The 279,147-nt window shown below is 44.6% G+C and overlaps 24 protein-coding genes, 4 long non-coding RNA genes and 11 pseudogenes across 32 annotated transcripts in view; 32 read left to right on the top strand and 7 right to left on the bottom strand.

The window, feature by feature from the left end:
• Window positions 1–13,945: 13,945 nt before the first annotated feature.
• p2ry1 (purinergic receptor P2Y1) lies at window positions 13,946–16,624 on the top strand. Its single transcript, XM_057049956.1, has 2 exons — window positions 13,946–14,439; window positions 14,640–16,624. Exon 2 carries the CDS (start codon window positions 14,663–14,665, stop codon window positions 15,722–15,724), a length of 1,062 nt encoding a protein of 353 aa, XP_056905936.1. The 5' UTR covers window positions 13,946–14,439; window positions 14,640–14,662; the 3' UTR covers window positions 15,725–16,624.
• Window positions 16,625–20,873: 4,249 nt separating this feature from the next.
• LOC130535598 (uncharacterized) lies at window positions 20,874–21,255 on the bottom strand. The gene is made up of 2 exons (XR_008953177.1): window positions 21,060–21,255; window positions 20,874–20,959 (listed from the first exon to the last, which is right to left on the bottom strand). It is a non-coding gene; the product is annotated as an uncharacterized LOC130535598 (long non-coding RNA).
• Window positions 21,256–25,881: 4,626 nt separating this feature from the next.
• Window positions 25,882–27,640, top strand: LOC130535110 (ras-related protein Rap-2b). Its single transcript, XM_057049965.1, has 2 exons — window positions 25,882–26,771; window positions 27,226–27,640. Exon 1 carries the CDS (start codon window positions 26,169–26,171, stop codon window positions 26,718–26,720), a length of 552 nt encoding a protein of 183 aa, XP_056905945.1. The 5' UTR covers window positions 25,882–26,168; the 3' UTR covers window positions 26,721–26,771; window positions 27,226–27,640.
• Window positions 27,641–43,718: 16,078 nt separating this feature from the next.
• On the top strand, window positions 43,719–61,458 carry LOC130534728 (rho guanine nucleotide exchange factor 26-like). Its single transcript, XM_057049218.1, is given in 17 exon segments — window positions 43,719–44,348; window positions 44,504–44,621; window positions 44,719–46,178; window positions 46,765–46,816; window positions 46,922–47,058; window positions 48,219–48,275; window positions 49,021–49,181; window positions 50,808–50,960; window positions 51,078–51,207; window positions 51,637–51,711; window positions 51,881–51,970; window positions 52,343–52,497; window positions 55,177–55,286; window positions 55,289–55,385; window positions 59,823–59,890; window positions 60,020–60,124; window positions 60,344–61,458. Coding segments are annotated over 15 exon segments (2,934 nt in total). The 5' UTR covers window positions 43,719–44,348; window positions 44,504–44,621; window positions 44,719–44,777; the 3' UTR covers window positions 60,487–61,458.
• Window positions 57,649–75,953, bottom strand: dhx36 (DEAH (Asp-Glu-Ala-His) box polypeptide 36). Of its 3 annotated transcripts, none has more exons than XM_057049217.1 (27): window positions 75,474–75,953; window positions 75,129–75,247; window positions 74,952–75,056; window positions 74,636–74,861; window positions 74,509–74,547; window positions 74,254–74,424; window positions 74,051–74,130; window positions 70,466–70,540; window positions 69,797–69,963; window positions 69,632–69,713; window positions 69,391–69,531; window positions 69,203–69,308; window positions 67,459–67,546; window positions 66,505–66,560; window positions 66,362–66,426; window positions 65,891–66,034; window positions 65,457–65,574; window positions 64,605–64,703; window positions 64,304–64,477; window positions 64,145–64,231; window positions 63,975–64,058; window positions 63,803–63,902; window positions 63,629–63,719; window positions 62,830–62,950; window positions 62,010–62,162; window positions 61,684–61,933; window positions 57,649–58,027 (listed from the first exon to the last, which is right to left on the bottom strand). In XM_057049217.1, the coding sequence occupies exons 1-26, from the start codon at window positions 75,711–75,713 to the stop codon at window positions 61,724–61,726; spliced, it is 3,141 nt and encodes a 1,046-aa protein (XP_056905197.1). In that variant the 5' UTR covers window positions 75,714–75,953; the 3' UTR covers window positions 57,649–58,027; window positions 61,684–61,723. The 3 variants fall into 3 exon arrangements, with proteins under 3 accessions (XP_056905197.1, XP_056905196.1, XP_056905195.1); XM_057049216.1 differs by having other exon boundaries at window positions 57,649–57,996; XM_057049215.1 differs by lacking the exon at window positions 57,649–58,027 and adding an exon at window positions 59,275–59,714.
• Window positions 75,954–77,414: 1,461 nt separating this feature from the next.
• Window positions 77,415–84,454, bottom strand: LOC130535231 (probable G-protein coupled receptor 149). The gene is made up of 5 exons (XM_057050147.1): window positions 83,153–84,454; window positions 82,170–82,350; window positions 81,638–82,086; window positions 79,634–79,777; window positions 77,415–79,449 (listed from the first exon to the last, which is right to left on the bottom strand). Exons 1-5 carry the CDS (start codon window positions 84,113–84,115, stop codon window positions 78,937–78,939), a joined length of 2,250 nt encoding a protein of 749 aa, XP_056906127.1. The 5' UTR covers window positions 84,116–84,454; the 3' UTR covers window positions 77,415–78,936.
• A 12,382-nt stretch (window positions 84,455–96,836) lies between these two features.
• LOC130535116 (neprilysin-like) lies at window positions 96,837–115,680 on the top strand. 2 transcript variants are annotated; one of them, XM_057049970.1, is made up of 23 exons: window positions 96,837–97,383; window positions 99,784–99,966; window positions 100,852–100,887; window positions 101,294–101,455; window positions 107,380–107,460; window positions 107,615–107,710; window positions 107,804–107,922; window positions 108,029–108,097; window positions 108,344–108,478; window positions 108,626–108,727; window positions 108,809–108,945; window positions 109,067–109,160; window positions 110,259–110,387; window positions 111,768–111,866; window positions 111,966–112,043; window positions 112,221–112,324; window positions 112,747–112,805; window positions 112,902–113,021; window positions 113,316–113,449; window positions 113,706–113,771; window positions 114,191–114,286; window positions 114,394–114,470; window positions 114,557–115,680. In XM_057049970.1, the coding sequence occupies exons 1-23, from the start codon at window positions 97,341–97,343 to the stop codon at window positions 114,654–114,656; spliced, it is 2,319 nt and encodes a 772-aa protein (XP_056905950.1). In that variant the 5' UTR covers window positions 96,837–97,340; the 3' UTR covers window positions 114,657–115,680. The 2 variants fall into 2 exon arrangements, with proteins under 2 accessions (XP_056905950.1, XP_056905952.1); XM_057049972.1 differs by lacking the exon at window positions 96,837–97,383 and adding an exon at window positions 98,887–99,187.
• A 5,107-nt stretch (window positions 115,681–120,787) lies between these two features.
• On the bottom strand, window positions 120,788–123,647 carry LOC130534968 (uncharacterized). Its single transcript, XR_008953007.1, has 3 exons — window positions 121,918–123,647; window positions 121,713–121,819; window positions 120,788–120,969 (listed from the first exon to the last, which is right to left on the bottom strand). It is a non-coding gene; the product is annotated as an uncharacterized LOC130534968 (long non-coding RNA).
• A 4,830-nt stretch (window positions 123,648–128,477) lies between these two features.
• LOC130535132 (extracellular calcium-sensing receptor-like) lies at window positions 128,478–132,020 on the bottom strand. Its single transcript, XM_057049999.1, has 10 exons — window positions 131,767–132,020; window positions 131,331–131,631; window positions 131,135–131,221; window positions 130,947–131,054; window positions 130,685–130,851; window positions 130,154–130,616; window positions 129,848–130,078; window positions 129,626–129,749; window positions 129,041–129,513; window positions 128,478–128,954 (listed from the first exon to the last, which is right to left on the bottom strand). The coding sequence occupies exons 1-10, from the start codon at window positions 132,018–132,020 to the stop codon at window positions 128,520–128,522; spliced, it is 2,643 nt and encodes an 880-aa protein (XP_056905979.1). The 3' UTR covers window positions 128,478–128,519.
• A 6,463-nt stretch (window positions 132,021–138,483) lies between these two features.
• LOC130535133 (extracellular calcium-sensing receptor-like) lies at window positions 138,484–141,321 on the top strand. The gene is made up of 5 exons (XM_057050002.1): window positions 138,484–138,750; window positions 138,824–139,579; window positions 139,653–139,880; window positions 139,973–140,096; window positions 140,242–141,321. Exons 1-5 carry the CDS (start codon window positions 138,499–138,501, stop codon window positions 141,147–141,149), a joined length of 2,268 nt encoding a protein of 755 aa, XP_056905982.1. The 5' UTR covers window positions 138,484–138,498; the 3' UTR covers window positions 141,150–141,321.
• Window positions 141,322–142,911: 1,590 nt separating this feature from the next.
• Window positions 142,912–145,710, top strand: LOC130535134 (extracellular calcium-sensing receptor-like; annotated as a pseudogene).
• A 1,466-nt stretch (window positions 145,711–147,176) lies between these two features.
• LOC130535136 (extracellular calcium-sensing receptor-like) lies at window positions 147,177–150,405 on the top strand. The gene is made up of 6 exons (XM_057050004.1): window positions 147,177–147,394; window positions 147,469–147,757; window positions 147,889–148,695; window positions 148,769–148,996; window positions 149,098–149,221; window positions 149,320–150,405. The coding sequence occupies exons 1-6, from the start codon at window positions 147,177–147,179 to the stop codon at window positions 150,222–150,224; spliced, it is 2,571 nt and encodes an 856-aa protein (XP_056905984.1). The 3' UTR covers window positions 150,225–150,405.
• A 152-nt stretch (window positions 150,406–150,557) lies between these two features.
• On the top strand, window positions 150,558–154,026 carry LOC130535135 (extracellular calcium-sensing receptor-like). Its single transcript, XM_057050003.1, has 5 exons — window positions 150,558–150,877; window positions 150,963–151,248; window positions 151,347–152,159; window positions 152,239–152,469; window positions 152,559–154,026. Exons 1-5 carry the CDS (start codon window positions 150,672–150,674, stop codon window positions 153,726–153,728), a joined length of 2,706 nt encoding a protein of 901 aa, XP_056905983.1. The 5' UTR covers window positions 150,558–150,671; the 3' UTR covers window positions 153,729–154,026.
• Window positions 154,027–154,835: 809 nt separating this feature from the next.
• LOC130535327 (extracellular calcium-sensing receptor-like) lies at window positions 154,836–158,635 on the top strand. Its single transcript, XM_057050320.1, has 5 exons — window positions 154,836–154,844; window positions 155,367–156,164; window positions 156,244–156,465; window positions 156,597–156,729; window positions 156,849–158,635. Exons 1-5 carry the CDS (start codon window positions 154,836–154,838, stop codon window positions 157,757–157,759), a joined length of 2,073 nt encoding a protein of 690 aa, XP_056906300.1. The 3' UTR covers window positions 157,760–158,635.
• A 538-nt stretch (window positions 158,636–159,173) lies between these two features.
• Window positions 159,174–162,669, top strand: LOC130535137 (extracellular calcium-sensing receptor-like). Its single transcript, XM_057050005.1, has 5 exons — window positions 159,174–159,461; window positions 159,542–160,339; window positions 160,421–160,648; window positions 160,784–160,907; window positions 161,218–162,669. The coding sequence occupies exons 1-5, from the start codon at window positions 159,201–159,203 to the stop codon at window positions 162,126–162,128; spliced, it is 2,322 nt and encodes a 773-aa protein (XP_056905985.1). The 5' UTR covers window positions 159,174–159,200; the 3' UTR covers window positions 162,129–162,669.
• Window positions 162,670–163,150: 481 nt separating this feature from the next.
• LOC130535121 (extracellular calcium-sensing receptor-like) lies at window positions 163,151–166,879 on the top strand. 2 transcript variants are annotated; one of them, XM_057049987.1, is made up of 7 exons: window positions 163,151–163,239; window positions 163,308–163,441; window positions 163,553–163,847; window positions 163,950–164,750; window positions 164,827–165,054; window positions 165,138–165,261; window positions 165,941–166,879. In XM_057049987.1, exons 2-7 carry the CDS (start codon window positions 163,308–163,310, stop codon window positions 166,849–166,851), a joined length of 2,493 nt encoding a protein of 830 aa, XP_056905967.1. In that variant the 5' UTR covers window positions 163,151–163,239; the 3' UTR covers window positions 166,852–166,879. The 2 variants fall into 2 exon arrangements, with proteins under 2 accessions (XP_056905967.1, XP_056905966.1); XM_057049986.1 differs by having other exon boundaries at window positions 163,196–163,441.
• Window positions 166,880–168,162: 1,283 nt separating this feature from the next.
• Window positions 168,163–171,832, top strand: LOC130535120 (extracellular calcium-sensing receptor-like; annotated as a pseudogene).
• A 157-nt stretch (window positions 171,833–171,989) lies between these two features.
• Window positions 171,990–175,052, top strand: LOC130535326 (extracellular calcium-sensing receptor-like). The gene is made up of 6 exons (XM_057050319.1): window positions 171,990–172,189; window positions 172,280–172,568; window positions 172,676–173,488; window positions 173,555–173,782; window positions 173,884–174,007; window positions 174,113–175,052. The coding sequence occupies exons 1-6, from the start codon at window positions 171,990–171,992 to the stop codon at window positions 175,009–175,011; spliced, it is 2,553 nt and encodes an 850-aa protein (XP_056906299.1). The 3' UTR covers window positions 175,012–175,052.
• A 7,583-nt stretch (window positions 175,053–182,635) lies between these two features.
• LOC130535325 (extracellular calcium-sensing receptor-like) lies at window positions 182,636–185,626 on the top strand. Its single transcript, XM_057050318.1, has 6 exons — window positions 182,636–182,748; window positions 182,827–183,088; window positions 183,167–183,955; window positions 184,042–184,269; window positions 184,369–184,492; window positions 184,561–185,626. Exons 1-6 carry the CDS (start codon window positions 182,636–182,638, stop codon window positions 185,472–185,474), a joined length of 2,430 nt encoding a protein of 809 aa, XP_056906298.1. The 3' UTR covers window positions 185,475–185,626.
• A 1,271-nt stretch (window positions 185,627–186,897) lies between these two features.
• On the top strand, window positions 186,898–191,049 carry LOC130535358 (extracellular calcium-sensing receptor-like). The gene is made up of 8 exons (XM_057050341.1): window positions 186,898–186,962; window positions 187,177–187,465; window positions 187,671–187,757; window positions 187,842–188,033; window positions 188,123–188,656; window positions 188,733–188,957; window positions 189,668–189,791; window positions 189,864–191,049. Exons 1-8 carry the CDS (start codon window positions 186,913–186,915, stop codon window positions 190,778–190,780), a joined length of 2,418 nt encoding a protein of 805 aa, XP_056906321.1. The 5' UTR covers window positions 186,898–186,912; the 3' UTR covers window positions 190,781–191,049.
• A 331-nt stretch (window positions 191,050–191,380) lies between these two features.
• On the bottom strand, window positions 191,381–194,864 carry LOC130535357 (extracellular calcium-sensing receptor). Its single transcript, XM_057050340.1, has 11 exons — window positions 194,692–194,864; window positions 194,416–194,556; window positions 194,182–194,334; window positions 193,908–194,108; window positions 193,293–193,730; window positions 193,084–193,214; window positions 192,868–192,964; window positions 192,675–192,798; window positions 192,106–192,581; window positions 191,925–192,005; window positions 191,381–191,843 (listed from the first exon to the last, which is right to left on the bottom strand). Exons 1-11 carry the CDS (start codon window positions 194,842–194,844, stop codon window positions 191,487–191,489), a joined length of 2,352 nt encoding a protein of 783 aa, XP_056906320.1. The 5' UTR covers window positions 194,845–194,864; the 3' UTR covers window positions 191,381–191,486.
• A 1,866-nt stretch (window positions 194,865–196,730) lies between these two features.
• LOC130535356 (extracellular calcium-sensing receptor-like) lies at window positions 196,731–200,454 on the top strand (annotated as a pseudogene).
• Window positions 200,455–204,832: 4,378 nt separating this feature from the next.
• LOC130535412 (extracellular calcium-sensing receptor-like) lies at window positions 204,833–209,363 on the top strand. The gene is given in 9 exon segments (XM_057050417.1): window positions 204,833–205,438; window positions 205,441–205,523; window positions 205,643–205,937; window positions 206,018–206,307; window positions 206,393–206,688; window positions 206,802–206,995; window positions 207,094–207,315; window positions 207,472–207,595; window positions 207,673–209,363. Coding segments are annotated over 9 exon segments (2,628 nt in total). The 5' UTR covers window positions 204,833–205,213; the 3' UTR covers window positions 208,572–209,363.
• Window positions 209,364–209,526: 163 nt separating this feature from the next.
• Window positions 209,527–213,042, top strand: LOC130535451 (extracellular calcium-sensing receptor-like). Its single transcript, XM_057050474.1, is given in 9 exon segments — window positions 209,527–209,734; window positions 209,737–209,815; window positions 210,011–210,305; window positions 210,386–210,675; window positions 210,759–211,054; window positions 211,168–211,361; window positions 211,460–211,681; window positions 211,838–211,961; window positions 212,039–213,042. Coding segments are annotated over 9 exon segments (2,607 nt in total). The 3' UTR covers window positions 212,938–213,042.
• Window positions 213,043–214,679: 1,637 nt separating this feature from the next.
• LOC130535448 (uncharacterized) lies at window positions 214,680–215,673 on the top strand. The gene is made up of 2 exons (XR_008953116.1): window positions 214,680–215,023; window positions 215,136–215,673. It is a non-coding gene; the product is annotated as an uncharacterized LOC130535448 (long non-coding RNA).
• Window positions 215,674–216,474: 801 nt separating this feature from the next.
• On the top strand, window positions 216,475–220,344 carry LOC130535447 (extracellular calcium-sensing receptor-like; annotated as a pseudogene).
• A 1,276-nt stretch (window positions 220,345–221,620) lies between these two features.
• Window positions 221,621–222,579, top strand: LOC130535229 (uncharacterized). Its single transcript, XR_008953063.1, has 3 exons — window positions 221,621–221,921; window positions 222,034–222,129; window positions 222,207–222,579. It is a non-coding gene; the product is annotated as an uncharacterized LOC130535229 (long non-coding RNA).
• Window positions 222,580–223,399: 820 nt separating this feature from the next.
• Window positions 223,400–227,037, top strand: LOC130535222 (extracellular calcium-sensing receptor-like). Its single transcript, XM_057050143.1, has 8 exons — window positions 223,400–223,686; window positions 223,806–224,100; window positions 224,181–224,470; window positions 224,554–224,849; window positions 224,963–225,156; window positions 225,255–225,476; window positions 225,633–225,756; window positions 225,834–227,037. Exons 1-8 carry the CDS (start codon window positions 223,400–223,402, stop codon window positions 226,730–226,732), a joined length of 2,607 nt encoding a protein of 868 aa, XP_056906123.1. The 3' UTR covers window positions 226,733–227,037.
• Window positions 227,038–227,606: 569 nt separating this feature from the next.
• Window positions 227,607–231,127, bottom strand: LOC130535324 (extracellular calcium-sensing receptor-like). Its single transcript, XM_057050317.1, has 8 exons — window positions 230,838–231,127; window positions 230,357–230,651; window positions 229,987–230,276; window positions 229,606–229,901; window positions 229,301–229,494; window positions 228,981–229,202; window positions 228,585–228,708; window positions 227,607–228,508 (listed from the first exon to the last, which is right to left on the bottom strand). Exons 1-8 carry the CDS (start codon window positions 231,125–231,127, stop codon window positions 227,607–227,609), a joined length of 2,613 nt encoding a protein of 870 aa, XP_056906297.1.
• A 1,702-nt stretch (window positions 231,128–232,829) lies between these two features.
• On the top strand, window positions 232,830–236,056 carry LOC130535226 (extracellular calcium-sensing receptor-like). Its single transcript, XM_057050145.1, is given in 10 exon segments — window positions 232,830–232,966; window positions 233,068–233,362; window positions 233,436–233,522; window positions 233,636–233,905; window positions 233,978–234,193; window positions 234,266–234,532; window positions 234,649–234,876; window positions 234,956–235,079; window positions 235,147–236,025; window positions 236,028–236,056. Coding segments are annotated over 10 exon segments (2,505 nt in total). The 5' UTR covers window positions 232,830–232,856.
• A 285-nt stretch (window positions 236,057–236,341) lies between these two features.
• LOC130535224 (extracellular calcium-sensing receptor-like) lies at window positions 236,342–240,500 on the top strand (annotated as a pseudogene).
• A 495-nt stretch (window positions 240,501–240,995) lies between these two features.
• LOC130535225 (extracellular calcium-sensing receptor-like) lies at window positions 240,996–244,940 on the top strand (annotated as a pseudogene).
• A 273-nt stretch (window positions 244,941–245,213) lies between these two features.
• Window positions 245,214–249,532, top strand: LOC130535223 (extracellular calcium-sensing receptor-like; annotated as a pseudogene).
• A 138-nt stretch (window positions 249,533–249,670) lies between these two features.
• On the top strand, window positions 249,671–253,812 carry LOC130535228 (extracellular calcium-sensing receptor-like; annotated as a pseudogene).
• Window positions 253,813–254,049: 237 nt separating this feature from the next.
• Window positions 254,050–258,269, top strand: LOC130534939 (extracellular calcium-sensing receptor-like; annotated as a pseudogene).
• Window positions 258,270–258,560: 291 nt separating this feature from the next.
• Window positions 258,561–262,883, top strand: LOC130535221 (extracellular calcium-sensing receptor-like; annotated as a pseudogene).
• Window positions 262,743–267,378, top strand: LOC130535219 (extracellular calcium-sensing receptor-like). Its single transcript, XM_057050140.1, is given in 9 exon segments — window positions 262,743–263,512; window positions 263,674–263,968; window positions 264,513–264,599; window positions 264,743–265,012; window positions 265,089–265,292; window positions 265,370–265,627; window positions 265,814–266,041; window positions 266,113–266,510; window positions 266,512–267,378. Coding segments are annotated over 9 exon segments (2,673 nt in total). The 5' UTR covers window positions 262,743–263,282; the 3' UTR covers window positions 267,215–267,378.
• Window positions 267,379–267,504: 126 nt separating this feature from the next.
• LOC130535218 (extracellular calcium-sensing receptor-like) lies at window positions 267,505–276,352 on the top strand (annotated as a pseudogene).
• A 150-nt stretch (window positions 276,353–276,502) lies between these two features.
• The window catches only part of LOC130535220 (extracellular calcium-sensing receptor-like), a 4,295-nt gene continuing 1,650 nt past the window's right edge, over window positions 276,503–279,147 (top strand). The window contains exons 1-6 of the mRNA XM_057050142.1: window positions 276,503–276,963; window positions 277,124–277,418; window positions 277,942–278,023; window positions 278,165–278,439; window positions 278,516–278,719; window positions 278,797–279,054. Of these exons, the coding sequence (XP_056906122.1) occupies window positions 276,734–276,963; window positions 277,124–277,418; window positions 277,942–278,023; window positions 278,165–278,439; window positions 278,516–278,719; window positions 278,797–279,054 (1,344 nt within the window). The 5' untranslated portion in view covers window positions 276,503–276,733. The remainder of the gene's footprint in view (window positions 276,964–277,123; window positions 277,419–277,941; window positions 278,024–278,164; window positions 278,440–278,515; window positions 278,720–278,796; window positions 279,055–279,147) is intronic.

Here is a 279,147-nt window from a genome sequence, read left to right as displayed (position 1 = left end):
AAAACATCTTCCTCTGGATATTTAGACAGGATTAAAGACATTTATTCCCGTCTCGACCTTTTAGAGTCACCGTCTGTCGGTTACCCTCAGTGGCTATTTTTAGACGGAAAAATCGCAACGCTGTTTTCTTAAAGGTCCAGCCTGTAATATTTTGTTGATTTATTGCCAGAAAAGGAGCCAAATTTTCCCGTTGGAGCCCGGCCCAGACTGGTGTATCGAAAAAACGCTTGCAATTACATCCACGGCAAAGATCTGGACCGGAAATAAGTGAGGATGCTTCTACTCGATTTCATTTCCTTCCTTCAGCCACCGTTGCTCCACGACAGGTGGGCCATCATAACCAGCAGGTTTCTGAGTGTGAATCTAGGCTCAAAGCCTTTTGGAAGGTTCTCTCCTTCACCTGCTTTCCTGCCGCAGTTTGGATTTCCTCCCTCTGGTCGAATTAGACATGAAAACACTCCACGTCGTGCCGTTTAGCATCAGCCACAATCCAGTTAAGACTTTATTTGTAGTTGGACACCAAAAAATCAGGAGCAAATATGAGAGGCGGCATTAGCAGTTGGCTAAAAAGAGGAGCTGGGCGGCGAAATAGTGAGCAGACAGAGGGTCAAACAAAGAGGATAGTGAGGGCACAGCTGTGCCCCGAGATGAACACCAGCCATTCACATGGGGACAGGATGTCCCCTGGCGATGTGTGTGCCACACAAAGACCTGAGAGAGGGAAAACAAGACAGGGTCACGGACGGCGCGGCGATTAGCATACTGTGCATTACAGAGGCTCGATCAGCGACGGCAGGATCTAGTTCAACTCTAACTTTGTGCAGAATGCGAGAGATGAGTAGACAAAGCCTGAAGAAAGACCTCACTGTTGTCCCAGAAACCCCACCGGAGGACAGAGGAAGAGAGGGGGAACCAGTCTGTTGAAACATCTGCGGAGGAGAAGGAAGAAGGAGAGTCGCGGCGGCCAGGAGCCCACATGGATATAATCAGCCCTGTCACGGCGTCGCCTCGCAGCTTGTAAATGTCCGCGACGGGGACGGAGGTTCGGGTCACCTTTACGGTGCCAACGCGGGTTAATTCAGCGTTTTATAGAAATCTGCACTTTGAAGGAGACTCGGCCTCGCTCTTTAATGAGTTTCCTCTTCATTTCCTTTGCTGCTTCACTCTCCTGCCCATCATCTCGTCCATCTCTGCCTCTCACTTTAAACCCCGGACAGTTATTCTTAGTGACTGTAGTACTGCGCCGAATACCAGTCTGGCATGGAGGATTTAGCGGTATCTAGCAGTCTGTTTGCAGATTACTCTGCCTCGTTCTCAATAATCCCAGTTTTATTAGCTGAGCTCAGTGTTGGAACTGCAGTAACTTCCTGATTAACGAAAACAACAATCACAGATTTGCATTTCTGATTGGCCAATTTCTCTCATGTCCTCCTAACTTACACGACTGTTAGTTTCTTACTGATGCTGGCAGGTGCACGGTTATTCTGTTTCTACTCTTTACTTGCTGGAAATAATAGAAGTAGCTGTTAGCTGTGAGCTAACCCCTAAGGCAATCGCATGTTCCAACCAAGTTTGGGAAAAACCACAGACAGTAACAGTGTTCTGGTCTAAATTCTGCCATTGCTAACAAATTAGACAGATACAACAGGAATTAATTCTTAAACATATTTTCCCACGTCTATTCCTTAGATGTGCAGTTTCAGTGTAACTTAATTTATCTATTTTTGTACCAAACAAATATAAATAAAAGATAAGATCAACATCAATTAAGAAATGCTTGTTATTTGTTTGGTCCGAATTGCTGGCAGTAAGTCGAACTCGTTTCCGGTGAGGGTTGGCCTCCGCCAGGGCTGCCCTTTGTCACCGATTCTGTTCATAATTTTTATGGACAGAATTTCTAGGTGCAGTCATGGTGTTGAGGGGATCCGGTTTGGTGACCTCAGGATCGCGTCTCTGCTTTTTGCGGATGATGTGGTCCTGTTGGCTTCATCGGCCCGTGACCTCCAACTATCACTGGATCGGTTCACCGCCGCATGTGAAGCGGCTGGGATGAGAATCAGCACCTCCAAATCCGAGGCCATGGTTCTCGACCGGAAAAAGGTGGAGTGCCTTCTCCGGGTAAAGGAGGAGATCCTGCCCCAAGTGGAGGAGTTCAAGTACCTCGGGGTCTTGTTCACGAGTGAGGGAAGAATGGAGCGGGAGATCGACAGGCGGATCGGTGCGGCGTCCACAGTAATGCGGACTCTGCACCGGTCCATTGTGGTGAAGAGAGAGCTGAGCCGAAAGGCGAAGCTCTCGATTTACCGGTCGATCTTCGTTCCTACCCTCACCTATGGTCATGAGCTTTGGGTAATGACCGAAAGAACAAGATCACGGGTACAAGCGGCTGAAATGAGCTTCCTCCGTAGGGTGGCTGGGCTCTCCCTTAGAGATAGGGTGAGAAGCTCTGCCATCCGGGAGGAGCTCGGAGTAGAGTCGCTGCTCCTCCGCGTTGAGAGGAGCCAGATAGGGTGGCTCGGGCATCTAGTCAGGATGCCCCCTGGACGCCTCCCTGGTGAGGTGTTCAGGGCATGTCCCTCCGGTAAGAGACCCCCGGGGAGACCCAGGACACGTTGGAGAGACTATGTCTCTCGACTGGCCTGGGAACGCCTGGGGATCCCTCCGGATGAGCTGGAGGAGGCGGCTGGGGAGAGGGAAGTCTGGGCTTCTCTCCTTAGGCTGCTGCCCCCGCGACCCGACCCCGGATAAGCGGCAGAGAATGGATGGATGGATGGATTGTTATTGTTTTGGATTTTTTCACCATGGTCTGGTGAGATCTGATCAGACTGAAGTTAAGATGTAAGTAACGCTTTAAACCTTTTGTAAACGAAGTCTTCGACGTTCCGTCAACAGAAAACAGATGGTTTTGTTGTTTAGCTCCACAGTTTCCCGCTCATTTGCCCAACCCAGCACGTTCGTCAGCACGACCTTCAGCTTGAGCGTATTCATGCAGGCAGACAAACCTGAGGCGGGCAGTTTTCTCCCGAATCTGTGTGATTAAACTCTCGGCAGCAGCAGTGGCAGCAGCAGTGGCAGCGGCAGCGTTATGACTCATGCTCAAGCAAATAGAGACAGGAGAAATGTGTCATCTTCCCGCTAGTTTTAAGTGATACTTCCCGCTAGTTTTAAGTGATACTTCCCGCTAGTTTTAAGTGATAAGATGTACATTAGTCGAGATATTCTAAAATACACAGTAATAAAGAGGACGTAGGATGAAAGCACAGCAAAGCTGGCCTCAGTTGTGCTAATCAGGCCGTCTGTCACCTTATTGGGACTGGAAAATGATGCCCGGCGGACCGTATCGCTGTCCAGCATGATAAGAACACATATCTGTGTGTGAGAGTTTAATGCCTCTGAGAATGTCAGAAGGTCTGATGAGGAAATCTAGTTGAGTTTTATAATAAATAAGAAGGAATTCAGAACAGGCAACTCTTAACTGCGGCATCTCGTTAGCTATGTAGAAATATGTAACAATGAGCTTTTATGCACCCCATCAGTGTTTGCCTTCTGCAAGCTAATTGTAGTTTGAAGACACTAGAATATGGAAATGCGTCTCTTAAAATCTGCCTTCCGGCATCCAGATGGATGTGTCATATGTTTGGCACAAGCATCTGTCACATCGAAACAATCCCATAATATTTTTCTGTACAATCTGGTTGTTGCATTTACAATAAAAACCTGGGATTTATAAATAATGATTGCCAACTGAAAAGTAGCAAATGACTAAATGCCGACTGAAAGCAGGAGGATGTGTTGACCTAATCTCTAACCCCTGACCCTAAACCAAACCCTAACTGGGAAGCTAATGTCAGGCAGCTTAATTAAGGCTGTCTTAATCTCGGAGAGAAGGAAAAAAGACAGAATATGTTGCTGTATTTATGCTATTTACCGGAGTAAAGCAGGAAGCTGCCGCTGGGGCAATCTGGCACTTAAATCTCTGTTATTTGGATTAGCCGTCAGCGCTCACCACAGTGTCAATGCTCTAAATTCTGGGTGTTTCACAACAGCAGATGCTCAGCTCAGCAGACAAATAAGAGGCATTCTCTGAAATAAGGATGTTTTATTAAGAAATTTCTCTTCCTCTCACTGTCTCTATGACAGCTACGACCATGTTACCGCTCGTGCGGCGGCTGTGGCTAGCCCGAGTCTCCAATTTATTAGAGCAGTAAATGCTTTGGACCTGGGTGTCGGCAGGCATTTCCCAATTGTCAAAAGCAATAAACTCGTCTCTGTGGTACAAAACGTCTGGTCCCAAATTTCACTACCTCCTGTTTCAGGTTTTGGTTTCCTGAGAGAAGGATGTGAAACGAGCTAAAATTAGCGCTGTCTTCATCTCTCTATCACATGTTTGACTCCAGCCTTTCAGCGCAGCGGTTAGCGAAGCCGGCTCATAGAAGGTTCTGGGTTTGAGGCCAGAAGGATGGACGGAGAGATTGGACTGTCTCGTCCCAACCGCTGTCTGCTGTAGTCCTGCTCTGTTCTGGATCTGACCCTGAACCTGAAGGTTCTGTTGACACCGTCATGAGGGTCATCAGGGTTTATTAACCGACATGGACGACTCTCTCCCCTGTCTCTCCTGGTGTCCCACAGCTGAATGGACATCAGATTATCTCCCATTCAGCACCTCAGTTTGAACCTCTCCTCTCCGTCCTCGCTTCCTTCATCCCCAATTAAACGCCTCGTGACTCCCCCCGCGGTGCGCCACCGCCTTCCTCTCCTTTTTTGCTTTGTCTCTAATAACAAGAACGGATGAATTGTTCCGTTCCCTCGCCCTCCCTCCTCTCCCAGACGTCTCCCATTCTCTTTTCATATCCGTCAGCTCTCTTCTTTTATTCATTCACCCTTTACTTCCTCTCTCTGCCTAATGCTTCCGTTGTCACATCTCTCTTATCCTCCCCCCTGGATGTGTGCCTTGCCTTTATCTGCCTTTAAACTCACCCTCCCTGCTTGTTCGTCGTCCCCCCCGCCGTCATGGTGCAGAATATTGATAAGCAGCACTATGACAGAGAGAAACCCTTAACTGAGCTCCTGACAAACCCCCACTCACCACCTTGTGTTTTCTGCCTGTATTTTGCAGCTCCAGACTTGTCTGAATTGGCAGGCTGCTGCCCGGATTAGAGTAAGCTTGTTATATTAGAGTTTCAACATCATCTGCTCTTAATTGTTGCTGCCAGAATTTTGGGGGGGTTGATTTAATAACTTTTGTTGCAATGCAAAAAGAGGGTAGCATATAAAAGATGCACGTGAGGCCAGGGCATTTCTAGGGATGGTGAAAATGAGGGATTATTGTGCAGAGACACTGGTATCTGAGAAAGACCATGTGTAAATACTGCTCGGTTTTCCCTTCTTCCTGCCTACTGCCGTGTTTCAACACGCTAACACGGGCGAGCGCGCCAAACGCGAGTTTGGTTTTCAAACAGTCGTGGGTGACTCAGTCCAAATCAGCCAGCGCAAACATGTTTGCTTTCCAGTTTGAAGGCTGACCAGGTTCCCAGTGGTCTGGCTCCTGATGGGAAAACCTGGACCACTCTTCTCTTTCCTTTCCTGGGCTTCGCTCCATTTATTGAATCGAGGGGCAGGGCGCTGTGATTGGGAGTTCACAGACCGGATGGCGTTATTGTTACTATGCTATGTATTCAGGTGGTATCGTTCGTTCGTTCTTCCTGCACTTACAGATGGACGCAAAGAAAACACAATTACACGACCCCGGGGCTCTCCTGAAAATGCTGCATGTTGGATAACAATGGCGGTCATACAGGAAATATTTGATTAAAGCCTGATTTAGCCGTGTTGGGGAAGCAAACTGGATGAGTGGAGATTGATGCGAGCCTCTTCTGGAAGCATGATAATGTACGTCTCGAGCTACTGCGATATTACCCCCACTATACGGCCACACAGGGAGCATTACGCTAATGCGCACCATTAGCCAGTTAGTCTTTCCCCCCTCCTCTGTTGGAAATATCTCAGCAGCCTCGTTCCCAGATGCTGGGCAGCAAATTATCAGGGAACAGTAAACGCCCTCCATTAGACAAGCTCTGCCCAGCAGCCTCCAGTACTCCCAGCAGACACTAAAAACCGCTCCGAAAGATGTGCTGTCTATCAAGCCGACGTTTCTCAGAGATCACTTCAACTTCAGTGTTCCATTTAACTTGGTTTGAAAATGCATCTTTGGTCGTCTAAGTTGGATGGAAGCAATAAAATATGGATTGAATTAAAATCATTGAAGAGTCAAAAACTCAGACACTTGATTGGACCGTGGACTGAACATCAAAGGGGGCTTTCACACTTTAAATGCACTAGAGTTTGTTTGTGCAGGTGTGAAACCTGATCTGTACTTGAGGTGCAAATATCTCTTTCGGTTCACTCTCAAATGAACCCTGGTCCGGTTCGCTTACAGTGTGAATGCAAATAGACAACTCAGCGAACCAGTGAGAGGAAGTGAACCCAAAGCAAAGGAAGTGAACCAAAGACAGGAAGTTAACCACAGCAGTTTCAGTCCCAGCCAGCGGGATTTTCTTCTTCCTCTTGTGTTTTCTCTTCTTGGCCAAGGTTTGTTTGGCCTGGTCCTGCTCAAGGTTTCTTCCTGTTAAAGGGGCGTTTTCTTGTTTAAAGGTGAGGCCCTGGGATCTATTGAAAATGTGTGAGGCTGTCTCGGCAGTGTCCCCGAGCTATCCTTGTGGGAAAGCACCAGTATTTGTTTGTAATAGTTTTTCTTTAAATTTGGCCACTTCAAGGTTTTAGTGGAATTTTGCTCAACGTTGGACAAACGAGGCACCTTCTGATTTTAGCTGCTCCCTCGGGAGCCACCATTGATTTGTCAGGCGGCTGTGGCGTCGTGGCCTGGGACTGAACGGGAGCAACACCAATTCAGGCCCCGCTACAGAAACGTTAGCATGGTGCCAGGTCCACTACTAGTATGGGTTAAATGTAGATGCCATGTATGGATGGATGTATGGATGTATGTGTGGCAAATAAAGGCTGCATTCTTCTTTAAAAAAAAAAACAGTTTTCCCCACTATTACATGAGCAACTCGTGTAAAGTTTAAAACAGGAATCTGCAGGAATAGTTTGACCATTTCTGTCGTTTACTGCTTGATGCTTTGGTGGCCATTAAAGCAGACATGCTTTTTGTTACAATCTGCACATTTTCCAATAATGAGTCTCACTGGGAGCTGTGTGTGTGTGTGTGTGTGTGTGTGTGTGTGTGTGTGTGTGTGTGTGTGTGTGTGTGTGTGTGTGTGTGTGTGTGGTGCATCAGGAAAAGCTGATTTACAGCTGATTTCCATAGTTTACATGAATGTTTTGGACCATTGCCCATCAGTGAACGTCAATTATGATTGTTTATAGTTGATAATAAAAGAATATTATAATCGGTTCAATGCATCAGGGGAGTCCAGTAGTTTTGTGTGTGATTAGGTCGAGACACTTGTGACACAGTTTTAGGGGATTCTTCCACACTCACAGTCCTGGATTTAAATTTCTGTTATTTCAAACCTTTCGTCATTGTTCCTAGAGATATTTATTCCCTCTTAGTTCACTGTTCACGATGAGCCAATCATGAATTAGCGAAACCTCACTAAATGATGGTGATATTCTCCAGACGATGGACACTAATGACACACTTTTAAACTCATTTATCCTAATGATTTGACATCCCTCAGACTGGTTTCAGTTCCATTGTTGGCTTTTAGTGTTTATATTCATAAATGTAAAAGGAACCTTGTGGCATTCCACAAGGATCGCCTCTGGGTCCGGCCCTACTCTCTGCTTACCACCCTTCACAACAGCCCTGGTGCACAAATCCGTTTCCTCTTACTGTTTTTATTGAGATTCTTCAGTTTTGTTCAATCTTATGTATCAGTCAACTGGTATTTGCCAGCTCTTGTATGACTTTACAAGCTTTCATAAAGCATTTAAATACATTTTGGAGCTGCGTAATGTCTCTGCAGAGGCCGGCTCATGCATACATTATAGAATTAGGGAGCTGTAATTCTCCTGAGATGATCAAATTTGGGACTTTTATGAGTGTGTAACACATTTAAAATCCAAAACCAACTGTGCTGCCTCTCGGGAAGAAAACTCAGGAAATGGCACCTGGACTTGATTTGGTCCTGGTCTGACTGTCACGGCGTGCCATTCTTCCCCGCAGCACCACACCCTCTGCACAGAGAAAAGCTCCAATATGTAAATAAGGATTGTGGAAAGGGTTTTCAGTACCCAGATACTAGAAATTCTGGAAAAGGAAAACCCATCACTTTTGCATCAAACTTCTGTCTCATTTGCCAAAAAGGTTCAAACAGGAACATAATTTTGCCTCTTTTACTGTTAAAACGCAGGACGGAAACTACATTACTGTGGCATTTAAGTGGAACAGACGCACTGACCTTCTCTCTGCTTGACAGAAAGAGTCGCTGACATTCTGCCTTATCGATCAGGTGACAGAAATGTTGTTTGTTTAATGAGAAATGGCAAAACTAAATGATACTGTCGCTCAGTTGAGATGGACTGTGATGAGAATTGCGGAGATAGATTGATATGAGGATACAAGTGAGATTAAATCAAAAAGAGGAGCTGGCTGTGGGTCCATTTGGGAGCCTGTTGATCATACAGGCAGCCAAAGGGACTCCAGGGAGTCGCTGACCTTTCTGTGTCTGCACGGGGGTGTGTGTGTGTTAGTTTGTGTGTTACCTGAGTTGTTGAACAAAAGACTTCACCTGAGTAAACTGACCTTTCTTTCAACATGCAGTGTGGACTTCAGCTCCCCGCAACCACATCAGGAGAGCCGAGACAACGACACCTCCGATGAGACGCCTAGAACCCCAACGTCAACCGGGACAGCATGTTTCTGACAACCTTGCACTGATCTGTCCATTAATTTCTCTCTTCTCACCAAGGTTGACTTCTCCAGGCAGCCTGGATGTCATGGTGCAGCTCATTAGAGCGTGTACAAGCTGAGTTGTCGCGACATCGTGACCACTTCAATAGGCCATTAAGGGAACGGAGAAGCTCTGGTTAATTTGTCGGAGAAAATGCGAACCGTCCACGATCTCTCGATTATATAACCCCCCAGAGGATGGCTGTGTAATGCATTTTAAAGCCATATTGCTCGTCAACTTTGCTACACATCTCAGAACCTTCCTCATCCGGTGGCAGATGTTTATAAGTTATTTATACACCGTCTGCTGCCATCAGAATTCTCCCCATATGCTTTCATGAATCCAAGAGCCTAACCCCCAACTCACAACACAGGCAAGGAAACCCCCCCTTTAACAGGAAGAAACCTTGAGCAGAACCAGGCTCATACGACCCTGCTGCTGATGTCCGCTGGATAAAGGAGGACAGAAAGAGGACAGAAACCCTTAGCAATCCAGTGAAGAACTCAAAGATCAGTGATCCATTTTTATTCTCCGTGTCATCCACCAAGTGGAAAATGCAATATCTTAATTTGTAGGTTGCCATAAAAGCACCCTCCAACCTTTATCCTCAGGCTGGAACATTAGCAACCTTTTCTTTGAACACACTGGCCACAGCACAGTGAAGGAAATGATTAGTAATCTACCTGCTAAATGCTCCGACTGATCGGTTATTTATGCGCAGGTGGCAATTATGGTTTCCAAAGAGCTGTGGCAGCGACAGTTGTTCCAAAACATTAGACTTATGAGCCGAAAAACCAAATGCAGGGAAAAACTTCAGCAACCTAGCAGTGTTAAATAAACATTTTTGGAAAAAACAACATAGTGTTCAATGTTGGACCTGTAAAGAGAGAATTCAGAGTTTATGTCTTTATTTAATAGCTTTATCTGATATATTAGAGGTTAGGTTTTGGTTACAAAAATGCTCCTTACGACTACAAGTGCAGCATTAACATTTTGGAACAGTGGAGAACCATGACAGCAGTTCCCCATGGGGAGAAGTTCATCACAGCTATCAGACACGCACCTCCTGGAACACGGAGCCAAGGAATGCTGCATTTGTTGACTGTTATGACTGTTAAAGCAAGATGCATGAAAACACAAGCCAGCAAAGGTTTTAATGTGGTTAATAGCTTACATCACCTTTAGCGGCACCCGTGCTGGGAGGGGAGTGTGGTTGTTGCAAGAGAGTGAGAGAGACATAAATGATGACTGGCAGGATGGTGGGGGGAGAGCTACAGACTGAGAAGAAAGAAAAAAAAATCAGGAATTCATTATTTTCCGGTTCGGTCTGCGGATGGCTGATAAGGCCGATCAGAGGAGAATCTCATCAGGGTGTTCTGCTTTACGAGCTCACCACCGAACATTTCCACTGCAGATCCATTCGTGTGGCTCATAGCGACGTGCCGGTTTGAACAGTGCCGGTTTAATGCAGTTTAAGGATTCATTTACACTGAATTCAAAATCAGCCGCTGTCATCTAGATTGAGATTGGCTGCGTTATTGGCTATATGTCAGAGAACCAGGTGCCCAGGTCGTACAGCCCCCTTTGCACATTTGTCACTATGGTAACATCAGCCAGATAAGATGAAGTCTTATTAAACCCAAGATGATGAGAATTCCAGCGACACATTGAATCAGCTGTTGCAGCAGCCAGGACAGGGGGACTTGTTAAAAGTTATGACGCAGCTGTGTCTTAAAAGTACCGACATTTCGTAAGTACACGCCATCCTTTATGGCTTCCTGCTGCATGTTTTCTTTTCTCACGTTCAGAAGAAGGGGTGGGCGAGATTTACAATGAATGAATTAATTTGTTTGGTTTTATGAAGGCACTGATCCGTGAGATAGGCAAGAGGACGGGCAGCAATTTCAACTTCGTCCTTATCTGTACTCCACACTTGGACATGACTGGCCCACATCTCATCCATGGAATGTACTGGGGCTATCACATGACCTCATGTTATAGTCTCTTATATATTTTCTTTTTTAACTATGTAGTAACTGAAAATGCTCCTGTCCCCATTTTCCCACAAGTCGCAGCATTAAAATAAAATGAGAACAGTGGATATAAAATAGCTTTTGTTCAGTGTCATTGTCACACTTTAGAATGAGGAAAGCATGTTCACTGTTTACTTTCCTTCTGGATATGATAACAGCAAGTGCTTTTAATGAATCATTAACCATCGGTATTTTGTTAATAAATAGGTAGTTAATGGTGAATATGTGAACCCTAATCTAAAGTATTACCAGCAAAGTTTATTGAGATGATAATATTTGTATAATACCTGCCCTATTTCCCTACACATAAGCACTATTTAGGCGGTTATAGCTGTAAATGATAAATTGATAACATTGTAGTGGAAGGGAAATCACTAGGGGTGGCATTGTACCACTCATAAAGCTGGTTAAAAAAAGAAAAATGGTAAAGAAATGGATGTGCAATATGACCGAGGCTTGTAAAAAATGGGTAAGTTTATTTTTTTTTAAAAATCCCTTCTGTAACAGAATAACTGGGTGCAGATGAGAGCTAGATAATAGCTGTGTGGCAGCAAAGTAAATATGGACGCGCAAGTTGCGAGAGTGGCGACTGGATCAAACGGAAGAGAAACCAGACATGACCTGAACTCCAGCCAACTTCCTCTTAGTCCTCGTTACGCTCCAACTGCTCCCTGAAAAACAACTCAAACAGGGAATAACAGTCATGCTTAGACTGGTTCATTATGTATCCAGTTATTGATGGTTGTTGGCTTTATTATTGTGCATCATCTAGTACGCTATAGTGAACGTTTACTTGGAAGTTCTAAAAAATGTGTTTCCTTCAGGGCATCTGGTGGCTTTATAGTGGGGGTTTTTGTCTCCAGGGGCTTAACCCAGAGTCTGATCCCTGGACACCCAATAGTTGTAAGGAAAAACTGTCTTTCAACAGGAAGAAATCTTGAGCAGGACCAGGCTCCTATGCAGGGGAGGAACCCCCTGGTGACGGCCGGCCGGGTAAAGGATGAGGAGGGGAGACAGGACAGAGGAAGGCGCTGACAGAAGAGACAAGGAAGAGTTGATGGATGAGGTCCGAATCATTGGAAATTACAAAGGTGCACATCAAGTTACCTTCAAATGGGCCCCCCCATCCTTCCCCTCACACCCCTACCTACCCACCACGGACCACACATGATCTGTGCATATTGTTTATCCTCATTAATAGGATTAAGAGATCAAATTTAACTTGTTCTTTTAACCACCCTCACTTCCACTCGTGAAAGGAGCAGAAATAAAGACTTAAATGCAACAACAGAATTCCTAGTTGTGATAAATATGAGAATAAAGGTACAGCACAAATGGAATATTGTCACTGATGCCAACAACTGCTCTCTGTACACAGCAATATTTATTTAAAGTTTTCAAGATTAGTCACCAAGCGCCTTGCCATAAAGGACCAAGTAAGGTCGTGACTAAGTTTCCAGTGTTTACTGCTGCCTTTGTCTGCCTCCTTTTATTAATGCACCTGTCTGATACTGACGTGGGAGTCGCGTTCCCAAAAAATAACTTCACGAGAGGACTTATTAATCCAGGTGATGGAAACATTGAGACACTGCTGGAGTGGATGTGCCGAGGCGATGGGATGATTTGGCTTCTGCTCTGCCAGGTTGAGGTGCACTGACATTTTGCTGCTAAATGATGTTAAAATCAATCCCCCCAAGGCTGGAATTCCTCCACTATCTTCAGCTTCTGGGCCAGAAAATGGAGGTCAGGTCCAAACAGGATGAGGGGTCAATTTAGTCAGCATCTTGGTAACTATAAACCCCCCTCTTCCCCTCCCGCTGCTCTCCTGTGGTTCCAGTGGAAGCTGCAGGAGATTAAAGTCGTCACCTCTGTGCTGCTCCCTTGTTTGCACACGACGGACGTGTTCCAGCTATTTCTGCGATTGCAGTTGTGATCCTGCACTGATTTTTGCAGTTGCAGCCTATTTTGTGCTCCAAACAACAACTCTTGGGAGTTTATCCATACACTCATTCCACGGATTGCACCGACTGGACTCCAAGAATTCCTCCAATCTTCCTCCACTTTTCAATCAAACTAGTGATTATGTCAAACATGCACCAAATTAGAAAGTTGAGTTTGTGTTACTAAGCAACCGTATCTTATTTGTTACTAATCACAGGAGAAAAGTGGGCGCTGATTTGTGACAAGACATTTATATTCTGTCTATATTCTGTGAGAAAAAACAAATAATGTAGATCAATGAATGTCTCTTATATCCCAGTTATGGTAAGAATGTATTTTATTTTATGTTGTGGACAGATTTGGTTCAGCAGAGAATTTATGGCAGCAGTTACCAGAAGGATCTTCCTGTGATCCTCTCACATATCCGCCACGTGCGCTGTATTGATTATGGCGATGGTGTCCGTTGGGATTAATTTAAACCTCCATAAGAGGGAAGCTGATCCAGGAAAAAATGTATTCTAAAAAATGTATTTACTTTCCCAACAAACCACAGGTCACCCCCTTTAAACTACCCTGAGGGGGGGGGGGCAAACTCATTCACAAATCCATCAAATTGGCCTTCATCCACAGATTCCTGCTCTTGGGTAGCTGCTCAATTTTAAATATGCCTGGAATCACAAAGATATTACCTTAAACTTTGACACATCCTGTAACTATTCAGCACCACTCCTCTGTCTGCTGCCTGTCCTTGGCTCTTCCTCAGCTTCCACCTCCACCTCTATGTCTTCAGAAAACACAACACAGACCCAATACATTTTAAAAAGGCGGCATTAAAAACACATACTGCCCTTTTCTAATCGATGTGACGTGACTCTGCATGACAGTTGCATACAAATCCTGCAGACGAAACTCACTCAGCCCATTATAGCCACGCGCACCTCTAGTTTGAATGACGATAGGTGAATTCCCTTCGTGCGGCTGCATTTTAAAGCCATAGTGTTACTTTGACTTGTTTTTCATAAGGGCAGGAGCGATGCTATTAAATGATTTTTTGCATGATGGTTTATCACTGATTAATGCGCCTTTTTACGCGCGAACCAGACAGACCGCAGAAGGAAGAGGCGTGAATTGACATGCTGCTCAGATGTGATCCGATAAGGTCCAATGGGAGGAACGCAAAGTGCGCGTTTGGACACGGGAGGCTCCTCAGTGGCTTTGAGCGGTGCGCACCTCCCCTCTCATCGAAAAAGAGCCTCCTCTCCCTTTACACAGCCTGCCCGTAATTCCTGCTCTTCGTGCCAGAGCCTGCAGCTGTCTCTGCTGTGACCCACCGCCGCTCCTGCGGGAGAATCGACTTCTCCGCGCCTATCAAGACTTGATTCTTTTTTCCCCCACATCACCGCGGACGCATGAGCGCAAACGCTAAAATCTCAGCAACTTTGAAACATTTTTCAACACCTCTGGGATGGAAACACCTGACATTTCGTAACAACTGCGGGACTCTTTGTAACCGTGAAGTCGACAGGAATGTGGAATACAAGTCGCCAGGGGTGAGTTTTGTTGTTTTGCGGCTCTCGGTTGTATTGTGTTTCGTGCGCGTTGCGCAAAATTGAAGTTTGCTGCGTGGATTCGGAGTCAGGGAATGTAACCCTGTTACAGTAGGAATCACACCGCCGCAGATGATTAAATCCGTCATCTGCTCTTTGAAAGGACATTAAAAAAGACGTATAACAGAATTCTCGTCCTGCAGTCAAAGGAGCTGCACCTGACACAATGACCACAGACCTGAACCTGACGTCCCTGCTGAATGTCACCGATGTCCACAACAACACAAGAGGATGTTCGCTCACCAAAACCGGCTTCCAGTTCTACTACCTGCCCACCGTCTACATCATCGTCTTCATCACAGGGCTGGTGGGCAACAGTCTGGCCATTTGGATGTTCGTGTGCCACATGAGACCCTGGAGCAGCATCTCGGTCTACATGTTCAACCTGGCCCTGGCTGACTTCTGCTACGTGCTCTCGCTGCCCTTCCTCATCTTCTACTATTTCAACAAGACCGACTGGATATTTGGGGACGTGCTGTGCCGGCTGCAGCGCTTCATATTTCACGTGAATCTCTACGGGAGCATCCTGTTCCTGACCTGCATCAGCGTCCACAGGTACACCGGAGTTGTTTACCCGCTCAAGTCTCTGGGGAGGCTGAACAAGAAAAGCGCCGTTATCACCAGCGCCTTGGTGTGGCTGCTGGTCATTGTCTCGATTTCCCCCATCCTTTATTACTCCAGGACCGGACTGAAGAACAACGCGACCACGTGTTACGACACGACCACTGTGGACGAGCTGCCGGGTTATTTCATCTACAGCATGATTTTGACTGTCTTCGGCTTCTGCGTCCCCTTTATTATCATATTCTGTTGCTACGGCATGATCGTGAAAGCGCTGATCTACAACGAGATGAACAACGCGCCGCTGCGGCAGAAATCCATCCACCTGGTGATCATCGTGCTGGTGGTCTTCGCCGTCTCCTACCTTCCCTTTCACGTGATGAAGAACCTGAACATGAGGGCTCGGCTCTACTTCCAAACGCCCGACATGTGCGAGTTCAACAACCGCGTCTACGCCACCTACCAGGTGACGCGGGGCCTAGCGAGCCTCAACAGCTGCGTGGATCCCGTCCTGTACTTCCTGGCCGGCGACACCTTCAGGAGGAAGCTGTCGCGGGCCACAAAAAAAAACTCCAAGAAGGGGGACCACATGCACCAGTCCAAGAGCGACGAGACGGCGCTCAACAGCCTGGCGGAGAACGTGGAGAACGGGGATCGCAGCCTGTGACAGCGCTCATCTGTGCGTCTGACTGCTAAAAAAATGCACTGTGGAGGCTGACGATGGAGACCCCGTGTTTCAACCCCCCCGCTCTCCTCTCAGCCTGTTGGCGTTGATAAGCTACGTGACCGTATCGTCCTGTATTTGTGTTGTCTTCTGAGTGTTCCAGCCATCGCTACTCGTCCTCACAGAAGAGTTAGTGATGCTTATAGTTGGATAAAGGGGACAGAGCGATAGCAGCTTCTCCCGCCGCCGATTTGGCCTGCAATCAGTAGATGACACTCGATTAGAGGAATAAGCGAATGCACCGGAGCAGAGCTGGTTGCACAGACGGTTTTCTAATGCACATTGACCTGAAACCTCTGCTCATCACTCCTCGTTTGTTCCTCCGTCTCTCGCTGATGGGTGAGAAATCTGCATTTCTCACCCTGACAGCTCTGAGGTTCTGCCCTTGCTCTCTGTTGATGTGTTCTGTACAGGGGGAAAAAAAACTACCCGCAGTATTTTTGTGTTATATCTATGATGCTAACATGAATGTTCTGTTTTTTTCAGATTTACTGTGCACAATGTTGTGACGTTGTAGAGTTGCTCGTATCGTTGACACTAATCCAAACCTTAAGGTTACAAAGAGTGCCGACTAACTCTGACAAGTATGCAAAGAATAATGATTGCATACACAAATGAAGACGGTTGTATGAGATACCTTTCAGTATATACGGCACTCATATGTGCTGGTGTTCCTTGTTCGTATGTGGGCTGTAAGATGGATGTTCCATGTCTGTGTTTGTGCCTTTGTGAACCTGTAATGTGGTTGGCTACTAATCAAGAAGGGAAGTGAATCACCTGCACTGGATATTTGGGGCCATCTGTTACTTTTCGTCAATAAATTTTGATATTTAAAACATGCTAGATGGTGACTTTCTCTGAGTGTTTAGACCCCTCGGCTACCTGCTGTTAGTGTGAGCTTTAACACTGCTGAAAATAGAAGAACCGGATCTCGTCCTGTTGATGGCTTAATGAGCTCAGCTTTAAATATATCTGTTTCATTTACTGTGGTATTAGACTGTCATTTCAGAGCAGTGACAGAAGGGTGAAGGTCCAACTGGAGGGTGAAGATCACAATTCTTTATTATAATGTAACGTATTGATGATTAACAGCTGATGGAGACCTTCCCGTTTCTGCGACAGCAGTTGTCGCCTGTTTTTAATTAAACATTTCCAGTCTAGTTGTGCCTCCAGCCCGGCTCCTCCTCCCCTTCTTCCTCCGCTCTTCTCTCCATGTCTCAGCAGCGCCAGAAGGAAATGAGGGGACGAGGGGAGAATGAAGAGCGCGCCTCCAAAGGCCGCTTTTGTGTCTGACATCATGGAGTATTGATGCAGAGGGGTGAATGGGTCGTTCCTGGGAACCCAGGACCCTGGCCTGCATGGTGCGGTGAGCACAGGAAACAATCTCCTTCCAAGCATTTCCTCTGAATACAAACAGCTAACGGGGCGCCGATGAGCCACTGGTAAAACACAAGTCTTCAATGCAGCCGCGTACCACACACGGAACCATTGTGGGTCGCCCGATAGGCACTTCTTTAATAGCAACCATACGGTCCATCAGCGTTTAAATTGATCGAACAATCTTCTTCCAAGCATTTCCTCTGAATGAAAACAGCTTTTAAACTCTTTGAGCCAGCATTGCCACCATCTTCAGTGCATTACAAAACTGTGCGGGGGAAGTAACTGTTTTAGCTGTTAGTGCTCTCAGGCAGTGTATCATGGCCAAAGGGTGGAACTCTGGCAAACAAATTGATGTAAATATGTTGATATGTTTGTAACATATATTGTCCATGCATGCACACAGAAGCTAATGTGAAGGGCCTGAAGCCTTTAGCCTTAAGGCTTAAAACTGGAGTACTCCCCGCCAACAGTCCTCTTCCCTTTATCCCAGAAAGTGAAGGAAGAGCGACGCTGTGTTTCACTGCCTCTGACTGTTTGAATAGGTGTCGAGTCCAGACCTCAGGGTACCACAAGGACAAAGGGAAGAGTTCAGGTTTATCAGGTTTTTCTGTAAAGTACGGGGATCGTGTGTGTTCCTGCTGCGGGCAGGGGAGGCCCAGGAGGGCCAACGTCCTCCAAACTTCTCAACCGCAGCACCGGCATCTGAGATTTACAGTGGGAGCTGGCACAGTGACATCAATCACTGGGGCACCTTCTTCCTGAGCCAAAAATCCTACCAACAAAAGCACGGAGCCGGCCTTAATCAAAAGCACAGGTCCTGGGAAAGTAGCCCTGACTTCAAACATTACTGCTCGGGGGTGGAGAAGCCAAAAAAGAAGGAATTGAAAAGTTCTGATGCAGCAAACGCATGAAGGGTGTTGCCATTGATGTGTGTCATTCGCCTTGTCGCTGCTGGCAGCTGTGGTCAGGGCGAGTGTTGGTCGGCAATCCCCCAATGCCGAAGTAAAAATGTGGCGTCTATTCAAAAGAGCTGGATCTGGCAGAATTTACTGATGCCAACTGTGCATTTCCTGAGAAGCCGTTACAGCATTGAGGCCAAATAGGAGCCACATGCTACTGACATACTGCACATGGTGACGAGGTTTGCCTAGATAAACACTTTTCAAATATCTACAACACCCAGTTATGGATGCAAAGCAAGAATACAAACATACTCCAGCTATTTACTTATCAGACAAGATCCGGAATCTGTACAAACATCATTGTGTGCGCCTCATTCTCGGACAGGACGCCTGTCAAAGACCTTGAATCAAAAGGTGTTTTCAGCCTCAGTCTTCACGGAAATGTCGTCAATATAAACACTAGTGCAGACCCGATGAAGGTCACAGTGTAAACGCAGCGGTCGGCATGCACAGATGAGATGGCGCTGAAGAACAAGGCGGCGTGCATTTGGGAGCACAGGTGCTGTCGCTTTTCAGCTGTCATAACGCTTGGGATCAATATCTCTGCAGCCTCTGCCGTCAAGCTGCTTGCAGATTCTCTGCAGCCTCCGTGCAGTCATCCGTCAGCGTGACGGATCGACTGACTGGTTACAGCTCACAGCCTCGCCTTTGATTTCAAGAGCCTCAGAGGCAGACGTCTGATGGTAGGAGCCGGTGTCAGTGGGAACGTCGCTCATTTGGAAAAGTCGGAGCCGGTGCGATTGGGCAGACAGGGCGGCGTGACCAGGGCGACAGGGGCGACCCAATCTGGATAAAGAGACGCATGAAAGGGAGAGAAATGAGCTGATGTTAAACAAATCTGGTTGAGCGGATGTGGAACAAGCAGGACGAAAAGATCCATGGATATTCGAAATAAGTAGAATTGGCTGGAGGGCGCGGGGTTTCGGTCCGCAGAGTAACCTTTAGAATATCAGAAATATGGAAAATATCAGTCAGATCACCCTCACAGTCTCGGAGAGACGGGTCCAGGAGACCCAAAGGTGGTTCTGACGTCTGCTTCTTCAGCCTTTTGATCGGCTGTTTCAGCAGAAGAAGAGGAGGGCCAGTTTCACAACGGAGGTGTGCAAAGTGTCCACATAAACATGCTGAGGTCCTCTTCGTCCAGCAGCACGCTTGTTTTTAGTCAGAAAGTGTCACCTTGTACTTCAACCTCCAGCTCCATCATAGACAGCTAAAACTGTGAAATATCGGCTCAGACCAGCTCCTCCTCAGTGGCTGCGAGGGGGATTTAGCTTAAGTGATTTCTGTTTATGTAGCGGGTGAATAATGGAAAGTATATGGCAACAAAGTTAAACGTACATATGGGAAAGTAAAACTGAGGTTGACCTCTGACCTTTGCAGATTGCTTTGGCCCTGGTTGCTGCTGGTTCGATGTTATGCGGGCTCCCTGAAGGTCACTGCAAAGTGTTCAAGGAACACAACGTTGCTTTTCAGCTCTCAGAGTAAAGAGGAGCATGACCTTTTTTGACCCCATTACTCAATTTCTTAATCATTTTTGGTCTAGAAGGAGAAGAATCCTTTAATGTGTCAGATCTCTTACAGGACTCACAGTTTATTTTCATTATTAGTCACTCCAGTCTTCTTTGCAGAGTAAAGAAGGCTGACATCAAATATTTACCTTATTTCCCTCTAATAAATTCAAATTCATTAGGATTTTACATTCTAATGAGGAGCTGCGGCTTTGAAAGTTCACATGAACAGAATTCATGTTTTTCACACCGTTTGTCATTTCTCTCGGCTCCACGAACAACTGTCGTGGATTCCGAACACTAGCAGCCCCTGTTCCGTCACCTTTGCACGACGTTAATGATCCACCAGTGCTGTCAGGAATTTGACCTCCTGGGATGAGCTTATTTTCCGTGTTGGCATTTGAAGGAACACGCCAATGTCATGCAGGCCTGGCAGGTGACTTTCTGGGTATTTACTGCCACTGTGTTCTTAGTGTGGGTGTTGGCTCCTTATTATATCAAGATAAGAGCGGATCATCAGCCTCCAGCTTCATTATTGGCTGCTTCTAAGTTGCAAAGACGCGCCAAAAGGGTCCCACCTTATAACGAACGATGTCCTCATTTTGGTAGTAAAATAAGTAATTTGGTGCTCAATAAGTACCAAAGACAAAGACACACACACACACACACACAAATAATGGATCCACCGTCTGCATATGCATACACTCCTCTCTGATCCTTTAGTGAAAAGCAGTGGAGTACTTTCCCCTCTCAGGAAAACAGCTGACGAAACAATTCGCCCTCGACACTCGTGCGCCGCTGAAATCAACCAAAACACCAATGGGGGGATTGGAAATTGCAAGGTTTACGTGCAACTTTAGCGGTTTTACCTGTGAATACTTTTCAGTGTGAAATTCCCTCTCCTGACCTTCTCAGGTGACTACACACACACACCTTCATATTTCTGCTCTCCTTTTTTCCCTCTTCCCCTTCAGCCTTGTTTAGATTCTATTATCCTCTATTGCTTGGCTGCCTCACCCTATTAATCCTAGCAGTTCCACTCTGAGTGTGTGTGTGTGTGTGTGTGTGTAGCTATTTCTCATTTCACCTAACCCATTAATCATTGGCAACCATTTGGTAGCCAGGCTGTACTCTCAGCAGCCTAAACACACACACACACACATGCACACACACTCTCTCACACCCACACACACACACACCGCTCACGCAGGTGTCCCATTAATGCTTCTTTTGTCTGGAGGCTTGTGTTGATTTTTTATTTTGGTCTTAGTGGGCGAATGTGGACTCCAGCAGGTCACGTCTCAGTCAACCTGGCCTCAGATCGAAGACTACAAGAAACATGCACAAAGATGGTTGAAGTTAGTGTAGCCCACCAGCCCCACAAAGAATTTTCCCCACCTTTCGGGATTCCCCTTCCTGTGGACGTACCTATCTGTCTGTAAGGCGACCCGCCTGTCCTGGATTCCCTTCTAAACTTAGCCGGGTGGCAGCAGCCCTTGGGTGGTCTCTGCCGAGGGTCACCGAGGAGGTCGGGGTGGGCCCGGGCGTCAGCTGACGTCACCTGTATATGCAGAGATCATTGATTCTGGAGTTTTATGGTCTTTGTTCTTTGGATTTGAGCAGCTGAGCTGTCACATGACTGACACACCCAGCACTGTAGAAGCCCCTTCCGTGGTTCCAAGAAAGATGCCGTGGATTTCATGAATGCCACAGGTGAATGTCACCCAATATAAAAGTACACCTAAAGGAAACAACACACACTTCTGCAGAAATCTTAGTTTGTAACATTTATTCACCTCAGTACTTCCTGGTAAACAGCAGCCCAAATTCCATGAATACATTCCAATTAGGATGACGACATGTTCTTTCTGCACCTGTGTTCCACCAATCAGGGCCCTTCAGCACCAAGCCTCGCCCCTCAGCAATTCTAGGGAATTTAAATGTCTGTTGGCTTTAAAAAAAAACAATCCTCTGGACTTCCTTAGTGACGTGTCTGTGGTAAGTAAGTCACACACAGACTTACTCCCCAAAATCATTAAACTTCCTTGTGCCATCAATCGATGTTTTTGATGACTGGGGGCGTTTTCATCAACGGTTCTCTGCTTATGCCGCTGTTTTTGCTGAATTTATTCAGGAAAAATGTGGTCATAGTCAAGTGCTGTACAAGTTAGATCGCTTCTCTTACCACACACAATCTATTTAAAGTCTTAAAACTCCCGTGGACCCCAGATTCTTTCCCATTCCACCTCCCATCAACCACAGTGGCTTTGATGGCTTTGATTTGAATGCCTGAATCGCTCTAAATGTGTAAAAGCAGTAATTGGATTGCTGTTGGGTTCTCTAGTGGTCCCTTTTTCCCCCTCACAACACTGAACACTGGATTTGTGGAAAGGGGCGTTTTAACATTCTCTCCATCCTGCACGCTCCAAACCATTTAAAGAAAACAGCTTTCTTCACTTTAATGAACTCCCCAGAGAGGAAGTGAGAATGTCAGAGTGATTTCTGTGACGATGTCAGCAATACCGGGCCTCTCCCTCTTGAACTTTGACCCCCCGGCAAGCTGCAGCACTGGACAGAGAATATGTATTATTAATGATATCCAGATTCCTCGCTTGAAAGCCCTGCATTGTGGACTGGATGAAAGGGTCCCTGTTCTCTATCTCACTTCTCTCTGTCTTATCTGACATCATATACTCCCTCTGTTGTTCACAGCATCGTTGACACTTGAGTTTGCCTGTAGAACTGCAGAACAATGTCAATGAATTGATGAGTTTTTTCACCAGACTGTCGGGGCTTTGTTTCTGGACAGGATGGTGTTTAACTCAGAACAACGGCTTTTTGTCTCCAGGCAGGAGATCACCTCTCTGTTCTGTTTATGCTCCATCTTGGGATTGTGAAATCGCAGTGTTGATACAATAATATGGGTTCTTACATAAACCAGAACGAAGCCATTTTACTGAGCTTGCACATGACACAGAATCCTGGAGCCTTCACGCACACCTGATATTTGATCTGCAGGTAATTTTCAGCTTCCATGTTGGTGGGCGCGGGTCTGGCTCCCTCTAGTGGACAGTGTGGCGCACTGTAGAGGGGATCCAAGTCATTTCAACTACTAATATAATAATCTAAAATTGGTTTAAAGTATAAATCTGTCTTTTAAAGATATATATTCGCACCCCCCCCCCACCACCACCACACACACACACACGCCTCCTAAATTTATAAACATTTCCACTGTTGTGCTTCGGTACCATGGAGATCAAATCTTTATCCGAACACCATCAAGTATAAACACTTGTCAGACAACCTAAACTATACTCAGGCCATCTTGCCATCAAACACCTCATTAAAAAAAGAGTCAGGAAGGGAAATAATAATCCCTTTAATTTATCTTCTTGCTGAACATCTGCAAAAGAGCAGAGGTGCAATAGTCCCAGGCTGAGGATAATGATTAAAAATTCAAATGCAAAAATACATTTTCAATACAATGTCTCAGATCAGCACAGCCTGTGAACTCCTCTGTGGACAGAGGAATAAAAACATAAACCAATATGACCTGATCCAGTAGCATCTTGGATCTAGTTTTGCAGCCATGGTTTGACTTGAGTCACCATAGTTGTGTTGATGCCACGCTCTGATGATGATGAATGACCATCTCTGAACATCTGACTCATTCATAAATCTAAATGAGGCTGAGTGGAAACACAAACGACATAAACACATTCATTAGTGCTGGAGCGTCTCGCCGCGGGTCTTTTCTCCTTTGAAATCTCGGCCTTAAAAAGTGTGTGAACGGCCTCCGAGTCCCGACGGGATAGAAAACATTGGAAGAGGCTTATCTCTGCCATTAATTAGCTGGATGGCTTCAGACATTTTAATTAGTCTACTGTCACTCTCACAGGATGTGTGCTGGGGATTAAAGGTGGCCCGCCACACTTGTTCTCTTCTTCTGAGTGTTCACTTTTTCACTGAATAGATCACAGAGGCCCCCTCCTCAAACTGTTCCAGCCTACTTAGGCCAGACTCTGAGGTGAAAACAGGTATTTACTCAAAGACAGTGAGCCTGGTCCTCTCAGGAGAGGCTATGCATGCTAGCATTAGCATGGTGTTAACAAAAAAACGTCTTCCTTTTGTGTGTTTACCAATAGACTTTGCATAAATCACCATAGCCTGTAGCTTTAACTACTTACTGCAGCACAGAATAATTAATTTAACTCTAAATTAGATGCACACCTAATTGTTAATTGTCCTGGGGTTCCTAGCTGTTTTCAGACAAGGTGCTGCGTGCAAATGTCAGACACTCAAAATTGATGAATAGCTGGAGGATCAATCCAGATGTGTTTATCAGGATTCCTTAAATTCTGAAACACTTCCAGCTGGCTGCCAGTGTGTTTCCATGTGAATGCTCACGTTGCAGAAACACGGCTAAAGTTCCTAACTTTTCCACTGGCTTACACAAGTTTACACAAGTTCACTTGTTTTAGTGTTGAAGCATAAAATACATTCTAAAAACGAAATGCATTTCAACTTTAAAGGTTTTCTGTTTGATTCTTATTTGCTTGGGAGGAAGAAGTAAATGAGTCTGTACAAACCACATGACCGCAGTGCGAGACGCCACACATCACCCTTCTTACTCTCTTTTGGTCGCTGCAGAAAGTCACCCTGGTGGAGTTTAGAGGGTGGGGGTGTGTGTGAAGCATAGCCGCGTTTACCTAATTATCAGCGGCGTGTGAAAACAAACCTCGGTTGTGTCTGACAGGATGGCCTGGTTTTACATTCAGAGGGATTGTTCTCACAGACGTGTCAATCTACATCACACAGCTCGGGGTCACGTTACCCACCGTCCCTGAGGGGAGATGCCTCCATTGTCTCCAAAGCTCAACTGGTTCCTTAATGGGATTCTGAGGAGTGACTGGGGCTGCAGGCCACTCTGAAAGCCCATGTGACAGGTCAGCCACACGTTTTATTTCTAAAACAACAAAGACCCGAGGTGTCACGCACCTTTTTCTAAACGTTTGAAGGCATCTTGCGTTTGCTTCTCAAATAGGTTTGCATCTAATTTAGTTTAATTATCTGTGAAGATGTTTTCGGAGCTTCGCTGATGGATTTACAGATCAAAAATGAACGTATGGCAGCGTTCGCAGAGCCAATGAATTAAACACCTATTGATCCAGCAGTGTTTTTCCAATCGATCCCTGTGAGGGATGAGATCACGACTGCGGTTCAATCATCACGGCGCTGTGCTGACAGGCATTGAGCGGAAACAGCGGTTATTCCACATGTGGCAAGAGGACATTATAATTGGTTTATACACACCCAAATGCACACACGTCAGAGTTAGAAATTATTCAAATGATTCACTTTATTGTGATGCTTGTTCCAGTACTTTCTACACTGATAATTCAAAGGAAACTTTAGATGTAGTTCAGATATTGATTGGACTGACTTTACAATTTTACAATAATACAATTTCCCTGGAGAAAGAGATTTTTAATACTGGAGAACCAAAATATGCATAACAGTGCTGGGACAAAAGCATTAGTGTCCCAAGCATGCTTCACAAGTTAGCTCACGAGTCGCATCTTCATGGTTCTTGTCACCTCATTTTAGTTTGAACAGCAAACACAACACTGCAGTGCTGTAAACTCAGCATTTTAACTTTCTTTCCTCTGTTAAATGTTTATTCCTCTGTTAAAATCTGAAAGATAACTTCCCAATACAACAGGAATACTATAAAGCTGAAGTTGAGCAACAGGTTAATAAAGTACATCAGATAAATGTTTCCAGTAATTTTCTGACAGTGACTCAAGCAGTAATAGGCTCATGGATTAGTAATGTCGAAACTAAGGTGTGGCAGGCCTGCTGAGGAGCTGCGCTGACTTCGCAATAACAGACGTCCTGCACCTTGAACGCAACACGTTTGAGTGACGTCAGGCGCAGGCGGCGTGCTGCTGAATGTGGGCAGGAAGCGGGAGAAAAAATAGAAAAGTTAACCAAAAGTATCGAGCGCCGCAGCGGAAGTTAGACTTTAAGACGCAGAGGCCCGATCGTTAAGTATCGTTAACATCAACAAGATGTAATTAAAAATATAATTTAGTGTGATTATTCACCATATCTGTTTATTTTTGAAGTAAACCTCTACGTTAAGCTGATTTCGAGGGCGATATAAGACCACCTTACTTTTATTTTGAAAGGCACTAAAGGAAGTGGTTACCCATTGTTATGGGAAGTGAGGCGCTGGCAAAGAGGCAGCGGCTGCACAGCGGCTATGAGTTGAGCGAAAAGGGGGAAGCTTGCTTAAGAACCGGCTGTGCTGTCTTGGGGAACTCAGCCTGACTCAACGCAAATGTTGGCCGAGGGTCGCAAACAACCGTCTTTTCCTCCGGAACGGCAATAGAAGGCGGCCACGCCCAGAATCCATCGATTGGATCGTGTACCAGCTGCTGGCGGAAGAGCAGCGGCGAGAGGTTTGAAACCCAGCAAGGCGGCTAGCGGGCTCACAGCGGAGAGGAAGCAGGAGTCGCTGATCGGGGAACCATGAGAGAGTACAAAGTAGTTGTTCTCGGCTCCGGCGGAGTCGGCAAATCCGCACTAACCGTGCAGTTCGTGACGGGATCCTTCATAGAAAAATACGACCCCACGATAGAGGATTTCTACAGGAAGGAGATCGAGGTGGATTCCTCCCCGTCCGTCCTGGAGATCCTGGACACGGCGGGGACCGAGCAGTTCGCCTCCATGCGAGACCTGTACATCAAAAACGGGCAGGGCTTCATCCTGGTCTACAGCCTGGTCAACCAGCAGAGCTTCCAGGACATCAAACCGATGAGGGATCAGATCATCCGGGTGAAACGGTACGAGAGGGTGCCGATGATCCTGGTCGGAAACAAGGTGGACCTGGAGGGGGAGAGGGAAGTGTCGTCCGGGGAGGGGAAGGCGCTGGCGGACGACTGGAACTGTCCCTTCATAGAAACTTCAGCCAAAAATAAAACCTCGGTGGACGAACTGTTTGCAGAGATAGTCCGACAGATGAACTATGCCTCAACACCAAATGGCGACGACCAGTGCTGCTCGTCTTGTGTCATTCTTTAAGGAGAGCCGCGGCTTTATATATATTCTTTGCTCAATTTTAAGTTTGCAATGGTAAGTTGGGGCCCCTCAATGCACAACCAACATACACGAACCGTAAAGCATCTGTTGTTTTGAAAGCCAATTCAAAAATAAGCATAGAGTGTAGAATATGTAGTTTCATGTCACATGTTTGCTGTGTTAACGTGGGACCCGAGCAGAACTTGGCCCTATTGTTGTGCTGAGCAGATTGGGGACGTGTGGAGGGCCAGACCGACTATATTCAAGAGCTAAGTTTTGATTCTGAGCACCCACAGTGGAACTAGGGAGGGAAAAAAGGCTTACATGGCATTTTCCTGACTGAGGAGTCGGGAGATTCCAAAGTTTCTGTCTGACCTACATTCACACATCCTCCCTGAGCTCAGGCCAAGATGAGCCCTGAAGTCTGGGCTCCTCAAGTCTGGGCTCCTCAGACTGCTGTCATTGGTCAGAAGTTGTGTGACTGACATCTGTCTCTTGTTTGCGGCAGTGTGTTGCAGCGAGTGTGTGCCGTCGAGCTCTTCTTCTTCTGCGATCCCACCCCTTCCCCCCCACAGCCCTGGAGGACAACACTGGGAGGAATGTTGCAAGGGGGGGGGTGCAAAAGGAGGAGGAGGGGAGCGACTGAGACAGAGGGAGGGGTCCATTCTTCAGGAATTCCGCCGGTTTGGAGTATCTTTGCTGCCATTGATCGGTGCCCACCGTCGATGTCGACTTGGCTGCAGTACTTGAACTGGACACAGAGGGCACCACTGAGACACTTATAAATGGATATTTCTAGTAAAGAGAGACTATATTTTGATAAAGATCTGCACAATCGGGGGCAGGTGGAGCTGCGGGTGACGTCCCCCGCAGCCTCTTCAGGAGCGGTGCTCCAGAATACTCCAACCCCCCCACTCCCAAAGTCAAAACTAACGGACGCCACTTTTCCGAAAGTGGACTTAGCCCAACCTGACCACTTTTTTTTTTTGTTTTTTTTTGGGTCACCCCTGCGCCCCTTCACCTGCTCATCAGCGGGCGTGAGGACCTCAGCTGACGTGACACAAGAGCCGGTTACCTGATCGGCTTTGTGTCGAGTGCCTTCCCCCCCCAACAAAAACCCAATCAGCTGTGTCAGATTCAGTGCCAACCTACACGCAGCGCCAAAACAACCCTTCATCCCGCTTGTTGTGAACGTCTGGATCATCACGCCGGGAGGAGGGTGTAAAAAGTGTTTGGTTTTTTATCGCGGAACGGTCTGTTTTTATTTTTATTTTTTTTGGGCTAAATCTGGTCCTAGCTGTATCTTTTAATGCGCAGGTACTGGAAACCCGAATATAGAACCACCTGATATCTTCCAGACCGCAACTGATCAAAATCTCTCCGTTCTTTTATTTTTGTCGTTTTTAGCCAGAAATGTGATGATGTACCATTGACAGATCTAACTTGATTGTAAGTTCGATTTCAGATGAGCCATTTTAACAGTGGTCTGTCTGTTTAAAAAAAAAAAGACTTTTAATACAAACGGCATTTTTAAAGAAAAAAAAAAAGAACCCAAGCTGTGTTTTGTCTTTGTTGACGTCTGCTTCCTGAACTTAACCAGCGTGCTTGATTACGTGGTCGTTGAGCCTGAACGGAGGCGTCACGTGCACTTTATGCAACAGCTCGTCTTGTTCCGCGTTGATCAACCGGCCCGCTTCGACTTCACTTTTTTCCTTTTGCATATTCAGCCGTGTGTAATTATTCCACCCGTGCCGTAACACTGACGAAGCGTGCGTGAAAACATCGGCGAACAGGTGGTTGATCCTTTCGACTCCCTTCAACTGTCATCTGGCTCGAAGCGCGTTCGTTCCCGCCGCTGCTCTCGCAGGCCCGGTTACGCAAGCCTCAGATGGGTTTTTATACATCATCTGTGTGGGTGTTTGGCCCAGAGTCTCGCGCTGCGCCGTGCGAGTGGGCGTCGGGTTGCGTTTGCAGCTCGGCCTCTCTGCTCCCGTTTACCTGCCGGGCTTACCTAGAGCCGGTCCCAGTGTTCCCGGGAGCATTCGCGGGTCTGGCTGTGCTGTAAATTCGGGATTCACGTATTGTGATGATGGAGGAGGAGGTCTGGGTCGGATCTAAACAGCTAGCGTGGGTGTGTTACTGATATTCTGAAATGTTTAATTGCAGTCTTTTGCTATGGCGCTTTTGCCTGAGCTCTGTTTTAATTGATGTCGATGGCGAGTCCGACGCCATTATTGTCAACTCTTACAGCCGCTGTTACACTGTTTGCTGTTTCCGCGTCAAACGCGCGCGGCGCATTTTCCCTGAAGCTAGCCCGACAGCGCGGCTGCTTAATGCGTCCTTCCAGCTTTTCCATTTAACAGCAGCCGTTCCCGCCTTCGCCAGATCCGGCACAGGCCGCGACTCGTCCACGTCTGTCATCGCGGCCGGCGGCACCTTAGCTTCCGCGCAGATGGCGCGATCGGGCAGACCTGTAGGTACCACGGATGGATGGATGGATGGACGGACGGAGGGGAGCAGTCGCTGTAGCCGTGCCCCAGATACTGTAAACGCCCACCCCCACCGCCACCTCGCACCGTTGCACCGTCGTGCTGGGGCGTAAACATCTGATAGCAGAAGAATTTGCCCTTTGGAGAGAAAGCAGCTTTTCAGGTTCCTGTTTCTTCTCCTTCCAAGCGTTGAGGAGAAAGTTTCACTTCCCCCACAGCCTCCTTGCGGTCGCGGCTCTCATCTTTTTCAGTTATTGGGTTTCGACCCAGCCGCGTGTTTTTACACCACTTTTAAGATGCCTGCTCATATCAGTGGTCTGCGGCCAACAGGAAACCGCTGCCGTTCGGGGGTTACAGGAGATCCTGCCTGTCGGTGGTTGCCGGTCGTGGGAGATGGTCATGTGATGCTGTTGCCATGGTTAAGGGAAGAGGGGGTTGGGATGTGGTACGGCTGCCGGGGTTGGCCCTGGTGACCCGTGGGAGTTCAGTGGTGGTGAAATGGGCGTCCGGCTGTTTGATCATCCCTGTTTTCTCACCTTTACACCCGGGGGGGGTTTACTACAGAGGTTGATTTAAGATGGTGTTTAGGCGTCCGTGCTAGCTTCACCGGTTCAGTGGTGAGGAATGTTGACTTCCCCATGTCTGTTGTTTTTGTTTGAGGGCTTTTTATTCTTTTCTTATTGAAGCGTCGGCTCTGACAGGAGACAGGAAGTGTTGCCACATCGCCAGCGAGAGTTGGGGGGGTGTGTTTGATTTTTTTTTTCTTCTTTAACATGGGACTTAATCACTATATAGGCTCCTGCTTGAATTACAGACTTCTCTTCCTCCTGCAGCGTCATCGCTCTATTTTTGAGGCTCTGTCGTGCTCTCGAATGTGTTTTCTCCCCTCTTTTTTTTTTTTTTGCCTGTGTGGAGGCTAACGCCGTCTACAGAATCGCTCGCATTTCTGCTGCAGCTGTGTTTTTTGGGGTTTTTACGGCGCTCGTCGGCCTTCCTGAATGCAGCATTACCATAACAACGCAGGAATGACCGTTCCTTGTTTGTGTTCCCCTCCGAGGCTGAATGAGCTGTGTTTTTGCTGTCTTTACCTCACACATGAACACACACACATACACACACACTGTATTTATCCTAGGTTAGGCCCATTTAAACCCAGCAGACTCGCAGCATTCCGGTACAGAGGCTGTCCACACGTGTTAGTTTCCACATGACCCACTTGTGGGTCTTATCAGTTCTTAGCTGGATCAATAAACCAGGCCGATCTTCACTCAGTACTTGCAGATTCTCTCAGCTGAGCATGAAAGAACCGGACTCCTCAGCCTCTGCCCTCTGCAGACCAGGGAGCGGCCTTCTCTCAGAGCTGCGGTGGGAATGTCCCGCAATTCCTCTCATTCCTGCCATTCCTCCATCTGTAATGTCTGGACATGTCTTCAGCGAGAACTGGAACAGAGTCGGGCCAGACGGAGGGAACCGGGAGATTTATTTAGGCGGCGGATTCCTGGATTACCTAGACTTGTAGACCCAGCGGAGTAGCTGCTTCAGTTGATGCTAGAAGTTGAAAAGTAGGCCAGAGGAGCCTGTCAGACAGGACTAGTCAGTCCCCGTGTCCCCTCTGCGGATTAATAACTTTTGTTCTGGTGTTGGTGAGGACGTACAGCGCTCAAGGAACTGGCTGGTAATTGGATGTGTTCGTTTTAATAAGAATTTAAATGAAAAAGGGGAAAAAAAATCGGGTCATTGAATGTTCCGTCCCTCTGGGTGACTCGCAGCTCGTTACCATGGCGAATAAGATCTGTAGCGACACGCCCCCACCAGCCTCACCTCGCTCCCCCGCGGCCTCAGATGCAGCTCCTGAGGTCTGGGTGTGGTTTCGCTCTGGCCTCGCCGTCTGCGAATATTTCCTCGTGTTTCGCTTGACAACTTAATCCTGAGCCGACGCCGCGCCCGGTCGGGTGGTTCGAGAGGTTCGGGTCGAAACCTCGGGCCTGTTAGAAGTCCGAGACTATCGATTTCAGCCGCAGTCCGGGAAAATAACACCCACACCCTCCGACCACCAGCCCGCTGAGAGGACGCAGGGCTGCTGCGGCATCCATGGAAACTCAGCTTGTGGGAACCTTCCCGACAGGAAACGGCCGCAGTCGCTTCCTTTTTATGACGTCTCGTTTGCGTTTCCTGCGCCACAAACCTCTTCCCTCCCCACTTTGCCTCTTCTGTCACAAACATGCCCCCCCCCCACAGTCGGTTGCTATTGTGGTCAGAAGGAGGTTTGTGGCATCCTCCTCCAGGGCCTGACGCCGGGTCACGTGTCGCGCTCCGGCGCTGCCCTCCTGTCACCGCGGACGTCAGCATCCTAACGCGCCGCGACATCCGTCATCCCCAATCCCATCTCTTTTTCACATTTCGTCTCCCGCCCTTGTCATTATTTCTCTATCTGCCTCGCCGCTTTCCTCCCAATCGGTTTGTTATCCCCCCGCCAGTTGGAGGTGATGTGTTTCTTTTTTCAGCATCTTTTACAGTTATTTCCCACCCGCCCACATCCTCCCATCAGCAGATTCAGACATTTCCCCTGAGGCGGGGTTGCACAAAATTGGGGGAGAAAAATAAGAGAAAGCCTCAGCTTTGCCTTCTAGCATGCTAATCCATGCTAATGCCATTGATATCCCCTTATTAAAGGTGAGGTCGCAGTTTTTCTAAATAGGGTGTGGAGGCGAAGAGTGTGTTTGTGTGTGTGTGTGTGCGCAGTTCGGTGAGTTTGACAGCTGATTGTTGGTGGCACCTTTGCGTGGGTGACCCTGCAGTAGCAATGTCTCTCAACAATCGCTGGACCAGGAAGTTGAGTTTGTGGCAATTAAAAGTGAAGCGCCAACGCGTAGCGCCAGGTTGTTACGGCATGAGTCACACATTCTGTCGTTTTCGCTGACAACTCGCTGTCATTCTCGGGCCTCTCGCACCTGGGCGGAAACATCATAGCCCTGCTGGAAGTCGCGTGGCCCGACCTCGGGCCGCCGTGGTGGATGTCCTGCGTCTGACTCCCCATGTGCTGAAATCATTTATGAGAATGTTGTTTTGGAGAGGCCATAGGAAATTACTCATATCCTGCTTGGAGCAGCGGAAGAGGAAGTCTCCCGTGACCCGGGACACTGTAGCCTACTGACCCACATCATGAGACGTGGATCCGGCTGTAGGGAGAAGAGCTGCATTACATCTGTACGGTAGGTCCATAAACACACCACTGAGTGTGTACAATCACAGGAAGTAGCTATGGAGCACAGGGTGACAACATGGGCTGTTCCACAGCTGTCTAGAACACCTTAGCTTGTGTTGCTAATTATGCTATTTTGATGAACTGGTCCCGGATGTAGTCACCCCTCTTTCCCAGTTGATCTTGGAGACGGAGCTGTTTTCTCTCCCCATATGCAGCTCCAGACACCTGAAGCGGCACATCAGTCCAGAACTCTCCGCCTCCCTGACCACACGGCGCGGCTGGTTCCAAAGCAATTTACCGTTCAGTGGGGGTTCTGCTGGGATGTGTGTGTGCTAATCCGGCGTGCTGGTGGGGTTTCAGCTGAAGAAAAATCCACGCGGTGCAATAGATCTGCGCCCTCTGTATCTTGATGTCGTAGTGCTTAAATTGAACGAGGGAGATCCAGGGTTGCCTGAAGAGGCGGCCTGATGGGGACTCTTCAATAAACGTTTGCCTCTGACATGTAGCTGCTTGGAGGACGTCTTCTAAAAATAATAAAGGACAAAGCAGGACAGTATCGGATGTAATACATGTCACATGTGTCATGTGATGAGCTGCTGATTAGGGAATGTGTGCTTACAGGAAGGAAGGGTGTTCCTGTCTAAGACTTCCTGTCCTGCTGTGTGTGTGACAGTCTCTGTGCTGCTCTAAGTGCCTCAAATGAACTTAGAATCTGAATGATAATGTTAAAAAGCTGATTTGTCTTGATATTTTGGTGTTCCACATGTAATTAGTACAGAGGCCTTCAGCGGTGAAGCTGCATGGGCAGAGAGCCCTTGACCACATGATGATATGGATTTAACCATAACTGAAGTGGGATGTGACCATTTAACTGGGTGGACACAGCCACAAGTGGAAGATTAAAGGAAGTAGAAGAAGAAGAAAAAGAAGTTGACGCAGCAGCAGAAACGTCCTGGAAGGCTAATCTGGCTAATATGTGGGTGGAACACTAAAACTTTATTAATCCAGGGGAAGGAACTCCAACATTTCTATTGTCCGAAGGTTTTCACCATGTTTGGGAAATGCTCCATTTGTTCAATCCGTTTGTATTTGCCTTTCCCCTAAACATGCAGGTCCAGGGCTTCCTGGGAGGCTAAGGCAAAGGTAGTAAAGAGTCACTGCTAAAATCCTGAAACATGTCTTCACTTTCACACCCATCTGTTCTGGCACCGAATAACTAATGATGTTACATTTGAAGACAGGAAGGTCAGATTGAGAAACCTTAACGTCTGTTACAAAAGCTAGTAGCTCCCAGAACAGGTAAAGTCTAATTACTGCATTGTTTTCATAAGTAAAATGCAGATTGCTTAGCAGTTAGCATGGAATAAGGCGAACTGGGGATTTTATTTGACTATCATGAAGGCTGTAGCTCTCCTGACTTGTTGCACACATGACCGATGGTGACGTGTTCCTTTATTCCCTGTCTGGTTGCACTTCTTCTCCTGGAGTCAGCAAGTTCCACCAATCAGAGACACTGTTGTGAAACTGCGGCTCCGCACACAGATCATCACACCGGGAAGCCATTTTTGCAACGCAAACAAAGACGACGATATTCAGCGAGCTGTTGTCTAGGCACAGAACAAGCGCTGTTGTTTGCTATGCTATCCTAAAAGAACTCCTGCTAATGCTAGCATAACATTATCACTAATCATCAAGAAAATGTGCACATGTGCTTTATTTAGTCATTAAAATGTTGTCGGCCTGATAATCACTCACGACCGTCCACACAGAGGCACACGTGCACACTTGAGTGCACATACTCAGAACCCCCATCAGCCTCTGGGTTTGCCTCCATCTTGATGCGTAAGCCTCCAGACCATATGGACTACAGGGGGCTTACTAGGACCCCCCTGGTGGCGTTAGGGCCTGTTGTTTGAAGGGGTTTTTGCGTGAGCTTTCGGCAGCCTCCAGCCGTTTTCCTCTCCCCCTCAGTTTTAGCAAAAATCGCCAGTGGAAACGGCTGAAATTGTTTCTTCGCGTTTGTCTAAATTGGGCTGTGATCTGCGAATCTGTCATTCAGCACAGGCAGATGGTTCTGCCCCTCTCTCGCCAGTAACTTACCGTCTTTCTCTCTTCCCTTGTCCTCTGCATTGCATATCCACGTGTGTGTGTGTGTGTGTGTGTGTGTGTGTGTGTGTGTGTGTGTGGTGTGTGTGTGTGTGCGTGCGTGCGTGTGTGTGTTGTGTTAGGAATGTCTACCCTGTTGACCATATGGTCCACACACACTGCCTGCTGGGCAAAGATAAATCCTGCAGGCAAAGGCAACATAGACACCAACACACACACACACACACACCAACACACACACACACCAACACACACACACACATGCACACGCACACACTTTGCAATTAGCATGACTTCGCTGTCAGATATTTTGCATTGTAATTAGTCTGCACTTTGACATCTGCTGCTTTAAAACTGCTAAAAGGCTGCCTTGTTCATTTGTCAGATTTGCTCCTTCCTTCCTCCCATCCCTCCTCCTCCTCCTCCTCCGCCACCCTGGTTGATTCGCTCTCTACCTATACTTGTCTGCATGTAACAGTTTTTTTTCTCTCTCTTTCCGAAGTGACAAGCCTCCAGCCTACCTGAGTCATCCAGCCTTTTTGCTTTTTGCGCTGTGACGCATCAGGCAACTCATCGCTTCTTCCCACACGTCCAGCGCCTCATAACGAGGCTCATCTCTCGACGTGTTTGGCTCAGGTACCTCTTTATTTTGGGCGGCGGAAGACTGAGCCTTATGTAAAGCTGAGAATTCTGATAAGAGATTATTAAGTTATAAGTAAGTTACAATTTGGGTGGAAAGGCTGTTTCTAAAAAACTAGCATTAGCTGCAGTTCAGGGGGCATTTCTAAGGGTGGTCTTTTCAAAACATTGACAATGTGGCATCAAACAGCAGCTTTTTTATAATGTTCAAGCACACATCCCTGCCCTTCCACCTGCCTTCATGGCACGGTAGCAAAACTAGCCACTAGCCCAGAGTTTGGAGCTTCCGTGATGACGGAGGTGCCAAATGGAGCAGCCAGGGTGGAAGGAGCGGGAAGAGAAGGAGGTTCCAACAAACCGAAATAGCGAGGCTGTCTGAGATCTGCTGATTCTATAAATAGCAAAGAAATCAACTGAGCCATCAGCTGATGTGCGTAGACTCTCAGATCAGCTGCGTGAGTTGATGTGCAGCCTCGGGGGCATTATGAAACACAGGGTTCGATTATAACTAATGCCCAGGGTGAAGTGAAGATGGCGGGGAACGCAGCTCAGCGCACGTGTCTGTGGACCACAGCAGTGCAGCTCCCACGCTTCCCTCCCCTCGTCGCATGATGCCGGTGTTATGTACCGCGGTGTCTTCGAACACCCGGAGGGGAGGGAAAAAAGCAAAAACCCGCCGTTTTCCTTGGAAGTGAGAAGAAGCAGATCGGAAAGCCGCTTCGGCAGAAGTCCTCCACCCCCGCCGCAGCCTGCGCCACCGCGTCTGTGGAATGCCAGCGCGCATGAGGGCGCAGCTGGAGGGGGGACGCACAGGGACGAGCAGTCGTTCACGTCAGAGATGATGATGACAGAAGATATGAGATATGAGATATGAACAGAAGCAACATCATTTATATATATATACTGTATATATCAAAGGTAGGCTGGTTTCCATGACAACACAAACCAGCATTTAATTGGTTGTGTCTGTACTTGTCATCCCATCCCTCTGTGATCCGTGGATCATGGACCAGCACAAATATGCCAAGGATGTGTTTGTGTTTAGTTTTGAATTTATTGTTGCACTTGATCCATTGTACCGCCCCCGTAAATCACATCAGATTAAGGTGGATTTTTGAGTTATTACCAAAATAGTTACCTGCCTTGAGCACAATCGCTCCTCTAGTATCTTTTTAATCAGAGGTCTGCAGGATTTTAAACACTTACCAGTGGGATATTTTACAAAACAGCATGAAATACACAGTAAATCAAAGCAGGAAATTATAGAGGAATGTCGAATTCTACTGGAGTGTCTGTGAAGGGCTGAGCAGCCGAGCAGCCCTGAACAGAGCTCTTCCTCTCTACTGTGCACTGTAGCATGAGCTTGCACAAACTGGTGCAACAGGCACTTAAGGAGCAGGCAGCAGCCAACCACTTCAGAGGCTGAGGCCTGCCGATCAGATCGGCTTCTCAGCCAGAGGTGCCTGTTCTTAGAATCTTTAGGCGTTTTAGCGCCGATCCAGATTAACAGGAGAATGCAGATTTGAGCTCAGATTCAGTCGCTGAAAACGCCAAATTGCATCAAAAGACTCCTGCGTGCTAAGTCGATTCTCCCTGGAATCTCCCCGGGGGCTTTTGGACGTTTAACAGTGCAGTTAGCTAATCTCCCACAGCAGGAACAGCGGGGTTAGTCATATTCCTGCCACCAAATATGCACTCACATGATGTGTCTCCGGGCTTCTCCTTTATGCTGAATTACCCCTCAGCTGAAGGGGGCATCTTAAAACTTTTATCAGTTGATTTCTGTGATTTATGTCAACAAAACCCTGTCTTACATTTATATCTCGCGTGTTTTTGGACATGTGTTTACCAAGTGGGAGCCTGATTCTTTGAGCTAGCCGGCTAGCGAGCAAAACACAGTCTGACTTCTGTTGAACTCGGGGAGAAATGAGCCAAAACCCACATCAAAGCTCGCATCGAGCTTTTTATTTCTTTCTTTTTTTTTCCTCGAAATCGTTGTTCAGAATTTTGCGGTTATTGCTGGTCTGAAAGTAAACAAATGTGGAGAAATTAGTTTTATCAAAGGCATGAAGTAGATGTTTTGATATGAAAAGGCCCAGTCTCAGCTGTGCATTCCTGCAAAGTGAATTCATACCCCGTGCCTCCTGGGACACACACACACACATACACACACACACACACACACACACACACACACACACACACACACACACACGGTGCAGCATTGTGGCTGCATGTGTTGGAGCCTGCATTTGATAAGATAGGGTTGGGTTGCACAGCTTGCAGGCTGATACTGTTGTGGCTGTTGGCAGGGAAGTGAAACGGGGCGGGATGCCGCAGCGTCAAATCCACACGCCTGTTTGTTCGAATGTTTGCCCTCCCATTCACCCCTGGGCCAAATGCTTTTGCAAAACGACTCTCTTCCTCTCTGTGAATGTTCCCTCTCACTCGCAGACTGAGGGGCCTCTTGTGCTCGGCGTGAACAGAGCGTGTTTGCAGCAGCGAGGAGAGAGAGGGGCTTCTTACTGTAGAGACGTTTGCATTCTGACGTTTGGCCACCAGACGGGACAGCGGGGCGACCGGACGAGCTGGCACTATTGTTTTGTGCTGAATGAGGCCCAGTGAGACCCCCACCGACACACTGACCTTTGTGTCTCAGCCACAGGGATCACGTGACGCATCGTGGAGCAGCCATGTGATTTTCACACATCGAAATCTGGACTCTAAGACACATTTAGGAACAGTAAATGCCTTATCTTGGCATACTGCATCAAAGCTATGCTTTATTAATCATCAAAGCGTTAAAACTGGGCGTCAACGCTGATGAGAATAATAGACAAGAATGAGTTAGTTCTTATTTGTGTAAGTTTCTCTTTCGTTTAACTTGCTTTTGGAGTCACTACGCCAGTTTCAGTGAAAACAAACTCTAGTAAACTTTGAACAGGCTGAAAATAAAAACACCACGTGGGAACACGGTAGCATTTAACCTAAATTGGGCGCTAAAAACCAGTTTGACTCTTCGGCACAGTCGTGGCTGATGTCCGCACATATTTTTTTTCGCCTGGTATTTTAAATTTTGACAGCCCAGGATGTCAGTCCCCACATTTGAATGCTTTTTTAATAACATTCTGCAAAGCAAACGCGTTTTCCTTGATAGCAATTATGTTTTTATGGGCTACAATTAGCATTGCTATGATCTCTGTTTTTGCCATAATCACAATAATTCGCACACATCAATGAACCCACTGTCTTTGATTTGAAATAATGCAGTTTTTCATATTCGGCGCATCAGAAGACTTGATTGGATGCAAACTGGAAGAATTATTTAAACCGCAGAGAGAAAAATATGGAGGGGGAGGGGGAAAGAATCCCCCCAGGATAAAAAACTACAATAGTTATGTAGAATCAACACCGAGTGTATTCAAGCCCCCTTTTTCTCGAAGCGTTCCAGCAGGGAAAACATATTCGACATCCCTTCACATTTGCCGTCCTTTGAGTTGAGTTTGATGTGTGAACGCTGCGTTCGTCTGGAGCCTCTGAGTGTGGGGAGATGAGTCACCATGGCGATACAGGAGAAATACAGATTCTGAGGGAGCCCCGGGCCTTTTGTTTCATCACCTCTGCCAAAAAACAGAAACAAGACGATAAAGATGACAGGATGCAGCTCAGAGCAGCGTGATTCTCCATCTTCTTTATTTAACGGGGGAAGAGCACGAGACGTCGCTTCGTAAACACACTCATCATCTGAAATTTGTATCAAAGAGGAAATGTACAGGTCTAAAAAACAAAGATGAAAAAAGAGAGTGAATAAATATTTCATGTGGAGGTCGGAGGTTGTTCACGTGCATATATTTAGTTGTGTATATCAGTACGTCATCTGCATACACTCGTAATTCGGATGTTGCATTTTTGGGCAGATGACTGAGTTGGATTTATTCAATAATGTTCTTTTCTGCCATGTTGAGCGCACTCAAGGTCCAAACTTGGGTTTTTTAGATACCCTAAAGCAGGGGTCGGCAACCCAAAATGTTAAAAGAGCCATATTGGACCAAAAAAAACAAGAAACAAATCTGTCTGGAGCCGCAAAAAATTAAAAGCCTTATATAGGGTTTATAATGAAGGCAACACATGCTGTAAGTGTCTATATTAGCTGTATTAGTCTTCTTTCCAAATGATAAGTAGGCTACAAATACATAATGAGCATTCATGATTAAATGTTTATTTTCCCCGCAGCGCATCGTGGAGAGAATGATGCACCACGTGGCCACTCTGCTGTATGATGGTGCTTTAAGTTTAACTTAAATTAAATATTTATTATACACATTTATACAGCATTGGAAAACTTTAAGAATGATTGACACGTTATTCCTCCTACAGAAATTATATTAAAACAATTTCCATTTTTATATTTTTAAAAAGCTCCAGGGAGCCACTAGGGCGGCGCTAAAGAGCCGCATGCGGCTCCAGAGCCGCGGGTTGCCAACCCCTGCCCTAAAGGGTCCTTGGCTCTGGATGACTGTGGAACAGCTTCACGCCTGGTTTGAGCAGCTGTTGCGTTCATCAGAAGTCAGCAGCATTCGACCGACTCAAGATTTTATCAGACCAGCTTGAAGTTTCGGCCGTGTTTTTGTGGTCTGGATTTGGTTCCACTCCTCCGTGTTCCGTTCTTCAGGTGCTTCCTAAGTACAAACTTTCCCCTTCTGACTCAGGTATCAGTTGCGTAAGTGACTTGTGTAACTGTGACGACTCTGCGGGCTTCCTATTCTTTTTTCAGCTGTTATTAGTCAGCATTACTCATCACAAGTAGAGTTGTTGGCAAACCCAACAGACAAACATGTGCAGCGCCGTAATTGTAATGTTCTTTAAAATGATCTTTAATATAGTGGCCAATACACATCCGATTACCTCCTGAGCTTCTTCTGCAGCGACAACAACAACTTTAGGTGCTGCAAACGCTGATGGTTCCAGGGTTCATTGTTGATATTTTCAGGATGTTTCACTTATGTGACCTTCACTTGGAGCTGTCCATAGGTCCGCAAGCACGCTAGTTCCAGAAATTTGGAGGATTTGGTGGATATTTTTGTTTGCCGCGCTGCTCTCATGACCTCCCAGCCGTGCGCTGAGGCTTCTACAACTTCCACACAGGAAAACATGCAGGAGAGGGTGAAGAACCGGGGCAGGTGGGGGGAAAATGGCTGGTTCTGGGTCCCTCGAGAACAATTCGAGAAGCTTGCAAGGGAACACAGGCGAGGTTGATGAGGGACCTATTCAGAGTTAGGACAGGACAGAGAGGAGTGTGATGGCTGATCAGAGCTGTCCAACTGGAGGAGTCGTGTGGAGAGCAACACAAAAACAGGAGTTTCAGGAGTCCCAGACTGGTGCTGCAGAGTCACAGCCTTTTAATCAGCAGGTAGCAGAAGTGGAAAAGAAATAGGAAAGAGGGAGAAAAATATATGATGTCTGAGGAACTCGGTGGACTGAAATAGCCCCTGGGGCGGAGTGACTAAGGCTGTAATTCCAGAGAGTGAGAGAGAGAGAGATAGAGAGAGAGAGATGGTCTTCATTGTGTTTGTGTATGTGGGTGAGTGCAGCGTCGATCATGGATTCATGTGTGTGTGTGTGTGTGTGTGTTGTACTTGCACTCTTGTACTTGCTCCATACTGAGTACCAACATCTGTGTTCTAGGGGGTTAGTTGGGTAAGGGGCTGGCTGGGAGACATTAACTGGCTGTCAGACTAATATAATAATAAAATCCTATCATAGTCAAGCAAGAATGTGGAGAAACTCCAGTGGAGCTTTGTCACTTTCACATATTCACAGTTTCTTTGCAGTCACATGCTCGACTGCCCACGTAATTCTGTGTTTGTCTGGGTGGAAGTGTTGTTATCAGCTCTTCCTGTCGACGTTCTGCTCTGTTTGTCCTGCTGTGGAGTCCTATATAGCTGCATATATGCTAATGTGCTTCTCTACCACGATTGCATAACAGGCTGGTTGACAGCTGCACAGGTATTTGGTTGGAATTGTTGATTTCCTCCCTCAGTTGTTTCTTCCAGGTACGAAAAAGCCTCATCTGAGACTGCAGAAGCTGCAAAATATGTGTTTAAATTGAACCACGAGCTTTAACTGAACTAACTAAACATTGTCCTCATTTTAACATTATCTGACAACAGATCTGACAAACACCCTGACAACAATCCTTAAAGCCAAATCAAAGAAAAGGTCCTCAGATTAAACATCATTCTTATCTTTTTGGTTCGCCCAAAAGCGCCCCCTACTGGCCATATTTGACATTGCTCCGTGGATGCATCGCAGCTCAGATCAGGTTTTGTGCAATGCTCACCAGCCCTTGAGCTGTTGATCTGGAATAAAATGATCTCTTATCTAATTAGCAACATTTATACCCCACCTGTTTCAGAGGGAAGTTGGTTCTAGGTTAAACACCCACAGAAGGACCGAGGATTAAGAAAACTATCATTTACATGAATAAATCAGCACCTGTCGATCTTCCACCTCTGCTGTCGGTGCACTTACACACACAGGCATCACACATCGCCTCACTTCCTGTTTGTTCACTGCTGCGTGTCTTTCATTGCTTAATCTGCTGCCACTTGCGAGGACTGTGATGATATCGCTGCGCTGTGGCAAGCCAGCCATTGAGGAGCCACACGATGGGAGGGGGCAATTTCAGGTCATCACACTGACACCGGCCAATCACCACAAGCTAACCAGCCCGTACAAACCTGTAACCATGGAGATCAAATGCATGTAATTGCTGCACATCCAGTTGTGGCAGTAGACAAGCCGTCTGCTTTGCTCTGGTGGGAGGAGATGATCTAAACTGGCACCAATACATGTGCAATAAAGATCTCTGTTCTTTCATGATGGGGATGTTGATTCTACTCCTGCAGCCTCTGCGGCTGCCTCCGTCGGCCCTCCTCAGTGCTGTTCTCTGAAAGGATGGATGAGGATACGTGTGGGTGGCAGCGAAGGGTGGGGGTGGAAGAGGGGGGGCACTGAGCAAACAGCCCAGCCGAGTAGGAGAGGTGAGTCAGAGGGAAGAGAAAAGTGAGGAGCCAGAGATCAAGGGAGGGAACAAAATTATATACTGTATATGTATATATATAAAGTCTGTGTGGAGGACTTTCTTAAAAGTTGGAGAAACTCACAGATGTCTTTTTTCAGACCCGAGGAAAAGTGGAGGTGAGTTCGGCTCCGAGAACCTCCTCCAGACGTTACATTTACTGAGGCTGATGTTAAAATGAATAATATATATCACGTATGCATGTTCTTACACTGTGGGAGGAAACTGGAAGATTCAAACTGCAGAATGGCCTTAAACTGAAATCAAACCCAGAATCTTCGTTACGTTAGCATCATGTTTAAGTTCTCCTGTTGGTGGTCAGCGACACCGAGCTTCCCCTTGTTGCCCCGCCACTGGAAATACTTTTCACGGCTCAACTACTCTGCTGTGGCGCCCACCTGCACGCCCCCTCCCTGACATGCCAGACCTCACAGCAGAAACACAGCAGTAAAGACTTTCTGAGGGTATCATTAGACAGCGTCAGGCATCAGAACGACGATTATCAGTGTTGTTGTTTCTGCTTTTCTGTCGCCTTTAAGCTCACCCATCAGCAACGTCGTGAAGTGGAGGGAAAATCACCCCAAACAGAACGAGGAAACCTACAGTGGAGCTTTCAACAACAGAACAGGATAGACTTCCTGTGAGACAATGGCCCACAGTGAGTGTCTGTGAGTGAGCGCATGAAAAATCCACACGGAAATGCTGTAATAATTGACACGTGGGCCAAGAGGTAATCGTTATGGAATGTTCTCTGAATGTTCATGAGTGTTGCAGCATAGTTCCGATGCAGATACATACAATTTTAATATGAGAAATGACCAAAATAGTCTTTCAAATGACAAGTAGAGAGTGTTGTTGCCATGGAGATGCAACAATAAAATTCACAATTATCCAGAAACAGCTTTACTTTACATTAGGTACATGAATAGTATCAATATATTAGGAGTTTCATGAAGGTTTTTCTCTCAAAGACAATCAAATATTCGTGGGACTTTTGTCAAAAAGAAAATAATAAATGGTCAGTAATATTTTGGAGTGAATGAGTGACCAATTTATGAAACTCCTGATATATTTCCAAATTAAAAACACATTTAACGAGGGAGGTTATTGAAATATACATGTGAGATAAAACTACTTCCTTCAGCTTATTTTGTTATCACAATAAATCTTGATCAATAAAATATTAGGTCACCAATTTTTGGTCTCCTGATCCAGGTCTCTGACGCCTCAAATGGGCATTTTTGCCCTTTTCCATGGATTATAGCTCAACGCTACTCTGGCACCATCTAGCGGTAAAAATACCACACAGTCACAAACACAACACTGCTGAATTTAACAGTATATATATATAAAATTCAGTAGGTTTGATCATATTATTTTAATAAATTATAAACCTGACGTATTATTGATATATAAAGATATATAATTGATATATAACGACTGTTTGTGTTTAACACCGTTGTGTCATTGCTCTAACCAAAGAGGAAATAATCGCACACGAAACTACGGGAATTAATACAGTATGACTGAGCTCTGATTACAGTATGATTGGAGGCCTCTTGACAGAACTTTGTGAGTCGTTTTTTTCCCTCAACTGCCATTTACGCCTCCGAACACACGATGGCGCCCCACAACAATCAGTTCCACTCTGAAAAGTTGAGCAGGGTTTATTAAATCTGGTTTTATTGCCCCGAAAGTAGTTTCTATGATTTGACTCCGATCAGTCTGACGCGTAAAACTCCAGGGAAAGTTCGGGGACGTCGGTGCCATCAGTGTTCCTTGCGCACTTTGCTGCTGGCAACTCACCGCCTCCGGTGCAGAGTGAAGCCAGGAGCTACTGTCCCTTCCCTTTATCTGAACCCTCACCCCTCCCTCCTCCTCCCCCTCGTCCTCCTCCTCCTCCTCATTGAAACTCCTCACTGAAGTCAGCAGCTTTCCAGGCGCGCTCGCCACCCAGTTTCCAGTCCGCTGCGCACTTTACAGCTCGCAGCCCTGCGGCTCCAGCTCGGCTTTACTGACTTTTCGGTTGGACGTTGGACCTAAAAACTTTTTTGTGTTAGAGACAATCAAGCGCAGGTACGATGAGGACGCAGAGGATCGGCTGATTAGAGGTACGTTAGGCTCCAGTTTCACCCCGCAATGATTTAAAACATGTGTGTCTTGAGCTTGTTGTTGTAGAATCTTCCAAATTTCTCCGACCGAACAAAGAGTTCGGAACGTTGTTGACACACGGGGTAGAAACAGGGCTGTGTTTGCTTCCCTCCAGAATTGTTTGAGCCGATCATATTTATCAGCTTTGCGCTTGTAACAAGGCCAGTTCACTTCAGTGCACACGCACAACAGGGTCAGCTCTCTGGCGCGCCATAGCTGACGTTTGGCTGCAGGTACCTGCTCTCCTGTTAATGAGTAAGCCTTTGGGAATTTGGACATTGTGTTGACCTCGTTGCGGCTGATTGCTTCCTCTTTTTGTTTGCCCTTCAGTGGTGAGATCGGTTTTCTGCAGTGCTGCTCCGGTTCCCCCCCGAGCTGGTTTTTGGACCATGGACATCGGCAACGATGTGGATCTGTCCAACGAAAACATCACCCCGTTGTGGAAACGCCGCACGGAAAATTGCCCCAAAGCCAAGGACCCGATCAGAATCAGACCGCGACCCCTCAGCTACCACATCAACGGGGTGGCGACGACGGACTTCCCCGCTGAGGACGATTCCTCCTTCACGCTGAGCCAGCCTGCTGAGAGACTGGTGGTGGCGCCCCCCTGTCAGGGCAAGAACGTCGTGATGCTGAAGCACGTTCTGCACAAACCTTCCCGGAAATCTCGAGTGGTCCGGAGCATCAGCATCGGGCACTTCTCCAGCGGGCTCTTCTCATTGTCCAAATTTAGGTCGGAGGACAGCAGGTCCGCCTCGCTGGACAATAGAGCGTGCAACGGAGACAATGCAGACCATAACAGGAAGAAAAACATTAATGGAGAGGCTGTATGGATTGGAGAGTGTCCCCAGGATCCCGGGAGAGAAACAACTGTGCAGTTGAATCTGAACACGCAGAAAGACGAAGCTTTATTCGGGAGTAGTTCTCATCCGCCCGACGGAATTCCTCACAACGGTCCCCCGATCTTCTCTAACAATAACTACAACCACAACGACCTGTCCTTTCTGTCATCCAGCTCCTCTCCTCCTGCCCAGCGGACCCCCACCTGCTCCCACAGCTCCACGTCCAGTATCCCGTCCCTGTCTTCCCTGACGTCCTCAGACCCCCCGACGCCACGCTCCCCATCTCCAGCCCTCCACAGGCAGGCCTCCACCTCCTCTGCCACCTCGCAGGACACCAGAAACGCCTCCTCTTCCTCCTCCCTCTCTTCCGCGTCACCGTCGCCATCGTTCTCACCCACTATCTCTCCCTCCTCCTCTATTGTCCTCAGCACCCACAGTCCCGCCGCCCTCAAGATGGGCACCCAGCAGCTCATCCCGAAGGCCCTGGCTTCAGATATCCGGCAGAGCAAGGTGCCCCCGTCTGGGCCTCAGGGCCAAGGCTTGGCCGGGCTGCTGGGCTTGGATCATTCCAAGAGAGCAGTGAAGGCTCTCAGCATGGTGGAAACAGGAACCTACTTTTCTACAGGAGGGAGCAAAAATGAGGGGACGGATGCAGAAAGTGAAAGTCCGGGGGCCCTCAGGAGAGGCCTCAGAAGCACGTCCTACAGGAGGGCCGTTGTGAGCGGAGACGACGCGGAGAATCCGAATAACCGTCCCCTGTTCCAGCCTGGTATCAGACTAATGGATAGTACCAGTGCAGCTTCACCATCCAGTCCTCAGAGCGAAAGGCTCTCAAGCCCTGGGACGCCCAAACTGGGCAGCCCTGGGACAACCAAACCCACCAGTCCAGGGATAATCAAACCAACAAGCCCAAGCGTTCCAAAGCCTGCGAGCCCTGGGAACATTAAGGTGGGTAAACCTTTGCATCCAGTTAGAGCGTACTGGTTTACTGCATGTCTCATGATGTAGGTAACATACAAAACACGTGGAAGTGGCGAAGATTCTCATTGAGTGCAAAAGCAATCTTTTGCTACGCGATGCTTTGATCCCTTTCATCTTAGAAGCACCTGCGAAGTCCTCTAATGAGCTTTTGAACGGCATTTTCCTTCCAATCCTTTTATCCGTTTGATTACGTCTGCAATAATCAACCGATCCGGTTTTATATTTGATTTTGCCTGATGATTGCCCAGATTATTCTGTAATTGCGGGTTGAAGTCCATCGTCTGGGCGGCCAGGCTGGGTTGATTGTGGGACAAACACAGCAGCAGCCTTTGTGACGAGTCCTCACAAGGAAACAATTAGCATGCTTGTTCGGAGACATGACGCAATGTGACACCCGTGCCCGCACATGCACAGTTGCTCCCGTGGCGCTGTAACCAGACAGAGGTCGAGAAACGAGGGCAGGGAGAGGTCATGGGTGCACAGGTGCAGGTGCCTTCAGAGTCGGCGTCCGCCAGTTTGGGGCCAATCCATTACCGTTGCTTTTCTCTTGCAGAGTCCAGATCGGAAGAAAGCTTTGACCGCTCAGCGGACGTTTGACAGCGAGGGTGAGTCAAACCACCCCGGCTGTGCTATCGCCCCCTTTGGTTTTGTGCCTCAGATAAGCATTTTTTCTCTCCCCTCCTCCCCTTTTCTGCATGGGTGTGCTGCAGAGGAGGAGCTGTACCAGAACTACCAGGAGAAGGCCCTACACAACGACTCGGACGAGGAGTTCAGGGAACCCAAACCCGACAAAGACATCGTGGTGCAGTACAGGCCCATCCGCACCTCCTGGAGCCAGCTCAGTGTGGTCAGACAGAACTCTCACGCCTTCCTCACATTCCCCCTGCATCACTTGCTTACAGTTTACACCTTGGAATGCTTGTGCTCTGAAGAATGCTGTCATATCCAGTCTGGCTGCAGGACGTACCCATCCTCCCACTCCTGCTGCCTTCCTTTGCCCCTCACGCTGTTTATCAGGGAGGACGGGAGCGGTTGTTCCAGTTGTGGGTGGGCAGGGAGTCGGTCAGATCCACAGGAAGTCTCGGAAGCTAACTAGGTTTTTGAAATGTTCTTGCCTGAACTGCGGTGACCCCTGCATTACATAATTTACAGTAGTGGAGGATTTGGGTGGGGAGATGTTGAGATACAGAAGGAAAAAAAAAAGTGCTCATCTCAAACATGCAGGCAAAATCCCATGCAGATTCGATCGGACAAGGAAAAATGGGATCCAGCGTAGAGGGCGTTTTTAATTTTGAGTAGATTCTAACCGTACCAGAACTACTGGGATTCTCCCAGCGTCCACTCCTTTCTTCTGCCCCAGCTGCTTTACAGCTGTTTCTCCGTTAGCCCGAAAATGTTTGGCCAGACGCTTCATGATCTCATACTGCAGGATTCTTCCAAAGCTTTCCCAGTTTGTGGGAAGCGCTGGTTTGGTGGGAAACCAGCACCGTTTGAGTTTAAAAGAACAGCTTGGTTTATTTACTGAACCGTCGTGTAATGTGATGAAGCCAGACAAACAGATTATCTTCACGGGCATGTTCCTCGTGTCCCCTTGACATTTTAATTTGATTGAAATGCTAACAGGAGAGCAGGAGTGGAATAGAAGGAAGACCGATGTTTGGATCGCAGGTTTAGTTGTGCTGCGTGTTTACGGAGGGGTTGCCGGGCAGGTACGAGACAGACGGGGGGCTCCTCCTGGGACAATGTTTCTGATAAACAGGATGAGAAACTGACGGAACCTGGGAAAGATACAACCTCACGTGGTTAAAAACACAATGTTCTGCCTGATGAGGAGCAGCAGCAACTACCTTGATGCTGAAGCTGCTTCCACACTGAAAATTCCATTCGCGTTGCACCAGTAGTGGCACAACAAGACACAAAAAAAGGACCCATATAAAAGCAAGAGTGTGGCCATGTATGACGCTGTCGTCACGCCTTTTGGATAATCCCTCCATGTCGTCTCCTCAGGTGAAGAAGAACGGCCTGTCGGAGCGGATTAGCCAAGAGGAGCGCAAAAGACAGGAGGTGGGAACAGCTGTCCCGGTTGTTTGTCAGTTTTGTTTCTGCCTCACCTGTTTCTAAATCCTTGAGTACATTCCCTCACAGAATTGGGATGCAAATAATCCCTGTAAGACTTTGGAATTGTTCCATCATTGCTGCACGTAAACACCTCAGCCGCTCTCGCAACATTGCGCAACACATCTGGCAATTTCCACCATTTTCTATGACAAAGGTCGAGACGTAGGAGCGGTAAAATAGGTCTTAAAGAAATGAAACCGAAACCCAAAGAGTTGGCAGCGTCGTCACGGGAGATGACAACGCAGGTTAACTGGCAGCGCGCAGGTTAGCATGTGAACAGAGCTGCAGCTCTTGTCAACATCCTATTCCGAGAGTTGCTTTCACCAGGATGTCAAACTTAGTCTAAATAAGCAGCGTCTGTTCTGTTACACTAAGATGAGACTCACGTCAACGTAGGTTTAGGTCATCACATAGGTGTCAGCCGCATGCCAAAAAAGAGACAATGATCTTTGACACAATTTGAATTAAAAACAATAGTTGGATTAATGAGAAACGCAGCTGAATAGAATTCCACAGAATTCCAAATGGAATTACACACACCAGGAGATGACTCGCACCCTTCCAAGATTCCATTTCATGACTCAAACGTCTAATAATTGTAACAAACATACCTGAAAAGTTCCACTTCCCGGCCTCTTGATCCTGACTTTTCCATGCCCTGCTCCCCAACGCCCCCACCTTTCTTTGTTAGGCCATTTTTGAGGTCATCTCCTCGGAACACTCGTACCTGCACAGCCTGGAGATCCTGATCCGCATGTTTAAGAACTCTGCAGAGCTCAGGGAGACCATGACCAAGACCGAGCACCACCACCTCTTCTCCAACATCAGCGACGTGTGCGAGGCCAGCCAGAAGTAAGCGCTCCACCTTCAGCTACAGACAAGTTCTAATCATTTTAAAAGATGCCTGTAGGAAAATCTCAGCGTCCACAACCCCTGCTTTGGGTTTTTCCATCCGTTGAGCAGTTTAAACACATTTCTAGAGAAGAAACTAGAAAGCTGAGAAACACAGATGCAAATTTTTTACCTCAGCAGGAGAATTATGGTTGGTGTTAGCTTAATTTGGGCTGTTGCTGACTGTTGTCATGACTGCGAACCATCATATTGTCCCTAAAATAGGTTTAAGGGTTTAATGTTGTGCTGGTGTCTGTCTATAAACTAGCTCCAGGCTGTAAAAACCAAATTTTCCAAACTTTTCCAGTTCACACTCAGATCAGATGCCTTGGATTGTCTGAATACTGTAGTCACAGTCCCCCCCCCCCCATCCCAGGGTCTCGCTGGAAGCTGATAATTCTAAGTAAGCATGAAATGAGGTTAAGTGAGTCTTAGTCTTTGTGTTGCCAAGTCAGTTTACCCAGAACTGAAAAATGTAAATGCGGAAGAGGCCTCACGGAGTCCCTTTTCTCATTCGGAGGCTTCTATTTTATCGCGGCTGTCGCGGCGAAGACGTGCACGCAGCGAGACCTTTTACGGCGCCCCGCCCCAGCAACTGCCGGTGGCATTTGCCGAAGGCTTCGTCAGAACCACACTCCATAAGGTCTGAAGGAAAAACCAATTAGACTCCTTCATTTCTGGAGGCTATCGGGGGGCATCTCTGTTACGCTCAACCCCACTTCGCATATCTGTAAATTCCTCAGCAGTTCCTCGGACATGCAGCAGCCCATCTCTCCCCCCCCCCTTTTCGGGGCTTCAGTGAGGCAACACACACTAGTGCTCCTCCCTGCACGAGTATGTAGACCTAAATAACCCCTAGGGAGGAAGCACAGGAGGGGAGGGCTGGCTGCAGGCATGTGGGGATGTCAGATGGTAAGATGGCAACAGCCTGTAGCACCAGTCGAGCAAGAAATGTCATTTTCCACCTGTCTTGGGAGGCGGAATTCGAGCTGAGGGCACGTACCGTGTCCGCTGTCAACATACTGTAACTGTTTGGTTTAGGTTGACACCTTTGTCTTTACGCCAGCACGGAGGTTTGGGGGTGGGGGAGGCAGACAGTTTTGCTTGGGGAGGGAATGCAGCCTGCCGGACACGGCCTTGACCCGCGAGAGCTTTGAATACACCTTTAGGTTCTGGCCCAGAACCAACGAGCAGACGAGGAACCTTCTGTTTTCTCCAGCAGGGTGTCAGACCTGTTTGCGGGCGACCTCAAACAGGCCGGGCCAAGCGCCGCGTCCTGACACTTTCCTGTTTGTCACCTCAGAAAGTGTGCGCAAGGGTTGAGGCAGCCATGCGTCGTGCTGTGAAAGCAGCCATCTGGTGGCGCTCAGGAAGAGGAAACACCTGTGTTGTGTTCAGTGGCCGCCTCTGACTATTTTAATAGGTGGGGATATCCTCTTCTGTGATCTCACTGCTGGTCCGGGCGAAAGGTGTCCGATCTCCTTCCTGCCTCGGCTATCCTACGTTTTCCACGCGCGGGGCGACTCGTGGTTCGATGACGCTGCCGCGAGTCCTTGACACGCTGACCCTTCTTCCTCCTGTGTTCAGATTCTTTAAGGAGCTGGAGGAAAGACACCAGCAGAGCATCGTGATCGATGACATCAGCGACATCGTCTGCAAGCACGCCGAGTCCAACTTTGATCCCTACATCACGTACTGCTCCAACGAAGTGTACCAGCAGAGGACCCTTCAGAGGCTGGTGTGAGTGACCGAGCAGACACACACACACACGCACACACACACTGAGGCAGATGTTCTTATCATATCTCTGGTGGATTCGTTTCAACATCATGGCGCTGACTCCGGCTCCTCTCGCAGTTCCAAGAATTCCACGTTTAAGGACGTGCTGACCAGGATCGAGGGACATCCGGACTGCAGGAACCTCCCCATGATCTCCTTCCTCATCCTGCCCATGCAGAGAATCACTCGCCTGCCTCTCCTCATGGATGTGAGTCCGCCCAAGTCGCGCGGCGTCCTGTGAAAGACACATCCTGCTTTTTTTTAACATTTAAATGAAATATGCCCAAAGTTATGTTTGTAGCTTGAAATGATTGTTTAGGATCTCAGTGGATGCGACCTTAGTCTTTCCCTCTTTAAAAGTTTTTGTGCCTCATTAATTTCCTGACGCCTTTTCCTCACTCCCGTCCCTGCTCTTCCTCTCCCTCCCCTCTCACACACACTTCCACTCCCAGTCAGTGTCTCTCTGGGGACTCTGGGGTTTACGCTTGTACATTCACAGGCTTTGGGATCCTGAGAAAGTTTGGGTTGATTTCGCTTCTTCCCACAGCTTTTGTCAGGGTTCAGCATTTTCTGCGCGACGAGTGTTTTGGAGGATTTATTTGTTGACTGACCGGCGCTCTCGCCGCCTGTGTTGCAGACCATTTGTCAGAAAACACCTAAAGAATCAACACACTATGAAGAGTGTAAGAAGGCCCTGCAAGCTGTCAGCAAGGTGTGTGTAACCCCAGAAACAAGGAAAATACTGCTAGCTTAAAAATGAATCCATCACGTTTTTGTACCTTTGGACAGTTGAGGCAATATTGCGTCTGTAATAATCATTAAAGTACATTTCAAAGGTTAAATATGATGACTAATGACCGCGTCTACGTGTGTGTGAGCAGGTTGTAAGGAAGTGCAACGAGGGCGCGCGCACGATGGAGCGAACGGAGATGATGTACACTATCAACTCACAGCTGGAGTTCAAGATCAAGGTATGACAGCGATTACTTCCTACACTCATTAGGTTTTATGCACATTTTAAGTTACCAAATGGTCAAAGCACAGAATTTAAGCTAAAATCGTAGACGCTAAAAAGTGCAGTTTCTAAAAATGGGATTCTGTGAAGAAAGAAAGCGGCTTTGCACTCGTGCGCTGACAAACGTGTACAAACACGCAGACGCATCGGTACAACATCGCCACGGCAGCTTGCTCGGCCAGTATCTGTGCACAAGTCTCGACAGCCGCGCACGCGGCACAATAGTGTGGGAAACAGCTGTAGGCACATATAGGATCCTCATATTTTCCATCCGTGCACGCACATGCACGGGTTTGAATTTTCCCTCCTTCCTATTCTCCTCCCCCAGCCCTTCCCGCTGGTGTCGTCCTCCAGGTGGATGGTCAAGCGGGGGGAGCTGACCGCCTACGTGGAAGACAGCGGCATCTTCCTGAAGCGGACGTCCCGGCAGCACGTCTACTTCCTCCTCTTCAACGACGTTTTCATCGTGACCAGGAAGAAGAGGTGAGCGGAACGGCGCCTCCGCGTTTGGCTGGTGTGAAAGTGCGACGGCTCCGGTCGTAAACATCACCTGTTCTGACATGTTGAGGGAGAGAAGGGGGGGTAATGATGAGATAGTGATGATTATTCAGTCTACTGCTCTAGATTTTGGAGATTCGGTATTCCGTTTTATCCATGAAGCCTACGTCCATGAAGTGTGGTGTTCTTCACTCTGGCGTGGGCTGTGCACACACAAATATCCTCTATTTCTGCCCAACCTGGAAAAAAAATCCCTCTTCTCCCGTCGCCCTCTCTGTCTGGAACTGATTTTAGTTCACTAGAAATTCCTCACAGTCATTCCTAACAACTTTTTCCTTTCTTCTGGGAAGTGGCTCCTGGACGGCAGGGCCCTGGCAGTGTACGGCGGAAGGCTTGTGTTTAGAAGAGGGAGCTGGGCAGGGGAGAGCACTTGTGCGCGTCCATTTGTTAAAACATTGGTGTGTTCCTCAGGGAGCACCGAAGCCCTGCTGTGGAACGCTATCCCGCTGCACTCCATGTGCAGCAGTGAAAACCAAACCCCAGCAGATCCGACTGGGCTGACCCGGCACCACGAGGCCTCCGTCCCTGCCAGAAACAATGTCGTACTTGTTCTTTCCCCTTCTTCCCCCAATATGACTTGGAATCAGTGATAGCAGAGATTAGCGTTCAGGCCCTCAGCTCTTGTTCTCTCCAAGAAATTCCAACAACCCCGTTTCTCGTAACCCAGCACTTCTGGGGACACGGTGAACACCCAGATGGAAGGGGTGAAAGGTCAGAGATACCTTTGAGCTATGGGAATGTTTTCTGTATTTTCCCGACATCTTGGCTGTTAGCCTCTATGAAACGACTCGGAAATGGTCAAAGCTAATCCCAGTAGTAAATCCAGCGTCCCCAGTAAGAGAATTACAATGGTGTTATTTTTAAACCACTACAAATCAAGGAGACAGTCACGAACTGTTGACAATAAATGTCAGCGGCACCAAATATCAATAAATAGAGTTTGAGAAAACGGCCCCCCTTTTTTTCCCCCTCCTACTTAGATCCCGAACAGAGATGTTTTTTTGGAACTTGCACCAGTGTCATGCTGGACTTCTGTCAGGAGGCGGCCCCACTTACATAATATCACCGTGTCCACACCAGCTGGCTCCCCTCTCATCGTTTCCCCTCCCCTCCCTCATTTCCCCCTCTTTGTCCAACATGTAAACATTCCTTCTTCCTAAAGATTTACACCTCTCACGCTTTTTTTTTTTTTTTCTTCCCGCCTTTTATTTTCCTCTCTGGCGCAGACGTGACCTCGATGGCTGCCTCCGTTTTGTCTATAATTCAAACTCTGTTCTCTTTTCTTGCCTTCCGTCTGAACCACGTCTCCCTCCGCGCACCTTCCCCTGCACCGCCGCTATCGTCCGTCCTCACGCTCGACTCCGAGTCTTATCTCCCTATCTGCCGATTTTCGGGCGATTAGCTAAAGATTGCGCAACAGCGCGGCAGTAGTGGGCACAGCGGCGATGACGCGCGGGAGATGCCTGCGCTGTCTCCCCAGACCGAACGATCTTCATTCCTGCACGGTTGTGCGCAGCTCAGTTTTTAGAAGTTAATCTGTGCGTGGAAGGATTTCTTAGACGTTTCCCGCCCTCATTCCTCCTTCACCCCTCCCCAGTGTCATGTCAAATTCCAGGCATTTCACCTGTAGGCCCTTGGGGTCGTGATATAAAAGACGCTGATCCAACTGAATGGAGTTTAGGATGTTTGATATTTCAGGAAATGAGTGTTTTGAGCGCGGGTGTTCTGGTTTGAGGGGTTGTTAGCAACCTGCTTTAACTCAATTGATCGCTGCACAATAGGGATGGATGGTAACAACTGAACCTTGTTGAGAGTCTCCCAACCGCGACCAGAAACAGTCATGACCCCTGTGAGTGTGTGTGTGTGTGTGGGGGGGGGGGGGGGGGGGGGGGGGGGGGGAGGACACACAGTCACTAGTGTTTGCTAAACCGGTGCTTTTGTGTGTTAGCCTGACATACGAGCACTTGCTAATGGACACGCTGGCTCACAGGAGCCTCTTCCTAGCCAGTAGCCTCCCGACTTGGCAGCTTCTTCAGAGCACAATGAAAACACACACACTCACGTGCGTGCAGGCGTGCGTGCACTCTCCCGTACAGGTCTGCTCCTGGACGAGCATGTCTCATAATGGGCTCCAGATGTTCTCTAACCGATCCTGTGCAGGGCGAGACTGAGGTTCATGCTCGGGTAAAGGTGACTCTTGGGAAATGTAGGCACATACTTAAAATGAGGGCGTTCCTGATTTGACTTTTACATGTGAGGCCTGATGTGAGTTGTGGCCTGAGGCCAGTGGAGTCGAATAACTCCCCATCCTCCTTGGGTTAATCACCTTCACCGCAGAGAGAAACTCCGAGCACGAGTCAGAATGGAAGATTTACACGTTCTGATTTAACAGCAGTCTGCTGCAGTGTATATATATATATATTTTAAAGCTGCTGTTGTTTCGGGGCAAGAACAGGAATGCTAGTGTCAATTTGGGGCCGTATGGTGCTTGTGGAGAGATCACAGCCAGGCACAGGGATCCTTTGGGAGCAGGGAATAGTTTGGTGATTGAGGGAGCCAGGTTGCACCTTATTGAACTCTCACCAAACGGTCCATCTTTTCCAGCGAGGACAGCTACACCGTGATCGACTACGCCCTGCGGGACCAGATCTGGGTGGGCCCCTGCCAGCCGGAGGATCTCAATCTGTCGCCCATCAGGACCACGGCCAGCATGCTCGTTCGCGGCAAACCGGCGCCAGCCATCTTTTCCGCCTGCGTTTCCGCAGCAACCACTCGGGCGAAAAAGTCACCATGATCCTGGGGACGGAGTTGCTGTGAGTGCCTGTTCTTTTCTTCTCCTCACTTCTGCATCGTCTTTTTTGGTTCCACTTGTGCTTAATAGCCAGGTCGAAGGGTTCCGCACCATAAACCTTTCAGATGACGCGCGAGTTAAAAGTTTCACCTTTGAGCAGACGTGTTCATGGGCCACGAGATAAGGGTCGACATTCCTGCTCGGGTCCAGGAAGGCAGAGCGCAATCATTTTAAAGGCTTAACGTTGGTCTCTATAAAACAGTTTTGGCACATGACTCCCGCCAAGCTCTTATTTCTGAGGCTCTTACTGGCCCATTACAGGTCGCAGGGATCTCGTCTTACATCTGTTCTCAAGTCACAACCCGAGCCCGACTGCTGATGGTCTGCCTTTCCGAGAAAACGCAGCCGTGCAGCGATGCACGCGCCGTACCGCTCGGCGATGTTAGCCGATGTACGGAGGGGAAAGTGCGTAGGAACGACTGTAGCTGCGGTCGCTCCGCTTCCTGGGTCCAGCTCACAGTAAGAGTGTGAAGCAACTTTGTTTATTTAGATTATATAACCCAGAGGAGCAAGCGACCTGTCATACGCTGGGATTATTTGCTCTGGCGTTCAGAGTCCCGCGCGCACGCACGCGCACGCGATTCTTACAGTAATTATGTGCTGTGGTTCAGCACTTTGCTCAGGAGTGTTTTCATATGTGCAGGCTCGTTCCTCTTCATTCCTGCGCTCTTACAAAACGTCCCTTTGTGTTATCGTTGGAGCGGTGCTTCTCCACTCGACTGTAAGATGCAGCTCCGTCTGCACCATTAAGACCTCCGCACACTCATCTTTTTCCATAAATGTATGGAATTCCCCAATATTGGCGTGTATTCATATGGCACTAAAGACTTTGTTCTTTTTATTATGCTCACTTCCTCTCTTTAGTCGCTGGCCCGTCCGTCTGCATTCAGACTGTAAGTCAGCTGCACCAGGGTTCACTTGCAAGTGAACCCGCTTTGTTTGGTTCACAAGAGCTTTCTCGCCGAGCCAAACGAAGTGTACGATCTGAGGAGACGAGCTCTGTTCGGCAGCTCTGGTGTGAAAACAAGACTCAAGATTGTTTGGTATCGTTGATACCGATACCAGATTGTTTGGTATCACGATATTTATTCCAGTAATCCAGTCTGACCTCACCACGTATCACCTAGGTCCTATCAGGATGATGCCTTTTGAGGGAAATTACCGGCCTCACACCTTGATATGTAGGAGCCATCTTGATACGGTGAAGATCTTTGCACCTTTCCTTAGGTGTTTATTTTTAGAAACACATTTCGACTGATACTGTTTCCTGCTTTCACATGTAGCTGAGAAGATTAGTACCATGACTTGAATTTGCCGCCTCTTTAATGGATGGGGTGGGGTGGGGGGGTCATCGACCTGCCCTCGCATTCTTCTCTGTGTCATCCTGGAAAGCCCCCGAGTCGCCCTCCTTTGATAGCGTGGGCTCGGGGCCCTCGGCTTTCTTGTAATGATGTGTATGAGTGTGAAAGGTGCAGAAGCCCACTCACTGTAGTACCCCCCCCCCCAATGCCTGGTGCTATTTGAACTGTTGCCTAGCAGCAGCGCTTTGTTAAGTAGGGTTCCCACGGCCGTCCCTCCCCCGCCGTCCTTCGCCAGTGTTTTTTTCTCGCTCTCCCGAGTGCTTCACTGGGGCCGCGTAGATCATCCGTTAGCCGGTCGCCAGAGTCTCGTCTTTGTTCGGGCTGAGCGCAGAATAACTTCTTCTTCCTGCAGGCATTCATCCCAAATTAGTGATCTAACTCAGCGTGACACATGGAAGTGGCGGGACATTAGTCGGCCTATTCTGGTCATGACAATAATGAAGCCTAAAGATTCATTTCCCCGACACCGTGTGGAGAGCAGCCAGCGGTCATTTGCATTATGGATTATAGATTAAATGTGTCGAGGAGTGATGGCTGATGCCTTCAGATTACTGGATCCTTTTAGAGGAATTGTCTCGGCACTGCTCTAGTAATGGGCCACCTGATTCAAACTCTTATGTACAGCAACAACAGCTTCACATCGATTAACCATCAGACCCGTTTTCATCCTGGGCTAAACAAAGACGGAGCCCAAAACACACCCAGAATATCGTAAAGGTGCAGATATGCGCTTTGTTGTGATGCTCGTGGCTTTATGAGACAGAGAATATTCCAATTTTTTCATGCTGAATCTGGTTCTGCTGCCAGTCGGATACACTTTGATATACATCTATCGTGCTAACGTGGCGTGTGATTTTCACGTAGTTTTTTGGGAAATAAAAGGAGTTTTTTTAATTGTCAGAGCTCAAAAATTCCACACATTATGAAAGCAGCCGGTGCTGTTTTTGTGGTAAAGAACCCCCCCAAAAAAAGGAACGTGCCAGCTCGTCTCCGACGTTTGAAGCTCGTGTGCGTCGTCGCGTGAGGTCCCGGTCACATGGCTGCTCGTCTGCTACATCTGTAACTTTAGCCATCGGGAACCCAGACAGACATCTGGCCTGGAGATGACATAAGGTCGCCCGTCTGTGTTTGTGAGTTTCTTCTGTCTCTCTCTTGCATCCATCTGTCGGTTGCACGCAGGTCCGGTGTCGCGTCCCGTCCCCTGAATGGTCCCTGTGAGTGGGAACAGAGCAGCTACAGAAGTCTGCAGCAGAACAGTTCTGCGAGTCAGCCGGACAACAAAAGCAGTTACGTGACAGAGCACAGTCTGTTCTGATTTATTAGTTTTGCGGGGTTTGAATTTTTCCCCTCTGTTCTGACCCGAGTGGAGACCCGGACTAGTGTTGAGAGTAAATAGACTGATAAAGGCTGCAGTGGCTCTGGACCAGCGTTAGGTTCAGGAGGGGCAGGTTCAACCACCTGCAGCTCACACAGATACCAGACTCACATGCCGTCATGTAAGGTAAACACGGCTTTTTATAGAACCTGAGCCTTTTCAGGTCACGGATCTGTTTGAGCCTTTCAAACACCGGTGGTTGGTTTTGTAAGATTTGATAAAAGTCGGCTTTTCTTTGAACTTGCTAGCTTTAGCGTGGTCATTTTCAGTTTAAAAGCATTGTAAAACTGGCACCATATGAAAATGTTGAGCAGGATTTAAACCACTTAAAAAGCTGAACCGGGTCGGTCAAATGGTTTCAGGGCGACCTAATCCAGCATCGTGGCTGTGCTTAGTCAGCACTTTGAATCCAAAGAATAAATTTTTCAGGACACGCTGATGACTTGTTCTGGGTTGACACCACCTCACAGCCTGTGGGTCCTGAAGAGGAACAAAGAGGCACGTACAATGGGAGCACAATAATGAGGACTGACTCACAGGAGTGTTTGAGGTCCGCTTCAGAGTCCCTGACTCAGAGGGGCTCACCAACCCCTCCCCTGGCCACGCTTCATTTCCTGAACCCCCTTATCTCCCCCTCTGCATATCTCTGTAAATCCTCACCTCTTACTTTAGTAGCGAATGAAAACAGGTGAATTACAAGCTCGAGTTTCTAGAAATCTGACCCGTGTGAATTGACCTGTTTGGCTTTTCCCCCACAAAACAAGCATGCATGAGAGAGGGAGAGAAAGGAGGCTTGTCCTCTTCTGTATACCAGCTTTTGTACTTTCTCTGAAAACACACCTTGTCCGTTATTGCCGAGAAGAATGGAAGACTCAACTCGCCGGGTAACATCATCTCCATGTCCTCGAATAGCATGTTAGCTTGTTAGCTTTCCTGTGTTTTTCATTCGGTTGCTGGAGAGTACGTGAAGGCAAATGTGCTGATATTCTGCTGCGTTTAAGAGCTTTAACGAGAACTGTTTGGTATTTGCATGCATACACAGCACCGTCTGAGTTTGGTTTTGAATAATTCCAATTTTAGTTTGTTTTTCTTATTTCAAAAAGAAGACTCACTGGGAAATTTGAAAGGAAAGTTTTATTTATACCACATCGTTTACAACAGTGTGTGATTTACTATAATGAATAATGCAGTATGTTGTCCTTCATGATTGATACTTTATTTCCTGGGACGGTGGTGGGACGGTGGTAGTCCTGGGGCACCTGTAGCTCAGTCAGTTAAGGACTGGGCTGAGAAGCAATGGGTTCTTGGTTCAAGACCCAGCACAGACAAAGACAGGGAGGCACCTGCAACACCCTGGGCCAGGCACCAAACCCTGCAATGAGCCAGCATCTCATCCATGACATCTTTTCCTTGATCACACATGAAAGGTGTTGTAGGGAGATATCCAGGTACCCTGTCCACATAGGGCCCAACAATCAGCTGACAACTCATCCAGGGGTGCACCCCTGCCCCCAACCAGCCACAGCTGGGACAGGCCACCAGCATCTCCACAACCCTGAAAGGGATAAAGCAGTCAAGAAAACATACCCTTTTTAAGCTACAGGTGGTAGCCACATAAACACATGTATTCTCACTGCTACAATAACCTATCTTGTGCATTTAGGAATGAGCGAGCCAGATGGATCAGTGCTCTGGGCCAGAATATCAGCAACAAGTGTCAAGACAGAACTAGTAAGTTTCACCGCACTGGGATCCAACTCTGTCCTATTGCGCCCCCGTGCGGCCACCCAGTGAACTGAACTGCTTCATATATTTGGTACGCCATTGGCAGAAGTCGCTGATCTGGAGCGTTTGTTTCAGACTCCATGCAGGTGGAAGTGATCAGAACCTACACCGCCAAGCAGCCAGACGAACTGTCCCTTCAGGTGGCTGACGTGGTGCTCGTGTCACAGACCGTAGAAGATGGTACGCTTTTTTTTTTGGATTGGCATCCCTTTATCCTCCCCCCTCCTCTGCTTTGACCCCTTGCATAAACACGACTCTCCTGTTTGAAGTTCACATGAACCAAAGGTCGTTCGCTTTCACGCCAACAAGGCCGGCTTTCATCTCCTGGCCTCGCCGGGCATCAAAGGAGACAGACGGCAGGACACGCAAATCTCACCCCTTCTCACCCCTTTTTCCTAGGGTGGTATGAGGGAGAGCGGCTGCGGGATGGAGAGAGGGGCTGGTTCCTCGCAGAGTGCGGCGCGCCCATCACGTGCGCCGCCACCATCGAACGCAACGTGCAGAGGATGGACCGCCTCAAGGGGCTGGAGACCAACGTGTGAAAGGAGCCCAACAGGGCAGGAAATGGACAAACGGGTTCGGGCGCAGCAGCAATCACCTGGGAGGTCAAAGGTTGTCGGAAGCACATTGTTCTAACTGTTGGCATCAATTTGAAAAGTTTATTTTTCTATATCATTTGAGTGCAACTAATGTGCAGCGGACTAAACGTGTTAAACCTGTCGGAGCTCCCCGGCTCCTGTAATGAGCCTATTACCCAACCTGAAAATGACAAGAGCAGCTTAGCAAACTCTATAAAATGACTTTTGTGATGTTATTCAGCTCTAAATGCAACTGGCTTTTGCTAATTTTACGCTGCTTGAGCTTTGATCCAATTGAATAGTTAAACCCGGATGTTATCGGGAACTAGTCACCCTGTTAAATCTGCTGTCATCCATGACTGGAGCCCCCCCCCCCCCCCCCCCCCTTTAATCATGCCACAAATGGCCTTTTTTCCCCGTTTTTTCCTTCACTCGCTGGTTTAGACAGCTTGAAATATCGCACACTCTGCGCGCCAGAGGTGCACCTGCAAATATCCTTCCGAGGATTTTTCCCGTGATATTGAAGGCCAGCAGAATTTCGTTTTGTGGTGAGAAGGGAAGAGGCGCTCTGCTCTGAGGAAGAGGAAGCGCAGCCTTGGCCGCAACTGTCGAGAGACGTCACGGGAGCAGGAAGGGCAGATCTGGTGTTTGCACTCAGGGAAAATGAGCTGTGATGCCACACGTAGAATACTTAGAATTACTGTAAATCAACTGTGTAAATGTAAATATGTAAAACGACCCCGACTTCCAAATGTTTTCCAGAATATTTATATCGCCAAAATCGTTTTTTTTTTTTTTTATATATATATATAAATTTTAATCTGCCTCTGTAAATAAAATCCTGATTATTTTTTTGGCACCAGTTGCATTCAAGATGTTTGCTAAAGCCATGGCAAGTCACTTTTAGAGGCAGATTAAACAAAACATTTGATTTTATGTCCTGTTTAATGTGCCTTTCATCAACACAAGAGGACTTTATAGGAAAAAAAGAAACACCTGGTATTCTTGCAAAATACTGGCAGAAGGCAAAAGAAAACCGGGAAAGAGATGTGTGATTATCATTCAAGTGCATAACATGTCCCAGAAGCCCGTCCTAGACTTGACCCCCTGGAACATCGTCACATCAGTGGAAGCTAGTTGTCATAAATATTCCAACTGTACCTGGACGCGGTGGCTTATTTCTCAGAACAAGTTCTTCTTCTTAGTCGTCATCAAAGTAAAAGTGCTGTCCTCTCGGAGGAGGCGCACTGTCGTAACCTCCGCTGCCGCCGGCGAGCTTCTCCTGAGTGGTGATGAGGTCGATGATGGCGCTGATGACTGCGCAGTCTTTGGACTGACTGTTCTGCCAGTCCACCGGAGCAGGATTCTGAATTTTCTCCTCCAGCAGGGAGTCCAGCTCCTTTTTCAAACTCTGCCCATTAAACACACGCAGCGTTAGTGAGGTCACACTCGGGGCGACTCGACCTCCTTAGGACGCGATCGTTTACCTTGACGAGGTGAGCGATGCGCGCCGGGCACCTGAAGACGATCCACTGGTCCACGGCGACCGTCTCGTCGCCCTCCTCCTTCTGGATCGTGATGTCTCCTCCAAAGAACAGCAGCGAGAACGGCGACACCTCGGTGCAGTCGTACAGGAAGATCTGAGGACGCGGCGGTGTTGACGGTTAGGTGTGAGACAAACCGTTAAAATCTGCTGTTGTTTCGTAACGACGCAGACCGCTCTCCTGTGGCGACGGCTGAAAGCGTCCCATTAGTGACGAGAGTTGTCAGCGTCAAATGTCACCGTGCCCTGGAAACCCGTTCCTCTCCATTTTCATCTCCCACGCATCGACCGCGAGCCATTTATTAATTTTTCATATTGAAGATTCTACAGTAAACATGTACGGGTGAGTGTGACGCTTTGTTATTTTAAATTCTCCATTTCTCACATTCTGAAACAACAGATGTAAAACACGAAGGACGACTCCAAACAAGAAACATTATGTTCTATGACTAAAGGAAACCTCGTGAGAGGTGTTAGCACGCTAACACCTCTCACGAAGAGACAGCAAAGGGGAACAAAAGAGGGAGAAGAGAAGGAGAGCACCACTCAGGGAGCCGCACCCACTGTTTCTTCCTTGCCGGCGCCACCTCTGACGCCGCTGGAAGCTTTGAAGTGCCACAGCCTTTGAGGGAGTTGAAAGGCCGTTTTTTTTTTTTAAAAATCAAATATTCATTCGGGGTAAAGTGTACGTGACGGCCCTGTCAACCATTAAACGCCGTCTCGGGCAACAATCTAGGAGGATGAAGCAACCCTCTTCTACTCACGCTGCTTGTTCTCATCTTCAGGTGGTAAATGAGCCACTTGTAGTTAAATTCCCTCTCTTCGGCGTTGACCGACTTGGGGTGGATGTAGACCCTCCCGTCGGCCTGAGTGTACACCTTAACTCTGTGAAAGTGCGAGCATCAGGTGAGTCCAGAGAAGCAAACCTTTATCAAAATACTATGTTCCATAAGCTTTAAACACATCAGGAAACATGTAAACAATGGGAAAAACTCAATATATTCCCCTAAATTCATAATTCCTCCTTGGGCACTTTAGACTAAACAAAACCTGCATTAACAAATATATTCTGTGACTCGAGGGTTAAAATAAAAAGTTCTGTCGTCTTGAAATCCTCCCCCGTGCAAAAATAAAAGCAGAGAGGGTCAGCCAGACAAAACCGACTGCTGTGAAAAGCATCTTGAACAAGCGCCGGATCCACGGGACGCTGCAGAGCTCTGCTGCTGGGGAACGGCGAGTAAAATTCAGCCACGCCTCTAAAACAGAGGGAATGGGTCGTCTGTTTCAGCTCACTAATGCGACGGTCCCACTGTGATAGAGTGGGACCGTCGCACGCCACCGCCGCTGCCCGTGACACTGCCTAAGGGCCGACTTAATGACGACTGCATTGATTTTTCTTTCAGCCGGAGGAGGATAAAAAAAAAAGGGTCCTATTCATTGCAACATCTATCCACAGCCAGAGGTAATTATCAGGAGGCTGATAAGAGGCTGCAGCAAGATGCCACTTGACCGTCTCGGCATCATTTTGTCATTTCCTGCTGCGCTGCGAATCGCCACACTCACCCGGGTCTCTTTTTGCTGTAAGACGGCCTGATCGTGGCCACCTTCGGGTACAGACCGGCGACGATGACAGCCTTGATTAGCTTCTCGTTATCTGGAGAAGGAAGAAATTCCATTAGTGATTTATTAGTAAAATGCCTAAAAAAAAAAATTAAAAAAGCCAAAGCCGTAGGTCACCTGAATTGACATTCGATTTGGGGTCTTTGGGGTCAGCGCTGCTGACGAAGCCGGCGTGCATCAGGTGCTCGGCGAACTGACCTTTCATGTTTTGTAGCATCTGAATCATAAGAGAAGATTTTAAACGTTGAATATCTTTAATTGGCCAAAAAAACCTCAGCGTCCTGCTCACCTGGAGCGTGTTGGAGGACAGGAAGTTATCCCAGCAGTATTCCCTTTCATACCTGGCACCGCGTTGTTTTGCCTGCTCCCATCCCTAGCCGATCGATCAGTGATAAATGAATACAGGATTCACACGATAGGTTTTTGGGAGAGAAAAGAGGCCGATGAGCGCTGCAGCACCTGAAAAGCGTTGATAATAGTGAGGTGGTCGCTCTTCGAGTTCCTTGACAGCACCTTCCTCCTCATGTCTGCCATCTTCTCTTTGCCCTGAGAGAAGCGTCACAGATATGAGTTCATGCGTATGTGTCCTGATGGCCAGCTTAAGCTGCCGCGGCCTACCAGGGGTATGAAGAAGGGATCTTTGAAGCTGAGCGACGCGGCGATGGTGAGGACAGGGTCCAGGCAGCCCAGCAGAGCCCCGAACAGGATCAGCTTGCCTATGTGAGGCTCTACGGGAAGGCGGGCCAGGTGGAACCCCAGGGCCGTTAGATTCTCTGTGTGGTCCAGAGCATTCTAACGGCGCGCGCACACACACACACACACGCACAGACACACACACACTCAGCTGGGTGTCACTGTCTCATTACTTTTATTCCTAAAATAGGAGCGGCGCATAATTACATCTTCTTCACTCTCTTACCAGATCTGTGAGGTTCTTGATGGCCAGACTGACAGCTTTTTCTGTGGGAGGGTCCAAGGCTTTCTCCAAAAACCGAGCTATAGAGCCAAGCTTCAATATCTGGGCACCACACAGGGTTACACACATCACATTAATGTCTATATTACTTGGACCAATGGTGTGAAACAACAGTCTCAAATTACAAATCAACACTTATATACAAAGTGTGTGTGTATATATATTTGAACACTGATTTTTTTTACTATATATATTTGTGTGTGAGTGTGCACATGTGTGCAATAGATATTAAGCAAAAGAATGAAGATAAGACACAATTATATCAGCTGACATTAAAATTTAACAGAGACTTTCAAAGGCAAACATCAACACCAGAACGACTGCCCTGGGTGAGTGTGTTGGCAGCGTTCGGTGTATTTAAGGACAGGCTGATGCATTAGTCTGCCTCTCAACCACTAGCTTTAAAAAATAAAGAATTAAAACCCCCCACACATAACGCCCTATCCTCCAAATGAAACTGAAGCCACCATTGCAGAGCCTAGATCTGCGTGAACTCAATGTTCCATTTGCATGTGTGGAAATAACACTGAGTGGTGTTTAAAATGAGGAGGAATAGATGGGACATAACCAGAGCAAGACACAGTCCACTCGATCAAAAGAGCAAGGCCCAGGTGAGGAGTGAGGAGAAGCAAAAGGGGGATATGAGTCAGCAAAGAATGTTCTCGCTGGGCAGGACAGGAAACCCAAATCAACACTTAAGCCCAAAAACAGCATCCCTGCTCCCTCATGCCCAAAACATGTCCTCATTTCATCTGCTCTGTGTCACACACACACACACAGACACACACACACAACCTTAATCTGCAGGCACAGCTCCTCCAGAGGCGTCCGCAGGATTTCAGGCAGCTGATAGGCATCCATCAGGCTGGCTCTCAGACCGTTGTAAAGATGGTAGCACTTCCCCGGGCACACCCTGGAGACATGCACAGGAGAAATGAGCGCGGTGGGAGGGGGACGCATGTCCTAACTGCGCTGTGGCGAGGGCTTAATTTGAAATCAATGGGACAGGACTGTGCTCGGTAAGCGGCTCATGCTAATTGGCTGCTGTGCTCTTTGTTAGAGACTGACAGGAAATGAGCTGGGGGGGGGCACATTCATGGTGTTTACAGATCAAAAGCCGGGCCGAGCTGGCTGACAAAATGCTGGGGTGACAGAAAAAGGCAAACAATCCTCCCAGATTAGGGCTGCACTTCCACAGGGACAATATACAGGCAATATCCCCTTTTCACCTGCCAGCGCGGCCTTTTCTCTGTTTGGCGTTGGCCAAGCTGACCCACTCCTCCGTCATGGTGCTGATGTTGTTGTTGGTGTCGAAGTGGGTCTCCTTAATTTTGCCTCCGTCGATGACAAACACCACATCATCTATGGTGATGCTGTGAGGAAGAACAGATGCAGGCAGATGAAGAAAAGAGACCAAATCAGACAGAACTTACAAAATACTTCAAAGGAAGACCGTCTAAATAGAATCCCTAGCTGACACTCATACGAGGAGAAAAGTAAAGTATTTTGGATTCAGATTCTATATTTAGTAGAGTGTTGCGTGGTGGCATCGTGATTTCTGAGGCTCTGTGAACGCATCAGCAAACTGCCTGTCAGAAATCCAGTCCAGTTTGTTAAAACACTGGCAACAACAACTGTTAATTAGGGCCATTTTCACCTCTACCGATGAACTTGGAGGGGAAAAAAATCCCCAGCCATACCTGGTCTCAGCTATATTGGTAGCAATCACAATCTTTCTAACTCCAGGAGGAGGTCTCTTGAACACCTGAGAGGAGTGAGAGACAGAAATGAACCTCGACAGCTATTGGAAAAGAAAAAAAATGGTCACCAGAGAGAAGCTGACCTGCGTTTGATTAACTGTAGGCATGAGAGAGTGCAAGGGGATGATGACGAATCGATCTGGAAAAACAGAAGAACAAAAACAACTTGACTCAAAAGGTTTTGGTTGACATTAACCACATCTCACAGTATAACCACGGCTATTGGAAGCATCTACTTTGTGCAGAAGGCAGACTCCACTTTTATTTATTCAAGTATTGTGAAAATATCCAATACATTTAAATTCAAATCCCCTCCCGTCATATTTTATCTAATTTTAAAAAATCCTGCTTGGAATATCAATTTCTTTTGGATGCATTTCATTTTGGTAAAATGACATTTGCTTTTTTCTCTCCTCGAGACGCTCGCCCAGTAACCTTCCATCAAACACTGACAGATGTATGTGTGAATGGACCACGAAGTGGCAAAATGTGTGTGAAGGAATCGAGGCCTCGGAGAACTTTCTCCGACGCACCTTGCACGTATGTAAATGTCAGCGTGTGTGCGCAGCTATTCCAGTACAGCGAAAATAGGCAAAAGTCATTTTTGATCACTAACTGCTGAATAATGGCCCCCGTCACACTTTAGGATTTTGTTCTGTTACATTCTTGAATCCTCATGGAAATCTGACTCCTTAAAGATCAGGTGGATGTGTCATTATCGCTGCGCTGAAGCGGAATATTTGATTATTTCCCAAAATATCAATGAAATAGATAAAAGTTTGCCACTCACTACTGACTGACTTTTGTAGGGATGCAACAATTGCATGTGTTGAGTACCAAAATACTCATTCTACTAGCAAAGTGAGGACATTCTGCCTCTTCACAACATGCCATCCTCTCAACTTCAAAGGCCTGTTTGATAGTTAAGACATTGTTTTATAGCTGAGGTTAGAAATCTACATAGTGTAGGTGAAGGGCCAAAGCAGATAATGCCGGCCAATAGCGACTAGCTGCGCAAGCGAGGCCTTTGTGAGTACCTGATCGAAACATCTGCTGGGCCATGAGCAGATCATTGAGGGAGCTGATGCCGTCCCAGCCAGGCAGGAACACCAAGATGGCTCCTTCCTGTCCGACAGGCGGAGGACACAACAACAATCAAAAACACACACAACTTGCAACAAAAGTAAAAAAGTAAAACAAACAAACATCAATCCGCCACAAGATCTGCGACCTTGGAGAAGCCGAGTGGAGCCGGCAGAAGACTTGCCCAGAGCCTCCTGCCTCCACGCTCTGCCACACAACACCGCTGACCTGCTAGAGCCACCTCTGGACACCAGCTTCAGCTTCACAGCAAAATATAAACTCTACAGTCTTGCACAGCAGGAAACAAACTAAACTTGGTTCCCGAGGTGCAGAAAAAGATGAAGGGCGAGAACACAGCCAGATAACAGATAATGACTTACTATTAGTTCATCTGACAACACAGAAATCTTTCTGGTTAATTATATCACCACATCAAAGAGCTCCATTTAAACAAAAGAAAATTCCCAGGGTGATATTAAATTGCAATAAAATAATCATCCTGTAAAAATAGACTATTCATTTCCTGAGAGGAAGATAGATTTGGGGATATAAAAAGTAGGCTCTGAACAACCCTCGCTTTTAATTAAAACTAATTATTACCAGCTCTCATCGCCAGAAACCACATGGGACTGTGTTAATGTCCATGCAATCATGTGTGCACGTGTGTCTCAACATTTTTACACTCACAGGCAGAGAAAAGAACTCTCACTTTATTTTACCTAAATATCACATACAGAAAGCTCACACTCAAAGACAGACAGACACACAGACAGACACAGACACACACACACAGACACACACACGCACAGACACACAGACACACACAGACACACACACACACACACAGACACACACACACACACACACACACACACACACTTCACCCAGCAGGCGTTCATTAATGCCTACATGTCAACCCAATAGGTGTCTAATCACAGACCTCTATGACATAATTAAGCAATCATCGCTCTGGAAAGTCTGGCAGGATGCCTCGGCACAGAGTGGTGCAACAGTGAATCAGACGCTTGCCTCTCCGCCGTGTGATGGAGCCATGGCAAATCAGCCGAATGGATCAAGGCGGCCATGACTGATACAGATACATTTTCATATGTGGGGGGGATAATTATTCTGTCTATCCGAATTAGGGCTTTTTCATTGTAGCCTGTGGATCTGCTCATAGCCGTTTGCTTCTTGCGAACAGAGATCCAAACTCTCAATTAGCTTTTTTAGACTTTCAGTGAGTCTTGTACCGACCACCTGACTTTTTAAGTTGTTTTTTTTGCATAATTTCTTTCTCTAAGACCCAACTGAGGAGGAAGCGATGTTCTTCCACTTCACACTGGGAAATCCAAATGAGAATTGAACGTTTTAAAAAGTGGGGAGCCGCGGGAGAGCATCTGTTCAACTGCTCATTAGCACATACTGAGCTGTATCTGCTAACAGGATCTGTTATTTCCTCTGCCTGAACATCACTCTGTGATTGGAAGCTGTTCCTCCTGTTCCTTCCATCTGTCCTACCTAGAAAACATCACGTCTATTCTCCCCATCAGCTAGATTTTGTCTGTGCATGTATCAAGTGCTGTTTCATTTGAAACGATTCCTCACTATTAAAGCTTACAAGCCAAGTTTAAGGATTCTCTGAAATCCCATTTTTATGTATTTTCTTTACAGGCTGCTGCCACGCGTCGTCGAACTCACCCCTTCATTAAGCACAACATGGCGGATGAGCGACATAATCAGTTGCAAGTCGATCTTCTCATCGCTGTCCAACATCTCCACTGCTTGGACGGTGTCGTCAGAGTATCTGCAAGACATTGTCGTGTGAACGCTTGCATATTTTTTTTACTGCATATTTAAACTTCAATCTTGTCACCGTCTAACACTACCTGTCTTTCAGGGTGCGTGCATAACAGGGCCAGCTTTCCAAGTATTCTGCCTCTTTCTCCTCCTTCTCAGGCCTGAAATTACGCCCCTGCCAAAAGCCTTTTTTCCACCTGGGCCGTCCCTCCTTCTTCTGCGGAAGGTACCTAACCGGAGATCAAACATCCTGTTAATGCCTGTATAAAATGAGTGTTTACAGTTTAAGGTGCCATTTGTTTCCCAGTATTTTCTAGCATTTTAGCCCACCTGGTCATCTGCACAACATCCTCCAGTAGAAACTCCTCCACTGGGAAGGTGAAACCAGGGATGTGGATCATTGGGCACCTGTCTGCAGGCGGTCAGAACAGTTAAACATTAAGCAGGATTTCTTTTTTTGCCTTGGTCCCAGCTAATATTTGTTGCATTGCCCACCAAAGTACTTGGAGAACTTCTCTGCGTTGAGCGTGGCGCTCATGAGGATGATTTTGAGGTCATCCCGGAGGCTGAGCAGGTCCTTGACGATGATGAGCAACACATCCGACTGCAGGTTTCTCTCGTGAATTTCGTCCAGCACAAGATGACTGATGCTGGACAGGAGGCTGCAGTACGAGCCCAAAAATTGTTCATTTCAGATCCGCAGATGTGATGAATCTTCAGTTTGACGTGACACGTTTAGAATATTGTATTAGTCTGAATACAGATGTTACATTCAGGGGCCCTGTCTCACCAAGCTTTGAAAGGTCTTGAACAACACTCTGAGGTACTGAAATGACGGCCTAATGAAAAGGTTAAAGTGTCACTGGCGCTGCAGCTCAGTCAAGAGCATTTTTCTCCAGAAGATGCTCAGAAAAGGATAAGCAGGGAAGAATAAATCAACAAAAGCTCTACCGCTGTGTGCGTGTTCCTGCCAATGCAAACAGGGGACCCACAATAACGATTCTTCCACAAACGGCACACTCAGGCACAAAAGGATGAGGGGAAAACATAAAGGGAGTACTGAGGAAAAGAAAGCAGGAACAAAGACAAGAAAAGGAGGAGAGGCCGTGCAGGCAGACAACGTGATTAAGGCAGCAGAGCAGAGGTTAGCGGGAGACAACTCACGGGTCTGAGTGAAGCCACTGAAGAATTATGCCTGTTGTACAGTACAGAATCGACCCCTGTCTCCTTGGTAACCGGCTGTGGAGATGTGAAGAGAGAGGAAAAGAGGGAGACAGACTTTACATGATGCAGTAGACACTAATTAAGCCCAGTAAGGTAAAGAATTTTCATTTTCATTTCTTAAATACATTCATCCGCACAGTAACTCTTTTGTTTAAGTTACGGCATCTCTACCAGAGGAAAAGCATCATTAATAACATTATTAACAGTTCTTTCAGGCTGCTGCTCGACTATTTGCAAAGAATCCAGTCTTCCAAAGTTTACAGGATTGGCTATTATTACCATGCTACAATTACACACCAGAACAAAACTACAAAACCCTTTAAGAGCGAGTAACTAGGCAACACTCCAGGAGGTCTGTTAGAGGGCCTAGCAGGAGGTGCCACTGGCTGAGGATGCATTAATGCACAGAATAATTAAGAAAAAAAGATATTCAATTGTTTTTGAGTGACAACATAAAAACTGAATGTAACTGAAGTGTGCAGCAGTACGGTGTGTGTTTTCTATTATTATCTATGGGTTAGAAGCAATACAGAAACACTTCTAAAATAAAAATATTGCCAGCTATTACATTCATCCCCTGAGCCAGGTTTACTGAAATTCTTTGTCATAAAACATTCCTACAGTTACAAATTTCCCCTTGAGGAGCTGTGAAACCGCAGGAACTCAATGAAATTACAAGCTGCAGGACCTGTTTGTTCCATTCCTCCAACAGCAGTTTCCCTCTGTAATATTACTATCTGTACCTGTCATCTGCAGTACCAGTGTGTTTCTTCACAAATCCCCAAGATCTCTTCCCTCCACTCAAGCGTATCTTGTTCCCTCCTTCACTTTATATGCCATCATCTATAATTCACTTTCAATCTCTGAATTCTTATCGCCTTTTTGCTCGCTCCTCTCACCAACTTTGCAAATACATGGGCATTTTTAGAATTTTCCTGGACCCACAGCCGGAGCTCATTTCAGTCAGACACACACCGCATTTCCACACATCCCCGTAATCATTTTAATCAAGTTCATGTGTTATGGATCTGAATTTTTGATCATAACTGAATATTTCTTTGAGCCTCATGAATACAGACCGGGTGCTATGCAAAAGCTGGGCAAACGCAGCGGTACTCGACCATGTAGACGGTCTCTGAAAGCTGGCACGTACTCAAAGATGCAACACTGGAGGCTGTGTGAGGAGGGAGGCAAGTTCAGGGTGAACTCTGGGTTTTTACTCTTACAAAGATGGATTAAGTCTTACAATGGCACGCTGCCATGACGAAGCCTCCCTGCCAACCTGCTCCAGAAGAGTTTGACTAACGTTTTTATATTTCTGAATTGTGATCTCTCTGTTGCGAAATGGCTTTAAACGTGGCAAAAACATATTCAGGAAAGTAAGGTTGAGGTTACTGCATTACCTCGGAAGCAAGTAAATGCAATTAAGTGTAATACTTGGTGCAGTAACTACACTCATAGATTTATTTATTTAAAAAAAAAAAAATCAGACATTAAATCATAAACTACAACACGTACATATTTAGCAGTGTTGGGAATTGTCAGTTGTATTTTATTTAGCACTAAAACCATGGCAACTATCACCAATGTTTGATGACGAAGCACTGGTCAAACAAAGTCCGGTTTCTTGGGGGAATGGTTTTACGCCGTCCTCTTGCCACTTGAGGGACAAAGGTAGATGAAGGAGAAGACTTAAAAAGAATTGGTGGTCAGCCCAAGTTGCACTATATGACTTGCACTCTTCCAATTGACATCCAAATGCAAACTTGCCGATTTAAATAACCTTGGATGCATTCAGATCAATAGTACAGCCAACACTCTGAATTTCTTTTTAATTTTTTAGTCTTATGCTCTGTTTGAAAAGAAGGATTTAAACAAAAAAGAACTTTGGCAAAACAAAAGGGGTGACCTGAATCTAGCTCATCCACACATGACAATTTCATTAAATTGAAACACCAAGGTAATTCAAAGAGATGTAAGAAAGAAGAGATGTAAGAAAGTAGCACTAGAAAACCTGAAAGCACTTCTAAAACAAAGATGAAAATGCAAAGCATAAATGTGATTTACAAAGCTGTAAAACTGTGTATGTGTGTGTGTGTGTGTGTGTGTGTGTGTGTGTGTGTGTGCGCATCAGTGGTGGGCCATCAGGGCCCGCAAGGCCTTCTAAAATATCTGAATCACAGACTGATGTTAATTATATTTTGTTCATGAATACGTATTAAATAATTCCAAATGGTCTGTCCGCTTCCGTTCATTGCTAGCCCCCTGGTTGCGCTGCTTCCAGACGTGTATTTTCATATTCAAGCATTTAACCGCCAACTCCACGGCAGGATTCTGGACAATATTATTTGCCAGACACAGACCAGATTTCAAGACCACGAAAAACTGATCTTTGTCACCCTCCTCGACCCCCAGAAGTTTCGGGAATACCAGAAAAATTTCCCGCATGCAGCCTTTTCCAGCTTAGCACAGAGCCACGGAACACTTTTCGATCTGCCTCGGCTAAGAACAGAACTGACTGTAACGTATGCCATGGATGATTTTGCAGGAAAATCTCCCACTGATCTCCTTGACTTCCTTCAGCAGAAAAATCTGAATGAGAGCATGAGGCAGCTATACACATTTGTGTGTTTGGTGGTGACCGTCCCCGTGTCTACTGCTTCTGTTGAACGGACATTCTCAGCCCTGAAGCGAATTGAAACTTATGCCAGAAATACGACAGGGCAGGCTCGACTTTCAGCATTAGCTTCGATGGCGATAGAAAAGGACGTCTTGATGGAACTGAAACGCACGCATAATCTGCACAACAGAGTAATTGAAATCTTCTTGAGAAAAGAAAGGAGGATGGATTTTGTGTACAAATAATCAGGATTTTTGGTGAGTAAAATGTTGCTATATTCCTAAATAATATTGCATTTTTATCAGGTTATTTTTGATGCTTTTTTATGTCTGTCGCAGCTGTACCTGCAGTAGAAGTTTTATAGCCATAAAATAGTTAGTGAGGGTTGGATTGATTCAGACGGAGCACTACTGAAGGCCCAAGTGTGAAATGCACGGCCCGCCACTGGTGTGCATCAAATCAAAATTTCAGTGTCACTTCAGTCCAAGGCAAGATATGAATAAACCAAAAGTATTTAATAAAAAAATCATGCTAGGCATAAAAATTTAAAGGCCTGATTGAAAACGATGGCCGTTCAGATCTCATAGAACATGGTTTAGTAATCCTGAAAATGAAAATGAAGTACTTATGAAAGCAGCAAGTTATGAGCCTGCAGCTGCGCAAGATAGCAAAACCTGTAGTTATAGCACAGATGCGAACCTGTCTGCCCAGGTTCTGGAATTGCTCTCTAACTAATAAACTACTTTAGAAAATCTCCATGATTACTGAAATCAATCCTCTCAATTTGCTTCAGGTAAGTAGCTCAGCAAGCTACTTTTATTACACAATATATTGGGCCCAGATGTTCTAAAACCACAAGAAATCGGAGTGAATTTTGGCTTGACAGTTTAAAACGACGTCTTTACCTCTGCAGGCGGATCTGATAACCACAGGAGTTTCCATTTCCAACACTTTCTGCCCGCTCCGCTGCTACACGCTCTGCCACCTGAGCGGAAATGCAAATGTGAAATTAGGTTTATTTTTTTGAAAGCTGCAAAAGAAACCAAAACACAGCTGACAGCAAATTTCAATCCAATTTAAAAGACAGGTGATAAAAAGAAAAACACACCGAGATGGCGCTGATGCGGCGAGGCTGAGTGCAGACCACCCGGCAAATGGAGCCCAACCCGCGACTGATGTGGTCGTCGAGGATGAACTGGGTGACCTGAGTGGTTTTTCCGCACCCCGTTTCCCCGCTGACCACAACCACGCGGTTAGAGTTGATCAGCGCCATCAAATCCTTAAAATGGAGAGACAGAAGGAGGTCAGACGAGGATACCGTCAAGGTCAAGAGAGATGGAAAAAAGTTGCTCCAAAGACTCACCTCTTTTTTTCCATAGGATGGAAGTTTTTCCCTAAATTGCTGAATAAAAACAAAACAATCAAAACAAGGCTTTTCTGAACACTGTTGTTGGTCTTCTCTTTTCTGTTTTCAGCAAATATGAACTCACCAGCATCTCTTTGTACTTTGGCTCCGATTTCTTTTCCAGCAGATCTCTCTTTAATCGGTCATCCAGTGAACCATTTCTCTGTACTTCATGAAACAAGAACTCCAAGTCTTTGTCTTTTCTTTCCAGCGTCTTTTTCTCCTCTTCCTCCTTATCCCCCTCCAGCAACTGCTCTTCTTCATCCCACGTGTCCGGCGGCTCATCTTTAACATATTTTGTGGAGAGGCACCTAAAAAGAAGACATTTCTGATTGTTTTGTTCCGTGGTCGTGGCACAGTAAACCCACAAGCTTTGCATTTATTTTGAATGACTTTCTCACCGTCCTGACTTGAGACTTGCTTTCTTCTGGCTAGGATGAATGTTGTCCTCTTCCTCAGATTTGATGTCAGGTTTCTCCTCTTCGGGTGCTTCCCCATCAAAGTAACTACATAACCATATTGCAGGCATTATGGTAATGTATTGCACTGACAGCAAGTTAAGAGATATGTGGTCCTACCAGTGGCCTGTGTTGGCAGAGGTGGAGGCTCCATCTGGACCAGGGTGATTGCTCTGGACAGAATTGAGCAGCTTGGTAATGTGCTGCTCTCTGGACTCATCCATTTGGACCACTGCCCGCTAACATCAGGAAAGGGAAAAGGGCTTAATCACAACCATGCTGTTTTAACCATTTAACTGCCCTTAAACTCAAGATGCACATTACAAAGGTGTTGTTACATTTTTCATCATCGTTTGATTTGAGTTTGTGCCTTAAACTTTAGTGCCTGTATGCACTGTGATGTCTGCAATGACAAGCAGATAATATGTCTGTGTAAATGCCATGTAATTAAACAAATAAACCTACAGATCTGCGATCAGCCTGCTTCCTCCTGACAGCACCATATTTTGCGTACCACAGACCGATCTCACGGCCCTTCAGGTGCGGTGGAGGACGATCCCGTTGTCCACTTCGGTCTTGGTCAAAGTCAGAACTGTGTCCCCTCGAGCCGCCACTTCTGTCCCACCGCTCTCTGCTTCCATCTCTGTGCCCTCGACCACCTCTTCTGCCTCTTCTTCCACCTCCGCCGCCGTATCCGTAACTCATACCGCCGTCGCAAAAGAGTAGCGGTACAACCGAAGTGTTACAGCTAATGCTAACGTTACCTGGTACTTTAGAAGTCTACACTAAATAAATAAATGGCGGATTTTTGCTTGGTATCTACATATACACCTAATATGTTCCACAACCAAGGAACGCCTGAAACAACAACATTTAGGTGCGTGTCAAACGCTGCAAATTTGTTTGGTTGTTTCCCATCCGGCATGTCGCGCAATAATGACGTCAGACTCCTCATTGACGCAGAGCTCTGTGATTGGTTGCTTAATTACCGTCATTTATTGAAGATTTACTGGGGTTTGCTATCGATGCGAAAGTAATTATGTGTCATTTTGCATTGGATCGATACGAAACGTTAAAAGTAGCTAATGGCCTTTAATGTTGACTCATGCCAACACCAATATTGTTGGGAAAAAGACACTGTCCATGCTTAATCTCTAAGAGCCATTGAGAACAATTTCCATTAGTGTAACTTCTCAATTGATCTAAAGTTTAACATGGCAACAAGCAATGACCTTAAAGGTTAGAGACAAATGAAAGAATATCTATCATGACAGCTTTAGACTGCTGGTATGTCCCTCTCATGGTTTTGGTTCTCAGCTGGCAATATTTACTTCTGTGTCAAATAAGAAGTATTTCCCTGCTATGTGGTTAAAAATAAAATCTTTGTATTCAGTAAAAACAACGTTCCACTTTCAAGTGTTAAATCCTATATTATATACAGGATGGAACCAGTTAACAATTATAGTAATTTTCCCCCCTTTTTTTCTAGTCCTAATGCTGAAATGTAATTGTTCAAAGGGGGATGTTTGCCTCATATTATGTTTGTTATGAATTTTATTCTGTCTTTTCCCTTTTATGTCTTACTCTCGTTTGTAAAATGAATTTAATACACCCAATTAGTGCCACAAAGCAGAGAAATGGGAAGGCAGCAGTTTTGAGTGCATGACGCTGAGAGGTTTCGAGAGTAGTTTGCACCTTCTTGCTCTGCATCGCTGTCATTAAAATTCTACATCACCATTTTCATGTGCATCCTTTTCACACCATCCTTCCTCATGTGTCTTGCTGTGAAAACAGCAATGATGCAGCGCTCACCTCCATTCTGTCCTCAAGCAGCATTTGCATTGAATTCCAGTCTGCAGAAATCCAGTCAGCTAAATTTGGTCCTTTTACCTGAGGTGCAGGAAGCACAGATTTTAAAAATGAGAGCAGAATACCGAGAGAAAAAACAATCAGAGCGTGTCAGAGGAATACACTTGAGTAGTGGAAGGCTTGTAAAAACCAAAGGATACAATGGGAGATAAGACTGTTTCATACTGTATGTTCTGTCCCCCACCCCCACCCTGCAGTCTGTGGATGATTCTCGCTGCACACTTTGCTTTCCTTTTTTAAAAAAAAAAAATCCTCTTGGCTACATGTGATGCATCTCCGACCCCAGTGATTCATACAATAAAAAAACACAGATTAAAACAATATGTATTTTATCACAACCTCACTGATGATGTTAAGAGCTGGAACAGCTATTGTTGCTTTTTTTGGAAACATTTCTCTCTTTTTTACCCTTTGCAGTCTTTTCATTTTCTAGCCCCTCGACTTGACTCATTTTTAAAGGTCTACCCACACTGTGAAACTATAAAACAATGCAATTATCAAACATTTATATCCGGACACACACTGCAACATAAGCCATTTTCTGTATTACTCATATAATTTACATCACTCATTGTACAGATGCTGCAAATAATGGCCATTAATTGTTTAGGTCACTCTATTTATTCAATGGTTGTGCCTAGTTTAGTTTTTATTGTGAAAGAAAAACATCTCCAGATCACTGACACAACGGATTAAAGGTGGGGGCATTTCTACTGTCAGTATGTCATCCAGAATTTCTTATGTACACAGCACAGCTAACAGGCATTATTGATCACAAAGGTTTATGAGAGCGGCAGCTGACTCTGAGTCCTGTTTCAACAAGCAGATGATCAAATTATTTCCACTCTGTTAGGCAGCAGAGATGAAGCCGTGCTCAGATAAAAACATTTGGCACCATTAGCTCAGTATCAGAGGTTACAGCGAGCCGGATTTATACGCTTTTCTTTGCGCAACGCAGACAAAACAAAAGTCTGTTGCAGCCCCATTGGGGGTGGTTTTTCAGTGTAAATCTTTAATAAACACATTCAGGGATGATGGAACATGTGATGAAAGAGGCTTGTAAAAGGACAATGATCGGAAAAGCCTGCACAAAATGCATTGATGCTGCCGTGAATACCAAGTTACCACAGAGGTGGTATGGGAAAACAAAAATATATCCCCACATTAGTCTGTTACAGCTTTATTTTCTTTACTGTTACTGCGTGTAAATGTGCACTTGGGGGATACAAATAGAAACAGCACCTGTGACAACATCTGCATTCAGAACCAAAACACTATGTAAATGTTATTCCTAGACTGAATTTTATGCACATATCGGACCGCAAGGGTCACTGATTGGATGGCCAGTGAAGCGAGCGGGGAGAGATGATTCCCTTAAGCATCCCTGTGATCCCGGCGTACATTCATATGCTGCCTAGGTACTGTAGTAAAATACAAACACTGTTTAAATTGCACCGCAGGCACGGTGCTGCTCTGCACAAGTATCCCCTTTAGTAATCTCTCTCTCTCTCACTGTATGTCATGTTCCCTCTCTTCCTCCGGGTTTTCATCGTTTTTGTCTTTGCTTCATAAATTATGCCTTTGCTGCTAAAAAAAAGGGGAAGAATACTGCAGAACTGACCCCCTGGACATCAATATATTTGGCAGCAGACATTAAAACCACACACCCTTGTCCTCATTAACTAAGAAGGCTTTTTCAAGCAAACGATAACAGCTAAAAACGCACAATGGAGCGAGTCAGGCGACGGGCCAGCTGGGTTAATGCGGTCATGTGAGCAGACCTGCACGCCTCCCGCTCCGCGTTTAAGTGAAGGCCGCCATATGGCGAAACACTCACAAGGAATACAGATGTGCCGCTTCAATAATCAGTTCCTCTGCCTTCGTGCAGACTTATCTCTATGTACTCTACAAACACGTGACGTGTGTGGGGTCGTAAAACAGAAAGTACAGTAGTAGGAACACAGACTGTGGTTTGATAAAGTTTGTATAGTTCTTTTCATCTGCTGAGGGAGAAGTGGAAGGATTGGGAAATTCGTCACGTTTCGTGGCTCCTCCAGCTTCACTCCTCCCTCTCTCCAGCCTGTCTCATGTAGGCCTCATTCAGCAGCTGGATTTCCTCGCGATAACCCGAGTTCTCCCGCGTTTGCCGCAGGCTGTTCTGCCGGTGCGCCTCCACCGTGTCGGGGATGGTGATGTTGATGCTCTCCACCTCCGGGTTGCTGCTGCCGGGAATGAGCAGGGAGTAAGAGGCTGTCTCGCCCAGGTCGCAGGACACGAAGCGGTTCTCCCGACGTGAGTAGCGCAGAGACGGCGAGCGGGCATGTGTGGAAGATTGGCTGATGTTGGAGATAATGGAGACGCTGTCCATGGCCTCTTCATTATCACAGATCTCCAGTACCTCCAGATGGATCTTGACGTTGGTGTCTCCCACGGTGGCTCCTATGCCCATCCCCAGTGAGATATCCATTCCCAGACCTGCGCTGTCGACATTCCCATCTCCAGCCTGGCCTCCAGATGCTGCGTCATCTGCGCTGGGCTCATGTCCCACTGATTTGGAGCGATACACTTCAACCTTTGGAGGAGAAGCAAATAAACAAGATGGGTCGGGACAGTTTTGGCTTGAAAATGCTCCTTCTGCTCATCTTATGCCAAGATCTTTCATGATATATTTCATTAAATATACATCATGTCACTACAGGGTAAAACAAATAAAGCAGAATTATTTACTGACAGCAAGAAACCGCCTATGGTGTTACCTTCTTGGCGTTATTAGGGGAGATTTTCAACCCGTCGCTGCTGACTTCATAGGTGGAGAGAGAGAGGGTCTTCCCTGTGGGCGCCTGCAGGGAAACAGTGCCCTGAAAGGCGCAGAGGGGAATAGATAGACCACCCGTTGATCGCTGCGAAGGGGAGAAAACAAATAAAAAGATGGGAAAAAAAATGTTGAGGAAGTGTTAAGTACTCGTGATGTAACGCGCGGCATCAAAGTGAGCCTCTGTCAACATGTTCTTGAGAAAATGTAGCCAGAGGGGGTAAGGAAACAGAAGCATCCTGTGGTGCCACAGTGGAGAGGTCTCATTAAGCTTCCTACATTATTTAGATTAGTTTGATGGAACGATCGTGTTGTGATGCTCTGCAGAGATGCTTGTCTTTTCTTCTCGCCTCTGCAGCAGCACGGGCATGTGTACTTTTACAGGTTTTGAGACTTTAACGTTTTATTCCAAATGGGAATTTCGCTCCACCCTCCTGAACAGATTAACTATATTGTGCACTTACCTTCCCAAACATTACTAACATTTTATCCTAAACCACTAGGATGTAATTCATAATTTTGTTTTAACACATGAATTAAAGCAAAAAACTGTATTGAGTATTGATTTGGGTTGAAAGTATTGAAAATCAATGCAGTTTCATCTCACACTTTGTTGGTGAACATATCGTATCTATCTGTTTTCTGCAGGTTTGTGAAAAGCGCAGATGGATTTTGGCCCCGTACCTACGAACCCACATTACATCTCCATTAAGCCTGTGACTTTAAAGTCACATGGAGGGTAAAGATGTCTTTAAACTCTAATTCGAGCTCTCCCTGTGGATCCTGAAGGCCGGAGGGGCCAACAATGAGCAGCACAGATGCTGGGTAATGACATCTAGCCTGCTAACAAGGAAGAAAGCCCAGCCTGGAAATGTGATAAATCACAAATAGCCGAAGCTCGGCTTTTGTTTTTGGTGTTGACTTTGTGCGTCTTGGCTTCATGCCGTTTACAGGCGTGGGTAGGTTTGCTGCATCACCGATGGTGTGACGGAGTCTGGCCTGTACAGTATGTGTACGTGCATCATGTTAGTACACATCAATGGATTCTATAGAGTTCATTCACACACACAAACACACACACACACACACGCGCGTGCTCGCAATGAGTTCTTTAGAGGGAACCATGTAATGCAAGATGGTTCCATGACTGCAGCCTTATAAAAATGCAAACCTGCTTTGACATTTCTCCATGTCACAATTAGTTTTGCAAGTTTATCACAACCAGCCTGGAGGGGCTCAGTCATTTGCCATTGCCAACAGCTGAGGCTTCGCTCTCATCTGGGTCCCCCCCCCACTCACCGGAGGCCGAGCAAACATCATTTGGTATGCTTAAATACGCCGCAACAAGAATTAAGCTTCTGGGATTACAGGAGCACTGAAAGTCAACCCCAAATAAAGAAATGGATTAAAAATGGATTAGTGGATAGTGGATCACATATATAATGAACTGAAGCGAAAATGTTTGGTCTAGGTGCCCTCTAAATGAAAAAGGTTGAGCAAGTATAAGAGAGTCAAGCTTCAGTGGATAAACCTCATTAATATTGATCACAAAACTCTAAACACAGGCTTTAATTCTCCAAAATCACAAATCAAAATCAATGAAATAGCCTGAGTCATGAGAGCTGATTTGATTTGTGGGTCTACAAAGCAGCATTCAAGAGATATTTGACTGACAAAGGTTTCGAACACAATAGTTTGAGAGTTTCAGAATTGATTGCTCTATTATTCAGACTCCAAAGAGACTTGAGTATTAAGCAGCCACGTGAAGAAGCAAAAGGGGTTTGAAAGTGTTTATCTTATCACATACCTACCTCGGTTTGTCATTTTCATTTAGAAAATTGCATGTCTATAGATGCAGGAAGAAAATGCAGACACACAGGCAGTTATAAGACTGCCCGAGTGGGGCCTGAAGCGATGCTCTCCGACAGCGTGGGGCTGAAAGGCCTACCTGCCTGGGCGTTCTCTCGGATTTACTTCTGCACCACTCCCAGTCCGTCAGCTCGATTTTGCGACACACCTCGTGCGACAGCCTCCTCTCCGCCCCCTCGAACACAGAGGCCGTGTCGCCGATTTCATCATCCTGCTGCGAGGCCAGGCGGTCGAAGTTAGCGTCCTCTTCCTGGGTCCCGCGGGGGAGTGGCGGATGGTCGGCCAGCACAAGAAGCTCTGCACGAGAGGAGCTGTCCACTGGACAGGGGGTGGTGAGGTCAAAACCAGGCCCCAGTGTGGAGAGCCCACCGGTCTCCAGAACATCCAGTCGTGGGCTGGAGAAGTCACAGTTGAAGAGGGTGCGACAGGCAGGGGTTTCCGGGGCCGGAGACAAGGCATTCCGGGACAGCTTGTAGACCCCGTAGCCTTTTTGAAAAGAGAGGCTGAACTCAAATCTTCTTTTTTTCACTGCAAGAAATGATTTCAGAGTCACCTTCAAACCACCCTCAGAGCAGATTTGTCGCCTTCTGCTTTGCCTGTAAACCGTTTACCTGGAGGTCCCCGTCTGGGAGCCTGTTTGCAGTTAATGAAGCAGCCGCACGGCATGTGGATCCAGCGCTCCGACAGCACGAATAATGGAGTGACAGCTGGGGCGAGCAGTGTGAGAAAGAAGCTCAGGGTCTCCAGGGAGGAACTGCTCGCATTCAGCACGTGACGCAGCAGCACCAACGTCTGTTAATGAAGGGGAAGAGGGGGAAATTAATTTGGTGAGATGAAATCAGATTCACTGTGCATGAGGGAAGCACGTACAAGAACCCAATGAAATTAAACCAAACTGGACTTTGCTTTTGCTCGCTCATATTTTGCGTCTTTTCAGTGTTGCCACTGTGGAATGCTCTGTTTGCCTCTCACCTGCTTCTGTTTGCACAAAAATTTATGAAACGCTACATTTTCTTCAGCTCAATGTGAACTGGTTTCGCAACAGCAGTTCAGGCAGTGTGGCAACCATGTATTTTACAATGGGGATCAAATGAATTCTTCCATTTGGGTGGGCCAATACAGCTCTTTCTGCAACCCTTTAACACAGAACTGAACCCATAATAATCTGTCTAAAGTTTTAAAACCAATCGATTAGACATTCAAAGCATATTCGCTTAGACGTCTTCAATGTTTTGATTTCTTAACTGCAAAGAATATTTAAAAAATGGTAAATAATCTGTTTCTGTCTCTTGAATTTTGAATCCACGACAAAAGAAATTGACATTTTAGGTTAATGTGTCAAGCCAAAAAGTTGTGATCCATAGCTTAAAGTCTGTCAAGCGAGCTTTAACTTCTAATTTGGTGTTATTACGGAATCATTCAGATCTTCTCTTGTTTGATTATTAAAAAAAAAAAAGTTCTGCTGAAATGAATCAGATCCACTTGCAAACACCGATACTTAAAGTCAGTCCAAAAACATTCAAAAGAACCGACAATGCCTTCACTAAACACTATGCCCTTTTGAAAAAAAAGTTGTCAAATGATATTTTCTTACCATCAGCGGCATCCATAAAATGACCCGAACAATCGCTAGGATCATGGAGAAGCGCTTTTGCGCAAACACAACTGGAGTGTCCTCGACAGCTGCCGCCCCTTGTCCGTTGACCGGGGGCACACAGCTGCCCTCTGGCTCCCTGACCTCGGTCCCGAACGAACTGGGGCTCAGCTCGTTGTAGGCGCCGAAACTTTTGTTCAGACTGTCTCGGGAAAACGACTGCAGGTCGCAGAAGGGAGAGGAGCCGCCGAGCCCCCCCGCCATCTGTAGGTAGCTGGGGTACAACAAAGTCCTCTGGGGCTCTCTGGAGCACAGCAGCTGATACGTGAGGGGGATAAAGAAAAATAACAAACCGCAAAAGCAGAGTGAATATAAAGAGAAGAGGAGCAAGATGTAAAAACTGTCGCTCTTTGGGAAACACCCAAGGGAAGCCGGCGCAAAGCTGCCCCACCCGCACAAGGGTAGCACACTGACGGTCAGGCTGACCGCCCACACACCGGCGATGGCCCACATCACCCGCAACGGCCGACGGATAGACTGGAGCACCCCAAATCTCTTTGTGACATAAAAAGTATAGGCTGCTATAAGGCAAGCCTTCATATTGCTCGAAACGCCCTGGAACACGTACAGAAGTCCGGATAAAGTGCAGAGGCTGGCCGACCCCTCGCGTCCATCCGTCTCCCACTGAAGCAGCATGAACAGGGAGAGAGGGACCACGCTGAGCAGGTCATCCACCGACATGGAAGCCACTATCAGACACAGCGAGGTTTTCCTCCTCATCCGGAGGAGAGACAGGAGTGAATAAACGCCGCCGGCAAAGGTGGCCGCCGCGATGGTTACGCACAATCCGAAAAGCAGCAGGCGGATTCGCCTCTCCAGCCCGGCGGGGTCCGTCTTCTCCGAAGTGTCCACGGAAAGGTCGCTCTGGTTAGGCGCCGGAGAGCTGCTGTGCGTGGTGGTCATGGTCGGGGAATGAAGTTCTCCGTTTTGGCACTTTCAGTGACTCGGTCTCGGCTCACTGGCCTGTAAAGTTTAACGCGCGACGAGGACTGGAGGCTGGCACTGCATCGCCGCATCTCCGGAGAAATCAGACAGCGGAGAGGATGAGAGGGACGCGGGGCTGCATCCCAGCACGCGTAACCAAATCCGCGTTCACCGCTCAGACCGCGCAACCAGGACACCTCCTGGTTCCAGGGGCTGGTTTACGCGCTGTCGTCATCAGCGTTTCCCACTCACCGTGGACGTTTTGGGGTTGGGTCAAACGCAGCATGAGCCGTCACATCAGGCTTTTTCCATCTGTGGCTCGGCCCGACCCCTTGATTCGGGTCAGCTCCCCCCCCCTCCCGTGCAATCTCGGGGAAACTGAACATGCAGTGAATCCAAATGAGAATTGTGGACCATTAAAATAATCGAACGCTTCCAGTGATGCAGATATGCGGGTTTATTTTGAAGTTGATAGATAACGGCACATAGAAACCCAAAACAACCACGTGACCAGCGTTTTCAACTGCGTTTTTCACACTTCGGGTAGAATGTCCTGACTAAATAGAAGAATAAACCTAGCACAAGTGTCTCCTTGAATTCAGTCCTGAGTGCTCTAACACTGTTGGAATGGTGAAGTCCCCACGAGGCAAAATACAGATCTGAAGAAATGAAAATATATTTGAAGAAACCTGTCCCTGTTTGGATCTCACAAATGCTTTTACAGGATAAAAAGAGCCAGTCTTTCACCACAGACCTGCGAGTACAAATTATGAATTAATGGAAGGCTTAAGCTGCAATTCAAAATTGATTCGACACAATATTAAAGCAAGGCCAGAAAGAGAAAAATCACTAGCTGCAGAGCTCTTGGCCATGGGGCCGGGCAGATTAGTGTGTTCCTGTGTGTTCACATGTGTACTCCATACCCTGCTAAGGCTGGCCTTCTCCCTCCATGACCCTGAGGTTTTCAAGGATTTTCAGGCTCAAGGACCCCGCAGTTTGCTCAGATGCTTCACAGATCATTGCTGTCTGGTCAAGGCTTTAAAAAATGAAAAATAAAAAAATTATTATCATTGTTTGTTTGACCTTGTGCCCTTTATGCAAATGCAGGCTGATGCCCGGCGCTTTTTCATTAAACCTCCATTGTGTTCTTCACTATAATTCCTGGTGGGAAGGATTCTGCAGCTGCTGGGAATGTAAATGCAATTGTAAAGATGCCAAGTTTTACAACTGAATTAGTGTTCGAGTTCAGCAGACAGAGAGGGGAGCATGAGAAGGACAAAACGCAACACACACTGGTTTACATGTCACACACAAGAACACACAGACGCTGGACAGGCATAGCATCACACATCAAGGTGACCTGTTTTTACATGCTATTGTGGCTGTGCAATAAAGGCAACTGGTGCAGCTCGGAGAAGAGCTCCCAAATCAGAATACACAAAGATCTTTGTGTGACTTGGTGCATCGATGAAATTTCATTTGCAAAATTGTATGACATCGCAAACCGTCGGGAAACCTTGGCATCCGGTGCCCTACGTTTGTTTTCAGCTTGGCAACAAGCACATTTTAGCTTCGCTGTCTGTGAACCACCTTTGTTTAATTATGGGAAAACAAACTGGGAAAACGGGCTGCTGTGATGACAGACAGATTAGCTAAACACCTGATATTCCTCTCGTAGTAATTCATGGAACTACTCAAAATGACGTTGGAACTAATTAAATAGGGTGTCAGTGTCTTTAGCATCAACTAATTTATTATGGAATACTAGACTTCAGCAGAAAATGACACCTTAGCAATTCTATTCAAGAAAAATATTTGAATACTAATGATAATTCTGTCTTCGTAGAGTAAAGAAAAAAAGAAAAACAGCTCAGCAATGATAATAAATGCTTTAATTCTTTTCATTAATACTCTTATGTGTGTGTGTGTGCGTGTGTGCGTGTGTGTGTGTGTGTGTGCGTGCGTGTGTGTGTGTGTGTGTGTGTGTGTGTATATATACTGTATGTATAATGAATGCCTACTGTGAGGATGCTAGAGGCTTTCAGTTACTTACTCACCCCTAGTGGCAAATTTCACAATTACTGCACTAACACGCAAAAACGCACACATTTAATACACAATTAATTCAATAATATTCTCTCTGGCATATTGGTTATACTGCACAATAACTCAACACGTCATCAGTTTTTAGCTTTCCAGAAGCTCAAATGTTCAACAGAAAATCTTATTCCTAATCTTACCTCGGAGCTACTTAATAGCCATTTAAAAAGTAACAGCTATAATTTATTTGAAATCAGGTGAATGCTTCAAGTAAACGGCTAAAATAGAAGAGAGTAGAGACGTTTTTGAAGGTCTTAGTCGAATCAACCACACAGAAGACCAACATGTTGTCTATCTTTAGTCAAGATACACTGCTAACCTTTTAGGTGCAGGAAAATTAGAATTAATAATACAATAATTAACATGAGGAGGACAAATCTGTCCTGCATTCTTTATTTAAAACCTACTAAAATAAAGTTGCCTGACCTGACTGAATCACTTCAGTTGCAGTTCTGCTCTGAAGAGTGAACGCTGCCTTCTGCCATCCTTTAAAAATAGACTGATGTCATTCAGGCAGCACTTGGACACCCGGTGTTATGACTTTTACTAAGCTAGATTTTTGTGCATAAAAATGGGCTTGCAATGCATTTCCTTTGGAGATGAGGGTCTCCCGGGGAGCTTGCATCACGAGGAAGGCCATGCGCACAGCCGGTGAGGACTTGGGGTGGAAAGAAACTCCATCATATTTATAAACTTCATTGCGAGGACAGGGAGGGTATTTTAACAATCACTGACTGTATTTGAGCTTGGTGTTTGTTATGGCGTGTCTCCTCAATATAAGATATTGAAAGTTGTGTCCCAACTGCCTAATATAGATGATCTATAAAGTTATTTATAGATAGTTATTTATATATTTGAAACGTTTTTACACCTTGTTCCAAACTTCCAATTACAACAGCTGTGACTTCTCTGGCTGTTGGCGCCCCCTGCAGGTAGATGAATGAAATACACACATTGTGGACTCATGTCTTGAATGATGCATTTTTTAAAAAAAAAAAAGTACAGGTCCATCTCTGGCTGAAGAACTTATTTATTCAAACAATCTTTCCAAGTGTTTTAAAACTATCCAAGTATTAATAAAGCCAAGATATTGACTTCTGTACTGTATTCTTCTTCTGTATCTACAGGTGGGCAGCAGCTTGCAGAGGCATTCATAGGCGTCAGTTATTGAGGAGTTTATTGTTGTATGAGGGATTCATTCAGCATTTTAGCTTGAACAGGTCACCAATGAATCTTATAAGGTGGAGTGAGCGGCGGTGAGCCTTGGTTTTGATGGCTTGCACCTCCCTGTCCAGGCGCTGACGCTCCTCTTCCTGTGAGGACATATCAGGAGGTCGGGAAAGCAACACACAATAAATCCAAAACCTTTACTATTTCTCGGGAGTAAAATATGTTTTTAAAGTGTCAGTCAGTCAGTTTTGAGAAGTATTGTGCTCTTTATTTTCTGTTAACGAGCGCTTCGTTACAATTTCTGACTTTCTGGAACTCCTGCTGGCAACGGTGAAGCAGCCGATATAAGAAATTCAGTGATGATTCAAGTTATTGTGCATTTAAATCACGCTTAGCAACAACAACGACAGCAACAACAGCAAAAATTGCTGTGCTAATGTCCAATATTTCATGTGAAAATCATGACATTTAAGTTTCATTTGTCATGGCCGGTACACATGATGACGACAACCACGCCCCCTGCTGGTCACTCTTCAGACTTTTATCTGTTATGGTCATTTAAATACAAAAAATTATAAAAGTAGATATGAAAAAAATGTATGAATGTAAAATTGCATAAAAGTCTTCTCTATAATCCCGCAGTGGCAACGTTTAAATCGCTATAACCACAAAAAAATTGCATACATTTGACGATTTTCCTCAGCTAATGATTTCACGCGCTTTACAAAACACTTTAAATATATTCATTTATCATTCGAAACTTATGATGCCAGAATACTTTACTGGATACAGTGAATTTTAGATATTAGTTCACTCTTTCAGAGCATCAACTGCTTTAAAAACACTCGAAATGCTGAACTGCTCCAGCTCAGAGAGTTTCCAAATTGTCCACTAGATGGAACTGTTGCACCGGAGAACCTGAGACAGATCGGGACAGTGGATCAGACGCACTCCCCTCGAATCCAGTATGAGTGGAAATCCTCCAGGAGGATGGCAGCAGAGTCACTTACACCTTTTCCCCTCCCTAACATCATCATGACTCCCACCAGCCCGAAAGAATGATTTAAATGGAATCAATCGGTCACACAAGACAAACCAACCAGCTCAAAGTCAGAGAGAAAGCTGCTGCAAAGTTATAGATCTTCCCTTAGACATAATCCCACCTTAATGACGGTCATCTGTAACGTGATCTTCTGCAGAGAGACAGAAAAAAGGCCGCATAAAGAAACATTATGTGCTTTTAATCCTCCCATGGTGTCCATGTGTATCATTTGTGTATGTTTCTATATTAATGAGCAGACTGGGGATCTTCATTAAGGGCCCATTAGTGCATCTTTTGCTCCCTGGACTCCTCACCACTGCACTCATATTCACCCCTCTGATGCAACTGCAGACATACGTGCCCACTGTCATCGACACTGAGCGGAGGTATGTATCTCACCGCTTTGAGAATAAACACAAATGCCTCATTTGTAGCTGGAGTATCAGGTCAGCAGGAAGAAGAAGGAAGAAAAAAAAAAACAGATACCAATTTAAAATGAGGCTGGAGGATGATTACAAGTAAATGTCAGGGGTAAATCATGGAAAATCATTTGGAGGAGTCTTGCTGTAAAGGTTGTTGACTGACATCTGTGCTGAAGTTGGGCCATTACCTGGACGCCGCTGACAGGCTCGGCTGGGCAACCTCTCAAAAACCTTTCAAGCAGACATGCGCTCAAACCCCGGCGCTCATCAAACATACACAGACGTGCAGAAGAACTCTCCTGCAAGCCAACAGGCGGCGGATACTTGCAGCCTTTGGTCTTTGGAGTTCAATGTAACGGAGATGAATCTGAAAATTCAAGACGGCATTAAAAAAATAAAATAAAATGAAGTATATCTAGGTTTCTTTTGAACCTCGCTAAAAATAAGAAGCTTGTTGGAGCCGCGGGGGGCCCGCTGTCTCTGGTGGAGGTTGCTTTCATTGCTGAACATTAGAGGCCAGTGACTTTACATAAAGCACCAAAGCCACTTTCAGATCAGGCAGAACTTTTAAAAATACAGAGGGGGTAGGCGTTTTTTCACAAGTCTGTGTGTGGAGCCCCATTCTCGGGGCACCATTATGAAGCTCTCTCCATTCCCATCATGTCATGTCAAAGTTAAAAGACCCCCCCCCCCCAACCGACGAGATCTAAAATTAACATAAGCTCGACTGTTGGAACTGAGCAAAACATTTATTTTGCAATTTGAATTGAAGGCAGGGAGGAAAAGAAGGAGGGGGAATCCACTTTTGACAAGAACAGATGACAGATTTCTGGGGGCCCTCTGTTGGAAACCCCACAGTTCCCATTCACCGGAGCGTCTGTGCCATCCGGAGCTGCTGCTCACAAGAGAGAACCGAGCCCCAAACCTAAATACCATGGCAATAAATTAGAGTCAACTCTGTCTCGCAATGCTGTCTAGGCATGCCTTCCATTTTGATCAGAGGCTTCTTTCAAATCCGCCTTCACTATAAGGATTAGGATGAATCCCACCGTTGCGTCTGCAGTGTCACATGCCTGCAAATAGAGCCTGACTCCTGCTGAGACATGCAGCGTGATGACAGAGCGAGCTCCAGAGTAACAAACTCTATGGCAGAATCAACGATCCCGGGATTAAAGAGAACATCCTAGCAAGATCGGGGGAATGTCAGGTCCTCTCAATGGAGAAACAGAGTTCATTATTGTGGGGAGGCTGGAGATTATCTCAACATTATTGACATTTTAAAGGATGTCCATGCATTTTAGTCTTTTATTAGCCCTTTTTTTTGAGGGAGCTTGAGGAAGAAAATGGATCAATGACATGTCTACTAAAAGAGATCACTCAAGCTTCCAGCAATGTTCGAGCTGCATCAAGTTTAACTTCAATACTGTAGATCCTGAGCTGCTTGATCAATGACCTATAAAATCCCCGTTTGGCTTTAACAATCTGGGAACTGGGCTGAGAAGTGGAGGGTTCTGGGTTCAAGCCCCAGGGCAGACAAAACATGGAAGGCGTTCTAGTAGTAGTGTCCAGAACACCTTCAGAGCATTTCCCAGGTACCCCTGAGACCAAGTCTACTTTGAGGTGTGTGTAGTCAGTGATGTACTTTTGTAAGAGAAACAGATCAAACAAAGCAGCACTTTCACCTCCCCGCTCATTTATTAATCAAACAGGAGCAACTGCGGAGCTTTAAAGCAGCTGCAGCAGAAGCAGCAGCAGCTACAGCAGCTACAATAGAAGCAGAAGCAGCAGCAGCTACAGCAGCTACAATAGAAGCAGAAGCAGCAGCAGCAGCTACAGCAGCTACAACAACAGCAGCAGCAGCTACAACAGCTACAACAGAAGCAGCAGCAGCTACAGCAGCTACAACAGAAGCAGCAGCAGCAGCATCAAAAGAAGCAGCAGCAGCAGCAACAACAGCAGCAGCAGCATGGGAGAGCCATGTCATACTTTTGGTGTTGGGAGTCTGGAGAGTTTGCATTCAACACGTGAGTTGTTCTCCTATTTACAATGCAAGTCGGGTCAATCGGACCAAATAATGACAGTAAAAGTTTAGGAACATTATATAGAAATTCTGAAATGGATTGCATAGTTAGAGGAGTTAGCAGTGGATCCAAGAGATTACGGTATTGACCGAAACTGTCTGTGGAGCTCCATGGTGAGCACCTGTTCATATTAACTTTGGGTTACCTGCTCCCACTCCAATGAGATCACGGCAATGTCCACATTCTTAAACGGGGTTAAAACTGTCATCATGTGTGGCTTAGATATCACTTCAACCAAGTACCAGATGTTACATTAGTGGCCATTCATTCTGCTGAGGGTTACGATGATTCAATATTTACTTTTCTTTAAGATCCGGTCTGACAAGCTGCTCGATGACAGATTCTCTTCTGGCTTCCTCTTGGCCTATCAGCAGTTTGAAGGTTTGAGACATACAGCAATTATACAGTGTTATATCCTTTATTTTTGTAATATCTGTATTTCTCCGACAATGTGATGGGTGCCTTGCTGCGGTTTTAACGCTATGTTTGATGGTCAGGCTCTCATAAAGGTTGAATCCGAAACCGCTTTGGATGAAGTGCTGCCCAACACTGCAATACAAGTTTGACGTACAGTGAATCAATTGTAGCAAATTTGCACTGACCAGCCTTTCTGCTGTTAGGAGGCTGGACATCAGCACATTGCTTGACAGTTTTGAAACAAGTGTGTGATGATTCTTCCCCGTGTGGGTGATAATTCCTCAGCACAGGTCACCTCTTTGACAGAAAGGTCGCAGTCGTGCCGCCAGTAATGTAAAAACCCCCATTAGTGCAAGTTAGAATAACATATGGGATGGTTAGTAATGCGGTTGCCAGGAGCGAGTTTCTGTATTTGAAGGAGCTTAATGGTGAGCCGTCGTCGTAATTGTTACTGTATCAGACCCTATTCACATGAGATCAAAGCAGAGGGCAGGGGTCAAGACACTTAGCAAAAGTGGCAATCAAGAGAATAGACAACGGACAATGAGGGAGCAAAATAGTTGTTGCGCATGTGTGTAAAAATTCTCTATAAAAAATATCCAGTTGAGAACAAAATAATCAGCTGCTGTGCAAAAGGGACGGGCAAACTGGTAAAGGGAGCCACAAATAGCAAGAAAAACGCTTATTAAGGAGCGGCTTTGCAGGTGGTGGCCACAGACCATTTCCCTCTTCATTCTTTCTGGCTGGTTCTTGGGCAGTTTTGCATTTTTTTCGTCACTCTGGTTGTAGCATGATGCAGCCCAAAGATGCTGGAGCGCCTCCAGGGAGCCAGAGGCAGGTTTGCTGTGTACCAAGAGCGTGGAGGAGATACTGTGAGACAGGCTAGTAGAGGAGAGACGGAGATGGCCTTAGCAGGGAAGAACCACTAACTGCAAAGTGAAACAGAATGAGCACTGCCAGAGACCAGAAAACGACCTTCAGGAGGTCGCTCACGTCCGTGCTGTCGCCCAAACCATTGGAAACAGCCTCCACGAGGACCCAGTGTCCACATGTGGGTCTGTGCTCATGGTGCCACGCCTCACAAACCGTGCGACACACACAGCAAAACTGTGTTTTATCCTGATTGCATATTTCTCTGAAGTGATTGCCTGGAGGAGAAAGCGTATGCCGCGTTACGACCAGCGCCACCCTACAATCAACCTCAAGAGCGCTCTCAATTTTTCCAGCATGTCATTAGTGCCCGCCTCATTATTTTCTGACCCCCATCTGGGCTCCTCTCACAGATTGCATGGACACGTGCAGGTACCGGCAGTAAAGAGTTGGTTACCAGCCATGTTACATATTGCTATAAGCCAGCTTAAGGTGTTGAGTGATTCTGTCTACATGCTTTTGTTTGTTTATTTATCCTTGACTTTTACATTTATCGAGTCATTTGCACAGGCATCTTGTATTCCTGATAACGAACCAGGAAGATGCATTTGAAGTGTTTGTATTCAAATATAGGAGCTTGAGCATGGTATGGAACAAAAGAGGGGTCTTTCTATTCATAAAAATATCTAATCGATCCTTCTCATATGCACGTACCATGAACTGTCCATGAGGGCGTTATTCATTATTTTTATCACCCAACCCCTTGGACTCTATGGACCATACTCCCTCCAGTCATGATCACATAATTGCCCACTGAACATTCGCTTTCCTAACAGCCGGGGAGCAACTTATGGCGTCATTTTCACATTCCAGATGACATTAGCTGCCTGTTCAGCTGCTTCTATTCCTCATTGAAATCAAAATTGTTGGAGCCTTGAGGTGACATCTGTTCAACAAGCCCGATTCTGCGATACTCAGCCACACCTGGCGGGATGTGGCTGAGTCCTGGGCATCAACTGTCAGACTGACAGACAGCGTGTCAGTGTATTTAAGACCCTTGTCTCATTAAAAAGCTGTGAGCCTGATGGACACATACAGCGCTGATCGGAGATACAATCATGCAAATCTCCAGTAATAGACATGAGGTAGGAATATAGGACATTTTATATTGTGGTTTTTCAACATCAAGTAGTGTAGCATTATCATCTTATTTTATTTAATGTGTTTTCCTAATAGCTGCTTTTCCACCTGAGGAACATCTATCATTTATCTGGCATTTACACAGAAATTACACAGGAACTACACAACTATCCCTGAAAAAGTACCCAGTTGCAGGTGGGACTTTTCAGATTCCCTGGAATTATTGAGGGGTGTGGCTGTACGCTAAAGATTGCTGATTGTCGGATTGCACTTCCGTACGCCCGCATTTCAAAAATTTACCTCAAAAATAGAGCGAAAGAAGAAACGCTATTAGAACAGCCAACAAGCTGGTGGAGCTCAATTCAGGAAAAGATGAAGGTTCCTAAGAAGGTTCTGACCACTGGACCCCTCCCTGTGCACAGTAATCAGGCTGATTTGAATAAAATTCCCAGAGCATTGACGTGCGCTATAAATGCAAACCAGACAGATTACCATTTGTCTACTCAGGTAAATCACCTGGTGACAAAAGCTGCTGGAAACGTCGGTGGAAGACAGGCTCTTCTTTCACCCCAAGAGCTGTTGGTGCCACGTAAAAACAAGTCAGCGCAATCAAATTCTCTAAACGATTAACCCGAGGCAGCTCAGTAGTGGTGGTGTGTCGGTTTTTAGCAAAAGCAGCTGTCTGACACATGAACACGTGGCAAAAGATGAGAATAAAGCTAATGTTTACCAGGGTTCAACAATGATCTGTCACTCAGACCTCTGTAACTAAATGAATGGCCATCATAGCTAAGGGTTAGCTGTGCATGCTTCTTATCTACACATGTAAATTATGGTATGTAGTACAACACCCGAAGTGTGTTTTCCTTGAGTAATTACTGTGTCACCTGGGGGCACGGTGTGTTCAGAATTCAATACTCCTCAGGAGCCCGTCAGGCTGGTCTGAATGGGCGGCGGTGATGAGATGCATGGCTTTATTTTAAAACGCGCTGCAATCACATGACTGGAAATATGGCCAAAGGCTGCACTGCTGCCTAAAGGCGTGTCCTTATAACAGGCAGCAACACGCGAAAAACCACCATCAGATAGGCTTCACGTATATTTAATAGATGCCTTCAGATGGGAATCAGGCTTTTCATTATCACAAACAGCGGCCGCCTGATGGTGAGGACACCACAGTAGGTTTCACTGTGTTCTCAGCCTGACACAGATAATAACTTTGGAGTTGTAATGCTCACGTTCAGCCAGATTACATGGCTTGGGTATTGTAATCATAGCTTAGATGTTTGTTTGTGTACTTTAGAATCTATGGTGCCCCAACGTGCTGATTATCTGTCCGGGAAACTCTATAAAAGAACATGTGAGACATAACCGTGCAGATGGGAGTGTGTTCATTAGCTCCGTGTCAGCAGAAGGATGTTTCCATTAGCTCCCACGCAAACACCAGTTAAAAGGGCACACATCACAGCTGGTTAGAACCTTACATATAATTAGAATATATGTTTTTTATCAAATTGAGGTGCTTCTACATAATCACGTCGGGTGAAAGTGATATGAAGCAGTCATTTGGAAGGGCCTAAATTGGTTCTATGGGATTTTTTTTAAAGGTGTTTGTGTTGTTTGCGCATTGTTAACGTTTGTGTTTGCAAGACTTCATTTGAGAGGTGACCCTTGAATGAACTTGTAGCGTGAGCGAGTGAAATTTACAGTCTCATCTCTGCACCCCTGTGTAAATGTTGGAAAAACATGAAATGCTGGATTGAAACGGCATCCGTTTTGCTCGTCTTTGCTCTTGATGATGTCATGCCGTCTGTGATTGACATTTATGTATACACCAGTGAAAGGTCCCCTGTGATTTGCGTGTCCGCACATCTGTCCAGATATGTGCTCCGTTCTCATGCTCAGGAAGCCGACACCGCGTTCCTCCTCAAACTTGCCTCCCTTTTGCTGGCAGTAAAAGTTTCGCAATTCCAAAACAAACTACAAAAGCTGGGGCCCGACTTCAGCAGCCTGTCAAGGTCACCATAAAATTAACTGTTGCGTTGTTTTCCCTCCTCGCATTCCCAAACACTTTCAATTTCACTCCATTCCCTCGGGGCAGGTTGTGATTTTCCACTTACCATTTTTTTTCCATCCCATTACCTTTAATGTCCCTTTTGCGGGGACAGTCCAGACGTCACCGTGGTGCACCTTCTCCTCTATTGAAATGGGATCCATTCGTTATTTGTTGAACAGCTGAATCACCTGTAGGACATCCATCTGTATTCAGATGCTCTGTTGGCTCTGGTGAACAACAGCCCCTTAAACTCACAATAAGCCCTCAAGTATTTGCTTGATTTTTAGATAACTGCTTATTATCTGTGAAAGCTCATCCGCACAACTGTAATTTTGTGTAACCTGTGGAACAGGTTCTTCTGCTAATATGATCAGTTCAGCTCCTACTGGGTCCCACTCTGTGCCGGGGCGGGTATGCCCTAGACAGCTTGCCGTTGTGAGCGTTGACACACAGAAATACATGCTCTCTTTGCCTCCATTTTATTAGAAGCACCACCATTTTGCTCATTTATCTTCTCTCTTTCTGCTCCTCTTAATCATATGATCCAGGAAGTTAAAGGTCGTATTTAAACAGGTCAAGTGTCTCACAGATTTGCTCATGTTTTTGCTGTTAAACATCATTCTCGCTATCCCATAATCACCCCCACCAGACTTTAAAGCCCTTTCCTTCAAGTCACGGTGTTATTTGTTTTAAAGTCGTAACAGAGTTCATCCGAATAGGGAGTAGCTGCACCTAATTTGCTTGAATCAGCCCTTTTTACTTCTGCCTGAATGCATTGTGGGATATCCATCTGTGGGCGGATGCATTCAGACTCATCTCCAGCATTCTGTGTCTGGAGATCTTCAAATGGAAGTTTTCATTCTTAAGCCTTCATTTAACGCCTTCTAATTCTCGAGTAAAGTCTCTCGGGTGGCTTCTGACCTTCCAACTCTGGTCTTTGGATTTTCCAGAATCTCTGAATACTGCTTCCCTGATGGAAATAGAGGTCTTTTTTTTCTGAGTCCAGTTGTCCTTTCATTTCTTTCTTTGTCTGAGCTCAGGTGTGCATTTAGCTCATCATAACCTGTAAAACTGCCCCCCCTATCCCCCAAAAAAACAAATCAAGTGAATAAATAAAATCATAGTGAGAGCAGGTAAACTTCCTGTGGTTTAATTGTTTTCAGCATTGTGGTTAAAATAAAAGTCCCTGCTATCATCTATGATCAAACATCTGCAGCACTGCTGTGGAAACCTTTCTGATGGACTTAAATGCGCAGCTCTTTACCGTAAAGCCTGAAGTGCCGTTTGTTTCTATGATGCCCAGTGGCCGTAGCCCACCCACTCCTCACAACACAGTCTTTGGAGTGTTTTGGAAAAATCCGGACAAGGTATCTATTTTTGGAAGCCGACCTTGCTGCTATCACCATCTTTCGCCTGGCACCGAAAGCTGCGGGAGGTGGCCCCGCGCTTGGAACATTGTACTCCCCCAGCTGCGCACCTGGAACTGCGCTCCGGACCCCCTTCAGGTGCCGCCGGCAGCAAGTGCCGCTAACATGGACACTTTTAAACGCCGCCGTGACGGAAGAGACAACTTCGGGAGGCTTCTCCTCCACCTCTCTGCGCTGCCACGCACCTGACCAATGGCACATTCGCAGGAGCCCGATGGCTCATTTGAATGCATCGATCCTCTGTGGGTAGATGTGGTAACACTTTAGAACGCGGCGGCGCTGGCGAAGGCTCTCGAGTGCGTGTGTTTGCGTGAATGTGCGCTCCAAAAATAGCCAACCAAAGCCAGAAAGAGGAGGAGGACAAGAAGAGAGACGGAATCGGTTTGATCCGGGGTGAAGCGAACAGATAGTGTGCAGCAGATCGATCAACACCTCTCGCGCCGGCTGGTGATTGGATGGAGGTCTGATTGGTGGATGTGATGCCCATATACATCATCGAGCGAAAATTTGCCGAGACATCTGGTAAGTCGCTCACGTCCCCGTGCGCTCCTTATCACGCGGTGCCATCTGTGTGCATGTGTGCGTGGCGTGCGTCCGCGCACGCCTGCCTGTTTGCGCGTGCGAGGGGGCAGCGTGCACAGGTTGATCATGCCAGCCCCCTTTGGAATTCCCGAGGTGCAACAGGAGATGGGGTAAAGGGGTGCGTCTGATAGTGCCTGTGCGTGTGTATGTGCGTGTGTGTGTGCGCGCGCTGCTTCTAAACATGAAGCTTTGACTCTTTACTGTACTGGAAACATCCCCAAAACCCTCCACTTTGCTCATTCAGATGTGTTTTCCTAAAGTATGTGGAAGTGTTTTCCCAAAAGAGCAGCTGGGTGCTGTGGAGACGTAATTTATGTTAGTTTAAAAGTTGACTCTGTCCTCTCATAAAGGCAGTTAAAGGGATGGACTTGACTTATATTTCAGCCTGACCACATGTGGCACCTCCAGGTATCAATTTCCCTCCCTTCCAAATGATTTTAAAGTCATCTTAACCCTCAGTATGCAGCCGTATCAGCCCGTGCGCTTCGAATCACGTCCCAGAGGTGTTATTATAAGTTGAAGTAGGCCACATTCCTGCACTTTTTCAAACTCTGTTCGGAACGTGACATTTTCACGGCTCGTGTTTATAGACCTTAAGGAGAAAAGAAAAAAAAAAAAAATCTCTACAGGTCGTTTTGTGTTACATACATCCAAGAAGGATGTTTCAAGAACCAAAACTTAAACGAGAGGAGGAATGTGAGGTTTTTAGATTTATAAACACAACTTCAGAACACAACAAAAAGGTTTATAGTGACATTTAAGTACAGGCTACAGAAAGAAATCCCTAAGCGGATATCAGCAAAATGAACAACAGCACACCTTGCACGCAGACGTTCTATCCCCCACAGGACAAAACATCCTTAACCAGGCAGAGAAACTGCTGATATATGAGTGATAATTAACATATCAAGCTTGAAAAACTGCCTTAAAACTCATCTGTCAAGAAAAAAACAAAAAAAAACCCAAGCTGTTGCAAGTTTCTATCCCCTCCTGCTGCCAGAGAGACGAGGGGTTCAGCCAAACGCCTTAATTCATAGCCTCCACCTCCACTTTTAACATTTTATTTGACTCCCAGCTGCCTTCAGGCTCCCCTCAGAACACATACGACCCCGAAACACAAACAGGCTATCCATTAGCATTCTCCTGTATTAAGGTTTATGACTTTAGGGAAGTCATAAACACGGCGGTGCTGAGATGGAAGCCTGTTGGGACCCGTTAGTTTGTACAGTAACCGCCAATCACCAGTCAAGATATTAACTACTACCTGGGGTTGGGGGGGGGGGGGGGTGCACGTGCACAGCTATTGTTTACTCATGAAAAACGATGGCGGATTTGACACAACAATGGCGGGAGCAGGAGGGATGGATGTGGTTTCAGAGGAGGCTCGGAGGCTGTCACTCGGCTGGGCTGCGCTCTCCTCTCAGCCAGTTGGGTGGAAGACCCACCCATCAGTACACTTGTAAAAGTGCATGCTAGTGCACAGATGTGGGGCTGCCGCTGTGCGTGTGTGCCTGTGTATGCGCGTCAGTCAGGGATTAAAGATTAATTGCCTGAAGAGACAGACTTAAACGCCAGTTCCAGGAACTTTGTAAAGTTCTGTGTTGGGAAACAAGAGTTTCAGTGTGGAGAGGACGAGAGCTCTGTTGGTTTTTTTTTTGTTTTGTTCTCCGGTTGAGGTTTGATTTTCTGTTTTTTTTTTGTTGTTGCTTTTCTGCCTTTGTCAGGAGCGTACCACCACCAGAGGGTAAGAAGGAAAACTGTTCTTACCTTTTACCCCAGGATAGGTTTAACAAAACAACAACAAAGATCAGTTCTTCCTTTTCTCATTCTTTTCGCTTTCCAAACTGCTGCTTGTATTGAAAGACTCTTTGCTCAATTAATGTCTGAATCTATAGGGTTCATTAAAAAAAATAACAAAAATCTGGAGGCGTGGAAGCTGCCGCCGTCGGGCATTGACATTCCTCGCTCGTCAAGGTCGATGTTATTTGATCAGTAAAAATGATCTTTTAAACCAAGTGACATTTTTAGATTTCACAGACCCTCCATTCAATCTTTATTCTGTCTGTAATCTGTTGATCTCTGGACTTGTAAAAGGCTCACAAAGCAGTTTGCTGGATCATTTTGGGGCCTTTCAGTTGTGTTACTTTATACATTTAGATGTTTTATCCTGTAACATTACTCATCCCTCATGTCATGACTGACCTGATACCTTCAGGTGAAGTGAAGAGCTTATGAAAATGTATCGCTATGTGACTGAAACATGCCTTTTTGTCAAAGTACAGTAGGACATGTTAGAAATACGACATGTGCTCCAATTCCTGCCCCCTTTCTTGTCCCCAGGTGAGTTAATAGGCCTAGAGCATCAAGCTGAAGCACAACAGTCCAGAATGACCGAGACCGCTCATTCCAAACTGGGTAAGAAGTCCCGCTGGACCTCCCTGGAAATCGGCCTCATCACAATCGTATCCTTGTTCTTCATCATCATCGTGGCCCTCATCGTCCTCTTCGCCGTCCATCAGAAATGTGAGTTGTAAAGAAAGGGTCTGGGTTAATAGAAACTCTTAAGTGAACCTTTCAGAACTCGACGTTGAGGCCTTGGCCGTCTCCGCCTGCTCGACTCTGGGTTCAGGTGGTTCGAACTCACTCAAGCAGTGTGCTTTTAAAGAGAGCAGAGTGCAGAAATATGACCACTGAGCCAGAAAAGAGGCAGGAGAATGCATTGTGCAAAGACGCTTTATATTCATGTTTATACAACATTTATGGACAGTACATAATAGCATTCTTCCAGTCCAGACACCAGCCTTTGGTTTCAATTATGAAGAATGTATCTCGTCAATACATTCTGCGTTATTCTACATAGTTGATTTAACAGGACTTTCTTTTTTAAATCTGTTAAAATCTTGATCCATAGACATGTTAAGCCAGTTAATTAAATGGTATAATTGAGGCTTTTAGTTTGCGGTGCATATTAACAGTAATATAGCAGGAAGTGATTCATGCAAAATGACGCTGTTTGTATTACTGGAAATATGTGTCAAACTTGTCTGTCACGGTCTCATGGCAGAGCTGAGTAATTATTATCTTTTCCTGTCCTGTGATTGGGAAATGTATAAACTGTCGCGTCAGGAAAACAGTGGTGTTTAAAGACTTTTGCCCATGTTTGCGCTTCTGTGTGTGCTCACCTGTGTTCCTACTGTCGCACAATGAATAAAAAAGCCTGAATATTTCAACAGCATAGAGAAATTTGCTCTTATTTTCTCAAGAAAGGGCACAATTTCAAAGCAGATTAGGCAAATGGTGCGTCAGAGAGGGATATAAAATAAAGAGAAAAGGCGGCAGGGATTTAGGGCTCCACATAATAACAAATGAATGAAAATTTTCACGACTGGTTTTGCCGTTTTCTTGCAGATGAGGTCTGCACCACGGCTGAATGCACGAGTTCAGGTGAGCATTTTTTGTGGTTTTTGTTCAGCAAAACAGGATTTAGTTTCTCAGAAAAGAGAAACATTGAGAATGTTGCAAAAGCATCATTATACTTGGACCAATCATGACCATTATACACTGGTCATGATTAAATGAGAAACTCCTTAAGTACGTTGATAATTCAGTCTAAAGGTCAAAATGTGAGATTGCTGTGGACTCATGAGGATAAATTTTTGTGATCAGGACTTTCTGAATCCCTTCTCTTGCTGCAACTGCATGAGGATTTCTATTAAAAACTGGGCATTAAAATAATTATTTAGGTAATCTTTAGCTCTTTCATCTCCACCTTGATTGGAAGAGTTCTGGTCATTGTTAATATTCATTTTATTGATGGCTGTTTCTGCTGTTTCTGTTGCTGTTTCTGCAGCGGCGCGTCTGCTGGAGAACATGGATACGAGTGTGGATCCATGCGACAACTTCTTCGAGTACGCCTGCGGTAGCTGGCTGAAGCAGAACGTCATCCCGGAATCCTCCTCTGTCTACAGCACCTTTATGACCTTAAGAGACAGCCTGGACATCTTCGTCAAAGGTCAAACACACCCTCCCAACATGCCTAGCTGTGCCTAATTCCGTCCGCTTCGTGATTTAGCCAGTCGGTCAGGAAGATGAGGCCCGTCCTTTGGGATGCGCCGCGCCGTAGAAATAGCAGGTGCCGTGGGAATATAGAGTCTGAGCTACGACAAAGTTTATCAGCAAACAAAGCGTTAGGGGGAAATGTCAATGCAGAGAGAGAGAGAGAGTGTGTGTGTGTTTGTGTGTGTGTGTGTTGTGTCCTGCTTACCTCTGGCAAACATTAGAGTCTTGGGTAGTGGAACACCCTTGTGTTCTGGTTGCTACTCAGAGTTCTGCGACAGTCCTTTCCAGTAAATCTGGAAGCCAGACAGAGATTGATCCTTAGCAGGAAAGGTGACGCAGAGAGTGAGGAACAGCAGATACATCATCATCCTCACATATTTTTCCGCAGTGAAACGGTTTCCTCCCTTTTTCGTGCCCTGTCTGCTCCCCATGATGACAGATAGAAGGATGTCTTTGCACAGATATAGAATGCGCCTCAAAACATGAATTGTGAAGGAAAGATGGTGGCGCTCATTTATATTTCAGATGTTTTATTGACAAATTCGGCCGATGAAGCATACCTTCAATCCTTTCATTTGTTTTTACAAACCAGCTAAAAACAAACTCTCCCATAAACCGACCAAAACAGAGACCAAAGTCTGCCATCCACCCCCTCCACATACGTAGTGTTTCATTTACTCAAATAAACACAGCGCCTGTCCTTTAAGTTTTTTGCTGTTGTGTCGTTTCTTGCAGACAGGGTGGTTATAATAACTTATAGGCCCCCCCCCCACCTCTCTTCTCTGCGGCGGTCCTAACGGCCATAAAAATCACACACTAAGGGTGGGTGAGAAAACAAACATTGCTCAACAACAGCTTGTTTCAGTCGTTTGGTTATTGTATGCTCGTTTATGTGGCACCGTTTCAGAATGTTGAGATTTCATTGATCCTGTCATGGCTTGAAAACCTGAAAGACGAGGAAGAAAAATGTCAGGACGATGAAATAAAGTTGCCAAAAAAATCCCACTTAAATTTGATTTCGGAGCAGAGAAAAATGTCGGAGCTGGTTCTGAACAATCATCGGCCTGAATCTGTGCCAGCTATCAGCGTCCATTCCGCTTCAGCTTCAGTCATGGTTGGACCGTCTCTGACTCTACTGGACACACATGCCCAGGTTCGATTTGCGCGTAGAGAAAGAAAATGACGGGTATTTAAGATTTCATTTGATATTCTAAACTGAGGCATGTTTGGAATTTGCCTTTCTTCTTCTGCTGCTTTATGGTAGCAGCCCGCTGAACCGTCTCAGGGCAGAGGCTCCGGCAGCGCGGGGGGTCTCCGCAGATTTGTGACCCTTCCTCCGGAGGTGACATTAAAACATGCGACCTCTGACTCCAAGGCTGGCTGCTGCCGCCTGCTCAGATATTACCGCCTGCTGATTGACAGGTTATTTTCCTGTCAACACCTCAGAGTCTCTGAAAGCACCTGGCTGCGTGTTAGTAATAAAAAAGAAACCCTACATGCGTGTATACATGCATGGACACTCGGTTAGAGCTTAAATACCTGAAGAATAACTTCAGTCCTGTTAGAGGCCACCAATTACTCATTATTAGGACCCTGAATGTGACTAGCTTAGCATTTGTCGTACTGTGCCCTTATTTGCTCAATTGACCATGAGTGTTTTAATTATTCAGTAGTGTCAGAGAGAGGAAGGAGAGACATGCAAAAGGCACCGGACACTGAAAGAAAAGAGGAGATAGGCCAAAAATAAAAGTGAACATAGTAACCACGTTGGTGACGAGAGGCAGATAAGAACGCGGCGACGTGGATAAGGTCATTGAAACTTGACACCGGCGTGCAGGCGTCAGCCCAGCGCGCACATGGCTCTTCATCTGTGCGTGTCGTGTTTATTATTGTGGAGGAAACTGCTGCTGTTCGCTACACGAGGTTACTCCAGGTTCAGGTCGCGTTGCGTAAAAGGTACTTCTGATGGCAAGAGCGGCGCCCGGGAGCCCGGCTCATGTCTCTGCCACAATTTATGGTCGCCCAGAGTGTTGAAGAATGTCTGCGATAACACAACCGTCAAGACGTAAGCAGGGATCATCCAGTCAGAAACGGCTGATGTAGAAGTAAATATACAGCCCAGGAGATAGATGGCTCAATCATGTTTTAAACACTGACGCCTCACATCATAAAAGTGTTTTTATAATCCAGTGATACATTTCTCCTGAGATTGGAAATAACTGGAATGTTCACTAGAATGTATCTCAAGCGAGATTAAATACAACGAGACAGTCGAAATGTCTGATCCACGTGATATCCCGCTCCAATATCAACATCCCCCTGAGCAGCATCATTTATAAAAACATATCAATAAGATTTCAGACCCGAGTGGCCATGGCCAAGTAAAATGATCAGCGTGTCAATGCAGCGACAGGCTGCCAATACAAATATATCTGAGATAGTTGTTGAACTGGGCATATTTTCCCAGTTGGGATGCAGAGTTCTGGCAAGGCAACGAGCAGCTCGCAAATCCTGGACTGCACTTGGCGACGAGTCAGAGGGCATCCGAACAGAGATCGACCTTGCTGCCGTGAAGAACCTGGCATTTTTGACCCAGTCCAGAACCCCACAAACCCCACTGTGGAGCGGAGATGGGGGGGGGCTGTTCCAAGATTCCTGTTGAAAAGTACTCACAAGTTACTGAAAACGATAGTAATGATGGGGGGAGGGGGTATTTGTCAAAATGGTAATGACAGATGTTAATTATGTTAAATATAAAGTAGATATGGGACAAGCAAGCATCCCAACATGGACAGGACAGTGTCCACTGAAATGCACATAGTTAAAATAAGATATCACAGAGGTCAGAGATGTGCTATAACAATAAATCGTCACTTATTGCTCATAGAAAAATTATTGCTCCCAAAGCGTGTATGACTCAAAGGCAGGAGGTCAACATTTTCCACTCCAGGATTTATTATTTATTATTATGTTTCGCAATAGTTAATAACACAAATGTGCTTAGCTTGTCATTCGCAATAGCCGCATACAGTTAATACGTGCTAAAGGATCTAAATCATTAAAAGGGCAGCTCTCCTCAGTGTTGGTAAATGAAACAGTCAAAAGCGAAAACAGCTAAATGCAGAACCTTCGGATTTGGCGCCACACTGAGCGGTTTGGCACACATTTGCCTGCTGCATCAATTGAACATCAGGTGGCACAAAATCCATTTTCGGATGGATCCAAAGGTGTGGTGGGATGTATTGTATGTGTGTGTGTGTGTGTGTGTGTGTGTGTGTGTGTGTGTGTGTGCATGGGTGTGTGTGGGGATAGAATGAGTGGGTAATCCTTTTGCTGTGGTTCAACATTAGCCCCAGGCAGTCGGTAATCCAATCACACACACATGATCTGTGCCCTTTCACAGGAAGCTCCCCGCAAAGGCTCTCGGTTGTGGGACTTCATTAAGATTACATGCGCACATAAATAGTGCAAACGTGGTAATTAGAAATTGGGAGGATTACACAGGTGAAAGGGCAGAAATAGTACCAAAAAAATAAATAAAAAATCAGCCGTGCAACAAGCAGAAGATTGGAAACAGGGAGATGAAGCGACTGATGAAACCCATTACAGGGACTGAGTTTCTTCCTTAATAGTTGGAGCTTTGAAGCCCAATTTCTGGTTATTTCTCACCCTTTGTCGACAGCTCACGGCTATATGAGTGATTTCTCATCTCAGGGGAGCGTGCCTGGTCAGTTCTTTCACGAACCCTCCTTCCACCCGTCCGCTATCGATCTTCAGCTTGCATGACTGCACTGCAGAAGAAGGTGTCCCGTCCCAACAATTATGCAGGGAACCTTAATGGGTACCGCTGCCGGCAAGACCGGGCCTAAAGGTCATAAGTCTTTCTTTTTTAACTCTCAGCTGCTCACGAGGACAGACATATCTTAGATGTTGTCCCTTTTACACTTAATTCAAGCTGTAAGAGAGTTGTATAAAAGATAGAACTCGAGTTTTGTCTTGATGTCTGGGGGGGTCAAACATATTATATTGTGTTAATGTGAGCTGTGTAGGAGCACAAAGCTGGATTAAATGACTATTTCCCAGTCAGCTGGTTATTTAACAAGATATTCAGCCATTACATATCTTAGTGCATCAGTCTCATTCATGAACTATTTTGCATTCCATCATTTGTTATTAAATCAGGCCCCAGTTTCCTTTAATAAAAAATGTGGTGTTTAACTTAAAACCTTTAAAAAGAGGAAAATTTGAATAACTTTGAATAATTCCTTGCGGCGTTTAAAGGATGTGGCAGGTGCCCTCTCAACTAATTGGGATGTTCTGCTGGTGCGTGATGTCTCAAAACCTCTGAAAAGCCTTTTATCAGATATCAAAACAGCTTTCCTGAATGTTTTAACCTTTGGCTAAGCTAACCTGCCTTGGCAATGAGAAGAGATCTTCCTCCTGTTCCATGTTGACAGTGTCTCCAAAGTTCCGGTCATACGGGACAAGTGCGTTAAAAAGGCTCCGATTCCGACTTTTATTTTCTCCCACATGCCACCTGTGTTCGACAATGTGGGGCAAATTGTGCTACATTTACCACACCCAGAACGCTCGTAGATAATGAAGCCGGCGTTCAATCGGGTACGACATTACCTCGTTGTGGCACTTAAATGATGCTTAGCCCCAGTGAGCGCGAATACATTGAGTACCTTAGATGAAGATTACCGACCCTGTCTTGGTGCAGATGTCTCCTGATTTTCAGGTAATATCTATGCAAATTTTGGAGGCCAAACGAGTGATCGTGACCGTGAGAGAGAGGAACACTCGCAGGGGGCTCCTCGGGGTTTTACAAAGTAACACCACTTATCACGCTGTCGATATTTTATTTGAATATTTTTATTCAGTCACGTTTAGGCCACGCTACTTTTTATTACAAGTAGCTGTCTCAAAAGAAACAGAACCTGGCCTAAAAGTGGAGCATGGGGGCATATCCTCCAAGGAGACAATGTTCTCATTATAGCTTTTGAAGAAAAGTGATTGAGTTCGAGCGCAGTTGTTTCGCACAACTCCTAAGATCTTCCCTGCAGACTGCATGACTGCAACCATTTTTCTGCCTGTTCAGCAGGCTCTGCGGGGCAGTTGGCATCACTGAGGACCTCTCAAACCCTCTTTAATGCTCATTTCTGTTGCTCCCTCAGGCAGCTGATTTAGAGCAGCTCTGCCAAAAAGGCTCTAATATGCATCCCAAACAAGGCTGAATATTCACCAGGTGTGGTCGATTGTAGTTCTGCACATCCTTGTTTTGAGATATATAGATCCATTTGTGAGTTTTATGGCTGTGCTGGTTTTGTTTTTGCAGCTCTGCTGCAATGACGATAGTAAAAAAACTCGCCGAGTGTCGCTACACGGTGGACGATAAAGTCTTTTTTAATCACCGAATCATATTTCACTCAGATTTAGTGTAATGCTGTGATGAGGGATTGGTTTTAACAGGCGCCAAAGCGATTGAACGTGTTATGAAAACGTAGAATTCAACACTTGGCATCATCTGTGCCCGATATTTTTCCCGTTTCAGATTAGTCAGTAAGCTGTCAAACATGATGTCATTGTCCGCGCGTCACCGCTTGATATATAGCACTGTTTATGTTCGTTGGCACATTGCGAGACGGGGATGGACGCCACCCTGTAAATGGAACGAGTAAATGCATCTGGACGACAGCTGGCTTCTCTTTTGAAATCCGCAAAGATGAAAAGACCCTTTACGTTGTACCCAAAGCTGTTTGCGCCCTTCTCCCCTTTTATGTTTGCTCTGTCCATATGCGCGCTCATTTATTTATCTTCTTTATCTTTCTGTCTCCTTTCTTGGTTGCTCTCGGTGCCACCCGGCTCTGTTTGTAGAAGTCCTTGAGAAAACAGTGGAAGGGGAAGCTGTTGCCCTCACCAAGGCGAAGACCCTGTACAAGTCCTGCATCAATGACCGTAAGTGGGCCCAAGTGGAACCCTGGCTAGTGATGCTTCAAGTGTGTCCAGTTATTACAAAAGAAAATACAATACGTGATATGAACTGTTGAGTTTTTACTCATAGGAAATTTTGATTGAAATGGAAGTAATGGTTTTTGTATGAATACGTTAGGTGAGATTGAGAAGAGAGGAGGGACGCCGTTGATCGAGATGCTGCCTGATGTGTATGACTGGCCCATTGCCGTGGACAACTGGGAGGCCAAATACGGTAAAGCATCTCTCTGTCAGTGTGTGCCAGCACAGAAGAGTTGTGCACAAGCAATCTCCTCCTCTCAATGGCCCCGTCGTCTCTTTTCTTCAGGCAAATTGTGGCGGCTGGAGGATGTCATCGCCAAGCTGAACGTGAATTACGGCTCCCAGCTCGTGATAAACTTTTTTATCGGCATCGATGACAAGGACTCCAGCTCGCATATCATCCACGTAGGTTTGGGACTGTGGTGGGAGGGAAAGTGCTTTTTTTCCCTCTCTGGGGAATGTTTATTAGATGCATTAAACAACCGACAATCTTCAAATCTGATTTCTGCAGTACGACCAGCAGGGAAGTCTCGGCCTCCCGTCTCGGGATCAGTTCGCCTGCACTGGCTCCTCTGAAGCGGTACGTTGAAAACAGATGGGGAAATTCAACTCTAGAGTCATCTGATAACCATTTGAATGCAAATGATTAATATCAAATATGCTAAACAGCCGGGACGCCCCGTGTGCTGGTTTTATTGGAGCGTGTATCAGTTTATGTGGGGACTGCAGTGTTTGTTTGGTGGGCTAAGGATGTTGGTTAATATCTGTTCTCTGCTTCCTGTTGAAGCCACAGCAGAGATATAATGAACGATTCTGTGTCTGACAGTTATGTAAAGCCTACATGCAGTTCATGACCGAGCTGGCGAAGCTGATTCGCAACGACCGTGGACTGGCTGTCAACGAAACCCAAATCAGTGAGGAAGTGATACGAATTCTGGAGTTCGAGAGTGACCTTGCCAACGTGAGACACTAACACTTGACTCTAATAGGAAACCTTCCTGAGACAACAAGAGATTTCCTTTCTGTCCTGAATCATTGCTTATCGGGAAACGTGAGCAGTACCTTGCTGCAGCTGTCACGACTTTTTCTGCTCCTCTCTTATTCCCAGGCTACAGATACTCAGGAGGACCGTAACCACCCAGGCTTTCTTTACAACAAGATGGAGCTGGGGGATCTCAATGCCAACTTCACCATTGAGGTGGACTCACAGGTAAAGTACACTGATTTTGGTGCCTTCTTTTCCTCACCTTGCCTCTTGTTTACATGTTTTTGTTTCCCAACCCTTCCGAAGAAATTTAACTGGAGTTACTTCACGGCGAAGATAATGAATACAGTCAACGTCACCATCCCAGAGACGGAGAAAATCATGAACTATGCTCCCAACTATTTCAGAAGACTGAACCATATACTGGCCAAGTACTCCAAAAGGTCTGTTTTTAATGAGACGTAAGGTGCTTATTTGTAAAACACTATAATAGTTGATCTTTCCGGGGGGGGGTAAGGGTATTGCATGCAATGAAAACAGCCTTCCTCCAATATCACTTCACAGAGATCTGCAGAACTACATGGTGTGGCGTTTTGTTATGAGTATGGTGATGAGCCTGAGCGGATCATACAGGGAAACCAGGAAAGAATACCGCAAGGTACATCGTCCAGACCCTAACATGAACCTGTCCGCAGCTCAACACAGGATCCAATTAACACAGCATGCTTCAGTTTGACATCAACATCCGAGTGTCCAAAAACAATCCCCTAAACACACACATGATGATCATCCTAGACACTGAAACAGAGCAGAGTGAAGTTAATACCAGTGTTGCTTAATCTCTGACTGTGTATCCTGTGGATGTTGCTTTAGAGACCACCCACAGAATAGTTATTACTCACAAACTGCATTACACAGCGGGATAATGTACCCCATCACTGATACGAACAGCTCGTAGGACTGAATTAAATTCTTTGGCCTGGCTTACATCCCGCCTCTGCCGTGCAGGATTGTGGATTTAATGTCTTCTCTGTCGTTTGAACATCTGGAGTTGATTAGATAGAAATTATTGTTTTTTTTCCCCTCTATGCGGTTTGTACCAGAGACGGGACCAAGCCCAACCGATAGGCGCATCGGGTCAGATAATGAAACAGATTTGAATGAAATTGAGGGAAGGTGTCGATCCACGTTACACTTCCAGATCGAATGAAGCACTCTTAAAAGCGAGCGCTCTGCATCATTCGCCGCTTTAGCCCAGTCTGACCTTTCTGTTAGCAGGCGGCCAACAAAACACCACAAGCACTCGCCGGAGCCCTCCAGCAGCTCGTTCACCTCCGCATGTACAGACAATAACATTTCTGAGAATTTGATTACTTTTCTTGTTTGAAATGCCAAGAACTGTCCATGTCAGCATTCATTACTCAACAGATAACACCAGCCGGGAATGTCCTGCTGCCACATCCAGTTTCTTGCGTGACAAATATAGTCAAAGGAAGGTGATCCTGTTGTTGGGTCTGAGCTGTGTACATTAAACGCACAGTTGTAAATATGGAAACAAATGAATGTCACTACTACATATATCACATCTCTTATAACTCAGACATCCTCCTAATCTAATCATTTCCCCCCGACATCTGTAGTGGAGCCGCACAATGAGGTAGAAATCCAATTACCGGTACACCCCGACCCTGTGAAGTAGACTGTCCGGGTCATCAGCATCTCTAATCAACGACCGCCTTCCTTCCTCTCTCGGCAGGTCGTGTACGGCACGATCAAAGAGACAGAAATGTGGAGGCAATGTGTAAGTTTTGTCAACAACAACATGGACGAAGCTGTGGGGCGGCTGTACGTGGAGCAGGCTTTCTCCGAGAAGAGCAAAGAAATGGTTAGTTGGGGTGCGGATTAGTCTTTATTTTCATCATAATTCAAATTTTAGACATTAGCCATGACAATTTATCTGGTGATCGATAGATCTCGTATGTGAACTGCTATTTTTCATAAATAAGCAAGGGTTTACCTTGTCACAGAAAAGAAAACGCTGAATGATGTGCATAATATGCACTCAATTAAACTGACTCCTCATGCGTTTTATCGATTATCATGTGAAAAGTTAAATTCTCATGTCTGTCTTTGTAGATTCTCAATCATCCAGGTCAAAGTTATCCAAGTAAGGTTTCTGTTCAGTTCTAGAACAGAAGAAGCCTTCTGGAAACTGAGCTCCTGAGCTTCAAAAAACAAGACAGGACAGATCTTACTTGATATCTCATGTCTGTGCTGCAAAGACTCAAATCTGTATTTTTAGAATTCAAAAGTAATAGAAATGCTCATCCTTTATTTGATCATTTCACAGATTACATTTTTAAACGTGGGTATTGGTTTAATATCTGGCATTTGAATCTGTGTAAATGCGCAGACATGCAGCTGCAGAGGAGCTCAGAGGTCGATGAAACAACCTCATTAGCACAAGTCTTTGCAGCTCTGTGGCAAAAGGTGTTTGCAGGCCTTATATTATACTGTCAATTATATGTCAATAAATGAAGGCAAAATATCACAGAAATAAGAAAAAGCATCTTAGCAAAACAACATTTGGCTTGTTTTCATGATAAATGTTGCAGTTCAAATTGGAGGTAAAGCCGAAAACAACTACCTCCTCTGTGATTAACATTCATTTGTGTTTTCTGTAACGAGACATGAAAACTGCTGGAGTCGGCTCATTCTAAATATTTAAAGGTCTGAGGATGCAGAATGCAAATGAGCATTGCTATATTAATCATTTATAAATTGTATTTGAGTTTCAAGTCAGTACAGCAGTCGTCTATATCCTAAAATAACAAACTCAGACTTTTGTTCTGGGCTTGTTATCACTAAATATATGATTTTAACTTCTTTATTCCATCATTTAAAAAAAAAAAATAGAGATGTGATTGTCCTTTTTTTCCACAGTTTATCCCCATCTGACAAATAAATTTCAGGCAAGTTGTATTTAGCCAATAATATCACACTTCTACACCCGGGGTGAGTCACCCAGACTGGGAGGCACTTGAGGGAAATGGTTTTATTACACTGTTGCACAATGTCATTCTTGGTGCCATTTCCTCGACTTCTTTTAGACAGAAGTGATGAGAAACTGTCTGACCTTTTAGGAATGTGTGTAGAACCTTCTCAAGTGTGTGTGTGTCTGTGTGTGCGTGCGTGCGTGTGTGTGTGTCTGTGTGTGCGTGCGTGCGTGTGTGTGTGTGTGTGTGTGTGTGTGTGCGTGCATCAGATTATAGAAATGATAAAAGAAATTCAAGAAGTGTTCATTAATAACCTCGAGCAACTCACCTGGATGGACCGACAGACCAAAGAAGCAGCCAAGCAGAAGGTATTAGCAACAAAACGGTCAATGAAATTTGTGCCATTGTCTTTGGTTTGCGGATTATTGATGAAAATATTGCATTTTTCCTCCATTCGTGCTCCTCAGGCCAAAGCCATCCGGGAACAAATCGGCTATGATGACAAAATTCTGGATGATGAATACCTCAACAGCGAGTACAGTGATGTATGAAGGCTTTTCATCTTCTACTCTTTTAACTGGCTCCACTGAAGCAGTGACAAAAAAACAAGTGATTTGTTGTTGTTGTTTTTTTAAATCCTTTTAATCTTTTGAGCACATGAACAACTAAAAGTAGCTCTGGTCGCGGCTAACCCTGTCTCTCTGGATATGTGCTGTCACTAGATAAACTTCAGCGCAGACAAGTACTTTGAGAACATTTTGCACAACTCTGAGAACTCGCAGAAGAAGCGCCTGCAGAAGCTCCATCAAAAAGTCAACAGAGAGAAGTAAGTTAAATAATTGCTCAGCTAACAGATGACTTCATTAGCATCCCCCACGTGTTTGCTCGTGGTGCTCTGGTGAGTCCTTACAATTAACATAACTCACACACCCTTGATACACTGGCTTGCACGTGTGCCTGGATGGTGAAGGAGGTAAAAGAAATGATAACATTGGTGCTTAATTGGAGACGGAAGGCCCAGCCTTCAATTTAACATAGCAGGAAAACAAACCTGCAGGTATTAGTCTCACGAAATTTATGGGTATTTATCCCTGGATCCTCACACATTCTTCCCAGCAGCAGTGATGCAGCTGATTAAATGGAGAAAAAAAGCTTGATGATTGCATCCCTACTGTTTCAATTTCATTCTCCTTCAGTCAGTTTTCTCTACACTATTGTTCAGAATTCCACCTTTCATGTATTTTCCAGTTGGGTAACTGGGGCTGCGGTTGTCAATGCCTTCTACTCAACCAGCAAAAACCAAATAGGTAATTTCATGATCATTTAAAGAAACACACACCTTGCAGTTATATTTAGGATCACATGTCTTAAAGTTTTCTTTTTTCTTTTTCTCCCGTGGCCAGTTTTCCCAGCAGGAATCCTTCAGCTACCATTCTTCAGTAAAAGCCAAAGTAATTCGCTCAACTATGGCGGTATCGGCATGGTCATTGGTCACGAGATCACACACGGCTTTGATAACAATGGTAGGACTTTCCACGCGGCTGCTTCGGCAGATTATGTCGGCATGTGTATTGAAGTGTTTCCCTTTCTGTAACTGGTACCACTCAGTTCTGAAAATCAATTTCTGTGTACCGCCTGTGATGATTTAGCCATTCCCAGTTTTCTATCAGATATGCGGCGATGGTCTTGAATGCTAATGTTTCTCCAGGAGCGTCACGAAAACTCACGATCACCACAGTCACAGGTGTATTTTTCCCCCCTCCTGTTCTTCAAATTGAAATTCACTCAGTTATTTTTCTGTGTTTTGTCTTCATTAGGTCGTCACCATGATGAGAAAGGTGACATGAAGGACTGGTGGACAAAGGAGTCCAATGAGAGGTTCCTGGAGCTGTCGAAGTGCATGGTCAACCAGTACAGCAATTTCACTTTGGATGTGGACAGCGGGACTCATGTAAGTTCTGCTTGTGGAATTCTTCTTCCTCCTCATTGAGTAGTTTTTTGACAGTCTTTGGCAGTTTAATTTCCATCTTTGACGTGCGCCTGTCTCTCTCTTTGGTGCTCCTGCTGTTTCGAAAATCTCGTGGACTGCAGTCGATCGCTGAGTCCACCCATCGCTGGGCTGCTTTGATCATCTCCCAAGACGATCGTTGTCACTGTCTGCAGCCTCCTGTGTCTCTAACGATCTCCATGTTGTCTGTCCTCTTCAGATGAATGGGAAAAACACCCTGGCGGAAAACATCGCAGACAACGGAGGATTACGGCAGGCCTTCCAGGTAATTATTCTGCAAACAATGAAGAGGTGACAGAAGATTAGATTGGCTCTGTGGATAATTAACGCTGTCCAAAAACTCTATAAAGACCATGGGGAAGCCTGCTGAAACACCGAGGTCTAGTCTCGTTATGCCATTTTTAATCCACAATAACCTTAATCAGGATTTTCTTCAGTCTGTTTTTGTTATGCTTTTGTAATACTAACTACACTACATCATCGTTCCTTGAAGCCAATTTCAAATTTTTCTATTTTGACTTTATCAACCTCTGCTTGCCTGACCTGGCGGCCATGTTGAATTTGAGATTTATTTGTACCTACACAGACTGGCCAGTAGGTGGCAGTGTACAGGGATGATGGAAGAAACATTCAACACGTATATACTGTAACTTCCTATACATTTTGGGTTTTTCTATGAAACAGGCGTACAAAAACCACGTGGCCGTGCATGGGCCGGATCCACCCCTTCCCGGGATTGATCTCTCCCATGATCAGCTCTTCTTCCTAAACTTTGCACAGGTAGATTGGTTGATGTGTCAGCATGGATGAACGGAGGGATGGATGGAAAAGAGCAGTGCTTAGTGGCGCGTGTAGTAGCGTGGGCTAATCTTGCTCATTCCTCCCAGGTGTGGTGTTCCAAAGCACGGCCGGAGCACGTTCTTAGCAGCGTTAATTCCGACACGCACAGTCAAGGCATCTTCAGGTAAATTCTCTCAAATGCCTTACTCGGTTATAAACATTTCCCATTAATCCATATCGAACCATCAATCACTTCCTCGTGTCCTGCAGAGTCCTGGGAACCCTCCAGAACTTCCCGCAATTTGCTGAAACCTTCAAATGCAAAAACGGCAGCTACATGTCTCCCGAGAAACGGTGCCGTGTGTGGTGATGTGCGGGTCTCCGGCACGGGCGCTGTTCTGTGGTGGAGCGTCACATCCTCCCCCAGGGTTTCTACACTCCAAACGTTCTGGGGGGGGTGACTAACAGGGGAGCGGACGTTCCCCTTTTGCTCCCTAATGGACGGATCCGGAATCGATGAATTGATAAGTGAATTATGCACTTGGTGGAAGTAAATCAGCGGACTGTACCTCCAGAGACAGGCAGAGAACTGTCTCTCTGACTACGATACTGTAGATCCTAATCATATTCTGCTACACAGTGGGTACAATCACTCATCTTTAGTTATCTCATCTCTCCCGTTTCATCTAGATTTTTTTTTTTTACATATCACGTGTTGCCCCGTCGGTGTGTGTTTCACCAGAAATACTGTACAAGCATTGGATGAGAGAGGAGCAGGCAGACGGAATGTGCTGGAAACCACCGGCTCATGAATAAAGCCAAACACCCACTCACACTTACATTGATGTATCAGGGTTGAACCACTGCACTGTATGTGGGATTGAACCGTGCGCTCTGGGTTCTGCCCAGTTCCAGCCTTCATCTGCATGCTCACACACCCTCCAGCATAATTTTACTCTTTGTTGTTAACGTAGATTAGATAAATTATTACAGATTATAGAGATTTTATTTTGTTGGATAGAGAAGTCGATATTAAATTGTAATCAAATAGTTCCCTTCTTTTTCTCTCTCAACTCATAGCTATCGTAATGAGTTGGTGGATCGATGCAGAATGTCACATAAACCAAAATCCTATTTTAGCCTTTATGATAAAAACCGGTCATGAATCATCAATAATCAATGGACAGGCGCCAGTTCCTTTATGTTCACTGAGCCTTCTGTGCGTATTGATGTATGTTACGATGATTTTTTACCAGTCTGATTTTTTGGTTTAAACAAACTGGTATGCCTTATATGATCTGTGATTCTGCTGTTTGCGAGATGTATGTGTCTGCCTGTTTGTAATGGCAGGAAGGTAAATGTAATATTAAAGCAACATTATGCAAAAAAAAAAACACCCAATGAGCTGTTTTGCATTTCGGTGGGAGGTCCTACAGTTTCATTTCACAAGTGATTGATGGCAGACAGACAGCAGGATCAGTCATTATTATCGCTATAACCCACTTTCATTCATAATTGATGAAGGACAGACTGACAGGCCAGCAACACCAGAGGATTTGCAGCATTTGGTAAGTGCGTGTAAATGTGTCAGAACCGATCGTTGCACTAATCTGATTACTCCCAGTAATCAGGTTTTAGTGGTCATGTAAACATGCCTAGTGTTATATTCACTGCTGTTTTGTCCCGCGATTGTGCTTATTTTTCTTTTGACCATAATCCTTTTTTTCTCTTTCCAAGTCATTTCCGCCACCATTTAAATAAGAGTTGGAAAAGGACTTTGAAATACATCTGAACTCATGCGAGTGTCCACAAACTGAACCTGCAATAATGTCGGCAAACGTAGGTCAAAGGCTTCAAAGTACGATAATCTCACAGCCTCCTGTCTCTAAATTGTATCTGCCATTAATGCGGCGTGCAAAAATTAAATACTCTGCAGAAATCTATGCCTACCCACATAATTAGCTTTAAATGACTTTGTTTGTTCCGCTATCAGCGCACGGCCAAACAGCTGAATTGCTGCTGCCCATCAACCCCCCCAGAGCTCCTCACTGGAAGTCAAACAGAATGAGAAGACAGAAGAAGAAGCTGTTAGCATGAAGGAAACATCTCTGTGAATGCTGGAGGGAGTTCTGCACATTTTTAGGCTTGAGGAGAGGCCGGGTCAGCTTGCTTTCTCGGCAGGCATTAAAATGACTCTTGTTGAGGCAGAAGAACCATTTATCTTACACCATGCCCACACACCGATTTTTTTGTTTGATTTTTTTTTTCTGCTTTAAAGGGTATCATGATGTTCTGAGATTAGACAAAATGGGAGAATCCAGAGTCCCAAAAAAGATAATCCCAGCAAAATATGAGCAGAAGCAGTCCTTGCATTGCTCAAGGTGTCCTGGCACCTCTACTGCTACCAGCTTTCCAGAACTTAAACTGAAATTCCTCCCGCCGACTGAGCTACCGCACGACGGACAGTGATGGGAAGGAATGGAACACGAGGCTCACTCATATTTAGTCAGGAGTCAGGATGGGACTAAAAGAAGGATTGTTTCTTTTTAGCCAAAATAAATGTTTGAATAGCTGAGAGCCTGCAAGTCGTTCAGCTTCACTTTCTAATTTCCAAGTTAAATTCTACGTAACTGCAAATGCTCATATCTCACAAAGAAAACCCAATAATCTGCATACTATGTACACCCGAGGCTTCAAATTTTGAATTTAGATATTCAAATGTGTGACACAAAAAAATAATTTGATTTAAATAAATATGGTTGATTTCCTCCTGCAAATCTGTGAGGGTAAAACAAACCAATAGTCGTCCACACTGAGCAGCCGTAGGAGAGAACATATGAACTTTAACCCCGGGTAGCCAGCAGCTGCTGTGAAACGTGGAGGTCTGGGTAGAATGTTGTGGAGTTGTCCTGCTGCCAGCTTACAGGAGGTCAAAACAGAAGATTGACGAAAGACGATTATCTTAAAAAATCTCTTTTTTTCTTATTTCTTATTCCTGGTTATTGCAACAGGATAATGATGTCGAGGCCCGATGCATTCTCTCAGAATAATCTCCTCATCATTCTGACAAAAACACCCTTAAAAATGGTTATAGATTGAAACATAAAACAGTTTTGTCCAAGATAATACCTTCGGAGGAGCCACACAATATTATGTTATGGCTATTTTGAGTTCAAAAGGAGTTTGTGCTATACCCGTCTGAGGGAATTGTAAGAATTCCTGCTGAATTCTCATGAAAATGAAGTGATGATTATTTATGAGAATCATTTCAATTTCATTACCATAATGAGGGACAATATGCTATGAAATGTGTCATTAGCAGGATGTCACCATTAGCAAGTGTAACACAGACAAAGGTTCAAAACCCAACAAAAACGCACCGATGTGCCAAGAAGATATGGAAGAAGGTTGATAATTTCCTTTTGTTTCATGTTTAAAGGTTTTATAACAGCCAGTTCCAGCCTGTTGAATTGCTTACAATGAACTCTTCTAACTGTGAGCCTCTGATGTGGACACACTCAGCGACTGGCAGTGTGGGAAAACAGCATATGTTACCGAGCACTGGGAGCGAGAACGGGCTAGTTACGCCACATCCTGCAGAAAAAAATTAAATTGGACCCACTGCTGCAAAACAAACCCATCCTACACTCATCAGATATTTATGTTGTTGCATTTATGGCATGATTTATGGACAAAAAAACCCCTTCTTGATGTCTTAACCTCTCATTTTGCTCCATTTTCTTATTTAGTACCTCTTCTTGCAGGCTGACAGCACCTTGGCAAAGACACAGTTCACACCACCCACCATCCATGTGCTCTCACCCCTCCTCCTGTTAGCAGCCCTCGCTAACATGGCAGCTAATGTTACAGTTAACATTACAGCACCTCAGCATGTTCCCGATCGGTGTTTCGTGCTTGGCGCACTGTAGATGGTTGAGGATTTATTCCCTCGTAAGCGGAGGCACTGGGGAGCACTGGGATTTGAAAAGACGACCATCGTGCACTTTGAACCTGAGATTATGAAGGTGATTGTTTTTAAAAGTCACCCCTGGAGGGCGGTTTTGCTGGTTTTGCCGGTTTTGCCTTTATTGCAGTTATGCCCCCTTCTGTTGCCCCGCTCATAAAACAACTCAGCTTTCATTTACGTGCCCTTTCAGTGACCCTGACAGTGGATCCTGTGGTGTGTGTGTTTGTGTGTGTGTGTGTTTGTGTCTGTAAGCCCACATGACTTCGAGACATTCTAACTTCTTGAATGAGTGTGATAACTAATGTTTGCATGATACATTTAGGGGAAAAAAGTGTAATTCTTGGTAATAATTTCCATTTTGTAGAAGCTTCCTGAGGTCTCTATAAGGAAATTAACTGTCGATTAGGTTTAATAGTTGAAAAACAGTTAGATTCTTCCACTACCTTTCCTTTATTTGGACTTTTATTGAGAGTACAAGTATAAAAAGGGGACTTCCGGGCTGTCGGACTGGAGCCGGCTCCCATTGTTTACTGGCTTGTAGATCCATCACTAATGAGGTGGACATCTGACCTCTGAAATGCCTGTCTCAGTGAGTGTGTTGATGCTTGGGCAGTATTTGGTGACACAAGGGTATGAAAGTGAAGCAAGCATCGCACATGCGTCCTCTCATACATGCGCAGCATAAGAATGCACTTACTTTGAGTGCCCTATACAGTACGCCAGAAAAAGAAATGCAGCTGGCCAGCGAGTCCTTTCATTCCTGCTTTGATTTTACAGTGTAGATGCTGGCATGTGTCTTGATTCCAGCCCACAGGTGATTTGCATAGATGTGGTGAAGAGATTTGCGATGATCATATAAATATAATGGTCTTCTTACACTTATTGGAGGAGCTGGAGGACGTAAATACCAAGGGTTAAGGTTAAAGATGCTCCATGTGAAATGGCAGCGGCCATTCTATGCTGCACGTACAGTCCAATGTGGTAAATAATTAAAAGTAATTGTACTGTTAGTTACATGAACTCCTTTAACACGTGATTACATTTAAATGAGTTAAACGAGTATTGGCAGCAAAAATCTGACTTGTCAGAGATGCACATGAGAGAGAATGCCATTAATGAAAAAGCCATCAGCCCATGTAAAAGCTGATGGATGTGTAACGTTTGTATCAGTAAATCTGAGTGGGAGAATCAAAGAGGACGGCTGGTTTTGATTAGACCCGCATTTCAGGATAAATAGTCGCAAATTTTCGACCAGTGTGAAACAGCGACACCTTGTGGTCACGCAGATCAACACGCATATTTCAGGCGTGCTGGTTGTAGGTGAGCGTACTCCACTTAAATCAGGTACAGCTAACATTAGAGAATGCTGGTGCTAGTCAATTCACTGAAGATCATTCATCCATCTCTCTTTTCTGTTTAAAACTAGGCCGCTGCACTTTTATATTCCCTGCAGAATTGAGCTGCAGTTTAGCAATACCTTTGAAAATGAGCTTTTATTCCCTAAATCCTGTGAACAGCATTTTTAATTTAACATTTTCGCAGGTTTTTCAAATCAGCTAATAGCTACAATCAATCAAAACAGCCACATAGCTGGAGGCCACTGCGAGTGAGCTGGTGCACAGCAGCATTTTGCTGCTACTGATCTTCTATTAACAGGTGCTGGATCAGATTATATATAATTATATATCTTCCTGCATAGGACATCTTGGACTTACTGTAAAACTAATTAAACGCTTCAGCAGCATGAAGGTCGTAGAAGGTAACTGGTTCTGTTGATGCAATATCACGATGACTATCGGCCTTTATGCTCCACGCAGGAGTTTGTGGGGACTCTGGTTATAGGATTACTCTCGATTTCAATCCTTTTAAGGGCCAATTTATTGAAAAGCATGGTAGCCGTAGCTTATTCATCAATGCTAACTTGTGCAATCGACCAGAGAGAGACTGTAACAAACACAAAATCTAATTTCATGGCAATAAATAGATTTTTATGAAAAGCCGACAGTGCTCCCGCTGCGTCCCCCTTTAGGACCCCCGAGTATCTCTGTATATTACAGTTAAACACGTTTCAAACAGCATAGCTTCCTGTCCAGTCCCTCTGTTCATTGTTTTATCCTCACATTTTCGAGAGCCACTCAATAGAAAGACATTTGGTAGCCATGGTAACAACATTAACAGCCCTCACACCCAATATTTGTGATGCTGAGTGGTGTGACATGACATATAGCGTGTAGTGCACGCACGCACACGCACACACACACACACACACACACACACACACACACACACACACACACACACACACACACACAACACACACACACACACACACACACACACACATCACTTAGACCTCCTTATTTTGCTGAAAGCATAAATACACAAGTCTGCAAATGTTTCACCTGACAATGCGTCCTGAGTGATGTCCTCATTTAGGACATTTTAATCAGTAATAATGGATTTCTACCCATAATGCCCACAAGAGTTATATTTAACTGTGCAACAGATCAAACAAATTCATGTGGAGACAGAACTAAAGGAGGCATAAATGAGTTTATTTGATTCATTGACAACAAGGCATACAATTATTCATATCAAATAGTCTTTAGAGATCAACTTCATTGCATTAGAATGGTCATAGATCCAATCCACCAGTCAGGAGACTCCATTTCCACATGTAGTCAGGAGTTCCATCTCTTTACTGCATACCTTTGTTCTGCCAAGGAGGGAAAGAGAGCTCTGTTACAAGCAGGAAGACATTCAACGTGAAATTAAGTCTAAAATCTAATCACATTTACACGTATTTTGGGTGTCATACGTGGGATTCTAATGGGAAAGCAGTGGTTTAGCTTTGGTGAACCTAGTACCACCCATAATATCCATAAGTTAACGATGACATGAGCCAGGAAGAGCCGCCAAAGAATTGTTGTGCATCATCTCCCTAAATTTAATTGTCTCATTTAAATTAACAAATGCTCCTCTAATATTGGTGTCAACTTGGGATGACAATGAGTCTGCTACTGCAGTCGACCACTAGGGGGCAACCTGGCTGCAACAGATTCAGGGTGGGAAGTTTTCATGTCCCTGACCAATCCTCAACCAAGATCCAAGAGGAAAGATGTCCGACAGAGATTGAGTCCATTAATATTCAGATGTGAGGCTTCAGTGTCATGACTGGAAAGCTCTGCAGTGAACTGGTGTGACAGGGTGTGACAGGAGCAGAACCCATTCGAGACAGATTGAAAATAACCTGTCAGTGAACTGTCTCAGTTTTAGAAGTGTCAGTCAATCAATCAATTCACAAATAACAGGACCTTTAAATAATAATAAAAAAATGACGACAGTTCCACACAAAATACAATTATCACGGATTGCAAAATATTTAAAACTGGCAACCGTCACAAATCACAGAAGAATTGCCCAAATGCCCAATATGAAACAATAAACCTGTGCATGTACCCGAATCATAAATAAGACAACATAGACAACGGCTATGCAGGCAGCAATCCATCCTACGATCAGGAGAATGCGAAATACTTTGAGAGATGTTGCTGTTGCAGCCTCATCTAGAAAGACAAATATGGAAAATAATAATATTAAGAGTGTGTGTGTAAAGATTTATTGACTTTAGCTGGATCTTCTGCTTCTGGTGATTGTTTCTTACCTCCCGTGGACACGGCCTCTCCCTCAGCAGTAATCCCCCTGTTCTGAGGATTGCAACAACAGGCTTGGTGTTGCAACGTGTTGTCCCCGGGGTCCAACGGGCCAGGGTGAGACAAATATACAGGACGTGAGATGAGGTCCATACTTATGTCCTTGCCAGTCCAATCAGTTTTGAAAGTGCTCCTGTAGATGCACGTCCTGCCTCGTCCTCTCCAGAGGTGAGGTCATTCCTCCCGTTTTCTTTTCTCGGTGGACCCGGTCCCAGCTGCGCCCGTCCCCAGAGTTCTTTGTCCTCTTCTTCCCTTTAGGAGCTGCAGCAGCTGTCACAAGATGCATTCTCTCCATAGAGTTTCACAGAACTAAAGTTAGTTAATGATTCAGTCCAGTTTCACATCTATTGGAGGTAGGAAACGTGAAAAAGGAAAAGGAACATCTTTGAAGTTGACTGGGCTATTATACACTGCCTGACCTTCAGCTTTGATTATGGACGCATTCACTGTGGCATTGTTTTAATAAGCTTCTGCCCCACGTCTCAAGATTCATTTCTGTCCAGTGTTGCATTCATTTTTCACCATCATCTTGTAAAGAGCCTTCAGCACATCCCAGAGTCTGGATGGGGTGAAGGTCTCCACTCTGTGGAGGCCGATCCATGTGTAAAAATGAGGTCTTCATGCTCCCTGAAACACTTTCACAGCATGAGCCTAATGAAACCCAACATTGTCATCTTGGAATATGCTTCAGACATCAGGGAAGAAAAAAATCCATTGATGGAACAACCTGGTCATTCATATTCAAGTAGGCCGCTGACCTCATTGGGCACAAGTTGCTGAACCTTGACCTGACCACCTGCAGCCACCCCAGATCAGAGCTGCCCCTACAGGCCAGAACGGTCGGCACTGAGCACGATGGGAGCATCCCTTTATAAGCAGGACCTTCTTCCTCAGTCTCCATCCCTTCAGTTCCCTTTTTCTTGCAGAGTTGAGAGTGGAAATGCTCTTGCTTTCTCTACCCAGTTTTAGTAGTTCCTGAACTCTCCATAGAGGTTCCTTCCAATGATTTGCCCCTTCTCAAACAGACCAATATTTTTTCTATGACCACAGGATGTCTCTCAACATGGTTGTTTAGGAAATGAGGAGCTCCTCAATGCATCAGCAAAGGTTAAATAACTTTTTGCCAGCTGAAAGATAATTGCCCCTGCAGCAATTATCCAATAGGAGGCTCCTACTCAATGGCTTTGTTAAATCCAGGTGGCAACCTTTTTTTGTTTTTGGCCAGGCAGTGGAACAAAACTGTCGTAGTTGTATGGCCGTTATCCCCCATCTAGGGATATCTTAGAGAACTGGAGTCAGATTTCACTGATTTCACTTAAATATTAAGCCTTACTGAATGTTGCACGCTTCTCCTGCTTCCTTTGGAATTACACACATTATGGAGAGTGTTGAAGTGTGGTGTGATGTGCTTTAGAGACAGTAGCACTGAGGGAAAGTGGTGACAGAGATTTTGGACATAGGATATTGGACAGATCGATAGGAGGATGCGAAGGTTGCAACGGGTAGGCAGGAGGCCTCACATCCACCTTTAACCATAAGCAGCTAAACACTTAGAGTCTCTCGGAGAAGCACTTCATCTTATTTAGTTTAGTTTAGCAGCTTCTGTACCGCATTGATTCTTTTCTATTTCACAAGAGGAATGACAGAAGGCCGTGCATCGACCTCCTTGGGTTAGACTGGGTCCTGCTGAGGTCTTTTTGTGCAAAACTAATCCCACTTCCTTCCATTTGCAGTTCGAGAGGGGAGGGGAGAGGAGAGAGAGGAGAGGAGAGAGAGAGGAGAGGAGAGGAGAGGAGAGGAGAGGAGAGGAGAGGGGAGAGGGGAGAGGGGAGAGGAGAGGAGAGGAGAGGAGAGGAGAGGAGGATAGGAGAGGAGAGGGGAGAGGAGAGGAGAGGAGGAGAGGAGAGGAGAGGAGAGGAGAGGAGAGGAGAGGAGGAGAGGAGAGGAGAGAGAGGAGAGGAGATAGGAGGGAGAGGAGAGGAGATAGGAGAGGAGAGGAGAGGAGGAGAGGAGATAGGAGAGGTCAGGTCAGGTCAGGTCAGGTCAGGTCTGGTAATTACTGGACAGTATTCAAGGACTCACAAATATTGGGGGAGGACAGAGGGGAAGAGGAGGGTTCAGATGGACTAGAAAGAAGAGCAGAGGGGAAATAAAAGAGAGTAGGAACCCTGAAGACCTTTGCGAGACTAGATGAGCACTTGTAGCCTCCTGAAAATTACAGCTCTCCTCTTTGCTTCCCCCTCGAACCTCTTCCGTCTTTATTTGGACTGGAAGCTGTTTGTGCGTCTTCATAAGCACACTCACATGCCCACACAAAGTCCGCCGCCATCAGCGCGGCGTTGTTTAAAAGATTCAGAGGCAAATGAATCCTGTAATTACAGGAACATACTCAACCCCCGCCATCACCGACGACTGGAGAGGCTGACAAGCATGAAAGATGCAGAACTTTCTGGGACAATTTCTGTGTATTTTTGGATATTTAATGCGCTAAAGCGATGGAAGCTACAGCTTATATGCATTACAGTCTCTCAACCTGGGATAATAAGAGCTGAAAATGCATCTGTGACTTACAATCTGACAACTGAGATGCACCTGGAGTTTGACTCTGTCCATCTTGCGTCAATTCTAAATGACGGTGTTGTGTTTCCTACGACATTACATTCTCAGTGGAAAATATAAAAACGCAATTTCTTTTCCTGCAAAGCCCCAATCTGATTTCTTCTCTGCAGCAGTGGTTTCTGAATGCATCACTCACCATCCGGCCCTTCTGCCGTGGGAAGAATGACCCGGAAACTCCACCACTGGGAGCGGGTGAGCACACCAGTATGGATCTGAGCTAAAAACAGACGCCGCAAACGCTTTCAGACGATGTTCCACAATTCGCAATCGCATTGCGGGTGCTGAACGAAGCGATGCCAGTTTCATGTTTACACAATTCCTCATCCCCTCCCAAAGGACGTTCTATCGGCGCTTTGTTCCTCCGCTAATGGATGAGTCAGGCAGTGTGTTGAGAGGAACCGGCTGAAGGTTTCCTCCGGTGCAAATAGTGTTTGACAAGAGGGAGATTTGATTATGTGGGGATTAATCAGACCTTCATCTTGACTTATCTCCAGATAAAAGCTGTGTTTTCTCCCAGAACCTGGGTCCCTATCGCAGTCGCTGCTGACTAAATACCTTAAGATCGAAACTTTTCTCTCCCACACATTAACTTTTACTCTGTTTATGTCCTTTGGATATCTCTTATTGTCACAGATAACTCCTCCTCGTACCTCATTATGTGTGCGAGCTCTTGAGTGATAAGAGGAGCTCCAGTGCGGCACAGGTGAGCCGCGCGCCGACTCTCAGATCCAGAAGTCGATGGCTGTGCACACAAAGACCCCAGAGTCTTTAAATGAAAAACACTTGTGTGGCTCTGCATAGCTCCATAAATCCAAGAATGTGTTTTCATCAGGGTGTAAATATTTACCCCAACTGCAGCCTCCTACTTTCACAATGACGGCTGCAGATGTGTCGGCTGCTCTGCTCGCTCTCATCCCTTCGTCAGGCTCGGTTAGAGGACGTGATGCTCCCGCATGGGAGAGATAAGCAGCGGTTCATGGATGCAGCGCAGGCCACGTAGCGCGTTGTTGAAGTCGCTCGTCCCTCTGGGGAAGGATGACATCCCCGGAGAAAGAAGCTCTCCTGCTGTGATCAATCCCAGCTTGGGTGCACCCGACCATTGTAAATGAAATTCTGAGAAGCACCATTCCCCTGGTTTTCTCCCCTTTTTATTCACAAGAAGAAAAGAAATCTTTGTTATTTGGACTGAAATGAATTTATTCATTTTCCGCTTTATTCTCTTTGATGACTCACAGATGAATTACTGATGTGTCCCAGCTCACAATCATTAATAATGTCTACAAGGCTCTGCTGAATGACAGAGGATGTAAAGGAGGTCGTCAACAGTAAATCCATCTGCAATCTTTAGCATTTGAGGACACAATTTCCTCCCAAACAAGAACTACTTTGACCTCTTGTCGCCTCATTTTTTCAAGCTTTTGTCAGTCTTATGTAATGAATTAAACGGAGGGCACTTTCATATTTCTTCTCTTTTAGATTGTGATGCACCCTGGCATGATTTAGAGGACAGAAACCATTTCAGCTTCACAACTTTACAGCTCCAGTAAAGATGATTTACTAAGGCCAGTCTTATTGAAGTTGTGGTTATGTCAATTGGGAGCGACTCATAAATATAAAATTTTAAAATGCCACCTTCCGGTGTATCTGGGCTGTATTTGCAAACATATAGCCTTTCAAACACAGCCACATGAAGACGGGGATGGTTCTCTCCATGTTGTTATATGCTGGGTTTAGGACTCACAATCTGGTGTTGTGATAACTTAAGATCGATCTGTATGCAAACCGACCAGGCTTTGGTTCGGCCTTCGACCACCGCCATGAGATTTAAAGCAGCATTAATAGCAGTTAAATAAAAAAACAAACTAACATGAATGTTAAATACAGATGGGACAATGAGCTTTCAGAGGTCCTCAGAATTACCAGCAAAAATATTCAAACATAAGATATTCTTTCCAAAGCGTTGCTTGTGATCAATATAAAAGGTTTTCTTGTCATGGCCAGATCTCTGTCTGACCAGCCTCTACGTGCACTAGGCTCCAGAATACAGGATACTTTTAATGTTCCACCTCTCATCAATTCTACCCAGAACATCTCCTAATTTGATCCTCAGGCAGCTTAACAGCCTGATCACTCTCTGACATTTAGGGTGGCCTTCAGTCCTACATTTATCTGCAATTCTTACCAGCATTGAGGTGAAAGTGTCAGCAACCTAAGTCTACTTATTCAACTCCAATGGGGATTGGGGAGGTGGTCACGAACACACTCCTGTTCACGCTGTTTGCTTTCACATTATTTGGTGTGCACAGTTGTTAATGCGGCAACAGATTGACTAATCTTCCTTTTCAGACAACAGAGATACATCTGATGTGTTATATAATTAGTCTCTCTCTCTCTCTCTCTCTCTCTCTCTCTCTCTCTCTCTCTCTCTATATATATATATATATATATAATTAAGATAGAAAAATACCATCATTTAGGGTTTAGAAACAGACTGGAAACATGATTTGGTGTGTATAACACAACATATTGATCTTGTGTTTACAGTACAATGGAGACAGCAACAATGTAAAAGGTGTTGGTCAGGAATGTTGCCTTATACTGGGGGGAAAACGGCGCCTTTACATCAATAACTAATCAGCTATAGCCACTGTGTGCTGCTCCAGTGTTTCCTGAATTGTTAACAACGTTTCTTAACACGTCAAAGAGATTTTTCCTCTTGCTCAAAGTCGCCAATAGAAGTTAGACAGACGCTTGTTTTTGTGTCCGCGCGTGAAGGACGTATTTGCTGTACCAAAGAACAGACAGGGCAATGACACTGAAACAGCCTTCACTGTTGCTAGAACAGCCATGCAGAAGGCAGTAAAACCAATCCACAAATATGCATGACACATTTATTTCCCTCCGCATTATCATTATACTATATCATATTCATTACCGGAGTTCTATTGGGTTTAATGTGCTAAAAAAGTCATGGCCTTTGTTTAACTCTCTACTCTCTGCTGATATGTTTCCTGTGAATTGTTATTTGAAAGCCATTTGACTCTTTTGTACTCTTTTCTTTGACTGTGTTTCTAATACTCGATGATTAAACCCTCTGAGGTGAACTCTCCTGTTCACCTTAATTAAAATCAAACCAACAGCAAAGCCACTGAAGGACTCCTGAAATGGACATGCTATGAAGGGAAATTCACTTTGTCATAATCCCTTTTGAGAGGGGGAGGGCACAGACGGCTGTAGTGGGACGTTTAAGAACAATGACGGTAAGAAGTGAATGTAAATAGATTGTGCTCATATGCCATTTCCTGATGGACAGCAGAGATGACTCCCCATCTTTCAATTTCCAATCCCTCCTCAGCTTCGGGAGGGACAACAGATCAATCGGCGGAAGGCGGTCGATACAGTCCTGAGAGCAGCTGTGGAGGGCGGGAAATATATCGTTTTAGTTTGTTATTATAGGGAATCAGCCAGGGCCTTATGTTTATGTGAAAGGGCCGTCGGGGTGTATGGATTTAATTTAACAGCTGGGATTTCCACAGAATACACCTCAGGGCCTCATTCCACCTCAAGCCATATCAGCACTGAAAATGCTGCCAAATCCCACTGTCATAAAAAAAAAGCTGTCCTTCACACTGTCACTGAGAATATTGCACTTTAATGACAATGAGCACTTCAATATATTAATGGGATGATTGCTATATGAATTTATAAGCTAACCATATATTTTACTGTTTTATCGGGAACACACTGTAGTATGTGGAAACAATACATGTTCTTTTTGTGCTTTTTCCAGTATAAGCAGTGAACCAGTGTTGCATGAGCAGCACAACACTTCCCTCTGGTGGCCAAAAGAGACACTTCATCCATGACGCGGACGTTTAAAGTTGTCCCCCCATTTCATTTCAAAACCCATAGCAACGCAAGCAATAATACATCTCTAAAATCTTTCACTTTTTGACATCAAGTGTTTCCTTGTGTTCTTTTCTGACTTCATGAGAATTATATAGCACTTGGGTGCAAAGATGCAGCCCAGCAGTCCGTAACTGGAGGCCAAGATGGCAAAGATTTCCGTGAGCGTGGAGTATTTCCCTGGAGAGCTGATATAAGCTGGGACAAAGGCCACCCAGACTGCACAAAAAATGAGCATGCTGAAGGCGATTAGTCTGGCCTCGTTGAAATTGTCTGGCAGTTTTCTCGCCAGGAAGGCTAGGAGGAAACACATACAGGCCAGAATGCCAATGTATCCCAAAACAAGGGAGAAGGCTATGGTTGAGCCTTCGTCACATAAGAGAATGATGATAGCACTTTCACGTGGCATGTACTGGCGTGGGGTGGGAGGAGCAACAACCAGCCACACCGTGCAAATAACAACCTGCAACAAAAGAGGAAATGATCAGAAATGTTACATTCAATACATGCAACCGTAACAATTTGAGACAACTTAAAAGAAGCCCTTACCTGGACCAGTGTGCTGAAAGTGATAATTGCCTTTTGCTTCCCTGGTCCGAACCATTTCATCACATCACTACCAGGAAGTGTGGCTCTGAACGCCATTAAGACCACAATTGTCTTCCCCAGAATGCACGAGATGCAGAGGACAAACGTGATCCCGAAGGCTGTGTGTCGCAGCATGCAGGACCACTGGGAGGGCGGGCTGATGAAGGTCAGAGAGCACAGGAAGCACAGAGTCAGAGAGAAGAGGAGCAGGAAGCTCAGGTCAGAGTTGTTGGCTCTGACGATGGGGGAGGTCCTGTGATAGAAGAATACGAGGGCCACGGCGCAGGTAAGGAAGGAGCCGATCAGGGAAACAACCAACAGAGCAATGCCTATTGTGTCACCGAAGGAGAGGAACTCCACTTGTTTGGGGACACAGGCTGTCCTGTCAGCATTGGACCAGAACTCCGGCAGGCAGCGGGCACATTCTATGGCATCTGCAGAAAAAGAGGAAAACGTAAAGGAATATTTGATCAAAAATCCACTTCACTGGCTTATGGACAGAGGTCTGGAAGAGTAAAACTGTGACCATTCTCCTCCTCTTCTCACCTGTTTGATTGCTAATCTCCCCTGCTGTACAAACCACACAGTCATGGCAGCAGATAGGGTAATTAGGTCGGATTGCCTTGCGGGTCCCCGGGGGACAGATGCTACTGCATACTGATAAGGGAACCTGAGCAAAAGAGGAAACTAGAGTACAGCACACAGTCACATAAGGATACATCTCTGAGTCACCTGTGAGTGTTGAAGCATTTTATTAACAGCTCCTACTTGGGTGTTGTTGCCATTCCACACAATCTTCTCTTCCTCAATGTGGAGGTTCTTCCTTCCGGTCCCGGCTATGTCATCAAATTTCCCAATGGTGACGAAGTCCATGTCCCCGCCCGGCGTCAGCTGCCAGTTAATCAAGTCATACATGGCGGCGGGATCCCCGTTTTCATCAAATTTAATCTCATCGCCGAATCTGTTCGTGTAGTTCACTTGTTTTATGTAGTGGTGAAGCTGCGAAAAAAGAGCGGAAGATTCGATTCCAACATCACAAGTCATTCTGCACATGGAATTTTGTTAATTGCATACCTGCCACGGGTGGATATTGTCTAAATCAGGGCAGGCTTGTTGAGAAAATGGCCCACTTCCTTTTTCACAACTTCTCATGGCTTTGATGGCGTAGGCAAGGGCATAAACCGCCTTGTAGACATTGTAGGAAATCCTAAGCTGTGATACATCAGAATAGATGTTCTTCACGCTCCTAAGCTCCTCTGTCCCAGAGCAGGGACGTTTAGCCTCAGAGTGGCCGTGCGGATCCAGGCTACACTGAAACACCTCCTCCCAGAATGGGATCAGGAAAGGATCGTCATCAGCCTCGGCGCTCGAGGGATGCAAGCGAAGGAGGAAGTCTTGCAGTCCAGGGATGTCCGCTCTCCGAATAGCAAATCCCATAGACCCCTGCAGGATGTGGTGGTACCTTTTAGGGGTGGAGAGGATGGCAGCTGTGCTCCACGCCTCACTGGCTAACCACTGAATCCCAGTCAGCTTCTGTCTATATTTAGGAGAAGCTAAATAGCTTAGAGTTGTTTTTGTACGTTTGCGGATACACAGGTGCCATACCTGACTGCCTCATCGAACAACCTGGCCACGTCTTGCTCAACAGCAAACACCAGAACTACACGAGCCCCGGAAGAGCGGATGTTGGAAATGATAGATGAAATGGCAGCCTGTGATTGTGTCTTGGGGATCATCTCATAGAGAGCAATGCAAGCCCCGAGCCTTCTCACCTACCCCAGATAGAAGACATGCCATTAATCCTAATTTTCAGTGCCTGCACAATGCTCAATAAAGCATTGAAATGTCCATTTGTTCTCATTACTACCTCATTAGCGAATATGGCCGCTCCGCCACGGCCGTAAGCGTCGTCTCCTGCAATCACTCCGACCCAAGTCCAGCCGAAATACTTGACGAGCTGTACAAGGGCACCCACCTAGAAATGAAGGAGATGAAGGTTCTCTCATAGCTTTAAACTTTAAAAAAAAAAAAAGTTTTATGGCTGCTGCCTCAAACCTGAAAGAGATCGCTGGGCATCGTCCTTAAAAAGGCCGGGAACTGCGTTTTGTCGCTGAGACAGGCACAGCTGGAAAAATAACTGACCTGACACGACCAAAAATAAGTGATAATTGCTTTTAAGTGAACCCTAGCAAACAAATGATTTCTAGCATGAGAGAAGAGTTCCCTTTGAAGCATCAGCAATGCGAGATACCTGCGGTACATGAAAGACCCCAAGGAAACGGGCCACGACGAGAGACTGAGTAGATCCTCCGTCTCCGATGACGGCCGGCACGTTCCCATCGCAGCCTTCGCTCTGCAACTTTCCCTCAAACTGGGAATCTTTCTCACTCCCCATTAAATCGATGGCAGCCTTCAAACTCTGATGGGGCGTGCTGCACGAGTCGTAGATCTTGTAGCCCAGTGTGATATTGGGAAGGATTTCGGCATTTCTGTTGATCTCCTCGACGGCAAAGATCATGGTTTGCATCCAACGGAATGTCCGAAAACTGAATCTGGGAAGAAGAAATGAAAAACAGGATGCTGACTTGTCAGTAAGAGACAAGGAATTGTGCACACTGCTATATTTACAGCAAAAAACTTAAAATTTACACATGAATAGAAGTGTAGAAGGGATTATTGTACCTTACCTAGTGCACTGAGTGGGTGGTGGTGTAGAGGTGAAGGACAGATTTGGCTCTACCACCATGTCGTGAAGAGAGAAGAGACCGCCTAAAATGATGTCCCCCCTCTTCTCCAGCACTGGCAGGGACATGGAGCCCGGGATGACCCTGCAATGTTGGCTCTGATCCAGGAGGGCAATGACAACAGGAATTATCACGCAGCACAGAAGGCAGAGAAGTTGTACACCTCCTTGTGAGGGAATCCATCCCATCCAACTCATTCTGTGAACAGACTCACAGCCCAATACAAATGTGTGCACCCACTGCTACAGCTCAAGTTCGTAGATTTGTAGTGTGTGTGTGTGTGTGTGTGTGTGTGTGTGTGTGTGTGTGTGTGTGTGTGTGTGTGTGCGTTTGTGGTGATCAACAAATGTTTGCAATATGCCAGATTCAAGAGAAATTAGGAAATTGATTATACATCCATTAAGACTAAAAGTGTCCACAAATTCTAGAGCAAACAGTTAAAAAGCATCTACTTTCTCCCACAACTGCACAGCCTTAACTGTCAAATACCAGACGCCGTTCTGGCGTTGATATACTGGCACAAATCCCTGTCGCAAGTTTGGATCCATGGAAAAATGGAGCACCAGGTAAGGGAATTAGTGCTCGACTTGACCACGGTGGATAAAGCAACATCATAACAACATGCCTGAATAGGCCTCACTCATCCTTCAGTGATGGGAAGAGACAGGTAGTAAACTCATCAGGGGCCCTGACATGCACACGTGCATGCTCATTTGTGGACCCGCTTCATTATTATTTTAATGCACCTTAACTGTACGTTACGTTTCAGAATAAATGCTAATCGATCATTTTCCTTTAATAACTGGAACTGCCTTTCTTCCGAATGCTCGGTTCTTTTGACAAGCTGGTTTTTTTATGTCTGGAAAAGTTCAAACAGCTCCAAATGAATCATTAGGAAGTGATTTATATTGTTATTAAGACAAAATCTGCAGGCTATAAAACAGAGCGCCACAGAGATGCTGCATGTTGGCCTGCCTAAGGTCTTTTTAATCTTCCTAATATGTCCCTGTGTGACGTTGCTCCAGTGGAAGAACAGAGGTGCGAAACTGTCATTGTCATGCACGTGGTTCCAATTCTAATAAGTCAGATTCACTAAGACCTCGAGCATCTTAATAAAAAACACTGAAGAAGACACTGCAGTCATTAAAATTGTCCTCAAGGGTATCTCGAGTGCGATTCTAGATTAAGCAAGTATTTAATGTTTTACTATTACGACACTGTTGGGAAATTAAAGTGAAGTTCCAGATTTGAGTGGAAGCCAAGGTTCACTTGAGACACGCAGGCAGGCGGGCAGGAAAAAGGAAATTGACTGGAGAAAGTTAGGAAGGAATGTTGCAATTCAACTTTGAATTCCAGTGGGTTCTTGGATGTGTCACACAAAGGCAGCTCCTGGTAGTCGTCCCACTTTACAGTTACTTATTTCACCTGCCATCTGCAGTGTTTGTGTGTTGAAAGATTGTGTTTCTTATCGCGGTCTACAGAGGGCCGGATGGCAGACAGTTGTGTGGGTTGATGCTTGTGGGTTGTGTCTGTTGTGACAAATGACATCCTAGAAAAGATTAACATGAAGAAGCGATTGCCTTGCCTAACCCTATCACAATGAAATAAGTTGATACTGCCCTTAACTTACTGTGTTACACACACACACACACACACACCACACACACACACACCACACACACACACACACACACACACACACACACACTATAGTTCTACGCCTCTTTATGATCAAAGTGAACATCAACAATCTATAATGATCCAATAAAAGTTGCTTTGTGTTGCTCTAATTTCCTTAGTTAAGACTTTATGAACTGTTTCTCTCACTCTCTCTCTGTGGGGGGTCTGGATAATGAGAACGGGCCCACTCTTTGGTTGCAGCTCCGACTTTGTTCCCTATTTCTTGATGTTAATCTCCTCAAATTAATTAGGAGCATGTGAAGCAGCATAAATTGGGACTTAGATCTAGTCCAGAACAGAAGATGTTAGTTCTTATTAGATTGTGTTATGCCAAAAAATCAGGCTCCTAAAATGGGAATTACACACTTTTGAAAGTCTTATTTGGGGCACCAGAATGTTACAATTTTAGTTTCATTGTAAAGTGAATAAATTCCTGTGAGGAGTGGGATTAGAGCACAAGTACACGTGCATTTGCGTTAGCAGAGCATTTTTTTGGAGAGATCAATGCTCTCTCATTCAACATTTTTACATTTTTTCTCCCACGATGTTACAGATATTATTTCTTCTTCACTTTGTCGGCATGCTATCATTCCGTTATCCATCTATCATTGATTCATATCCCACTTAGACGTACTGCTGCTCCATCCTGATCCTCGGCTGGCGCCCGAACCAGTGAAATCTGTGAACCCTATATTTCATTGGACAAGTGTCCCAGAATTTGTTCTTTTAATTGCTGTTATGAGGTTGTTTCATTCACTTTGGAAACCTGGCTTTACAAGGTGCTATATTAATAAAGTTTTTTATAATTATTATAATAAAAATGGAATGGACCTCTAACATCACAACCAAGGCTATTAATTTTAAAAACAATCAAGGTTTTAATTAAATATGTCTCTTGTGGACTGTGCATGTGTGTGTGTGTGGGGGGGGGGGGGGGGGGGGGGGGGGGGGTGACTTGTTTGTACATTTGATCACTGGGAATAAAACTAGAGCAGAAAGTGTTGTTTCAGTGGTAAACATGTATCAGGAGTGACTCAGTGCACCCAGGCGTGAAACACACTGGGGAGAAGTTGTTATTGTGTTTCTGGAAGGAAAGTGGCACCATGTCATCATCCTAAACCCACCAATTGAGTCTTTTTTTCCACCCAGGGGGGAACAAGGGGCAAGCAACAACAAGAAAGTGTTTCCAACTGTGGCTTACACCTGTCCTGAGGCGGTGAGACAGCTGTTGGAACAGCTGTTGTGCTGGAAGATCATTAATTTGGAGCTTTAATGGAAAATTAATTAATTAGGACGCACCACATAAGCAGAACTTATTTGCTTTAATGGTTATTTTTTTGTGTGCCTGTTTTCCCCCCTCTACATATTTCCAAAACAATAAATAACTACAAAAATTCTACATGAACAAGGTCTCACAAATTACTCTCAGAGATCAATTTGAGGAGAAAATTAATTTTGTGTTACGTTAATTTTAACAATAGTGTTCCACAGTATTGACAATAACATCATTGGTTTTTTTTTTTTTTTACGTCTTTACTACACGTTCAGTGTGGAAAATATCACTGGAGACAGAGGTCTAAATGTGACTGTAAAAATAAAGGTGTGAGAGCAATGAAAGCCTGAATGAAGCAGAAAATCAACCCATGAAAAGGTCTTTTTGAATGTTCATGTGACTCTTACAACTTTCTCTTTTTTTAAAATGATGATTATAACAGAGGAAATAGAAAATATTTTGGCAAGACACCAGATAATGGAAAGAAAGCAAGTGAAACTGTTGGGGTGCATCACTTCAAAAGTTTAAATATTTCATAAGGTTCTTCAGTAAATCCTTAGATCCCCTGCAGAATAAGGTCAAAACAAAAGTTGTTTAATGAAAAATGAAGCATTAAAACGCTGTTAATAATTGTGATGAACATATAAAGATATATCTTTAGTGTTAACAGCTAAACTTTTGTGGGATCATTAAAAGAACTTCTTCAACAACTAAAGTTCAATATATAGGAAATAATTCGGATCTTGGTGAGCTCTTAGTTAATGGATAAATTGATACTTTGGTCATGCAGAACTCACATCCACATTTGTTTGTTAACCCAATTTTATTACGAATTCATACATGCACCAGTGAACTCTGCAACCTGTGGAATATTACTCTACTGTGACACGAAGCACTGGTGTGACACTCCACCTGCTGTCGTCTCCTCGGCTGTACCAATATTAAACAATAGGTGGCGCCATTGACCAAATGATCTCTGCTGGGCTCAGATGGAACAGACCTCACAGCCAAGTTTTATGAACTTGCGGTCAACTTAGTAACACTCTTCAGACAAACGTTTAAGTCCAGATATTTAGCGACCATCTGTAAACACTTATTTTTTGAACAGTATCATCAAATTTATGCCACTAGATCCAATTAATTCAAATGCTTCCATAGTTACACACTGACTTCTATCCCATACTTTTTTCTACATTGTTTTTAAAAAAGGATATTATTACTTTGCAGTCGACTTGGATTGATCGAGGATTGATCAAGGCTACAGGAACCTAATTACATTTTCTCATTTATACTGTTAGACTATAAATCTTCATTGCGTAAACATTTTAATGTGCAACTTATTTACATGACCCCTCAGGGGTCAGGCTCCGGGTTCCTGTAAACCACCGAGAGACACTCCAGATAGCAAGAGAAGCTATTTAAATAAAGTCAAACTGACCTGAGCTGTCATTTAAAATAGATACTAAAACCATAGAATCAAATCATGAGGCCAACTGGTCTGTTGCACTTCTAAAAATATTATTTATGAGGATAGATTGGCATGAAATTCAGAAATTTGTTATGTTTGATACAACAGTAAAGCTGGTCACACCTGAAGTGACCCTTTTCCTTCATCTTTTAGCACTAAGACAGTCAAGTTTGGAATGTCATGGTCAGTTAAAAGGGGGTCACTTTTCAGCCTGGATTCATGCTGACGGCCTGATACATTTTGTGTGTGTGTGTGTGTGTGTGTGTGTGTGTGTGTGTGTGGTGTGTGTGTGTGTGGGGGGGGGTTATGATGCAACAGGCTGGAAAGGAGGTTTGTAAGTTGAGAAAAAGGACAGGAGACGCTGGTGACTCTTGGGGGAATTTGTTAATCATGTTTGTGAAGTATCAGGCAAGGTCAGGCCTGGGGCCCCAGGTGTTCCTGCTAAATCATCCCCCCCAGAGACATGAAACTGTTTCATATCTGCCCCACAACACTACAAACACACAAACAATGACTCCTTTTTTTAATTTCAGGGGGTTTAGGAGGCGCATCAGCTGGCTGTCAAACATCCTTTTGACTGAAGAATAATAACAAATTAAATCTCACATGGTTGGATGCCTCGCTAAATGAGCTGTGCTGCCGTGTTTATTTTGATCGGTTGTCAAAAGTGTAACTTTGATTTCCTAATCCAAACACATTTGTCCGTAAAATTGACATGAAAGCTGCAAGACGCTTGAGTCGACATCTTTATCTGAACAGCAAATATACAGCTGCCTCATTTGAATTCTGCAAAAGTGTGTTATTATATCTTTGCAACTATCTAAATTGCACTTAATCATGTTCAAAATGCATGATGGAAGCCTGGAAGAATCCAGGAGGCACACTTACTAAAGTCCAAAGGGAGCTTGTTTGTTCATTAGTGTGTTTGTGAAAAAGGAAGAGCCTGAGGCCTGAGTTAGGTCATCTCCTCCAAAAACACAAACATTTCCTCTTTTAATTAAACGGGTTATGAAACGTATCATCTGAGAATTAAACTGGAAAATAACAACAAATTAAATAGGCCACGCTCCAACGGCTAGAGAGGTCAGGAGGAATAATTGTTTCTTTTCATCATTTGCCAAATGTCTGAGTTTTACTCTCTTAAACAAACAATGGGTTTTATCAAAATGATGTAATGAGGTAATTTAATGAATAAAGAAATATAAATAACAGCTCAAATCCAAAGCAATATCCAATATGTAACTGAGGAAAACTGAGGAAAACTGAGGAAGAACATTCATGCCTCAGGTTCACTATGACTTGAATTCAAATTCTCACTAATTGAAAATTTCTGAGCACAGTTGAAATATTAATCATGGACAGATTAATAACTGCTATACAAACAGTAAAAGGGAGGAGGAAATAGCACCAAACAAGAAACTTTATCAATGAATAGGAAACAAAACCCTGACATCCCTGGGTAATACACTATAAGCACAACTGTAGACTGTCATACCTAAATTTTTGTAAAAGAATTTGTCATCTTGCATACTTGAACCTAACAGCACAAGACAATGGAGACACTTTGGATCAGTCTGTAAACTGTAAAGTGTCTCCAGAACCAGGACCAGGATGAATAACGGCTTAATTGTTGGGGTCTAGTTCTTGATGGAACCTACGTATGTTTGTTACGGCATGAAGATCTGCGCAAGTGATAAAAGTTTCAAATTGAAAGTCTGTCAGAAATATATAATAATAAATTCAAAAGGACCAATTATGCTGCGGGCCTCTTTGTGAGGAGGAAGAGTCATTAATTTATTGACTTATACGTCTCAGTTCTCTGATTGGCTGAGAGTTCTGTTATCACCTGAGATTATAAACTCTCATTTGGGCCATTCTGACCCAGTTTAGCCTGGATGGCTCGGCCCATTTGAAGGAAGGAAAAATGCCACAGGTGATAGCTGAGCTCTTCTTCATCGGGCTCTTGTTGAAATTGACATCAGCACAAGTCCGAGCGTCTTCCTGTCAGATACTGGGGAGTCCAGAGTTCCCCCTGCTGTCCAGAGAGGGCGATGTGGTGATCGGAGGAGCCTTTTCCGTCCACAGTAAAGTCACACAGCCTTCGCTTTCCTACCGAGAGAAACCTGCTCAGATTTCCTGTTCCAGGTAATTCCGAGATCGTTTCTTGGATTTCCTTGGGCTAACTTTATATTTTCACCTGTCTGTTTCTGTGTGTGTCAGCGTCAATCTTAGGGAGTTCCGGTTTGCCCAGTCCATGATCTTTGCAATTGAGGAAATAAATAAAAGTGATTTCCTTCTTCCCAATGTGTCCATTGGCTATCGGATCTACGACACCTGTGGCTCGACACTCTCCTCGGTGCGTGCGGCCATGGCCTTGATGAACGGCGAGTTGACCGCTGGAAAGAACTGCTCTTATCGGTCATCTGTGCACGCCATTATTGGCGAGTCGGAGTCCTTTTCAACCATTGTACTGTCCCGTCTCACTGGACCTTTTGAAATACCAGTGGTGAGACAGTTGTGGCATCCAGTATAGCTTTCACATGTCACCCGTCTTTATTCCGTTCCTCTTTCTCCTGCAGATAAGTCATTCTGCGACTTGTGAGTGTTTGAGCGACAGGAAGGAGCACCCTTCCTTCTTTCGAACCATTGCCAGTGACCTCTACCAAAGCCGGGCCCTCGCCCAGCTGGTCAAGCACTTCGGCTGGACTTGGGTCGGAGCGGTCAACAGCGACAGCGACTACGGCAACAACGGCATGGCCATATTTCTCACCGCCGCTCAGGAGGAAGGGGTGTGCGTGGAGTACACGGAGAAATTCCACAGGGCTGAGCCAGAAAAACTCCTGAAAGTGGTGGAGGTGATCAGGCGAGGGACGGCGCGGGTCATCGTGGGTTTCTTGGCCTACGTGGAGATGAATAACCTCCTGCAGCAGCTGAGCCTGCACAACGTAACGGGCCTGCAGTTTGTCGGCGTGGAAGCCTGGATCACCGCCAACAGCCTGGTGACCCCCACCAGCTTTGGCGTCCTTGGAGGTTCTCTTGGCTTCGCTGTGGAAAAGGCCGCTATCAGTGACCTGGATGATTTTTTGATTGGAGGTTTCTGGGAGACCGAATTTGAGTGCAAGGAGACGATAGAGGACGGCATGGCGGGACCAGCAACTTGCCGAGAAAATGGTGACCTCGCTGCGTTTAAAGGTTATGCTGACGATGTGGCGGAACTGAGATGCTCTGGCAACATTTACAAAGCCGTTTATGCAGTGGCGCATTCTCTGCACAGCACCCTGCAGTGCTCCATAAGTGGCGTGTGTGACAAAACCGTGAAGGTGACACACCAGCAGGTAGAAATTCATCTCTGTATTGATGTTATTTATTTTTCTGAGACGTTGATAAATGTATCTTGATGTGTTTCAGATAGTGGAGGCTCTAAAAGTGGTCAACTTTACCACTAAGAATGGGGAGCAGGTGTGGTTTGATGGAACGGGCATAGCTGTGGCTCGATACGAGGTGGTGAACTGGCAGCGCAGCTCAGGTGGATCGGTCCAGTTTAAACCGGTCGGATTTTATGATGCCTCTCTGCCACCTGGACTCAGGTTCCTGCTCAAGACAGAAGACATTATGTGGCCTGGAGGCAAAAGAGAGGCAAATATTTGTCACTATAGCAACATTTACATTCTTGGAGGTCTGATATGTAGAAAAAATGAAATAGAATTATTTTGCTCTTCAATTCCAAGGTGCCCGTGTCCGTGTGTAGTGAGAGCTGTCGCCCAGGAACTCGTAAAGTCCCACAGAAAGGAAAGCCGCTCTGCTGCTACGACTGTATCTCATGTGCTGAAGGAGAAGTTAGCAACAGCACAGGTACAATGGAGCTGAAACGCAGCCGTTTTCACATGTTCTCTTGCTGCTCTCTCTGCCTCATATTAAAGTTAGCCATGATGCGTTCCGTTCTCGCTGCTTTTGTGATATGAAGCTACGTTCATGGCTCCCTTATCTCTTTTCACAGATGCTAATGACTGCAAAAAGTGTCCTGAGGAGTTCTGGCCAAACCAGAATAGAGATGCATGTGTGCCAAAACAAGTGGAGTTTCTCTCCTTCACTGAGTCCATGGGTGTAGTGCTGGTGTTTTTCGCACTGCTGGGGGTTTTTCTTACTCTATCTGTTACAGCCCTGTTTGTGATCAATAAAAACACCCCATTAGTGAAGGCCAACAACTCTGAGCTGAGCTTCCTGCTCCTCTTCTCTCTGACTCTGTGCTTCCTGTGCTCTCTGACCTTCATCGGTCGACCCTCCGGGTGGTCCTGCATGCTGCGACACGCGGCCTTCGGGATCACCTTTGTCCTCTGCATCTCCTGTGTTCTGGGTAAAACCATGGTGGTTCTGATGGCGTTCAGAGCCACACTTCCTGGCAGTAATGTGATGAAATGGTTCGGACCTGCTCAGCAGAGACTCAGTGTACTGGCTTTTACTCTTGTCCAGGTTTTGATTTGCATACTTTGGCTGACCATCGGTCCTCCATTCGCTTTAAAGAACACAAAACATTACAAAGAGAAGATAATTCTAGAATGTGCGCTGGGCTCAGCTGTGGGGTTCTGGGCCGTGCTGGGATACATAGGTGTACTCGCTGTCCTGTGTTTCATACTGGCGTTTTTAGCACGCCAGCTTCCTGATAACTTCAACGAAGCTAAATTCATCACCTTCAGTATGCTGATATTCTGTGCTGTCTGGATTACGTTCATCCCAGCTTATGTCAGCTCTCCCGGGAAGTTCACTGTCGCTGTGGAGATCTTTGCCATTTTGGCTTCGAGTTACGGCCTACTCTTTTGTATATTTGCACCAAAATGTTTCATTATTGTCCTGAAGCCTGAACTGAACACAAAGAAAGGTCTGATGGGAAATCGACAGAATCACTAAAACTACAATACCCACATTTTACATTTTCCTTTGTTATAACAAATAGCACAGAATCCAAATAAATATTGCTTTTGATTCACTAGTTCGAGTCTCTGTACTACATCACCCGTATGTATCACTACTATCTTTGTAAAGTGCAATATTTATCTTTATTTGATAGAAATAAAGACTTTTAAGGAGTTTTTTACTTGTCCTTTTTTCTATTTCAGGTAGCAAACAGCCTTCATAAACACAAATAGGATATCCTATAGATTGGCATAGTGAAATTTGACCACTTTCAACTTGCCGTCTGGCATCTGGAGACTAGATCCAGACCTGATCAGTGCCAAGGTCAAAAGCTGTAACACAGTTAACCCTTGAATAGCTGTCTTTCATGGTGGGGGAAACTCAAACTTCAGTCAAACAGAAAAAGAGAAAGTTCTAATCAGACTGATACTCCCTTCATCCCTCCACTGCAACCTGGAAGAGCCCGAGGCCTGAGTTACGGTCATCTCCAAAAGCACAAGCATTTCCTTTTTTAATTAAACGGGTTATGAAACGTATCATCTGAGAATTAAACTGGAAAATAACAACAAATTAAATAGGCCACGCTCCAACGGCTAGAGAGGTCAGGAGGAATAATTGTTTCTTTTCATCATTTGCCAAATGTCTGAGTTTTACTCTCTTAAACAAACAATGGGTTTTATCAAAATGATGTAATGAGGTAATTTAATGAATAAAGAAATATAAATAACAGCTCAAATCCAAAGCAATATCCAATATGTAACTGAGGAAAACTGAGGAAAACTGAGGAAGAACATTCATGCCTCAGGTTCACTTTGTCTTGAATTCAAATTCTCACTAATTGGAAATTTCTGAGCACAGTTGAAATAATAATCATGGACAGATTAATAACTGCTATACAAACAGTAAAAGGGAGGAGGAAATAGCACCAAACAAGAAACTTTATCAATGAATAGGAAACAAAACCCTGATATCCCTGGGTAATACACTATAAGCACAACTGTAGACTGTAATACCTAAATTTTTGTAAAATAATTTGTCATCTTGCATACTTGAACCTAACAGCACAAGACAATGGAGACAGTTTGGATCAGTCTGTAAACTGTAAAGTGTCTCCAGAACCAGGACCAGGATGAATAACGGCTTAATTGTTGGGGTCTAGTTCTTGATGGAACCTACGTATGTTTGTTATGGCATGGAGATCTGCGCAAGTGATAAAAGTTTCAAATTGAAAGTCTGTCAGAAATATATAATAATAAATTCAAAAGGACCAATTATGCTGCGGGCCTCTTTGTGAGGGGGAAGAGTCATTAATTTATTGACGTATACATCTCAGTTCTCTGATTGGCTGAGAGTTCTGTTATCACCTGAGATTATAAACTCTCATTTGAGCCATTCTGACCCAGTTTAGCCTGGATGGCTCAGCTCATTTGAAGGAAGGAAAAATGCCACAGGTGATAGCTGAGCTCTTCTTCATCGGGCTCTTGTTGAAATTGACATCAGCACAAGTCCGAGCGTCTTCCTGTCAGATACTGGGGAGTCCAGAGTTCCCCTGCTGTCCAGAGAGGGCGATGTGGTGATCGGAGGAGCCTTTTCCGTCCACAGTAAAGTCACACAGCCTTCGCTTTCCCACCAAGAGAAACCTGCTCGGATTTCCTGTTCCAGGTAATTCCGAGATCGTTTCTTGGATTTCCTCGGGCTAACTTTATATTTTCACCTGTCTGTTTCTGTGTGTGTCAGCGTCAATCTTAGGGAGTTCCGGTTTGCCCAGACCATGATCTTTGCAATTGAGGAAATAAATAAAAGTGATTTCCTTCTTCCCAATGTGTCCATTGGCTATCGGATCTACGACACCTGTGGCTCGACACTCTCCTCGGTGCGTGCGGCCATGGCCTTGATGAACGGCGAGTTGACCGCTGGAAAGAACTGCTCTTATCGGTCATCTGTGCACGCCATTATTGGCGAGTCGGAGTCCTCTTCGACCATTGTACTGTCCCGTCTCACTGGACCTTTTGAAATACCAGTGGTGAGACAGTTGTGGCATCCAGTATAGCTTTCACATGTCACCCGTCTTTATTCCGTTCCTCTTTCTCCTGCAGATAAGTCATTCTGCGACTTGTGAGTGTTTGAGCGACAGGAAGGAGCACCCTTCCTTCTTTCGAACCATTGCCAGTGACCTCTACCAAAGCCGGGCCCTCGCCCAGCTGGTCAAGCACTCGGCTGGACTTGGGTCGGAGCGGTCAACAGCGACAGCGACTACGGCAACAACGGCATGGCCATATTTCTCACCGCCGCTCAGGAGGAAGGGGTGTGCGTGGAGTACACGGAGAAATTCCACAGGGCTGAGCCAGAAAAACTCCTGAAAGTGGTGGAGGTGATCAGGCGAGGGACGGCGCGGGTCATCGTGGGTTTCTTGGCCCACGTGGAGATGAATAACCTCCTGCAGCAGCTGAGCCTGCACAACGTAACGGGTCTGCAGTTTGTCGGCGTGGAAGCCTGGATCACCGCCGACAGCCTGGTGACCCCCACCAGCTTTGGCGTCCTTGGAGGTTCCCTTGGCTTTGCTGTGGAAAAGGCCGCTATCAGCGACCTGGATGATTTTTTGATTGGAGACTTCTGGGAGACCGAATTTGAGTGCAAGAAGATGATAGAGGACGGCATGGCGGGACCAGCAACTTGCCGAGAAAACGGTGACCTCGCTGCGTTTAAAGGTTATGCTGACGATGTGGCGGAACTGAGATACTCTGGCAACATTTACAAAGCCGTTTATGCAGTGGCGCATTCTCTGCACAGCACCCTGCAGTGCTCCATAAGTGGCGTGTGTGACAAAACCGTGAAGGTGACACACCAGCAGGTAGAAATTCATCTCTGTATTGATGTTATTTATTTTTCTGAGACACTGATGAATGTATCTTGATGTGTTTCAGATCGTGGAGGCTCTAAAAGTGGTCAACTTTACCACTAAGAATGGGGAGCAGGTGTGGTTTGATGGAACGGGCGCAGCTGTTGCTCGATACGAGGTGGTGAACTGGCAGCGCAGCTCAGGTGGATCGGTCCAGTTTAAACCGGTCGGATTTTATGATGCCTCTCTGCCACCTGGACTCAGGTTCCTGCTCAAGACAGAAGACATTATGTGGCCTGGAGGCAAAAGAGAGGCAAATATTTGTCACTATAGCAACATTTACATTCTTGGAGGTCTGATATGTGGAAAAAATGAAATAGAATTATTTTGCTCTTCAATTCCAAGGTGCCCGTGTCCGTGTGTAGTGAGAGCTGTCGCCCAGGAACTCGTAAAGTCCCACAGAAAGGAAAGCCGCTCTGCTGCTACGACTGTATCTCTCATGTGCTGAAGGAGAAGTTAGCAACAGCACAGGTACAATGGAGCTGAAACGCAGCCGTTTTCACATGTTCTCTTGCTGCTCTCTCTGCCTCATATTAAAGTTAGCCATGATGCGTTCCGTTCTCGCTGCTTTTGTGATATGAAGCTACGTTCATGGCTCCCTTATCTCTTTTCACAGATGCTAATGACTGCAAAAAGTGTCCTGAAGAGTTCTGGCCAAACCAGAATAGAGATGCATGTGTGCCAAAACAAGTGGAGTTTCTCTCCTTCACTGAGTCCATGGGTGTAGTGCTGGTGTTTTTCACACTGCTGGGGGTTTTTCTTACTCTATCTGTTACAGCCCTGTTTGTGATCAATAAAAACACCCCATTAGTGAAGGCCAACAACTCTGAGCTGAGCTTCCTGCTCCTCTTCTCTCTGACTCTGTGCTTCCTGTGCTCTCTGACCTTCATCGGTCGACCCTCCGGGTGGTCCTGCATGCTGCGACACACGGCCTTCGGGATCACCTTTGTCCTCTGCATCTCCTGTGTTCTGGGTAAAACCATGGTGGTTCTGATGGCGTTCAGAGCCACACTTCCTGGCAGTAATGTGATGAAATGGTTCGGACCTGCTCAGCAGAGACTCAGTGTACTGGCTTTTACTCTTGTCCAGGTTTTGATTTGCATACTTTGGCTGACCATCGGTCCTCCATTCGCTTTAAAGAACACAAAACATTACAAAGAGAAGATAATTCTAGAATGTGCGCTGGGCTCAGCTGTGGGGTTCTGGGCCGTGCTGGGATACATAGGTGTACTCGCTGTCCTGTGTTTCATACTGGCGTTTTTAGCACGCCAGCTTCCTGATAACTTCAACGAAGCTAAATTCATCACCTTCAGTATGCTGATATTCTGTGCTGTCTGGATTACGTTCATCCCAGCTTATGTCAGCTCTCCCGGGAAGTTCACTGTCGCTGTGGAGATCTTTGCCATTTTGGCTTCGAGTTACGGCCTACTCTTTTGTATATTTGCACCAAAATGTTTCATTATTGTCCTGAAGCCTGAACTGAACACAAAGAAAGGTCTGATGGGAAATCGACAGAATCACTAAAACTACAATACCCACATTTTACATATTCCTTTGTTATAACAAATAGCACAGAATCCAAATAAATATTGCTTTTGATTCACTAGTTCGAGTCTCTGTACTACATCACCCGTATGTATCACTACTATCTTTGTAAAGTGCAATATTTATCTTTATTTGATAGAAATAAAGACTTTTAAGGAGTTTTTTACTTGTCCTTTTTTCTATTTCAGGTAGCAAACAGCCTTCATAAACACAAATAGGATATCCTATAGATTGGCATAGTGAAATTTGACCACTTTCAACTTGCCGTCTGGCATCTGGAGACTAGATCCAGACCTGATCAGTGCCAAGGTCAAACGCTGTAACACAGTTAACCCTTGAATAGCTGTCTTTCATGGTGGGGGAAACTCAAACTTCAGTCAAACAGAAAAAGAGAAAGTTCTAATCAGACTGATACTCCCTTCATCCCTCCACTGCAACCTGGCTTAGCATCCACAGGTCAAACCTTGTCTTTATGTTGGGGAGGGCACACACATTCCATGCACACAGAAGTACAATGTGCTTATTCTACATGGAAAAAAAATCAGGAATCTGACAGAGATTATTGACATGATGAAAAGGTGATAAATGTTGTTGTGCTAAACTACCTATCTATCATACCTGTGGCCACAAAACAATCACTGCGCTCTTCCAAATATCATGACTTAAAGAAAACTCCTCAAGTATCACATTTTCATTTGAGGTCTGACATAACATGACAGTTCTGAGACATTCTTCTCCCACATTCAACTACTTTCATCTTTAACTTCCAACTAAACTCAATTTAGACTATTTACAAAACATGAACTAATAACTCAGTTTGTTTGTGATAGCGGGGTCATTCATTCCAGTGCCTGAAAGCTGGCTACCAGTTCATTAATTGGTGACCCTGAGGAGACAAATTCAGTTTATCTAACCACTTAATCCTGATTAAGGTTTATGGAGACTGAGGCAGGAAAAAACCCTGGACAGGTCACCTGTCCACCAGTAACTGTTCACTATCAACTAGGGACTATTAATCATCACTGAACCTAATATGCATGTTTTTATGCTGTGGAAGCAAGGGGGGACAGAGAGAACGCAAACTTCGCGCAGAAATGCCAGAGTCTGGAGCCCTGAATGCTCCTGCTCTGATATTGGTGATCACTGCACCCTCATGCAGTCTCTACAATGACCTCCAGATGTTTTCAGGGGTTTCCAAAAATATTTTTTTAATCCATCTTTATTTTCTGCGATATTTACAAACAATGAATCATCTCAACAAATTCTGCAGTTTTTCCTCCTGTAGGATGAAGGAAAATCTTGCTACGGCCCAAAGTTGTCCCCTGGGAAATGCAGGATGCAGAGTTCTTGATGCAATAGATGCAAATCTATTAGTAAGTTGTCGTCATGGTGATTATGTAATGAAGTAGAAAAAGCAAGTTAAATGTTGAGGAGCTGCACCCTCTGACATCAGCAATGAGGGCTTTCTTCTTATAAAAGGATGTTAAACATTAGGATGGCCTGCAGGAGTATATAATTCTTCTGTTTTCTTCTGTGAGACATTTTTGCTTACGATTGTGTGTGTCAGGTTCCACCAGATGCCTGTCTGTGTCTGTGTAATGCTTCTGTTTGCGCTTTTCCACGGAGCCTTTGGAGCCGAGGACAATCTAAAGTGTGAGATGTTGGGGAGACCAGAGTTTCCACTGTTATCTCAGGAAGGAGACATCACTATTGGGGGAGCCTTCACTCTCCACAGCCAAATGTCAAAACCTTCTCTCTCCTTTGAAGAGACACCAGAAGATCTCACATGCTCCAGGTAACATTTATTTTCTACTGTAGTGCTATTGTTTTACCTTCAGAGAACCTAAACCTCTGTTATTTTCCTTTCAGGATTAATTTAAGAGAATTTCGCTTTGCCCAAACAATGATTTTTGCAATAGAGGAGATCAACAACAGCAGCTCACTTTTGCCAAATATTTCCATTGGTTATAAAGTATTTGACACGTGCGGTTTGACGCTGCCTTCTACACGAGCAGTAATGGCCTTAATGAATGGAAAGACAAGAACCCCAGAAGGAGGCTGCTCCAGTCGGACATCTGTTCATGCAATTATTGGTGCTTCGGAGTCGTCTTCAACCATTGTGATGCTTCAAATTTCAGGGATATTTCAAATACCGGTGGTAATAATGTGTCATATTTGTGATTGGTTTGCTTTTGATTCTGTCTTTGGTAAAAAAAATGTCCAGATTCTGATTCATGTATTGCTTTCCCTCTTGTTTTTTCCTCTCTTTTTTTTATCTTTTTTGTTCAGATAAGCCACTTTGCCACCTGTGCATGCCTCAGTAACAGGAAGGAGTACCCCTCCTTCTTCAGAACCATCCCCAGTGACTTCTATCAGAGCAGAGCTCTGGCTAAACTAGTGAAACATTTCGGTTGGACGTGGGTCGGGGCTGTGAAAAGTGACAATGATTATGGTAACAATGGCCTGGCGACATTTATTATGGCTGCTGAGCAGGAAGGGGTCTGTGTTGAGTACTCGGAGGGCTTTTCGTGGACAGACCCCAGCGAGCAGATTGCGAGGGTGGTCACAGTCATTAAAAGTGGCAGCGCAAGGGTTTTAGTCGCCTTCCTTGCACAGAGTGAGATGTCCGCTCTGCTGGAGGAGGCTGTAAAGCAGAACCTGACGGGGCTGCAGTGGGTTGGCAGCGAGTCCTGGATCACAGCAGGTCACCTGGCTCTTAAGAAATACTCAGCAATCCTGACAGGGTCCCTGGGCTTCACCATCAGAAAGACAAAGATAACTGGCCTTCAAGAGTTTCTTTTACAGGTTAACCCAAGTCAGAACCCTCAGAATAATCTTCTCAAAGAATTCTGGGAGACCACATTTGGTTGTAGTTTCCAGTCTGACGTGCACGGGGCCACCCAGTGCTCTGGCGTTGAGAAGCTAAAGGACATTCAGAATCCTTTTACAGATGTGTCAGAACTTAGGATCTCCAACAATGTGTATAAAGCTGTGTACGCTGTGGCTCATGCTATGCATAGCATGCTAAAATGTGGCCAAGGTGGCGAGGCAGTGAATCAGTCATGTACCACTAAAGAGGATTTTGAGCTAAAGCAGGTAAGATGTTGTCTCTAAGAATTATGTCCAGCTGAATTTCTTTACACCCCCATTGACCTGTTCTTTCTGACAGGTTGTAGAGCACCTGCAATCAGTGAACTTCACTCTTCAGTCAGGTGAAAGAGTGTATTTTGATGACTATGGAGACCCGGCGGCTACTTATGAGCTGGTGAACTGGCAGAGAAGCCCAGAAGGAAATACAGTATTTGTGGTCGTTGGGAACTATGACGCTTCACAACCAAACGGGAGGCAGTTTACCATGAACAACATCAATATAACATGGGCTGCCAGGCTGCAGAAGGTACGACGCATGTTGAAAAGCATTGATTTACACGCTGATGTTTATACAGGCATGGGTTAAATGGCTTCATCTATGTATTTTGTATTTTCGTCTTAAAACAGAGACCGCTGTCTGTGTGCAGTCAGAGTTGCATTCCAGGCTTCCGACAGGCTGTGATTAAGGGGAAACCCATCTGCTGTTTCACCTGTGTCGCCTGTGCTGCAGGAGAGATCAGCAACTCCAGCAGTAAGTTCAAGTCTTCAGAGCAGGCAATATTTATCCTGAAACAATCTTTTTTACTCTCTTCTGCTTCAAGCTTTATTCATGGCACCTTTGATTTTTAGACTCTGCAGAGTGTTTGCAGTGCCCACTGGAGTTCTGGTCAAACGAAGATCACAGCCAGTGCGTTCCAAAGGTGATCGAGTTCTTATCATTTGAAGAAACCATGGGGGCCCTTCTTGCCGCCGTTTCACTGTTTGGGGCTGCGTTAACGTCGCTGGTGTTTTGTGTCTTTTTTCGGTTCCGTCACACACCTCTTGTCAAAGCCAGTAACTCCGAGCTGAGCTTTCTTCTTCTTTTCTCTCTGACTCTGTGCTTCCTTTGTTCCCTCACGTTCATCGGGAGGCCCTCAAGGTGGTCCTGCGTGCTGCGACACACGGCGTTCGGCATCACCTTTGCTCTCTGCATGTCCTGCGTCCTGGCAAAAACTGTGGCTGTTTTGTTCGCATTTACAGCAAAAAGGCCAGGAAACACAGTTTTTTACTGTTCTGTTCCACTTCAGAGAACAAGTGTTTTTGCCTGCATCATTTTGCAGGTTATAATTTGTGTGCTCTGGTTGACGCTTGCCCCACCACACCCTCACAAAAATACCGCTCATGCCAAAGAGCGCATTATTTTAGAGTGTAATTTAGGTTCCCCAGTGTGGTTTTGGGTGGTATTGGGGTATATCGGGCTCTTGGCTGTGATTTGCTTTATCCTTGCTTTTCTTGCTAGAAAGCTGCCTGATAATTTTAACGAAGCTAAATTCATCACCTTCAGCATGCTGATATTTTGTGCAGTTTGGGTCACTTTTATCCCAGCGTACGTCAGCTCTCCTGGGAAGTTCACAGTTGCCGTGGAGATCTTTGCTATCCTGGCCTCAAGTTTTGGGTTACTTTTCTGTATATTTGCCCCAAAATGTTATATATTAATATTGAAGCCAGAAAAAAACACTAAAAAACACATGATGGGGAGAAACCATCAAAATTAGGCTGAACTGAGAATTGTATCACTTAAATAACAGTAATTTTGTTCTTTAATATTTAAGTCCAGAAAGTGTTTTATCAATACAGAGCATTATGTAAGTGCACATATATAAAATGCACCTTATGTCAGTTTGATTTTGGGATGGAATTGACTCACATGTTAATGTCATTTATCGATTTAAAGCTACAATAAAGTTAAACTACGTGGACAGTTGTTTAATAGTTTCCCTGTCAAGTATTTTAAAAGCAACAATTGCATGTAAAAGCAACACAGCTGTAATAGGCCCACTCGTCTGTCACTCACAGCAGTGAGGTGATGCCATTGGAACAGAGCATTCCATACGCTCCTCCTAAACCCCAATGGCTTTGTGATTGTTTAAAGAAATCCTATATAAAATGCTCTGAGTTGCCTGTATTGGCGCCACAAGTGGCGAATCCTGTAGTGAGACACTATGCAGCTGGCAGTAGGTGTGCTGTTTGTTACCCTCATGGCCGTCAGAGGAGGCGACCTTGTGTGTCAAACATACGGGACAAAAGAACTGTCTCAGTTTTCTATGGAGGGAGACATCAACATTGGAGGCATTTTTTCCTTCCATCAGAACCCGGTCACCATTGATCCGGCCCTGCATTTCAACCCAGAGATGATCCAGTGTGAGGGGTAAGAGCTATAAGAAGCAATTTAAATTGACCAGTGTTATATGTGTCAATAGGCCTGTACATTTTCACACATCCTTCTCCTCCAGATTAGATCCAGGAGAGCTGCAGTATGCGTTCACTATGATGTTTGCTATAAATGAGATCAACAACAGTTCAGACCTGCTGCCGGGACTCATCCTGGGCTACAGGATCTTTGATTCCTGTCCCAGTGTCCCTCTGTCGATCAGGGCCTCGCTTAACTTGATGAATAGATACGAGAGCGGGGGAGACAGCTGCAGCAAACTCTCCAATGTGCATGCTGTCATCGGAGAAACTACATCCACCTCTACTATTGGGATTGCACGCACCATGGGGCCCTTCCTTATACCGGTTGTGAGTGTCGGATGCATATATCATTTTATTTGTGTATAGTATTGGTCATGTGAAAAGACACTAAAATATGTGTATTTTCTGTTTTATGCTCATTTCAGATCAGTCATTCTGCAACATGTGCATGTCTTGGCAACAGAAGGGACTACCCCTCTTTTTTTAGAACCATACCAAGCGACATTTATCAAAGTCAGGCCCTCGCAAAGCTCGTCAAACACTTTGGCTGGACGTGGGTCGGTGCTATCAGAACTAACAGCGACTACGGCAATGGTGGCATGACAGCCTTCCTTAAAGCAGCGGAAAAGGAAGGTGTTTGTGTCGAGTACTCGGTGGCTATTTATAGAACGGATCCCAGGAAGTGGTTCCTGGAGGTGGTGGACATCATCAAGAAATCCACCTCCAAAGTAATTGTGGCGTTTGTTGATGGCACAGACCTTGACATACTTGTTAAGGAGCTTCATGCCCAGAGTGTGACTGGCCTGCAGTGGGTCGGCAGCGAGGGCTGGATCACTTATCGCTTTATTGCCTCTCCCGAGAACTACGCTGTGGTCCAGGGGGCAGTGGGTTTTGCAGCACTAAACACTCACCTCCCTGGGCTGCAAGAATTCCTGGCTGACAGTAGACCCTCCACCACACCAGGAAACAACGGACTGGTGGAGCTGTGGGAGACTGTATTCAAGTGCACCCTTAGTCCCCGGGCTCAGAGTCCACTCGCAGCCTGTACAGGGAAGGAGTCTCTGAGGGACGCGAGCACGCGTTTCACAGATGTTTCAGATGCCAGTCTGCTGAATAATGTTTACAAGGCCACGTACGCTATTGCTCATGCACTGCATTTGCTTTTGACCTGCAAAGAAGGAGAGGGGCCCTTTGAGAACAACACTTGTGCTGACAGACACAACGTTCAACCATGGCAGGTGAAGATAAATCTACTGCCTTCACTAAATAAAAATCCAATTGCTAAATATTCCATAAAACCTTGGCTACTTCTTGCAGGTGTTGCATTATCTAACACTGGTTAATTTCACCACCAAGATTGGCGACAATGTGCATTTTGATGAGATGGGTGATCCTGTGCCGCGCTACGCGCTAGTGAACTGGCAGATGGACGAAGCAGGCTATGTACTTTTTGAGACTATAGGCGACTACGATGCCTCCAGACCCGAGGGTCACCAGTTCCAGATGAATGACGGCGTGAAAGCCTTGTGGGCTGGTGAGAATCTTGAGGTAAGGACAGATGTTGCAAATTACACCTTCTGTCTGATATCTAGGTTTTGCAGGAGAAAATATTCTGTGTTGCTGTTACTTGGTTGCAGGTTCCAAGGTCTGTTTGCAGTGAGAGCTGTCTACCAGGCACCCGGCGAGCTTTTGTCAAGGGCAAGCCGATCTGTTGTTTTGACTGCATTGCCTGTGCCGATGGGAAATTCAGCAACAGTACAAGTGAGACAGCAGGATTCTTAGCTTTTACGTTAGCACTGGTGGTGTTTCTCTTGGGCAAAGTCACTGTCAAGGCTTTGGCGGCGTATCTCCGGATGTCTGTGATGTACAGCTTAAACGTATCTATGTTTTCAGATGCAGTGAAATGTGACAAATGTCCCCCCGAGTACAAGTCCAATGAAGAGAGGAATAATTGCAACCTGAAAGCTATCGAGTTCCTAACCTTCAGAGAACTAATGGGCATATTGTTGGTTGCCTTTTCTGTTTTTGGTGCCTGCCTGTCCACGACTATAGCTTTAATATTTTTCCACTTCAGACAGACTCCGATTGTCAGAGCCAACAATTCTGAGCTGAGCTTCCTGCTCCTCTTCTCTCTGACTCTGTGCTTCCTGTGCTCTCTGACCTTCATCGGTCGACCCTCTGAGTGGTCCTGCATGCTGCGGCACACGGCCTTCGGAATCACCTTCGTCCTCTGCATCTCCTGCATTCTGGGAAAGACAATGGTTGTTTTAATGGCGTTCAGAGCCACACTTCCTGGTAGTAATATGATGAAATGGTTCGGTGCTGCTCAGCAGAGGCTCAGCGTACTGACTTTTACTCTTGTCCAGGTTTTGATTTGCATACTTTGGCTCACCATCAATCCTCCCTTTCCATTTAAAAATACAAAACATTATAAAGACAAAATCATCCTTGAATGTGCACTGGGCTCGGCTCTAGGGTTTTGGGCTGTGTTAGGATACATTGGGCTACTCGCTGTCCTGTGTTTTGTTCTAGCTTTTTTAGCCCGAAAGCTGCCTGATAATTTTAATGAGGCTAAATTCATCACCTTCAGCATGCTGATCTTCTGTGCTGTGTGGATCACATTTATTCCAGCATATGCTAGCTCCCCTGGGAAGTTCACTGTCGCTGTGGAGATCTTTGCTATTTTGGCCTCCAGTTATGGAATGCTCTTTTGTATTTTTTTACCAAAATGCTATGTCATTTTACTAAAGCCTGAGAACAACACAAAGAAAAAATTAATGGGCAAAGTTATGCCAAGAGCTCTTTGAATTTATTGATAGATCAGCCACTTCTTATCACTTATGTCAGTTGTCAACTATCAATTTCCCTTTTTTCCAAATAAAAGCGTATTCATTAAACAAACTCAATATACTGAATATATAAAAAAAGATATCTTACAAAGCATTTTATTAGGTTTCCCTACAAACAAACATATATAATACAGATACTTTTCTCCATGTTGTTCTTTCTCACTCTCAATTTCTGTCATTATGTGTGATCATGAATAAAGTCATGAATAAAGGTTAAATGTTCACTTTTTGCTCACCTGAAAACAAACCTAAAACAGATTTGATTCAGCTGATTCTTTCTTAAGTTGTTTTACACAGTCATGTCTGCTCAAGTCCTGTCTGTTTCCCCTTTTGCTCAAGATAATGATGAAACAAATAATATCACATTTAATATCAAGCTTTTGATATTAAATTAAATTTTAAAGCTTTTAATTCTTATAGCATTGAACATCTCAAAATATGAACTAATTAGTTCATGAGTGGCACACAGAATATCTGTGAACCCCACATCTGAATATATAATTTAGTCTTTTATGTAAACTTTCATATTATCACAATGGCAGAATGTTAATAACAAAGTGGAATAACACAAGATCATTTATAGTAACATTTAATATTTACAGTTATGCTGTGATGATGCCCTAAAAATGATTGCTAAATAGGATATAATTACTGTCTCACAGTCTCTGTCGATATGCGTCAAAAATTAACGTGAAACTAGTAAAAGCAGGTTTAGTTTAGATCATTTTCATAGAGAGTAGACATTCCTGCACTTTTTCTTTTAAAAAAAAAAAAAATTCTGCTCCAGAATCTATATAAACCATCTTCAGGCTTTCAAATGTGCTTCTTCCTATCAGCAGCTGAAACTATGACCCCCACGCTCATGTGGCCAGAAAAGGTTTGGGGACTCTTCCTGCTGGTTTTGTCCTTCTCCCAGGCTTGTGGGCAGGTGTGTAGACATATAGGAGAGGTGGAGAAGCCGCAGCTCTCTAAAGAAGGAGACGTTATATTGGGAGGAATCTTCTATTTCCACAATAGGTGGAAAACCAGAGAAAATGCCTACACTGCTAAACCACTGCCAACAGAATGCAGAAGGTAAGTATTATACACATCCTCTTTAGCTATCTAAAATATAGAAAGAGTTAGATGAAAACCCAGTTGATTTAAAAAGATAATTTTATGCAGTGAAATTAAATTAAGTTTTTTATAACTAATGTTGATATTAACTGTCCATATAAAGCTTGAATTTCAGAGGGTTCCAGTTTGCCCAGGCGATGCTATTTACCATAAATGAAATTAATAAGAGCACAGACCTCCTGCCTGATGTCATTGTGGGATATAAGATTTATGATTCATGCGCCAACATTGTGAATAGTATAAAGCTGGTGCTGGCTTTAACTAACCGTCAGGACAAGGAGTCTGCATCTGATGAGGAATCATGTACCAAACCTGCACAGGTGCAAGCTATCATGGGAGAGAGTTCTTCCTCTCCCTGCACGGCGATAGCCTCAGTTATCGGACCTTTTCATATCCCAGTGGTGGGTAGAGGAATGAAAACATTTTTATTGATGTCTGTGTTTGTGTATTTTAATATTTTAATGTTTTATTATCATTCAGATCAGCCACTTTGCTACCTGTGCTTGCCTCAGTGATAAAAACAAGTATCCCTCATTCCTGAGAACAATACCCAGTGATCATTACCAGAGCAGAGCTTTGGCCCAATTAGTCAAGTACTTTGGTTGGACTTGGGTCGGAGCTGTGAGATCAAATGATGATTACGGCAATAACGGCATGGCAACCTTTATAGAAACAGCAGAGGAGCTCGGCATCTGTGTGGAGTACTCTGTGGCTGTCTTTAGAACCGATCCAATGATCAAGATTCTACAGATAATTGACATAATAAAGTCCTCCACTTCGAAGGTGATCGTGACATTCCTGTCTCCAGGAGATTTAAATGTATTACTACAAGAGTTTTCTCAGCACAACCTGACTGGTTACCAGTGGGTGGGCAGCGAGAGCTGGATCTCAGACTCTCACATTGCAGCCATGGATGTCCATCACATTCTGGATGGGGCTGTAGGCCTTTCCATCCCTAAAGCACATGTCACTGGCATGAAAGAATTCATTCTGGATGTAAAGCAACTCAGTTCATCCAGTAAAGAACTGTTCAGAGAGTTTTGGGAGGCTTTATTTGACTGTAAGTTTGAGGATTCGGTGTCAACAACAACTGAGAATCAGAGAGAATGTTCTGGACATGAAGATCTGGCTGGTGTCAAAAACACCTTCACTGACATGTCTCTCATGCCCATCTTCTACAACATCTATAAAGGTGTTTATGCTGTGGCCCACGCACTACACGATGTTCTCAGCTGTAATAACACATGTAATAAAACAGCACAGCTGGATCCATTCACGGTGAGTTGAACACAAATTAAAAATTTTGAGACAATAATAAGTCATAATGTCTGTACACATTATTGTATGTGAATGTTAGATTTTACAGCACATCCGAAGCACTCATTTCAAAACAAAGGAAGGAGATGAGGTTTATTTCAATGAGAACGGAGACCCACCAGCAAAATATGAGATTATTAACTGGCAGCCAACAGAAAATGGCAATGTGGAATTTGTCCCAGTGGGTCTTTATGATGCATCTTTACCTGCTGACAGACAGCTGACACTGACAAACAGGACTTTAGTTTGGGCTCAGAAAAAGGTAAAAATGTTACCATATTTAAATATCTAAGCATTTGTAATAGTGTGTGACTTTGTGTGATTATGCTGTTTTAATTTGCCTAATTCATCAAACCTCAAGTGAAACTGAACAGAAGACGATTGAATTTTAAGTCCCTTCAGGTGCCTGTGTCAGTTTGCAGTGAGAAATGTCCCCCCGGAACTCGCAAGGTTCTGCAGAAAGGGAAACCTGTCTGCTGCTATGACTGTTTGAGATGTGCTGATGGAGAGATAAGCAACAGTACAGGTAGGAAAATTTTAAGGGAAATTAGTTACGATTGAAATGCTTCCTGTGGTCTATACAATGTGTTTTTACTGTGAAAAATCAAGAAGCATAAATCACACACACAAAAATATGTTTCTCAGATTCCATCAGCTGTGTGCGATGTCATTCTGAGTTCTGGTCTAATGAAAGAAGAGACGCCTGCATCAAGAAGAAGGAAGAGTTCCTGTCTTATGAAGAGATGATGGGAGCTCTGCTGACCGCAGCATCACTTCTGGGAACGTGTTTGACGGCTGTCGTCATGTTAATTTTCTTCAGATACAGACAGACTCCGATTGTCAGGGCCAACAACTCTGAGCTGAGCTTCCTGCTCCTCTTCTCTCTGACTCTGTGCTTCCTGTGCTCTCTGACCTTCATCGGTCGACCCTCTGGGTGGTCCTGCATGCTGCGACACACAGCGTTTGGCATCACCTTCGTCCTCTGCATCTCCTGTGTTCTGGGTAAAACCATGGTGGTCCTGATGGCCTTCAGAGCCACACTTCCTGGTAGTAATGTGATGAAATGGTTTGGACCTGCTCAGCAGAGACTCTGTGTTTTGGGTTTTACTCTCATTCAGGTTATCATTTGTATTCTCTGGTTAAGTATCTCTCCTCCTTCACCCAACAAGAATTTCAATGTTGCCAAGGACAGGATCATCCTAGAATGTGCCCTGGGCTCAGCTGTGGGCTTCTGGGCTGTTCTTGGCTACATCGGACTTCTGGCCATGTTTTGTTTCATTCTGGCCTTTCTGGCTCGGAAACTCCCCGATAACTTCAACGAAGCTAAATTCATCACCTTCAGCATGCTGATATTCTGTGCTGTGTGGGTCACCTTCATTCCAGCCTATGTCAGCTCTCCTGGGAAGTTCAGCGTTGCCGTGGAAATATTTGCAATTTTGTCTTCGAGTTTTGGACTTCTCATTTGTATTTTTATCCCAAAATGTTATATCATCTTACTGAAACCAGAGAGGAACACAAAAAAGAATTTGATGGGGAAAGAGGGACCAACACTTTGATTCACCTTATTTCAAGAAAAAGTCTTAAATACTTATATCTTATGTCAGATTTAAGATTTCTAATGCAGAGATGCCGTTTCATTCATATGTTGATATACATATACAGCCTTGTGTTTTTTATTTCAGACAAAAAGAAGAAAACCTCTTTTTTAACCCTCTATTGGACTTATCAGCGATACATCCCCCAGAACGCTCTCCTTTTATTTAAGCAATGTTTTCTTTTTACAGATGGAGATAATAAAAGTGCAGCTCTCCTGCCTAGCATCACTACATGTAATGGAAACAGCATTCTAATATTTCTAATGGAGTATCTGACTTGCTGATATGTTACTCAAAATGATTTGGCAATGCTTTACTCACCAGTCTGATCTGCACAAGCTTGAGAAGACACACTGGCTGTAGACGGCGCTACATCTACAGCACTCATCACATCGTCCACTTTTCAGACAAAACCCATCATTTTGACACACAATGATTTTAAAACTATTATAAGTATTTGCTTTGCTGTTGACCTCTATGCACACCAAGTGTCACGATATGCACCCTGTACAGTTGCTGTGTGTGACTGCAGGCAACACAGTCATGTAACACTTTGTTTGAAATACAATATTAGACATTAAGCACGAAGTCAGCTGTATATTACAGGATGCGAACTACTGAAAGCAATCACCAATACACCCATGACAACTCTAATGGAGGTCCAGAAGTTTAGATGGAAGAGAATTTCTAATACCATGTAGTTCATTTTAAAAAAGTTGTACAATAGATGTCTTTGACCATTAATGTAGACACTCTGCTGTGAGGAGCACTGAACTTTGTTAATTTTAATCAATTGATGTTGTCATTCTAGAGCATTTAGTAAAAATAAATCACAAATCTCTTTGTTGTTTTTTCTGATTTGTCTTTACTCTCACGCAACCTTTTGAGTCCACAGAGATCATACTGGTCTGATGAAATAGTGTATTTATAAATATCGCTGCCATCACCTGATTCAGGAATTAGCAGAGGCAGCTCTGAGGTAGCATGACATCTCAGTGGTGCACACCACGAGGTCAGAGTCTCTTAGGTCTCTTAGAGCTGCTGTTGCTGGCATCATTCTGTCAGAATGAGGAGCTTGTTTGTAGACAGATAGGAGCTGTGGAGAGACCTCAGCTGTCAAAAGATGGAGACATTTTATTGGGGGGAATCTTTTCTTTCCACAGCAAGTGGAAAGACAAGTGGAACACCTACAAACAAAAACCGCCGCCACTTCAATGCACCAGGTAAACAAACCCTGAAGGATTCCTTTAACTGTGTAGAAAACTGCATGTGACAAGAAGAAATCGTGCTTTCCGAGGATTAAAAGTGTTTCATTTAATATGGTTTTTACTCAATCAGCTTTTGCAACCGATTTAATCTTTGCACAAGTTTGAATTTCAGAGGCTTCCAGTTCGCCCAGGCGATGCTTTTCGCGATTGATGAGATCAATAACAGCACAAACCTTCTACCTGGGATTTTACTGGGATATAAGATCTACGATGCCTGTGCCTCCATTGCCAGAAGTGTGAGAGTGGCACTGGCCTTAGCTAATGGTAACCAGGTGGAATCATCTCTTAAGGGACCATGTCCCAAACCAGCACAAGTTCAGGCCATTATGGGAGAAACTGCTTCTTCTCCCTGCATGGCAATAGCAACAGTGATTGGACCCTTTCATATCCCACTGGTAAGTAAAAGGAATGGATATGAATATGCGTGATGCTTAAGATTATAGATTTATTGTTTGATATGATCCTTTTCTTCTAGATCAGCCACTTTGCTACCTGTGCTTGCCTCAGTGATAAAAACAAGTATCCCTCATTCCTGAGAACAATACCCAGTGATCATTACCAGAGCAGAGCTTTGGCCCAATTAGTCAAGCACTTTGGTTGGACTTGGGTCGGAGCCATTAGGACAAATGACGATTACGGCAATAACGGCATGGCAACCTTTATAGAAACAGCAGAGGAGCTCGGCATCTGTGTGGAGTACTCTGTGGCTGTCTTTAGAACCGATCCACTTGACAAAATCCGACAGATAATTGACATTATCAAGGCCTCCACATCCAGGGTGATTGTTGCTTTCATGGCAAACAAAGATATGGATGTTCTGTTATCTGAAATGTCTCAGCACAACCTGACTGGTTACCAGTGGGTGGGCAGCGAGAGCTGGATCTCAGACTCTCACACTGCAGCCATGGATGTCCATCACATTCTGGATGGGGCTGTAGGCCTTTCCATCCCTAAAGCACATGTCACTGGCATGAAAGAATTCATTCTGGATGTAAAGCAACTCAATTCATCCAGTAAAGAACTGTTCAGAGAGTTTTGGGAGGCTTTATTTGACTGTAAGTTTAGGAATTTGGCATCAACAACAACAGAGAATCAGAGAGAATGTTCTGGACATGAAGATCTGGCTGGTGTCAAAAACAGTTTTACGTACATGTCTCTCATGCCCATCTTCTATAACATCTATAAAGGTGTTTATGCTGTGGCTCACGCGCTTCACGATATTCTCAGTTGTAATAACACATGTAATAAAACAACAGAACTGGATCCATTTATGGTGAGATGAACACTAAACTCTTCAATTATATACTATCTAAACAGACACTCAGAAACTCACATTAATACACCTCAATTTTAGATTTTGCAGCGCATACAGAGGAGTCAGTTCAAAACAAAGGAAGGAGATGAGGTTTATTTCAATGAGAACGGAGACCCACCAGCAAAATATGAGATTATTAACTGGCAGCCAACAGAAAACGGAGTCATGGACTTTGTCACAGTGGGTCTTTATGATGCATCTTTACCTGCTGACAGACAGCTGACACTGCAAACCACAACCTTTACATGGGCACAAAACTCAGAACAGGTAGGTTCCCTGTCAAAAATCTAAATTAAGTCACTCTTGAGACGGCAAAATGTTGGTTTACAGAAAGAAATATGAATGTTACTATAGATGGCTGTAAAACAAGGGTAATAGCTGTTGGCCCTTTGGTTTATTCAGGTGCCTGTGTCAGTTTGCAGTGAGAAATGTCCCCCAGGAACTCGCAAGGTTCTGCAGAAAGGGAAACCTGTCTGCTGCTATGACTGTTTGAGATGTGCTGATGGAGAGATAAGCAACAGTACAGGTGAATTGTACATATAAAATTCAACATCTCAAATGCTTCATGTTATTTCCAACTTTTAATGAACATCTAATTTCAGAAAAATAAATTACATTGTGAATGCACCATATTAAAATCCTTTCTAGCTTGTCTTCAGTCTATTCTTTATTGTGGTGCCTTGGGTCAAAAATCATGCATCATAGTTCACATCACTCTTGATGATGAACCGTGGTTATGTTGGAGCATTACTTTGTTATCCGTATGTCATCATCACAGAAAAAGTAATTTCTTTACTTGGTTTAGAACCTATTTCAGCATTGCTGTTGTTTCCCAGATTCCATCAGCTGTGTGCGATGTCATTCTGAGTTCTGGTCTAATGAAAGAAGAGACGCCTGCATCAAGAAGAAGGAAGAGTTCCTGTCTTATGAAGAGATGATGGGAGCTCTGCTGACTGCAGCATCACTTCTGGGAACGTGTTTGACGGCTGTCGTCATGTTCATTTTCTTCAGATACAGACAGACTCCGATTGTCAGGGCCAACAACTCTGAGCTGAGCTTCCTGCTCCTCTTCTCTCTGACTCTGTGCTTCCTGTGCTCTCTGACCTTCATTGGTCGACCCTCTGGGTGGTCCTGCATGCTGCGACACACAGCGTTTGGCATCACCTTCGTCCTCTGCATCTCCTGTGTTCTGGGTAAAACCATGGTGGTCCTGATGGCCTTCAGAGCCACACTTCCTGGTAGTAATGTGATGAAATGGTTTGGGCCTGCTCAGCAGAGACTCTGTGTTTTGGGTTTTACTCTCATTCAGGTTATCATTTGTATTCTCTGGTTAAGTATCTCTCCTCCTTCACCCAACAAGAATTTCGATGTTGCCAAGGACAGAATCATCCTAGAATGTGCCCTGGGCTCAGCTGTTGGCTTCTGGTCTGTTCTTGGCTACATCGGACTTCTGGCCATGTTTTGTTTCATTCTGGCATTTCTGGCTCGGAAACTCCCCGATAACTTCAATGAAGCTAAATTCATCACCTTCAGCATGCTGATATTCTGTGCTGTGTGGGTCACCTTCATTCCAGCCTATGTCAGCTCTCCTGGGAAGTTCAGCGTTGCCGTGGAAATATTTGCAATTCTGTCTTCCAGTTTTGGACTTCTCATTTGTATTTTTATCCCAAAATGTTATATCATCTTACTGAAACCGGAAAGGAACACACGAAGGAATTTGATGGGAAAGGAGGCACCAACACATTGATTCACATTAATTCAATAACAAGTCTTAAATAATGATGTCAGATTTAAGACTTCTAAGGTAGAGATGCAGTTTCAATCATTTGTTGGTATATATTATATAGTATATAATTATATACTATATAAGCACCAAGAGCCTCTCCTGTGCACTGTTTTATTTTCTTTCTCCAAAAGTAAACCAAACTGCAATTTCAACCCTGTCTTTGACTTTATTTGTGATGAAATTCAAGAGTTCTTTTTTAATAGATGGAATTATTAAGTGCAGAGCTCCTCCCTGGCATCAATACTGATAGTGGCAACAGGGTTCTAATCTTTATAATAGAGTATCTGACCTGTTGATATATTTTGATGGAGCAAACTCAAAATGATTTTGTGATGCTTAACTCAACAGTCTGACCTGCACAAGCTGGAAGAGGCTCAACAATTGCTGATGTTACATGAACATTATACTAAAACTTTAAGTCATACAATAAATCAATTGTGCTTTGAAAACTGTTTACCATTCTGACGAGAAGGAAAATATTAAAATCTAATTCTTTTAAGTTTTTTATCGTGCGTTATTGCTTCACATTTGCCCTCGACAGACACAAGGTTTTTTTTGTGATGATGTGTGCTGCTGCATGCTGCTAAATAGCATATATTTATAAATAAAACATTGCAGAACTTTTACAACTGACACAGAAAGTCAGCTGTAGATTATAAAAATATATGAACTTGTGATTTGCTAATATTCTATTTGGTCTGAATTAAATAAAGAAGTGTAGATTTTTTGGTGTGTCAAAGACAAACAACTGATGAACAGTCTCCAATGGAGGTCTAATATTTTAAAAGACCATGCATTTTAAATTAGTCTAAGTTTTGCATTTAAAAAAAAATAGTGGTATTATTCAACTGTTATGAATCAAATTTTACATATTTAATAATGCTGTCATATGTAAATGAAACTGTGACTACAGGTCCACAGAGATCAAAGATCAGTGTTTGCTTGTTTATGAGGTTTGAAATCCATAAATACTCATGCAGGCTTCTGAACAACATTCATGCGCACGTGATGCCGCTCAGTGGCTTTGCTCCCACACACAGCATGACTTCCACTCAGAACTGGCCAGAGCAAGGTTGGGCACTCCTGCAACTATTACTGTTAGTATCTTTCTCTCAGGCTGAGGACCGTGTGTGTCTCCAGATGGGGGATCCTGAGAACCCCCAGTTATCCAAAGATGGGGACATTATCCTGGGAGGAATCTTCTCTTTCCACAGAAGTTGGATAAACAGGCGGGACACCTACATGCACAAACCATTGCCACTGCAGTGCATCAGGTAAATGAAACCACAGTTAGATCTGAGAATGTGTAAGATTTAAACAATAGATGCAATTTTTATTTCAAATAATCATTTGCAATCGTAACTCTTTTCAATATTTGCATAAAGTTTGAATTTCAGAGGCTTCCAGCATGTCCAGGCGATGCTTTTTGCAATAGATGAGATCAATAACAGCTCAGACCTCCTGCCTGGCATCACTTTAGGCTGTAAGATTTATGATTCCTGTGGCTCTATTGCCAGAGGTGTGAGAGCTTCTCTGGCCTTGATAAACAGTCAGGAAACTACATTTAAACTTTCTGATAAATGCACCAAACCTGCACAAGTGCAGGCCATCATGGGAGAGAGTTCTTCTTCACCATGCATGGCCATAGCGACTGTTATGGGACCCTTTCATATTCCACTGGTGGGTAAGAGTCAACATGCATTTTTTCATTATTTGTGTCATTGTCATGCTTGTTCCATGTCTGTCTTTAAAAGAGGAAACAACACACTTCTCCTCTTCTAGATCAGCCACTTTGCTACCTGTGATTGCCTCAGTGATAAAAACAAGTACCCTTCATTCCTGAGAACAATACCCAGTGATCATTACCAGAGCAGAGCTTTGGCCCAATTAGTCAAGTACTTTGGTTGGACTTGGGTCGGAGCCATTAGGACAAATGATGATTACGGCAATAACGGCATGGCAACCTTTATAGAAACAGCAGAGGAGCTCGGCATCTGTGTGGAGTACTCTGTGGCTGTCTTTAGAACTGATCCACCAGAAAAAATACAACAGATAATCGATGTTATCAAGGCCTCCACATCCAGGGTGATTGTTGGCTTCCTCTCGCACTTGGATATGGATGTGTTATTAATTGAACTGTCTCAGCACAACCTGACTGGTTACCAGTGGGTGGGCAGCGAAGCTTGGATCTTTGAGTCTCACATTGCAGCCATGGATGTCCATCACATCCTGGATGGGGCTGTAGGCCTTTCCATCCCTAAAGCACATGTCACTGGAATGAAAGAATACATTCTCGATGTAAAGCAACTCAATTCATCCAGTAAAGAACTTTTCAGAGAGTTATGGGAGGCTTTATTTGACTGTAAGTTTGAGGATTCAGTGTCAACAACAACAGAGAATCAGAGAGAATGTTTTGGACATGAAGATCTGGCTGGTGTCAAAAACACCTTCACTGACATGTCTCTCATGCCCATCTTATATAACATCTATAAAGGTGTTTATGCTGTGGCCCACGCACTTCATGATATTCTCAGCTGCTGTAATAACACATGTAATAAAACAGCACAGCTGGATCCATTCACGGTGAGTTGAACACTAAACTGTTATTTGTTGTCTGTTACATTGTGTGTATTTCTGATCCATTTCTATACTACTTTAGATTTTGCAGCACATAAAAAGGATTCGTTTCAAAACAAAGGAAGGAGATGAGGTTTATTTCAATGAGAACGGAGACCCACCAGCAAAATATGAGATTATTAACTGGCAGCCAACAGAAAATGGCAATGTGGAATTTGTCCCTGTGGGTCTTTATGATGCATCTTTACCTGCTGACAGACAGCTGACACTGACAAACAGGACTTTAGTTTGGGCTCAGAACTCAGAGCAGGTAAATCATGGAGCCAAATTTTATTCAAACACATTTTACTTTTGCAAGTTAAACTGATTAATTTGTGAATTTTACCACGGCAGGTGCCTGTGTCAGTTTGCAGTGAGAAATGTCCCCCAGGAACTCGCAAGGTTCTGCAGAAAGGGAAACCTGTCTGCTGCTATGACTGTTTGAGATGTGCTGAGGGAGAGATAAGCAACAGTACAGGTCAGGTATTTCAAATATACAGTAATTATTATCAGACCAACTGAGAAGAGGTGAAGCTTTCAGTCGCTCCAGGCTCGGGGTCCTACAGTGCCTCCTAGAGGAAACAGGGGTTAGTTTTGCTCTTGATCTGGCACTGATACAGAAATTTACCTAAAATAGACAGAAGTTCAACATGAGTGGACTATTGCAGTAGCACCTCACTTAAGGTTCCAAGTGAGACAGTGTGATGTTACCTGGTCAAACTGGATGAGCAAATGTAAACTGCTGCTTGGTCACAAACACCAATCCCATTCTCTTATTTTAATTCTCCAACAACTTGTATTAACAAGACTTTATATTCATAGCCCTGACCTGTTCGAAGAAAATACAAAAAACCCCACCCCTCATATTATAGCGAGGCCTTTCGTTCAATAGTACAGTGTTCAGCACAGTCGCCTCATAGCCAGAGGGTTCTGATCAGACACACCTTCCAGACATGTGTATGATTGTGCTCATGGCCACCCAGACACACGTGTAGCTCAGTTGTTGTAGAAAATGTCACCAGGGCAATGCTACTGCACTTCAAGAACAACTTGTCACAGGTGATAAAACACTGTTCTGGCCGTGAAAGAGGGAGACAACACATTTAGGTTCACTGTAACCAAGCAAATGTGACACCAGCTTTAATGTTGTTTCCCAGATTCCATCAGCTGTGTGCGATGTCATTCTGAGTTCTGGTCTAATGAAAGAAGAGACGCCTGCATCAAGAAGAAGGAAGAGTTCCTGTCTTATGAAGAGATGATGGGAGCTCTGCTGACCGCAGCATCACTTCTGGGAACGTGTTTGACGGCTGTCGTCATGTTCATTTTCTTCAGATACAGACGCACTCCGATTGTCAGGGCCAACAACTCTGAGCTGAGCTTCCTGCTCCTCTTCTCTCTGACTCTGTGCTTCCTGTGCTCTCTGACCTTCATTGGTCGACCCTCTGGGTGGTCCTGCATGCTGCGACACACAGCGTTTGGCATCACCTTCGTCCTCTGCATCTCCTGTGTTCTGGGTAAAACCATGGTGGTTCTGATGGCCTTCAGAGCCACACTTCCTGGTAGTAATGTGATGAAATGGTTCGGACCTGCTCAGCAGAGACTCAGCGTACTGGGTTTTACTCTCATCCAGGTTTTTATATGTCTGCTCTGGTTAACCATTTCTCCTCCATTTCCATTTAAAAATATTAAGGACTTTAAAGACAGGATCATCCTAGAATGTGCCCTGGGCTCAGCTGTGGGCTTCTGGGCTGTTCTTGGCTACATCGGACTTCTGGCCATGTTTTGTTTCATTCTGGCATTTCTGGCTCGGAAACTCCCCGATAACTTCAACGAAGCTAAATTCATCACCTTCAGCATGCTGATATTCTGTGCTGTGTGGGTCACCTTCATTCCAGCCTATGTCAGCTCTCCTGGGAAGTTCAGCGTTGCCGTGGAAATATTTGCAATTCTGTCATCAGGGTTTGGACTTCTCATTTGTATTTTTATTCCAAAATGTTATATCATCTTACTGAAACCGGAGAGGAACACAAAAAGGAATTTGATGGGGAAAGAGGGACCAACACATTGATTCACATTAATTCAATAACAAGTCTTAAGCCAGGTAAAGACATATAGATCTTTTTAATCTTAAAATATTTTTTTCATCTGTTCGAGTTCCCACAAATAAAGATTTAACGAGAGAGAACGAGAGATTTGAACAGTTGTGATCGTACTGTCTGGTGTCCCCCGATAACTTCACTCCAATTTATAAAATATGAAAAATTCTGACACATCGTCCATCTAGAATCTTGCTTCCTTTTCAGAAATCTTGCGTCATCACACGTGATCTAACAGAAACAAAGAAGAAGAAACAAAGCAACAACTTGAGAACACAACACGCAACACAGATGTCGGCATACAAAAGAGGGAATGATGATGGTCTTTGGACTGTTTTAAAACTAATTTTTTTACAAGATGGAGAAAATCTTGCAGGTGATGCTAACATACTTGTTTATTTACATCTGCTTTCTTGTTCCTCAGTCTCCTCATTTTTTGATTGGCTACATTCTCCCTTATGTTAAACTTGACTGACTCCTGATTCGCGAGTCGTCGGCCGTCCCCAGACACGATATTTGGAATTAAATTTTGAACACCCTTAAAATTGATGATTGTTGACCTCCACCGATTTTGGAGACAATTGTCGTGACAAATTCACTCCAAACACACCTCAAATCAGCCAGGATAATGTTACAACAGTTACAGTACAATGTCATAAATCATATGTTGGCTAGAAAGTGCGAAAACTGGGACAAAAGCAGCCCTATTATAGTTATGTGTGTACTTTGCTTTAAATGATCATGTCAAAATTAAAACTTCAAATGTAGAAGTGCAGTTCCATTTTTACATTGTTATATAAGCACTAACAGACTCTGGAGATCACTTTTTGTGAGAACTATCAGAGTTCTAGTTTATTTCGATTTGCAAAAATGACGCAACCCTCTAATTCGACCACTTTCAGACTTTGACAGTCATAAACTTAATAATCTTATATATCTAATCTTTGGAATAGAGTATCTTCCCTGGCGATATATTTAGTATTTATATATATATATATTATTTTTTTATTTTTTTTTGCCCTCCACGCGCGCCAAAAGTTTTTTGTGATGCTGTCTACAGCTGCTTGCTGTTGAATAACATATGCTTGACACTGGAACATCGTAGAGTGTTTGCTATTGCCACAGAAAGTCAGATGTATATTATGTACTGTGATAAAAGTAAATGAAAGTAATTCTCTTTGTTGTGAATTAGTGTAATATCTGGATTTTTTGGGGTGCGAGGAACACAAAGAATAGATAATGTAGAACAGTCGGCAGCAGCAGCACTAATGATTTAAAATACCATGTATTTAATTTGTAGTGTAAGCTTTGCATACAAAATTAAACTGATTGTATTTTTCAACTTTTATGAATCAACTTTTTCATGTGCTACATATTCAGTAATGCTGTCATATGTAAATGAAACCGTGACTACAGGTCCACAGAGATCAAACATCAATGTTTGCTTGTTTATGACGTTTGAAATCCATAAATACTCATGCAGGCTTCTGAACAACATTCATGCGCACGTGATGCCACTCAGTGGCTTTGCTCCCACACACAGCATGACTTCCACTCAGAACTGGCCAGAGCAAGGTTGGGCACTCCTGCAACTATTACTGTTAGTATCTTTCTCTCAGGCTGAGGACCGTGTGTGTCTACAGATGGGGGATCCTGAGAACCCCCAGTTATCCAAAGATGGGGACATTATCCTGGGAGGAATCTTCTCTTTCCACAGTAGTTGGATAAACAGGCGGGACACCTACATGCACAAACCATTGCCACTGCAGTGCATCAGGTAAATGAAACCACAGTTAGATCTGAGAATGTGTAAGATTTAAACAAAAGATGAAATTTTTATTTCAAGTAATCATTTGCAATCGTAACTCTTTTCAATATTTGCATAAAGTTTGAATTTCAGAGGCTTCCAGTATGCCCAGGCGATGCTTTTTGCAATAGATGAGATCAATAACAGCTCAGACCTCCTGCCTGGCATCACTTTAGGCTGTAAGATTTATGATTCCTGTGGCTCTATTGCCAGAGGCGTGAGAGCTTCTCTGGCCTTGATAAACAGTCAGGAAACTACATTTAAACTTTCTGATAAATGCACCAAACCTGCACAAGTGCAGGCCATCATGGGAGAGAGTTCCTCGTCTCCAAACATGGCCGTAGCGACTGTTATGGGACCCTTTCATATTCCACTGGTGGGTAAGAGTCAACATGCATTTTTTCATTATGTTTGTGTCATTGTCATGCTCACTCCATGTCTGTCTTTAAAAGAGGAAACAACACACTTCTGTTCTTCTAGATCAGCCACTTTGCTACCTGTGCTTGCCTCAGTGATAAAAACAAGTATCCCTCATTCCTGAGAACAATACCCAGTGATCATTACCAGAGCAGAGCTTTGGCCCAATTAGTCAAGTACTTTGGTTGGACTTGGGTCGGAGCTGTGAGATCAAATGATGATTACGGCAATAACGGCATAGCAACCTTTATAGAAACAGCAGAGGAGCTCGGCATCTGTGTGGAGTACTCTGTGGCTGTATTTAGAACTGATCCACCAAAAAAATACAACAGATAATCAACATTATCAAGGCCTCCACATCCAGGGTGATTGTTGGCTTTCTCTCGCACTTGGATATTGATGTGTTGATTCTAGAAATGTCTCAGCACAACCTGACTGGTTACCAGTGGGTGGGCAGCGAAGGTTGGATCATTGACTCTCACACTGCAGCCATGCATGTCCGTCACATTCTGGATGGGGCTGTAGGCCTTTCCATCCCTAAAGCACATGTCACTGGCATGAAAGAATTCATTCTGGATGTAAAGCAACTCAATTCATCCAGTAAAGAACTGTTCAGAGAGTTTTGGGAGGCTTTATTTGACTGTAAGTTTGAGGATTCAGTGTCAGCAACAACAGAGAATCAGAGAGAATGTTCTGGACATGAAGATCTGGCTGGTGTCAAAAACACCTTCACTGACATGTCTCTCATGCCCATCTTCTACAACGTCTATAAAGAAGTTTATGCTGTGGCCCACACGCTTCATGATATTCTCAGCTGTAATAACACATGTAATAAAACAGCACAGCTGGATCCATTCACGGTGAGTTGAACACTAAACTGTTATTTGTTGTCTGTTACATTGTGTGTATTTCTGATCCATTTCTATACTACTTTAGATTTTGCAGCACATAAAAAAAATTCGTTTCAAAACAAAGGAAGGAGGAGATGAGGTTTATTCAATGAGAACGGAGACCCACCAGCAAAATATGAGATTATTAACTGGCAGCCAACAGAAAATGGCAATGTGGAATTTGTCCCAGTGGGTCTTTATGATGCATCTTTACCTGCTGACAGACAGCTGACACTGACAAACAGGACTTTAGTTTGGGCTCAAAACTCAGAGCAGGTAAACCATGAAGCCAAAATTTATTCAAACACATTTTAATTTTGCAAGTTAAACTGATTAATTTGTGAATTTTGCCACGGCAGGTGCCTGTGTCAGTTTGCAGTGAGAAATGTCCCCCAGGAACTCGCAAGGTTCTGCAGAAAGGGAAACCTGTCTGCTGCTATGACTGTTTGAGATGTGCTGAGGGAGAGATAAGCAACAGTACAGGTCAGGTATTTCAAATATACAGTAATTATTATCATATTATAGCGAGGCCTTTTGTCCAACAGTACAGTGTTGAGCACAGTCGCCTCATAGCCAGAGGGTTCTGATCAGACACACCTTCCAGACATGTGTATGATTGTGCTCATGGCCACCCAGACACACGTGTAGCTCAGATGTTGTAGAAAATGTCACCAGAGAAATGCTACTGCACTTCAAGAACAACTTGTCACAGGTGATAAAACACTGTTCTGGCCGTGAAAGAGGGAGACAACACATTTAGGTTCACTGTAACCAAGCAAATGTGACACCAGCTTTAATGTTGTTTCCCAGATTCCATCAGCTGTGTGCGATGCCATTCTGAGTTCTGGTCTAATGAAAGAAGAGACGCCTGCATCAAGAAGAAGGAAGAGTTCCTGTCTTATGAAGAGATGATGGGAGCTCTGCTGACCGCAGCATCACTTCTGGGAACGTGTTTGACGGCTGTCGTCATGTTCATTTTCTTTAGATACAGACGCACTCCGATTGTCAGGGCCAACAACTCTGAGCTGAGCTTCCTGCTCCTCTTCTCTCTGACTCTGTGCTTCCTGTGCTCTCTGAGCTTCATTGGTCGACCCTCTGGGTGGTCCTGCATGCTGCGACACGCTGCGTTTGGCATCACCTTCGTCCTCTGCATCTCCTGTGTTCTGGGTAAAACCATGGTGGTTCTGATGGCCTTCAGAGCCACACTTCCTGGTAGTAATGTGATGAAATGGTTCGGACCTGCTCAGCAGAGACTCAGCGTACTGGGTTTTACTCTCATCCAGGTTTTTATATGTCTGCTCTGGTTAACAATTTCTCCTCCATTTCCATTTAAAAATATTAAGGACTTTAAAGACAGGATCATCCTAGAATGTGCCCTGGGCTCAGCTGTGGGCTTCTGGGCTGTTCTTGGCTACATCGGACTTCTGGCCATGTTTTGTTTCATTCTGGCATTTCTGGCTCGGAAACTCCCCGATAACTTCAATGAAGCTAAATTCATCACCTTCAGCATGCTGATATTCTGTGCTGTGTGGGTCACCTTCATTCCAGCCTATGTCAGCTCTCCTGGGAAGTTCAGCGTTGCCGTGGAAATATTTGCAATTCTGTCATCAGGGTTTGGACTGCTCATTTGTATTTTTATTCCAAAATGTTATATCATCTTACTGAAACCAGACAGGAACAACAAAAAGAACATCATGGGAAAGGCATGCTTAAAATAATGCTGCTAATTTTGTCAGTAGCCATTTTTTTCCTAGTGCATTGTAATCTTTTGCAACCAAATTACTACTTTCATGTCCTACCTGTCTTTATTGTGTTTCATTTGTGAACACTATATGTGTTCAATAATAAAATTCATATTTTCAAAAACATCCTTGGCTGGACTTGTTTGTTTTAGTCCCCATGAGGGCTGCGTACCACCATGACAACTTGCCTCCTTGTTGTTAAATGTGTATAAATCCCTGCTGTGTGCAGCTGGGCTGGCCTTCAGAGCAGAGCAATGCAACTGTTGCGGCTGCTCCTCTTGGCTGTGCTGCTGGGGAAGGGGACACCCCTGTGCCGTCTCCGAGACTCCGCACAAGTGCCTGAACTGGCCCAAGATGGTGACTTTGTCATCGGAGGCATTTTTTCATTTCGCACAGGGCAGGATTATGTCATTGACACCTTTCAGCACATTCCAGAAGCTCGAAAATGCAAGAAGTATGCAGCATAATCTCTCCATTCAAATGATTTGTGTGTGATTTGTGATGTATTCCAGACATTAATATGTGATTTTATTTAAAACCCTAGCTTCAATTACAGAGAATTTAAATTTGCTCAGACGCTGATATTTGCTGTTGAGGAGATCAACAGAAATCCTGATTTACTGCCCCATTTGAAACTTGGCTACAAAATTTACAATACCTGTGGAACTATGGACATACTGAGAGCTGCACTGGCCCTGGTGAGTGGACTTGAGAATGAAATCAGCAATGAAAACTGCACTAAAATCAAGACCATTCAAGCCATTTTGGGACATTCGGGATCAAGGCCAACTATCGCATTTGCACAAGTTGTTGGAAGGTTCCACATACCTGTGGTGAGTTAATTGTTCACCTGAGCTGCACAATGTTTTGGAAAAATAACACCTTTGATGTGAATTTTGAGTGTTCAACATTGTTCTTTTGATTCTTTCTTTCACTGTAGATCAGCCATTTTGCTACCTGTGCCTGTCTGAGCAACCGAGAGGAGTTCCCCACCTTTTTTAGAACCATTCCCAGCGACTTTTATCAGAGCAGAGCACTGGCCAAGTTGGTCAAGCACTTTGGATGGACTTGGATTGGGGCCATAGCTGTGGATAATGAATACGGCCTCAGTGGCATAGCTACGTTTATCCAAGCGGCACAAGAGCACGGTGTGTGCACCGAGTATTCTGAATCCTTCTCATCATCGGGTCCACCTGAAACACTCCAGAGAATCGTTGAGGTTGTGAAGCGGGCCACTTCCAAAGTGATTGTCGCTTTCATGTCTCACAGAGAGATTAAGTTGCTGGCTCAGGAGCTGTACAGTCAGAACATCACAGGACTGCAGTGGGTCGGCAGCGATGCCTGGATCACAGATCACTCTCTGACTGACAGCTCGGGACACAGCATCCTGTTGGGCTCACTGGGTTTCACGGTCAGCAAGGCTAAAATCCTGGGGTTGGAGGAACACCTGAGGGGGCTCCACCCAGCGCAGTTCCCAATGAGTGCGTTCATGACAGAGTTCTGGGAGGACAGGTTTGCCTGCAGTCTCAACATCACGGGAAGTACAGGGAGAAGGCCGTGCAGTGGCTCTGAGAGCCTGCAGAATGACACGTCACCATTTACTGACGTGACCGAGCTCAGGTTCACTAATAACGTGTACAAATCCGTCTACGTGGTGGCCCACGCGCTCGACAATCTGATGAAATGTGAAAAGGGTGAAGGTCCCTTTTCAGAGGGGAGCTGTGCTGATCCCAAGCACATTCAACCGTGGCAGGTGAGGAAATAATGGCAGCGATGACAGACGTCATTTCGTTTAACTGAATATGTCTGTTTTTGCCAGGTCTTGCATTATATCAACACTGTGAGATTCAACACTTCTGAGGGGGAAACGGTTTATTTTGAAAGGAGCGGGGACTCTCCAGCAAGATACGAACTTGTCAATATACAACTGACAGACAAGGGCACTTTAGAGGGACGGACAGTTGGAATTTATGATGCCTCTCTCCCGGAGGATCATCAGTTCATCATGAGTGACGAGCCAATCGTTTGGGGAAATGGTGAGATGGAGGTAAAGAAGAAAGCCGATATGCAATTTGTCTGCACATTAAGCTGTGAATATTGAGCTGTGTTGAATGGCTGTGTGTGTGCTTATTTGTGCATGTGCTGCAGGCACCTGTGTCAGTGTGCACTCAGAGGTGTCTCCCAGGAACCCACAAGGTCCTCCAGAAAGGAAAGCCCGTCTGCTGCTTTGATTGTGTTCCATGTCCACCAGGAGAGATCAGTAATTCCACAAGTAAATAAAACAAACAGCCCATTCCCCCATCCCCTTTAAATGCAGCATTTAAGAAAGTGCACTAACAAAATACCATTTTCCTCTGTGTTGGTTTCCATTTTGCAGATTCCATACACTGTATAAAATGTGCGAACCTGTTCTGGTCCAATCAGGAGCGAGATGCGTGCATCCCCAAATCAATAGAGTTCTTGGCACATAAAGAACTTCTGGGAACTTTATTGGTTTTATTCTCTCTACTGGGAGTTTTTCTCACCACATTCATGTTCCTGATCTTTTACTGCCACAAAGAAACTCCGATTGTCAGGGCCAACAACTCTGAGCTGAGCTTCCTGCTCCTCTTCTCTCTGACTCTGTGCTTCCTGTGCTCTCTGACCTTCATCGGTCGACCCTCTGGGTGGTCCTGCATGCTGCGGCACACAGCGTTCGGAATCACCTTCGTCCTCTGCATCTCCTGTGTTCTGGGTAAAACCATGGTGGTTCTGATGGCCTTCAGAGCCACACTTCCTGGTAGTAATATGTTGAAATGGTTCGGACCTGCTCAGCAGAGACTCTGTGTTGTGGCCTTCACTTTCGTACAGGTTTTGATTTGTATACTATGGTTGACTATCAGCCCCCCCTATCCTTTTGAGAATATGGAGTATTATAATGACAGAATCATCCTAGAATGTGCTCTGGGCTCAGCTCTGGGCTTCTGGGCTGTTCTTGGCTACATCGGACTTCTGGCCATGTTTTGTTTCATTCTGGCATTTCTGGCTCGGAAACTCCCCAACAACTTTAACGAAGCTAAATTCATCACCTTCAGCATGCTGATATTCTGTGCTGTGTGGGTCACCTTCATTCCAGCCTATGTCAGCTCTCCTGGGAAGTTTTTAGTTGCCGTGGAGATCTTTGCAATTTTGGCCTCAAGTTATGGACTTTTGTTTTGCATTTTTTTACCCAAATGTTTTATCATCTTGTTTCGGCCTGAGTTGAACACAAAGAAACACATCATTGGAAAGACCTGATAAAACCATTAATCATTGACTGGGATTGTTAATCATTGTCATATCTGTGTCTTTATCTTAAATACATTTACACTGTTAAATAAATTAATGAGTGTTTCAACAATAGAGCTTTGGTTGAGTTTATGCATTTACACTATAGTATCTATCTACAATAAAGAATTGGCTAATATACTGTACAGGACCAGAGAAAAAGATATTTTACCCATCTTATTTATGCCAGGTGTGTGCATTGCATGTATGAACAATTAAGCATAGTTTTGAGTACATATAAATAAACAATAAAATTCAGAGGTTATATTCATCAATTCTTTTGCAGATGCATTATGACAATTTACATTGGGCTGTTTTCCATCTAAAAAATGTGTGAAAAATATTATTTAATTGGAAATCTGAAACATGTATAAGCATTTTCTTTAAAGTAGCCAGTCTTCTTTGATTCTCATCCCCATTTTTTTCATAATTTATTTAAAGAGTAATTAATAAATATAATAATAAATAACAAGACCATATATCAGCAGTCACTTATGCAATATGTGACCAAAAGCAAATACCAAGTTCAAATGAAACAATCAAGTTTAACAGAAACAGAGGTCCTTCACATGCACGAGCGCAAAAATAACACTGGATAAACAAGGTCCCATCTGTTGCATAATGAGTCACCTTGCGGTTTGACTCTGTTGGGAAATGTGCCGCAGGGAAGAGATTGCTTCATCTCTGCAAATAGAGCAACAATCATCAGGTGGCACGTTGTTTGGCGGGTGTTAATTAATTAAAATCTCTCCTCACAACATGCAAATATGACATTGTATGCCAATTAAGGCTTTATTTTGACCTTGACTGACCTTGAGGTATACTGTCATGTCAGTAATGTAAAGTAGCTTCACACAGATATTCTTTTCTGTGTCTATAAACCATTTAAAAATAATCAGATGGAGACTGTCAGAATCTTATATTTCTATTTGTTAGAAATTGAATTACAAAGACACATTAATCTACTAAAGTAATAATGTCTCTGTGTTTGATCTGGGGCTTGACGTTAAAGGGCGATCTGCTGGAGATAAAATGTACCAATGCACTGCATGTAGAATCTGCAATATCTGCATCATCCATTGATTTTCTGTCAACTGCCATATAGTCAGGGTCATTACGCATACGTAAGATGTTTCAAGCTTTATCCACAGCTGTAGACATTTGACAGGTATTTTTGTGCAAAGGGACATAAGCTGTTCAAAAAGAGAGGCAAAGGTATTTGTGTCTCACCTGGTGCCTCAGTCATTCATATTTATTCATACTCATTAAAACCTGCCCTGTCACTGGGTGCATTGTTGCAAGTCCGACTCACAAGCAACCTGGAAATTCTGTTAAATTTTATTTTAATACTTGGGGAAAATATACAGTGTGTTAATCTCAGTTATTTTGTGCGCAAAACTTCAATTCTTTCTTCATGCGCACATAAAAATAACTATCAAATTTTCTCATGCACCTCCTCTCCTCTCCTCTCCTCTCCTCTCCTCTCCTCTCCTCGGGGACACACTGAGCACATTAAACACATACGTGGTAGTACAAAGGTCACCCTGCACACACTAAAAAAAGGTAATACAGTGATCCCTCGCTATATCGCGTTTCATCTTTCACGGCTTCGCTGCTTCACGGATTTTTTTTTGCGAGTCGTTCATTGCAGTTCTCAAATATAATCGAAAGTTGGCATATCCGTTTAGAAAAATCTTCTTGTTCAGAAAAAGAAAGAGCGCCAACAACTACCCATAACAATGTTCTTCTCTCGGAGAAAGACTCCTGCGCCTTCAGTAGAAACAGACGCTCCAGCGGAGCGGAGTCAGGACGCAGAGGCACAGCTGGGACTGTGAAATACGCGAGTGACAATGTTTCCAACCTTGTATTACTAGATTGAAATTATTGTTTTAAACAAATTTTGGGCTTTAAAACAGGTTTTGATTTTTGGTTTCATTCTATAGTTCAGTATTGCATTGTAAAATAATAAAACTACTTCACGGATTTCACTTTTCGCGTGTTATTTTTGGAACGCAACTCCCGCGATAAACGAGGGATCACTGTAGTGGGAGATAAAGCCAGCACCACTGTGTGACCATTAGTATGACTGGATGGACAGATGAGGCCTAAATAACTGGGAGTACTTTTCCATTTTTCTGCCTCATACGCAGACAGGAATAAATCCATCAAATAAAAGTAGATCAAAAGGAAAATATAAGAATGCCATCACACAAGGAAATCATCATTTAAACATTTAAATTTCCTGAATTAAATCCCATCATTGTTTTTCTATTTTTAGTGGATTATACAAACCACCACTAACTTAATAAATCTCACCCTATAGCAGTGTAAGATTGATAGGGCCCACGTGTATACGTGTCAGATTTGTTGTTTATGCCTGACATCCTTCACAAAAGTTGCTGGTGAAGATGGCCCACCTACACCTGAGAGGAAGCTATAAAATACATCCTTCCGAGAGTCCAGACTGTGCCAAAGGCAAGGCTCTGAGATGACAGCAGTCACATTTGTCTCTTTAACACTGCTGACATGGATCAGCTCACATGAAAACACTGACAAGTCAGAACTGCTGACATGTAAGAGGTGAGTACTGTACACTGTTGGTGAAATACCGAACTTTAGGTTTGTGTGATCGTCTTGCTTCATATGTGAATCTGTAAACTTTAAATATACTATAGTCGAGCCAATTACATGCAGGTTATTGATGTTTTTAAAAAAAATGTGACCATTCGTCTCATGATGAAATGATGATTTCCTGGTTTTTCAAATCCATTTTATTCAGATCTCCAACCATGAGTGCTGTCTTTAAGCGGATTTCCACACTGGAGAGGATCAACTGTGAGGGCTCTGTATCTGACAGCGTATATCTGAAATCTTTCCTCTGTCATGGTCGTGTCAGTGTGTTGACAAATCCTGTGAATACAGAGAAACAAATCAAGGACGGCTATCACCGTCAACAGTTGATATGTTGCCTGTCAAAACGCAGCGTTTCCCAGCTTGAAGTAAAGGTGAGCAGCGAAAATGACGTCTGCGTTTGGAAGGGGATAGTCTATAAATGGTATTTGCTGTTAAATGCATATTTTATGCCATGCATTAGGAACTTCTGGGACTGCATCGTTTCCCCATCAAAGACAGACTTACATTTTCAGAATTCCTTATCTTCATATTCTCCGCCAGCCAGGGAAGCCCAAGGTCACCACTGGAGCGAAAGATGGCTGCAACAGCAGTCCCCCAGGCTCAGGTTGGCATGTACAGAATGTAAAGTGAAAAAAACTTGGCTCTTTTCAATTGTGGCAGCTATTTAGTATCTGTATTTAAACTTTTAAAGGGAAATAGTAGGTTCTTTGTCATGAATCAGGTTGAGCATCAAATATTCTACAAACTGAAACAAACTGGACCAATTCCCCATGAAATCTTCCCATTTTCATTGTATCACCTTTCCCTAAAGCATTTGTAGACCCTATGTATTATTACTGTGAACTCTTTATAGTGAACCTGTCTTGATAATTGACAACTGGTAATGTGTCTTTGAGTGAGATATTACACACAAGCATACAACTATAGTATAAACTATAAGATGATGTCATGTCCTTATCATTATTTTACAGATGCAGTCTAAATATTGGTGCCTGAAAGATGCTTTTCCTACCCATTCAGGTGATTCTATGATTGCAGCTAAGCTGAGAAGCATGCTACTATTTTCTTCAGTAAATGCTAAAGTTTTTTCCACAGATGGCGTCAAATTTACTCCCCACCAGGGCAGATTGGATGGCCTGTGGCCTACAGACAACAACAGAGGCATTGCCAGATGTTTCCTGGCAGCTGTGTTGCTCCTCAGCATCTTTGTGACAGGACGTAAACCCTCGCCGAACGGAATTCATCACGGTAATAATTCCTCAGCTGTGATGGTTTTCATCATGAACTGGCACTTTTTTTCACCTGCAGTTTTCGTGCTTGTGCCCTCTGAGTGGGCCCGCAAAGCCGTCAGGATCACTTTTGCCGCCTCTCTCTCTTGTGCTCTGGGAAAAATTGTGCACGTGTTAATAGTCCTTAGAACTGCCGGTGTGGTCTTGAAACTGTACAATTCCACACATCAGCGGGTCAGGCTCCTCTCTGTTACCGCAGTGTTTATCTGGCTGGTTGTAACGCCACTTTTCTACAACAAAAATATTAAACTCCAGTTTGACGAGTTTCTGATTGGCAGCTATACTCAGGAACCTTCCGAAGGTTCCTGGACCTTGTTTGGCCAGATGGAACCACTGGCCATTTTGTACTACATATCTATCTCAATCCTCAGATGGCTGAAGTTTAGTCTGACTAAATTAAATGTCTTAAACATCCACTTAAATGTGCAGCTCAGATGTTTGCGAACTACACAAGTACACACAAACTATGTCTTCTATATCAAATTTATCATGCTCATTTAAACCATGCATCTATCTTTATATTAGTCATCCTGCATGTTAAATAAGCATAATAAATCTGTCTTTTGACCTTTTATGATGCTAATGAACTTGTTAATCTCAATAAATGGAAAGAAGTTTGAGAATGATGACCTTGCTCTTTTTTAACACTTCTTTGATTTTTTCCCGACCAATGCCATGATGTTATTTTTTGATTTAAATTCTCATTTTAATATAAATGTGTCTTTAATTTAATATTGTTTAACAGTATGATAGAAGTCTTTATACATGTATCATATATTTGTAGTGTAAATATAAAATGATTTTCATTTGTTCTGTTCTGATATTTTAGTCTTTTAGCAGACACTTTTGTCCACAGCAGCGTACAGTCAGAGACAATGGATCCATGTTACAAAGCTACCTGATACAAATGCAACTACCAGCTCACAGTGCAAAGCTGTGGAGAGGGTGTGAAGATGGGTAAACACGAGAGAAGGAGAGGGGGTGGGAAGAGACAGGAGGAGACATCTAAGTTAGGAGAGCAGGTGGTCTTGGAAGAGCTGGGAGTTAGAATAAAATACAACAAAAATACACAACAAATGATGACAACATTTATGAATTATTGGCCTCTACTTGTTTTTTATTTTTGAATAAAATGAAGACAACAATAGATTTTCTTGTGTTGTTGTTGTTGTTCCACTCTACTATAAAACAAACAAATTAATGATTGAATAAATTAAATATTCTTCATCAGTCAGGCTGGTTTACACAATACAAGCAAAACACGTTCTGCACTGATACCCTGCCTGCCCAGCACATGAGGCCACGGTTTGACTGCCCCTGTGTTGCTTACATGTATACTTCTGACTGTCTTGGCCCCACAAACTTCACAGCAGCTCTTTTTGTTAATGCTGGCATCAGATGGTGGTTCTGTTGGCCAGGTGGACGGTGAACCGGCCTTTTCCTCCTGCTGCAGAGGCTGGAGGTCTTGGAACATGCAGTCTTTTCTGAATTTGAGGTCTCACAGTGCCTAAATTAGTGCAATCCAGGACAATTTCCTGGATGGAAATCTGAGATGAAAATGATTAAAGAAGACTTGAACTGCCATCCATGTTGGCCCTGGTTCACACTGGCAAGGCCTTCGACACACACACTTGTAATTACATCATACCCTAACATCACCGCTAACCCCTGACACTATAAGTCTAACCATGTCCTAAACCCAAATCTAACCTTAACCTCTAATGCCTTAACCAGCAAACAGTCCTTCGAAGTTGTGAGAACCAGATGAAATATCCACACGTTGCTAGTAGACCACAGATTTTGATACTCAATATGTAGCAAGTACAGGAACACACACAGTGGGCCCAGACAGGACAAGTAAAGGTACACAGTGCGTACAATTTCTACAATTATAATAGGGCGGATCCAGAGTGAGTCCCTATGTAATATCAAATCAAATAACCTGTAATCAAGTCTGTAATCAAAATTGTCTTTAGGTGCTTTACAGAGACCCTGGACTTAATCCTCAACAAGCAACAGTGTCAAGGAAAAACTTCCCTTTGATAGGAAAAAAATCACATCCTTGAGCAGGACCAGGGTCATATGTGGTGGCCTCCAGCTGGTAGCCAGCTGGACAGAGAAAGAGGAGAAAGGGGGAAGGACAGACAGGTAAGACAATAGATATAAATCTATTAAATACATTAATCACAAAAAGCTACCAGTATAAGAAATGAGCGGGTCAGTGGGGTCAGAGGTCAGGGCACCTGAAAGACCTCTGTCACCTTGCTTGGTCATGGCTGCCTCTGCTCTCATCTCCTCACCTCTCCAAGTAGATCACTGATGCTGTTATTTCTTGGATAGTTTCTCTGCCCCCCCTCTTGACAGGTCTAGCCGCCGCTAGGCCTGCCCATCTCCGATCCCTGTTGACCCACTCTACCAGCAGCTCGTATTATTAATGTATTTTTATTATCTCTGCCCATTCTCTCCTCCCCCTTCTCCTCTCTCTCTACCCAGCCGGCCATCAGCAGGAGGGTCCCCCTACATGAGCCCGGTCCTGCTCAATGATTGTAACAGATGCTATATAAATAAAGATTGAGATTGATTTGAGTGCACAGCGATGAGGTCGGCAATACCTGTAGAATCTACAGGTATCTACAGGTAGAATCTACAGTGTAGATGAATACAGACAGGCGGGAAAAGGGGTGACAAACATAAACTACACAAGAAAAGGTGTTAATGATCATCACTGACCAAGAGGAGGGGAGGGGAGGTTGTCAGGGTGACAGAAACATGACTGGAGCTACAGAATTACTGTACTATCAGCTTTCTCAAAGAGGGTTTTAGGTGTAATCTCTAACGTACAGAGGGAGTCGGCCTCCCATACACAGACAGGGAGCTGATTCATGATAGCTAAATGCTCCTCCACCCATTCTATTTTTAAAGATTCTGGGGACCACAAGGAAACCAGCATTCAGAGAGCAGAGCGGTCTATTGGATTATAAGGCAGCATTAGCTCCAAGTAGGATGGGGCTTGACCTCTGATGACCTTGCAGGTCAGAAGAAACATTTAAAAACTGTTCTAGATATAACAGACAGCCAGTGGTTATTTAAAAATACGTTTTGATATTCTGTATAATGAGCCTTAAGGCCAATGAGTCTCAGTTTGTAAAAAAATAATGAAGTGTATTTTTCTTTCTTACAGTAAAGGCGAGCAAAAACACCAAAATAAACTCAAACAAATACAAATTATCCTAAATATACTGCTTGTGTAAAGAATATCACCTCGCCATGCACTCTTTCTGCCTGGATAAGACCAGATTTAGTGATGTTAAAGTAAACCTCTATACTTGATGGCACATCATGATTTAATGGAGTAAAGCTGTTAAACAGGCTGAACAATATAAAGCACATAATTTTGTCATGTAATGATGTAATAGTCGCACACATGTGCAGTGATGCAATCAAAATTGACATAATCTTTTGAGGATTGAGATTGTTTTCGCATTGGCTGAGGATGTTTATCATATGGCAGAAAACCCTATAAGTTCAGGTGTCGGGTCAGAGTGTTGTTAGTGGCGGGGAGGGCTGTCACGATGGCTCGGACCACTGTCGTGTTATTTATCTACTGTTTATTGCTGATGAGGACAATGTCAAAAACACAAACTTGTACAGTCACAGGGCAAACAGGATTCATGGAGTTTTCAAAAGAGGGTGATCTTATCATAGGAGGTGTTTTCTCTATGAGTAGCACACGTGTGCTGGTAGATAACGACTATATGGCAATTCCAAGTGCATATTGCACCAGGTAAGTGTCTGCATTTAAAGTGAGATAATTCAGATTCACTGTGATATTTGTTTTGGGTCATTTGTGTTTCACCGACAGGTGGAATGACAGGGAATTGAAGTTTGCCAGGACGGCCATCTTCACGGTGGAGGAAATCAACAGAGATGGCAAGCTTCTTCCTGGAGTAACTTTGGGTTACAGGCTGTATAATGGCTGTGGGAGTGAAAACCTGATCCGAGCGGCTGTGGAAGCTGTAACTGGGGAAGGCTGCAGCAGCCAGGTCCAGGCTCTGTTGGGCCATTCTTCCTCAGGAGTTAGTGAAGACATAAACCTCATACTGAGCCCGTTTTCTATCCCACAGGTATGAAAAATGCCTCTCTTCCTTAAATGTTTTTAATATATTGAGATATTTTATTTAAAATGCCTTATTCTCCACCAGGTTAGTCATCTTTCCACCTGTGCTTGTTTGAGTGATAAAAAAAAATACCCCACATTCTTCCGAACTGTCCCAAGTGACCACTTTCAAATCAGCGGCCTGGTGCAGCTTTTGAAATTCTTTGACTGGCGGTGGGTAGGAATAGTTTATGCTGCAGGCAGCTACTCCGATGATGGAACAGCCCACTTTGTTAAGGAGGCTGAAAAGGAGGGCATCTGTGTCGAATACAGGTTACGTTTCAGCGTTACATCGGGAAAAAAATACACAGCTATCGTTAAGGCCCTACAGGAGTCGTCATCGAGGGTGGTCTTGTTGTTTATGTCCATGTTTAAAACCAAAGCTTTCCTCAATGAAATGGAGAACAATAACATAACTGATAAACAGTGGCTGGGCAGCGAGTCTTGGATCACACAAGCGGATTTGGCCTCTTCCAAAAGACAGCACATTTTGCAAGGGGCGATTGGCTTTGCACTCCCACAGATGGTAATACCAGGCCTAGGTGACTTCTTACTCAGCCTAAAGCCTTCTGACGAACCCCAGAGTGACATCGTTAAAGCTATGTGGGGGGATTTTTTCAACTGTAGCTTCTCCCCGTCCAGCACGTCTGCTGCCTGCACTGGCACAGAGGACCTCAGAACAGTCACTAATGACTACACAGAAGTGACGCATTTCAGGGCTGAGAATAATGTGTACAAAGCGGTTTACCTGGTGGCGTACGCCCTCCAGGGGCTGTTGCAATGTGAAAATGGCTCAAACCCCACCACTGGAAAGCCTTGTGTCAACAAGAAGGAAGTGCAGCCAAAGCTAGTAAGTTCTAGTGCAAAGAAAAGATGGTGTCATGAGCGTGTAACTTTCCTTGTATTGTGTTTTTTCTTTAGGTGCTGGAACACATTAAGTACGTCAACTTTACCACCAAATATGGCTCCAAAGTTTTCTTTGACAAAAACGAAAACTCGGTTGCCCAGTACGACTTGGTGAACTGGCAAATGAGAGAAGATGGCTCTGTCGACATTGTTACCATCGGTCAATACGATACCTCTTTCAAGGGGGAGGAATTGAAAGTGGCAGATGTTGCTAAAATTGTTTGGGGAGGAAAGTATAAGCAGGTAAAGTGAGCCCTACAGGAAATTGAGTATGAAATTTTCTCTTTGATGCGCACACATTTTCTTGTAAATATTTTTAAAAGCTGAGCTCTGCCCCTTCAGGTGCCGAGATCTGTCTGCAGAGAACCCTGTCCACCGGGGACCCGTAAAGCTATAAACAAGTTGAAGCCTGTTTGCTGTTTTGACTGCTTTGAGTGCCCTGATGGAACCTTTAGTAACCAGACAGGTGGGTAATGTCACAATTCAGTCCTTGCCCATGTGCTGAATGAGAGTAAGCGTTAATTTATTTTGCAGACTCCCTGGACTGTTTCAGCTGTCCGCAAGAACTTTGGCCAAACGACCAGAAAAACCAATGTCTTCCCAAGCCCTCTGAGTATCTTTCATACAGAGAGATCACAGGGGCACTTCTTAGTGGATTCGGTTGCTTGGGAGTCTTCTTATCTCTTCTCACAACACTCATTTTCTTGGTCCATAAAGAGACACCCATTGTAAAGGCCAACAACTCTGAGCTGAGCTTCCTGCTTCTGCTGTCATTGAAACTGTGCTTCCTGTGCTCCTTGACCTTCATCGGCCGCCCATCCGAGTGGTCCTGCATGCTGCGACACACTGCATTCGGCATCACCTTCGTCCTCTGCATCTCGTGCGTTCTGGGTAAAACTGTAGTAGTTCTGATGGCATTCAGAGCCACACTTCCTGGCAGCAAAGTGATGAAATGGTTTGGACCCAAACAGCAGAGGCTCACCGTTCTGACCTTTACCCTCATTCAGGTTGTCATTTGTATATTATGGCTGACAACAAACCCTCCGTTCCCTATGAGAAACATGACTTATTACAAGGATAAAATCATTCTGGAGTGTGCTTTAGGTTCAGCCGTTGGATTCTGGGCTGTTCTGAGTTACATCGGAGTCCTCGCCGTCTTGTGTTTCATACTCGCTTTTCTTGCCAGGAAGCTGCCCGACACTTTCAACGAAGCTAAGCTGATCACCTTCAGCATGCTGATTTTCTGTGCTGTCTGGATCACGTTTATCCCAGCTTACATCAGCAGTCCCGGGAAGTTCACTGTAGCTGTCGAGATCTTTGCAATTCTGGCTTCAAGTTTTGGTTTGCTGTTGTGTATTTTTTTCCCCAAATGTTATATTATCATTTTCAGGCCACAGAAGAACTGCAGAAAAAGTTTGCTGGGAAATCCGCAGACGAGAACACTTTAATCTATCATTTAAATGTGTCTTTGTTTTGTGGGGGAAATATATATATATATAACCCTGCATAATCATATATATGTATATATTCATTTACTTGTGATGTCTAAGACATTTAGTACACTGAAATGTTTCTGAGTACAATTAGTGTAATCAAAATGCCCATTAAAATTTAACAACAAAAGTTTAACCTTCCACACTGGGAGAATATTACAACTCTCTCTTTAGTTTTATTAACAACACACAAAGTATTGCTATATGTCTTGCAAGGGTGTCCTTCTCATATTCCATTTTTTTTTTCTAAAAATATGAACATTGCAACAATGGTGGCACACAAATAACAGCTCTTGGGGCTGATAAGTAAACGCTTACTTAACATGAAGGAAACACTTTAATGATCAGGGGGAAAAATAAGTTTATATATATATATATATTGGCATAACACAGTTTAGCACAGGCGGATGAGTGGAAGGATGGAAAAAACTGGGTCTGAAGCTGGAGGCTGGCCACAACTGGCTGGTGAAAGACAGAAAAGCTGGGCACCAAGAGACAATTTGGCCGATTAAATAAGGTAGCAGTATGAAATCCATGACCACAAAACCCAATTTAAAAAAAGTCCCAAAAACAGTCTGAAACACAGTCAAAAAGACAAAAGTTCTCAAGAACCTAGCACAACATTACAAACCAGCGTTCAACAACAAATTGGCAGAGACCAGCGAAGACGCCCAGGCTTTTATGCTGCAGCTGATTGATTGAGAAGATGTGATCCAGGTGAGATGTGACAAAACTAACTAAACTCTCAATAATGAATTGAATAGATTCTCGTTTCTTAAATAAACAGGCCCAAATTCACAGGGGAAAATACCCTAATTGATTGTCACATTTGATCCCTATCTTACATGTCTGAAAATCCTTTACAAACATACAAATCACGATGACTTGTGATACAAATGAAGCAATTTTGACTGGTCAAACTGACTAGAAGAGCAATATAAGAATGTATATCACAAAGCTTGAAAGTAAGCCTACCACATAGGCTAACTGGTGTGACTTCCAGTTCAAGTCCCCACCCCCCATCCATTGATTTAATGTGTGTAAAGTGACCTTGCAAAGTGTATAGTTTGTATTCATTACATCATTCCAAATAGAGGTAGGGCTACTGACGTTCTTTCCTAACTGCTTAATGATGCAAGAATATCAACAGTATAAAGCTTGTCTTCTACAATTCTTCTCTTCCTTTTCAGTCAGAGATACAGAAATGACTTTACTCAGTGATATCATATTGTTTTATTCTTTTTGTGTTGTCCCTGTATTGTCTGACCCCATGTCCAGTGTCACCTCTCCATCCTCATCCCTGTGCAGGCTTCAGAACAGCTTCCAGCCAGGATTTGAGGCTAATGGTGACTTTATAATCGGGGGAATGTTTCCCCTTCATTTCAACCAGGAGATGCCCGACCTCAACAACACCTACAGACCACCGCCAGTAAAATGCAATGGGTAAGCATTCTATATGTATATATATTTTTGATAAACTATTTAAAATATATTTTGGCTTTTTTCAGGACCACCCAAAATATACCTAAAATAAAACCCCTTATCAATGTAATAGTATTAATTGTGGAACACTCAATTTTCAAAGTATTAAAAATGTGTTTAATCTTCAGTCAAAGCAGGACTGACTGTGATTTGTCATCTGTCCATATGGGCGCAGCTTTGACCCTCGGGCGTTTCGTTGGGCTCAAACCATGAAGCTGGCAGTGGAAGAGATAAACCAGCGCACGGACTTATTGCCTGATCATGTTCTCGGGTATAAGTTGTTTGATTCATGTGGATATCCGCTGACTGGCCAGAGGGCAGCTCTGTCTCTTCTGAATGGTCCGAGCACCGACGGCTCCTCCACATGCACAGGCGCCGCTCCGCTGCTCGCTGTGATCGGGGAATCATCCTCGTCTCTGTCAGTCATGTTGTCGAGAATATTACAACCTTTCAAAATCCCAGTGGTAATCACTGCTTTCTATTTTCTTCCAAAAACCATCACAAAATGTGCATTTGCTTGTCTCAAGAGAAGGACTGGACACAAAAGCATCCAATAAATTTGATCTCTTTGTTAATTGATTTATTCAAAATTATATTACCTACACTAACTATTAATGCATTTATTATGTTCTGGCTGATTAACTGTAGAATTCCCTACTCTTTTCACAGATTAGCTACTTTTCTTCATGTGCTTGTCTCTCTGACAAAAGGAAATACCCTAATTTCTTCAGAGTAATCCCAAATGATGACTATCAGGTAAGGTGATCAACATGATTGATGTGATTAATCTAATAAAGCCTTGAGTCAAATGGAGCTGAAACCTCTTCCTGTTGACATCAGGTGAAGGCCATTGCTCAGCTGCTGGTACACTTCAACTGGACATGGGTAGGCCTGCTACTCTGTGAGCGAGATTATGGCCGATTTGCTGCAGAAGGTCTACTGAGGGAATTGAAGAGTACAAAAGTGTGTGTGGCATACCAGGAAATAATCCCTTTGGTGTATAATCAGCTAAGAGTCCAGGAAATCATGCAGGTAGGTTCTTTTTACACACCTTAGCATTAGTGTAGTTCCTTAAAGGTTGTTTCTTTCATTGTTCCTTCACGTTCTTTTCCTCTGTAAAGGTAATGCGGACCTCATCTGCAAAAGTGGTGGTGGTATTTTCAGCAGAGGTGGAGATGATACCTTTACTAAGAGATTACATGAAGCAAAACATCACAGGGATCCAGTGGATAGCCAGTGAGGCCTGGGTTACAGCCTCCGTGTTTACTGGGAGCAAATACTACCCATATTTAGGAGGAACAATTGGGTTGGGCATCAGAAAGGGGCACATCCCCAGATTGAGTGACTACCTCTTGACAGTAAATCCCCAGGTGTATCCCAATAATCCTCTGGTTAAAGAGCTGTGGGAGACTCTATATGGCTGCAGATCTTCTCTTTCCTCTAGCTCTCATGTTCCGCTCTGCACAGGACAAGAGCCCCTGTTGGAACAGCATTCAGCCTTCATGAATACATCCAGCCCGAGGGTGGCTTATAATGTTTATAAGGCTGTATATGCCATCGCACATTCCCTCCACAACCTGTTCCTTTGTCAACCAGGACCTGGGCCTTTCAAAAACAACACGTGTGCTCAAAGAAACAATGTGCAACCCTGGCAGGTATTATCCCATATTCTCAACTGTGTCATCTTCTTTGTAATAGAAGAATAGATTCATTGAAGCTGTTGGTTTTTAGCTCCAGCACTCCCTCCAGGAAGTAGCATTCAAAATTTCCGGGGAAGTGGTAGACTTTGACCAGAGAGGCGACTCCATTCCCTATTACGATATCATCAACTGGCAAAGAGGCGTTGATGGGAGCATTGAATTTGTCAATGTGGGGTTGTTTGATGGATCCAAACCTACAGGAAAAGAGCTGGTGATCCAAGAGGACAGGATCGTGTGGGCAGGACATCAGAGAGAGGCAAGCTGTTCACATGATCTTTTATTGTGTTTTGACAAGGGATTAGCAGAGCTTGTTTCGCTTAGTATTGCAGTCATTGCAGGACAGATTGGTTATGAAAGACATGTTTCATGACATTTCTTGTGCAGGGTGTCTCAGGTGAATAGGGAGGGGGGGACCAGGACATTGTTTCTGCATCATCTCTGCCACATAGCACACTATTTCTAAAAAGAAAAAAAGCTTTCCTAAATCCCATCTGTGTCAAGCCCTGATGACCAAAAAGAGCCAAATAAATTCAAATACAAATCTATCCTAAATACACTGCTTGTGCTTTTTCTGCCTGGATGAGACCAGATTTAGTGATGTTAAAGTAAACCTCTCTACTTGGGGGCAGATCATGATTTAATGGAAAAGCTGTTAAACATGCATCGCATCCTGCATCATCTCTGCCAGAATGCACACTGATATTTCTAAAAAAAAAAAAAATTAAAGATCCCTCCTAAATCTCATGTGTGTCAAGCCCTTTCTCAGTTTCTTAACATAAATACACAGATAATGGGTGTTACTACCTGTGCCATCCCGGTACTCTTAGCACCAGTATAGAACTGTGTCTTCCTGTCTTTGACAGTGTAAAAGCAGATACATAACTACCTACTCAGGCTGGATTGAACTGTGCTGCACAGTAAGAGCTATAGCGTAGTTATACTAACATACTAATCTACTCCCCATAGGTTCCAGTGTCAATTTGCAGTGCCAGCTGTCTTCCGGGGACCAGGAAGGCCATCCGTAAAGAGGTGCCAGTTTGCTGCTTTGATTGTATTCCATGTGACACTGGCAAAATTAGCAATGAGACAGGTGAGATTGAAATCAAATAATTAAAATTTTTCAAACTATTGTTCAATGAAATGTTTTCTCTCCTCTGTATAGATTCTGTAGATTGCACATTTTGTCCCGAGGACTTCTGGCCAAACCCAAACAGAACAGTCTGCATTCCTAAAAAGGTGGAATATTTGGCTTATGATTCCTTGGGTATAGCCCTGATGGTGACCTCAGTGGTGGGTGCGTGCGCCACCATCGCAACCTTCGCGGTCTTCTTCTACCACCGAAACACAGCCATCGTCCGCGTGAACAACGCCGAACTCAGCTTCTTCATTCTGCTCTCATTGGTTCTCTGCTTTCTTTGCTCTCTGGTGTTCATCGGAGAGCCGACAACCTGGTCGTGCATGCTGCGCCACACCGCATTCAGCATCACGTTTTCGCTCTGTTTCTCCTGCATTTTGGGGAAGACGTTGGTGGTGTTGGCCGCTTTCACCGCCACCAGACCCGGACACAATATCATGAAGTGGTTAGGCCCCAAACAGCAGAGAACCATCATCTTCAGCTGTACTCTGGTTCAGGTGGTTATTTGTACTGCCTGGCTCATTGATGCACCACCTGCTCCTTTCAGAAACACAGAGTATGAACACTCAAAGATCATATTGGAGTGCAGCGTGGGCTCCAGCGTTGGTTTCTGGTGTGTGCTGGGCTATATCGGCCTACAGGCATGCCTGTCCTTCATTCTGGCTTTTCTGGCTCGTAAGTTACCAGGTAACTTCAACGAGGCAAAGTTCATCACTTTCAGCATGCTGATCTTCTGTGCTGTGTGGCTGGCATTCATCCCTGCTTATGTCAGCTCTCCTGGGAATTATTCCGACGCCGTGGAGTCTTTCGCCATTCTGGCCTCCAGCTTTGGGCTGTTGTTTTGTATGTTTGCACCAAAATGTTACATAATTTTACTGAAGCCAGAAAGGAATACAAAACAGCATCTAATGGGAAAAGAAAATAAATCACATGCTGTATCTTAAATGTATGAGATATTTTAAAATGTTAAGAGTTTATATATATAGATATACTGTATATAAATAAATGACAATTTACTAAAAATTATGCTTATCAAAATGTGAATTTTAATTGTCTGACGGTTGTGTGACAACTTTTGAAGCTTCTATACACATCACCTGAAAATATCTTAATGTAATTTTAAATAAATTAGAAATCCAGTATCATTCATTTTTGTTCTTAAATGTCATATATTATATATTAAATGATGTATAGTTACTTAGAAATTTGCATTATGTTTAAATAAATATACCACAATATTCCAAAATAGCAACGATTGGCTGGATTTAATTTGCTGATACTACAATTCTGTTAAAGGGTTAATAAAATAAAACCTCCTGTAAAAATTGTTATACATTTTTATTCCTCAGCATCTCAGACTTACACATACACACTCATTAACAAAGCCATGTGAATGCAGGCACTGATAATATAATGCACAATAACATAGTAAGAATGATACGATTAATTATATTATTAATTAAAATAATACAATAGTACAACAGTTTTCACTATTATTGTTATAAAACACCTATTTTGTATTATTATTCTTATTATCATCATAGTTGAAAGAAAATTAATCTTAAATCATTATTTCAAAATGTTCAAAGGTACATTTTTCTGAAACAAGATGAAAACCTACTGAGAAAATAGACTAATGATTTCTGTATTTTATCTGAGACATTTTCCTGTCATGCCTTTCTTAACATTTCTTTCAGGGCGCAATAAAATTATAAAGCATTTTGGGAGAAAAATACATAGTAACAGTCCAAAACTGGAGGCTAATATTGCAAATACTTCCACTGCTACAGTGAATTTCCCTGGAGAGCTGACGTAAGCTGGGATGAAAGAGATCCAAACTGCCCAGAAGATCAGCAGGCTGAAGGTGATGAGCTTTGCCTCGTTGAATGTATTGGGAAGTTTACGCCCAACAAATGCAAGGAGGAGGCAGAGGAAGGCCAGTAGTCCAATGTAGCCCAAAACCAGATAGAATCCTGGTGGCCATGGCTCTTTACACTCTAGCACAATCTAATTTAGCCAAGTGATACAGAGGAATGGGCTTGTCAGCACCAAATATGCACATGATCCTCAGAATATACTTCAACTTACTTTTCCAGTCAAAGCTTGGTAGGCTGGGTTCCTTACAGGAAATGAAGGCGCTGCCAACAGCCAACCAGCACAGAGACAAACCTGACCACACAACAGCAGAACAATGATTTTACAAATGGGGGAAAAGTGTCACTTAAAAATGGTTGAAGACTGATCATGAAATGGTTTATAGACTTTCCACCTGTGGAGCTGTGGTGCAGAGGATCAGGGTCCTCTGTCGAGAGGGACCGAACAACTTCAGGGCACAGCAACCAGCTCTCAGGTTAGTCCGAAAAGCAAAGAGAACCACAATGGTTTTAACGAGAAGGCAGGACAGACACAGAACAAAGCTGATCCCGAATGCAGCTTGGCGGAGCCGACATTTCCACAGAGACGGCTGCCCGATGAACAACAAGGAACATAGGAAGCAGAGTTTGAGCGAAAGGAGCAGCAAGAAACTAATCTCAGAGTTGTTGGCCTTGACAATTGGTGTGGAGCGAAAATGGAGAAAGATGATTGTGAGGGAGAACGTCAGTAGGACCCCCACTAGAGTCAGGATGACTAAGATGATGCCCATGGTTTCAGAGAACGACAGGAACTCTTCAATCCCAGGCAAACATTTCACCTTATCCTTGTCTGGCCAGTAGTACTCTGGGCACCTTTGGCACTCTGTAGAACCTTTTCAAACACACAGGGATATCAAATTCTGCATTTAATGTATAACCTTTATAATATACTGTACAAACAAATAAAGCCAGTAGGGGAGACTACCAGTCTGGTTGCTGATCTGTCCGTCTGCACAAGGCAAACAATCAAAGCAACAGTGAGGTTGTCCCGGACGTCTGGCCTGCCTGCTGCCAGGGGGACAAGGAGCAGCGCACAGAGACACTGGCACCTATTCAAACACATTTCTAGAATTAGATTGTTCACATGCAAAAGAACCTAATCAATAATTAGGACTGACCTTTGACTTTCCTCCTGTCCATACAATAGCATTCTGATCCATCTGCAGCTGTTGTTTTAAAGGAGCTGAACCGTCATAGCTCCCAACTTTAACAAATCTAAACACAACAAACAAGAATTGCATATTTCAGCCAAATGTTACACTTTGTCATGAATACTTAACCCCAGTATGTGAAACTTTTCCTAAATTATTTAGATAAACAAACTTTTTTGACACCTAATGTTGCTCACGCTGTCCTTTTGCCAGTTGATGATGTCATAGAGAGGAACCGGCTCTCCTTTGGCATCAAAATACACTTTTTCCTTAAATTGGTTTGTAAAATTCACAGACTTTAGATGTTGGAGCAACTGCAAGAAAGAAAAAAAATATCAACAGACTACTGAAAAATCACTAAACCCAAAATTACATGTTGTACAGTTGGGTACCTGTTTGGACGTAAATGGCTCACGTTTCTTACACGTGCCCACGTTAGAACCAGGAGTTTCACAGTTCAGTAGAGAGTGCAGAGCATGGGCGATAGCATATACGGCTTTATACACATTATATGATATTCTGACCTGAGACACATCTGTGTAGCTGCTTTGAGTGTACCTCAGATCTTCTGATCCAGTACATACAGGACTTTCATCTGCTGATTTTGTGTCTGAACTGTGACCAAAATCATTTAATTTCATGGATTCCTTAACAGCATTTGCATCATTTCCTTTTGCCTTTTCTCCTGTGAACTTTAGTTTACAGCCAAATAGGTCCTCCCAGAACATGTTTACGAATTCCATCCCTGGTTTGGGAGAGGGGCAGATATTCAGCAGAAACTCTTTCAACCCAGGAATCTCAGCTCCTGGAAAGGAGAAGCCCAAAGTTCCCTCAAGGAGAGCGTGGAAGCGAGGTGTGGTCAGCAGGCTCGCGGTCACCCAGGCTTCACTGGCTACCCACTGGATCCCTGTCATATTCCTGTAAATCAGCTTGAGAAAGAGACAAAAGAATCCCATTTACATACCATTATTTAGCCGTATATCAGTTGATTTACATTATATCCTTACCTCCAGGAAAAATTCTAGAAGTTGTCCCTCTGTGGCAAAGACCACAACTACGCGTGCTGTTGAACTCTGCAGCCTGTCTGCCATTTCTTTTAACTCGGCTGCTGTGGGTGATTTCGGGATGGTCAATTGAAACTCCACACAGCCACCCTGTTGTCTCAGCTGATGAGAAAAAGCCTGGATCCCATAATGGCTATAGTCATCCTGAAAAACGGGACATGTTGATATCTCTGCTGCCTTCAGGCGACTAATGTTGTCCAAACTGTAAGAGTCTCACCGTTGTTCCTATCGTGCCCACCCAGAGCCAGGACATGAATGTGACCATCTGAACGAGGCCTCTCACCTGAAAGAGATCACTAGGTACGGTCCTCAGAAAAGATGGATACGTGCTCTTGTCGCTGAGGCAGGTACAAGTGGCAAAATAACTTACCTATAAGGGGATAAATTACATCTCCATGTGGGAAAAACACAGAAATTTAAAGGAATGTGAATTATACACAGCATTCATTACCAGTGGGATGTTGAAAGAACCCAGAATGTGAGCTGCAGCCCCTGTAGGGGATGAAGATGCAAGGCCGATCACAGCAGCAACAGGAGAATCAGCCAAACACACGGGGATCATTTCCTCCACTTGTTTCCAAGTCATGCTCTCCTCTGACACCGTGCTATTTAAATACCTTTCACTCATTTCTGCAGAGTAAAATGCTGCTTTACTCATTTCAGTGTCTATGTTTTTCAAAACCCCTCCTTTCATTTGTGCGTCTCCCGCACCCAGCGCAGAGTGTGCATTAGGGTCGGCGTGACTGACTAAAGACAGAAGTGCTTGCAGACTGGTTGGAACATGATCACAGCCGTCCAGGATCCTGTATCCAAGTTTTACACCTGGCAAGAGGCTAGAATTATTGTTGATTTCATTCACCGCGAACACCATGGTCATCATCCAGCGGAAGGCTCTGTGGTCAAAGCTGCAGGAATTTTAATAAGGTTATGAGAAGCAAAGCACATGATACATTGTGAAATAGTTAAAATGTGAACAGATCTCACCCACTACAAGTAATGAGCTCAGGTTTGTTGATGTATTTCTGTTGTGATACAGAAGCTGAGTAATGCAGAGGGAAAATGCCTCCAATCATGACATCACCTCGAGAATGCAGAGCTGGATGCTGTGTGTCCACGGTTTTCACACATCGAGGTAAACTGGGGGATGTGTCATTCCCATCACCTGCCTTCAGCCCATGTGTGTCATTCTTCTCTTTTGCAATATGCTGAAGACCAGAAAAGACTGGGAAAAAAATGCTAGAAATTGCCCAGAGAAGCAGAGTGAAGCCCCAACAGGAGAGGAACGAGCGGTCCATCATGACCACATGGAAAATACGTGTGTGGAAGAAGAAGCTTCTCTGAGCTTTGAGCCGGAGAAGTTGATGATATAAAACCTTTCATTTCCTGTGTGACAACATTCATTTTTGGATCCACCAATCACGATGAAAGGAGGTGGATTTGCAGCTCAGTCCATGCAGGATAACAGAGGAAACTAGAGTCGAGTTATTTAATTGGTTGTTTTCTAATTCAGTACTTCTTAGGCCATCGGTTTTTGAAATAGAAATTGCAAAAAATAAAACACTGATAAACTGGAAGTGTCTATTTCACTCTCACTGTGTTGTTATTATTATTGTGCCTTGGCTTGCATGTGACAGTTTGTACATTTCTGTTGTATTAATCTTTATCTGTAGGAGTGCTATCTAGTCATGCTTTATATCAATCAGTCAGACAAAATATAGTGGCAGGATGTAGTTTGGGTTAACCCTAACATGAACCCTAACAGTAACCCTAACCCTAAAAAATCAAATTTGCAAACCTGTCTGCTGAATTCAATAATCTTCATGATCTTGAATTCAGTCCAATGCAGAATTTTCAGCAGTTCTGTAGCCCAGTACTGCTGGAGGTTGCAACTCAAAGAGAAAAACAGACAAAAAATATGATCTTCAGGATTTCCCTGAATACATCAGGAATTCATCTTGTGGCTGGGGTCAGTAGAAGAACCGAGACTAGTGGTACATGAACCGTATCAAAAGTGTAACGGTGTAACATTAGCACAACTGTGTGGGGGAGGAAATAGAGTCATTGCATAGTTTCTTAAACCAGTTGTGCAGTACCTGAGTGACAAACTTTGTTTTCTCCATTTGATTTTTGCATTAAAAAAAGCCATTTTATTGGAAATTGCCTCGATAGATGTCAATAAATCTCACGTGATGTTATCAGCACTTCATTACAGGTATCATAAAGATATAATAGGAACAACTGTAACTTGTATTTGTTCTAAAGGTTATAACCCTTGGGGAACAGCCAGATAAGGACCACGTAATGTTTTGTCTGACTGATTAATAATAATAAGCTGACATGAGCAGAACACCTCAGTCTATAAAAGCATTTGTGCAGAATGCTCCGAGACATTTTTAGGATGGAGATCTCTGTTATCTTCCTTTGCTTCATTTCTCTGTTTGATTTAAACTCAGCTGGTGACCTGAAGGCTCCTGAGAACAGTCTGAAACAACAGCTTGGACCGAGGGAGGACACAACCGGTGCCGCGGCTCCGTCTGACATATGTCGCCTCCAGGGTTCTGCTCGCCTACCTGCTTTCTCAAAGGATGGAGACTTTGTCATCGGGGGGGTTTTCTCCATACACCGCTACACAGTGACGGTGAACCACAACTACACCACCATGCCTGAGCCATTTCGCTGCAGAGTGTGCGGAGAAGAAAATGTTTGATTGTTTCATTTCTGGAGTATATATGATGTTCACATTATGATGCATTTTTTATTTATACCTACACTTGTGAATGTTTGTTTTCTGTCATGATGTGCAGCATCGACCATCATGAATTGCAACTGTCTCATGCAATGGTCTTCGCCATCGAGGAGATCAACAACAGCACGGAGCTGCTTCCTGGAATCAACCTCGGTTACCAGATCCACGACTCTTGTGCAGCCGTGCCCGTCGCAGTGCATGTGGCCTTCCAACTTTTAAACTCTCTGGACCCTGTGTTTGTCACAGGTGACAACTGTTCACAGTCCGGTATGGTGATGGCTGTCGTCGGCGAGTCTGGTTCCACTCAGTCCATCAGCATATCCCGCGTCATCGGCTCCTTCGACATTCCACTAGTGAATATTTTCAACTTTTACCAAAGCACATGAACACGTAATATTAACCTTCACTGTAATGACACAATGTTCAACTTCAGGTGAGCCACTTTGCCACCTGTGCATGCCTGTCTGATAAACAGAAGTACCCAAGTTTCTTCAGAACGATTCCCAGTGACCAGTTCCAGGCCGACGCTTTGGCCAAACTCATCAAACACTTTGGCTGGACTTGGATAGGTGCTGTGTGCTCAGATTCAGACTATGGCAATAATGGCATGGCAGCGTTCCTGCATGCAGCTCAGAAGGAGGGCATCTGTGTGGAGTACTCGGAATCCTTTTATCGCACCCACCCGCACAGCAGGATCAAGAGAGTGGCTGATGTCATCCGCAGGTCTGGGTAATTTTGATTATGCTTCATACTGATAGTTAATTGTCTGTATTGAGGTAATGTGTGGTGTTGTCATTCTTCTTTAGGTCAACGGCTCTCATTGTCGTGGTATTTACTACGTCTGGAGATCTGAGGATCCTGCTCGAGGAATTGTCTCGTGAACCCTCACCACCTCGCCAGTGGATAGGCAGTGAATCCTGGGTAACTGACTCAGACATGCTGAGGTTCAGCTTCTGTGCTGGAACTATTGGATTTGCCATTCAGAGGTCTGTCATCCCAGGCCTGAGAGACTTCCTGCTGGATCTCTCCCCCTCGAAAGTGGCTTCATCTCCTGTGCTCACTGAGTTCTGGGAGGATTCATTCAACTGCCGGTTGGGAAAAGGTGACAGAAGTTATACCTCTTCTTAATTTACTGTGGGTAGATTTTAAATTAGTGTCCAAATCTAATAACAAAGGCTTTCAACAGATCTCCTGTGTTGTCAGTTGCTGTTGCAGGTGAGCGCATGTGCGATGGATCTGAAGACATAATGACTCTCCAGAGTCCGTACACTGACACTTCTGAGCTCCGCATTACCAACATGGTGTACAAGGCTGTTTATGCAATAGCTCATGCCATTCATAATGCAGTGTGTCAGGACACAAATGCTACCACTCGGTGTGGCAAATTCACCACGATTAACCCCAAACAGGTCAAACCTAAAGAAATCTCTGTAACTACTAATATGGTTTATTACAAGTGTTTCAGCTGAAGTCTTTCCTCTGACTCTCTGTTTCATTCACTTCAGGTTCTCGCTCAGCTGAAGACAGTAAATTTTTCACAAAATGGTTATGCTGTATCCTTTGATGCCAACGGGGATCCTGTGGCATCATATGAGCTGATAAACTGAAAAAAGAGAGGAGGGCGGGAGCATCGAAGTTGTGCCAGTAGGATACTATGATGCTTCACTGCCAGAAGGCCAAGAGTTCCGTATCTTCAGGGACATCACATGGGTGGATGGCAGAAAGCAAGTACGACAGCCAGAATAATTAATAAGACAGTAATTCAGGCATGAAAACACAACATCTCTGAATTAAAGGTTTTTTTGTTCAATTGTGACTTTATGTAAAGGCACCAACGGCAGTTCTGTTAAAATCTCTTTCAACTGGTGGGTGTGTATGTCTCAGGTGCCAGTGTCAGTGTGCAGCGACAGCTGTCCTCAAGGAACTCGTAAGGTACTGCAGAAAGGAAAACCCATCTGCTGTTATGACTGTGTACAATGTCCAGAGGGAGAGATTAGCAATGTTACAGGTAGTTATCTAGATTTCAAAGACAGCAGGGCTAAATAAATACATTTGTTTAAACCCTACATGATTTTTGTTTCCTAGATTCTCCTGAATGCATCCCTTGTCTTGATGACTTCTGGCCTAACCCAGAGAGAAATGCCTGTTTCCCCAAACCTGTGGAGTTTCTTTCCTTTAACGAGGTTCTAGGAATCATCCTAGCTGTGTTCTCAGTCGGTGGTGGTGTGTGCTGGCTGTTATCACAGCAGCTGTATTTTTCCATCACAGGGCCTCTCCTATTGTCAGAGCCAACAACTCTGAGTTGAGCTTCCTGTTGCTCTTCTCTTTGACTCTGTGCTTCTTATGTTCACTCACTTTCATTGGTGCTCCCTCTCAGCTGTCCTGCATGCTGCGCCACACAGCGTTTGGGATCACCTTTGTCCTTTGCATCTCATGTATTTTAGGGAAAACTGTGGTGGTGTTAATGGCCTTCAGAGCGACTCTCCCCGGGAGTAATGTCATGAAGTGGTTCGGTCCACCTCAGCAAAGGATGACTGTTGTGACTTTCACGTCTATCCAGGTTTTAATATGCATTGTTTGGTTGGTTGTCAGTCCCCCGTTTCCAGTGAGAAATCTGACCACGTACAAGGAGAGAATCATCCTGGAGTGTGCGTTAGGCTCATCTGTTGGATTCTGGGCTGTACTCGGGTACATCGGCCTTCTGGCAGCTGTTTGTTTAGTTCTGGCCGTCCTCGCCCGAAAACTCCCCGATAATTTCAACGAAGCCAAAATGATCACCTTCAGCATGCTGATATTCTGTGCCGTCTGGATCACCTTCATCCCCGCTTACGTCAGCTCTCCTGGGAAATTCACCGTGGCCGTGGAGATCTTTGCCATTTTGGCCTCCAGTTTTGGACTCATCCTGTGCATTTTTGCTCCAAAATGTTTTATTATTTTATTTAAGCCAGAGAAAAATAGCAAAACACTTGATGAACAAGAAATAATCAGAATGTCTGCAATATTTTGGGTGAGTTTAACGACTGAAAGTATGGGTCCGTACAGCAGCAATAGCCCAGTCTGTAGATGAGTGAGCTGTGGGTTTGAGGGTATCTGGTTCAACTTCCTTTTGGTAACAAAAATTAGGAAACGGACCTGTAGAAGGAGATGTGCAGGGACATATTTAGAACCCCACTATGGTATCATTAAGCAAAATACCAAACCCCCAAATGATCAGATTGCCTTGATCTCTCTTCATGATTACATGTGCATGTGTTCAATGTAGCTTAATGTGTAACTGCTTGTAACTTGTGTGTAACAAAGTGTAAACACAGACATTTCCCCTTTGTGCTTTTAATGTATGCTTTTTTTTCTTCTTCTCTTGTTTTACACTGCACTGCCATTCCTCCCAACGTTATGTGACAGGCTAGATTAGGCTGCATGATGTATGAGTTTTAGAAAATCTCACCCTTTACAACACAAGTCCGCTGATACACAGTTTTCCATCTCTCCTTCCTCATGTCCACCATAACCTCTTTCATATTTTCTATATGATTGTTGTTAAAAAATTACACTTTTCATTGGGAATGTTATTGATAAATGCAAGTAAAACTACTGTGATATCTGTGTAGATTCTCAATCATCCAGGTCATGGTCATCCAATGCAGTTTGCTTTGTCAAATGGACTGTTTTTCTTCTCTTTGAAGTTCTGGAGTGTGATGTAGTCTGTGATGTATTCAAAACATCATTAAAGTTATAAAGTGGGAACGACTGTAACAGATTTGTTCAAAAGGTTATAACCCTTGGGGAACAGCCAGATAAAGACCACATAATTGTCTGACTGAATAATACTAATAAGGTGACATGAGCAGAACCAACACCTCAGTCTATAAAAGCATTTGTGCAGAATGCTCCAAGACATTTTTAGGATGGAGATCTCTGTTCTCTTCCTTTGCTTCATTTCTCTGTGTGATTTGAACTCAGCTGGTGACCTGAAGGCTCCTGGGAACAGTCTGAAACAACAGCTTGGACTGAGGGAGGGGGACACAACCGTTGCCGCGGCTCCGTCTGTCATATGTCAGCTCCAGGGTTTTGCTCGCCTACCTGCCTTCTCAAAGAATGGAGACTTTCTCATCGGGGGGGGGGGTTTTCTCCATACACCACTACAAAATGACGGTGAACCACAACTGCACCACCATGCCTGAGCCATTTCGCTGCAGAGGGAGGTTAGTATTAGTGGATATGTTAAATATTCAAAAGGTGGCAGAGAAGATTATGTTTGATTGCCTTATTCCTGAAGATATAATGTGTAATATTAAGATGTACTTTAATTTATACCTACACCTATCAATTGTGGCTCTGATTTCTGTTGTAATTTCTCATTAATTAACTGTCAGGTATTGCCATGTGTGTGTGCATAGCATCGACCATTGTGAATTGTGACTGTCTCATGCAATGGTCTTCGCCATCAAGGAGATCAACAACAGCACGGAGCTGCTTCCTGGAATCAAACTCGGTTACCAGATCCACGACTCTTGTGCAGCCGTGCCCGTCGCAGTGCATGTGGCCTTCCAACTGTTAAACACTCTGGACCCTGTGTTTGTCACAGGTGACAACTGTTCACAGTCCGGTATGGTGATGGCTGTCGTCGGCGAGTCTGGTTCCACTCCGTCCATCAGCATATCCTGCGTCATCGGCTCCTTCGACATTCCACGAGTGAATATTTTCAACTTTTACCAAAGCGCATGAACACGTAATATTAACCTTCACTGTAATGACACAATGTTCAACTTCAGGTGAGCCACTTTGCCACCTGTGCATGCCTGTCTGATAACAGAAGTACCAAGTTTCTTCAGAACGATTCCCAGTGACCAGTTCCAGGCCGACGCTTTGGCCAAAACTCATCAAACACTTTGGCTGGACTTGGATAGGTGCTGTGTGCTCAGATTCAGACTATGGCAATAATGGCATGGCAGCGTTCCTGTAGCCAAGTTTTACACCTGGCAAGAGGCTAGAATTATTGTTGATTTCCTTCACCACGAACACCATGGTCATCATCCAGCGGAAGGCGCTGTGGTCAAAGCTGCAGGAATTTTAATAAGGTTATGAGAAGCAAAGCACATGATACATTGTGAAATAGTTAAAATGTGAACAGATCTCACCCACTACAAGTAATGAGCTCAGGTTTGTTGATGTATTTCTGTTGTGATACAGAAGCTGAGTAATGCAGAGGGAAAATGCCTCCAATCATGACATCACCTCGAGAATGCAGAGCTGGACGCTGTGTGTCCACGGTTTTCACACATCGAGGTAAACTGGGGGATGCGTCATTCCCATCACCTGCCTCCAGCCCATGTGTGTCATTCTTCTCTTTTGCAATATGCTGAAGACCAGAAAAGACTGGGACAAAAATGCTAGAAATTGCCCAGAGAAGCAGAGTGAAGCCCCAACAGGAGAGGAACGAGCGGTCCATCATGACCACATGGAAAATACGTGTGTGGAAGAAGAAGCTTCTCTGAGCTTTGAGCCAGAGAAGTTGATGATATAAAACCTTTCATTTCCTGTGTGACAACATTCATTTTTGGATCCACCAATCATGATGAAAGGAGGTGGATTTGCAGCTCAGTCCATGAAGGATAACAGAGGAAACTAGAGTCAGATTCAGATTCAGATTCAGATTCAGATCCTTTATTGTCCCACACGGGGAAATTTACAGTGCAACTACAGCAAGAGCACGCAGAGAAAAATAAGATAAAATCAAATAGAACAGGATTTGGAATATACAAAGAGGATGTATATTTACAATAATCCAGATAAATGGATACTCGGCTTCTGTGTACCTGTACATAGTACAGAGGGTGAATACAATATACATATCAGAAATAATATTCAGATTGTGCTAGCGGGTGTTATGTTTATTGTGCAGTCTGACAGCAGCCAGCAGGAAAGATCTGCGATACCTCTCCTTCACACAGCGAGGGTGGAGCAGCCGCTCATTGAAGGAGCTGCCCAGTGCTGTCAGGGTGTCCTGTAGGGGGTGGGACGTGTTGTTCAACATGGATGACAGCTTAGCCATCATCCTCCCGTTTCCCACCACCTCCACCGAGTCCTGGGGACATCCCAAGACAGAGCTGGCCCTTCTCACCAGTCTGTCCATCCTCTTCCTGTCTCTGTCCGTGATGCTACTGAACCAGCAGACAATCCTGTAGAAGATGGCTGATCCCACCACAGAGTCATAGAAGGTCCTCAGGAGGGGTCCCTGCACCCCAAAAGACCTCAGCCTCCTGAGCAGGAACAGTCTGCTATTGCCCTTCTTGACAAGGGCGTCTGTGTTGTGTGACCAGTCCAGGTTATTGTTTAGGTGAACACCCAGGTACTTGTAGGACTCCACCATGTCAACATCCGTTCCCAGGATGTTCACTGGTGCAGGCGGGGGGTTGTTATGCCTGCGGAAATCCACCACCAGCTCCTTGGTTTTGCCAGCGTTGATCTGGAGGTTGTTCCGCAGACTCCAGTCCACAAAGCCCTGAATAAGTTCCCTGTACTCCGTATCGTCCCCATCAGTGATGAGGCCGACAGCAGCAGAGTCATCAGAGAACTTCTGGAGGTGACATGAAGATGTGCTGTATGAGAAGTCCGTGGTGTAGAGGGTGAATAGGAAAGGAGCCAGAACTGTTCCCTGCGGGACACCAGTGCTGCAGAGAAGCCGATCTGACTCGGAGCCCTTCAACCTCACAAACTGTGGTCTTTGTGTGAGGTAGTCCAGAATCCATGTTGTGAGGTGGTGATCCACCCCAGCTACCTGCAGTTTGTCCCCCAGCAGCCTGGGCTGGATGGTGTTGAATGCACTGGAGAAATCAAAAAACATGATCCTCACAGTGCTTCCAGCCTTCTCCAGGTGAGTGAGGGAGGTGTGGAGGAGGTAGATGACGGCATCATCCACCCCGATGCTCGGCTGGTAGGCGAACTGCAACAGGTCCATGAAGGAGCTTACCAGTGGGCGCAGGTGGGCGAGGATGAGTCTCTCCAGCGTCTTCATCAGATGAGACGTCAGAGCTACTGGCCTGTAGCTGTTGAGCTCCTGGGGGTGCGTGTGTTTTCGGCACTGGGACGATGCAGGACGTCTTCCACAGCTGTGGCACTCTCCCCAGCCTCAGGTTCAGGTTGAACATGTGACTGAAGATCCCACACAGCTGGTCTGCGCAGGACTTCAGGAGCCTGGAGCTGATGCCATCCAGACCTGTCGATTTCCTGGCCCTGTTCTTCTTCAGGGCCTTCCTCACCTGGTGTGGTGTGACAGGCTGGAGCAGGAGAGGTGTTGGTGGGGAGGATGGGCATGGGCCAGGGTGTGAAGTGTCAGGAATGTATGGGCTGAAGTTCATGAGAGAGGGGGAGGGGGGACAGGAGGAACAATGGATTGCGGGCACAGACAGTGGCTGGGGTAGCAGCAGAGGAGACTGGGCTGGGGGAGGGGTGGGTACCTGATCAAATCTATTGAAAAAACAAGTTCAGGTGGTTAGCCCACCCCCGGTCACCCACAGGTTGGGACTTCTGCTCCTTGAAGCCCGAGATGGTCTTCAGTCCCTTCCATACGCCACAGATGTTATTCTGTTGCAGCTGGTTTTCGAGTTATTTAATTGGTGGTTTTCTAATTCAATACTTCTTAGGCCATCAGTTTTATAAATAGAAATTGCAAAAAATAAAACACTGATAAACTGGAAGTGTCTATTTCACTCTCACTGTGTTTGTTATATTATGTGTGCCTTGGCTTGCATGTGACAGTTTGTACATTTCTGATGTATTAATCTTTATCTGTAGGAGTGCTATCTAGTCATGCTTTATATCAATCAGTCAGACAAAATATAGTGGCAGGATGTAGTTTGGGTTAACCCTAACATTAACCCTAACAGTAACCCTAGCCCTAAAAAATCAAATTTGCAAACCTGTCTGCTGAATTCAACATTCTTCATGATCTTGAATTCAGTCCAATGCAGAATTTTCAGCAGTTCTGTAGCCCAGTACTGCTGGAGGTTGCAACTCAAAGAGAAAAACAGACAAAAAATATAATCTTCAGGATTTCCCTGAATACATCAGGAATTCATCTTGAGGCTGGGGTCAGTAGAAAGACCGAGACTAGTGGTACATGAACCGTATCAAAAGTGTAACGGTGGAACATTAGCACAACTGTGTGGGGGAGGAAATAGAGTCATTGCATAGTTTCTTAAACCAGTTGTGCAGTACCTGAGTGACAAACTTTGTTTTGTCCATTTGATTTTTGCATTAAAAAAACAGCCATTTTATTGGAAATTGCCTCGATAGATGTCAAGAAATCTCACATGATGTTATCAGCACTTCGTTACAGGTATCATAAAGATATAATAGGAACAACTGTAACTTGTATTTGTTCTAAAGGTTATAACCCTTGGGGAACAGCCAGATAAGGACCACGTAATGTTTTGTCTGACTGATTAATAATAATAAGCTGACATGGGCAGAACACCTCAGTCTATAAAAGCATTTGTGCAGAATGCTCCAAGACATTTTTAGGATGGAGATCTCTGTTATCTTCCTTTGCTTCATTTCTCTGTTTGATTTGAACTCAGCTGGTGACCTGAAGGCTCCTGAGAACAGTCTGAAACAACAGCTTGGACCGAGGGAGGACACAACCGGTGCCACGGCTCCGTCTGTCAAATGTCGGCTCCAGGGTTCTGCTCGCCTACCTGCTTTCTCAAAGGATGGAGACTTTGTCATTGGGGGGGGGTTTTCTCCATACACCGCTACACAGTGACGGTGAACCACAACTACACCACCATGCCTGAGCCATTTCGCTGCAGAGTGTGCGGAGAAGAAAATGTTTGATTGTTTCATTTCTGGAGTATATATGATGTTCACATTATGATGCATTTTTTGTTTATACCTACACTTGTGAATGTTTGTTTTCTGTCATGATGTGCAGCATCACCCACAGTGAATTGCGACAGTCTCATGCAATGGTCTTCGCCATCGAGGAGATCAACAACAGCACGGAGCTGCTTCCTGGAATCAACCTCGGTTACCAGATCCACGACTCTTGTGCAGCCGTGCCCATCGCAGTGCATGTGGCCTTCCAACTGTTAAACACTCTGGACCCTGTGTTTGTCACAGGTGACAACTGTTCACAGTCCGGTATGGTGATGGCTGTCGTCGGCGAGTCTGGTTCCACTCCGTCCATCAGCATATCCCGCGTCATCGGCTCCTTCGACATTCCACTAGTGAATATTTTCAACTTTTACCAAAGCACATGAAAACGTAATATTAACCATCACTGTAATGAGACAATGTTCAACTACAGGTGAGCCACTTTGCCACGTGTGCATGCCTGTCTGATAAACAGAAGTACCCAAGTTTCTTCAGAACGATTCCCAGTGACCAGTTCCAGGCCGACGCTTTGGCCAAACTCATCAAACACTTTGGCTGGACTTGGATAGGTGCTGTGTGCTCAGATTCAGACTATGGCAATAATGGCATGGCAGCGTTCCTGCATGCAGCTCAGAAGGAGGGCATCTGTGTGGAGTACTCGGAATCCTTTTATCGCACCCACCCGCACAGCAGGATCAAGAGAGTGGCTGATGTCATCCGCAGGTGTATAGATCTAGTTTTGCTTTATGATTCATGAAGGTATTTGTGTTTGTTTGAAATGACGCATATACTTGTGAGTTTTCTGCAGGTCAACAGCTGTGGTGGTTGTAGCCTTTACAGCATCTACAGAAATGATGATCCTGCTCGAGGAACTGTCTCATGAACCCTCACCACCTCGCCAGTGGATAGGCAGTGAATCCTGGGTAACTGACTCAGAGATGCTGAGGTTCAGCTTCTGTGCTGGAACTATTGGATTTGCCATTCAGAGGTCTGTCATCCCAGGCCTGAGAGACTTCCTGCTGGATCTCTCCCCCTCGAAAGTGGCTTCATCTCCTGTGCTCACTGAGTTCTGGGAGGATTCATTCAACTGCCGGTTGGGAAAAGGTGACAGAAGTTATATCTCTTCTTAATTTACTGTGGGTAGATTTTAAATTAGTGTCCAAATCTAATAACAAAGGCTTTCAACAGATCTCCTGTGTTGTCAGTTGCTGTTGCAGGTGAGCGCATGTGCGATGGATCTGAAGACATAATGACTCTCCAGAGTCCGTACACTGACACTTCTGAGCTCCGCATTACCAACATGGTGTACAAGGCTGTTTATGCAATAGCTCATGCCATTCATAATGCAGTGTGTCAGGACACAAATGCTACCACTCGGTGTAGCAAATTCACCACGATTAACCCCAAACAGGTCAAACCTAAAGAATCACCTCTGTCACTACTAATATGGTTTATTACAAGTATTTCAGCTGAAGTCTTTCCTCTGACTCTCTGTTTCATTCAATTCAGGTTCTCGCTCAGCTGAAGACAGTAAATTTTTCACAAAATGGTTATGCTGTATCCTTTGATGCCAACGGGGATCCTGTGGCATCATATGAGCTGGTAAACTGGAAAAAGAGTGGGAGCGGGAGCATCGAAGTTGTGCCAGTAGGATACTATGATGCTTCACTGCCAGAAGGCCAAGAGTTCCGTATCTTCAGGGACATCACATGGGTGGATGGCAGAAAGCAAGTACGACAGCCAGAATAATTAATAAGACAGTAATTCAGGCATGAAAACACAACATCTCTGAATTAAAGGCTTTTTTGTTCAATTGTGACTTTATGTAAAGGCACCAACGGCAGTTCTGTTAAAATCTCTTTCAACTGGTGGGTGTGTATGTCTCAGGTGCCAGTGTCAGTGTGCAGCGACAGCTGTCCTCAAGGAACTCGTAAGGTACTGCAGAAAGGAAAACCCATCTGCTGTTATGACTGTGTACAATGTCCAGAGGGAGAGATTAGCAATGTTACAGGTAGTTATCTAGATTTTAAAGACAGCAGGGCTTAATAAATACATTTGTTTAAACTCTACATGATTTTTGTTTCCTAGATTCTCCTGAATGCATCCCTTGTCTTGATGACTTCTGGCCTAACCCAGAGAGAAATGCCTGTTTCCCCAAACCTGTGGAGTTTCTTTCCTTTAACGAGGTTCTAGGAATCATCCTAGCTGTGTTCTCAGTCGGTGGTGCCTGTCTGGCTGTTATCACAGCAGCTGTATTTTTCCATCACAGGGCCTCTCCTATTGTCAGAGCCAACAACTCTGAATTGAGCTTCCTGTTGCTCTTCTCTTTGACTCTGTGCTTCTTATGTTCACTCACTTTCATTGGTGCTCCCTCTCAGCTGTCCTGCATGCTGCGCCACACAGCGTTTGGGATCACCTTTGTCCTTTGCATCTCATGTGTTTTAGGGAAAACTGTGGTGGTGTTAATGGCCTTCAGAGCGACTCTCCCCGGGAGTAATGTCATGAAGTGGTTCGGTCCACCTCAGCAAAGGATGACTGTTGTGACTTTCACGTCTATCCAGGTTTTAATATGCATTGTTTGGTTGGTTGTCAGTCCCCCGTTTCCAGTGAGAAATCTGACCACGTACAAGGAGAGAATCATCCTGGAGTGTGCGTTAGGCTCATCTGTTGGATTCTGGGCTGTACTCGGGTACATCGGCCTTCTGGCAGCTGTTTGTTTAGTTCTGGCCGTCCTTGCCCGAAAACTCCCTGATAATTTCAACGAAGCCAAAATGATCACCTTCAGCATGCTGATATTCTGTGCCGTCTGGATCACCTTCATCCCCGCTTACGTCAGCTCTCCTGGGAAATTCACCGTGGCCGTGGAGATCTTTGCCATTTTGGCCTCCAGTTTTGGACTCATCCTGTGCATTTTTGCTCCAAAATGTTTTATTATTTTATTTAAGCCAGAGAAAAATAGCAAAAAACACTTGATGAACAAGAAATAATCAGAATGTCTGCAATATTTTGGGTGAGTTTAACGACTGAAAGTATGGGTCCGTACAGCAGCAATAGCCCAGTCTGTAGATGAGTGAGCTGTGGGTTTGAGGGTATCTGGTTCAAGTTCCATTTGGGAACAAAAATTAGGAAACGGACCTGTAGAAGGAGATGTGCAGGGACATATTAAGAACCCCACTATGGTATCATTAAGCAAAATACCAAACCCCCAAATGATCAGATTGCCTTGATCTCTCTTCATGATTACATGTGCATGTGTTCATTGTAGCTTCATGTGTAACTGCTTGTAACTTGTGTGTAACAAAGTGTAAACACAGACATTTCCCCTTTGTGCTTTTAATGTATGCTTTTTTTTTCTTCTTCTCTTGTTTTACACTGCACTGCCATTCCTCCCAACGTTATGTGACAGGCTAGATTAGGCTGCATGATGTATGAGTTTTAGAAAATCTCACCCTTTACAACACAAGTCCGCTGCTACACAGTTTTCCATCTCTCCTTCCTCATGTCCACCATAACCTCTTTTATATTTTCTATATGATTGTTGTTAAAAAATTACACTTTTCATTGGGAATGTTATTGATAAATGCAAGTAAAACTACTGTGATATCTGTGTAGATTCTCAATCATCCAGGTCATGGTCATCCAATGCAGTTTGCTTTGTCAAATGGACTGTTTTTCTTCTCTTTGAAGACGTTTTGCCTTCTATCCAGAAGGCTTCTTCAGTTCTGGAGTGTGATGTATTCTGTGATGTATTCAAAACATCATTAAAGTTATAAAGTGGGAATGACTGTAACAGATTTGTTCAAAAGGTTATAACCCTTAGGGAACAGCCAGATAAAGACCACATAATTGTCTGACTGAATAATACTAATAAGCTGACATGAGCAGAACCAACACCTCAGTCTATAAAAGCATTTGTGCAGAATGCTCCAAGACATTTTTAGGATGGAGATCTCTGTTCTCTTCCTTTGCTTCATTTCGCTGTGTGATTTGAACTCAGCTGGTGACCTGAAGGCTCCTGGGAACAGTCTGAAACAACAGCTTGGACTGAGGGAGGACACAACCGGTGCCACGGCTCCGTCTGTCATATGTCGGCTCCAGGGTTTTGCTCGCCTACCTGCTTTCTCAAAGGATGGAGACTTTCTCATCGGGGGGTTTTCTCCATACACCACTACAAAGTGACGGTGAACCACAATTACACCACCATGCCTGAGCCATTTCGCTGCAGAGGGAGGTTAGTATTAGTGGATATGTTAAATATTCAAAAGGTGGCAGAGAAGATTATGTTTGATTGCCTTATTCCTGAAGATATAATGTGTAATATTAAGATGTACTTTAATTTATACCTACACCTATGAATTGTGGCTCTGATTTCTGTTGTAATTTCTCATTAATTAACTGTCAGGTATTGCCATGTGTGTGTGCACAGCATCGACCATCGTGAATTGCGACTGTCTCATGCAATGGTCTTCGCCATCGAGGAGATCAACAACAGCACGGAGCTGCTTCCTGGAATCAAACTCGGTTACCAGATCCACGACTCGTGCGCAGCCGTGCCCGTCGCAGTGCATGTGGCCTTCCAACTGTTAAACACTCTGGACCCTGTGTTTGTCACAGGTGACAACTGTTCACAGTCCGGTATGGTGATGGCTGTCGTCGGCGAGTCTGGTTCCACTCCGTCCATCAGCATATCCCGCGTCATCGGCTCCTTCGACATTCCACTAGTGAATATTTTCAACTTTTACCAAAGCACATGAACACGTAATATTAACCATCACTGTAATGACACAATGTTCAACTACAGGTGAGCCACTTTGCCACGTGTGCATGCCTGTCTGATAAACAGAAGTACCCAAGTTTCTTCAGAACGATTCCCAGTGACCAGTTCCAGGCCGACGCTTTGGCCAAACTCATCAAACACTTTGGCTGGACTTGGATAGGTGCTGTGTGCTCAGATTCAGACTATGGCAATAATGGCATGGCAGCGTTCCTGCATGCAGCTCAGAAGGAGGGCATCTGTGTGGAGTACTCGGAATCCTTTTATCGCACCCACCCGCACAGCAGGATCAAGAGAGTGGCTGATGTCATCCGCAGGTCTGGGTAATATTGATTATGCTTCATACGAATAGTTAATTGTCTGTATTGAGGCAAAGTGTGGTGTTGTCATGCTTCTTTAGGTCAACGGCTATCATTGTCGTGGCATTTACTTCTTCTGGAGATCTGAGGATCCTGCTCGAGGAATTGTCTCATGAACCCTCACCACCTCGCCAGTGGATAGGCAGTGAATCCTGGGTAACTGACTCAGAGATTTTGAGGTTCAGCTTCTGTGCTGGAACTATTGGATTTGCCATTCAGAGGTCTGTCATCCCAGGCCTGAGAGACTTCCTGCTGGATCTCTCCCCCTCGAAAGCGGCTTCATCTCCTGTGCTCACTGAGTTCTGGGAGGACTCATTCAACTGCCGGTTGGGAAAAGGTGACAGAAGTTATACCTCTTCTTAATTTACTGTGGATAGATTTTAAATTTGTGTCCAAATCTAATAACAAAGGCTTTCAACAGATCTCCTGTGTTGTCAGTTGCTGTTGCAGGTGAGCGCATGTGCGATGGATCTGAAGACATAATGACTCTCCAGAGTCCGTACACTGACACTTCTGAGCTCCGCATTACCAACATGGTGTACAAGGCTGTTTATGCAATAGCTCATGCCATTCATAATGCAGTGTGTCAGGACACAAATGCTACCACTCGGTGTAGCAAATTCACCACGATTAACCCAAAACAGGTCAAACCTAAAGAATCACCTCTGTCACTACTAATATGGTTTATTACAAGTATTTCAGCTGAAGTCTTTCCTCTGACTCTCTGTTTCATTCAATTCAGGTTCTCGCTCAGCTGAAGACAGTAAATTTTTCACAAAATGGTTATGCTGTATCCTTTGATGCCAACGGGGATCCTGTGGCATCATATGAGCTGGTAAACTGGAAAAAGAGTGGGAGCGGGAGCATCGAGGTTGTGCCAGTAGGATACTATGATGCTTCACTGCCAGAAGGCCAAGAGTTCCGTATCTTCAGGGACATCACATGGGTGGATGGCAGAAAGCAAGTACGACAGCCAGAATAATTAATAAGACAGTAATTCAGGCATGAAAACACAACATCTCTGAATTAAAGGTTTTTTTGTTCAATTGTGACTTTATGTAAAGGCACCAACAGTGGTTCTGTTAAAATCTCTTTCAACTGGTGGGTGTGTATGTCTCAGGTGCCAGTGTCAGTGTGCAGCGACAGCTGTCCTCAAGGAACTCGTAAGGTACTGCAGAAAGGAAAACCCATCTGCTGTTATGACTGTGTACAATGTCCAGAGGGAGAGATTAGCAATGTTACAGGTAGTTATCTAGATTTCAAAGGCAGCAGGGCTAAATAAATACATTTGTTTAAACTCTACATGATTTTTGTTTCCTAGATTCTCCTGAATGCATCCCTTGTCTTGATGACTTCTGGCCTAACCCAGAGAGAAATGCCTGTTTCCCCAAACCTGTGGAGTTTCTTTCCTTTAACGAGGTTCTAGGAATCATCCTAGCTGTGTTCTCAGTCGGTGGTGCCTGTCTGGCTGTTATCACAGCAGCTGTATTTTTCCATCACAGGGCCTCTCCTATTGTCAGAGCCAACAACTCTGAGTTGAGCTTCCTGTTGCTCTTCTCTTTGACTCTGTGCTTCTTATGTTCACTCACTTTCATTGGTGCTCCCTCTCAGCTGTCCTGCATGCTGCGCCACACAGCGTTTGGGATCACCTTTGTCCTTTGCATCTCATGTGTTTTAGGGAAAACTGTGGTGGTGTTAATGGCCTTCAGAGCGACTCTCCCCGGGAGTAATGTCATGAAGTGGTTCGGTCCACCTCAGCAAAGGATGACTGTTGTGACTTTCACGTCTATCCAGGTTTTAATATGCATTGTTTGGTTGGTTGTCAGTCCCCCGTTTCCAGTGAGAAATCTGACCACGTACAAGGAGAGAATCATCCTGGAGTGTGCGTTAGGCTCATCTGTTGGATTCTGGGCTGTACTCGGGTACATCGGCCTTCTGGCAGCTGTTTGTTTAGTTCTGGCCGTCCTCGCCCGAAAACTCCCTGATAATTTCAACGAAGCCAAAATGATCACCTTCAGCATGCTGATATTCTGTGCCGTCTGGATCACCTTCATCCCCGCTTACGTCAGCTCTCCTGGGAAATTCACCGTGGCCGTGGAGATCTTTGCCATTTTGGCCTCCAGTTTTGGACTCATCCTGTGCATTTTTGCTCCAAAATGTTTTATTATTTTATTTAAGCCAGAGAAAAATAGCAAAAAACACTTGATGAACAAGAAATAATCAGAATGTCTGCAATATTTTGGGTGAGTTTAACGACTGAAAGTATGGGTCCGTACAGCAGCAATAGCCCAGTCTGTAGATGAGTGAGCTGTGGGTTTGAGGGTATCTGGTTCAAGTTCCTTTTGGAACAAAAATTAGGAAACGGACCTGTAGAAGGAGATGTGCAGGGACATATTAAGAACCCCACTATGGTATCATTAAGCAAAATACCGAACCCCCAAATGATCAGATTGCCTTGATCTCTCTTCATGATTACATGTGCATGTGTTCATTGTAGCTTCATGTGTAACTGCTTGTAACTTGTGTGTAACAAAGTGTAAACACAGACATTTCCCATTTGTGCTTTTAATGTATGCTTTTTTTTCTTCTTCTCTTGTTTTACACTGTACTGCCATTCCTCCCAACGTTATGTGACAGGCTAGATTAGGCTGCATGATGTATGAGTTTTAGAAAATCTCACCCTTTACAACACAAGTCCGCTGCTACACAGTTTTCCATCTCTCCTTCCTCATGTCCACCATAACCTCTTTTATATTTTCTATATGATTGTTGTTAAAAAATTACACTTTTCATTGGGAATGTTATTGATAAATGCAAGTAAAACTACTGTGATATCTGTGTAGATTCTCAATCATCCAGGTCATGGTCATCCAATGCAGTTTGCTTTGTCAAATGGACTGTTTTTCTTCTCTTTGAAGTTCTGGAGTGTGATGTAGTCTGTGATGTATTCAAAACATCATTAAAGTTATAAAGTGGGAACGACTGTAACAGATTTGTTCAAAAGGTTATAACCCTTGGGGAACAGCCAGATAAAGACCACATAATTGTCTGACTGAATAATACTATTAAGCTGACATGAGCAGAACCAACACCTCAGTCTACAAAAGCATTTGTGCAGAATGCTCCAAGACATTTTTAGAATGGAGATCTTTGTTCTCTTCCTTTGCTTCATTTCTCTGTGTCATTTGAACTCAGCTGGTGACCTGAAGGTTCCTGGGAACAGTCTGAAACAACAGCTTGGACTGAGGGAGGACACAACCGTGCCGCGGCTCCGTCTGTCATGTGTCGGCTCCAGGGTTTTGCTCGCCTACCTGCTTTCTCAAAGAATGGAGACTTTCTCATCGGGGGGGTTTTCGCCATACACCACTACAAAATGACAGTGAACCACAATTACACCACCATGCCTGAGCCATTTCGCTGCAGAGGGAGGTTAGTATTAGTGGATATGTTAAATATTCAAAAGGTGGCAGAGAAGATTATGTTTGATTGCCTTATTCCTGAAGATATAATGTGTAATATTAAGATGTACTTTAATTTATACCTACACCTATCAATTGTGGCTCTGATTTCTGTTGTAATTTCTCATTAATTAACTGTCAGGTATTGCCATGTGTGTGTGCACAGCATCGACCATCGTGAATTGCGACTGTCTCATGCAATGGTCTTCGCCATCAAGGAGATCAACAACAGCACGGAGCTGCTTCCTGGAATCAAACTCGGATACCAGATCCACGACTCGAGCGCAACCGTGCCCGTCGCAGTGCATGTGGCCTTCCAACTGTTAAACTCTCTGGACCCTGTGTTTGTCACAGGTGACAACTGTTCACAGTCCGGTATGGTGATGGCTGTCGTCGGCGAGTCTGGTTCCACTCCGTCCATCAGCATATCCCGCGTCATCGGCTCCTTCGACATTCCACTCGTCAATATTTTCAACTTTTACCAAAGCACATGAACACGTAATATTAACCTTCACTGTAATGACACAATGTTCAACTTCAGGTGAGCCACTTTGCCACCTGTGCATGCCTGTCTGATAAACAGAAGTACCCAAGTTTCTTCAGAACGATTCCCAGTGACCAGTTCCAGGCCGACGCTTTGGCCAAACTCATCAAACACTTTGGCTGGACTTGGATAGGTGCTGTGTGCTCAGATTCAGACTATGGCAATAATGGCATGGCAGCGTTCCTGTATCCAAGTTTTACACCTGGCAAGAGGCTAGAATTATTGTTGATTTCCTTCACCGCGAACACCATGGTCATCATCCAGCGGAAGGCTTTGTGGTCAAAGCTGCAGGAATTTTAATAAGGTTATGAGAAGCAAAGCACATGATACATTGTGAAATAGTTAAAATGTGAACAGATCTCACCCACTACAAGTAATGAGCTCAGGTTTGTTGATGTATTTCTGTTGTGATACAGAAGCTGAGTAATGCAGAGGGAAAATGCCTCCAATCATGACATCACCTCGAGAATGCAGAGCTGGACGCTGTGTGTCCACGGTTTTCACACATCGAGGTAAACTGGGGGATGCGTCATTCCCATCACCTGCCTCCAGCCCATGTGTGTCATTCTTCTCTTTTGCAATATGCTGAAGACCAGAAAAGACTGGGACAAAAATGCTAGAAATTGCCCAGAGAAGCAGAGTGAAGCCCCAACAGGAGAGGAACGAGCGGTCCATCATGACCACATGGAAAATACGTGTGTGGAAGAAGAAGCTTCTCTGAGCTTTGAGCCGGAGAAGTTGATGATATAAAACCTTTCATTTCCTGTGTGACAACATTCATTTTTGGATCCACCAATCACGATGAAAGGAGGTGGATTTGCAGCTCAGTCCATGCAGGATAACAGAGGAAACTAGAGTCGAGTTATTTAATTGGTTGTTTTCTAATTCAGTACTTCTTAGGCCATCAGTTTTTGAAATAGAAATTGCAAAAAATAAAACACTGATAAACTGGAAGTGTCTATTTCACTCTCACTGTGTTGTTATTATTATTGTGCCTTGGCTTGCATATGACAGTTTGTACATTTCTGCTGTATTAATCTTTATCTGTAGGAGTGCTATCTAGTCATGCTTTATATCAATCAGTCAGACAAAATATAGTGGCAGGATGTAGTTTGGGTTAATCCTAACATGAACCCTAACAGTAACCCTAACCCTAAAAAATCAAATTTGCAAACCTGTCTGCTGAATTCAACATTCTTCATGATCTTGAATTCAGTCCAATGCAGAATTTTCAGCAGTTCTGTAGCCCAGTACTGCTGGAGGTTGCAACTCAAAGAGAAAAACAGACAAAAAATATGATCTTCAGGATTTCCCTGAATACATCAGGAATTCATCTTGAGGCTGGGGTCAGTAGAAGGACCGAGACTAGTGGTACATGAACCGTATCAAAAGTGTAACGGTGGAACATTAGCACAACTGTGCGGGGGAGGAAATAGAGTCATTTCATAGTTTCTTAAACCAGTTGTGCAGTACCTGAGTGACAAACTTTGTTTTGTCCATTTGATTTTTGCATAAAAAAAAGCCATTTTATTGGAAATTGCCTCGATAGATGTCAATAAATCTCACGTGATGTTATCAGCACTTCATTACAGGTATCATAAAGATATAATAGGAACAACTGTAACTTGTATTTGTTCTAAAGGTTATAACCCTTGGGGAAAAGCCAGATAAGGGCCACGTAATGTTTTGTCTGACTGATTAATAATAATAAGCTGACTTGAGCAGAACCAACACCTCAGTCTATAAAAGCATTTGTGCAGAATGCTCCGAGACATTTTTAGGATGGAGATCTCTGTTCTCTTCCTTTGCTTCATTTCTCTGTTTGATTTGAACTCACCTGGTGACCTGAAGGCTCCTGAGAACAGTCTGAAACAACAGCTTGGACCGAGGGAGGACACAACCGGTGCCACGGCTCCGTCTGTCAAATGTCGCTCCAGGGTTCTGCTCGCCTACCTGCTTTCTCAAAGGATGGAGACTTTGTCATCGGGGGGGTTTTCTCCATACACCGCTACACAGTGACGGTGAACCACAACTACACCACCATGCCTGAGCCATTTCGCTGCAGAGTGTGCGGAAAAGAAAATGTTTGATTGTTTCATTTCTGGAGTATATATGATGTTCACATTATGATGCATTTTTTATTTATACCTACACTTGTGAATGTTTGTTTTCTGTCATGATGTGCAGCATCAACCATCGTGAATTGCGACTGTCTCATGCAATGGTCTTCGCCATCGAGGAGATCAACAACAGCACGGAGCTGCTTCCTGGAATCAAACTCGGTTACCAGATCCACGACTCGTGCGCAGCCGTGTCCATCGCAGTGCATGTGGCCTTCCAACTGTTAAACACTCTGGACCCTGTGTTTGTCACAGGTGACAACTGTTCACAGTCCGGTATGGTGATGGCTGTCGTCGGCGAGTCTGGTTCCACTCCGTCCATCAGCATATCCCGCGTCATCGGCTCCTTCGACATCCACTAGTGAATATTTTCAACTTTTACCAAAGCACATGAACACGTAATATTAACCTTCACTGTAATGACACAATGTCCAACTACAGGTGAGCCACTTTGCCACCTGTGCATGCCTGTCTGATAAACAGAAGTACCCAAGTTTCTTCAGAACGATTCCCAGTGACCAGTTCCAGGCCGACGCTTTGGCCAAACTCATCAAACACTTTGGCTGGACTTGGATAGGTGCTGTGTGCTCAGATTCAGACTATGGCAATAGTGGCATGGCAGCGTTCCTGCATGCAGCTCAGAAGGAGGGCATCTGTGTGGAGTACTCGGAATCCTTTTATCGCTCCCACCCACAGCAGGATCAAGAGAGTGGCTGATGTCATCCGCAGGTCTGGGTAATATTGATCATGCTTCATACGAAAAGTTAATTGTTTGTATTGAGGTAATGTGTGGTGTTGTCATTCTTCTTTAGGTCAACGGCTTTCATTGTCGTGGCATTTATTTCTTCTGGAGATATGAGGATCCTGCTCGAGGAACTGTCTCGTGAACCCTCACCACCTCGCCAGTGGATAGGCAGTGAATCCTGGGTAACTGACTCAGACATGCTGAGGTTCAGCTTCTGTGCTGGAACTATTGGATTTGCCATTCAGAGGTCTGTCATCCCAGGCCTGAGAGACTTCCTGCTGGATCTCTCCCCCTCGAAAGTGGCTTCATCTCCTGTGCTCACTGAGTTCTGGGAGGATTCATTCAACTGCCGGTTGGGAAAAGGTGACAGAAGTTATACCTCTTCTTAATTTACTGTGGATAGATTTTAAATTAGTGTCCAAATCTAATAACAAAGGCTTTCAACAGATCTCCTGTGTTGTCAGTTGCTGTTGCAGGTGAGCGCATGTGCGATGGATCTGAAGACATAATGACTCTCCAGAGTCCGTACACTGACACTTCTGAGCTCCGCATTACCAACATGGTGTACAAGGCTGTTTATGCAATAGCTCATGCCATTCATAATGCAGTGTGTCAGGACACAAATGCTACCACTCGGTGTAGCAAATTCACCACGATTAACCCCAAACAGGTCAAACCTAAAGAATCGCCTCTGTAACTACTAACATGGTTTATTACAAGTATTTCAGCTGAAGTCTTTCCTCTGACTCTCTGTTTCATTCAATTCAGGTTCTCGCTCAGCTGAAGACAGTAAATTTTTCACAAAATGGTTATGCTGTATCCTTTGATGCCAACGGGGATCCTGTGGCATCATATGAGCTGGTAAACTGGAAAAAGAGTGGGAGCGGGAGCATCGAAGTTGTGCCAGTAGGATACTATGATGCTTCACTGCCAGAAGGCCAAGAGTTCCGTATCTTCAGGGACATCACATGGGTGGATGGCAGAACGCAAGTACGACAGCCAGAATAATTAATAAGACAGTAATTCAGGCATGAAAACACAACATCTCTGAATTAAAGGCTTTTTTGTTCAATTGTGACTTTATGTAAAGGCACCAACGGCGGTTCTGTTAAAATCTCTTTCAACTGGTGGGTGTGTATGTCTCAGGTGCCAGTGTCAGTGTGCAGCGACAGCTGTCCTCAAGGAACTCGTAAGGTACTGCAGAAAGGAAAACCCATCTGCTGTTATGACTGTGTACAATGTCCAGAGGGAGAGATTAGCAATGTTACAGGTAGTTATCTAGATTTCAAAGACAGCAGGGCTAAATAAATACATTTGTTTAAACTCTACATGATTTTTGTTTCCTAGATTCTCCTGAATGCATCCCTTGTCTTTATGACTTCTGGCCTAACCCAGAGAGAAATGCCTGTTTCCCCAAACCTGTGGAGTTTCTTTCCTTTAACGAGGTTCTAGGAATCATCCTAGCTGTGTTCTCAGTCGGTGGTGCCTGTCTGGCTGTTATCACAGCAGCTGTATTTTTCCATCACAGGGCCTCTCCTATTGTCAGAGCCAACAACTCTGAATTGAGCTTCCTGTTGCTCTTCTCTTTGACTCTGTGCTTCTTATGTTCACTCACTTTCATTGGTGCTCCCTCTCAGCTGTCCTGCATGCTGCGCCACACAGCGTTTGGGATCACCTTTGTCCTTTGCATCTCGTGTATTTTAGGGAAAACTGTGGTGGTGTTAATGGCCTTCAGAGCAACTCTCCCGGGGAGTAATGTCATGAAGTGGTTCGGTCCACCTCAGCAAAGGATGACTGTTGTGACTTTCACGTCTATCCAGGTTTTAATATGCATTGTTTGGTTGGTTGTCAGTCCCCCGTTTCCAGTGAGAAATCTGACCACGTACAAGGAGAGAATCATCCTGGAGTGTGCGTTAGGCTCATCTGTTGGATTCTGGGCTGTACTCGGGTACATCGGCCTTCTGGCAGCTGTTTGTTTAGTTCTAGCCGTCCTCGCCCGAAAACTCCCTGATAATTTCAACGAAGCCAAAATGATCACCTTCAGCATGCTGATATTCTGTGCCGTCTGGATCACCTTCATCCCCGCTTACGTCAGCTCTCCTGGGAAATTCACCGTGGCCGTGGAGATCTTTGCCATTTTGGCCTCCAGTTTTGGACTCATCCTGTGCATTTTTGCTCCAAAATGTTTTATTATTTTATTTAAGCCAGAGAAAAATAGCAAAAAACACTTGATGAACAAGAAATAATCAGAATGTCTGCAATATTTTGGGTGAGTTTAACGACTGAAAGTATGGGTCCGTACAGCAGCAATAGCCCAGTCTGTAGATGAGTGAGCTGTGGGTTTGAGGGTATCTGGTTCAAGTTCCATTTGGGAACAAAGATTAGGAAACGGACCTGTAGAAGGAGATGTGCATGGACATATTAAGAACCCCACGATGGTATCATTAAGCAAAATACCAAACCCCCAAATGATCAGATTGCCTTTATCTCTCTTCATGATTACATGTGCATGTGTTCATTGTAGATTCATGTTTAACTGCTTGTAACTTGTGTGTAACAAAGTGTAAACACAGTCATTTCCCCTTTGCACTTTTAATGTATGCTTTTTTTTCTTCTTCTCTTGTTTTACACTGCACTGCCATTCCTCCCAACGTTATGTGACAGGCTAGATTAGGCTGCATGATGTATGAGTTTTAGAAAATCTCACCCTTTACAACACAAGTCCGCTAATTCACAGTTTTCCATCTCTCCTCCCTCATGTCCACCATAACCTCTTTTATATTTTATATTTCTATGATTGTTGTTAAAAAAACACTTTTCATTGGGAATGTTATTGATAAATGCAAGTAAAACTACTGTGATATCTGTGTAGATACTCAGTCATCCAGGTCATGTTCATCCAATACAGTTTCTTTCTTTGTCATGGACTGTTTTTCTTCTCTTTGAAGTTCTGGAGTGTGATGTAGTCTGTGATGTATTCAAAACATCATTAAAGTTATAAAGGCGGAACGACTGTAACAGATTTGTTCAAAAGGTTATAACCCTTGGGGAACAGCCAGATAAAGACCACATAATTGTCTGACTGAATAATACTATTAAGCTGACATGAGCAGAACCAACACCTCAGTCTATAAAAGCATTTGTGCAGAATGCTCCACGACATTTTTAGAATGGAGATCTTTGTTCTCTTCCTTTGCTTCATTTCTCTGTGTGATTTGAACTCAGCTGGTGACCTGAAGGCTCCTGGGAACAGTCTGAAACAACAGCTTGGACTGAGGGAGGACACAACCGGTGCCACGGCTCCGTCTGTCATATGTCAGCTCCAGGGTTTTGCTCGCCTACCTGCCTTCTCAAAGAATGGAGACTTTCTCATCGGGGGGGTTTTCTCCATACACCACTACAAAGTGACGGTGAACCACAATTACACCACCATGCCTGAGCCATTTCGCTGCAGAGGGAGGTTAGTATTAGTGGATATGTTAAATATTCAAAAGGTGGCAGAGAAGATTATGTTTGATTGCCTTATTCCTGAAGATATAATGTGTAATATTAAGATGTACTTTAATTTATACCTACACCTATCAATTGTGGCTCTGATTTCTGTTGTAATTTCTCATTAATTAACTGTCAGGTATTGCCATGTGTGTGTCCACAGCATCGACCATCGTGAATTGCGACTGTCTCATGCAATGGTCTTCGCCATCAAGGAGATCAACAACAGCACGGAGCTGCTTCCTGGAATCAAACTCGGTTACCAGATCCACGACTCTTGTGCAGCCGTGCCCATCGCAGTGCATGTGGCCTTCCAACTTTTAAACTCTCTGGACCCTGTGTTTGTCACAGGTGACAACTGTTCACAGTCCGGTATGGTGATGGCTGTCGTCGGCGAGTCTGGTTCCTCTCTGTCCATCAGCATATCCCGCGTCATCGGCTCCTTCGACATTCCACTAGTGAATATTTTCAACTTTTACCAAAGCACATGAACACGTAATATTAATCTTCACTGTAATGACACAATGTTCAACTTCAGGTGAGCCACTTTGCCACCTGTGCATGCCTGTCTGATAAACAGAAGTACCCAAGTTTCTTCAGAACGATTCCCAGTGACCAGTTCCAGGCCGACGCTTTGGCCAAACTCATCAAACACTTTGGCTGGACTTGGATAGGTGCTGTGTGCTCAGATTCAGACTATGGCAATAATGGCATGGCAGCGTTCCTGTATCCAAGTTTTACACCTGGCAAGAGGCTAGAATTATTGTTGATTTCCTTCACCGCGAACACCATGGTCATCATCCAGCGGAAGGCTCTGTGGTCAAAGCTGCAGGAATTTTAATAAGGTTATGAGAAGCAAAGCACATGATACATTGTGAAATAGTTAAAATGTGAACAGATCTCACCCACTACAAGTAATGAGCTCAGGTTTGTTGATGTATTTCTGTTGTGATACAGAAGCTGAGTAATGCAGAGGGAAAATGCCTCCAATCATGACATCACCTCGAGAATGCAGAGCTGGACGCTGTGTGTCCACGGTTTTCACACATCGAGGTAAACTGGGGGATGCGTCATTCCCATCACCTGCCTCCAGCCCATGTGTCATTCTTCTCTTTTGCAATATGCTGAAGACCAGAAAAGACTGGGACAAAAATGCTAGAAATTGCCCAGAGAAGCAGAGTGAAGCCCCAACAGGAGAGGAACGAGCGGTCCATCATGACCACATGGAAAATACGTGTGTGGAAGAAGAAGCTTCTCTGAGCTTTGAGCCGGAGAAGTTGATGATATAAAACCTTTCATTTCCTGTGTGACAACATTCATTTTTGGATCCACCAATCACGATGAAAGGAGGTGGATTTGCAGCTCAGTCCATGCAGGATAACAGAGGAAACTAGAGTCGAGTTATTTAATTGGTTGTTTTCTAATTCAATACTTCTTAGGCCATCAGTTTTTGAAATAGAAATTGCAAAAAATGAAACACTGATAAACTGGAAGTGTCTATTTCACTCTCACTGTGTTGTTATTATTATTGTGCCTTGGCTTGCATGTGACAGTTTGTACATTTCTGCTGTATTAATCTTTATCTGTAGGAGTGCTATCTAGTCATGCTTTATATCAATCAGTCCAACAAAATATAGTAGCAGGATGTAGTTTGGGTTAATCCTAACATGAACCCTAACAGTAACCCTAACCCTAAAAAATCAAATTTGCAAACCTGTCTGCTGAATCCAACATTCTTCATGATCTTGAATTCAGTCCAATGCAGAATTTTCAGCAGTTCTGTAGCCCAGTACTGCTGGAGGTTGCAACTCAAAGAGAAAAACAGACAAAAAATATGATCTTCAGGATTTCCCTGAATACATCAGGAATTCATCTTGAGGCTGGGGTCAGTACAAGGACCTAGACTAGTGGTACATGAACCGTATCAAAAGTGTAATGGTGGAACATTAGCACAACTGTGCGGGGGAGGAAATAGAGTCATTTCATAGTTTCTTAAACCAGTTGTGCAGTACCTGAGTGACAAACTTTGTTTTGTCCATTTGATTTTTGCATTAAAAAAACAGCCATTTTATTGGAAATTGCCTCGATAGATGTCAATAAATCTCACGTGATGTTATCAGCACTTCATTACAGGTATCATAAAGATATAATAGGAACAACTGTAACTTGTATTTGTTCTAAAGGTTATAACCCTTGGGGAACAGCCAAATAAGGACCACGTAATGTTTTGTCTGACTGATTAATAATAATAAGCTGACATGAGCAGAACCAACACCTCAGTCTATAAAAGCATTTGTGCAGAATGCTCCGAGACATTTTTAGGATGGAGATCTCTGTTCTCTTCCTTTGCTTCATTTCTCTGTTTGATTTAAACTCAGCTGGTGACCTGAAGGCTCCTGAGAACAATCTGAAACAACAGCTTGAACTGAGGGAGGACACAACCGGTGCCGCGGCTCCGTCTGACATATGTCGCCTCCAGGGTTCTGCTCGCCTACCTGCTTTCTCAAAGGATGGAGACTTTGTCATCGGGGGGGTTTTCTCCATACACCGCTACACAGTGACGGTGAACCACAACTACACCACCATGCCTGAGCCATTTCGCTGCAGAGTGTGCGGAAAAGAAAATGTTTGATTGTTTCATTTCTGGAGTATATATGATGTTCACATTATGATGCATTTTTTATTTATACCTACACTTGTGAATGTTTGTTTTCTGTCATGATGTGCAGCATCGACCACCGTGAACTGCGACTGTCTCATGCAATGGTCTTCGCCATCGAGGAGATCAACAACAGCACGGAGCTGCTTCCTGGAATCAACCTCGGATACCAGATCCACGACACTTGTTCAGCCATGCCCATCGCAGTGCATGTGGCCTTCCAACTTTTAAATTCTCTGGACCCTGTGTTTGTCACAGGTGACAACTGTTCACAGTCCGGTATGGTGATGGCTGTCGTCGGCGAGACTGGTTCCACTCTGTCCATCAGCATATCCCGCGTCATCGGCTCCTTCGACGTTCCACTAGTGAATACTTTCAACTTTTACCAAAGCACATTAACACGTAATATTAACCTTCACTCTAATGACACAATGTCCAACTTCAGGTGAGCCACTTTGCCACGTGTGCATGCCTGTCTGATAAACAGAAGTACCCAAGTTTCTTCAGAACGATTCCCAGTGACCAGTTCCAGGCCGACGCTTTGGCCAAACTCATCAAACACTTTGGCTGGACTTGGATAGGTGCTGTGTGCTCAGATTCAGACTATGGCAATAATGGCATGGCAGCGTTCCTGCATGCAGCTCAGAAGGAGGGCATCTGTGTGGAGTACTCGGAATCCTTTTATCGCACCCACCCGCACAGCAGGATCAAGAGAGTGGCTGATGTCATCCGCAGGTCTGGGTAATATATATCATGCTTCATACGAAAAGTTAATTGTCTGTATTGAGGTAATGTGTGGTGTTGTCATGCTTCTTTAGGTCAACGGCTCTCATTGTTGTGGCATTTATTTCTTCTGGAGATATGAGGATCCTGCTCGAGGAATTGTCTCGTGAACCCTCACCACCTCGCCAGTGGATAGGCAGTGAATCCTGGGTAACTGACTCAGAGATGCTGAGGTTCAGCTTCTGTGCTGGAACTATTGGATTTGCCATTCAGAGGTCTGTCATCCCAGGCCTGAGAGACTTCCTGCTGGATCTCTCCCCCTCGAAAGTGGCTTCATCTCCTGTGCTCACTGAGTTCTGGGAGGACTCATTCAACTGCCGGTTGGGAAAAGGTGACAGAAGTTATACCTCTTCTTAATTTACTGTGGATAGATTTTAAATTAGTGTCCAAATCTTATAACAAAGGCTTTCAACAGATCTCCTGTGTTGTCAGTTGCTGTTGCAGGTGAGCGCATGTGCGATGGATCTGAAGACATAATGACTCTCCAGAGTCCGTACACTGACACTTCTGAGCTCCGCATTACCAACATGGTGTACAAGGCTGTTTATGCAATAGCTCATGCCATTCATAATGCAGTGTGTCAGGACACAAATGCTACCACTCGGTGTAGCAAATTCACCACGATTAACCCCAAACAGGTCAAACCTAAAGAATCGCCTCTGTCACTACTAGTTTGGTTTATTACAAGTATTTCAATTGAAGTCTTTCCTCTGACTCTCTGTTTCATTCAATTCAGGTTCTCGCTCAGCTGAAGACAGTAAATTTTTCACAAAATGGTTATGCTGTATCCTTTGATGCCAACGGGGATCCCGTGGCATCATATGAGCTGGTAAACTGGAAAAAGAGTGGGAGCGGGAGCATCGAAGTTGTGCCAGTAGGATACTATGATGCTTCACTGCCAGAAGGCCAAGAGTTCCGTATCTTCAGGGACATCACATGGGTGGATGGCAGAAAGCAAGTACGACAGCCAGAATAATTAATAAGACAGTAATTCAGGCATGAAAACACAACATCTCTGAATTAAAGGCTTTTTTGTTTAATTGTGACTTTATGTAAAGGCACCAACGGCGGTTCTGTTAAAATCTCTTTCAACTGGTGGGTGTGTATGTCTCAGGTGCCAGTGTCAGTGTGCAGCGACAGCTGTCCTCAAGGAACTCGTAAGGTACTGCAGAAAAGAAAACCCATCTGCTGTTATGACTGTGTACAATGTCCAGAGGGAGAGATCAGCAATGTTACAGGTAGTTATCTAGATTTCACAGGCAGCAGGGCTAAATAAATACATTTGTTTAAACTCTACATGATTTTTGTTTCCTAGATTCTCCTGAATGCATCCCTTGTCTTGATGACTTCTGGCCTAACCCAGAGAGAAATGCCTGTTTCCCCAAACCTGTGGAGTTTCTTTCCTTTAACGAGGTTCTAGGAATCATCCTAGCTGTGTTCTCAGTCGGTGGTGCCTGTCTGGCTGTTATCACAGCAGCTGTATTTTTCCATCACAGGGCCTCTCCTATTGTCAGAGCCAACAACTCTGAGTTGAGCTTCCTGTTGCTCTTCTCTTTGACTCTGTGCTTCTTATGTTCACTCACTTTCATTGGTGCTCCCTCTCAGCTGTCCTGCATGCTGCGCCACACAGCGTTTGGGATCACCTTTGTCCTTTGCATCTCATGTGTTTTAGGGAAAACTGTGGTGGTGTTAATGGCCTTCAGAGCGACTCTCCCCGGGAGTAATGTCATGAAGTGGTTCGGTCCACCTCAGCAAAGGATGACTGTTGTGACTTTCACGTCTATCCAGGTTTTAATATGCATTGTTTGGTTGGTTGTCAGTCCCCCGTTTCCAGTGAGAAATCTGACCACGTACAAGGAGAGAATCATCCTGGAGTGTGCGTTAGGCTCATCTGTTGGATTCTGGGCTGTACTCGGGTACATCGGCTTTCTGGCAGCTGTTTGTTTAGTTCTGGCCGTCCTCGCCCGAAAACTCCCCGATAATTTCAACGAAGCCAAAATGATCACCTTCAGCATGCTGATATTCTGTGCCGTCTGGATCACCTTCATCCCCTCTTACGTCAGCTCTCCTGGGAAATTCACCGTGGCCGTGGAGATCTTTGCCATTTTGGCCTCCAGTTTTGGACTCATCCTGTGCATTTTTGCTCCAAAATGTTTTATTATTTTATTTAAGCCAGAGAAAAATAGCAAAAAACACTTGATGAACAAGAAATAATCAGAATGTCTGCAATATTTTGGGTGAGTTTAACGACTGAAAGTATGGGTCCGTACAGCAGCAATAGCCCAGTCTGTAGATGAGTGAGCTGTGGGTTTGAGGGTATCTGGTTCAAGTTCCTTTTGGGTACAAAAATTAGGAAACGGACCTGTAGAAGGAGATGTGCAGGGACATATTAAGAACCCCACTATGGTATCATTAAGCAAAATACCGAACCCCCAAATGATCAGATTGCCTTGATCTCTCTTCATGATTGCATGTGCATGTGTTCATTGTAGCTTCATGTGTAAACACAGTCATGTCCCCTCTATGCTATTAAAATATGATCTTTTTTCTTAACCTTCTTTTTCTTTCTTGTCTTGAACACTACAACACTAATCAAATCCATCCCTCCAATTGTTTAATTTTTTAAATGTTTCATAATATCTAATAACTTCTTAATGCTATTATAATTTTTCAAACCAAGCAGGAGTCGAGTGAAACATATTAATCACTTTTGTTCCAAAATAGAGACGTTTAATGGTATTGGTGTTATTCACTTTCTTTAGATTAATACAATCATTTTAATATTGTGGATAATATTCTCAAACCTCAGTGCTTTTGGGTCCAAATTTACTTAAATCCACTCCACACATCCAGCTCAGTTTTGTTGAATTTACATTTTATTTAAAGTCTTTTTCTATCTCACATCCATCTAAAAACATTTTAGATGGATGTGTTTCAAACAAAAACTTTTATTCAAATAATAATCCAAGTGATTAATAGAATCAGGACATTCAAAGGACTTTATTCATTAAATTAATTAAAAAAACACCAGGTAGTGTCATAATCGTCATGGCAGAACTACACTGCTTCACTTACATTAAACCTTTTATCAGACTTTTTTGTTCATCAAGTGTTTTTTGCTATTCTTCTCTGGCTTAAATAAAATAATAAAACATTTTGGAGCAAAAATGCACAGGATGAGTCCAAAACTGGAGGCCAAAATGGCAAAGATCTCCACAGCCACGGTGAATTTCCCAGGGGAGCTGACATAAGCGGGGATGAAGGTGATCCAGACGGCACAGAATATCAGCATGCTGAAGGTGATCATTTTGGCTTCGTTGAAATTATCGGGGAGTTTTCGGGCGAGGACGGCTAGAACTAAACAAACAGCTGCCAGAAGGCCGATGTACCCGAGTACAGCCCAGAATCCAACAGATGAGCCTAACGCACACTCCAGGATGATTCTCTCCTTGTACGTGGTCAGATTTCTCACTGGAAACGGGGGACTGACAACCAACCAAACAATGCATATTAAAACCTGGATAGACGTGAAAGTCACAACAGTCATCCTTTGCTGAGGTGGACCGAACCACTTCATGACATTACTCCCGGGGAGAGTTGCTCTGAAGGCCATTAACACCACCACAGTTTTCCCTTGAATGCAGGAGATGCAAAGGACAAAGGTGATCCCAAACGCTGTGTGGCGCAGCATGCAGGACAGCTGAGAGGGAGCACCAATGAAAGTGAGTGAACATAAGAAGCACAGAGTCAAAGAGAAGAGCAACAGGAAGCTCAACTCAGAGTTGTTGGCTCTGACAATAGGAGAGGCCCTGTGATGGAAAAATACAGCTGCTGTGATAACAGCCAGACAGGCACCACCGACTGAGAACACAGCTAGGATGATTCCTAGAACCTCGTTAAAGGAAAGAAACTCCACAGGTTTGGGGAAACAGGCATTTCTCTCTGGGTTAGGCCAAAACGCTTCGCTGCAAGGTTCACAGTCTGAAGAATCTGTTGAGATCAATATAAACACAGTTTTGATTAGCCCTGTGATTGATGTTGAAGACTTTGTTTTGGGGTAAATTACCTGTAACATTGCTAATCTCTCCCTCTGGACATTGTACACAGTCATAACAGCAGATGGGTTTTCCTTTCTGCAGTACCTTACGAGTTCCTTGAGGACAGCTGTCGCTGCACACTGACACTGGCACCTGAGACACAGGTGAAAACAAAGCTACACTTGTTCAAGGTCAGAGGAATACGGGAGAGCTTTTCAATTGATTAAGCCAATGTCTTTGAAGAAAAATTGTATTTTAGAAAAATCTACCTATATTTGGTAAACTGGAGTTTCATTTTGTGAGCAAGTTATTTCTGGCCAGTTCCTCAATTTTATAAATAAATTAATCTACTTCACTAGTTTCAATATGAGTAGATCAAGGAACATAACATATCTAACAGGCCACGGGCACTATTTTCCCCACACCTGTGTTCTGCCATCCACCCATGTGATGTCCCTGAAGATACGGAACTCTTGGCCTTCTGGCAGTGAAGCATCATAGTATCCTACTGGCACAACTTCGATGCTCCCGCTCCCACTCTTTTTCCAGTTTATCAGCTCATATGATGCCACAGGATCCCCGTTGGTATCAAAGGATACAGCATAACCATTTTGTGAAAAATTTACTGTCTTCAGCTGAGCAAGAACCTAAATTGAATGAAACAGAGAGTCAGAGGAAAGACTTCAGCTGAAACACTTGTAATAAACCATATTAGTAGTTACAGAGGTGATTCTTTAGGTTTGACCTGTTTGGGGTTAATCGTGGTGAATTTGCTACACCGAGTGGTAGCATTTGTGTCCTGACACACTGCATTATGAATGGCATGAGCTATTGCATAAACAGCCTTGTACACCATGTTGGTAATGCGGAGCTCAGAAGTGTCAGTGTACGGACTCTGGAGAGTCATTATGTCTTCAGATCCATCGCACATGCGCTCACCTGCAACAGCAACTGACAACACAGGAGATCTGTTGAAAGCCTTTGTTATTAGATTTGGACACTAATTTAAAATCTACCCGGTAAATTAAGAAGAGGTATAACTTCTGTCACCTTTTCCCAACCGGCAGTTGAATGAGTCCTCCCAGAACTCAGTGAGCACAGGAGATGAAGCCACTTTCGAGGGGGAGAGATCCAGCAGGAAGTCTCTCAGGCCTGGGATGACAGACCTCTGAATGGCAAATCCAATAGTTCCAGCACAGAAGCTGAACCTCAGCATGTCTGGGTCAGTTACCCAGGATTCACTGCCTATCCACTGGCGAGGTGGTGAGGGTTCATGAGACAGTTCCTCGAGCAGGATCATCATTTCTGTAGATGCTGTAAAGGCTACAACCACCACAGCTGTTGACCTGCAGAAAACTCACAAGTATGTGCGTCATTTCAAACAAACACAAATACCTTCATGAATCATAAAGCAAAAATAGATCTATACACCTGCGGATGACATCAGCCACTCTCTTGATCCTGCTGTGCGGGTGGGAGCGATAAAAGGATTCCGAGTACTCCACACAGATGCCCTCCTTCTGAGCTGCATGCAGGAACGCTGCCATGCCATTATTGCCATAGTCTGAATCTGAGCACACAGCACCTATCCAAGTCCAGCCAAAGTGTTTGATGAGTTTGGCCAAAGCGTCGGCCTGGAACTGGTCACTGGGAATCGTTCTGAAGAAACTTGGGTACTTCTGTTTATCAGACAGGCATGCACAGGTGGCAAAGTGGCTCACCTGAAGTTGAACATTGTGTCATTACAGTGATGGTTAATATTATGTTTTCATGCGCTTTGGTAAAAGTTGAAAATATTCACTAGTGGAATGTCGAAGGAGCCGATGACGCGGGATATGCTGATGGACGGAGTGGAACCAGACTCGCCGACGACAGCCATCACCATACCGGACTGTGAACAGTTGTCACCTGTGACAAACACAGGGTCCAGAGTGTTTAACAGTTGGAAGGCCACATGCACTGCGACGGGCACGGCTGCACAAGAGTCGTGGATCTGGTAACCGAGTTTGATTCCAGGAAGCAGCTCCGTGCTGTTGTTGATCTCCTCGATGGCGAAGACCATTGCACGTGAAAATTGCAGTTCAGCAGGATGAATCCTGAACAAACATGATGATAAAGATCATATTAACACTTAAAGTCAGGGAAGCATAAGGTGTTGCCAAATCATTAAATTTCACAAATAAAGATAATCTGAAAAGTAATAAATCTGCAACTCATATATAAATCACAACACGGAGGCTTTCATCAAAAAATTTCTGTCCCACATTTTAACATCTTCTAACCTCCCTCTGCAGCGGAATGGCTCAGGCATGGTGGTGTAGTTGTGGTTCATCATGACTTCATAGTCATGTATGGAGAAAACCCCCCCGATGACTAAGTCTCCATCCTTTGAGAAAGCAGGTAGGCGAGCAGAACCCTGGAGCCGACATATGACAGACGGAGCCGTGGCACCAGTTGTGTCCTTCCTCGGTCCAACCTGTTGTTTCAGACTGTTCTCAGGAGCCTTCAGGTCACCAGCTGAGTTTAAATCAAACAGAGAAATGAAGCAAAGGAAGAGAACAGAGATCTCCATCCTACATGTGTGTGCAGTCCGTGCCCAGATTGTCACCTTATATATCCCAGATTCAAGCTTGCCCTCCTTACATCATTTCACATCAGAGACTTTGAGGCAGTCATAAAAAGTGACCTCATGATCTTTTAATTAACTTTGTTTCTACAGGGTGGGACTGTGAATGTAAAATTAACACAATAAAAACACGTTTTCGTCATCATTTTCTTCTGTCATACATGAAGAGATTTGAAAAGATTGCATTGATCTGGAAATATAACATTCCACTTTAGCAGTATTCAAACGTCACCCAGACAAAACCTGGTTTCTGCATCTATTAACTCTCAAACCCGTTACTGTAGGTAAAATTATATGACTACCACCTGGTGGATGTTATAGTCAAACACATGTGAGTCTCAACTGAATGTGATTAATAGTGATTATTAGTTTTAACTGTACATTATCAGTTGTTATAACATGATTAAAAGTACTACTAGCATTATGTTTAATGCTTACTACATTTACTAAAATATATGAGGAGTGAGGATCTTCAAGATTGTTACAGTGTATTTGCTCTTTGACTTCCTGCTTTATTTTGTAGCCTTTGCAGACACCCACCAGAAAATAAGAATATAAATTCTTTTTTCTACCTTTGTTGGTTTGTTTCAGGGCTTTTGTGATTCTTGGTAATAAAGTATTATAAAGGATTATTTCATTGTTGAAATAGTGCACATCCAAGTTTATGCACTGAGTAATCTTGCATGGAGCTTTAACATGGATGCACTGATATAAGTGACACTGAACTGCAGAATATAGGAAGTATGTTGACTCAGTTGTTTCTTCACCAATTTCAATATATCAGCAGAATAATTGTCCTGCAGTGTCAAATGTCCCGATTTACTGTGGGAACCTGGAGATTTTTATGTAACTAGTACTCATGGATGGACTGACCTCCTGATCTATGGGTGTGTGTTCCTACCAGTTACTACTGGGGATCAATATTTCACCTCCAGTCCAAAGCTTGTCTGTTTTGGTGCTTTTAGGCTTTCTTGCAGAAAATTTGTGCTTAGATTTGACTCCTCTTTTGTTGCCCAAACATCCCTAACTTATCAAGGAATGACCTCCACCTGACCTCTGTCGGTGTGCATTGGTACCTGGCACCGACAAGGTTGCAGCAGAACCTTTAAGTCCTGTTTGTGGCGAGGTGGGACCCCAATGGATCAGACTTTTTTGTCCAGCACATCCCATAGATGCTCCACTGGAAGAGGCCACTAGGAAATCTTGTGTCCATGAAAGAGTGAACATGGTCTCCAACAGCGCTTAGGTAGGTGGCAAACTTACATCAACATGGATGGCAGAACCAAATGTAAATATTGGTAATCATGAAGGCCCTTTGACATGAAAAAAGACACTTCTAAATGCTGATAACTTTCCACTTCAGGGAACGGGGTTTGCATTATTAAACTCTGTAGATGTTTAAAAAAACGGCCTGCCCCTGAACGACTGCCAGCGCCCTGATGGGTGGTGTAGAAGGTGACAGTGCCTGCTAGATATAAAATGATGTCAGCTAATGATGTACTCGTGTCTGAAGATAACAGGGCAAGAGTGGAGGGCAGATATGGGGACAATCCTAGATCTGCTATTACTCCTTTATTTCTGCATTCATTTGACATTTTTCCTCTCCTTTCTTTTTGCAGAGGCTTTTGCGGATTTGCCCTACTGTAGATTAAGGAGACAGTTTGATCTGAATGGGATGCACAAGCCTGGTGACATGATTCTTGGTGGGCTGTTTGAAGTCCACTACACCTCTGTCTTTCCAGATTTGACTTTCACCTCAGAACCCAATCAGCTTGTCTGCCAAGGGTAGGCCTCTTCATAATACAGCAAAGCAGGTAAATCCATTTAGATATAACATATCAGTAATTGGCAACTCCTGTTTTTGTGTGTGTACGTGTGTGTTTTAGCTTTGACCTTGCAGGGTTCCGACATGCCATGACGATGGCTTTTGCCATTGATGAGATCAATAGGAACATCAGTCTGCTACCTAACGTGACTCTGGGATACAGTCTGTATGACAACTGCGCGACACTTGTAATAGGATTCAGTGCTGCGCTGTCAATGGTCAGCGGCCAACAGGAGCAGTTTCTGCAGCAGGAGAAGTGTTTGGGAACTCCTCCAGTCCTGGGGATTGTGGGGGATTCCTTCTCCACCTTTTCCATCGCCACATCTGACGTGATTGGTTTATTTAAACTGCCAATTGTAAGTTTCAGTTCAGTGACAGTTTGACTCCTTCTCATTGTGAAACACAGCATGTGGGTCTGTTTGATTTTAGGTGAGTTATTTTGCCACGTGCTCCTGCCTAAGTGATCGTCAGCGGTTTCCATCCTTCTTTAGAACAATCCCAAGTGATGCCTTCCAGGTAAAATTCTGTCTGACACATGACTATAATGATGTTTTCAGATAGAGTGCAGTAGCAATAGAATGCAAACAGTGCAGGATGCCTGTAAATTCACTAGAAAACGCTGTGCTCAGGTGCGCGCTGTGATCCAGATCCTGAAACACTTCCGCTGGTCATGGGTGGGACTGCTGGTTAGTGACGATGATTACGGGCTCCACGTCGCCCGATCATTCCAGTCTGACCTGACTCGGTCTGGCGGAGGCTGTTTGGCTTACTTGGAGATTTTGCCCTGGGGTTACAACCCAGGAGAGCTGACGCAGGTTGTGGAAGTGATGAAAAAATCTACAGCACGCGTTGTCATCGTGTTTGCACATCAGATCCACATGATTCAACTTATGGAAGAGGTGTGTATCTCTCGGTCGGTCTGTTTGTCTGTCTCTCTGTCTGTCTGTCTGTCTGTCTCTCTGTCTGTCTAGGTGGTAAAGCAGAATCTGACTGGTCTGCAGTGGATCGCCAGTGAAGCTTGGACAGCGGCTGCCATGCTCCAGACCACTGAACTCATGCCGTACCTTGGTGGCACTCTAGGCATCGCCATCCGTCGAGGAGAAATACCAGGGCTCAGGGACTTTCTGCTGGGATTGCACCCGGATCTGCATGAAATTAGCAACAGAAACAGCCTGATAAACTACAGGGTTGCAAATAAAAAACAGCCAGAAATAATTTTTCGATTTGAGGAAATATGGTATGTGTTTTAGGTGAGGCAGTTCTGGGAATACACCTTCCAGTGTCGCTTCGCTCCAGCTCCAACAGGTTGGGTGGAAGGTGGAGGCTTGTTGTGTACTGGAGAGGAAGAACTGGGGAGAGTGCAAACTGAATTTCTGGATGTTTCGAACTTGAGACCAGAGTACAACATTTATAAGGCCGTGTATGCTCTGGCACATGCTCTTGATGAGATGCTGCACTGTGTGCCTGGCAGGGGGCCTTTTGATGAGCACAGATGTGCGACTTTAGAAAGTCTGAAGCCATGGCAGGTGTGATAACCATTTATAGAGCTTCTGTTTATAAAATTAATGGGAACAATCGATCAAAAGTACATGGTGTAAGGTTTTAATCTCTTCATAACAGTCTTCTCCTCTGGTCTTTCTAGCTTATGCATTATTTACAACAAGTCAATTTCACCACAGCATTTGGTGATGAAGTATCATTTGATGAAAATGGCGACGCCTTACCGATATATGACATCATGAACTGGCTGTGGCTCCCAGATGGAAGAACTAAGGTTCAGAATGTGGGTGAGGTCAAAGGGTCTTCGTTCAGAGGTGAAGAACTCACAATCCATGAAGATAAAATTTTCTGGAACTTTGAATCCAAACAGGTTGATACAATATTGTTCAGTCAAAGGCAGTTTTAAATGTTGCATATTAACTGTGGTTAATTGGTTGATTTTATTTCAGATGCCACAGTCAGTCTGCAGCACGAGCTGTCTTCCAGGGACCCGGAGAGTCAGAAAAAAAGGACTGCCTGTCTGCTGCTTTGACTGTCTTCCTTGTTCTGAGGGGGAAATCAGCAACACAACAGGTTGGTGTTTGACTTCAAACTATTTTGGGCACATTAATCTCAAAGCTGTGTCCATGTTTTGCTTCAGACTCCATGGAGTGCACCAGTTGTCCTGAGGACTTCTGGTCCAGCCCCCAGCGGGACCACTGCGTTCCCAAGAAAACTGAGTTCCTCTCCTACCATGAACCTCTGGGTATCTGTCTGACAGCCGCCTCCTTGTTGGGAACAGTGATCAGCGCGGTTGTGTTGGGCATCTTCATCCATCATCGCAGTACACCTGTAGTACGGGCCAACAATTCCGAGCTCAGCTTCCTGCTCCTGGTGTCCCTTAAGCTGTGTTTCCTCTGTTCTCTGCTGTTCATCGGTCGTCCCAGGTTGTGGACGTGCCAGCTGAGACACGCAGCATTCGGGATCAGCTTTGTGCTCTGTGTCTCGTGCATCCTGGTGAAAACCATGGTGGTCCTGGCTGTCTTCAGGGCCTCCAAGCCAGGAGGGGGCGCCACTCTGAAGTGGTTTGGTGCCGTGCAGCAGAGAGGAACAGTTCTGGGTCTCACATCTGTTCAAGCAGCAATTTGCACAGCATGGCTCGTTTCTTATTCACCAGAACCACATAAAAACACTCAATACTACAACTACAAGATAGTGTATGAGTGTGTTGTCGGGTCTCCGATTGGGTTTGCAGTATTAATGGGTTATATTGGATTACTGGCTGTGCTTAGCTTCCAACTAGCCTTTTTGGCAAGGAATCTCCCAGACAATTTTAACGAGGCCAAACTCATCACTTTCAGCATGTTGATCTTTTGTGCAGTGTGGGTGGCCTTTGTTCCCGCTTACATCAACTCTCCTGGTAAATATGCAGATGCTGTTGAAGTCTTTGCTATCCTAGCTTCTAGTTTTGGACTTCTGGTAGCACTCTTTGGTCCCAAATGCTATATAATACTTCTGAGACCGGAAAGGAACACAAAGAAGCCATCATGGACCGTGATACTAGAAAATGATATATTTTAAATGATCCTGTCGTGTTTTAGCTGTACCATCAGAAACATCATATTTTTCTTTTAAAACCAACTGAAATTGCAGTTCTTGTATTAGTCTCTCAAAACCACCTCCCTGTCATCTACTAATATAAGTACTAGTTAAATAAAGTTGGGGGAAAAGCTTTTATTTATTTATCTGTGTATTATTTATGCATTCGTAACGAAGCAACAAACTCATATTCTGCAAGTTTTGATGGATTTCCTGGCATTATTAATACTTAAAATTAGATTAGATCAAATAAAATCAGGAAGGGAAATGCAGACATTATATTTACCAATCCTATGAACTATCCAAATCTTGCATAACCTTAAATTAAACAAGGTCAAGATGACAAAAGTAACATGTATGAAGTGAAACGAATCTGACGTCATCGGTCACACCTTGATGGGTGGTGTCATCAGACATGGTGAAGACACAACTCTGCATATAAAATATGCAGTAGAGATGAAGAGAACCTGAGGTGGAGGAAGGAGGAAGAGTGATGGCTGACATCACTGGCACATTGGGCCTCTTCTTCACCCTCATCACATTGTTTGTCTCCTCTTCCCCTCCTTCAATGCTCCGACTTGCAAGCTATGGAGGAAATTTCAGCTTAATGAGATGCACGAACCGGGCAATGTGCTTCTAGGTGGGCTGTTTGAAGTTCATTACAGCTCTGTTTTTCCCCGAGTGGACATTTACATCTGAACCACATCAGCCTGTCTGCACTGGGTAAGTTTCATGCACACCACAAACAATGATTCAAGCTCAGATTGGTCCTGGGAGAAAAATGTCAATTAAATGCTTGTGATGGGTGAATCCATCCATAAAGGGTGTATCTGTAGCCAGTTTCACCAGGTTCTGTTAATGATTTTGGTATTTTGCATGTCAGATTTGACATTCTAGGCTTCCGTCACGCTATGACCATGGCCTTCGCTGTTCAGGAGATAAACAAGAACCCTGACCTGCTTCCTAATCTGACTCTGGGATACGTCTTTATGACAACTGCGGAGCCCTTGTGGTTGGATTCAGTGGAGCGTTAGCACTGGCAAGTGGTCAGGAGGAGGCGTTTGCTCTTCAGGAGGCTGTGCTGGGAGCCCACCGTCCTGGGGATCGTGGGTGATTCACCCCCTCTACATTCACTATTGCTTCTGCCAGTGTTTTAGGCTTGTACAAAATACCTATGGTCAGTGATTGGTGGCACTAAAGTTTGTGTTTTGTATGTGAATTATAAACTTTCATCTTTTGAATAACGTTGGAAAACACAGGAAGAAATGTGATTGGTTATGTAGAGAAATGGATCATCTGATGAAGGCATATAAATAATTATTACAATAATTGATCAAGTCCATAAATTACCCCTTTTTCAAATAAAAAATTCTTTTTTACCAAAAAAAAACTGCAAAATGAACTTAAATCTTAGTTAAATTTAGTGTAAAAGTGATCCTCACACTTCGGATCAGAGTACAGACACAGACAGCTAATCTTTGGAGAAATCTAAGTGCACTGAGATTTAAAATTTTTGTTTAAAATTCAAATGTCTTTTTTTTTCTTTCTGTTTTTAAAAATGTCGATCTGTCTTACACAGTTAAATCTGTTAAAATATAAGAACAATTTCATGTTCATGATGAGTCCTCAGGAAATCTCTAATGCTCTAAAACATAATTAAAACATTTGGGCTTGTGCTGATTAACTTCCTATTTTTAGGTGAGCTATTTTGCTACATGTTCCTGTCTGACCAATCGTCAGCGCTTTCCGTCCTTTTTTAGAACCATCCCGAGCGATGCTTTCCAGGTAAAATATTCCTTTCAAGCTGAGAATCTATAAAGATTAAAAAAAAACTCTACACCCTCAAATTCAACAATAATTACTTAGTATCAGACTACAAACTGTGGTAACTAAAACACTCAATTTTCTGGACTGATCCCACATTCAGGTACGTGCAATGATCCAGATCCTGAAACACTTTGGATGGACTTGGGTGGGACTGCTGGTCAGTGATGACGATTATGGGCTCCATGTGGCCCGTTCGTTCCAGTCTGACCTGGCCCAGTCAGGGCAAGGTTGTCTGGCCTACTTGGAGGTTTTTGCCCTGGGACGGTGATCTGAGTGAAAACAGGAGGATTGTGCACATGATAAAGGAATCAACGGCTCGCGTGCTGATGGTCTTTGCACATGAGTTCCACATGATTCATCTCATGGAGGAGGTTTGATGTGCACAGAAAAAACTGCAGTGAACACGCTAAAGAATGCTATTTCTGGTATTAATAATGATTGTACAGGTGGTGAGACAGAAGGTGACAGGCCTACAGTGGTTAGCAAGTGAAGCTTGGACTGGAGCGGCCGTCCTTCAGACGCCGGACTTCATGCCGTACCTGAATGGCACACTGGGCATCGCCATCCGTCGAGGTGAAATAACAGGTCTCAGAGACTTCCTCCTACGAATACGGCCTGGCCAGAGTAGCAACAACACTAGTTATGATATGGTAATTATTTCTTACTATTTGAACTCCCAGAGGAACTGGTAATTCCAAAAATAAATGATATATTTTAATCTTTTTTTCAGGTTCAACAGTTTTGGGAATACTCATTCCAGTGTAAATTTGGTGCGTCGGGTTCAGCAGAAGCCTGCACAGGAGATGAAAATATCCAGCAGGTGGACGCTGAGTTTTTGGACGTGTCTAACCTCAGACCAGAGTATAACATTTACAAAGCTGTGTACGCTTTGGCGCACGCGCTTGATGACATGCTGCAGTGTGAGCCAGGGAGGGGGCCGTTCAGTGGAGGCAGCTGCGCGGATATTGACAAACTGGAGCCCTGGCAGGTGAGACCTGACACTGGAAAATAACAAGCGCTTCCCCTTTTAGTGTGAGCCTTTGAAATTTAGATTCACCCAGTGGTCCCTCAGACCTGATTACTGTCAACCTCCATCAGCTGTTCAAATTGGAGCAACAGGGTCCAGAATTAGGATTCGACCTAATAAGCCTGATGTGGTATTGTGCATTTGCAGTTCGTGCATTATCTACAACATGTGTCAATTTCACCACAACGTTTGGCGATCAAGTATCATTTGATGAAAATGGGGACGTCCTACCCATCTATGACATCGTCAACTGGCAGTGGCTCCCTAATGGAAGAACTCAGGTTCAGAATGTGGGTGAGGTCAAGAGGTCACCGTCCAGAGGTGAAGAACTCCAGATCCATGAAGACAAGATCTTCTGGAACTTTGAATCTAATAAGGTTATTCTTGTGTGCTCCTGTTATCTGTTAGAAGAAATGCATAAAAATCAGATTTTGACTTTTCCTCCTGCAGCTCCCACACTCAGTGTGCAGTGAAAGCTGTCCTCCTGGAACCCGCATGTCCACGAAGAAAGGACAACCTGTCTGCTGCTTTGACTGTCTTCCTTGTTCTGAGGGGGAAATCAGCAACACAACAGGTTGGTGTTTGATTTCAAACACTATTTTGGGCACATTAATCTCAAAGCTGCGTCCATGTTTTGCTTCAGACTCCATGGAGTGCACCAGTTGTCCTGAGGACTTCTGGTCCAGCCCCCAGCGGGACCACTGCGTTCCCAAGAAAACTGAGTTCCTCTCCTACCATGAACCTCTGGGTATCTGTCTGACAGCCGCCTCCTTGTTGGGAACAGTGATCAGCGCGGTTGTGTTGGGCATCTTCATCCATCATCGCAGTACACCTGTAGTACGGGCCACAATTCCGAGCTCAGCTTCCTGCTCCTGGTGTCCCTTAAGCTGTGTTTCCTCTGTCTCTGCTGTTCATTGGTCGTCCCAGGCTGTGGACGTGCCAGCTGAGACACGCAGCATTCGGGATCAGCTTTGTGCTCTGTGTCTCGTGCATCCTGGTGAAAACCATGGTGGTCCTGGCTGTCTTCAGGGCCTCCAAGCCAGGAGGGGGCGCCACTCTGAAGTGGTTTGGTGCTGTGCAGCAGAGAGGAACAGTTCTGGGTCTCACATCTGTTCAAGCAGCAATTTGCACTGCATGGCTCGTTTCTTATTCACCAGAACCACATAAAAACACTCAATACTACAACTACAAGATAGTGTATGAGTGTGTTGTCGGGTCTCCGATTGGGTTTGCAGTATTAATGGGTTATATGGATTACTGGCTGTGCTTAGCTTCCAACTAGCCTTTTTGGCAAGGAATCTCCCAGACAATTTTAACGAGGCCAAACTCATCACTTTCAGCATGTTGATCTTTTGTGCAGTGTGGGTGGCCTTTGTTCCTGCTTACATCAACTCTCCTGGTAAATATGCAGATGCTGTTGAAGTCTTTGCTATCCTAGCTTCTAGTTTTGGACTTCTGGTAGCACTCTTTGGTCCCAAATGCTATATAATACTTCTGAGACCGGAAAGGAACACAAAGAAAGCCATCATGGACCGTGATACGAGAAAATGATATATTTTAAATGATCCTGTCATGTTTTAGCTGTACCATCAGAAACATCATATTTGTCTTTTAAAACCAACTGAAATTGCAGTTCTTGTATTAGTCTCTCAAACCACCTCCCTGTCATCTACTAATATAAGTACTAGTTAAATAAAGTTGGGGGAAAGCTTTTATTTATTTATCTGTGTATTTGTTTATGCATTCATAACAAAGCAACAAACTCATATTCTACAAGTTTTGATGGATTTCCTGGCATTATTAATACTTAAAATTAGATTATTAAATAAAATAAAATAAGGAAGGGAAATGCAGACATTATATTTACCAATCCTATGAACTATCCAAATCTTGCATAACCTTAAACAAGGTCTAGATGACAAAAGTAAAATGTATGAAGTGAATGAATCTGACGTCATAGGTCACACCTTTATGGGTGGTGTCATCAGACATGGACACAACTCTGCATATAAAATATGCAGTAGAGATGAAGAGAACCTGAGGTGGAGGAAGGAGGAAGAGTGATGGCTGACATCACTGGCACATTGGGCCTCTTCTTCACCCTCATCACATTGTTTGTCTCCTCTTCCACCTCCTTCAATGCTCCGACTTGCAAGCTATGGAGGAATTTCAGTTTAATGAGATGCACGAACCGGGCGATGTGCTTCTAGGTGGGCTGTTTCAAGTTCATTACGGCTCTGTTTTTCCTGAGTGGACATTTACATCTGAACCACATCAGCCTGTCTGCACTGGGTAAGTTTCATACACACCACAAACAATGATTCAAGCTCAGATTGGTCCTGGAAGAAAAATGTCAATCAAATGTTTGTGATGGGTGAATCCATCCATAAAGGGTGTATCTGGAGCCAGTTTCACCAGGTTCTTGTTAATGGTTTTGGTATTTTGCATGTCAGGTTTGACATTCTAGGCTTCCGTCACGCTATGACCATGGCTTTCGCTGTTCAGGAGATAAACAAGAACCCTGACCTGCTTCCTAATCTGACTCTGGGATACCGTCTTTATGACAACTGCGGAGCCCTTGTGGTTGGATTCAGTGGAGCGTTAGCGCTGGCAAGTGGTCAGGAGGAGGCGTTTGCTCTTCAGGGACTGTGCTGGGAGCCCACCGGTCCTGGGGATCGTGGGTGATTCACTCTCTACGTTCACTATTGCTTCTGCCAGTGTGTTAGGCTTGTACAAAATACCTATGGTCAGTGATTGGTGGCACTAAAGTTTGTGTTTTGTATGTGAATTATAAACTTTCATCATTTGAATAATATTGTAAAACACTGGAAGAAATGCGAATGGTTATGTAGAGAAATGGATGTCATCTGCTGAAGACATATCAATAATTATTACAATAATTTGATCAAGTTCAAAAATGACCCCTTTCTCAAATGAAAATTCTTTTTTACCAAACAAAAACTGCAAAATGAAATTAAATCTTAGTTAAATTTAGTGTAAAAGTGATACTCACTCTTCGGATCAGAGTACAGACGCAGACAGCTAATCTTTGGAGAAAATCTAAGTGCACTGAGATTTCAAACTTTTGTTTAAACATTCAAATGTCTTTTTTTTTCTTTTCTTTTCTGTTTTTAAAAATGTCGATCTCTCTTACACAGTTAAATCTGTTAAAATATAAGAATTTCATGTTCATGCTGAGTCCTCATGAAATCTCTAATGCTCTAAAACACATTTTAAACATTTGGGCTTGTGCTGATTAATTTCTTATTTTTAGGTGAGTTTTTTTGCTACATGTTCCTGTCTGACCAATCGTCAGCGTTTTCCGTCCTTTTTTAGAACCATCCCGAGCGATGCTTTCCAGGTAAAATATTCCTTTCAAGCTGAGAATCTACAGAGATAAAAAAAAGACTATCCACCCTCAAAATCAAACAAATATTACTTAGTATCAGACAAACTGTGGTAACTAAAACACTCAATTTTCTGGACTGATCCCACATTCAGGTACGTGCAATGATCCAGATCCTGAAACACTTTGGATGGACTTGGGTGGGACTGCTGGTCAGTGATGACGATTATGGGCTCCATGTGGCCCGTTCGTTCCAGTCTGACCTGGCCCAGTCAGGGCAAGGTTGTCTGGCCTACTTGGAGGTTTTGCCCTGGGACGGTGATCTGAGTGAAAACAGGAGGATTGTGCACGTGATAAAGGAATCAACGGCTCGCGTGCTGATGATGTTTGCACATGAGTTCCACATGATTCATCTCATGGAGGAGGTTTGATGTGCACAGAACAAACTGCAGTGAACACGCTAAAGAATGCTATTTCTGGTATAATAATGATATGTACAGGTGGTGAGACAGAAGGTGACAGGCCTACAGTGGTTAGCAAGTGAAGCTATGACTGCAGCGGCCGTCCTTCAGACGCCCGACTTCATGCCGTACCTGAATGGCACGCTGGGCATCGCCATCCGTCGAGGTGAAATAACAGGTCTCAGAGATTTCCTCCTACGAATACGGCCTGGCCAGAGTAGCAACAACACTAGTTATGATATGGTAATTATTTCTTACCATTTTAACTCCCAGAGGAACTGTTAATTCCAAAAATAAATGATATAATTTAATCTTTTTCAGGTTCAGCAGTTTTGGGAATACTCATTCCAGTGTAAATTTGGTGCGTCGGGTTCAGCAGAAGCCTGCACAGGAGATGAAAATATCCAGCAGGTGGACGCTGAGTTTTTGGACGTGTCTAACCTCAGACCAGAGTATAACATTTACAAAGCTGTGTATGCTTTGGCGCACGCGCTTGATGACATGCTGCAGTGTGAGCCAGGGAGGGGGCCGTTCAGCGGAGGCAGCTGCGCGGATATTCACAAACTGGAGCCCTGGCAGGTGAGACCTGACACTGGAAATAACAAGCGCTTCCCCTTTTAGTGTGAGCCTTTGAAATTTAGATTCACCCAGTGGTCCCTCAGACCTGATTACTGTCAACCTCCATCAGCTGTTCAAATTAGAGCAACAGGGTCCAGAATTAGGATTCGACCTAATAAGCCTGATGTGGTATTGTGCATTTGCAGTTCGTGCATTATCTACAACATGTCAATTTCACCACAACGTTTGGCGATCAAGTATCATTTGATGAAAATGGGGACGTCCTACCCATCTATGACATCGTCAACTGGCTGTGGCTCCCTAATGGAAGAACTGAGGTTCAGAATGTGGGTGAGGTCAAGAGGTCACCGTCCAGAGGTGAAGAACTCCAGATCCATGAAGACAAGATCTTCTGGAACTTTGAATCTAACAAGGTTATTCTTGTGTGCTCCTGTTATCTGTTAGAAGAAATGCGTAAAAATCAGATGCTGATTTTTCCTCCTGCAGCCCCCACAGTCAGTGTGCAGTGAAAGCTGTCCTCCTGGAACCCGCATGTCCAGGAAGAAAGGACAACCTGTCTGCTGCTTTGACTGTCTTCCTTGTTCTGAGGGGGAAATCAGCAACATAACAGGTTGGTGTTTGATTTCAAACTATTTTGGGCACATTAATCTCAAAGCTGCGTCCATGTTTTGCTTCAGACTCCATGGAGTGCACCAGTTGTCCTGAGGACTTCTGGTCCAGCCCCCAGCGACCACTGCGTTCCCAAGAAAACTGAGTTCCTCTCCTACCATGAACCTCTGGGTATCTGTCTGACAGCCGCCTCCTTGTTGGGAACAGTGATCAGTGCGGTTGTGTTGGGCATCTTCATCCATCATCGCAGTACACCTGTAGTACGGGCCAACAATTCCGAGCTCAGCTTCCTGCTCCTGGTGTCCCTTAAGCTGTGTTTCCTCTGTTTCTCTGCTGTTCATCGGTCGGTCGTCCAGGCTGTGGACGTGCCAGCTGAGACACGCAGCATTCGGGATCAGCTTTGTGCTCTGTGTCTCGTGCATCCTGGTGAAAACCATGGTTGTCCTGGCTGTCTTCAGGGCCTCCAAGCCAGGGGGGGCGCCACTCTGAAGTGGTTTGGTGCCGTGCAGCAGAGAGGAACAGTTCTGGGTCTCACATCTGTTCAAGCAGCAATTTGCACTACATGGCTCGTTTCTTATTCACCAGAACCACATAAAAACACTCAATACTACAACTACAAGATAGTGTATGAGTGTGTTGTCGGGTCTCCGATTGGGTTTTCAGTATTAATGGGTTATATTGGATTACTAGCTGTGCTTAGCTTCCAACTAGCCTTTTTGGCAAGGAATCTCCCAGACAATTTTAACGAGGCCAAACTCATCACTTTCAGCATGTTGATCTTTTTGTGCAGTGTGGGTGGCCTTTGTTCCTGCTTACATCAACTCTCCTGGTAAATATGCAGATGCTGTTGAAGTCTTTGCTATCCTAGCTTCTAGTTTTGGACTTCTGGTAGCACTCTTTGGTCCCAAATGCTATATAATACTTCTGAGACCGGAAAGGAACACAAAGAAAGCCATCATGGACCGTGATACGAGAAAATGATATATTTTAAATGATCCTGTCGTGTTTTAGCTGTACCATCAAAAACATCATATTTGTCTTTTAAAACCAACTGAAATTGCAGTTCTTGTATTAGTCTCTCAAAACCACCTCCCTGTCATCTACTAATATCAGTACTAGTTAAATAAAGTTGGGGGAAAAGCTTTTATTTATTTATCTGTGTATTTGTTTATGCATTCATAACGAAGCAACAAACTCATATTCTACAAGTTTGATGGATTTCCTGGCATTATTAATACTTAAAATTAGATTAGATTAAATAAAATAAAATAAAGAAGGGAAATGCAGACATTATATTTACCAATCCTATGAACTATCCAAATCTTGCATGACCTCAAGTTAAATAAGGTCTAGATGACAAAAGTAACATGTCTGAAGTGAAACGAATCTGACGTCATCGGTCACACCTTGATGGGTGGTGTCATCAGACATGGTGAAGACACAACTCTGCATATAAAATATGCAGTAGAGATGAAAAGAAGCTGAGGTGGAGGAAGGAGGAAGAGTGATGGCTGACATCACTGGCACATTGGGCCTCTTCTTCACCCTCATCACATTGTTTGTCTCCTCTTCCACCTCCTTCAATGCTCCGACTTGCAAGCTATGGAGGAAATTTCAGCTTAATGAGATGCACGAACCGGGCGATGTGCTTCTAGGTGGGCTGTTTGAAGTTCATTACAGCTCTGTTTTTCCTGAGTGGATATTTACATCTGAACCACATCAGCCTGTCTGCACTGGGTAAGTTTCATGCACACCACAAACAATGATTCAAGCTCAGATTGGTCCTGGAAGAAAAATGTCAATTAAATGCTTGTGATGGGTGAATCCATCCATAAAGGGTGTATCTGTAGCCAGTTTCACCAGGTTCTTATTAATGGTTTGGGGTATTTTGCATGTCAGGTTTGACATTCTAGGCTTCCGTCAAGCTATGACCATGGCCTTCGCTGTTCAGGAGATAAACAAGAACCCTGACCTGCTTTCCTAATCTGACTCTGGGATACCGTCTTTATGACAACTGCGGAGCCCTTGTGGTTGGATTCAGTGGAGCGTTAGCACTGGCAAGTGGTCAGGAGGAGGCGTTTGCTCTTCAGGGAGACTGTGCTGGGAGCCCACCGGTCCTGGGGATCGTGGGTGATTCACTCTCTACGTTCACTATTGCTTCTGCCAGTGTGTTAGGCTTGTACAAAATACCTATGGTCAGTGATTGGTGGCACTAAAGTTTGTGTTTTGTATGTGAATTATAAATTTTCATCATTTGAATAATATTGTAAAACACTGGAAGAAATGCGAATGGTTATGTAGAGAAATGGATGTCATCTGCTGAAGACATATAAATAATTATTACAAAAATTTGATCAAGTTCAAAAATGACCCCTTTCTCAAATGAAAAATATTTTTTTACCAAACAAAAACTGCAAAATGGACTTAAATCTTAGTTAAATTTAGTGTAAAAAGGATCATCACGCTTCAGATCAGAGTACAGACGCAGATAGCTAATCCTTGGAGAAATCTAAGTGCACTGAGATTTCAAACTTTTGTTTAAACATTCAAATGTCTTTTTTTTCTTTTCTTTTCTGTTTTTAAAAACGTTGATCTCTCTTACATAGTTAAATCTGTTAAAATATAAGAACATTTCATCATTTCATGCTGATTCATGCTCTCTCATGAAATCTCTAATGCTCTAAAACACATTTTAAACATTTGGGCTTGTGCTGATTAATTTCTATTTTTAGGTGAGTTTTTTTGCTACATGTTCCTGTCTGACCAATCGTCAGCGTTTTCCGTCCTTTTTTAGAACCATCCCGAGCGATGCTTTCCAGGTAAAATATTCCTTTCAAGCTGAGAATCTATAAAGATAAAAAAAACTATCCACCCTCAAATTCAAACAATTATTACCTAGTATCAGATTACAAACTGTGGTAACTAAAACACTCAATTGTCTGGACTGATCCCACATTCAGGTACGTGCAATGATCCAGATCCTGAAACACTTTGGATGGACTTGGGTGGGACTGCTGGTCAGTGATGACGATTATGGGCTCCATGTGGCCCGTTCGTTCCAGTCTGACCTGGCCCAGTCAGGGCAAGGTTGTCTGGCCTACTTGGAGGTTTTGCCCTGGGACGGTGATCTGAGTGAAAACAGGAGGATTGTGCACGTGATAAAGGAATCAGCGGCTCGCGTGCTGATGATGTTTGCACATGAGTTCCACATGATTAATCTCATGGAGGAGGTTTGATGTGCACAGAAAAAACTGCAGTGAACACGCTAAAGAATGCTATTTCTGGTATTAATAATGATATGTACAGGTGGTGAGACAGAAGGTGACAGGCCTACAGTGGTTAGCAAGTGAAGCTATGACTGCAGCGGCCGTCCTCCAGACGCCGGACTTCATGCCGTACCTGAATGGCACGCTGGGCATCGCCATCCGTCGAGGTGAAATAACAGGTCTCAGAGATTTCCTCCTACGAATACGGCCTGGCCAGAGTAGCAACAACACTAGTTATGATATGGTAATTATTTCTTACTATTTGAACTCCCAGAGGAACTGTTAATTCCAAAAATAAATGATATATTTTTATTCTTTTTTCAGGTTCACAGTTTTGGGAATACTCATTCCAGTGTAAATTTGGTGCGTCAGGTTCAGCAGAAGCCTGCACAGGAGATGAAAATATCCAGCAGGTGGACGCTGAGTTTTTGGACGTGTCTAACCTCAGACCAGAGTATAACATTTACAAAGCTGTGTATGCTTTGGCGTACGCGCTTGATGACATGCTGCAGTGTGAGCCAGGGAGGGGGCCGTTCAGTGGAGGCAGCTGCGCGGATATTCACAAACTGGAGCCCTGGCAGGTGAGACCTGACACTGGAAAATAACAAGCGCTTCCCCTTTTAGTGTGAGCCTTTGAAATTTAGATTCACCCAGTGGTCCCTCAGACCTGATTACTGTCAACCTCCATCAGCTGTTCAAATTGGAGCAACAGGGTCCAGAATTAGGATTCGACCTAATAAGCCTGATGTGGTATTGTGCATTTGCAGTTCGTGCATTATCTACAACATGTCAATTTCACCACAACGTTTGGCGATCAAGTATCATTTGATGAAAATGGGGACGTCCTACCCATCTATGACATCGTCAACTGGCAGTGGCTCCCTAATGGAAGAACTGAGGTTCAGAATGTGGGTGAGGTCAAGAGGTCACCGTCCAGAGGTGAAGAACTCCAGATCCATGAAGACAAGATCTTCTGGAACTTTGAATCTAATAAGGTTATTCTTGTGTGCTCCTGTTATCTGTTAGAAAAAATGCATGAAAATCAGATGCCGATTTTTCCTCCTGCAGCCCCCACAGTCAGTGTGCAGTGAAAGCTGTCCTCCTGGAACCCGCATGTCCAGGAAGAAAGGACAACCTGTCTGCTGCTTTGACTGTCTTCCTTGTTCTGAGGGGGAAATCAGCAACACAACAGGTTGGTGTTTGATTTCAAACACTTTTTGGGCACATTAATCTCAAAGCTGCGTCCATGTTTTGCTTCAGACTCCATGGAGTGCACCAGTTGTCCTGAGGACTTCTGGTCCAGCCCCCAGCGGGTCCACTGCGTTCCCAAGAAAACTGAGTTCCTCTCCTACCATGAACCTCTGGGTATCTGTCTGACAGCCGCCTCCTTGTTGGGAACAGTGATCAGCGCGGTTGTGTTGGGCATCTTCATCCATCATCGCAGTACACCTGTAGTACGGGCCAACAATTCCGAGCTCAGCTTCCTGCTCCTGGTGTCCCTTAAGCTGTGTTTCCTCTGTTCTCTGCTGTTCATTGGTCGTCCCAGGCTGTGGACGTGCCAGCTGAGACACGCAGCATTCGGGATCAGCTTTGTGCTCTGTGTCTCGTGCATCCTGGTGAAACCATGGTGGTCCTGGCTGTCTTCAGGGCCTCCAAGCCAGGAGGGGGCGCCACTCTGAAGTGGTTTGGTGCCGTGCAGCAGAGAGGAACAGTTCTGGGTCTCACATTTGTTCAAGCAGCAATTTGCACAGCATGGCTTGTTTCTTATTCACCAGAACCACATAAAAACACTCAATACTACAACTACAAGATAGTGTATGAGTGTGTTGTCGGGTCTCCGATTGGGTTTGCAGTATTAATGGGTTATATTGGATTACTAGCTGTGCTTAGCTTCCAACTAGCATTTTTGGCAAGGAATCTCCCAGACAATTTTAACGAGGCCAAACTCATCACTTTCAGCATTTGCATCTTTTGTGCAGTGTGGGTGGCCTTTGTTCCTGCTTACATCAACTCTCCTGGTAAATATGCAGATGCTGTTGAAGTCTTTGCTATCCTAGCTTCTAGTTTTGGACTTCTGGTAGCACTCTTTGGTCCCAAATGCTATATAATACTTCTGAGACCAGAAAGGAACACAAAGAAAGCCATCATGGACCGTGATACGAGAAAATGATATATTTTAAAAGATCCTGTCGTGTTTTAGCTGTACCATCAGAAACATCATATTTGTCATTTAAAACCAACTGAAATTGCAGTTCTTGTATTAGTCTCTCAAAACCACCTCCCTGTCATCTACTAATATAAGTACTAGTTAATAAAGTTGGGGGAAAAGCTTTTATTTGTTTATCTGTGTATTTGTTTATGCATTCATAACGAAGCAACAACAAACTCATATCTACAAGTTTTGATGGATTTCCTGGCATTATTAATGCTTAAAATTAGATTAGATTAAATCAAATCAAATAAGGAAGAGAAATGCAGACATTATATTTACCAATCCTATGAACTATCCAAATCTTGCATAACCTCAAATTAAATAAGGTCTAGATGACAAAAGTAAAATGTATGAAGTGAAACAAATCTGACGTCATCGGTCACACCTTGATGGGTGGTGTCATCAGACATGGTGAAGACACAACTCTGCATATAAAATATGCAGTAGAGATGAAGAGAAGCTGAGGTGGAGGAAGGAGGAAGAGTGATGGCTGACATCACTGGCACATTGGGCCTCTTCTTCACCCTCATCACATTGTTTGTCTCCTCTTCCACCTCCTTCAATGCTCCGACTTGCAAGCTATGGAGGAAATTTCAGCTTAATGAGATGCACGAACCGGGCGATGTGCTTCTAGGCGGGCTGTTTGAAGTTCATTACGGCTCTGTTTTTCCTGAGTGGACGTTTACATCTGAACCACATCAGCCTGTCTGCACTGGGTAAGTTTCATGCACACCACAAACAATGATTCAAGCTCAGATTGGTCCTGGGAGAAAAATGTCAATTAAATGCTTGTGATGGGTGAATCCATCCATAAAGGGTGTATCTGAGCCAGTTTCACCAGGTTCTTGTTAATGGTTTTGGTATTTTGCATGTCAGGTTTGACATTCTAGGCTTCCGTCAAGCTATGACCATGGCCTTCGCTGTTCAGGAGATAAACAAGAACCCTGACCTGCTTCCTAATCTGACTCTGGGATACCGTCTTTATGACAACTGCGGAGCCCTTGTGGTTGGATTCAGTGGAGCGTTAGCGCTGGCAAGTGGTCAGGAGGAGGCGTTTGCTCTTCAGGGAGACTGTGCTGGGAGCCCACCGGTCCTGGGGATCGTGGGTGATTCACTCTCTACGTTCACTATTGCTTCTGCCAGTGTGTTAGGCTTGTACAAAATACCTATGGTCAGTGATTAGTGGCACTAAAGTTTGTGTTTTGTATGTGAATTATAAACTTTCATCTTTTGAATAATATTGTAAAACACTGGAAGAATTGTGATTGGTTATGTAGAGAAATGGATGTCATCTGCTGAAGACATATCAATAATTATTAAATTAATTTGATCAAGTTCATAAATTACCCCTTTCTCAAATGAAAAATTCTTTTTTACCAAACAAAAACTGCAAAATGAACTTAAATCTTAGTTAAATTTAGTGTAAAAGGGATCATCACGCTTCGGTTCAGAGTATAGATGCAGACAGCTAATCTTTGGAGAAAATCTAAGTGCACTGAGATTTAAAATTTTTGTTTAAAACATTCAAATGTCTTTTTTTTCTTCTTTTCTGTTTTTAAAAACGTCGATCTCTGTTACACAGTTAAATCTGTTAAAATATAAGAACAATTTCATGTTCATGCTGAGTCCTCATGAAATCTCTAATGCTCTAAAACATAATTAAAACATTTGGGCTTGTGCTGATTAATTTCCTATTTTTAGGTAAGCTATTTTGCTACATGTTCCTGTCTGACCAATCGTCAGCGCTTTCCGTCCTTTTTTAGAACCATCCCGAGCGATGCTTTCCAGGTAAAATATTCCTTTCAAGCTGAGAATCTATAAAGATAAAAAAAACTCTCCACCCTCAAATTCAACCAAATATTACTTAGTATCAGATTACAAACTGTGGGAACTAAAACACTCAATTGTCTGGACTGATCCCCCATTCAGGTACGTGCAATGATCCAGATCCTGAAACACTTTGGATGGACTTGGGTGGGACTGCTGGTCAGTGATGACGATTATGGGCTCCATGTGGCCCGTTCGTTCCAGTCTGACCTGGCCCAGTCAGGGCAAGGTTGTCTGGCCTACTTGGAGGTTTTGCCCTGGGACGGTGATCTGAGTGAAAACAGGAGGATTATGCACGTGATAAAGGAATCAACGGCTCGTGTGCTGATGGTGTTTGCACATGAGTTTCACATGATTCATCTCATGGAGGAGGTTTGATGTGCACAGAAAAAACTGCAGTGAACACGCTAAAGAATGCTATTTCTGGTATTAATAATGATATGTACAGGTGGTGAGACAGAAGGTGACAGGCCTACAGTGGTTAGCAAGTGAAGCTTGGACTGCAGCGGCCGTCCTTCAGACGCCGGACATCATGCCGTACCTGAATGGCACACTGGGCATCGCCATCCGTCGAGGTGAAATAACAGGTCTCAGAGATTTTCTCCTACGAATACGGCCTGGCCAGAGTAGCAAAAACACTAGCTATGATATGGTAATTATTTCTTACTATTTGAACTCCCAGAAAGTTAATTCCAAAATAAAATGATATAATTTAATCTTTTTTCAGGTTCAGCAGTTTGGGAATACTCATTCCAGTGTAAATTTGGTGCATCAGGTTCAGCAGAAGCCTGCACAGGAGACGAAAATATCCAGCAGGTGGACGCTGAGTTTTTGGACGTGTCTAACCTCAGACCAGACACTTTACGATGGTTGGGCGCACCTTGACTGACAGTGACGCTGCAGCGCTGATGACTGCAGTGCCAGGGAGGGGGCCGTTCAGTGGAGGCAGCTGCGTGGATATTCACAAACTGGAGCCCTGGCAGGTGAGACCTGACACTGGAAAATAACAAGCGCTTCCCCTTTTAGTGTGAGCCTTTGAAATTTAGATTCACCCAGTGGTCCCTCAGACCTGATTACTGTCAAGCTCCATCAGCTGTTCAAATTAGAGCAACAGGGTCCAGAATTAGGATTCGACCTAATAAGCCTGATGTGGTATTGTGCATTTGCAGTTCGTGCATTATCTACAACATGTCAATTTCACCACAACGTTTGGCGATCAAGTATCATTTGATGAAAATGGGGACGTCCTACCCATCTATGACATCGTCAACTGGCAGTGGCTCCCTAATGGAAGAACTGAGGTTCAGAATGTGGGTGAGGTCAAGAGGTCACCGTCCAGAGGTGAAGAACTCCAGATCCATGAAGACAAGATCTTCTGGAACTTTGAATCTAATAAGGTTATTCTTGTGTGCTCCCGTTATCTGTTAGAAGAAATTAGTAAAAATCAAATGCTGATTTTTCCTCCTGCAGCCCCCACACTCAGTGTGCAGTGAAAGCTGTCCTCCTGGAACCCGCATGTCCAGGAAGAAAGGACAACCTGTCTGCTGCTTTGACTGTCTTCCTTGTTCTGAGGGGGAAATCAGCAACACAACAGGTTGGTGTTTGATTTCAAACACTATTTTGGGCACATTAATCTCAAAGCTGCGTCCATGTTTTGCTTCAGACTCCATGGAGTGCACCAGTTGTCCTGAGGACTTCTGGTCCAGCCCCCAGCGGGACCACTGCGTTCCCAAGAAAACTGAGTTCCTCTCCTACCATGAACCTCTGGGTATCTGTCTGACAGCCGCCTCCTTGTTGGGAACAGTGATCAGCGCGGTTGTGTTGGGCATCTTCATCCATCATCGCAGTACACCTGTAGTACGGGCCAACAATTCCGAGCTCAGCTTCCTGCTCCTGGTGTCCCTTAAGCTGTGTTTCCTCTGTTCTCTGCTGTTCATTGGTCGTCCCAGGCTGTGGACGTGCCAGCTGAGACACGCAGCATTCGGGATCAGCTTTGTGCTCTGTGTCTCGTGCATCCTGGTGAAAACCATGGTGGTCCTGGCTGTCTTCAGGGCCTCCAAGCCAGGAGGGGGCGCCACTCTGAAGTGGTTTGGTGCCGTGCAGCAGAGAGGAACAGTTATGGGTCTCACATCTGTTCAAGCAGCAATTTGCACAGCATGGCTCGTTTCTTATTCACCAGAACCACATAAAAACACTCAATACTACAACTACAAGATAGTGTATGAGTGTGTTGTCGGGTCTCCGATTGGGTTTGCAGTATTAATGGGTTATATTGGATTACTGGCTGTGCTTAGCTTCCAACTAGCCTTTTTGGCAAGAAATCTCCCAGACAATTTTAACGAGGCCAAACTCATCACTTTCAGCATGTTGATCTTTTGTGCAGTGTGGGTGGCCTTTGTTCCTGCTTACATCAACTCTCCTGGTAAATATGCAGATGCTGTTGAAGTCTTTGCTATCCTAGCTTCTAGTTTTGGACTTCTGGTAGCACTCTTTGGTCCCAAATGCTATATAATACTTCTGAGACCGGAAAGGAACACAAAGAAAGCCATCATGGACCGTGATACTAGAAAATGATATATTTAAATGATCCTGTCGTTTTTAGCTGTACCATAAGAACATCATATTTGTCTTTAAACCACCTGAAATTGCAGTTCTTGTATTAGTCTCTCAAAACCACCTCCCTGTCATCTACTAATATAAGTACTAGTTAATAAAGTTGGGGGAAAAGCTTTCATTTATTTATCTGTGTATTTGTTGATATATTCATAACGAGCAACAAACTCATATTCTACAAGTTTGATGGATTTCCTGGCATTATTAATACTTAAAATTAGATTAGATTAGATTAGATTAGATTAGATTAGAAATTAGAATTAGATAAAAGAAAATCAGGAAGGGAAATGCAGACATTATATTTACCAATCATATGAACTATCCAAATCTTGCATGACCTCAAATTAAACAAGGTCTAGATGACAAAAGTAACATGTATGAAGTGAACGAATCTGACGTCATAGGTCACACCTTGATGGGTGGTGTCATCAGACATGGACACAACTCTGCATATAAAATATGCAGTAGAGATGAAGAGAAGCTGAGGTGGAGGAAGGAGGAAGAGTGATGGCTGACATCACTGGCACATTGGGCCTCTTCTTCACCCTCACACATTGTTTGTCTCCTCTTCCACCTCCTTCAATGCTCCGACTTGCAAGCTATGGAGGAAATTTCAGTTTAATGAGATGCACGAACCGGGCGATGTGCTTCTAGGTGGGCTGTTTCAAGTTCATTACAGCTCTGTTTTCCCCGAGTGGACGTTTACATCTGAACCACATCAGCCTGTCTGCACTGGGTAAGTTTCATACACACCACAAACAATGATTCAAGCTCAGATTGGTCCTGGGAGAAAAATGTCAATTAAATGCTTGTGATGGGTGAATCCATCCATAAAGGGTGTATCTGGAGCCAGTTTCACCAGGTTCTTGTTAATGGTTTTGGTATTTTGCATGTCAGGTTTGACATTCTAGGCTTCCGTCGCGCTATGACCATGGCCTTCGCTGTTCAGGAGATAAACAAGAACCCTGACCTGCTTCCTAATCTGACTCTGGGATACCGTCTTTATGACAACTGCAGAGCTCTTGTGGTTGGATTCAGTGGAGCGTTAGCGCTGGCAAGTGGTCAGGAGGAGGTGATTGCTCTTCAGGGAGGCTGTGCTGGGAGCCCACCGGTCCTGGGGATCGTGGGTGATTCATACTCTACGTTCACTATTGCTTCTGCCAGTGTGTTAGGCTTGTACAGAAAACCTATGGTCAGTGACTGGCGGAACTAAATTTTGTGTTTTGTATGTGAATTATAAACTTTTATCATTTGAATAATGTTGTAAAACACTGGAAGAAATGTGATTGGTTATGTAGAGAAATGGATATCATCTGCTAAAGACATATAAATAATTATTACAATAATTTGATCAAGTTCATAAATTAACCCTTTTTCAAATGAAAAAGTTTTTTTACCCAACAAAAACTGCAAAAAGAACTTAAATCTTAGTTAAAATTTAGTGTAAAAGTGATCCTCACGCTTCGGATCAGAGTACAGACGCAGACAGCTAATCTTTGGAGAAAATCTAAGTGCACTGAGATTTAAAATTTTTGTTTAAACATTCAAATGTCTTTTTCTTCTCTGTTTTTAAAAATGTCGATCTCTCTTACTCAGTTACATCTGTTAAAATATAAGAACAATTTCATGTTCATGCTGAGTCCTCAGGAAATCTCTAATGCTCTAAAACACATTTTAAACATTTGGCTTGTGCTGATTAATTTCTTATTTTAGGTAGCTATTTTGCTACTGTTCCTGTCTGACCAATCGTCAGCGCTTTCCGTCCTTTTTTAGAACCATCCCGAGCGATGCTTTCCAGGTAAAATATTCCTTTCAAGCTGAGAATCTACAGAGATAAAAAAAAAAAAACTCCCCACCCTCAAATTCAAACAAATATTACTTAGTATCAGACTACAAACTGTGGTAACTAAAACACTCAATTGTCTGGACTGATCCCACATTCAGGTACGTGCACTGATCCAGATCCTGAAACACTTTGGATGGACTTGGGTGGGACTGCTGGTCAGTGATGACGATTATGGGCTCCATGTGGCCCGTTCGTTCCAGTCTGACCTGGCCCAGTCAGGGCAAGGTTGTCTGGCCTACTTGGAGGTTTTGCCCTGGGAAAATGATCTGAGTGAAAACAGGAGGATTGTGCACGTGATAAAGGAATCAACGGCTCGTGCTGATGGTGTTTGCACACGAGTCCCACATGATTAATCTCATGGAGGAGGTTTGATGTGCACAGAAAAAACTGCAGTGAACACGCTAAAGAATGCTATTTCTGGTATTAATAATGATATGTACAGGTGGTGAGACAGAAGGTGACAGGCCTACAGTGGTTAGCAAGTGAAGCTTGGACTGGAACGACCCTCCTCCAGACGCCGGACTTCATGCCGTACCTGAATGGCACGCTGGGCATCGCCATCCGTCGAGGTGAAATAACAGGTCTCAGAGATTTCCTCCTACGAATACGGCCTGGCCAGAGTAGCAACAACACTAGTTATAATATGGTAATATTTCTTACTATTTTAACTCCCAGAGGAACTGGTAATTCCAAAAATAAATGATATAATTTAATCTTTTTTCAGGTTCAACAGTTTTGGGAATACTCATTCCAGTGTAAATTTGGTGCGTCGGGTTCAGCAGAAGCCTGCACAGGAGATGAAAATATCCAGCAGGTGGACGCTGAGTTTTTGGACGTGTCTAACCTCAGACCAGAGTATAACATTTACAAAGCTGTGTACGCTTTGGCGTACGCGCTTGATGACATGCTGCAGTGTGAGCCAGGGAGGGGGCCGTTCAGTGGAGGCAGCTGCGCGGATATTCACAAACTGGAGCCCTGGCAGGTGAGACCTGACACTGGAAAATAACAAGCGCTTCCCCTTTTAGTGTGAGCCTTTGAAATTTAGATTCACCCAGTGGTCCCTCAGACCTGATTACTGTCAACCTCCATCAGCTGTTCAAATTGGAGCAACAGGGTCCAGAATTAGGATTCGACCTAATAAGCCTGATGTGGTATTGTGCATTTGCAGTTCGTGCATTATCTACAACATGTCAATTTCACCACAACGTTTGGCGATCAAGTATCATTTGATGAAAATGGGGACGTCCTACCCATCTATGACATCGTCAACTGGCAGTGGCTCCCTAATGGAAGAACTGAGGTTCAGAATGTGGGTGAGGTCAAGAGGTCACTGTCCAGAGGTGAAGAACTCCAGATCCATGAAGACAAGATCTTCTGGAACTTTGAATCTAATAAGGTTATTCTTGTGTGCTCCTGTTATCTGTTAGAAAAAATGCATGAAAATCAGATGCTGATTTTTCCTCCTGCAGCCCCCACAGTCAGTGTGCAGTGAAAGCTGTCCTCCTGGAACCCGCATGTCCAGGAAGAAAGGACAACCTGTCTGCTGCTTTGACTGTCTTCCTTGTTCTGAGGGGGAAATCAGCAACACAACAGGTTGGTGTTTGATTTCAAACACTATTTTAGGCACATTAATCTCAAAGCTGCGTCCATGTTTTGCTTCAGACTCCATGGAGTGCACCAGTTGTCCTGAGGACTTCTGGTCCAGCCCCCAGCGGGACCACTGCGTTCCCAAGAAAACTGAGTTCCTCTCCTACCATGAACCTCTGGGTATCTGTCTGACAGCCGCCTCCTTGTTGGGAACAGTGATCAGCGCGGTTGTGTTGGGCATCTTCATCCATCATCGCAGTACACCTGTAGTACGGGCCAACAATTCAGAGCTCAGTTATCAGATCTTGGTGTCCCTTAAGCTGTGTTTCCTCTGTTCTCTGCTGTTCATTGTCGTCCCAGGCTGTGGACGTGCCAGCTGAGACACGCAGCATTCGGGATCAGCTTTGTGCTCTGTGTCTCGTGCATCCTGGTGAAAACCATGGTGGTCCTGGCTGTCTTCAGGGCCTCCAAGCCAGGAGGGGGCGCCACTCTGAAGTGGTTTGGTGCCGTGCAGCAGAGAGGAACAGTTCTGGGTCTCACATTTGTTCAAGCAGCAATTTGCACAGCATGGCTTGTTTCTTATTCACCAGAACCACATAAAAACACTCAATACTACAACTACAAGATAGTGTATGAGTGTGTTGTCGGGTCTCCGATTGGGTTTGCAGTATTAATGGGTTATATTGGATTACTGGCTGTGCTTAGCTTCCAACTAGCCTTTTTGGCAAGAAATCTCCCAGACAATTTTAACGAGGCCAAACTCATCACTTTCAGCATGTTGATCTTTTGTGCAGTGTGGGTGGCCTTTGTTCCCGCTTACATCAACTCGCCTGGTAAATATGCAGATGCTGTTGAAGTCTTTGCTATCCTAGCTTCTAGTTTTGGACTTCTGGTAGCACTCTTTGGTCCCAAATGCTATATAATACTTCTGAGACCGGAAAGGAACACAAAGAAAGCCATCATGGACCGTGATACTAGAAAATGATATATTTTAAAAGATCCTGTCGTGTTTTAGTGTACCCATCAGAAACATCATATTTGTCATTTAAAACCAACTGAAATTGCAGTTCTTGTATTAGTCTCTCAAAACCACCTCCCTGTCATGTACTAATATAAGTACTAGTTAAATAAAGTTGGGGGAAAAGCTTTTATTTATTTATCTGTGTATTTGTTTATGCATTCATAACGAAGCAACAAACTCATAATCTACAAGTTTTGATGGATTTCCTATATTATACTTATTAAAATTAGATTAGATTAAATCAAATCAAATAAGGAAGGGAAATGCAGACATTATATTTACCAATCCTATGAACTATCCAAATCTTGCATAACCTCGAATTAAATAAGGTCTAGATGACAAAAGTAACATGTATGAAGTGAATGAATCTGACGTCATAGGTCACACCTTGATGGGTGGTGTCATCAGACATGGACACAACTCTGCATATAAAATATGCAGTAGAGATGAAGAGAAGCTGAGGTGGAGGAAGGAGGAAGAGTGATGGCTGACATCACTGGCACATTGGGCCTCTTCTTCACCCTCATCACATTGTTTGTCTCCTCTTCCACCTCCTTCAATGCTCCGACTTGCAAGCTATGGAGGAAATTTCAGTTTAATGAGATGCACGAACCGGGCGATGTGCTTCTAGGCGGGCTGTTTCAAGTTCATTACAGCTCTGTTTTCCCCGAGTGGACGTTTACATCTGAACCACATCAGCCTGTCTGCACTGGGTAAGTTTCATACACACCACAAACAATGATTCAAGCTCAGATTGGTCCTGGAAGAAAAATGTCAATTAAATGTTTGTGATGGGTGAATCCATACATAAAGGGTGTATCTGGAGCCAGTTTCACCAGGTTCTTGTTAATGGTTTTGGTATTTTGCATGTCAGGTTTGACATTCTAGGCTTCCGTCACGCTATGACCATGGCCTTCGCTGTTCAGGAGATAAACAAGAACCCTGACCTGCTTCCTAATCTGACTCTGGGATACCGTCTTTATGACAACTGCGGAGCTCTTGTGGTTGGATTCAGTGGAGCGTTAGCGCTGGCAAGTGGTCAGGAGGAGGCGTTTGCTCTTCAGGGAGACTGTGCTGGGAGCCCACCGGTCCTGGGGATCGTGGGTGATTCACTCTCTACGTTCACTATTGCTTCTGCCAGTGTGTTAGGCTTGTACAAAATACCTATGGTCAGTGATTGGTGGCACTAAAGTTTGTGTTTTGTATGTGAATTATAAACTTTCATCTTTTGAATAATATTGTAAAACACTGGAAGAAATGCGAATGGTTATGTAGAGAAGTGGATGTCATCTGCTGAAGGCATATAAATAATTATTACAATAATTTGATCAATTTCATAAATTAACCTTTTTCAAATGAAAAAGTTTTTTTACCAACAAAAACTGCAAAAAGAACTTAAATCTTACTTAAATTTAGTGTAAAAGTGATACTCATGCTTCAGATCAGAGTACAGACGCAGACAGCTAATCTTTGGAGAAAATCCAAGTGCACTGAGATTTCAAACTTTTGTTTTTGTTGCAATTAAACATTCAAATGTGTTTTGTTTCTTTCTTCTTTTCTGTTTTTAAAATGTCGATCTCTCTTACAGTTAATCTGTTAAAATATAAGAACAATTTCATGTTCATGCTGAGTCCTCCGAAAATCTTTAGTGCTCTAAAACACATTTTAAACATTTGGACTTGTACTGATTAATTTCTTATTTTTAGGTAAGCTATTTTGCTACTTGTTCCTGTCTGACCAATCGTCAGCGTTTTCCGTCCTTCTTTAGAACCATCCCGAGCGATGCTTTCCAGGTAAAATATTCCTTTCAAGCTGAGAATCTACAGAGATAAAAAAAAAAACTCCCCACCCTCAAATTCAAACAAATATTACTTAGTATCAGATTACAAACTGTGGGAACTAAAACACTCAATTGTCTGGACTGATCCCCCATTCAGGTACGTGCAATGATCCAGATCCTGAAACACTTTGGATGGACTTGGGTGGGACTGCTGGTCAGTGATGACGATTATGGGCTCCATGTGGCCCGTTCGTTCCAGTCTGACCTGGCCCAGTCAGGGCAAGGTTGTCTGGCCTACTTGGAGGTTTTGCCCTGGGACGGTGATCTGAGTGAAAACAGGAGGATTGTGCACGTGATAAAGGAATCAACGGCTCACGTGCTGATGGTGTTTGCACACGAGTCCCACATGATTAATCTCATGGAGGAGGTTTGATGTGCACAGAAAAAACTGCAGTGAACACGCTAAAGAATGCTATTTCTGGTATTAATAATGATATGTACAGGTGGTGAGACAGAAGGTGACAGGCCTACAGTGGTTAGCAAGTGAAGCTTGGACTGGAACGACCCTCCTCCAGACGCCGGACTTCATGCCGTACCTGAATGGCACGCTGGGCATCGCCATCCGTCGAGGTGAAATAACAGGTCTCAGAGATTTCCTCCTACGAATACGGCCTGGCCAGAGTAGCAACAACACTAGTTATATATGGTAATATTTCTTACTATTTTAACTCCCAGAGGAACTGGTAATTCCAAAAATAAATGATATAATTTAATCTTTTTTCAGGTTCAACAGTTTTGGGAATACTCATTCCAGTGTAAATTTGGTGCGTCAGGTTCAGCAGAAGCCTGCACAGGAGATGAAAATATCCAGCAGGTGGACGCTGAGTTTTTGGACATGTCTAACCTCAGACCAGAGTATAACATTTACAAAGCTGTGTATGCTTTGGCGCACGCGCTTGATGACATGCTGCAGTGTGAGCCAGGGAGGGGGCCGTTCAGTGGAGGCAGCTGCGCGGATATTCACAAACTGGAGCCCTGGCAGGTGAGACCTGACACTGGAAAATAACAAGCGCTTCCCCTTTAGTGTGAGCCTTTGAAATTTAGATTCACCCAGTGGTCCCTCAGACCTGATTACTGTCAACCTCCATCAGCTGTTCAAATTGGAGCAACAGGGTCCAGAATTAGGATTCGACCTAATAAGCCTGATGTGGTATTGTGCATTTGCAGTTCGTGCATTATCTACAACATGTCAATTTCACCACAACGTTTGGCGATCAAGTATCATTTGATGAAAATGGGGACGTCCTACCCATCTATGACATCGTCAACTGGCAGTGGCTCCCTAATGGAAGAACTGAGGTTCAGAATGTGGGTGAGGTCAAGAGGTCACCGTCCAGAGGTGAAGAACTCCAGATCCATGAAGACAAGATCTTCTGGAACTTTGAATCTAATAAGGTTATTCTTGTGTGCTCCTGTTATCTGTTAGAAGAAATTAGTAAAAATCAAATGCTGATTTTTCCTCCTGCAGCCCCCACATCAGTGTGCAGTGAAAGCTGTCCTCCTGGAACCCGCATGTCCAGGAAGAAAGGACAACCTGTCTGCTGCTTTGACTGTCTTCCTTGTTCTGAGGGGGAAATCAGCAACACAACAGGTTGGTGTTTGATTTCAAACACTATTTTGGGCACATTGATCTCAAAGCTGCGTCCATGTTTTGCTTCAGACTCCATGGAGTGCACCAGTTGTCCTGAGGACTTCTGGTCCAGCCCCCAGCGGGACCACTGCGTTCCCAAGAAAACTGAGTTCCTCTCCTACCATGAACCTCTGGGTATCTGTCTGACAGCCGCCTCCTTGTTGGGAACAGTGATCAGCGCGGTTGTGTTGGGCATCTTCATCCATCATCGCAGTACACCTGTAGTACGGGCCAACAATCCGAGCTCAGCTTCCTGCTCCTGGTGTCCCTTAAGCTGTGTTTCCTCTGTTCTCTGCTGTTCATCGGTCGTCCCAGGCTGTGGACGTGCCAGCTGAGACACGCAGCATTCGGGATCAGCTTTGTGCTCTGTGTCTCGTGCATCCTGGTGAAAACCATGGTGGTCCTGGCTGTCTTCAGGGCCTCCAGGCCAGGAGGGGGCGCCACTCTGAAGTGGTTTGGTGCCGTGCAGCAGAGAGGAACAGTTCTGGGTCTCACATCTGTTCAAGCAGCAATTTGCACAGCATGGCTCGTTTCTTATTCACCAGAACCACATAAAAACACTCAATACTACAACTACAAGATAGTGTATGAGTGTGTTGTCGGGTCTCCGATTGGTTTTCAGTATTAATGGGTTATATTGGATTACTAGCTGTGCTTAGCTTCCAACTAGCCTTTTTGGCAAGGAATCTCCCAGACAATTTTAACGAGGCCAAACTCATCACTTTCAGCATGTTGATCTTTTGTGCAGTGTGGGTGGCCTTTGTTCCTGCTTACATCAACTCTCCTGGTAAATATGCAGATGCTGTTGAAGTCTTTGCTATCCTAGCTTCTAGTTTTGGACTTCTGGTAGCACTCTTTGGTCCCAAATGCTATATAATACTTCTGAGACCGGAAAGGAACACAAAGAAAGCCATCATGGACCGTGATACTAGAAAATGATATATTTTAAATGATCCTGTCGTGTTTTAGCTGTACCATAAGAAACATCATATTTGTCATTTAAAACCAACTGAAATTGCAGTTCTTGTATTAGTCTCTCAAAACCACCTCCCTGTCATCTACTAATATAAGTACTAGTTAATAAAGTTGGGGGAAAAGCTTTCATTTATTTAGCTGTGTATTTGTTGATATATTCATAAAGGAGTAACAAACTCACATTCTGCAAGTTTTGATGGATTTCCTGGCATTATTAATACTAAATTAGATTAGATTAGATTAGATTAGATTAGATTAGATTAGATTAGATTAGATTAGATTAGATTAGATAAAAGAAAATCAGGAAGGGAAATGCAGACATTATATTTACCAATCCTATGAACTATCCAAATCTTGCATAACCTTAAATTAAACAAGGTCTAGATGACAAAAGTAACATGTCTGAAGTGAAACAAATCTGACGTCATCGGTCACACCTTATGGGTGGTGTCATCAGACATGGACACAACTCTGCATATAAAATATGCAGTAGAGATGAAGAGAAGCTGAGGTGGAGGAAGGAGGAAGAGTGATGGCTGACATCACTGGCACATTGGGCCTCTTCTTCACCCTCATCACATTGTTTGTCTCCTCTTCCACCTCCTTCAATGCTCCGACTTGCAAGCTATGGAGGAAATTTCAGTTTAATGAGATGCACGAACCGGGCGATGTGTTTCTAGGCGGGCTGTTTGAAGTTCATTACAGCTCTGTTTTTCCTGAGTGGACGTTTACATCTGAACCACATCAGCCTGTCTGCACTGGGTAAGTTTCATACACACCACAAACAATGATTCAAGCTCAGATTGGTCCTGGAAGAAAAATGTCAATTAAATGCTTGTGATGGGTGAATCCATCCATAAAGGGTGTATCTGTAGCCAGTTTCACCAGGTTCTTGTTAATGGTTTTGGTATTTTGCATGTCAGATTTGACATTCTAGGCTTCCGTCACGCTATGACCATGGCCTTCGCTGTTCAGGAGATAAACAAGAACCCTGACCTGCTTCCTAATCTGACTCTGGGATACCGTCTTTATGACAACTGCAGAGCTCTTGTGGTTGGATTCAGTGGAGCGTTAGCGCTGGCAAGTGGTCAGGAGGAGGTGATTGCTCTTCAGGGAGGCTGTGCTGGGAGCCCACCGGTCCTGGGGATCGTGGGTGATTCACTCTCTACGTTCACTATTGCTTCTGCCAGTGTGTTAGGCTTGTACAGAAAACCTATGGTCAGTGACTGGCGGAACTAAATTTTGTGTTTTGTATGTGAATTATAAACTTTTATCATTTGAATAATGTTTAAAACACTGGAAGAAATGTGATTGGTTATGTAGAGAAATGGATATCATCTGCTAAGACATATCAATAATTATTAAATTATTTGATCAAGTTCATAAATTAACCCTTTTTCAAATGAAAAAGTATTTTTTACCCAACAAAAACTGCAAAATGAACGTAAATCTTAGTTAAAATTTAATGTGAAAGTGATCCTCACGCTTTGGATCAGAGTACACACAGCAGACAGCTAATCTTTGGAGAAAATCTAAGTGCGCTGAGATTTAAATTTTTTGGATTTTTGCAATTAAACATTCAAATGTGTTTTGTTTTCTTTTCTTCTTTCTGTGTTTTTAAAATGGCGATCTCTCTTAGAAATTTAACTCTGTTAAAATACAAGACCAATTTCATGTTCATGCTGAGTCCTCAGGAAATCTTTAATGCTCTAAAACACATTTTAAACATTTGGGCTTGTGCTGATTAATTTCTTATTTTTAGGTGAGTTTTTTTGCTACATGTTCCTGTCTGACCAATCGTCAGCGCTTTCCGTCCTTTTTTAGAACCATCCCGAGCGATGCTTTCCAGGTAAAATATTCCTTTCAAGCTGAGAATCTACAGAGATAAAAAAAAGACTATCCACCCTCAAAATCAAACATATATTACTTAGTATCAGATTACAAACTGTGGTAACTAAAACACTCAATTTTCTGGACTGATCCCACATTCAGGTACGTGCAATGATCCAGATCCTGAAACACTTTGGATGGACTTGGGTGGGACTGCTGGTCAGTGATGACGATTATGGGCTCCATGTGGCCCGTTCGTTCCAGTCTGACCTGGCCCAGTCAGGGCAAGGTTGTCTGGCCTACTTGGAGGTTTTGCCCTGGGAAAATGATCTGAGTGAAAACAGGAGGATTGTGCACGTGATAAAGGAATCAACGGCTCGAGTGCTGATGGTCTTTGCACACGAGTCCCACATGATTAATCTCATGGAGGAGGTTTGATGTGCACAGAAAAAACTGCAGTGAACACGCTAAAGAATGCTATTTCTGGTATTAATAATGATATGTACAGGTGGTGAGACAGAAGGTGACAGGCCTACAGTGGTTAGCAAGTGAAGCTTGGACTGGAACGACCTTCCTCCAGACGCCGGACTTCATGCCGTACCTGAATGGCACGCTGGGCATCGCCATTCGTCGAGGTGAAATAACAGGTCTCAGAGATTTCCTCCTACGAATACGGCCTGGCCAGAGTAGCAACAACACTAGCTATGATATGGTAATATTTCTTACCATTTTAACTCCCAGAGGAACTGGTAATTCCAAAAATAAATGATATAATTTAATCTTTTTCAGGTTCAAAAGTTTTGGGAATACTCATTCCAGTGTAAATTTGGTGCGTCAGGTTCAGCAGAAGCCTGCACAGGAGATGAAAATATCCAGCAGGTGGACACTGAGTTTTTGGACATGTCTAACCTCAGACCAGAGTATAACATTTACAAAGCTGTGTACGCTTTGGCGCACGCGCTTGATGACATGCTGCAGTGTGAGCCAGGGAGGGGGCCGTTCAGTGGAGGCAGCTGCGCGGATATTCACAAACTGGAGCCCTGGCAGGTGAGACCTGACACTGGAAAATAACAAGCGCTTCCCCTTTTAGTGTGAGCCTTTGAAATTTAGATTCACCCAGTGGTCCCTCAGACCTGATTACTGTCAACCTCCATCAGCTGTTCAAATTGGAGCAACAGGGTCCAGAATTAGGATTCGACCTAATAAGCCTGATGTGGTATTGTGCATTTGCAGTTCGTGCATTATCTACAACATGTCAATTTCACCACAACGTTTGGCGATCAAGTATCATTTGATGAAAATGGGGACGTCCTACCCATCTATGACATCGTCAACTGGCAGTGGCTCCCTAATGGAAGAACTGAGGTTCAGAATGTGGGTGAGGTCAAGAGGTCACCGTCCAGAGGTGAAGAACTCCAGATCCATGAAGACAAGATCTTCTGGAACTTTGAATCTAATAAGGTTATTCTTGTGTGCTCCTGTTATCTGTTAGAAAATTAGTAAAAATCAAATGCTGATTTTTCCTCCTGCAGCCCCCACACTCAGTGTGCAGTGAAAGCTGTCCTCCTGGAACCCGCATGTCCAGGAAGAAAGGACAACCTGTCTGCTGCTTTGACTGTCTTCTTTGTTCTGAGGGGAAAATCAGCAACACAACAGGTTGGTGTTTGATTTCAAACACTATTTTGGGCACATTAATCTCAAAGCTGCGTCCATGTTTTGCTTCAGACTCCATGGAGTGCACCAGTTGTCCTGAGGACTTCTGGTCCAGCCCCCAGCGGGACCACTGCGTTCCCAAGAAAACTGAGTTCCTCTCCTACCATGAACCTCTGGGTATCTGTCTGACAGCCGCCTCCTTGTTGGGAACAGTGATCAGCGCAGTTGTGTTGGGCATCTTCATCCATCATCGCAGTACACCTGTAGTACGGGCCAATTTCCGAGCTCAGCTTCCTGCTCCTGGTGTCCCTTAAGCTGTGTTTCCTCTGTTCTCTGCTGTTCATCGGTCGTCCCAGGCTGTGGACGTGCCAGCTGAGACACGCAGCATTCGGGATCAGCTTTGTGCTCTGTGTCTCGTGCATCCTGGTGAAAACCATGGTGGTCCTGGCTGTCTTCAGGGCCTCCAAGCCAGGAGGGGGCGACATTCTGAAGTGGTTTGGTGCCGTGCAGCAGAGAGGAACAGTTCTGGGCCTTACTTCAATCCAGGCAGCAATCTGCTTTGCCTGGCTATTGTCGTCTTCACCAAAGCCACATAAAAACATTCAGTACCACAAAGACAAGATCGTTTTTGAGTGTGTCGTTGGGTCCACAGTTGGTTTCGCTGTATTGCTCAGTTACATCGGTTTACTGGCCATCCTCAGTTTCCTGTTAGCATTTCTTGCACGGAATCTTCCCGACAACTTCAATGAGGCCAAACTCATCACTTTCAGCATGTTGATCTTTTGTGCAGTGTGGGTGGCCTTTGTTCCTGCTTACATCAACTCTCCTGGTAAATATGCAGATGCTGTTGAAGTCTTTGCTATCCTAGCTTCTAGTTTTGGACTTCTGGTAGCACTCTTTGGTCCCAAATGCTATATAATACTTCTGAGACCGGAAAGGAACACAAAGAAAGCCATCATGGACCGTGATACTAGAAAATGATATATTTTAAATGATCCTGTCGTGTTTTAGCTGTACCATCAGAAACATCATATTTGTCATTTAAAACCAACTGAAATTGCAGTTCTTGTATTAGTCTCTCAAAACCACCTCCCTGTCATCTACTAATATAAGTACTAGTTAAATAAAGTTGGGGGAAAAGCTTTCATTTATATCTGTGTATTGTTGATATATTCATAAAGGAGTAACAAACTCACATTCTGCAAGTTTTGATGGATTTCCTGGCATTATTAATACTTAAAATTAGATTAGATAAAAGAAAATCTGGAAGGGAAATGCAGACAATATATTTACCAATCCTATGAACTATCCAAATCTTGCATAACCTTAAACAAGGTCTAGATGACAAAAGTAACATGTATGAAGTGAAACGAATCTGACGTCATCGGTCACACCTTGATGGGTGGTGTCATCAGACATGGTGAAGACACAACTCTGCATATAAAATATGCAGTACAGATGAAGAAGCTGAGGTGGAGGAAGGAGGAAGAGTGATGGCTGACATCACTGGCACATTGGGCCTCTTCTTCACCCTCATCACATTGTTTGTCTCCTCTTCCACCTCCTTCAATGCTCCGACTTGCAAGCTATGGAGGAAATTTCAGTTTAATGAGATGCACGAACCGGGCGATGTGCTTCTAGGAGGGCTGTTTCAAGTTCATTACAGCTCTGTTTTTCCCCAAGTGGACATTTACATCTGAACCACATCAGCCTGTCTGCACTGGGTAAGTTTCATACACACCACAAACAATGATTCAAGCTCAGATTGGTCCTGGGAGAAAAATGTCAATTAAATGCTTGTGATGGGTGAATCCATCCTTAAAGGATGTAACTAGCCAGTTTCTGTGACGGGTATGGTATGGACCCAAGTGCAGTACAAAACAGGCAATGAACTGATGATCAGTTAACAGGTTTATTAACTGCAATCTGGCACACAAAAAACAGTTCAAGGGCGGGGCAGTGCACTTGGTCGAGGCAGGCAAAAGTTCAGTAACCAGGAGGCAGGCAGAATCAGGCAAACAATCCACAGGGAGACTGGCTGAGCTCGTGGTCAAAACAGAAGACAGAGGTAATTTACCAGGGGTCAGGCAGAACAGGCAGGTCGTACACAGGCAGGGTCAATACCGGGAAGACAGGCAGGTAAACACTGGAAGGTCTTGCATTGCAGAGAACAATCTGGCACCGAGTGAGTGTGAGGCTGGAGAATATATACTGGTAGGTGAGCTGATTGATGAGTGAGAGCAGGTGTGTGATCAGTGACTGAGAGTGGGTGTGGTGATCAGAGGGTGTGGTGTGAGCAGGGCAGTGGAAAAGTACTGAGTCCATGGGCTGGAGCAGAGTGTGACAGAACACCCCCCCCCCCCCCCCCTAAAGGGACTGCTCCCGACGTCCCCAAAAAGTCCCATGAGCCAGGGCGGGAGGAGGGGGAAACTGGAAGGCGGGTTAGAATTCCTGAGACGAGGACAAGGTCACCTGCAGATCTCCCGTCTGCGACCGGGAATCCTCCTCTGGCTCAGGAGCTGGAGCAGCAGTAGGGCCGACAGCACGCACCCCTCGACGAGGAAACCCCCCGACCATGCTGTGAGAGGGCTGATCTGGATGCTGCCGATGAAAGTCACGGAGGAGCTGTCGGTCCAAAATGTGACGAGCAGGAACCCAAGATCTTTCTTCTGGGCCATAACCCTCCCAGTCAACGAGATACTGAAGGCCTCTGCCACGAACACAGGAGCGGATGATGCGGCGCACAGCATAGGTGAGTCCCCCATCAATGAAGCGAGGAGGAGGAGGTGGAGGAGCAGCAGGCACCAGAGGGCTCTCTCGGACAGGCTTGACCTTGGACACATGGAAGGTTGGGTGAACCCTCATGGACCGGGGAAGCTTGAGCCTGACTGCCACAGGATTGATGACTCCTTCGATGGGGAACGGTCCGATGAACTTGGGAGCCAGCTTGTTGGACTCCACCCGCAGTGGAAGGTCCCGGGTGGAGAGCCAGACCTTCTGGCCCACCTGATATTCTGGAGCTTGGGAACGACGACGGTTGGCAGCAGAGGAGTAGCGGCCAGCAGTTTTTAGGAGAGAGGCTCTAGCTCGGGCCCAGGTCCGATGACAGCGATGGAGGAAGGCTTGAACTGAAGGGCAAGAGGCCTCCTTCTCCAGGGCTGGGAAGAGGGGTGGCTGATACCCATAGGCACACTGGAAAGGAGACAGGCCTGTGGCAGAGCTTGTCAAAGTGTTGTGAGCATATTCCACCCACAACAGCTGCTGGGACCAGGAAGATTGGTTCTGGGACACAGTACACCAAAGAGCTGTTTCCATCTGTTGGTTCACCCTTTCAGTCTGGCCATTGGATTGAGGATGGAACCCTGATGATAGACTCGGCGTGGCTCCCAGCAATCTGCAGAACTCCTGCCAGAACACAGAAGAGAACTGGGGTCCCCTGTCTGAGACCACATCCACAGGAATTCCATGGAGACGAAAGACATGGTCGAGAAGTAGTTGGGCAGTCTCTTTAGCTGATGGGAGCTTGGGTAAGGGGACGAAGTGAGCCATCTTAGAGAAGTGATCCACGATTGGAAGTATGGCCGTCTTCCCCTCAGATGGTGGCAGACCAGTGACAAAGTCTATAGAAATGTGTGACCAGGGATGTTGCGGCACAGGAAGTGGCTGTAGAAGACCGGACGGGGCCTGACGTGAAGACTTGTTCTGGTTGCAGGTAGGGCAGGCATTGACATATTCCCGGGTGTCCTCCTCTAACGTGGACCACCAGAAGCGTTGCTGGAGGACGTCACAGGTTCTCTGGATCCCCGGATGACAGGAAAACCTAGAGGCATGAGCCCACTGGAGCACTTCTGACCTTAGGGCTGCAGGCATACAGGCGATCTGGGGGGGCAAGCACTGGGACCAGCCTTCCCCTCTGTAGAGGTTCTCACCCTCTCCTCGATCTCCCACGTCAGGGATGCGACAACACAAGGAGACGGTAGAATGGTGTCTGCAGAGATGGATTCATCCCCCTCTCTCTGAAATTTGCGTGACAATGCCTCTGGTTTGACATTGCAGAGCCGGGTCTGTAGGAGAGGGAGAAATGAAACCTGGTGAAGAAGAGGGCCCATCGTGCCTGTCGGGAGTTGAGTCTCTTAGCAGTTCGGATGTACTCCAGGTTCTTGTGATCTGTCCAAACTAAGAAGGGCTGCTTAGTCCCTTCAAGCCAGTGTCGCCACTCCTCTAGGGCCAGCTTGACAGCCAGAAGCTCCCGATTGCCAATGTCATAATTTCTCTCGGCCGGTGAAAGACGCCGAGAGAAGAAAGCACATGGATGGAGTTTCTGGCCACCTGCTGCTCGCTGAGACAGGACTGCACCCACTCCAACATCGGAAGCATCCACCTCCACAACGAACTGTCGTTCAATGTCCGGGACCTGGAGGATGGGTGCTGAGCTGAACCGGTTCTTCAGGGTCTGGAAAGCAGAGTCTGCAGCATGGGACCAGCAGAAGGGACTCTTGGGAGAGGTCAACATGGTGAGGGGAGCAGCAATGGAGCTATAGTTCCGGATGAAGCGTCGATAAGTTTGCAAAACCCAGGAAATGCTGCAGTTCCTTACGGGTCTCAGGAACTGGCCAGGACTTTACCGCCTCCACCTTAGCAGGATCCATCTCCAAGCGACCCTCGGCCACAATGTAGCCAAGAAAGGCCACTGACTGGGTGTGGAACTCGCATTTCTCAACCTTGACGAACAGCGAATTCTCCAGGAGGCGCTGCAACACCGTCCTGACATGGTGAATGTGATCCTCAAGGCAGGTGGAGAAGGTAAGAATGTCATCTAAGTAGACAAACACATATTTATTGATCATGTCCCGGAGGACATCATTCACCAAGGCTTGGAAGACAGCAGGGGCATTGGTGAGACCGAATGGCATCACCAAATATTCATAATGTCCAGTGGGGGTGTTGAAGGCAGTCTTCCACTCATCCCCCTCCCTGATGCGTACGAGGTGGTAGGCATTACGAAGGTCAAGCTTGGTGAAGATCTTGGCCCCTTGAAGTAGCTCATAGGCAGAGGAAATGAGTGGTAGGGGGTACCGGTTCTTGATAGTGATGTCGTTGAGACCCCGGTAATCGATGCAAGGGCGCAGGGTCTTGTCCTTCTTGTCCACAAAAGAGAATCCTGCCCCTGCAGGGGATGAGTATGGGCGTATGATTCCAGCAGCCAGAGAGTCATATAGTCCAGCAGCCAGAGAGTCATATAGTTCTCCATGGCCTCCCGCTCTGGACCAGACAGAGAGTAGAGGCGCCCCTTAGGAGGTGCCGTGCCAGGCTTCAGATCAATACAGCAGTCATAAGGGGGGGGGGGGGGGCAGCGAGGTAGCTTTGGCCTGAACAACCCGACCAACGACCCTGCTAACGACTCTCAGGTGACCACCCAGATCATTAGCATGCAAATGGTCCACAGAGGCTATATATTTTCAAGCTCTCTCCCCAGCGATTTCAGAACTGAAGAAGCCTTCTGGATAGAAGGCGAAACGTCTTCAAGGGAAGAAACCCAGTCCAGTTGACAGAAAACTACCTTGGATACAATGACCTGGATGACTGAAAATTTACACAGACTTCATCCTTGATATATTCTGCTAAACCATGCAGAAAGGCATCCCGGAGTGCAGCCAGGTTCCAGTCACTCTGACAAGCCTTGGTCCGGAAGTCGATGGAGTAATCTGCCACGGACTGATTCCCCTGCCGTATGGAGAGGAGCTCAGAAGTGCCATCTGGACCCGTAGCTCCCAGCCTGAAGACCTTGCACAGCTCCTGGAATGAAGGCCTGGAATGAAGCACAGGCAGGAGTCTGCCTCTCCCACTCTGCAGTTCCCCAGAGGAGAGCTCTTCCTGTCAGGTTGCTGATGACGTATGCCACCTTGGCTCCCTCAGTGGCAAATGCGTGTGGCTGCAGACGAGCAGAGAACAGGAAGTCAGGAAGGGATGACAGAGCTTGGGATCCCCATTGTAGCGCTCTGGGGCCCTGATTACCTGGGGACCTGGGGTTCTGATATCATCCTCGGCAGCGCTGGAACTGGAGCAGGAGGTGGAGGTGCTGGTGCAGAGATTGTGGCCTCTGGAGAGAAAAGGGTGGAGGTCAGCTGTTGCAGTTGAGCTGTGAGGGCTGTGATGGCCCTGGCTTGGGCCTCCGCAGCTTGTCGGGCATGGGCAGCCGCCTCCTCCATCCACTGCTCATGAAGCATGAGCACTCTCGATTCTTTCAAACCGATCCCGTGGTGACGGAGATTCTGCTGGGTCCATGACTGGCCAGATTGTACTGTGACAGGTATGGTATGGACCCAAGTGCAGTACAAAACAGGCAATGAACTGATGATCAGTTAACAGGTTTATTAACTGCAATCTGGCACACAAAAAACAGTTTGAGGGCGGGGCAGTGGACTTGGTCGAGGCAGGCAGAATCAGGCAAACAACCACAGGGAGACTGGCTGAGCTCGTGGTCAAAACAGAAGACAGAGGTAATTTACCGGGGGTCAGGCAGAACAGGCAGGTCGTACACAAGCAGGGTTGATACCAGGAAGACAGGCAGGTAAACGCTGGAAGGTCTTGCATTGCAGAGAACAATCTGGCACCGAGTGAGTGTGAGGCTGCAGAATATATACTGGTAGGTGAGCTGATTGATGAGTGTGAGCAGGTGTGTGATCAGTGACTGAGAGTGGGTGTGGTGATCAGAGGGTGTGGTGTGAGCAGGGCAGTGAAAAAGTCCTGAGTCCATGGGCTGGAGCAGAGTGTGACAGTTTCACCAGGTTCTTGTTAATGGTTTTGGTATTTTGCATGTCAGGTTTGACATTCTAGGCTTCCGTCACGCTATGACCATGGCCTTCGCTGTTCAGGAGATAAACAAGAACCCTGACCTGCTTCCTAATCTGACTCTGGGATACCGTCTTTATGACAACTGCGGAGCCCTTGTGGTTGGATTTAGTGGAGCGTTAGCGCTGGCAAGTGGTCAGGAGGAGGTGATGTCAATTTCACCACAACATTTGGCGATCAAGTATCATTTGATGAAAATGGGGACGTCCTACCCATCTATGACATCGTCAACTAGCTGTGGCTCCCTAATGGAAGAACTGAGGTTCAGAATGTGGGTGAGGTCAAGAGGTCACCGTCCAGAAAATACAAGAACAATTTCACGTTCATGCTGAGTCCTCAGGAAATCTTTAATGCTCTAAAACACATTTTAAACATTTTGGCTTGTGCTGATTAATTTCTTATTTTTAGGTAAGCTATTTTGCTACTTGTTCCTGTCTGACCAATCGTCAGCGCTTTCCGTCCTTTTTAGAACCATCCCGAGCGATGCTTCCAGGTAAAATATTCCTTTCAAGCTGAGAATCTACAGAGATAAAAAAAAAAACTCCCCACCCTCAAATTCAAACAAATATTACTTAATATCAGATTACAAACTGTGGGAACTAAAACACTCAATTGTCTGGACTGATCTCACATTCAGGTACGTGCAATGATCCAGATCCTGAAACACTTTGGATGGACTTGGGTGGGACTGCTGGTCAGTGATGACGATTATGGGCTCCATGTGGCCCGTTCGTTCCAGTCTGACCTGGCCCAGTCAGGGCAAGGTTGTCTGGCCTACTTGGAGGTTTTGCCCTGGGACGGTGATCTGAGTGAAAACAGGAGGATTGTGCACGTGATAAAGGAATCAACGGCTCGCGTGCTGATGGTCTTTGCACATGAGTTCCACATGATTCATCTCATGGACGAGGTTTGATGTGCACAGAAAAAACTGCAGTGAACACGCTAAAGAATGCTATTTCTTGTATTAATAATGATATGTACAGGTGGTGAGACAGAAGGTGACAGGCCTTCAGTGGTTAGCAAGTGAAGCTTGGACTGGAGCGGCCGTCCTTCAGACGCCGGACTTCATGCCATACCTGAATGGCACGCTGGGCATCGCCATCCGTCGAGGTGAAATAACAGGTCTCAGAGATTTCCTCCTACGAATACGGCCTGGCCAGAGTAGCAACAACACTAGTTATGATATGGTAATTATTTTTACTATTTTAACTCCCAGAGGAACTGGTAATTCCAAAAATAAATGATATAATTTAATCTTTTTTCAGGTTCAACAGTTTTGGGAATACTCATTCCAGTGTAATTTGGTGCGTCGGGTTCAGCAGAAGCCTGCACAGGAGATGAAAATATCCAGCAGGTGGACAATGAGTTTTTGGACGTGTCTAACCTCAGACAGAGTATAACATTTACAAAGCTGTGTACGCTTTGGCGTACGCGCTTGATGACATGCTGCAGTGTGAGCCAGGGAGGGGGCCGTTCAGTCGAGGCAGCTGCGCGGATATTCACAAACTGGAGCCCTGGCAGGTGAGACCTGACACTGGAAAATAACAAGCGCTTCCCCTTTTAGTGTGAGCCTTTGAAATTTAGATTCACCCAGTGGTCCCTCAGACCTGATTACTGTCAACCTCCATCAGCTGTTCAAATTGGAGCAACAGGGTCCAGAATTAGGATTCGACCTAATAAGCCTGATGTGGTATTGTGCATTTGCAGTTCGTGCATTATCTACAACATGTCAATTTCACCACAACGTTTGGCGATCAAGTATCATTTGATGAAAATGGGGACGTCCTACCCATCTATGACATCCTCAACTGGCTGTGGCTCCCTGATGGAAGAACTGAGGTTCAGAATGTGGGTGAGGTCAAGAGGTCACCGTCCAGAGGTGAAGAACTCCAGATCCGTGAAGACAAGATCTTCTGGAATTTTGAATCTAATAAGGTTATTCTTGTGTGCTCCTGTTATCTGTTAGAAGAAATGCGTAAAAATCAGATTTTGATTTTTCCTCCTGCAGCCCCCACACTCAGTGTGCAGTGAAAGCTGTCCTCCTGGAACCCGCATGTCCAGGAAGAAAGGACAACCTGTCTGCTGCTTTGACTGTCTTCCTTGTTCTGAGGGGGAAATCAGCAACACAACAGGTTGGTATTTGATTTCAAACACTATTTTAGGCACATTAATCTCAAAGCTGCGTCCATGTTTTGCTTCAGACTCCATGGAGTGCACCAGTTGTCCTGAGGACTTCTGGTCCAGCCCCCAGCGGGACCACTGCGTTCCCAAGAAAACTGAGTTCCTCTCCTACCATGAACCTCTGGGTATCTGTTCTGACAGCCGCCTCCTTGTTGGGAACAGTGATCAGCGCGGTTGTGTTGGGCATCTTCATCCATCATCGCAGTACACCTGTAGTACGGGCCAACAATTCCGAGCTCAGCTTCCTGCTCCTGGTGTCCCTTAAGCTGTGTTTCCTCTGTTCTCTGCTGTTCATTGGTCGTCCCAGGCTGTGGATGTGCCAGCTGAGACACGCAGCATTCGGGATCAGCTTTGTGCTCTGTGTCTCGTGCATCCTGGTGAAAACCATGGTGGTCCTGGCTGTCTTCAGGGCCTCCAAGCCAGGAGGGGGCGCCACTCTGAAGTGGTTTGGTGCCGTGCAGCAGAGAGGAACAGTTCTGGGCCTTACTTCAATCAAGCAGCAATTTGCTTTGCATGGCTATTGTCGTCTTCACCAAAGCCACATAAAAACATACCACAAAGACAAGATAGTTTTTGAGTGTGTCGTGGGTCCACAGTTGGTTTGCAGTATGCTCAGGGTTACATTGGTTACTGGGCATCCTCAGTTCCAACTAGCATTTTTGCAAGGAATCTTCCCGACAATTTAACGAGGCCAAACTCATCACTTTCAGCATGTTGATCTTTTGTGCAGTGTGGGTGGCCTTTGTTCCTGCTTACATCAACTCACCTGGTAAATATGCAGATGCTGTTGAAGTCTTTGCTATCCTAGCTTCTAGTTTTGGACTTCTGGTAGCACTCTTTGGTCCCAAATGCTATATAATACTTCTGAGAGACGGAAAGGAACACAAAGAAAGCCATCATGGACCGTGATACTAGAAAATGATATATTTTAAATGATCCTGTCGTGTTTTAACTGTACCATCAGAAACATCATATTTGTCTTTTAAAACCAACTGAAATTGCAGTTCTTGTATTAGTCTCTCAAAACCACCTCCCTGTCATCTACTAATATAAGTACTAGTTAAATAAAGTTGGGGGGAAAGCTTTCATTTATTTATCTGTGTATTTGTTTATGCATTCATAACGAAGCAACAAACTCATATTCTGCAAGTTTTGATGGATTTGCTGGCATTATTAATACTTACAATTAGATTAGATTAGATTAGATTGGATTAGATAAAAGAAAATAAGGAAGGGAAATGCAGACATTATATTTGCCAATCCTATGAACTATCCAAATCTTGCATAACCTTAAATTAAACAAGGTCTAGATGACAAAAGTAACATGTATGAAGTGAAACAAATCTGACGTCATAGGTCACACCTTGATGGGTGGTGTCATCAGACATGGTGAAGACACAACTCTGCATATAAAATATGCAGTAGTAGAGATGAAGAGAAGCTGAGGTGGAGGAAGGAGGAAGAGTGATGGCTGACATCACTGGCACATTGGGCCTCTTCTTCACCCTCATCACATTGTTTGTCTCCTCTTCCACCTCCTTCAATGCTCCGACTTGCAAGCTATGGAGGAAATTTCAGTTTAATGAGATGCACGAACCGGGCGATGTGCTTCTAGGCGGGCTGTTTCAAGTTCATTACAGCTCTGTTTTTCCCGAGTGGACGTTTACATCTGAACCACATCAGCCTGTCTGCACTGGGTAAGTTTCATACACACCACAAACAATGATTCAAGCTCAGATTGGTCCTGGGAAAAAATGTCAATTAAATGCTTGTGATGGGTGAATCCATCCATAAAGGGTGTATCTGGAGCCAGTTTCACCAGGTTCTTGTTAATGGTTTTGGTATTTTGCATGTCAGGTTTGACATTCTAGGCTTCCGTCACGCTATGACCATGGCCTTCGCTGTTCAGGAGATAAACAAGAACCCTGACCTGCTTCCTAATCTGACTCTGGGATACCGTCTTTATGACAACTGCGGAGCCCTTGTGGTTGGATTCAGTGGAGCGTTAGCGCTGGCAAGTGGTCAGGAGGAGGTGATTGCTCTTCAGGGAGGCTGTGCTGGGAGCCCACCGGTCCTGGGGATCGTGGGTGATTCACTCTCTACGTTCACTATTGCTTCTGCCAGTGTGTTAGGCTTGTACAGAAAACCTATGGTCAGTGAAAGGTGGCACTAAATTTTGTGTTTTGTATGTGAATTATAAACTTTCATCATTTGAATAATATTGTAAAACACTGGAAGAAATGTGAATGGTTATGTAGAGAAGTGGATGTCTTCTGCTGAAGATATATAAATAATTATTACAATAATTTGATCAAGTTCATAAATTAACCCTTTTTCAAATGAAAAAGTATTTTTTACCAAACAAAAACTGCAAAATGAACTTAAATCTTAGTTAAATTTAGTGTAAAAGTGATCATCACGCTTCGGATCAGAGTACAGACGCAGACAGCTAATCTTTGGAGAAAATCTAAGTGCACTGAGATTTAAAATTTTTGTTTAAACATTCAAATGTCTTTTTCTTTCTTTTCTGTTTTTAAAAACGTTGATCTCTCTTACACAGTTAAATTTGTTAAAAGAACAATTTCATGTTCATGCTGAGTCCTCAGGAAATCTTTAATGCTCGAAAAACATATTTAAAACATTTGGGCTTGTGCTGATTAATTTCTTATTTTTAGGTAAGCTATTTTGCTACATGTTCCTGTCTGACCAATCGTCAGCGCTTTCCGTCCTTTTTTAGAACCATCCCAAGCGATGATTCCAGGTAAAATATTCCTTTCAAGCTGAGAATCTACAGAGATTAAAAAAAACTCCCCACCCTCAAATTCAAACAAATATTACTTAGTATCAGATTACAAACTGTGGTAACTAAAACACTCAATTTTCTGGACTGACCCCACATTCAGGTACGTGCAATGATCCAGATCCTGAAACACTTTGGATGGACTTGGGTGGGACTGCTGGTCAGTGATGACGATTATGGGCTCCATGTGGCCCGTTCGTTCCAGTCTGACCTGGCCCAGTCAGGGCAAGGTTGTCTGGCCTACTTGGAGTTTTTGCCCTGGGACAATTATCTGAGTGAAAACAGGAGGATTGTGCACGTGATAAAGGAATCAACGGCTCGCGTGCTGATGGCGTTTGCACACCAGTCCCACATGATTCATCTCATGGAGGAGGTTTGATGTGCACAGAAAAAACTGCAGTGAACACGCTAAAGAATGCTATTTCTGCTATAAATAATGATATGTACAGGTGGTGAGACAGAAGGTGACAGGCCTGCAGTGGTTAGCAAGTGAAGCTTGGACTGGAACGACCTTCCTCCAGACGCCGGACTTCATGCCGTACCTGAATGGCACGCTGGGCATCGCCATCCGTCGAGGTGAAATAACAGGTCTCAGAGATTTCCTCCTACGAATACGGCCTGGCAAGAGTAGCAACAACACTAGTTATAATATGGTAATATTTCTTACTATTTTAACTCCCAGAGAAACTGTTCATTTAAAAAATAAATGATATATTTTAATCTTTTTCAGGTTCAACAGTTTTGGGAATACTCATTCCAGTGTAAATTTGGTGCGTCAGGTTCAGCAGAAGCCTGCACAGGAGATGAAAATATCCAGCAGGTGGCCGCTGAGTTTTTGGACGTGTCTAACCTCAGACCAGAGTATAACATTTACAAAGCTGTGTACGCTTTGGCGCACGCGCTTGATGACATGCTGCAGTGTGAGCCAGGGAGGGGGCCGTTCAGTGGAGGCAGCTGCGCGGATATTCACAAACTGGAGCCCTGGCAGGTGAGACCTGACACTGGAAAATAACAAGCGCTTCCCCTTTTAGTGTGAGCCTTTGAAATTTAGATTCACCCAGTGGTCCCTCAGACCTGATTA

This window comes from Takifugu flavidus, chromosome 12, assembly GCF_003711565.1.
Source record: "Takifugu flavidus isolate HTHZ2018 chromosome 12, ASM371156v2, whole genome shotgun sequence".
Taxonomy (NCBI): Eukaryota; Metazoa; Chordata; class Actinopteri; order Tetraodontiformes; family Tetraodontidae; genus Takifugu; species Takifugu flavidus.
This window is presented reverse-complemented; position numbering and strand designations above follow the sequence as displayed.

Bases quoted from the DNA above. Each gene is read 5' to 3' on its own strand.
- LOC130535222 (XM_057050143.1), top strand. From the start codon at position 223,400: ATGGAGATCTCTGTTCTCTTCCTTTGCTTCATTTCTCTGTTTGATTTA. The intron at 225,157-225,254 runs GTCAAACCTAAA...CATTCAATTCAG, and splicing joins CCACGATTAACCCCAAACAG to GTTCTCGCTCAGCTGAAGAC. The intron at 225,757-225,833 runs GTAGTTATCTAG...TTTGTTTCCTAG, and splicing joins AGAGATCAGCAATGTTACAG to ATTCTCCTGAATGCATCCCT.
- p2ry1 (XM_057049956.1), top strand. From the start codon at position 14,663: ATGACCACAGACCTGAACCTGACGTCCCTGCTGAATGTCACCGATGTC.
- LOC130535133 (XM_057050002.1), top strand. From the start codon at position 138,499: ATGATCTTTGCAATTGAGGAAATAAATAAAAGTGATTTCCTTCTTCCC. The intron at 139,881-139,972 runs GCAAATATTTGT...TTCAATTCCAAG, and splicing joins GGCCTGGAGGCAAAAGAGAG to GTGCCCGTGTCCGTGTGTAG. The intron at 140,097-140,241 runs GTACAATGGAGC...CTCTTTTCACAG, and splicing joins AGAAGTTAGCAACAGCACAG to ATGCTAATGACTGCAAAAAG.
- LOC130535132 (XM_057049999.1), bottom strand. From the start codon at position 132,020: ATGAGTTGGATGGGATGGATTCCCTCACAAGGAGGTGTACAACTTCTC. The intron at 131,222-131,330 runs GTATCTCGCATT...TGGTCGTGTCAG, and splicing joins GGGTCTTTCATGTACCGCAG to GTCAGTTATTTTTCCAGCTG. The intron at 130,079-130,153 runs GTATGCAATTAA...CTTTTTTCGCAG, and splicing joins ACAATATCCACCCGTGGCAG to CTTCACCACTACATAAAACA.
- LOC130535324 (XM_057050317.1), bottom strand. From the start codon at position 231,127: ATGGAGATCTCTGTTCTCTTCCTTTGCTTCATTTCTCTGTTTGATTTA. The intron at 228,709-228,980 runs GTGTGGGGAAAA...CCTGTGTCTCAG, and splicing joins GGGTGGATGGCAGAACACAG to GTGCCAGTGTCAGTGTGCAG. The intron at 228,509-228,584 runs GTAATTTACCCC...TGATCTCAACAG, and splicing joins AGAGATTAGCAATGTTACAG to ATTCTTCAGACTGTGAACCT.
- LOC130535327 (XM_057050320.1), top strand. The intron at 156,466-156,596 runs GTAAAAATGTTA...TTGAATTTTAAG, and splicing joins TAGTTTGGGCTCAGAAAAAG to TCCCTTCAGGTGCCTGTGTC. The intron at 156,730-156,848 runs GTAGGAAAATTT...TATGTTTCTCAG, and splicing joins AGAGATAAGCAACAGTACAG to ATTCCATCAGCTGTGTGCGA.
- LOC130535116 (XM_057049970.1), top strand. From the start codon at position 97,341: ATGCCCATATACATCATCGAGCGAAAATTTGCCGAGACATCTG. The intron at 99,967-100,851 runs GTGAGTTGTAAA...GTTTTCTTGCAG, and splicing joins CTTCGCCGTCCATCAGAAAT to ATGAGGTCTGCACCACGGCT. The intron at 112,325-112,746 runs GTAAGTTAAATA...TGTATTTTCCAG, and splicing joins CAAAAAGTCAACAGAGAGAA to TTGGGTAACTGGGGCTGCGG.
- LOC130535137 (XM_057050005.1), top strand. From the start codon at position 159,201: ATGCTTTTCGCGATTGATGAGATCAATAACAGCACAAACCTTCTACCT. The intron at 160,340-160,420 runs GTGAGATGAACA...CCTCAATTTTAG, and splicing joins CAGAACTGGATCCATTTATG to ATTTTGCAGCGCATACAGAG. The intron at 160,908-161,217 runs GTGAATTGTACA...GTTGTTTCCCAG, and splicing joins AGAGATAAGCAACAGTACAG to ATTCCATCAGCTGTGTGCGA.
- dhx36 (XM_057049217.1), bottom strand. From the start codon at position 75,713: ATGAGTTACGGATACGGCGGCGGAGGTGGAAGAAGAGGCAGAAGAGGT. The intron at 74,425-74,508 runs GTGAGTCTTTGG...CTCCATTTTAAG, and splicing joins CATCCTATGGAAAAAAAGAG to GATTTGATGGCGCTGATCAA. The intron at 64,059-64,144 runs GTGCTGCAGCGC...TCGATCGGCTAG, and splicing joins CTATTATCAACGCTTTTCAG to GGATGGGAGCAGGCAAAACA.
- LOC130535358 (XM_057050341.1), top strand. From the start codon at position 186,913: ATGCCCGACCTCAACAACACCTACAGACCACCGCCAGTAAAATGCAAT. The intron at 188,034-188,122 runs GTAGGTTCTTTT...TCCTCTGTAAAG, and splicing joins GAGTCCAGGAAATCATGCAG to GTAATGCGGACCTCATCTGC. The intron at 188,657-188,732 runs GTATTATCCCAT...GTTGGTTTTTAG, and splicing joins ACAATGTGCAACCCTGGCAG to CTCCAGCACTCCCTCCAGGA.
- LOC130535110 (XM_057049965.1), top strand. From the start codon at position 26,169: ATGAGAGAGTACAAAGTAGTTGTTCTCGGCTCCGGCGGAGTCGGCAAA.
- LOC130535325 (XM_057050318.1), top strand. From the start codon at position 182,636: ATGGAGTTTTCAAAAGAGGGTGATCTTATCATAGGAGGTGTTTTCTCT. The intron at 182,749-182,826 runs GTAAGTGTCTGC...TTTCACCGACAG, and splicing joins CCAAGTGCATATTGCACCAG to GTGGAATGACAGGGAATTGA. The intron at 183,956-184,041 runs GTGCAGCCAAAG...TTTTTTCTTTAG, and splicing joins CTTGTGTCAACAAGAAGGAA to GTGCTGGAACACATTAAGTA.
- LOC130535357 (XM_057050340.1), bottom strand. From the start codon at position 194,844: ATGATGACCATGGTGTTCGCGGTGAATGAAATCAACAATAATTCTAGC. The intron at 194,557-194,691 runs GCACACTCTGCG...ACGGTGTCAGAG, and splicing joins TCAGTCACGCCGACCCTAAT to GAGAGCATGACTTGGAAACA. The intron at 192,965-193,083 runs GTGTCAAAAAAG...TGTTGTGTTTAG, and splicing joins GACAGCGTGAGCAACATTAG to ATTTGTTAAAGTTGGGAGCT.
- LOC130535135 (XM_057050003.1), top strand. From the start codon at position 150,672: ATGCAGCTGGCAGTAGGTGTGCTGTTTGTTACCCTCATGGCCGTCAGA. The intron at 150,878-150,962 runs GTAAGAGCTATA...CTTCTCCTCCAG, and splicing joins GAGATGATCCAGTGTGAGGG to ATTAGATCCAGGAGAGCTGC. The intron at 152,470-152,558 runs GTAAGGACAGAT...ACTTGGTTGCAG, and splicing joins GGGCTGGTGAGAATCTTGAG to GTTCCAAGGTCTGTTTGCAG.
- LOC130535231 (XM_057050147.1), bottom strand. From the start codon at position 84,115: ATGACCACCACGCACAGCAGCTCTCCGGCGCCTAACCAGAGCGACCTT. The intron at 82,351-83,152 runs GTAAGAAAATAT...CTTCATTAACAG, and splicing joins TTTTATGGATGCCGCTGATG to ACGTTGGTGCTGCTGCGTCA. The intron at 79,778-81,637 runs GTAGGCCTTTCA...TCCCCTTCGCAG, and splicing joins CCGAGAGAACGCCCAGGCAG to CGATCAACGGGTGGTCTATC.
- LOC130535121 (XM_057049986.1), top strand. From the start codon at position 163,209: ATGACTTCCACTCAGAACTGGCCAGAGCAAGGTTGGGCACTCCTGCAA. The intron at 164,751-164,826 runs GTGAGTTGAACA...ATACTACTTTAG, and splicing joins CACAGCTGGATCCATTCACG to ATTTTGCAGCACATAAAAAG. The intron at 165,262-165,940 runs GTCAGGTATTTC...GTTGTTTCCCAG, and splicing joins AGAGATAAGCAACAGTACAG to ATTCCATCAGCTGTGTGCGA.
- LOC130535326 (XM_057050319.1), top strand. From the start codon at position 171,990: ATGCAACTGTTGCGGCTGCTCCTCTTGGCTGTGCTGCTGGGGAAGGGG. The intron at 173,489-173,554 runs GTGAGGAAATAA...TGTTTTTGCCAG, and splicing joins AGCACATTCAACCGTGGCAG to GTCTTGCATTATATCAACAC. The intron at 173,783-173,883 runs GTAAAGAAGAAA...CATGTGCTGCAG, and splicing joins GGGGAAATGGTGAGATGGAG to GCACCTGTGTCAGTGTGCAC.
- LOC130535136 (XM_057050004.1), top strand. From the start codon at position 147,177: ATGCCTGTCTGTGTCTGTGTAATGCTTCTGTTTGCGCTTTTCCACGGA. The intron at 147,758-147,888 runs GTAATAATGTGT...TTTTTTGTTCAG, and splicing joins GGATATTTCAAATACCGGTG to ATAAGCCACTTTGCCACCTG. The intron at 149,222-149,319 runs GTAAGTTCAAGT...TTTGATTTTTAG, and splicing joins AGAGATCAGCAACTCCAGCA to ACTCTGCAGAGTGTTTGCAG.